A 288358-nucleotide genomic window follows, 5' to 3' on the forward strand; every position below is an offset into this window, starting at 1 on the left:
CTGTGCTCCATCTGAGCAGGCTTGGGTTAAAGGCATGAAGCCAGAAGCTTAGAGAATATCCAGAGATTTTGGGAACAACTGTGGGTTTGAGTAGGACTTCTATAGAGGAAAGCAGTCTTCCTGTCTCTGCCCCAAACCTGGCACTGTGCTTGCTAGTACCCAGGGGCATCCAGTATCAGCTCCTCTAGCTCCAGTGATAGGGTTGCTGGATGAAATACAGGATGCAAAGTTACATTTGAATTTCTCATAGAAAAATGAATGATTCTTTTAGTATAAGTATGTCCCAAATACTGCATGGGAAATACCTACTAAAACATTGCATGTGGTTTATCTGAACTTCAAACGAAACTTGGCCTCCTGTATTTTCATGCTCCGCCTGGCCCTGGCTTCCCAGGCAGTGGGCACGAGCGATAGCCTGAGCAGGGCAGGAGGCAACCCAGGGTTACCTAAAGGTATTGGTTCTGTGGACACAGGGAATCAAATCCATCCCAGAAGACTGATGGACTCAGGAGTGTCCGCTCCCCACAGGTCTTCCCTGACTGCCACGTCTAACACGGTGGCCCCCTACCCTCCTCCTAATTTATCTTTTTATAGCCTGGACACTCAAAATGTGGCCCACGGGCCAGCAGCATCAGAATGAGCTGGGAGGAGCAGGGACCACTGCCTGCTGTCTGCCACCACTTCCTGTAGCTCTGCTTGTTGTCAGCTCTCCCTGAGGGCAGGGTCGGTATCCTGTTTATTCTCTGCTAGACCCCAGGGCTGAAAAGGGCCTGAACATATCAGGTGCTCAATAAATACTTGAATGAATGAATGAGTCAGAATGAAAATGTTGGTGTTTTCTCTCCTCAAACTGTCACTCTTTTGTGTTTGTTCACTCACCAATTTGGGGGCAGAGCTTGCATTCACTGACTCCTGATCTGCCTCCTCAAGCTGCCCTGAACAAAGGGATCACAGGAGAGAATGGATATCTGACCCACCCACTTACTTCACGGGCTTTTGTGAGGGTAATTCCCGGTCAAGGAGCTTTTTCACCTGATTTCCCCAAAACACTGTGACATAGGAAGGCAGTTCCGTTTACTCCCATTTTTCAGATGTGCAAACTAAGGCCCAGAGAAGATAAGGTTCTAGCTTGAGCTCATGTAACTTTGGAAGAGGTGGAGCCAAGATTTGAAGTCACACTTCCGGATTCCAAATCAAGGCCTCCTTCCCTAATCCATATTCTTTTGTTCATTCATTCCATAGTCATTGAGTGCCAGCTCTAAGTAGGGAGCTGGGAGGACCTTAATAAAGTTAACTGAGAAGTCCTGGAACCTGGGCCTCCCCATTGGTGCAGCAGTTTGAGCGCAATGCCTGCTAAGCTGTCTGCAGCCTCTGCAGCGCCGGTTCGAGTTCAATTTCCCGCCAGCCAGGGAGAAACCCACATGGCGCGGCAGACCTCTCCTGCCTCGCATGCTGCTCCCCTCAGCAGTGTCTTTGGTCTGTTCTGGTGAATTCTCTCACCCCCCGCGCTTCTGGCCTGTACCCCAGTTCTTGTTTAAATAAATAAATAAATAAATAAATAAATAAATAAAATAGTCCTGGAACCCACAGGGCTCAGCAGACCAGGTGCATACTCAAGAAGAAACGTGACATGACAAGCCCAGTGGTTTTACTGACTCTAAAAGGTGAATCAAATCTTCCTGGAAGACTCTCCAACTTCCCAGTGGTGGTGACAAGGGAAAGGTGCCAGCAAAGAGAGGAAAGAGGAACATTCCAAGTCTGGAGACGAGCGTGTGCGAGACCTGGAAGTGTGAGGTGCCTGAATGGTGAGCCCGTGGGATGTGCGGGCGGGTGAGGGGTGATAACAGACGAGGTTGGAGAGGGAGGCCAAACCTGCGTGCCAAAGGGCTGAAATGGCAAGATACCGGCGGCCTTACCCACACGCCAGCCGTAGTCCCAGGATGACAGGATCGGGTATGGAAACTTCTCCTCTGGCTTCTGCCGATGCCGCTCCCGGAGGTACAAAGCCCGGCCTTCACCATCATGGGAGATGCCTTGGAAGAGCAGCTGCAGGGTGCTAGGGGGAACCTTCCTCATTTCTAAGCCCTCTGGCTTGGTCTGGCCTGCTGGTGTCTGAATTGCCCTTTGAGCCGCCCAGATTCTGTCTCCTTTGCGTGGGGTGCCCTGGACATGTACTTCCTTGGGTGGCTGAGCCCCAAGTCCCTTAGTCTCCGGCCATCCAGCCCATGCCTCCTTCCTACGAGGGTAGCTGGTGGCAGGCACAGACACTCCCAAGTCTGACCTGAGAGGGGCCTGCCAGACCTGCTTCCTGGGCTTGGGCCTCTCCTTAGGATATTTGTGGCCATAGTTGATCTTCCAAGCAACCCGGGCAGCGGCCTCCTTCTGGATGCACTCCTGCCAGTAGGCTTGGTTGTGGGAAGAGAGCAAACCCCTCATGGCAGTGATGGGGAGGCAGGAAACATTCTGCCCACAGCTCAGTAGCCTGTGTTTGAGCTGCAGTTGCCTCGTCTCCAAGGATACATGCAGCCAATGAGAGCTGGTTGCCAAGGCCCTGCTGGAAAGGGGGAGGGGCTGGGCTGCTCAAGGACCTCGAGCCACCCATGGGTAGCAGGCACACCGGCATGCACCCAGAGTGCCCGGCAGGGTGCCCTGCTCTGCCCAGAAGGACTCAGGGCCCAGTGTCTGCCTCTCATACTCACAGTGTCATGGGGTGGCTCAGGGGTTACCACAGCTTTTTTCCACTCAGTGAACCTCAATGTACACATGCTATGGGCCAAATACCCAAAGGGGGTTGAAAGAGAAGCCCAGTATTCATCTCTGACACTCCAGACACTGGGGGGCGGGACAACAGCTCCCCAGATATAGCCCGACAGCCGTGTGGTCTGATCTGTATAACAAAATCATAGCGGGAAATAGCTTTAGGGCTGAGAGTGGCTTTAGGCCAAGTGTACAGGGACCTGGCTCAGGAGCCGTCGCTAAATGTCAGCAGCTCTTAAACGAGCCCTGACAGGCACCAGAGCTTGCTGCATGCTGTGTGCCCCAAACCACCCTCCTCCCCTGCTGGGGCTCTCATAACCTCCTTTTCAGGTGCGGAAATAGACTTAGAAATGAGGTGCCCACTCCAGGGCACACCACTGGTATGCGGCAGTACCTACTCTGTGCCAGGCCCTGGCTATGAGTCAACTGTCAATCCTCATAACATCTTACTATCAGGCTCTCTTTCATCATTTTTCCAGATGAGGAAACTGGGGTTCAGTAATGTTAAATGGTCATACTGGCATTGATTCCAAAACTCATATCCATGTGTTACAGACACAAAACCCACCCCAGAGTGTGAGAAGCATCAAGAGGGCTCTGTAGGCAGGGCGAGGCAGGGAGGACCCAGTAGTGGATTTGGCATCACCATAAAGTCAGCCACCTGGATCCTCGAACCCTCTGCCTCCCTGACCCTCCAGAGGTGAGTAACAACAAGGAGTTTGAACATAATGATCCCAGGACATTTACTTTTCCACTCTCTGCCAAGTTTACTCTTGTTTATTCATTCAACAAACATACATTTGCTCTTGACCTTGTGCAGGCACCAAATCTGACACTAAAGGTAAATGAAGAAGGACAGATCGAGATGCTCCTTGCCCTCAGGGTTTCACAGTCCAGAAGTGAAGACAGATTAATAAGCAGGTGGATAGAGGGGGATCCAGAAGGATGGGGAAGCATGGTTAAAGAAGGTTTCCTGGAGGAGGGGCCTTTTGATTGATTCCTGAACTATGAACATGAGTTACAGAGGCCAAAGAGTACTGCAAACTGAGACCCCGGTTCTGAAAGGCAAGAAAGGGCATGCTGCATAGACTGTCCTCTGTGCTTTGGCCTTCCAAGTTGTAAAATGAGGGCTCTGCCAAATTTGGGAAATTGTGCAAGATTAAGAGCTGGTTAAGCAGTCCCAACTATCAGCTGTTACAACGGGCTGCATGGGACAGCCTGGGCCTGGTCATTCTCCTTTTGAGCACTCACAGTGGTTTTTGATTTATTGTGCAATCACAGCTTTCATTCAGACTCCCTGACCAGGCCTTAAAGCTAATCATTCTTTTGGTACTGAGATCCTTCTATGTGCCTGGAGCTGCAAGTGAACAAAACCCACCAAATGTCCTGCCTTTATAGGAAGTTGGCTCCTGTGCCCTCTTTTGTTCAATGTAGTCCTTATACCTCCAGGACCTCTGGGGGGGGGGGGGGGAAGGGTATTGCCTGGCACACAGTAGGTGCTCAGAAAACCTTCTCAAGAAACAATAAATAGGCGTCCTTTACATTGACTTTGTTGTAGGGAAGTGTATAGGGGAGAATAGAAGGAGGAAAGCCTGGAGCGTCAGGCCAAGGAGTGGCAGGAACTGGGGCTACTTGAGTTCATTGATGATCCCCCAGATCATGTCTGTGTGTGGTGCGGGGGGCGGTGGGGGGGGTGCAGTGGGATGGTTCTTGATCCCAGAACTCCAGAAAGCCTTCGTGACCCAGCCCCACCTTCACACTGGCAAGTCCAGTGCCCCTAGCAAGCACCAGAGGGCAGAGGTGGGTGTCCCCTTCCAGTGCCTTCCAGACCACAGGAATCGCTGTTCGTCCTGCAGTTTGTGCGTTCAAGGCGACCTCTGGTGGTCACCGCAGAGAGGACAGCCTGGAGGCTGTGTTCCCACTCACATGGCAGATTACTAGACCCTGTTAGTGGGTACAGGATGAACAGACTCCCCCAGGAGGTGGGGAAAGTGTGCCCGCCAATGCATACCCAAGGAGAGCTGCCTCAGGTTCGATTCTCCATGGCTGCAGCCACCCAGGGCCAGGCCCCTGCGTGCGGTCCTCTGCTTCGAGGCCCTCTTCCTAAATTCTGGTTTCTCAGGTTTTTACATAGTCTTCACCATTACTGCCTGTTTGACACTGGGCCAATCATTTTACCTCCCTGAGCCCTGGCAAAATCTCCTATAAAAAATGAGCATAATCATAACATTCAGGGCTTAGCTTATCGTAAGTGTTACTTACGATATTTTTCTTCCTGAAGATTTAACTTCATAATTACAAACCCATTCAACAACTCCTGCGAAGGTGTGGGGGGAGCCTTCAGCCCTGTCTCTGGCGGGGGCCTGTGCTAAGGGAAAGGGGCCCCTGAAGTGTAGAAACTGGGAACAGCTGGCCAGGATGTGAACTGGAGCCCTCCCCGGGGCTTCTGATTTATCTAGCTCTCCTCCCACATTTCTGGCCACACCCCCAAGGCCACCAATGTCCCCCTTGTTTAGAATTGTCATTGGCTCGCCCCACCCACACCCACTGATGGTGCTGAACCCCAAACCCCTGCCCCAGGCTGGCTCCATCCGCAAGTGCCTCTCCTAGGACTCGGTACTTGCTTGCAGCCTTAAAGTAGCCCCTCTCTGGTTTAAGGTCTCCATGTAGAAAATCGTCTTGGTTACCTCAGTAATTCTGCAACACTTTACCATGTCCTGGACACTGTGGCATGTCCTTTATGCGCCTTTTGTCAGTTAGTCCTCACAACACTGAGTGGGTAGGTTCTATTACCTCATTTCTGTTTTTTTAATTTTTAAATTTTTTAAAGATTTATTTTTATTTATTTGTGCATATAGGAACTGGGGTTCAGGCCAGAGGTGTGGGGTGGGAGGGTGGCGAGAGGATTCACCAGAGACAGAGTGGGGGACAGAACAGGCAGATCTACTGAAAAACACTGTTGAGGGGAGCAGTGGGCAAGACAGGAGAGGTCTGCTGGGCCATGTGGGTAGCTCCCTGGCCAGGGATTGAACTCAGGCTGCAGTGGCTGGTGATAGATTGATAGCACTGACACTTCAATCCTTGCGCCACCAGGGAGGCACTCCTATTACACCGTTTCATTAGAGAGAAAACAGAGGCACTGTTTTCTGTGAGACAAGCAATCTGCCAGAGGTCACAGCAGGGCCAGGAATCAAACCTGCTGGCCCCTGCTTGTAACCACCCTGCTAACCCACCCTCTAAGCCATCCTCCCTGGAAGTGATGGGGAGCTGAGTCTCCCTAATACTCCAGCAACCCCTCTCCTAGCAGCTCTGGGTGGGGAAGGGTTTGCCCAGGCCACTTGGGGCATGGATGTGTTGGGAGAAACTTTCTAGAGGCTAATCCTAAGATGGAAGTTTCTCATCATCTCCCCATTTTATGGATGAAGACGCTGGGCACAGAGGCTGCCACTGCCTGAGATGTCTGAGCTGGTAAACACAGAGCTGGGGCTGTAATCCAGACCAGACCCCGCAGCATCCGATCAGCTGCTTTTCAAGCATCTTTCACACACCGGGTTATTATGCTGCTACCAGGGCCTGCTGCTTGTAGCTGGGCCTGAAATTGGCCTTTCCCTGGCTTGGCACTTCCGCCAGTGTTGCCTTCTTCTCGAGATCACATTCCCAGGGTTCAGCAGCAGCTTTGCCCTAACAAAGTCCACGTGAACAGGGAGAGGCATCCTGGTGCCGTTGGAGGCAGTGGACACAGCAGGACTCATGTGGGCTATAAAAGGCTCCCAGATGCTTTCATCTTGGAGTTTTGTCCTGGAGAGATAAGCAAGAACAAAATATGAAACACCCTTGGACATGAGCCACTAGTCAGGCTTGTAAATGCCATATCGCCTGCCTGCCTGTTTTTGAGAACGTTTAAGAAAGAGGGGTGTGGGGCGGGCCACCCTAAATTCCTTGTACATGAGCTGGTCCCCTGTGTGCTCCGGGTCCCAGACAAAAGCCTTATCACAAAGCAAAAAGGATCCCTTTGTTTAAGAGATTCCTCCCACCATGTGTTTGGGCAGCATCCTTCAGACAAAGTCAGAGGGAAAAATTGAATCCAGTCATGCCTTGAACCCCGATGTGACATTTTCACTCCCTCTTCGAGTTATGATTTGCTTTTGTGAGGAGAAAAAGAGTTAACTAAACAAGATGCATTTCTGGGAGAGAGTTTTCCTCAGAGAAGTATTCTGATTACAAAGCGCCTTCCCCTCCTAGTTAATGGGGACTTGGACCCATTCCTTGCCTAGACCCTGCTTCCAGAAGGCGGGAGGTAAGGCCAAAGGGCATTTAAATTAACCATCTTGTACTTTTTTTTTTTTTTTTTTTTTTGTGGGACCCTCGCCGGTGGCCAGGGATCGAACTGGCGCTGCAGAGGCTGACGGGCAGCCTCGCAACCCAGCACTCAACCACTGCACCACCAGGGTAGGCCCCATCTTGTACCCTCTTTGAAATACAAACTGGGGGGTCAGGCACCACCGATGTGGAATGAACACTCATTTTGCCACTTATTCTAATTTTTAAGGTCGTGCAAATTTCAAGGAAAATTAAATCCCTCTGTGTCTGGCTCATTTTACACCAAATTCATCAAAATGTGGCTTCCAAGGCTCCTTTGAAGACTGGACATGTGGTCAAGGGCCCATGTGTTTATAAATGCATTGGAAACAAAGAGACAAGTTAATAAAACGTTTCCTTCTTGGGGGCATTGCCATGGGTGCTTCCCAGAGTCACTGAGGGAAATTTGGTGAAGAGGCAGGAATAGGGACCTGGAAAGGGGCAGGGCCTCTCAGGCACTGAGGATCTCTGCAGGAAAGCTGGCAGCTGCCCACTTAACCGCCACTGGTCATGGAAGAGTGATGGCCCAGCCAAGCTCCTGATAGGAAAGGGACAAAGTCAACCAGTGAAAGTTGGAAAGCCCTGGCACCTGGGCCAAGTTTCAAAGTTGTCAAGGTGTTTGCACAAACAATAGCTGGTTCCCATAGCAGCAAGTCCAGGTGCAGATAAGAGTTGCCCTATGGCTCTAGCCATTGACCAGCAGAGGTGCACAGATTCCACCTGAGATGCCTCATTGTAACTGGCAGGGGACTGCCAGTACCGCCCCAGGCACCAGCAGGCAGCCAGGCTTTGTATATGGCATGGTGTTGGTCAGAGATTGCAGTGGCCGAGACTCTTACAACTCCCAATGGGAATTCACCTGAGCTTCACAACCAGCCACCCCCCAAGGGCGTGTGCTGAGAAGCAACCTCCCATGGCCACACAGCCAGTCAATGGCTGAACCAGTGTCAAGCCCTAAGGAATCTGATACCACAGTCCACCTTTAATTAATAAATGCTGCCTCCCCAACAGATACCAGTGAGGCAGCCTTTCTTTTCTCTCTTTTTAAACCACAGCTTCAACCCACATGGGTTTCATGGCAAGTCCCTGAGGTTGCATTGGTGTTAGGACCCATGGGCCTCTTCCTCAGCACCCGTCACACCTATCTGGTCTCCTGCTAAACTCCCACTGAGGTTCTGGGAGAAGCAAGATGCGCCCCTGCAGAGAGGCAAGGCTCGCTGTCAAAGCAAGCTATTCCACAGTGGACTCAGGGCCAGGATTGGGAAAGTTGGTCAGAGTCTCAAATGATTTATTCAGAAATGGCATCACCCAAGGACACCAGGAGCTTTCTGGAGCAAACATTTTATTTAATAAGTTATAAGATACAATTTACAGTCGACATTTGATTCCAGTTTCGTTTCCATGTTCCCGTTTACAAGGCCTGTGGTCCTTTCACATTGGGCTTCGGGCTGCTCCAGTTTCCAACAGGCGAGCTTTTGCCAGCACTTGGCCCCAGCTGGCATACCTGGTGAGAGTCACCTGCCTGCCCCCATCCCCATCCTACCCACAGAGGACCTCAAGATGACAGCAGCTACTTCAGGACAGAGCAGGAGGTCAGCAAGGCCAGGCTGCTCAGAGACAACGCCTCCAGGCCCGAGGTCAGGTGTTGTGAATGCTTTCCCGTTACTCCAAAGCCAGCTCAGATCTGAAGGATGGCACGCAAACTGCCCTGCACTGGCTTTGGGATTTTTGCACCTGCATATTCCAAATAGCCTCCGATGACATGTGCCAAATCCACAAGCACCGTCAGTTACACGGCTATCACTATTTCTGCCATATGGTAAGGAGCTGCTGTCCTTCCTCTCTCCCCAGCCCAATTCCCTGATTTTCAGGCCAAGGGTCAACAGGAATTTTGTTCTTTCTTATCTAAAATTATTTCCCAGAAAAAGTGACCCCCAAGGCTGACCCGGGTGAGTGTGGAGTGTTTTGCTGTGTGACAGGCCCCCGCTGAGCAGTGCCCTCACCGACCCACCTGGACATGCTGCTAAAACTCATCAGACTCACAAGTGGCTGGAGCGTGTGTTAAAAACAAGGTCTGACATTGGCTAAAATGGGGGCTCTTTGGCAAGTGGGGGGCTGCTTGTCACTGCAGAATTTCCTCAGACCCAGCAACTGAAATGAACTTTACCAACAAAAGCAAAAACCTGGCTGCCAAGATGGTCTCTGGTTCTGGCTTTGTAAGGAGATAATCAGCAAAATGGGGGAGGGCCCCCGGGTATACACACGCCCTCTGAGAAGTCAAAATGCCGACAGTGGGGTGAGATGGAGCCATGAGTGGTGCTTAGCGATGTCCACCTTAGTAGCCTTTTCTTACATAACACGGTCACTGGAAGAGATGAAGCTGGTTTCAAGCCATCTTCTTTACTATACAGGTAATACAGTAAACACCAATAACCTAAACTGGTCTCTCTTTTTCTGCCCCTGCCCCCTAGCCTGTTTCATCAACTGGCTAGGCAATTTCATTTTTTAAAGTCAGCTTTGCCAGTGTTCTTGGTCTCTCTGTAAGGGATGAGCCCCCAAGAGGTGGATTTGAACCAGGTGTGTACGGAATCTTCTCAGCCCGTTGAAAGAGTTTGCATTCCTTGAGAGTCCCCAACAAGTCCCAAAGAGTCAAGTCTAGGACTTCTTTCTGAAGGTATCTGAGAACAGCAATGTTTTCGGGACGGGGTTTCAGACCCAACAAACAGACAGGACGACTTTGTATAAAACAAGTTACATAAGCAACAAAAGCAACCACCAGAACGCCTCCCGGGATTGGATGAGAACCATTTTAAGGCACCGTGACGTGGAAGGGGCTGCCGGGGATGTGTTCTTCTCCCCACTTCACAGCCAGAACGTAATCCCCCCTCTCTTTGACAACATACGTAACGTTGTATTGCTGGTTGCCCACATGCTTCATGGAGACCTCTTCACAGGGGGTGGTGGGCCCATGAACCCCTATCAGCAACATGTTGGAACCTGGGAAGCAGAGGAAGGTGATTACTCTCTCAGGATGCATCATAGAAGGCAGAGGAAGAGGCGGGGATACAGAAGCCCAAAGTCAAAGACACCAGTTACTGCCTATTGAGATTCGATAATGGTGGAGGAGAGAAAGGTGGCAATTATAGGGAGTCCTAGAGTCTGATGGTATGGATTCAAATCCCTGCCCCAACACTTCCTTGCTAAGTGATCTTGGACATGGAATTTTACCTCTCCCTGCCTTAGTCTGCCCATCTGGATAGAAGGTGATGACACTAGCCCATAAATCTCAGTGGCTTGTTGGAGACTTAGAGGTGTTATTATATGCAGGGCCATTAGCATACAGTAAGAGCTTTGTAAGTCCTGGCTATTTTGATCTTACTTATTTTTATAATAACCATAAGGAAGGTACTATTATCATTCCTATTACAGAGAATAGCAAGTTGTCTTTTAGAAAGAGGCTTTCTAAAAGGTCATCTGTCTAACAAGCGTAAGGAAAGAAGGGAGGGGAAGGTGGAGCCAGGTTTCCAGTCCAGATGTGCTAGATACCAGCACCCAGGCAACTAAGTTCAAATTGCAATGAGAGCAATAGTGGCAGAGAAGGAGACTGGTTGCTGATTCGGTTTGACTATCTGTAATGGGGATAATGTCACCTTTTCTATAAACTTGGAAGTCACTTGAAGGGATCAAGCGACAAAAGAGAGGAAAGTAATTTCAACCTTATTAAGTGGAGAACAGCATAAGGAACATGGTTACTTGCAAATGGTTGGCTTTCACGGGTGGACAGGATTCAGACTGGAGCAGGAAAACCAAAGTGCAGGGAGGGTGCTCAGTCTACTCCCACCCTCACCGCGGAGCAGGGCCAGGCTGCCTACCAGCTTTGCTGCAATCCACCAGGAAGGAGCTCTTCTGGCCCACAAAGGCCTTTGACAGTCCAGCCCCCTTGGAGGTCACCTTGCTGGCGTCCGAGGATGCCTTGGGGATGGCACTATAGCAGGTCTCTGTAGAGGACCTGGTCACTGATTCCACCAGGATGGATGAGGTCTCATTGGCCAAGCCGGGGCTGACCAGGCGCTGGCCTAAGACAGAAGGGAGGAAGGTGGACATGAACGGCCAGACTGAGAGGGATGTTTCAGTCAAAGGAGGCGAGTATCCCAGCAGGGTGCTCATACCCCAACACCTCGAACCAAATACCACCACTTCCCCATCTGGCACCCATAGTCTCCTGAGCCCCCTGGGGTTCCACCCCACACAACTAGGATCTGTTTTCCGAGCAAATGATTCAAGCTGGGAAACTCTCCCGTATAGCCACATGCCACCCCATGTAATCCACAACCTTCCATTATATAAAATACTCTGTCTAAGCAGTGTGACAGCTTGGGAGGCTATAACAATGCCTCAAACTGATTCTGTGTGCATGTGAGGATGTTTTTCCTATCTGAGTTTTCTCATTTTTCTGCAATGAACCTATACTACTTACTTAACAGTCAACCAAGCAGAAAGAGATGTGGAAAGGAGTCACTATAATATTTACAATAGTTACCTTGGGTGGTAGGCTGAGGTGGTTGTTACTGTTTAGTAAAGGAAGCATGTTTTTTTAAATCTAATAAAACCACTTGGTTATTTTAGACGCGAAGGCTAGAAATGAGGGGATTTTTTTCAAGCCCTGATCTAAACAAATATGTAAGATTTCAAATATGTAAATATTTCTTGTTGTTAAATACAGAAACCACCTCACACCCTTTCCTAACTTTTACATTCTTGCTGTTCTCGTTCTACTGTAAGTCTCAAACATGCGCTCCCCTCTGACATGACCCACCATTTTTCACACTGAAGATTCAAAAGAGTCAAGATCACATCTAAAATCACCCAGCTTCGACTATCAAATAGCTCTGCAGAGGATCTGACATTCCAGCTCCACGTGGGGGAAGAACAACTTCAAAGGTGCCTGGTTGTACCTGTCACTTTGGCCTTGAAGGGACTGCCCACGATGTGGTTGGGTCCACCGTACTTAACACCGATCAGGTAGCTTCCAGGAGCCATGGGGGTGTACATGACTTTGTACCCCTCTGGGGTTTCCTGGCAATCCATTTTAACCTTGGACGGGCCTTCAATGGTGACAGATAATGTTCCTGGCCCTGCTCGGGTGGTGTTGATGAAAAATTCAGACTGGATACCTGGGAGGAAGGAAGAAGGCATGTTGTGGCTGATGGCTTGGAGGGACGAAGGGGTGGGGTTTGGGAAGCTTTCCCTGGGGCACTGAAGTAGCAGTGGGGGGTACACACAGGTTCTTCCACACAGGGGTTACCTTGGTGGTGTGGGAACCTACTGGCACTAGCTCTGAGCTGCTGGCACAGAGAACTTTAGGCCCTGGGGGGTGGTAACTCCCTTTCCAGGGCTGAGGCAGGAGTGTAGCTGACATTTCGCCCACAAGCACCAACTGCCTGGACACCCTGTTCTCTCAGGGCATGAGCTGAGGCTGAGGGCGAGAAGCCTGTGTCATTGTGAGCTCAAAGTGCTGCTTCAGCTGCCAGGATCCAGCTCTGTCTCCAGGGGGGTGGGGAAAGCGTGGGCCCCGGTGACCTTTCCTTTCTCCTCTGGGTGGCCTGGGAGAAGCCAAAGAGGCCCAGAGTCTCCTTGTCTCAGACCCCATGTTGAAGACCTGGGGCAACCTTAGGGTCTGCCAGGCCCTCTCTGCTCCCCTTCACCACGAATACCAGCAACAACAGGACCAAACAACCGCTCCTGCTGACCGAGTACCACCTGCGCCACTAAGGATCCTGCGCTAAGCCTCATTTTACGTGCCCAGTGTGTCCTCTTTAACAAACGACACTGAAAGCCAGGGAGATTGTCAGCACTACAAACTGCAAAGCGATAAAGCTGGATCTGGGCCCAAGTGCATCTCTCACCCACTGGAATGGACAGTGGGCCGCCTTGGCTAATTGCAGCCTGAGTCACCCTACCCCCCGCCTGGCCTAGTAGGCTTCCTGCACAGACACCCTGCCTTGTGCAAAGGGAACGTGGGTGAACCAATGTCTACGGTGGTATTCCTACTCGAGTCCACTGCCCTCAGTCCCCTCTCCGGTCTAGGAGAGGGTGAGGTGGGTGCAGAGACATCAGCTGCAGCCCACTCCGATGCCCTCTCTGGGGCGTCCCCAGCACAGCATCCCCATGCAGGGTTGTGTTCTTTCCAGAGCTCTGGACGCTGCCCCAGCTGGGAACTATTTTGATGTAATTATAGCTCCTAGGCCAGAGAAAGAATTATTGTTCTGGTTATCAATAAAACAAAGGAGCTGCTATCGTGCAACCCCAAACACAATCCAGCTGTTTCTGGAAGCTCCTGGGGCTCCCGTCCCAGGCTCCCCACTATCTCACCCTTGAATCTAAACCATGTAGCCGAGAAGCCCCTCACACTAAAGCTGGGCTGTGGGGGAGGGACGGGTGGTGAGCAACAACTGGACAGCATTTCCAGGAAGTAGCTGCAAAGTGTCGATAAGGAAAGATATTTTTAAAGTGAGGGTGAAAAGGCTTGACTACAGTGGAAAGAAATCTCAACACACTAACAACTTGATTCACAAGAAAAATCAATTTATCCTGACTATAAGGCCAGGGAAGGTAGGGAAGACTAGGTAGGAAAAGGGAAATAAGGAATTCCAGGGCCAGAGCTGGCTGGAACAACCTGCCATTATTATTGCCATTTTACAGAAAAGGAAATGGAGGCCCAATAAAGTCAAAAAACTCGCCCCACATGGCATGGCTGGGGGAAGGGCAGAAATAGGATGTAAATATAAGGCCTGTCCAACTTGGAGTTAAGGCACTTGCCTAAGAGAAGACAGGAGAAAGAAACCCATACACAGGAGTCCCTCTTGCCACAGCTAGAATCAATGACACCCAAGCATCTCTACAGGGCAGCCTCCGCCGCTCCCTGCTGCAGTTACACCTGAGTCCCTGTAAGGTGGATGCACGTCTCACATAGCCCCACTCGACCTGTATGGTGAGTGGGGGTAGATTGAGGGGAGGCTCTTTTGTTACCCCTTGTGCATACTGAGGTTCCTGGGACGTTCTAACAGGGAAACTGCTCTTCCCCAGCCTGGGGAATCTGCAACTCCCTAGTCCAACTCCTGACTTCTCAACCTCCCTGCAGCACAGTCCCACCCCAAATTCTCCACATTCCCCTGCTCCAAACCTGCAGAATGGAGCATTTAAAGCATGAGCCAAGAGATACAGCAAGCTCACCCAAGAAAACACAGGGAAGTTTGCTTTGTTCCAAAGGTCAGGGCGCCAGGCCCTCCAGCAGCTGAGCACAGATACCTTTTCATTGCATGCACACTGCAGCTGTGTAATCTTGGGATGGATATTTGGGAAAAGGCTTTGGAGCAGGAGGGCTAGAAAAACAAGAAGCCTTCCCCTTGACAAGAGCAATATTTACACAGGGTTCGAAACAGGCCTGCTCTGTAGCTCTCCCGCCTGGCTGGGAGTCTCCTAGCAAGACCATGTCCGTCTGTCCACAGCATCCAGGGTTTGCAAAGCAATCTGAAACCCGAGCTCCCAGGAAGCTGTGTGAACAGCAAAGAGGAAGTGGAGAAGGCCTGGCCACAGCAGGTGTGGCCCAGCAGGAGGGTAAGGTGGCTGCTGGCAGCCACAGGAGACCCCAGTGGCTGCTGTGGGACAAAGGCCTGCTGGGTCTGGCAGGACCAGGAGGAGAGTGGGTGGCTGGCTGGCAAGGGGCCAAATGTACTACTGCCTGGTAGCTAGGTAGCTAGAACCAGGTAGCTAGCAGGACCAGGGTCCTGGATTTAGGATGATACAAAATCAAAGTAAGCCAAGGGGGCAGTCACTGACTCTGGGTGAACTAGCTGCTCAGGGATGGCAAGTCGAGGGTTAAGGGCACAGGCTCTGAGATCACTCCTGGGCTGATTCCAGGGGTGTCAGCTTGGGGAGTGACAAACTAAGTGTCTTGCTCTCCTCATCTGTAAAGTGGACATGACTGGAGTGAAATGCTACTGTCCTTTCACATTGCTGGCCCAGAGTTTAGTGTGGGTGGGCCCAGGGAGCACATGCTGGGTGGGCCTGGGGAGCACAGCAGCACTCACACCACCCTGTGGGTGGTTTTTCTCAGGCCACTGCATTGGCCAGAGTCCTGGGACACATGTCAGCCTGTCATCGCTCCTGCACCTGGGCAGGCCCCTCGGCCACTTAGGACACTCACTCCCAAGGGCTGGAAGCCAGTAACCTCAGCCTCTCATCCCCTCAGTTACAGAGAAGTGAACTCCATCCCACTCACCACACTGGGTAGGAATGGGGTGACTAAAAGGGAGAGGCATACACACAAGGGACTCAAGAAAATGGGAACCAACTGTTTTCCTAAGAGAGCCCAAAGTAAAAGCAGACCTCATCCCAGGGAGTTCACGATTGTTACTTCCCTGCAGAGATGTTGAGGTGAACAAGTTCCTGCTTTGGCACTGATACCATCCAGTGTCCATGTCTAGGTTTGTGGTATATTAATGCAGATGAAAAAGGGACAGATTTGTACATTAAGACATAGACAGATCCTTAGGATGTCAAGTAGGAAGGCAAGTTGTACAATAATATGTTCACTAAGATAGATTACTTCTGTAAAATAAAAGCCAAACTGTATGTCTTCTTTTCTAAGGAAACAACCAGTGAAGGAACCAACCACCAAGGATGAAGACAACAGATAGGCGCAGTCCGGAGGTCCTCCCCTGACCTCTTAGCTGTGGTTTTTCCTGGGCCGAGGTGGACAGAGGGAGTAGAAGCAGGGACATGAGCAAGATTCAATTAAAATGCTTTCTGATTGCCTATATTTTTCACAATTCAATGTGTCCCATCCGTGTCAAAGATTAAAAATAAATTATAACAGGCCCCAAAGAGCTTCTGCATTTTTTAAAAGTCTTTTTTCCTCCTCCATTAAGACTGAATAATAAAAGGAAAAGGAGACAGGCCATGACAGGTCTTACTGCCGACTCAACATACTTCAGGGAACACTAAAGCATGGATGGGTAGGAGGCCTCCCAGAAGGCCCATTACATGCATCATGAATTCTGTGCAAAGAAACTCCCGAAACGAATGGTGCTGTGCTGTATTCCCTCACTATTAGTGTTCCGTCCCTGAAGTCTAGGAACTCGGCGAAGACAGCTGAAGCGCAAGGAACAGTAATGAGGTGTGTTAACACAGCCATCAAGCCATCACTCTGGATTTACCAAGGGTCAAGCCACATCTCCCAAAACAATCCTGGACAGTGAAAGCTTGCAAAGTGTGCATTATTCCAGTTTCCCAGGGGACAGTGTAGAGAAGGCATCAAGGAGCTGGAAGATTACCCTCCAACTCTGCCGACTCAGTGAAACACAAGAGGGAGATAGAATGTTACCTGTGGTGCCCCCCTCAAGACCTGAGCCATAGGCAGACACCAGGGCAGGGTTCCCCGCTTGTCCAGGCTCCCCGACGCGCACTTTGAAGGGGCTTCCAACCACATGACTCCCGTTGAACTTGACGTCGATGGTGTGGACACCATTCTCGTGGGGTATGAAGCGAACGGCATACTTATCTAGGAGAGCAAGCAAAGGCACAGGGTAAAACTGGCCAAATGGACACCACCAAGTTAAGGCAGGACAAAGGACAGGAGGCCAACCTGAGATAGCCAATCATTGCTAAATCATTAATGAGAGAACATTCCAGTGGCTCTGAGTAGGTTTGGTTTCAAAACTAGATGGGTCTATTCGTGTGTCTCTAGTCAGCCTTAAGGGAAATGTATCTAAACTCAAATTCTATGTATAATTCTCTGTGGTCCCACTTCAGAAGAGCATTTCCTTTTATGAAAAACTCGCTTCTCATAGTTTCCCTATTTCAGCCACTAGAAAGGGAAAAAATGACTCCAACTGGCATTAATTCCTAAATTACGTTCCAAGCTACCAAGTGCCCCGCAGTGCAACCGGCATGGCTCTCGCCGTGTTTGGGTCACAACATGTGCAAGTTAATCTGTTAACTGCAATGGACACATGGAATCTCTGTCCACTGTATATCACCAGACCATCCCTTTTCTTCTGAAGTGCTTCTATAAGGAAACAGACAGCCTGTTCCCCTACCTCAGCAATTAAGTCTCTCAGTCTCTCCCTGGCTCCTGTACTCTTTCATGTCTTTCAACGCTCCATCCAAATCCTCTTCTCTTTCTCCCTTTGTTCTCTGCAGCGTGAGAGAATACCCCTTATCCTTTAACAGTGAACTTTCCCTTACAGTTTCCAGTTGAGTACCTACCCCTCCTCTTTGAAAGCCGATGTGCTTCATGGGAACCTGACCCCACCCCCACGTTCAGGTAATCATCCTTGATAGGATCAAACTATTCAGGGAAAATCCCTCTGTCTAATTCAATAAATTCATGGCATTCAGCCACAGGAAGTGACTCAGGAACAGGATGTGTGTTCAGTGAGAAAGGTGAGTTAAGTTTGCTAGAGACTTCTGAAAAAGGAGCACCTTACCCTTCTAAGAAGAAATGTTGAGAAGATGTCTCTCCCTTTTTTTTAAGGTTTATTTTTCTTTGTTTATGTATACAAGAACTGGGGTATAGCCCAGAGGTGTGGGGGGTGGTGAGAGGATTCACCAGAGACAGAGTGGAAAGCAGAACAGGGGGATCTACTGAAATCCACTGCTGAGGGGAGCAGCAGGTGAGACAGGAGAGGTCTGCTGCGCCATGTAGGTTAGCTCCCTGGCTGGGGATCGAAGTCATGCCACAGTGGCTGGTGATAGCTTGATAGTGCTGAGACTTTAACCTCTGTGCCACCAGGGAGGCCCAGGATGTCTCTCTTGATTAGTGTTGTGTGACCATGCTAAGTTTGGTGCTGTTGCAGCCACTTTGCCACCATGAGGAAGGCCAGTCTCAAAATTAGGTCCACAAAGAATAAAGAGCAGAGATATTTGGGGCTTTAGAGAAATAGCTGAATTAAGCCATTGCTGAAACCCACCTTAGACCCTGAATTAACAGCCCCTTGTTATGTGTATAATAGACTCCTTTACTGTGTGAGTTGGCTTCAGTTGGATGTTCTGTAATTTGTAACCAACAGCATCCTAACTGACAGGCTGGTGATCTCAGAAACTCTTAGGGTTTCAAATACTGTCTGGAGCTGAGGACACCATACCTCATTCAGTGGCTGAATTGAAATGCCATTGAGATCTATTAAACACCCACATTTGGATATCTTGGCGATACTTCAAGAACCCCAAAATAAAGTATTAAATTTTCTATTAAACTTGACCCTCACTCACCCTCTGCTGGCTCTCCCTAATTTTGCTAGCTATATCATCACTTTTTTATCCAACCAACAAACTACATGTTACTTTCTAAATTCACTTTCTTTTTCACTCCCTATGGTCTACTGGTGGCTAAGTGTTATAGTTCTCTGGCCTCAGGTCCCTCTTTTCCATGTCTCAGGCTATTTCCTAAAATCGACCATTCTGGGAGCATAACCTGCCACTGCCTTTCAGATGTTCCATACATTCTCTATGATAAGGTCAGACTTAAACCAAGATCTGGTCAGGGTACCTGCCCCCCACATTTATTCCTTCCAAGGCTCCATACTACCTTTTCCTTTTCATCCTAGTGGAAGAAAGTCATTTAAATGCTAACCCAGGTTGCCAATGTACAAATAACAGGGCCCACAGCAAATACCCCATCAGGAGAGTGATTACAGGGCTCTTTTATATCTATCAGGGCCCACATTTAATGTCACCTCCTCTGAGAAGCATCCCCTGGCTTCCCAGAGGCAGAAAGAAACTGCTTTCTTCTCGTATTCTGACAATCGACCTGGGGTCCTCACCAGTATACTGCATGCTTTCGGCCAGGTTCTCACTGGACTCAGAGCTCCTCTGTGAGGGCAGGAATCATGTCTTCCTCAATTTTACCTTCCCATCAAGTCTCTGGCAATATTCACTGGCAAAATTACCTCCTTAAAGTTGATTAACATCAGAGAATTCCATATACCAAGGCAGCAGGGCAAGAAAATTTGCTGCTATTAAGCCCTACCAGAGATTAAGATACTTTCATAAATTTACAGATGAACATCAACTGACCTTTCCCTCAGAATAAAGTGAGGTCAAATGTACTTATTCATGTCATAAGGTCAACAATATAAAAAATTACAATTTTTTAAATATGAGAAAATCATAATGAATGGCATGTGAAGGAAATCTCTAAAACAACAGAAAATGAAGCAGTACTGTTAAAAAAGAAAGCGATGCTGTATCCTGAAGTATCTTGATCTCCCTGGCAAATATTTATGCTCTAGTTTATAAGCAACATCTGGCAAAAGAAAAGAGAATGTGAAAGCTGCCCGGCCTCGGCGAAGCTGATTTGTCCTCTGTCGGGTGCTTGTAAGGCTCCTGGGGAGGTGCTGGTGTAGGGACCTGCAAACCTGGCGTCATGCTTACCTGGCTCCAACTCAGACACATGGCATTCCTCCACGGCTCCAGAAGGGCTGTGCACCTTTGCATCAATCTTGCCTTTTGCCCCATTCAACCTTATAGCAAAGGAGGCTGGCTGGTTAACTTTTAATCCCGATTCCTGAGAATTCAATACATTAGACAGGTTACGGTCCTCAGTCTTCCTGGTCAGTGTGGCGCATGCTGCCCCGACCCGTGAATCCAGGGAACAGTTGTCATGCAAATAGGCTCAGAATGTTTTTCCTTATAACATGTGACAACAGAAGAACAGGTAGGTCATTCCATATCTCTAGCATTAAATACAAGAAAGCAGAGACACACATCTGCATGGGCTTGTACCCAAAACCATCTTGTTTCAGGCTGGAGGAGATGGTTCCAGGGTGTGGAGAATCAAGACATCCCAGTCGGAGAACTAGTGCTTCAGCATCCCAACAAGACCTGTACAGGTCAGAAAACTCCCAGGTCAGAAAAATGAGGGGTCCCCTCCCCTTTGAGGAGGAGTTTTAGAAGTTGTCTGTATCCCTAAAGCAGCAAAAGGGAGAAGCATGAGCTTTTGCTCTTCATTGGGTCAGTTTCACTCTCCATGCTTTGTCTTGGAAACTATACCCTCTGCTGGGAGAAGGGGATTAAATTTAGATACCTAAGGTTTTCTGAGATCACCTAAGGATTTGTATAGTCCTGAACAGCAAGATTGTATAAATCAGCAGTTTGGGTGGAAACTTGGTTGGACTGCCTCTCATCAGATGGTAACTCTAAGGCAGCAGGGCTCACGCTTAATGTGCAGTCAGATCATTCGGGGGTCATGTTAAAGCACAATAATTTGGGGTGGGGCCTGGGATTCTATAATTTAAGTTCCCAGGTAATGCTGAGGCTGCTGGTCCAAAGAGCACATCTTAGCAGCAAGGTGCTTAAAGCAGTTCTGCCTAATTTGGTAGTTACCAGCTACATAGGGTGCTAGATATATGTATCTACTTAAATTTAAATCCAGCCCTCAGTCTTTCTGGTCAGTGTAGCACAAGCTGCCCAGACCCAAGAATCCAGGGAACAATTGTTATGCAAATAGGCTCAGAATGTTTTTCCTTATAACATGTGACAACAGAAGAGCAGGTGGGTCATTCTACACCTCTAGCATTAAATACAAAAAAGCAGAGACACACATCTGCATGGGCTTGTACCCAAAACCATCTTGTTTCAGGCTGGATTTCATTTAAGATGAAATAAAATTACAAACTTAGTTCCACTAGCCACATTTCAAGTGCTCCACGGCCTCAGGAAGCTGGCGGCTACCCTACTGCACAGCAGAGACGTGGGCATTTCCATTGCTGTAGAACGTCCTCTCAGACTGCACTGCCCTGCAGGCTCTGGGCCAGGGAGGGAGCGAGGACAGAACAAGAAATTAAGGAGTCTTTGATCACTGGATCACCCTCATCACACTCCTCCCCTCTCCACAAAATGCCAGCCAATTCCAATTTTCTAAAAAGTCTCAGAAGCAAGACAAAACCATGCATGCCTCTCTTTTCTAACCAGCACCAGATGTTGCCCTGCAGGGCTCCCGTAAATCTCTGATAAATAATTTACATATCACTCGGCATCAAGTGAACAGGAGACCAAGCTGACTCACAGGGCCCTCCTGCTGGAGCAGCTGGTTACAAAAGCCTGGATCTGCAGCCCGCTGCATGCTATTTAAATATTTATGAGCAAACCGTGATGAGAGAACACTGTACAAGTTTTCTGGAGAGGATTTCTCCAAACCCGCCCCTTTGGGCAGAACCATTTACATTACCTGAATCCACATGCTGCTAAAACCTCCAGAGGGAGATAAATGCCTCAGAAGATTCGAAAGAAATCTTCGAGATGCACGAAGGCAGCAATCTGCCCTCACAAATGCTGGGTTTATCTCCCTCCATAGGTTTTAGTTAAGTCGACCACAAAGGAAACTTCTGTTAAAGAAGCCTTTAAATGAAACACAAGAAACACATCGATACCACAGCGACCAGTCAGCACCCTTGGGACTGTCCAGGTGAGGCCTCTTCAATCTGTGGAATGTAGTTCTGGTCTAGGCTCTGACTGGGCTCTCTGATGTTTGGGATAAGGAGCAGTACCAACTCCCCTCAGGGTTAGGTTAGAATCTCAAATGTAAATCAAGTATATGGAACCAGATCCAATGATATCACTAATCTGAGATGCAAGATCAGGTTTTAACCAACCCAGCGGTTTCAAGAACTGGGGATAGTGGAAGGCTATTTTGAAACCCTTTTACCAGAAATCATATCTCAGGACTCTGGTGTTATTCCACAACTGAACTGCCACTACTGATTTAGATGCCTAATTGTTTTTCAGTCATGAGCAAAGATCCAAAGGTGCCCCCAGGGGTTGTTACTCTGGCCAGAGGCTCTAATGCAACCTTGTGTTCAGTGACCTATTTAATACAGGGAGAAGCATTGCATTTCCTGGCATCTCAATAGGTTGGACTAGGTAACCACTTGTCACAATGCCAGATGGGATTAAGGAGGCCACAGTAAAGAGCACAGGGCTTAGAGCTACATAGAACTCATTCTGTCTCAGACTAGCTGGCTCCTGGGATCCATAAGCTCTTGGCACCTCAATTTTCCCATCTTTAAAATGGGGTCAAGAAAAATGGCCGTTGCAAGGATCTAATGAGGTAACACTGATACAGTTCTTAACACAGTGTTTGCACACTTGTTATAAATAAGTAACGACCACGAGATTAACCACCATGGACTTTCTTGAGGAAAAGGAAGCCACCAATGGCAGGCCAGATGTCACTAGACTATTAGTTTTGTGTTCGTTTTGTTTTGGAAGCCCTCCTTATCCCTTAACCAATTATTAACAGGCCTCCTTTGTTTCTCTTGAATAAATATTTAAAAAACCAACTTGTCCACAAACACTGAGGTGTTTTGTTGACTGTGGTTGTTTCTGCTTGCTACAACTGTCTCCTCTTCTAAATGTGGGGGGAGCTGACTCTGTCACAGGAAAGCTCCTTTGCAACTGGCAGCGCTTAAGATGTGCCAGGGCCCTTGGCACTGAAGTGGATTGAAGAAGCCTCAGGAGTCCAGGGGCTCACTGGTCGGCCTGTGGCCAAGGAGATGGATGCTTCCTTGCGTCTCACCTGAAGGCTCATAACAGTGAGGCGGCGGGCGTCGTCGGAGGGAGCGATGACTGGCACCAGGTAGGGACTTTCAGGGATGTGCTCATCGTTGAACTTGATAGACACCTCGTAGTTACCTGTGGGGACAGTAAAGTCCCATTGTTTCAGAGACTTTAGTTTCCAGCGTGGCTCTTAATTCTATATGAAGGCTAAAATGCCTTTTGGCCTTCACCCTCCTCCATGATCCCAGCTGATTGGTTCAGGGCAGATTGCCTGGCCCAGGCTGGGCCAATATGACTTTCTCATTTGGACAAAGGCAGGGGTTCTTAACCTGAGTCCACAGGGTCTCCTACCCTTCCCAAGGGCCTCTGTACAGAATTCAGGAGACCCATAAAACCTAAGCGGGGAAAAAAAATTATATTTTTATTTTCACTAGCTTCTAGCTGAAATTTAGCATTTCCTTTCTTTAGAAATATCAACCAAAAAAAAAAAAAAAACCCACAGTATATAAAGTACTTGTGACTTTGTCACCACCAAAAAGCACAGAAACTTTTATATTACTTTACAGTTTTACATATACCTTGACATATCATTTATAGTCATCACTACTTTGAAATTAAGGAAGTTAATTAACTATCACCATATCTTATGATTTAATATATGAATGAAAACATAGATATGTTGCTTTGTTACACATTTATTCCTTTCAGATTTGGATAGCTACATTTTACTATCACTGATTTCCTTTATAATCCAATATATCTTATATGTTTGTTAAAACATCTTCCTGAAAATGATCCCCATAGGCCTCAGCAGATGCCCAAAGGGTCCATGGCAGCTGAAAGGTTAAGAACTTCTGCTCATAGGAGCGCAGATGTCAAGGCCACTAGCCTGGGGAAGCCATACCAGTCACTGGCCAAGGGTGGGCGAGAGGCTGGCCAGGGGAAAAAATGAATATGTTGCACAAAAAAAGCACAAAGCAGAGAGGCTGACAGAGAAGGAAAAGAGACTAGAATGAGAATTCCTGCCCCATTAAGGTCTGGCTGGATTTCCTGCAAATGGCTTTCTAGAGGCATTCCCATGTGCCCAAATTCCTCCTTTATTCCAGCTAGCCTGATGAATTTTTGTTCCTTACAACCTCACTTTCCCCAAACAAGAAAAATGTCCTTAGTCGGCCCTTGAGTACATACCAGGCTCTTGAGCAATATAAGACACACCACACGATCCATTTTTATGGTCATCAAATGTAATCTCGGCCTTACTGGGGCCCTCAACAGCGATGGAGAGGCCCCCGGCACCTGCTTCCCTGGTCCAGATGCTGAACTCGGCTGAGACAAAGAAATACCTGTTCAGTGACTAAGCCTGGTATAGGCCCCATTTCTTATTCAAACCTAAAATGTTGAAATACATTTGCTGGCAGGCCTTCTCTCAATCTCTAACCCAAGTGAGACAACAGCTGAGGTTTTCTGGGCACTGTCCGTGATTACACTGGGTTTGTGGGAAATCAGGTATCTTTAGAATACACCCAAACCAAGCTAGAAAAAGATGAGACTAGCAGCTACCACTGGAAGGGATCTGCACTATGGGTGTTGTAGAATTCTAGTTTGTAGCTGCAAGAAGTTCTAGAAACAGCTTCATTAACTCTGCTCTCCTTAGAGAGCAGGTAATATCGATAACTAATTACAGGCCCTAAGGAGGCTCTTAGAAAGAAACTTGTGTAACTTTGGATAAGCAAGCAATTCCCCAACATATTTAACCACAGGAACCTTGTTTTACATAATGCCTCTAAATGCCACCCATTGGGGCCACACATACAAAGCCTCTCCTTAGGACAGGGCAAGAGCAGGGTGCTCACACTGCCCAGGCTCAACTCTTCTTCTTTTTTGAGTAAAAGCCTGCCTGGGATGCTCACCTGGGACTCCTGCTTCTCCTCTCTCTAGGCCGGGGCCTCCTGCCCGGACCTTGTGGGCACCCCCCTCGCCGAGTGGCCCCACTGTGAACTGGAAGGGGCTGCCGGTTACATGTTGGCCACGGTACTTGACGCTGACCGTGTGAACGCCCATCTCCTGGGGCACAAACCGGACGCAGTGTGAGTTCTTCCCCACAGGCACAATCTCCGCCTCAGTGACATGACCAGAGGGACTGGTGACGTGGGCTGACATATCACTGCTGTCGATCTCTGAAAGGGGGCAGGAGGTTGGGGGAAGAGAGGAGGGTTAGGCAAGGGCATGAGGTGGAGCAGCACGTGAGCACAAGCAGCAGAGGGCGAGGCAGGTGTAGCCAGGGTGTGGGGGGCTGGGGTTTCCACCCATCCAGGTTGGATGCTGCCCGCCTGTCACCTCAAATCCCTCAGGGTTTGAGGGTGAGAGCAGGGCCTTTCACTACCACCAGTGTAGAGAGCATTCTAGCTGCACTGACACTTCTTGCCCCACTAAGTACACTTTTATAGTCTTCCTGGTTGAAGCTGCTGGTTGGATCACAGCCGTTTTCAACCAGAACCCAAAATGAAATGTTATAACAGGTAAACAAAAACTACAGTAACTCAGGTGTTTCTAGGCCAAAGGTGACATGTGATCATCCATCATGTTTTCAGGGGCTATTAGCCATTGGTAGGTAGAAATTGCAAGGGCCATCATCTCTTCATGTCAAGAAGCCCTAGCATTTCTTTTAGGCAACAAGACTAAACGTGTTTAGAGAAAAAAGTGAATGCATATTAGTTCCCAATGGCAACGGGGAAAAAACCATGTGTGAGCAAAGCTTCGAGCAAGCCAGAGGCCAGCTTTCAGAAAGCGATGCCTCAGGTCTGCTCTACCTGAGGTGCTTGTGCCATGCCAATGGCTGATGTGGAAAAGACAGGTGTGCCACAGGTAGGTGACCGAGTAATGCTGTCACCTACAGGCAGCATGAAACTGTACCCCTAGCCCCACAGGATCTGTTCTGAGCAGCTCATGACTGAGCCCTGAGTACACAGAAAGGAAGGGAGGATGAGGAGAGGGTCACCCCTGAGTGACAGCCGGGGTCCTAAGGGCATCTGGAAGCTGTGAGCCACCCTCCCATTCTGATGAGAGATGATCATTTAGGTAAGGGGACAAGTGAGTCTCACCCTGAGTTATCTGAGACCAACTAACTGGAAGCTGAAGAACCTGAAGAGTCTTAAGAGAAAGGATAAGAGTCTACACTATCCTCAGAGACTTACTTGCTCCTCAAGAACAAATAGGCCAGGGGACGAAGAAGGAATTCACAAAATGAGACACGTGAAGCAAATGAAAACATAGTCCACGTCACTAGTATTCAGAGAAACTAAAAACTAGATACTACATTATTCCATCAGATTGGTCAAAGTGACACAAGACAGAGCCTAGTGCTGTTAGGAAATGGAGAAATAGGCACCAGCTCATTTTCTGGAGGGCAGTCAGCTAAGGCACAGCAGCACTTGAGATGGATCAGCCTGGCAACCCCACTCCAGGCGTCCACCCGGCAGAAAGACAGCGAGCACATGCAGCGATGTCACAGAGCACTGGTCACAGGGGTGGACATGAGAGCACGTGAAGGCCACCACCCAACGGAGATGGCGCATCTAGACATGAAATGCATGATATGGGAGTGAGCAGCGCACCAGTGTGATCTGAGGCGGCCCACATGTTCCCAAGACTGGAGGCATCCAGGACCCAACTCTGTGCTCAAATGAGCCACAGTCTCTCTGTGGATTCAACAACAGGGACATGAGGTGACATCTGCACTGTTCTGGAGCACACCAACACTTTATGATCACAATCCATGCAGCTCTTAAGTGACTCTTTCTAGAACCTACAGTAAACAGGTGACCAGTGTGGTACATCCATAGGAGGAGCCCAGCAGAAGGCAGAGTAGAGGGCTATGAGGCCTATTAGGAAAGAAGAACACACCGCACAGGAAGGACGGGCCCGCTGCAGGCCACAACATGCACTTCATTTGAAGACTATTTAGTCTTCCATCTCTGTAGAATCTGGGCAGCTCTGCAGCACAGGCAAGCTTTTCAGCAAAGGAACCTTAAAACCTCAGTCCCACAGTGAGGGCTCCATCGAAAGGACCTGACCTGACATGGCAGAGAGACTGTGGCTGTTTAATGGCTAATTTGACCCCAGGGGGAACAATTCATAGTCACAGGTCTTGATACACCCACTCAGCCAACCCCTCAGTACAGCCCTCATTCAAATTTTAGGAAGGAAACAGAGGAATGGTAATTAAAGGATGCTACCAAGAGGGCAAATTTTAATTATTTCCAGAGATTGGCATCAGCAGGGATCAGATTAACTGTTGACATTCCATTCAACAGACAGCAAATGAAAATCTAAAAGCTTATCTGTCCCCACCACCACCCATCCCCAATCTGGTACAGGACTGATTTTTCATTTGGAAGAAAAAGTAGCAGGTTAACAGATTTCTTTTTTCTCAATGGACTAATCAATCAATTAATCAGACAAAAATAAAATAACCATCTGAACTTGGTTTTGAGTGGTGCCCAGCACCCTGACCCACAGCCCCTTGTGATCACCTGGGATTTTCAGGTTGAGGTCACAGATACTTCCGACAGTAGCCACGGACGGAGCCCGGCTGGTACGGGTGATACTCTCTTTGACTCTTCCCTCCCCGCTGATCTTCACAGTAAACGGGCTTCCTGCAAGAAGAAGAAAGCCTGTAAGAACAGCCCAGAGGCCACAGCACAGCAGTCACAGAAAACTCAAGCTTGAGGCAGGGACGGCAGAGGGGACCGCACATACCAGGCACATGCTCATCAGCGAATTTGGTGGAGACGATGTAAACGCCGGGCACGGTGGGGAAGTAGGAGACCTTGCAGGTGCCGTCTTCCAGATCTTCTGTCTGGATGTCCACCTTGCTGGGGCCTTCCACCGCCAAGGATATGCCGCCATAACCTGCAATGTAATAGTAGGCTGCTGGGACAGCAACTCATCAGGAAGGGGGAGCTGGATGAATGCAAAAACGTCATCCAATCCTGGGAATTCAGACTGCTGTTTCCAGACAGCAGAAAGCAAGTGATGACAGCCCCTGCTGAAGAACCTGGGCAGAGAAGCAGGTTAAAGGCTTGAGAAATCCTGTGGTAAAAGAACCTGAATGTGGCTTTGACCACAGAACGCTTCACTCTGCAATCTCTACTAACATCCCACAGGGGATGTGTCCTGTAGAGCCCACTGGGGAAGACATGATCCACAGGCCTCTAAAAGTTGTAAGCACTGCATTGGAGGTTTATTGCCGGCCACAGGCCTGAGATGTTTTAAACTAGCCTCAGGTGCCTTAGATGTCCGGTCAGGGAGTCACTCAGACAACACAGCTGAAGGTTTAACATCAGGACCAGAAAGTTTCCAGTCTTCTCCCGTGGGAATGTGACTTTGGAAATCACCAGAATGGCCATCACCTAAGGAGGTAGAGGCTGGAGACACTGGGGTGTGGTGTAGCGTGGAGGGGCCCACCCTAGTTTAAACCATCTCAAAGAGGCTACAGAATGAGATTCTTTATTCCCATGGGAACACTGCCCATGTGAACATGATCTTGGCCAGCTTGGGAAGAGTCCAGGAGACTCTGTAGAGCAGTGGTGGGGGTATTGAGAGTGAAGCAGAGGCCTGTGGGTTGCTGTGGCTCTGAATTCAAATGCCAGAAGTAGACAGGATTGTTTACCCTGTGAGTCTCAGTTTTGTCATGTAGAAAACAAATACAAGACAATAACTACTTTAGCAATAGTCATGAGACTTAAATAACAAAGGTAGAAGAAGGCCCTTTGCTTGAAGGACACTCAGAAGGAAAAGGGAGTTGATGAGATGAAAAGACGAAGCAATCTGAGCAAATAGAAGTCAGTTCCCACAAGCTCTGAACCTTTCTCCTGGGACCACCCCCACAGACCTGCATCCCTTGTGTCCACAATGAAGTCGGACATCTCGAAAGTCCGGCCTTCTGACAGGCCACGGCCATAGACTTTGGCTCTGCGAGCATCACCAATCTCGGACTGGACCACCATGATGGACACGGGGCTATTTGCCACGTGGTTGCCATTCTTCTTGATGCTGACCAGGTGTTCACCCACTTCCCGGGGGATGAAGGAGATGCCTGGATTGGAACACAGATTGGGGTTTGTTAGGTGGGGGAAATAGACAAAGGAGAGGAAGCAGGAGGGAAACACACTCAAAAGATGGGAATATGACTTTCTAACTTCCTGTCAATCCACAGTGTCCAGTGGGGTGGTCAGCGTCATGACAGAAACCCATGTAGACTTTAATCATACATGGAATTCAAGAGTTTTACCACATCACACGACAAGGTGCTACCAATTTCCTAGGAAAAGTACCAAAGGAATCTCCAGCTCCCACCCAAGATGTCCCAGCTTCCTCCAGGAAGGCAGCCTGGCTCACCGATGTGATTGTTGGGCAGCCTCTTCAGGAGACAAGGCTCATCGCGGCCAGATGGGGCCTTGATGGTGGCTGTCAGGGTGCTGAGGTCAGTCTCGCTGATATCAAGCAGGAAGTCAGCGGCAGATCCCAACTTCACCTGAGAGCACCGCCTGCTGTCGTCTGGGAAACACACACACACACAGGTCCTGTTACATATGGTCCCCGGCTCTCCAGGGCCCTCATTCCACATGCTGTTACAGGTGAACAGGTGAGAATTAACTACCTCAAGTTAAGTGAAAGAAAAACATGCCTCAGACTGTGAGTCGGCCCAACCAAGAAAGAATGACGGTCAGGTATGCCTAGTTGAGGGGAGACTGGGAGCTGGCAGGATAGAGAGACTTGAGTCCTCCGGAACATTTAAAAGCAGTCCACTGGTAGAAAGCACATGCCACCTGCCTGCCACCTTTGTGGGCATTGCTCAGATAAGTATTCATGTTCCACACGGACTGTTGGCTGCTTCACAGAGAGGTCTAAACTCCTCAGGGGAAAAAGAGTCTGGTTTTACAAGTCGTCTTTTGTAACCCACTGTGAGCACGATGTGAATGCAGCAAGCACAACAGAAGTTAGGAGCATGGGCTTTGAATTGGATAACCTTGGTCTGAACCCCAAAATATCTACATGTGAATGTGGAAACAAGCCTCAGTTTCCCAGGTGAAAAGGGAGAGAAAACCGATCCAGTAGTGAAGCTGAAAGGCATCTCGGAGCTCATTTATTCATGTAATAAATATTATTTGATTGTCTCCATTGTAGGATCTGCTATTTGCTTGCTGGAGTCAAACCAGTACAAAATAAGTGCTCTCATGGTATGCTTAGTATCCCCTGGATTACCAGCTAAGGAAGGAACTAAGCTTGCCCAAAGCTTGCCTGTGTCCCTAGTTCCTCCCCTAGGAGTCCCTACAAAACGTAAAACTCAAAGTGATGCCTAGAGCCAGCTGCCCTGGGTCTGAAAGGGAGAAAGGCTGCTGGGGGTAGTCATACTCCCACTCGGAAACCCTGGGCAGGCCAGGCAACCCTACCTGTGATCTTGGCTGTGAAGGGGCTGCCAGGGATGTGCTTGTCATTGTATTTGACCAGGATGCTGTAATCGCCTGGCAGGGTGGGCAGATAGGTCACTGTGCAGGTTCCATCTTTGTTGTCAATGCAGCTGATCTCGGCCTTGGAGGGCCCTTCAATGGCCAAGTCCAGGCCACCTGTGAATGGGAGCAGGGAGGATCATTAGGGAGACTGCTTCCTTGTTTCAACAATAGGGATAACAACTCATCCAGGGTAGACTGATGCTGAGGTCATCAGGTTGACACATGTCATGTGAGCCTTGGACAAGGGATGTGTCACAGCAAAGCAATTCAATTGGTAAAAATGCCCACTGTAAAGACACTTGTGCTCTGAATTCTTTACTACAAGTAACCCTGAAGTTATCTCTACAATTCCAGATTCATGAGACAAGGAATGGATGGAACCTGCATGCCAACCACACAAAGTGGGGAGAATCTCCCTCACGTACAGTCACTGCTGACTGGGTGCTGTCATGAAATCCCATTAGAATCACACATTTAGAAATTTCTGTGAAGAGAGAAGACAGAGGAGATTTCCATTTCCATGAAGACAACAGGCACAGAGCGTTATCTAGAATGGGCCACTAAATAACTCACATAGCACTGTGTGTGCATGTGCATGCATGCACGTATGCCAGCATAAAGAGTACAGAAACAAAAATGTCATCAGTCATATACACGTAAACATCAGGTAAGCCACATAAAACGTTTCATAGCATGAATGTGATTGCCATTGGAATACAAAAGACTTTAACAATAAATTTTGGACAGAAGTCAGAGCAACTCCATATAAGAAAATGATATGAGAAAAAGATAAGACAAATACTATCATTCATTAATTTTCAAAAGCTGTTCTAGAATCATGTCCACTGAGCTCCCCAATAGAGGGTCAGACACACATAGTCACATAAACCACGCAGTACCTTCTCCTGCGTCCTCGGTGACGATGGTAAAGGTGGCAGTTTTGTTGGCTACTCCATACACCAGGCCTGGACCATATGCAGAAACGCTTCCACTGTTGGGGTAGTTCACGTAGAACTGGAGTGGACTCTCTGGGTTGGCAAAGAATACAAACAAAATTGAAGTTCGCCGAGAAGGCATAGGGAATGCATACCTCAGACAACCAGAGTCTTAACAGTCACTGAATAGCAGGTAGTTATGGTGCGGTCTGTCTCCTATTCAGAAGCAGAAGGCAAAAGGAGAATGGCAGGGCTCACCATCCCAGGCACCCAAAGGGGTTTACTTATTATTGTTCTTTCAATTATTGTACGAGAAAAGCAGTCCTGAGCCTGTCCACACTAGAGGGGCTAACACGAGGAGGATTTAGCTTAATCCGAAAGATAAGGAGGAAACTGCTATACTGTGTGGAGAAAAGTCCCACTTCAAGGCACTGTAAGCTCACTTCTAGAAATCTCTCCCACAGTGGTTCTCCCCACCCATCCCACTCCCACGCTTATGCATGTATTTCTACTTCCACAGAGGTCAGGTGCAAATTAGGAAAAGACCCTGGTGTCCAGTAATGGGGGTTGGTTAAATGAAAGGTCTACTTGTGGGTCAATAAAAAGAATGAAGGAGAGCTGTGTGTTCTAACTTACGAGATTATTCCTAATGTGTTGCATTAAAAAAAGGCAAGTTGCTAATAATATTGAAGCCATTACCCCACTCCTTTAAAAATGGAGCAGAATTGTGTGCATATTTACAGGTATAGTGAGAGAGATGACTGAAAAGGCATAAACATTAACAGTGGAAGTAGAGAATTGGAGAAAGACATTTTTCACTTTCTCAACATCTGCACCTTTGGTATATTTAAATAGCAGATATTATTTTCCTTTGAACAGCCATTATGCACACATATACACATAACTAAAGCAAACATCAAACGGGGAGAAATATTTGCAACTCCTATCGCAAAGGGCTCCAATATTTAAATTGCTCTCTGAAACTGATATAACAAAGGCCAATAACCAAACAGAAAAATGACACAAGGGATACAGACATTCAGTTCACAGAAAAAGTAGTACAAATAGTACTTGAACATATAGAAAACTGCTCAGTCTCATTCAAAAGAGAAGCATAAATAAAGCAACACCAAGATGCTGTTTTTTCAGTATCAGTTTTGGCAAAGATCCAAACATTTGACAGCATAGTCCACACACTGGCAAACTTGTGGAAAAGCAGGTGCTCTCCAAACTGCTGGTGGGTGTGTGAAGTGGACAAGCTCTGATGAAGGGTGATTTCTGATGAAGGGCGATGCGACAAGATCTGTCAAAATGACAGCCGGCCTGTATGTGCGTCCGGCAATTCCTCCCTTGGGAACTAAATCCCACAGACTCACCTGCACAGGTGTGAGAGGATGGAGCTACAAGGCCAGTCACTGCAACATGACCAGTGACAGAAAAGGCAGAAAAGGGGAACAACCTTGGTCTCCCCCAGAAGGGGAAATTGTTCATCCAAATGCCATGAAGATGCTCTGTCGTTTGGACACACAAAATTCCCCTGAATATTCTTAGATGGAAAGGGCAAGGTCAGAATAATGAGTAGAGATGCTACTATTTATGTAAAAAAATGGGGAAGAGAGACTAAAAATCTCTATTCTCTATTCTCACTTGCTTGTAAAATCTTAAAAATATTCTGAAATCCAACACACAAAAAATGAACAGTTATGTCCAAGGAGGGGGTAGATGGAGGACATGGGTGAGAAGGAAACCATTCTCCGCATCATTTTTAAACTTTGAAGATCTGTTGCCAACTCAAAATATCGAATTAAAAAAAAAAAAGAATGATTTGACCAATTTAAAAATAAAAGAGCAAGAATAACTGTGCTGGCTGGTAGACGTGAAACTTAAGCTGACTTTCCTTGTCAAGGGCAGTGTGACAATAAGGCAGCTTGTCCTCCTCTGGAAACTTCTCAGTCCAAAAGCCCATACATATAGGGCTCTGCAGGCCAGCTGGAAACCCCCTTGGTGAGCCTCACATTTTTCTCCCAGCTCACCCTCTGACCACACCGAGCAGAGTGACAAAGACAAACAATCATGAACTCAAGGGCCTGCACTGTGACCCAGGCAGCTGAGCTGCATTGTCCCTTCTGGAAGTTGGCTGGATCCGCTGGGGTCACAGGCTGTTTGGTTTTACAAGGGCAGCCAACACGGCATTCCCAAACCTGCCACGGGGAGCTGCTTCTGCACAACAGCTGGGTGAACACCCGCAAATCTTCCAGACATTTGGGTCCATGAATCACGGAGTCCTGTGGGACGTGCGGGCGAGGCACCGAGCACGACTCACCAGGGATGTGGCTGCCCATGTACTTGATGTGCATCTCATGGAGCCCGACCTCAGTGGGGGCATATCTGACAGTGACCGTGCCATCCTTGTTGTCCACAATCTCGGGAGTGGCTGTCTTCCCGGAAGGCATGTGCACCTCTCCTGTTGAATCACAGGGAGACAGGGCAATGAGCCCACCAGAGACCTTTTCCAGAAGATGAGAGCAAAGTACAAAAAGCCTTCAAAGAAAGATTTTCAGCTCCAAGAACACTCGCTGCTGCCTAAAACATCCACGTCCCACATCAGGAAAACAGAAACCTATTTGCTTTTATTTTGTCCCATTTTGCTTCTACAAAATGCAGCAGGCAACTCATAAGCATTTGCTACAACCGACAATAGAAGCTCAAACTGGACTTGAGAAGACCACGAGACCAGCAGGATTAGTACAGCATCAAGTCAAAGAGAAGCAGGTGCTCAAAGGAGGCTACGAGAAGGTAATTCTGAGACAAAAGTCCCCAGTCTCACCGTCCTATCTGGAAAAGTGGGGGATACGAGAAAACAGCGAAAAGAGGGAACAGGAAGATAACAGTCAAGAGGGGTCTAAACACAGCAGTTTTTAATTTGAAGAGAACTCCAGGCCCATTCCAGGATATAACCGAGTTATAAGTGAAGCACCGCAGGACATTCTGCATTCTCAGGAGTTCATGGAGCAAGAAGTGGGGACGTCGGGTTTAGGACCCAAGGTTCTGGGGAATCTGCTCTGAGAGCTAATACGAAGAGGAAAGAACAGGACAGCTTTCACAACAGTACTTACCAGTAATCTCTCCTTTCCTGACTGCAAATGGAATGACCAAGTCGAAAGGCTTAAACCCCAGGCCGTTCATGTCACTCACGGGGACATAGGCCTCCTCGGTTACCTAAAAACAGGAAGCAGTGGTCACTGGATAAGGTGAACAATAGTGTGGACTAGTGAAGCTACAGGGGCAAAGCAACTGGGAATTCTGCAAGCCAGTGCAGCCTGGATTGGAGATATGGCTGCCGATACAATATGGGCTTTGTCTAGGCCGGGGGCCCAGAGCAGAACCAGAGGTATTGACAAAGTCAAGCTGACCAATTGCTAGAAGTTACTGGGCAGTTTGCTTGTAAAATTCCCAGCAGTGCCCACAGGAAAGTGGAAAGTGAGAGACAGCAATGTCTATGAGTCCCAAAAGGCTCCACCTGGAAAGGTTTAGTTGCTAGTGGCCTGGAAAAGAAGGTGCATTTTAAGTGGCAGAAAGTAGCAGCGGGTGACTTTCCCCCTGAATAGAAACTGAATGTGCAAGTGTCGGCTTTGCAGGTCAGCAGGAGGGCTGAAGACAGCTGTCCATCTTTCCCTTTAAGTGCGGAGACAAACTGCGCCCAGCGTGATCACAGACATGACGGCTGGAGATTCGTGGAGCGCGTACGATGACATGGGTGGAACTTACAACAGAGAAAGCAGGGATGATCGTGATGGACTGATCAGTGGGAGACAAACCAAGGACCAGGACACCCAGAGGCCTTAAGCAAACCCCAGAAGCAGGCTGCAGCTTTTCTGAAATGAAGGCTGAGTAAACACAGAAACGCAAAAGGGAAAAAAACAAAAGTGTACCCAGGGTCTGAGTCCAGGGGGACATGCATTTACCAGAGTCTCCTCCACGGCCGTGACTTCCCCATCCGTGGCCTGGTCAGTGGCAAATGGAGATTAGTTGGGAATTACACTGGAGGGAACTGCTCCTCAGTAGATTCTACCACCCAAGGGCTACCTCCTCCTCATCTGCTCCATCTCGTACAGCAGGGAGCGCTCGCTCTAAAGGAGCCTACGTTCTTATGGCCCTGTAGACAGCAGGTCGCCTGCCTCTCTTTGAACGTCAAATTCACATGCCCTTTGAATGCATGCTCCCAGGAAGCGGGTCTATGGAAACACTAGCAGTCGGCAGGTAAGTGATATGTGCAAGGACCTTACAGGAGCAGTTTGTGATTGTGAAAGCCTCCTACATATCTCTCTAGAAGCACATGGGGTTAAATACACTGTTAGTGTATACACTGTGTAGCCACTCAGAAGCAGTGGTCACATCTGATGATTATGGCAGGGTCTCCATGGCATACTGAAGGAGGGAAGCAAGTTGCAAAGCAATGTGGATGATGTCATCTCATGCACAAAATGGATGTGTCTGTTGTACAGGTGAGAAAAATTAACCCTAGTTTATTTGCAGCATGAAATTGTACAGGGTTTCTCTTTTTACTTGATATGTCTATAGTAGTTAATACATTTAAAATATTTATAAATTCATTTATAAAAAATCATGGGTTCCATCTTCCTGATCCAATCAACTTGATGAGGAAGGGGTTGCGCTCAGTACCCTCTCTGGCCATAGGAAACAATAAGAACTGAAAGGCTCCCCTATGGAAGGACCACATACCCATATTTATTCTTTTTTTGGTGTATTTTATCATCTGCACAAAGGGGTCTTCACTTACAAAGGTAACTTCGGGAGTTTCAACATGCTAAATAGCCCTGCCCTCCCTCCCCACTCTCACTTCTAAGGTCCTCAAGGGTTATACAGGCCACATCAGCTGGGAGGCTACACTGTGGTCTTTGATGCAGGATTTTTCAAAAGTGACAGATGAGCTGCTAGAAGCATGTCTTCCAGTGCAAGTCTGTGTTAAGTATTTAATTGAACAGCCCATGGGTCTCCTTGAGAAGGAGAACTTGGTGTCCATGTCCTTTTAGCCCTAAGCCTGGTGAGGTTTCCACCCACAAGAAGCCAATGAACAGAAAGCCCATCCATATAGGTAAGAGTAGAGAAAGCCTGGAACAAAACCAAGTTGTGTGGGTGATCATCCCTTTCTGCCTTCAGCAGTGGTTAGCGATGGGTGTCTACACAAAGTATCCTTGCTTGCGTGTGTTCAGAGGCCATAGCTACCTAATGAGTTTGGTGGCTCCCATTTAGGTCTCTGGCAATCTGCTAAAATGGTTCTTGATATCATCACACTGATTTTCTCACTCAGCTTCTTCTACTGGGGTGTCTTATCCCCAGCTCATGGCACTGACAGGGCTGTGACCTCTGTCCAGGGGCTGCTGGTCCATCCTGTCCAATTCTAACCAACCAGCTAAAACTCACTATAGACTAAAAACAGATTCTTAAAACTATGACTGGGCCCTTTCTCTGTAAATGTGGAGGACATAAACTTGCTAGTTGCATTTCTTTTTCCCCCAAAGGAGAAAAACACTCCCAAATGGACAATATCAAAAGTTGGCAAGTGTTTACATCCTTGAGTCATAAAAGAGACTCTAGACATCTGGCACAATGTTTATAGATAAACAAACATGTATGGAAAGGAAAAAAAGCAACGACAAATTATAGACTGTTGGGGCACAGACTTGGGCTTCTGTTTGGAATGGAGTCTGCATCCTTTTCTGTGGCTGCATAAAGAGAAATCATTACAGGGGCACTGGAGGCTGTGCATGGGGCCAGGTCACTCACTGCGTTCTATGAACCTGTGGTCAAGTGTGGCTGCTGCCCATGGCAGTGAAGGATAGTATCTGGTGACTGTCCAGGGCAGGCACTGTGGGCTCAGCAGACTTGAGTCTGATTGGTCCCTGCTCCTACATTTCATCTATAAAAAGGCCAAATGGTGGGGCCTCCCCAGTGGCACAGCGGTTGAGTGCTGGGCTGCGAAGCTGCCCGCAGCCTCTGCAGCACCAGTTCGATCCCTGGCCACCGGGTGAGGGCCCCACATGGCGCGCAGACCTCTCCTGCCACCAGCTGCTCCCCTCAGCAGTGTTCTTTGGTCCTTCTGCCTGTTCTGCTCCCCGCTCTGGCTCTGGTGAATTCTCTCACCCTCCCGCGCTTCTGACTATACCCAGTGCTTCGGTAAATAAATAAATCTTAAAAAAAAAAAAAAAAGGCCAAATAAAAAAAAAGGCTAAATGGTGCATGATTTTGAGGGTGAAATGAGGGAATGCTCCAAGGTTTCTAACATCTTTCCTGATTGAGGAACTTTAATAAAAAGCATTTAGATTTGAAAAGTAAAGAGCCTAGTCATTCTTTGGCCCAGAGGTTTGCATAATGGCTTCCTTGTATTCCAGATGTTTCTAGCTTCCCACGACAAGCTATTTCCCTTTCATATGCAAAGTCTGAATCTTTCCAAAACACACCTCTGAACACTGGACTATCAGAGTCCCAACAAAAGAGCAATCAATAACTTTTGTCCCCAGGCACAGAGAATGACCATGGAGATTTGGGAGGAGCAAGAAGGAAGATCTAGCAGAATAAAATTTGCAATATTTTACTTATAAATATTTTTTGTCACAGTGTATCTTTCTGAACTGGACTTAGGCCAGGACATTGCCTAAGGCCCTTGGCATGGTGGACACTTTAGTGACTACGATTCCCTTAAAACATTTAGAGATAAAGGTTCTCTGGGTTTCTAGTGATTACTCTAGGACTCTTTAAGGTCATGAGTGCTTAAGAAAAATTCTTTAAATAAAAAATGGAAGGGGATGTCCAGCCAGGGTTTAACAAATGGCAGCTGTTACTGTTTTTGCTGATAACAGCATGCTGTAGAGAAGGAATTTTCCTTACCATGACAGTGAAGGGGCTGTTGGGAATGTCGACGCCACCAAAACGCACGTAGATGACATAGGTGCCTGGCTTGGCAGCTGTGTAGAAAATGTCATAGGTGCCATCCTCATTCTCGATGACATCTGCTTCAGTCTCAGTGCCGTCTGGGGTCAGAACTGTGCAGGTCACTTTCCCCTTCCCAGCAGTCTTGGCATCAACCACAAAGCCTACTTCCTCGCCAGTTTTTACAGTAGAGGCGATTCCAGGACCTGGAGAGAAGTTCAGAAGAAAATGGGAGCTCTAGCCACAGAAGTGGCCCTGGAGGGCTAAGAACAAATCACACTTATTTGTTCTGTATCTGTAAATGCCAGCCCGTCCAGTGTCACCACATAGAGGGGTGTCCCAGAGATCCCCTGGGGAAGATGCTGCCCAACAAGTTACTAAAAAGGAGTCTCTGCAGGCTACTGCAAGTCAACCAACATTCGACCTAGTTTGCCAATATTCAGGGGCATGGGAATAAAGTTTAGCTTTCATCAACGGACATCTATTAGACATTTTCTCAAGTGTTAAGTAGATAGAAAAGTGAGCAAAACACATGGGCCTCCCTGGTGGCACTGGCAGTTGAGCACAGTACTGTGAAGCTGTCCACAGCCTTTGTAGTGCGGGTTCGATTCCCAGCTGGCCAGGGAGCAAACCCACGGCAAGGCAGACCTCTCCTGTCTTTTCCCTGCTCTCCTCAGCAGTGTATTTCACTCTGCTTGTTCTGCTCCCCACTCTGTCTCTGGTGAATTCTCAACTCCCCCCTGCATCCCTCACATCTGGCCTGTACTCTGGTTTAAAAAAAAAAAAAAGTGAGCAAAATACAGTCCTTGCTCTCAAGATGCTTATAATCTAACAGGGCAGATGGATATAGGCCAGGCCCTGAGAAAGCCAGTTCAACCTGCTGTGATATCAACTGTTCTTTAGAGAGGCATCTTATAAGACATCTTCATAAAAGTTCTAAGTTTTATCTCAGGGCTGCCACATTGACAGAGGGCTTCCTGAGAAAAGGGGAAAAGACTGAATTCAGAAGGATGGGTCTTGGTTAGGGGAGACTTACAATCTCTGTGCCCAAACAATAAGCTGTGTCTCTCTCTCTCTGATGTGTGGCATCTCTTTACAAAGGACCCACATATCAGGTGCTGCAGAAAAGATGAACTACAACCACACTGGCAAAAAAAGTACCCAAGTATGTAGAAGCAACAGGGAGTGCTCAGAACATGTTGATCAGTGTAGAAGGGAACCAGTCTGTGGAAGTTCTTGAATGACAGACCAGAGGTGTGGCCAACAGGGTGCCCCTTTCCCTGCCCCCACATGAACTCCAGGAAGGAATAGGACCCAGAAAACAAGGAGGAAGTTCCACCCAAAATGAACATGTCCTCATGTTAGCAAAGACAATACAGTTGTCCCTGACTCAGCACAGAGCCAGGAAGTGGCAGATTAACCAGCAGTTCAATTTTTGTGGTGGGTCAGCCAAAAGGGGCCACGGTGTATAATTTAAAATCTTGTCCTACAAGCCAGAAGATTTTGTCCATTCAGAAAAAGTCAAGGTATGAGAGCAACAGAACTCATTCAGGCTGGGCCTTTGTTTAGTTTTATTAAAAGAGAAGCAAATCTGTTTAATTTCAGAGATGGGGATTCATGTTTTGAAATCTGATTCAATGACACCAGAGTTGTAAGAACCATTCTTAGAAACTGAAGGATTTGTGACAATGAAATAGTCCATCTTAGAAAATGACAGATATGTGATTGCTCAAATATTCTTGGGGAATTCTTTAGTGACCAAAACGTAAGTCTTGGTCAACACTCAACACTCAAGTCCTGAGTGTTAAGGAAAAACCTGTATCTTTTAATGTGTTTCTCAATGCTGACCTGAAATGCTCTTGAATAAATCTTGAATAACTAAGCCATCTACTCATGGAAGGATAAATTTGCTGCTTTTCATGGGAGCCACCATCACAGCTAAGATCTCAACAAATGTACCCACTTCAAAAATAACATAATAGCTTCCATGTGCCTGGCACCCTGCTAAGCATTTTTGGTATTTGCCCTCATCTAATTTTGGCAATAACCCTGTGAAACAGTCTCGGATCCTTAGAAGAACTTCCTGAATTTAAGTGGCCTAAGAAAAGATCTTCAATGTAACTCTGAGAGTGGTTGACCATTTTCTCTTGATCACAAATAGCTATTAACATGGTAGAGACAGACTAGGCCCTCGCTTTTGTCCTTCAAAGACCCTGACCTCTACTTACCTGTGGCCAGGCACTTGCTGGCATCGCCTGTCTGTGTGGCCCGGATTCGGTAGGGAGAAAGTGGGATGTTGTCACCCCCATAGGTGACCCCAATCATATAGCGTCCAGTCTTGTCAGGGATGTAGGTGACAGCATACGTGCCATCTTTATTGTCATGGACAACGGCTCTTTTTGGTTTTCCCTCTTGATCCTGTGGATCACAGAGATAGGCTATTTAGGACACTATCATCAAGATGTAGAAACCATTCACTGAAAATCTCGACACAATTTTGCTCATTAATTAGTGCCTCTAGTGGGAGGAGACAGAATTACTAACGTAACACAATCAGTTTTTCTTGGCAGGCAGAGGTGAGGCTCATAGATCCTTTTAACAATGTGACAGACACCGTAGATTTTTAGTAATTTTTCTGTTGCATGAACAAATAGTATTTTAGCTCTGAATCCATGAAAATGTAGGGAGGCAAGAGATCTGAGGCTCCTGCTCATACACCACCTCGTGCACTCTCCTTTTCTCTTTAGCAATAGGACTTAATTCTTAGCTTAGGTGCACTGCTCCCAGAATCCAAGATTCCACTTCCCAGCATCCTTTGCTACGAGGTATGGCCACATGGCTTGTACTAGACTTATAAGCAAATGAGGAGGTAATGGAAGTCGTCTGAGGCATGCCCTAAGTTCTACATAAGAGAGGACTAAGTGGAAGCATGCCCCATTTTCCTTCTGCCTTTCTTCCCCTTTCTGGCCTGTCATGAGGATCAGATGGCTAGAGCAACTATAGCCTTGTGGTCCATGAGGAGACCTTAAGGACAGAAATTACACATTGGTTAAGAGCAGAGATATGGAGTCTCTTCCTTGACAAGCTACTGAGTACCAGGCCCCTCGTCCCCAGGCTTCTTTAATAAGAGAGAATAATCCCAAACGTGAAACCATTTTTATTTGAGGTTTACTATGAGATATGGCAGAATTTAATCTTAAGTGACCCAACGAATAATTTAAAATATTTAAAACTAAAGATGTAGGAATAATAGAGAACAAAATATATGAAATTCATTCACTAAAATGTGTATTTGGAGGTATATCCTCAGATCTCTTGGCAAGCATGTTTATTCTGCACAATTACTGACTCACTGGTGGGAAAATCTGACAAACATTTGTATCAGATCAGAAACTGCTTGTTCTTATACCTGGCCAGGAAATTAGGTCTTATTAATGAAATTTGACTCCAGAAAATAATTCATCTACCGTTATCTGAACAGCAAGCAGGCCTTCCCCAGCATCTCTGGCATCAATCGCAAACTCCACAGGCAGACTGGCAGGCACACCATAGGAACTGAGGCCAGGGCCGCTGGCAGTCACTTTGCTGGCATCATATGTGGGAAGGACCTTGACCTTAAAGGGGCTTGAAAGATACACACACATCCCTGTCAGTATGGATACCTGTCAACTCAGGTACATCTGACCTCTCCTAGACAGAGACTAGGGTTGAAAAGGGGATATCCATGAGGTAGTAACCACCTACAACAGACCAGTTTTTCCTGCGTATTCTATGGGATATAAACTAACTCCCAAACTAACTTTGGAATGTATGGGGTTACACACCTCTAATCCACTTTCATGGATAAAGTAATCAAAAATGGAAAGAAAATTTTTCATTATCTTAAATTTTTTATATTTAGCATGCTTTAGATAGTACAGCACCTGTCAGTAAAGTAATACATGAATGCAATTTATAAATATATAAATTTTATATAGCTAGAGCTATATGTGTATCTTTATGTAAATTATGTGTATTAGAGGTATGGGTAGAACTTTTTCATTTTAAGTATGATTGGAAAAAAAAACCTTTGGGGTCTCTTTCTCTTCTGAGAGTTGAGGAGCTTATACAACATTTTTAATATTAGTATGAATGAGGAATAAGGTTTCTATCCAGCACCTTCTAGGAGTGCTATTGTCAACCAATTCTTCAAGTAAAGAAGTAAAAATCTTTGGCCTAATCAGGAAACTACTTCCAGGGTCACTGGAAAGACTCTGATAAACTAATATGTTTCTTGTTCCCTCCAAACATTTCTGACTCCTTAATTTCAACTCCACTTTCAATTTGGCTGAAAGGAATAAAGGGTGTGGGATGCCAAAAGAGAAGGTGCCGCAAACATCAAAGCTAGTGTATTTTACAACTGTGAAGGGCACACAGGTTCTCAACAACACTTGTTGATTAAATAGATGGGCTGGTGGACAACAATGGATGGATGGGCAGATGGGTGAATGGATGGAAGGTGGGTGGGTGGGTGGATGGATGGACGAATGGAGGGGTGGGCCACCAAGTGGTGCCGGCCAATCCTCAGTGGGGTAGGCTTGAGGCTGGTTTGGACCCCTTCCCTGTAAGTCAGAAACTTACCTACGAGGTATCTCTTCATCTGCATACTTGACGGAGACCATGTAAGGCCCCTCCTGGGATGGCGTGTAGGTCACTGTGTGTGTGCCATCCCCATTGTCCATTACATTCACTGGTTCCACTAGTCCTGAAGATAGAGACGAGAGATCTGAGGAACTGCCTGGCTTCCCCTTCACTCCACCCTGGGTTGAATTTGAAACAGGATCACTTTCATCCCTGAGAGCTATTGGATTCCACTGATGAATAACATAAAGGCAAGCAGGTCATAATCAGAGACCTAAGAAATTGCAGGAGACGGGATCCTCAATTCATGGTTGCAGAAATGACCCCAAGAGACACCTTTAGCTTTTTTGTTGGATAAGGTACACTCAGTCAGCCCTAGAGTATAATTAAGGAGACTGCCTGCACTTGTTGCTAGAGGGTGTATGGCAAAGATGCATGTTGCAGTCATGCAATATCCTTTTCAAGCTGGTTAGGCATGCTTAAGATGTGGCAATTTTATTTCACATCTGAGAAAGGGCCAAAGAGTCCAGAACTCTGAACAGAGAAAATTAACCAATGGACTGGCCAGTCAAGACTTGTGGCCACCTTTGAGCAAAGACCACTACAGCGCCAGCAGGCTGGATATAGGTGCGGGCCAGGTAAGGGTGCTGATTTCACAGGGTGATAAGGCTCTCAATGTGATGCCTGCAAGGGAGGGTTAGATTATGTTAAGGTATAATCAAGGCATGCATTGGGTTGGTAAATTCGAGACCCCAGTTCTGAACATGAGCACCAAGGATGGGTCAGCAGCAGGGTATGTTAATCAAAGCAAGGCATACTCATTAAGCAAAGCAGATGAGGTAGGTATAAGGCAATTTTAGAAGTGGGGCCAGCAACAGGCATTCAGGTTACATAAATTAGAGCAGCAGCCAATAGGAAAATGCAAACCTGTCTCCATAAAGTCACCCTTCGGGTCACCTTTAAAGAACTCTGAATTGGTGTTCAAGGGGCTGCGCCATGACTGGGAATCCGTCTCATCAGCTAAAATTAAAAAGCTGTTACTTCAGAATCCTCAACAATAGAGGTAGATAACTAGGTAAAGACTCTCTCTCTCTCTCTCTCTCTCTCACACACACACACACACACACACACACAGGGTGAAGCTTTATAGAATCAGATTCCAACCCCATGACCTCATTTTCCCCAAACCACTTCTGACTTCAAAGGGCATAACCTCTTGCTGAACCCCATTTAAGGAGAAAGCTCCTCTTCAAAGAAGGAAGCCCCCATTTGCCATTTCTGTGAAGCCAGGAATATATACCACTGGGGAAAATCCAGATAATTTATGACTTTACACAGAATGGCAGATTTTAAAATGCTAGAAGAGGACATGCTAGTGACCTAACTAAAATTTCAATGTACTTCAGGGATTGGTCCAAAAATGGCCTGCTGGTCTTACCAAACCCCAGTCTGAGAACAGGCAGGTCACATTGCCAACAAAGCTCATTCCCTGAAAGGCTCTTTCTCTAGAGAGTTGGACAATGACAAAACCATGGCCCATGTATCTGTGATTTCCAGAAATTCTGGGTATGTTCCACATGAGCACCAAAGTACCTTAAGGAGACTTATGGCCTCACTCGAATCCAGACCTACCCAATTAACCTGACAAATGCCAAAACAGGTAATGAAGCAGTTGCAACAAAATATGTCAGAGCCCAAATACTACTTGCTTTAGCTACTAAAAAAGAAAGAAAGAAAGAAAGAAATTTGAAAAAGACATTTAGGACCATCTTATTAAATGGGGAAAAGATAGGCCACTAGAGGAATAATAGTTGCCTGCTTTTTAAGCAGGTACTTCTGTTTAGTCAGAAATTAGAGCAATAAAGCCACTTAAGAAATTTAATTTGAAGTACATGACCAAACTCAAAAGCAAAGGTCCTGCTCTGGGTCCTGGCTGCCTCAGCCTGGGCAGAAGAATGCTGGCAGGAGGGTACAATGTACACTTACCTCGTGGACCCAGGACCCTTACTTCCAGCGGAGCCAGGCCAGCCTTGCTGCTGTCCACTGTGAAGGACTGCACGACATGGGCTCTGACACCCGAGCCCAGCCCGGGGCCGGTGATTTTGACCTTGCTGGGGTCTACAACATCCTTCACAGGAACTCTGAAGGGACTGCCTGAAAAAGAGGTCATGGGATTCTAAGCATAACCCTGAGCAACTGGAGACCTGCCTTGTGTGTACCCCTGAATTACACCATTGTTCCACCCAGGCCCTCAATTTACAGGCCTTAGTCAGCAAATTCTGCCTCACTGTACGTGCACCTACATGTACCTACTGCAGACATCACAGCAGCTGCTGGGCCCACGTGGCTAATGGCCTTCCAAGAGCCCACAATGTAGGAGAAGGATGAGGCAAGGAAGTCACTGCAATATTGTATGTAACATACAGGTGGGAGGTGGGGGTTGTATAAGGCGCTGGTGGACCATTTAAAAAGCAATGAATCTTGGCTTCAGGAGACCAGAGAAAGCTTTTCAGTCACATCTATGCTGAGAAATAAAGGTGAGCAGATATCACCCAAGGGAAAGAGATGAAGAGGGTCTCAAGAAGAGGGATAAGCATGTGTAAAGGTCTGGAGGTGAGGGTGTTGAAGGAGGAGGCTGAATGTGAACGGGAGGAGTAGGGAGGACTGAAGAGGGATGGACAGGTCTTGCAGTCCATTTCCAACAACCTCTCATACACAAACAGCTCCTGAGAGCCCACGGGAATCCTCTCTCTGCAACAAAGCTGGCATCCTCTGACCATAGAGTCTTCTTGATTCCTAACCACGGCTAAAGCCTTGTGCTCTTCCTGTGTGACAGTTGTGGTCCCCCTGATGGCTGACTCCATGGGTGACACTGGGGGCCTCTGATTCTTTGAGGGTCTCAATTTTAAGGACCAATGAGACCATCAAAATGTATGCACACTGGGATTTAAGAGATGCACTGAACAGAGAAGTAAGTATGAGGGATGCTCATGGGATTCCCCCAACAGGGAGGACCAAATAAGACCTCCCCAAAGGTGAGCCAGAAAATGGAACCCATTGAGTGCAGCACCATGTCCCAGGCTGACAAATCTATCATGGGGACAACATGTACCTCCTCCCATAGCTAGAGATCCTTAAAGGGTGGCAAGTCAAGGTCGACTAACTGCCTTGGGAGCCCAGGCCCCTCAGCTCTGCATCCTAGAAAGTTTACACTTTGTAGAATCAGTGGTGGTAAGTAACAAAAGACCACATATAGAACAAAGGCCCTAGCTTTTTAACAATAGTTGGGTTTCAATGAGCTCTTGTTTTTTTCAGCTAAATGAAATAAATGGCTGATCCTGGCAAAGACAAGGACCACCCTCCAGGCTGGGGTTTCCTGAAACAAAAGGGAGTTCTATTTTAGAGACATTGGAGGATTTTAGTATCAACAGGTGATGGCATTAGAATGCCTTTGCGGCCAATCACCAAGTCAGAACTTCCACTGGACGTTGTCTGAATTTAGCATGGAAGCAGTCAAGAGCCAACACGATATTCTTTGGTGCAACATGGCAGATATGAAACATTCTCTGCCACTCCTCGGTCTGGTGACCAGGCAAACATCCATCTCTCATGGCAGCCCACTTTCTGATGCACTCATCCCAGTCAATCAGTGGTCGAAGCAGCCACCATCAGCAGACCACAGCTGGCCCAGCAGAGAAAACCAACATGCCATTATGGTAAGACAGGACACCTCATGAAAAATAACCTCATAGTGGGGTTGTACGAGGTCAGGGAAACTGGGCTAATATTTAAGCAGCCAGACTTCCCATAAAACAAATTAGAAGTTAGCAGGCTAGGAGTGTTTCTCAGCAGCACCTCAGCAGTTATCTAAGCTATCAAATCTGACACTGAAACAACCAACACTTTACTAAAGGACTGCCTGGGAAAGTTCTGGGGTTTGGGAAAAGTTGGCACTTAGCTCTGGGAGGTAACAGGGTCTGAAACATAAGAGACACCATATACTTGATGGCAAAACCCCAAATGCATCTCTCTCTGTTGTTATATTGAAGTCCATTTGGTTCAGGCTCAGGGCAGCCACAAGCTGTCACCCCCTCTGATGGCAGCCTCAAGACTTTCTCACTAAAGTTACAAGAGTTTTGTTGCCTTCACAACCAAGAGAGGATCATCTCCACAGCCACCTCCTGGACTCATCTCTCCTGGGGACAAGTCCCCCAACCCATAAGCCCAAAGGAATTATGGCTCTGCATTCTGTGACCAATCCCTGCTCCTTCCTTGTGGCAGTCATCCTGTGTCTTAGTCACATAGATGCTAAAAAGTAAGCTCCCAGAGGGGGGGAGCTTTGACTTATCTTGTCTATGACTGAATTACTCCTTGACCAGTGATTATATAAGTTTAAAAATCTGCATCAAATGAGTTACAAGGAGAGATTTGTTGCTTTACATTAATCAAAGCTTAAATGAACTTCTATGTAGAATCAGAGTTGAATGGCATTGCTTTGCAGTCAATATGAGTGAAAGAATAGTGAGTGTGACTATGTGTGCACATGTGCCCATTAGAGGGAAACCTGTTGTTATAGTTAGTGTATAGACTCCATCATTAAATAGAAAATAAATTAATAAATAGGAATTTGAATTTTCATGTCTTCATTAGCTACCAGGAATGTCAATGGAAAACAGTAAATAAGACATGAATATAAAAACCAACCACAAAATATAGTGATTTTCAACTTTGTAAAGAATCAGCTTTCCCTTAAATTAAGAACTAAGTCCTCAACATGTGAACAACCATTACCCATCAAAACTCCAAACTACCATTTTCTGCCATGTTACTGGTCTTACAGGGAGCTGGAATATTCTTGCAGATGTAGTCCTAAGAAAAATTCTCTCTTTGCAGTTACTGAAATATCAGACAGTCTCCCTAAACAGAAAAATCAGTAAAACAAGACTTGCTTTCAGGCATAGTTAATTATCCTTTGTGCTCCTTTCTGGGTCAGGGCTTACCAGGGATGTGCGCGCCTCCATAGGTGATATTAACGTCATAGTCCCCTGGAGCGAAGGGGATGTACTCGGCACTGCAACTGCCATCTTTGTTGTCTCTGCAGTTTATTTTTGATTCTGAGGGTCCCTCGACAGTTATGCCAAGCCCACCAATTCCTGCCCCTCTGGAGAGTGTGTAAAAGAAAGAGAAGTGATATTAGTGGTTCATGTTAGTCTGCTTCTTGCCCAAATTCATTTAAAACCTCTCTATAAATTACTCCATTGGCCAACCGAATTCAACTCTGGTGCCACCTCTCAGAGTTTCTTAACTGTGCAATATTAGTAAACACAGCTTTGACCCCTCCTTTCCAACTCTTACCCTTCTGTTTGTTTCTTTTATCTGATTGCGTTAGCTAGAGCTGCAAGTACAATTCAGGTATGCATGTGGCTTCTGACCAGTTAACAGGATTGCTTCCAATATTTCAGCTAAATGAGACTGACTGTGTAGTCCTGCATTATCAAGCCATGGAGGGGCTTCCGTCTAGTCCTGATTTGCTCAGTAGTTCTATGACTTCTACCAAGTGCTTTCTGGTACTTTTTAAGGTATACTTGACTTTTCTCTGTAACATAACTCTCTACAGAAGAAAATATAACATAAAGAGAAAACTGCCTCTCGAAAGGTAAGAGACCAGACACAGATGTAGGAAACACTTGTAACATTTCTTCAAAGCAGTTAAACTACCTAGGGCTGCTCTTTTTAGAGTCATGCACAGATGCCAGGGCCTGCTTACCTGGTGACCACGGTGAAGACATTGGGTTTGTTGGTAAAGGCTTCTTTCAAACCAGGTCCTTGGGCCTGAACCCGAGATGGCTGGCAGCCTTCGGTCACCGCCACTTTGAAGGGACTGTTTGGGATGGGCACGTCATCGTATGTCACCTCCACCACATGGAGGCCTGTTCAAAACAACAAACAGAAACACATTTGCATACTTGTGGGAAATGATACCCTACTCCCGGGTTTTATCTAGTATTCATGTCTACATGCTATATACTGTGTATTTAAAAAGCAGGTTAAAAAGAGAGGAGTGTCATTATGATTTGATTTTTGTTAAATATCAACTATTTATGTTTTCTGTTCACTTGACAGTTACATACCACTACCCCGCCACCCAAACCAATATCACCAAGTCCATATTCAAGTCAGTCATCTTAAGCATAATAAATATCCTTTACTTAAGAAAAACTCCATTTAGCCATTAACTGAAAGACCAGATGAAGTTTTCCCAAAGGAAACCCACAAAATAGTTAGACATGTATCTACAAAAAGAAATTGAAAATTATCTATACCACAACACATATTTAGGTAATGAGGGTAGATGGTGCTTTCATTTCCTTTAATGCTTTTACGATTTATCAAAAATGCATGTAATTCCTATATTCAGAAATCAGTATTTTTTAAAAATTGTACCAATGAGCAATATACCATGGCATCACCTCACAAACCCAATTAGCATACAGAAGAGGCTGAAGTAAACTCTGATCCAACTGTCACAAAATCAGGCCAGCCAGTCAGAAAATGAAGGGACAGGAGGGTCCATTGGGAAGGGAGTTTTCATGTCCCTGTCACTTTTCATGTGCACTGCTGAGTCAGATCAAGCACAGGGCAGGAGTGGGCACCAGGCACTGGTAGAAAATGCCACAGCTCTGAATGAGGGTCATGTCCAAGAAGCCAACTCACCTTTCTCAAAGGGCGTGTACTCCACCTGGTAGGTGCCATCGGCATTGTCCGTGACAAAGCACTCGGTAGAGGCTCCTGAGGGATTGGCAATGTGGGCCTTGATGTGGTCGCCCCCCACATTTGTCAGGGGCCGTGAGTCAACTGTGAAGTCAGTGGTGGCTTCACGGAACACATCTGCAGGCCAATCACACAGATAAGAACACCATTAATACCTTGAACCCAGGAGCAAACCCGAGAATCACGGTTCTCAGCACTTTACAATGCATCAAATCTAATTTCAGTGGCAGCTGACAACTGGTTTCTTTGACTTTCAAAACCAAGAATATTAATGCAACTCCCTTCTCCTCCCCCAAAGTGGCTTCAGCCAAGTGGCAGCACAACCACATGTGTGCTTTTGTCCAGAAAAGTCACCCCCCACAGGGTGAAGACAGATCTGTTCTGCAGCAAATGTGGTACTAGCCAGCAACACACTTTAAACATATTAAAATTAATTTCCAAAAATGAACTATGTCAAGTTTCCACATAAAAACCAAGATTTCTGGCTTTGTCAGAAAAAATGGGAAAGCCTGTTGACAGTGTAGGCCCCATTCCCCACAGAGAAACAGAAAAAGGAATGGAGGTGGAGCCACAGAAGAGCCACATGCTGGCCCCTCTGCTCTGGGGAGTATTTTTGCATATTTTTCCTGAGGCATCTGAGTTTGCAGCCCCCACTCTGGCAGTTTCCAGTGACCCCCTAAGTCCATGTTACATTGCAGCCTCCCTCATTTTTTATGAAACCCACCTTTTCCTTCTATTCCTGGTCCAAAGACTTTGACCCTGCTGGTGTCCACGGCAGGATCCACCTTGACCCGGGCAGGGAAGTGCGGCACGAGCTCCCCACCGTACTTCATGGTCAGTGTGTACATGCCGGCTGTCAGGGGCACGTAGGTCACTGCATAGGTGCCATCTTTGTTGTTCTCAATACAGACTTCAGCTTTAGCTCCTGAGTCCGAGATGGCTTCCAGGCCAAGGGCCCCGGGCCCCGCTTCTGAACAGTCTACACTAAGCAGTCCCGCTTCTCCCACTTTCCCATGCTCCAGACCTGGTCCCGATGCCACGACTTTAGAGGGGTCGAAAGGCATTTCAATGTCAGCTTTAAAGGGAGACCCAGGTATGTGGACTTCCTCGAAGAGAATGTTAACGAAGTATTCTCCAGGTTTTGTGGGAAGGTAAGAGACGGAGCAGGTCCCGTCGCCATTATCAGAGCATTCAATTTTGGCCTCACATGGACCTTCTACGGTTAAACCCAAACCTCCAGTACCCGCTCCTTTGGTATCGATGGTGAACTCGGCAGGCTTGCCCACAAGACCACCTTGCAGGCCAGGACCGTGGGCCTTCACCTGTTGAAGAAAGAATGAAAGTCAAATCTGCCTGGCACTGGGATGGCTGCTTAGCCAGCACTTCTTCTGACACCTGCAAGCGTGCAGCCAACCCTGAGTTGCATCTCAATGAAGTGGCCCTTCTCCCTGGGGCCTGACTTGTGTCACTCCACCACTGATAGTGCAAATGGGTGAAAAAAGGAAACATGGCTATGCACTCACTCCACATGGAAAGGCACAGCAGAGGTATGGCTTTTGAAGCACAGAGGTCTTTCCTCTCTCCTGCCGGCCCTGGCTCTTCCGAACCAGGGCGAGAGCAGGAGATCTAGCACCCAGTCCAACAAACATGGGTTGTCTGGGTTGAGTGCTTGTAGAACAGCTTTCAGGGACCTCACTGTTGCTTTGCTTACCACGCCTCCCTCAAGTTCTGCCCAACCAAAAATCGAACTATAATGTGCGATCATGTCACTATACATTTCCAAACTCATTGAATGCACAACACCAAGGGTGAACCCTAATGTACACTATGGACTTATAACGGGTTATAACTGTGGGGGGCAGGGGATATATGAGAAATTGTTGTATCTTCCTGTCAATCTTGCTATAAAAACTGCTCAAAAAATGAAGCCTGGTAAAAATTTGTATGTGACCAAAAAACCCACTAAATTTAAAAGAGTGACAGGATGAGGCTTTCATTTTTGATTTAACAAATAAGACAGTATTATAAATTCATATCATTTGGACCACTGGAATACTCCAAAATCGTTGAGTCTGGGCTACCAGAAAGAAATGATCGTGAGAATATTATATTTGTTTTTTTTTTTTTAAGTTTTTTTTTTTTTAATTACAAGAGCTGGGGTACGGGCCAGAGGTGCGGGAGGGTGAGAGGATTCACCAGAGAGACAGAGCAGGGAACAGAACAGGCAGACAACTGAAATACACTGCTGAGGGGAGCAGAGTGCACGATAGGAGAGGTCTGCCACACCATATGGGGATCTCCCTAGCTGGCCGGGTATCGAACCCGCACTGCAGAGCTTCACAGTGCTGGGCTCAACATGCTGTGCCACCGGGGAGGCCCAAGAGAATATTATATTCAGCGAGAGAGGAAGAGCAGCACATTGAATTCTAGAAGAGAGGTCTATTGTCTGCCTTGAGAATTGACTTCCATCACAAAAAACAATTTTCTAAAGGTCTTTGCCAGGCAGGGCCAGAAAGAAAAAACAGTGTTATATTTGACAATAGGAGACAAGTTTTGGAACAAAAACAAAAGCTGACCTTGGTTGGATCTGGCGGCAGCAAGGCCTCTACCACGTAAGGGCTCCCGGGCACAGGGTGTCCATCATAGGTCACATCTACAGCATAGACGCCCTCCTCACGAGGGATGAACTTGGCTGTGCTGCTCTCCCGGCCTGCCATGGGTGACACCAGACATGGCACCACCTTCTTTAAGGGGTTCAGGATTGTCACATCCAGCTTCCCCTGGCCTCCTGCTCCCTTGGTGTCGATGGCAAACTCCTGATCCTTCCCAACTTCAACTCCTGGAAGAGGGAAATCAGTCAAAGTGATGAGTTGATCCTTTTCAGGAGAGAAACGGAGGTTCCTTGGACATGGGGGCTACCTCAGTCTCTACAACAAGCAACAACTGATGTCGAGGACAAGAAGATGATAATAACCAGCAATATGAACAAAGAGTACAAGAAAAATAATTAATGATTATAAAAAAATTAAGGCAACTATCACTCACTGAATGCATTTTACATGCCAAGCACAAGTATGGCACAGCATCTCCTTTCATTTTCCACATCACCCTATGCGGTATTTATTAGTAATCAATGGCTTTAACACATGGGGAACTGAGACTCAGAGAGGTTAACAATCTTTCCCAGGGATATCCAGCAAACCATAGGGAAGAACTCAAACCTAAGTTTATATACTTTACCCCACAATTTGCTTGGCTAATCAGTAAATTATAATATGATTGTTCTCTCTGCTTTACTTACTTTTGCTCTTGATCTTTTATTAAAACACCCCCATAAACCCATGTTTCATTTACAAATTCTTGGCAGCAAATTCTATACTATAGTATCTCCCCCCGTCCTGTCCTGCCCCCTCCCAAAGCAAACATCATAGAACCTGGCAAACACAGGGGCACTGAAGCAAGTCCTGAGAGCTGACTCTGTCTCCTGCCAATTTTTGAAGGTCTTTGCACAGCAGGGCTGCAGAAAACTGTGTGTTATATTTGACAAAAACAGGGAACAGACTTTGAACCAAAACAAAAGCTCTGGGAGCACAGAGCCCCGACCACAACCCAGGGAAATCCTGACTTAGGCAAGACAGGGCCTGCCAAAAGGAACACTGCTGAACCACAAGCAAGATTACGGAGCACCACATCCCAAAGGCTTTTTCCTGGCTTGGAGTGGAAACCCTTGAGTGACGAGGGGACAAGTGACAGCACTGGACAGTGACCATTCATATGCTCAGAGCTGACTGCCCCTCAGCGACAAAAGCTGGCATTGAGTTCTTGCATCAGCACCCTGAGTCCTGGCAGCCAGCCTCGTTCATTTGGGTTTCAGGTCAACAGAGATGCTCACCAGTGGTCCCACGGAAGACCTGGAGAAACCTTTACAGGTGGAAAAAGAAGCCTGGGGATATGCACTGAACCCTGTGTGATCCTGAAACCAGCTGAATGTAAGCCACTGAGGTACAGCCAGGCTTGGTCACTCAGCAGTTAACTCCAACCAGAAGAAGTAAGTGTGAAAGTTCTCCAAGAGCACTGCTGACATAAGGTGGGCTGAAGAAAACATCACAGGATAACTCTCATGAAAGGTAGCATTGCTAAATGTTTTCTGTTGGCACATATTTATGCATAAATGCAGAGAAAAGGTCTGGAACAATAAAAACTGAATTGACAACTTTGCTTAATCCTATGTGAGGCAGAGGTAATGGTTAAAGTGGAAATCACTCTCAACGGTGGTTTTTTTAGATAACAATTAATTTTTAAATAATTTATATATATGTCATTGTTCATTTGTGTATATATATTATTCATTTATGTATATATATTTCATTTGTGTATATATATATATACAAATATATATATACACATACACAAATGAACAATGACATAGATATATATATATATATATATATATATATATCTATGTCATTGTTCATTTTTTTTTTTACAATGTTTGCTTTTTTTCATCAGGTGTAGTCCCCAGAGAATTTCCACCACCAATTCACCTGTGGTGGTGTGGTGCACCATCACCATAGTCCCTTGTGCTCTTCCTGCCCTTGTTTTGACCCCTTCCCCTCCCCTGCAGAATGCCTGATTTATAGTCATCTGTTTATTTTTATTTTGTTGTGTTTTTTATTAGATGACAATTAATTAAAATATCTAAAAAAAATTATGATCTCGTGTTGAACTTCTGAAGTTGAATGATAAGTATATCAATGCTCATATTATACAATTCTTTCTATTTGTATATATTTAAAATTTTCCCTAACAAAAAATGGAGAAATTGAAAATAAATGAAATGAGATTGTAATAATAAGACAACTGACAAGTTAGCTAAAGAAACATTGGGATGAGGGTGGGGGTTGACTGTAGTTGTGGTTTCTGACTGGCAGGGAGTTGGTTTTTATGCTTGACTGCTGACCCCATTGTGGATTCAGTGGCCCCAGTAGTTGGCACAGAGGTGAAACCTATCAGAGAATGGCATGCTCCAAATTCTCTCTGTAATGAAAACATCCCACTGCAATGCCAGCAGTTACTGAGGGCTAAGTGCCAGTCCTGAATTATTAGCTCTTTTAATTTTCACAGTATTCTCACATATGTAAGTGCTCTTGGCCACCCCACCCCCAGAGTACAAGTGAGAAAAGTGAGGGTAGGTGAGGTGAAGTGGCAGGTAGGGTCACAGAGCTACCCCAGAGCATGTCCTATTCAAACCCAAGTCTGTCTGAACTGTAAAACTTCCACAGGCAGAAAGTGCTTCTTTGCAAACTATCTTTTAAAGAGATTCTGACTGGCAGACCCAGTTGGTGGTCTTAATGACTCAACTCCCCTCCATTCACACACTTACTGTTTTCCAGCCCATTGATTTTTATCTTGCTCAGATCCAGGGGCGCAGCTACAGCCACAGTGAAAGGACTTTTAGGGACTGGATCGCCACCGTAAGTCACCAGAACCTGCATGCTGCCCTGGAATGAGAAAACCAATTACACCTTCTGACATTGACATACTAACGAGGTGTGTTTAACCCATCATCTGACTTTTTTCTCTTTTAAAAGCCTCAGGACAGTTAGTAGATTTAGAAGACACCTCAGATTTCTCTAGGATTCCAGCCTCATGGTAGGAATAACAGAAATCAGGTAAAATAAGAGCAGCTAATAACAATAGGAACAGTTTAGTGAACATATTATATTCTGTGTTTTTAAGTATTTCCTTGGGGGGAGAAAAAGTCCTAAGGGGGAGCTCCTACTGTAGTCCCCATTCTTCCAGGAAGGGAAAGTATGGCCCAGAGAGGCAAAGTCACTTGTCCCAAATCACACGCCTGGTCTCACACCCATGACACCCACGCCTGAGTCCGAGCTCCTCTGCAAACTGCCTCCCCAGCCAGCACACACCCAACTCCGGCCATAGCTAAAATCCCAGGGAGCTGTCAATGAACAAAACCATTTTTTTTTTTTTTTATGTCCTGGGAATCAATTTTAGGTAGCCAGGCTGCAAATGGGATTTGCAATTCACCTGGAGCCGTCCCTAAGACCACCACACAGTATCTAAACTCCTACATCCATGTCAACAAAAGAAAGACTGCAAAGAGCACAGGCCACTGTGCCTGTGGGCCTGGCAGTCTCCTCACTAGCAACCCTGGTGGCCAGGAGGTGTGGCAAGGCCATGTGTGCCACAACTGCTCTCCTCCGGCCAGTCCCAGCCCACACATGCGGGCTTCCTCCCTCCATGGCTGGCTGAGTACCCTCCCTCCAAATCAAGTCTCCATGAAACCCCCCAGCTGTCTCAGTAGATGAAGAGTGCCCTCACCCCAAACATCCACAGAATATAAGAGGTGGGAGGAAATGAAGCAAGGGGAGGGGAAGAAGAACCCCCTCGAGAATCTGGCGGGCTCTCTGGAATTCAGACCCTGTGGAAAGCTGTTGCTGATCATGAGTAAAAAGGGTGTAGCTTTTGGCCTATGTATATTTTCTCACATTCCTTTAGTAATAAAGAAGGGGGGGGAAGGCCAAGAAACAAATTGGTTGCATCAATGAAGGAGGGAGGACTGATTTTCCAGGATTTATTAGCACTGTACACAAAACCAACTGGCCCCTTTGCCTCCAGGGTATAAAATTTCATAGTAAAATGTGTTCAGGTCAGATTCAACAGAGCTGAGAGCTGGGACAGCAAAGGTCTCCTCCTTGTAATGTTTAAGGCAAGGACTGATTTGTTGCTTCAGACTCTGCAGTGTTTGCTATACGTTGACTTTTCCTGAACTTCAATTTGCCCCCATATTCTAGCTCCTTGAGATCTAGGCCTCAGGGTGAAGCAGGGGGTCAAGAAAACCCTCTTCACCACCCCTATATGTTTCTGACTTTCTCTGGTACGCCAAAGGGAAGAAGGAACAGTCCTCTTTGTGCTAAGCCCACCCATCCTATAAAAGAAAGTATGTTCTCATTACCAGTCATAAAAAACAAAACAAAAACTCAGACAGAAAATTAACTCTGCCTAAAATAACCAACAAGAGGAGGAAGAAATCTTAGAGATTTACACCAGGACTGGCCTACAGCATTTTGTTTCCTCTGAGGCCCCAGCCAAGGAATGGACTGTACTTGACCCCAGGGGACTGTGGAGTGAGGGATGTCCAAGCAGTGACCACTGGCACATTTCAGAAGTACTTCACCGACTGGGGGACAGTTTTATTCTCTCCCCTTGTACTCCTGAGACCTTAATCTTATTCTAAAAAACACACGACATAATACCCTGACCTGAAAGTTTGGGTGAGGCCAGGACAGAGAGCCACCCACACTCCCTGCCTTCTAGATACTCTGTGACAGCACTGCCACCAGCAGCAGTAACATTTCAAGAGCAAGACTGCTATCCTCTGAGGCTCAGTGAGTGCATGGGGGTTCTGAAAGGCAACACAGTAGCATGTGGAGTGTCTCATTCCTCTGTGACTCTTGCTTAGCCTGTCTTGGAGTTGCTGCCATCAGACTCCAAACTGCTCTTTTTGGGGGGAAGCTTGAGTAAAAAAATTGAAGTCACTTGAGGCGATAGACAACCAAAAGTGCAGATGGCAAAATCCTTGGGGTGAAAATGGCATTGCATAATTTCCTACTACAAAATCAAACATTGGTCTGACCAGCCCAGTAAGTCCATACTTCTGTCACAAAGAGCTTTGACCTCCATCTTCTGACAAGAACTAAGAGGTCAACCAGCAACACCTGCCACTGGCCCACCACAGGCAGGCGAGCCTCTGAAGTTGATGCCCAGCAACCTACAGGTGTTGGGGAGCAAAGAGCTCTAAGGTGGGCTGGAGCTCACACTGCAGGCTGCATTCTGAGAAGGAAGCACTCACTCTGAGTTGGGACCCACCCTGTCTCTCCACACACACCAAACAGCTGCATTTCTGGAAAGTTCCAGTGTGTTATTTCCTAAAACCACCACGAGGTGTGCCTGTGGGCGTCAGTCCTCAAAGTCTTCTCCCTGCCTGAGTCGGCGCACAGCTTTCTGGGCTGACCCAGACCTTGTAACCACATCCAAGAGCACAGCTCAAAAGACATATTTATTTAACCCAATCTTGAGCTGCTAGCTACTCTTCAGAAAAGAGTTCAAAGGAAAATGAGGCTGGGTCGGCCCCACTGTTCTACTAGATTACAATGTTCTGATGTTGTCTCTGCTTGTGATTGAGGTTCCACTTCATTTATTTACTCATTCAGTCACAAATCCATACAAAGTACATATGCTTAGGGCTAGGAATGGAAAGCTATAGACAACAGATCCTCAAAGAAGGTCATTTTGTTCACTGTCATTTTCTTATAATGTGGATAAGGGAAAAGAATGGTTCCTGGCCAGGGTTACTCTGAAGGTGACATGAAGGTCACATGAAGAGTCTGCATGTTCTCCCCAGGTCTGTGAGGGTTTTCTCTGGGTACAACAGTTACCTCCCACACCCCACAGGTGTGCATGTGAGGTTCACTGGTGCAGATAAAATTGCTCCAACCTGAGTGAGTGTGGGGGTATGAGCGTGTTGGAAGGGTGTCCTGCCAGGATTGGTTCCCACCTTGTGCCCTGAGCTGCTGAGTTAGTTTCCAGCAACCACCTAGGTTCCCTGAACTGGAATCTGTGGGTTGGAAAACAAATGACTACAAATGACTATTGAATATTAGAAGTGGCTTGGATCTTTATTAAAGTTTGGTGATGTTTTTGTGACTAGAAATATTGCCTTAGGAACATACAACTTGTTTAAATCAATTAGCCTATGGTAAAATTGATTTTGTGTACTTTCTTTTGCTTAAAGTCACAGTTTCTAAGAACCTATGGATGACATTAAGTGGGCAATGACTACACTAGTATGATTTATATAGAACGTAACAGTCTCTCCTTGGGGAACTCACAATCCAAGATTAAGAGATTTAATGTTTTCTTTGCCATAAAGAAACATGCATAATTGCAAGTTGCCCAAATAATAAAGTAGAAAACCTTACTCTAAACAAAAAATAAAAAGGACAGAAGAGGTATGATGGGGGTCATTCACACTCGAGGCAGTGGCTGACACCAAGATTCTGCCAGGCTCCTTAGACGTATGAAGAGTAGCACGTGGCCAACAGCCCTAAGTGTCTACTGAGTTTGCAGACAGCCCTCAGACCTGCCCACAGAGAATCGTATGAACAGACCTAAGGGTGACTCTGATATAAGGGTGACTCACTCCACACTAGCTTCCTTTCAAGACAGGACCTGGGCTCCCGACCTCCACTGGCAACTAAGGGATTCAGGGAAAAGTGTTCTGAACTCTTTTCTGGGGGCGCCTGTATGAAACCTGAACCTCTCCTGATGTTTCCAACTTTTTAGCTGCTCAGCCAAAATGCAACAAGGACTATAGATAGAGGAAAAGGTTCTCAAATTGTTTTTACAAGAGTCTATGACTTTGGACCTCCCTGGTGGCACAGGGGTTAAAGATACAGCACTATCAAGCTATTGTCAGCCTCTGCAGCATGAGTGCAATTCCCAGCCTGCCAGGGAGCTAATCCACATGGTGCAGCAGACCTCTCCTGTCTTGTCCGCTGCTCCCCTCAGCAGTATATTTCAGTTGATCTGCCTGTTCTGCCCCCCACTCTCTCTGGTGAGTCCTTTCACTCCCCGCACCTCTGGTCTACACCCCAGTTCTTGTATGAATAAATAAATAAATCTTAAAAAACAAAAAAAGAGTCTATGACCTTGGATCTTGACCAGTGAGCGTGACCATGCTTTCTGGCACCGTTTTGGAAAGAAAGAAGAGACTGGCAACAAAGATGACGTCAAGCCAATGTTCTCGGTGTTAAGGCCCCTCCCCCATCCCTCCGCAGATTCAACAGGAAAATAATTACCAACTTACCACTAAGTGTTCTGATGAGAACAGGGTATTGTATCTACAGAAGTAGTTTTACTATTACTAATAATGAGCCCCTCATTAGGGTTAAAAAGCAAAACACAGGAAGCAGCACACCTGGAGATTAAGAGGTCACATTTATAATGTGGCGTACAAGAGCCTGCCCCAGAGGAACTGGCTTTCAGAGTAAAGGTTCCTTCTTCTTCAAGGATGTAAGGGGGACACAGCACACTCCCTCATCCTCACTGTGCCCCTGTCCTTCCACCTCACACTCGCCAGCCCTCCCTAACCAGATGCAGCAGGAATGACACTTCTAGAGCAGTGTTTCTGTGGTAAGCATGGCCTTCTTCTCCTACCAAGGCATTTCTCATACAGGGGAACTCTTTTCCTCAAGAAAGAAGGAATCTCAGAGGCTTGGCACCATTATTTAGAACACCATTTAAGTAGTAAAATCCAGGCTTTTCTGCCAGGGTATTAGCTTCCAGACCCCAGAGGTGTGGACAGGAAGCAAAACAAAATTTTGAACAAATAAACACGAACTCATACAGAGAGGTCATTTTGTTGGGCACACATTGCCTAAAATAATCAGAGCAAAGCAGCCCAGGTGGCAAGATCTGGTCTGTCTTCATGTATTTTGTAAAAAGGGACAATTTCTGTCCTAAACGGGAGGGTCTAAAGGCTTCTTTGAGAAAAGACTCTGGGAGAGACTTCACAAATCCACGGAAAAAGAAAGCAAAAGGGCCAGCAAGGAAATACAGAATGTAGCAGCTCCTTATGAGTAACTAATCAAAGATTAAAAGGAAGCTGGCAAGGCGGGGAGAGCGTGTGTGTGGGAGAGAGACAGGTAGACATTAGGACCTGAATTTCAAGAGCTCGACATTTCTCTGCTAAAATCCCCAAGTGCGATTCAACAGAGCACAGACTATACCCTTGGTGTCCAAAGTGGGAAGGTGACTGGACGGGGGCAGCAGACCAGAGGACAAGAGGACCCTACCTGCTGGGTGGGTGTATATTTAACAGTGTGGGAGTAGTCATAGTTATCGATGATATCCAAATCCTTCACCATGTCACCAGGAAGGGGACCGCTGAACTGCACATTGAGTGGAGCCTTTCCAGCCCCTTTGGTGTAGACAGTGAAGTGGGTTGGTTTCCCGTTTTCCACACCTGGAAGGGCAGACAGTGAAATGAGGAGGCGGGTCTGGCTGGAGTGGTTTCATTTTTACAACCAGTCTGACAGGTTAAACAGCACCAGCTCTACCAAGGCAGTCAGTGACAGGGGCTGGCTCCCAGCCATGGCCAGCAGCTCAGACAGGAGCACTGTCCCACTGAAATGGAGTCCTGATAGAACACCGGCCTCTGGTGTTCATATCCCTCAGGAGTCTGCCCCAAACATGCCATTGCCACTGGCCTGCAGATGGCTCCAGGATGACCTTGTACACATGCCGTCTTACCTGCTTTGCTGAGTCCGGGGCCTTCTGCCTTCACTTTGCTGGCATCATGGGAAGGGTCGACTTTGACTCTGAAAGGACTGGCGGGGATTTCCTGTAGCAGAGACACTGTCTCATTAGGAAAGCCCCTGAAATGCTGCCAGAATTTAGGCTTCTGCCCAACGCAAGGGGGGAAAAGCTCAGCACAATTTTGATTTTATCAAGTGGTGAGCAAACCTGTTATCTCAGCTCAAGACCTCACAGTCAAAAGTTAGACAAGAGCCATAACAGGTCACCTATTAAGGCCCAAACCCCGAAATCACAGGCTTGGATCAGAAACTCTGAGTTTTCAACATCTAATGTTGAATATTTAGGATATAAAACAAACAAACAAATGAATGGAGCATTAAACCAAGAATTAAATAATATATGGGAGGAGGGAACTGTCCTCTAGGGAGAGTGGCGAGCGAAGGTTTGGGGACTGCACGGAACTGATCAGAAACAGTTCCAACTCTTCAGAAAGCATGTTGCAGATTGTTAGCATAAAAGCAGAAGAGATTAACTCGATGAAGTCAAATCAAGGACAACACCTTCAGCACAGAACCTTCTCCTGAGGTTTCTATTTTTAAGAAAGTTAATTTGGATCATTGGGATTATAGCATCCCTGTCTTCACTAGCACAAGTATAAATATCAGAAACTTCAAAACTACCCTCCCTATAAGTTTAAGGGCTAAAGCCAAAGTCATTGCTCCAAAGACCAAAGTAGAACACATCTAAAGTTAACTGTTTAAATCAAAAATGATGAAATTGGATAGCCAACCAGTCTCTTTCCAGAGCCCTGTCCTTTAATCACTGAATAGACTACACTTCATTTTTAAAGTGGTTAAAATTTAGTTGTGCGTGTTTCTCCCTGCCTCCCCACTCCACTTTTAGGTTTTAAGAAAACAGAGAACAAAACCGAGGAGCAGAATCCTCTATAGTGGACCTTTTTAGTGACCTTCCTGTAGCTAAAAAATAAAAAGGAAGTAAGTGCACAGGCAGCAGGAAAGATCCGAGACCCAAACACACACCTGAGATGCAAACAGAACTTTGATGGTGTATCGCCCAGAGGCAGGAGGCACATATTTGACTGTAAATGTGTCGTTGGCATTGTGAATAATGTCAAAATCCACATCTTCCTCATCCTCACTTAGCACCCGGGCATCACATTTAATGCCAACGCTGACATCACCTGCAACAAACCACCTTATTAGCACCAGTTTACAAGAAACAGCATGTCTCAAGCAATCACTTCCAGCTCAGGAGAACACCCCAAAAAAGCAACTGGGAAGCTTCCAGTGAGAGGCCTGACAAAGGGATGGTGAATAGAGGATTAGCAGAGGGGATAGAAGATTAGCAAAGGTATCACCAGAGAACTGACACAGAGGCTCATTAGTTGAATAATTACCTATTCAGGTGAGCCATTTCCTGGTTCAAAATTCACTGCCCTTGAAAGAAGAAGCACTTTCTTCCTGAAAGAGCAACAACTACTGTGATGGGTTAAGACCCTGCTCACCTTCCCCAGCCTCTGTACAGTCCACGGTGAAGTGAGTAGGCTCATTTGCCTTCAGTCCACTTCTCTCCACACCTGGCCCAAACACTTTGACCTTCTGGGGATGGCTGCCCTGCCCGATGTTGACCTAGAGAGGACAGAGAGAAAGTTGTCATCAAGTTCTCCTCTGCTTGCACCCAGTAACGTATTAGTAGTTAGCATTGCTACGAACAGACCACTGGGGCAGTGAAGACCACTCTCTCATCAGACCACTCCGCCTTTCAAGGTCCACCAAGGATGAGTTCTTTCTCACAACTTACTGCCGTGGCCATCAGTTATGTGGGCCAGAGCTGCCGCAGGACAGGGCTTTGTCATGTGATGGTCAGGATTCCACCTACAACCTACCCTGTAAGGGCTGTGTGGGATGTTTACACCTCCCCAGACCACAGCAATGGTGTGCTTGATGGCTTTAAGTGGGGTGTATGAGCAGGCATAAGTGCCATCCATCCGGCTCTTCATCTGGATGTCAATGGGCTGGCCTTCTCCATCCTGTAAAAGAGCAGGAGTTAAGAACAGAGTTGACCCTCACACCGTCTCCATTAAATAGGGCCACCACAGCCTCCCGAGACAACCACATCACTACTCACTCAACTTCATGGAGCAAATATGATGTCATTTTCTCAGAATCCAATAATCACAGGTGATGAGATTCTACATGCACATCTTTATTTTTAATTAGTAAGAGCAAATGAACCAAACTGACAGCTATGGCCACTCAATGCTTCTGAATTTCAATCCTAGCATTTAAATCCTTTGGCCAAATTCAATTCAATTTAATAAACATATTTAATGTTTACAAACTCTTGTCATGGTCTACATAGCTTCAGCCTTACTAAAGAACGTTTACAAGGAAATCTGAAATAATCAAGCTTTATTTGCACAGAATACAAATCATAAAGATGAGGATCACATCCTGCTTTCCAGGTTAGAATCTCATTAAACTTCACATAACCCCAGGAGATAAATAATATTATTTCCCACATGTGAGTAAAGAAACTGAGGATCAGATGGGCTGAGCAACTTACCATCACATGGATGGATCTTGTCACCTGACAATAATCTGCACAGGTAGTCCCTGGAAACTTACCTGGGCATATATTTTCAAGGGAGCCTTTCCAGCATCCTTAGGATCAACAGTGAACTCAGCCAGGTTGTTGACAATGCAACCAGATTTCTCCAAACCCGGTCCGTATGCTTGGACCTGGGGTAAAGGGTCAATTATGAGTTTCTTTCTATGTAGTGTCCCAACTGAACCCCTATATAAAGACTGGTGACCAGGAAATGGAGAATGAAGAAAACAACTCATGCTTGGACTTATAGGATAGTTATGGGAAAGAAAATGCTATAGTAGGCAGCAGTTTAAAAATAAAAATCAGTATCATTAACCTATCACAAGGGAGAAAGAAAACTCTTCAAAACCAGGACTCAAACTGGACTGGGTTGCCTTACTCTGAGCTGATACAGAGATCTAGTAACTGGAGTAGGGATCTCTAGCTACGCCCAAATTCAATGTTCCCCCTTTGAGGGGGTGTCACAACCTTGACCACAAACACTCCAAAAGTTTGCAGCCCCAGAGAGCAAAGGACCAGCAGTTGCCTATAGAGGGGTAGCCACCAGCTCAGACTGACAGACTAATGACAGTAGCACACACTGGGGGTTGGCGAAGGGGTCCTCCTGGTGACCAGCCTCACTCAGACTTGATACTTATCAGCTGCTAAGGGTTTGAAGGAAGCTCTTGGAAACACTTCCAACTTAAGAGAAGGGAAACTAGGTAGGAAAAAAACACAACCTTTTATCTATAGAGCACCTTGAAATTATAACTACAGAAAGTGGCAAGACTGAAATATGATGCTCTGGATTACAAAAATAGCAGCTTATGGAGCCTCCTATGTGGGCCAGGCTCTGTGCTAGGCTGTCTTTATGCATGTTACTTCCCTGAATCATTCCAGAAATTCTATAAAGCTGATGCTACGATCATTCCCACTTTATAGAGGAAGTTATTATGAGTCAGAGAAGCAAGTCACTTGCCCAACACTGGAAAAGGGCTAAATACCAGGATCCCAACTCAGGCCCATTTCTCTAAACTCTAAATGGCTCTTTTCTCCATCTCCCAAAATGCTGCTTAAGGTTACTCTCCTGGCACCAGGGAGAGTATTAGGAGCCAGGGAGGAAAGGACAGAAACATGGCAAGTTGATTTACCAGGTCTGGGTTGCAGTCTCCAGAGGCCGGGTGGATGAAGGCCATGTAAGGACTGTCCTTGATGTCTTCATCGTCACACATGATGTGCACAGCATACTCGCCTGGCTCCTTGGGCCAGTACTTGACATCACATGATCCATCATTCTGGTCATCATACTCAATCTTCGCCTGGGAGGGGCCTTCAATGGCAAACCCTGGGGATGGGGTGAGAAGGCCTCTCTGGTTACATGGTGAAAAGGATTATTCTATGTTACTATCAACTTGTGCCCTCTGTCTTCCTAAAAGTCAAGTATTGGTGAGAGATTGAACTTTATTTATGTCCCCTTCCCCACAAAATCCAGTCTACTGAATCAACTTGATACTTTTTTTTTTTTTAAACACCATTTAACAAGGAAGGCTCAATCAGCAATCCTTTCTGTTGGCAGTATAGCAACAGGGACCAAAAGTGTTAAACCAATGCCTACTCTTTGCCCCAGCAAATCTACTTTGGATTCCACTTTTATCTGAAGGAAATAACCAAGAACATGTGTAAACAGTTAGATAAAAGGATATGTGTTCAGCATTGTTTTTAGGGAAAAACCCTGGAAATAACTGGAGAGCCTAACATTGCATAGTAGATAGTCATGCAATGGAATTCCACGGAAGCCAAGGAAAATCAAGACATATCTGATATATTATTTGGGGTAGAAAGATATAAAAGCTTCCTCCAGATAGTTTTTGTGGCAGATCAATGTGTATATATAGAATAAAGTATGGGAGGATATAAGCAAAGTTTTAATGTGATCTGTAATCCATAAAAATATATTTTATAAAATATAATTCATATACATAATATTTGTGTGTGTGTGTGTATATATATATATATATATATATATATATAATGTTTACTATACTCTCTAAAAGGAAAAATTTAAAATGACTTCATTTTTATTTTTATTACCTAACATAGAGGTCATCCAACTGTGGTGGGTCAAATTTGACCACTGCCTGTTTTTATAAATAAGGTTTTACTGGAAAAACAGCTACACTATTGCCCTACATATTGTCCATGGCTGCTTTCAAGCTACAACAGCAGATTCCAGAGGTTGTCACAGAGAGAATGACCCACAATACTAAAATATTTGCTCTCTAGTCCTTTATAGAGAGACCACTCCTGACCACTGATCGAAAATTATCATATATACATCTAATGCATATTTAAAATATACTCAGTTGTGCCCCAAATAATATTCATGTTCCAAATTTCTAAGTTCAGAAAAATTCATCCAAACTAAGGGTCAACAATATTTGCTAAATGCCTACTATGTTCCAAGCATGGGTTTAGGCATAGAAGGCCTCTGCCTTCAAGGTCCAGTGGGTGAATGAATGAAATCTGGTATTAGAGGGAGGGCCACTTGAAGGGCAGGAGGCAAACGGGAACTGCAATAACAGTGGTACCGAGGCAGACTTGGGTGGTCAAGAGGCCAGGAGGATAAGGGTAGTGATACTTGGAGGAAACCCCAATATACAGCCTGACTCCTGGCACAGGAACCCTGTAATCTTGGCCCTTTTAGAAGTTCTGGGTAACTGCTTAAACTTACCCAGAGACCCCACTTCAGAGCCAATGGATTCCACCACGAAGTCTGCCGACCGCCCAACAATCCCACCATGAAGGCCAGGGCCCCATGCACGGACTTTCTGCATGCCTGCTTCTGGGCCAACTTGAACTTCAAAGGGGCTAGAAGGAACACAAGTAGCATTTAAGAAAAAGCAAACAGGGGCTAAATCCACCATGAATTGTTAACACATATTCTTTCCATTTACCTTGAACCTTTAACCTGGAGCCCCAATCTCTAGCCAAACCCTTCCTCCATTCAGGTCCCCCCACAGCCATTGTTATGTCAACAATATAGTGTAATGTGGCTATCTCAGAGCACTCAAGTGGCCACTGGGTTGCCACTTAAGCCACCACCTCATGCTTACCTTTTGGGCATCTACCTTTTGTGTACAGGGCTCACTGGACTGTAAGCCCTGGAAGTTAAGAAAGTGCAACATTTTCTTTGTTTATGCTAGAACAAGGAAATGAGGTAAGCAGGTTTTATCTCACACATGAACGAATGGGCTTTAAAATTCTCAGAATTCTGTAATGTCCAGATACTTCTCAAAGTAATCTGAATTTGAGTTTAAAGTTGTCTCCAGGAAAGCTGGAAAACACATGATGTAGGGAGGACAATTGCAACGCCTACAAGGCAGAGCTGTGGACTATGTCCCTCAGTTTCTGACCGCAGCCACGTAGAGGATTTTAATGTAAACCATAGCAGATTTTAACCACCCCACCTCGCACCCCATGGCATTCCTAAACAGAGGTACACATTGAAAGAGGTTTATATAAGGATGTACAGACATCCAGCCCATTTGCTCTCTATTACTGTTCCTTCTGGTTTCCCTGCCTCCCACCAGCTCTAAAACCACCAGCATTTGATTTAAAGCAAGGCAGCCGAAACCACAGTGACTTTCTGCTGCTTTTGAGAGTAGGCCAAATGTCTGTGTGCTGCTCTTAAAAAAAAAGTTTTCAACAAAGCAGATCTCTTTCCTGCAGCCTGAGAAGCAACTGCCCTGGGCCAAGCACGCCTCCAGAGAAGATACAACTCCAGTCAGAGACTCACCTCTTTGGAATGTGGTGTCCCCCCCATGTGATGGCAATGCTATATTTCCCTGGGGTGCTGGGGTAATACTCAAATGCATAGACTCCATCCAGAAAGCCTTTTTGCTTCACCAGTTCTTCCAGACCCTCTGTGGGAAGGAAGCACACCATCTTTGCAATGCAATTCTAGGTTCAGAATGAGAATCAAAAAGACCAGAAAGAGAGCAAGAGCCACAAATCATAAGCCTTATAGGAAAATTAAGTGGGGCTGCCTCAGAGTAATGGGACTCACAAAATTTGGGAGACTTAACTCCAAAGCTGAAAATAGACCTGTATCTATTTCAAAGAGTGGGGAAATGGGAAACTTTGCAGAAAAGTGGCTTTAAGAAACCTCTATTGGTTATGAGGCTCTGAACTTCCTGGGTTTGTACAAAGAGGAATACAGTCAATCTCAATATTTCCCAATGGCCAGAGCCAATTTCTTAAAAAACTGGGGAAGGAAAGTACCCTGTGAGTATTTGGTGTGAGTTTCAGGTTAGGGTTCTGACATATATTTTTCAGCTAAAGCTGGACAATGAAAGTAAGAAAGTCTTATACACTGTCTACAAGTCTTAGATGCTACACCACAAACTCCAGACAGAGCCATCAGGCAGGAACTTGTTTTATGTTGAGCCCTGAGGTTTGGCCTAGAAAGCCACTTAGTCAAGCAAGAATCCAAGGTCAGGGAAAAAAAAAAAAAAAACACCTCCTTGGCTCCTGTAGCAACAAGTTAGGAGGGAGGGCAGCCCCAGAGCAGCTTGGTTCCAGGTCTGGGCAATCTAGAACCTTGGCTGCCCTTGGGGCATAGCCTGCCCCAAAGTTCAGTGCTCTGAGATCAAATATTAACTTTCTTGGAGCTCAAAATACTCCTGTCCCAGTCTGCTGGGAAAACACAGAGTAAGAGCAATCCTGGTGCAGGAAGCTCAAGATTCCAAAAGGTATAGTAGTGAAGGCACCAAGAGTTGCCACACTTGCAACTAGAAATGCCAAGTTGCTTATCTGCTCCAGCAGAAAACTGGAGAGAGAACAGGACAGTCTTTCCCCAAGTCTGCCATTCCCTTTTCCAAAAAAGGGAGAAAGAATAAGGTGCTAGGCATAACCTACCTCTTCATGAATGGCATTTATCTACAAAGAAAACTTAATCTTAGGGTATTTTATTCTCCTTCTATAAGCAATGATCATAGTAATTAGGTACTTGACATAATTTCATAGTCCATAAAATATAACCTGTAGGGGAAAAATCACTAGCTTGAGAGGTTGTGCTTGAATTCTAGCTCAGATGCTTACATGTGAGTCTGAATAAGACCCTTCCTCTCTGAGTCTAGGTTTCCTCAGATTAAAAAGTGGGTCACTTTAGGTTGTTATCCCAAAGATAGAGTTTCCTCAATTCCATTACATCACAGCTTCTTCTACCCCCAGAAGCTTTAATATAATGTGAGGCTATCAAGCCAAGCCACCACTGTTCTTGCCTACATCCAGGGCAGACATTACTAATCAATCACTATTCCCTTCCCCCTGCAGCCCAGAAAACCTCAAATCTCAAATCTCTGCAATAAATGAAACTGGCCATGGGGTGAAATCCATATGCCATGGCTACACAATTAGCAGAAATCACACTTGACATGGGGGAACAAAGGAACACTTACTAGGACCCTTCACTGTTACACTGAGCTCCCCGCTTCCAGCAGCTTTGGTGTCAACTTTGAAGTCAGCAGTCTCCCGGATGCGAATGCCTTTGGGCTGCAGGCCTCGGCCACTGGCCCGGCAGGCATTTGGACTGCAGGCTGCAAACACAGTTTCAACATCAATTCAACATTTTATTCTGAGTCAGAGTTGAGCAAGCCAAGGTAACTTAAGAGCCACCCGCCAAGAAAATGTTTGCTTTGCACAAAGAGTATGCAACAGTTGCCTGGGACCAGGGGTCTCCTTTAGGGAGCACAACAAGCTAGCAAATAAGGATACAACATAACTTTATCCCCACACACACCACAGGGCTGGGGGAAAGTTACTTGGCAAAAAAAGCAGGAGAGTGCAGGGTTTGTTTGCTGTGCTCCTGGTACAGGCTGAATCCTGGGGTTTATCCTCTCAGGGATGAAGGAGTAAAGATCTAGTGCTGGACATGGTTCAAACCTCATGCCACACTCAAGGGCCCAGTAATTGGGAAGCCTGGACTTTTTCATGTCTACTTGAAAAAATGCCTGACTGGGTTCCAAACTTTGGGTCAACTATTTCTAAAAGTTCAATCTTTGTCTTCTGCATGAAGAACCAGAGGATAGATAGCCCATAAGGAGACTGGCTCAACCCTACATTGGCCAAGGCAGACAAACATTTTAGAGCTGTTACAAGGTCCTTGGAATGTGGGCATATAAGTACAGCTATTAGCAATTAACACCACTCTCAAATTGACTTCTGGATCTACTTTTAAAAACTAAAGTTGTAAGTCTAGAAATTAAGGACAAAGGCACCTTTCAATATTCCTCAGAAAAGAGTTTCACAAAACCACTATTCTAGGGCCTCCCTGGTGGCGCAAGGGGTTAAGACGCAGCACTATGAAGCTATCCTCAGCCACCACGGCATGAGTTCGATCCCCAGCCAGGTAGCTGACCCACTTGGCGCAGCAGATCTCTCCTGTATTGCCCGCTGCTCCCCTCAGCAGTGTATTTCAGTACATCTGCCTGTTCTGCTCCCCACTCTGCCTCTGGTGAATCCTTTCACCCTCCGCATCTCTGGCCTGCACCCCAGCACTTATATGCATAAATAAATAAATCTTTAAAATAAGAACAAAACACTGCCTTAAGGGATCTGATAACAGGTTGATAAAAGATATCCTTGTACCTTAGGAATTCTTTGCCAGCATGGGAATCCTCATAAGTCAGAGAAATATGAGATTAATGGGTAAAATATCATGCTGTTTATTAAATGGTTTTTCTTTTCCAAGTCTGACATTATATTATTTGACAGGTCCCTATACATTAAGGGGTGGAGGCAGCTCATCCTCTAGAGAAATAAAAAAAGATATTCTTTGCTCCAAAGAAGGAAAGTAATTCCTCCTTTGACTCCTCCTCCCTGCAATGTACTCAGCTGGCTGAGAAACAACTACCTCCAAAAGAGACATACACACACCCTTGGAGTTAAGAGACCACTTTATGTGGTTCATGGTGGCACTTTTAAGGCAAAAGACATTGGTTTTCCATTGTGAACATGATATAAAGTTTCTCTTTTGTATAAATCATTTTAGTTGAGGGAGGGTTAGTAGATAATAAGAAAACAGTACAACAGTACAACTGATGGATATGCCAGAAATGAAAAATGTAGACCGTGAATGAAAGGAAGTCAGAATAAGTAAAACTGTTCAAAATGCTTTCTTCTGTCAAAAAGAGTTTATCAATATGCGGGTTTTATTTTTTTTTTCCTGGTCAAGAGAAGAAAACTTGGTCATACCAGAAATAAGTCACAACAGGATGGCAGGACTTCCCGTGCAGAGTTTAAATATGTTTTTTAAAAAACAAACAAACAAATACCTAAGGAGAGTCTGAACAGGAATAATAGTCTTGGCATGAAAAAGAGTAACTAGTCAGTTCATATAAACACTGCATGGAGGTTAATAATTTGGGAGATCCCACTAGATTCTCCACTGTGCTGAGAAATCTTAGAGCTGCTTAAATGCAAAGTGAGAGTGGGTCTGGGGCCTCACTGCACTAGTTGTAACACCTGCACTGCAATTTCCTGAGTTCACAAACAGCACAGACTCTGCTGACCTTTGCAGGCAGCTAGAACTGGCAAAGAAGCCCCACCCTTCCAGCCCTTACCAAGCGAGAGGCCTCTGGCCCAGTGTTTTCAACTAGGAAGCCAACAGCTTTGTGGTCCAGGCTGGCCCAGAGGCAGGATTCAGGAGAAGAAGCCAGGTCTGCAGACGCAGATGCAGAGGACAGAACAGGGAAAGGCAAGCATTGGTTAGAAAAGGCGGTAGAGTTGGAGGGGGAAAAAAAGAGCAACAAAGTCAGAAGGAAAAAGAATAACACATGCTTCTGGCTGCAGAGGGAGTGTAGAGCATGGTCATAGGGTCAACAGAGATCTGGGTCCACTCCTACTGAGGCCTAGCCTTACTGATACCATACATTACCTAAGTCTCAGTATCTCCATCTGCAACCTAGGTATAATAATCACAGGCTGGTGTGATAGTAGATGCAGTCTGGCTAAGAAAAGACTGAGCAGTGATGCTGCAGGGTGCCAGCAACGCAACTGCTGCTAACCTCAACCATAGACGCTGGCCTCTCAGTGAGGATCGTGATGCTTCTGAATGAGAGTTTGGGAAGGATTAAATAAGTTCATTAAGAAAAGCACTTAGGTCACTGCACTGCTCACAGGAAGGGATCAGTATTGATGTCTTGAGAGTAAGATAAGCCACTGCCCACAGAAGGAACCCTGGTAGAAAGGAGACAAGAGTGAGGTCAGTGTTGAATCCTGACTACTCTGGTCTCAGAATTCAGCTGTGCACAGTCAGTCCCAATGCTGGAAGCAGATCTAGTCAGACAATCAGCACTCACCTTCCCCAACCTGTACAAGGAAGGGACTCTTAGGAATGGTGTCCCCAGCAAAAGAGACCTTGACCACATGGGGGCCAGGTTGCACTGGTTTGTATACACATCGATACATCTGGTTTCCTTTGTCTTCCACAAGCAATTCCAAGGTGTTCTTCCCCTGGGGATCTTCCACCTCAACAATAATATCACCCACACCAGCGCCTATGAGAAAACAAACATCTCAGGAGCCCAAGTTACCTTCTCAGAAAGCTCACAGTTGGTGAGTACAAAAGCAGATACAAAGCTCACACTGCAGGTGACAGGGAGGCACATGGAGGGGGAGGGGAATTAGGAATTATGGTTGAACTCTCCTATTCCCCGCAATTCTAAATTTTCTACATTGCAAAGCTGATTAATTCAAGAATAGTGTCTTTTTTTGGTCCTTTTATTCTCTCCTATAGGATCTAGACAGACTTCTGTCTAGTAGATGATTCTTTTTATTAAAAAATTTTATTACAGTAACATTGGTTTATAACATTATATAGGTTTCAGGTGTATAGCAATATATTCAAACATCTGTACATATTATGTTATAATCACCACTAAAAGTCTAGTTTCCAAGTAGATGGCTCTTAAAACTTAATTTCTTTGGAACATTTTAAATTGTCAGAAATGAACACAGAAATTGACTGATTATTAATAATTAAAGCCAAGCCTGAATTAAAGATTTTAAAGAAGAAAAGCTAGTTTTTAAAAATCTAAAAATAGAATCAACACATATGAAAAGGCTCTTTTTGTTTCTGGTTGTTTGATTTAAAAAACACAAGCTCAAGCCTCCCTGGTGGAGCAAGGGGTTAGGCACCACACTATGAAGCAATCCGCAGCTGCTGCAGCACATGTTTGATCCCCGGGTGGCCAGGGGGCAACCCACATGGCGAGGCAGACCTCTCCTGTCTCCCCGCTGCTCCCCTCAGCAGTGTATTTCAGTCAATCTGCCTGTTCTGTTCCCCACTCTCTCTAGTGAATCCTCTCACCCCCTGCATCTCTGGCCTGTACCCTCCAGCTCTTGTATGCATAAATAAATAAATCTTTAAAAACAAACAAACAAACAAACAAAAAAACACAAGCTCAGGCATCCCAAGCTTTTGGGGTCCTAAGGATTATCTCAAGCTTTGGAAGAAGGCCTGACCCATGGAGGAGAGGCACCGCACCTGCTGTGTAGATGTCAAAGTAGGTAGGCTTATTGGCAATGTTCCCTGCAGCTTCCAAGCCTGGGCCCTTCGCAGTGACTTTACTGGCATCACCTTGGGCCTTGTCAACATTCACTTCAAATGGGCTCTTGGAGATGTGCTGTCCCGCAAAGAGGACTGTGACCTGCAAATGACAAACATGTGAGAGGTAATCATCTCTTGCCCAGCAAGACTACCATGTCAAACAACATACATTGGTAAGCTTTTCCATCTTTTCGATTATCAACACAAGTGTGTCTGGAAGCCCCTGGTTGAATGGCCTGAATGGGACTCCCACCTTGCTCCATCAGTCATTCTACTGGGTCTGGAATATCCTGAAAGTCAGGTGTATTTAACCTCTTAGCAAAACAGGAACAAATACTATACTTGAATCTCTAGACATTGGACCCTTTCAGGGAGCTGTAGAAGGGGAGCCACTGTTCTCCAGAATATAATGCACAGTTTCAGGATCGCAAATCCAGGGTTAAAGCATTTTCAAGGAACCAAGATCAATCTCAGCTACATGGATTTGAGACACTGCACAGATTTCTACCTACAACTTGAGTAGAGTTCTTTCAAATTTTAAGGCATATTAGACTGGATTTCACATGAACGGAATAAATTAATTACATCATGAATGCTCTCCTCAAGAATTATTTCCCCTCAAATTCATGATGTTCTAATGGGTATAAGAGAAACTAAGGCTATGCCAGATGAATGCACTAAAGCCCAAGATGGTGAGAATATTCTTATCTTAAAATCTTGACATGGTACAGGGATTGGCCCGTATGTGCTATTAAAGGCTTTTTTTTTCCCCTATGAAGGGGACATTTCTGGAACCCACCACTCTCCCGCAAGACTCCCTTACCCATGGACCTCCAGGTCACTAGATGGCAACTCAAAGAGAATGTAAATACCACTAATAGGAGGGACTCCAGGCTGGAGCCTACGTATTTCTCCATGTTCATGAGTGGGCCACTGGCCTCCACTATGTTAACTAGCCTCATACTCGGGCTTCAATGCTGACAGACCCTCCAGAGCACCTCAACAGTGAAGACTTAGGAGAAGAATTAAAGACAAAGAGTGCATTGTTTAGCATCTATATTATAAGCATGTAGTTACAACCATTCGTTACCTCAGTGGAGCTAGAAAAATTTATGATATTGCAAAGAACTTAATTTAACCAATTGACTAGAATTCAATCAATCTGGCTATATTAGCTAGTATATCAAGTCTGATTTGCAGTAAACCCCACATTTTCTTTGATAAGCATGAATTCTTTTCATAATCAGAAAGGAAAATGAAACGTTAACTTAAGAAAATCACTCTTGGGCCTCCCCGGTGGCGCAGCGGTTGAGCGCTGGCTTGCGAAGCTGCCCGCGGCCTCTGCGGCGCTGGTTCGATCCCCAGCTGCTCCCCGGCCACCAAAGGAGGGTCCCACATGGTGCGCAGACCTCTCCTGCCGCCCGCTGCTCCCCTCAGCAGTGTACTTCGGTCCATCTACCTGCTCTGCTCCCCGCTCTGGCTCTGGTGAATTCTCTCACCCTCCCGCGCTTCTGACTGTATCCAGTACTTGTATAAATAAATAAATAAATAAATAAATATTAAAAAAAAAAAAAAAAAAGAAAAGAAAATCACTCTTTTTCCTAAGATATCCTTTTTCCACATAAGTCCAGAAAAGCAATCCGAACAACGGCCAGGAAGCCTCATCTTACTTTGTGCAGCCCAGTGACCTTGGGCTGATATTCCACAGAGTACGTCTTGTTCTTATCACTGTCAGGGGTCACACGTGCCTAGGACAAAAGATGAGCAACAGTTATAAAAGGTGCTGGGCATGGGCCTCCCCAGTGGAGCAGCGGTTGAGCGCTGGGTTGCGAAGCTGCCCGCAGCCTCTGCAGTGCCGGTTCGATCCCCGGCTGCTCCACGTCCACCAGGGGAGGGTCCCACATGGCACACAGACCTCTCCTGCCGCCCGCTGCTCCCCTCAGCAGTGCACTTCGGTCCTTCTGCCTGCTCTGCTCCCTGCTCTGGCTCTGGTGAATTCTCTCACCCTCCTGTGATTCTGACTGTACCCAGTGTTTGTATAAATAAAATAAATAAATAAATAAATAAATAAACAAATAAATAAATAAATAAATAAATAAATAAAGATCTTAAAAAAAAAATAAACTAAAAAGTGCTGGGCATAAGTAAAGACCACACTATGTCAACCAAGGTTCCGCAGCAAGCAGCCAGGTGGGTCAGGAACCCTGAAGGTGCTGGCTATTTCCTGCCCCATACTCCTCCCAGGAGAGAAGCAACCTCAAGTCACAGACATAAAATCACCTAACACAAAGGTATAACCAGGTCTCCACTGTCTCAGGTCTAGAACTCTGTAGACAAGAGAGAATATGAGGCAATTTAAACCTTTATTGGCTTAAGTAGTTTCTGAAAGTTTAAGAAATGCCAGGTCCAGCGGCATGTACCAAAAATAAAACAAGAAGCAAACCAAGTACAATCCCTGCCCCCCAGGGGAAATGAAAAATATGCCAGCAAACTTAAGAGTTCAGATGGTGATAAGCACTAGGAATAAAATATAAGTGAACAGCAAGAACAACATGTGCAAAAGCACTGAGAGACATACTGAAAAATGGCTAGAGTGGGAAAAGAATAGGGCAAGAATCACTTATTCTTCTGGCAAAAACTTCAACTCACAGGACTTTGCTAAATTCAAACTATACTTTCTTTTATCAAACATCATGGCCTTGGGTATCAATTTTATTATTTTTCAAAGCACAGTCCTTGGGCACTCACTTTAACTACTGTAATCCTCAGCATTCTTTTGTTTAAAAAAGTTTTGGTGTGAGTGTTAATGAGGAAAATGGAGCCACAGTCTCTGGTTTTGTTACGAGCCCCCAAAACTCCATGTGATGCTGGCAGGGGTGGCAGCTCTCTCCAACATACCTCCTCTTTGTTGCCTTCAGGGTCTTCCACAAATACCATCACATCTCCTTGCCCAGCACTGATGGTGTCCACGGTGAACTTGGCTGGCTGCTTCACCATGTTTCCAGTGGGCTCGATTCCTGTCACGGATTCACACAAGCATTACAAGCTGGACCAGATCCCTGGATAGGCCGCTGCCCACCATGTTGTCTCTTTTGAGGAACTTAGAAATGGGACACAGCTCTGCGGCCACCATGTGGGACACAGGCACAGACTGCCATGACAAGGCTGATCCAACAGGTGGGATTTTGTCTTTGTTATTTAAGCAACACACAATTATGGTATATTCAGAGAAATTCAGTCAGAGGTCCATACAATTGTAAAGGACTATGGGGACTCTAGCAGTGGGGCTTGCCTTAGGGGAGGTGACATGGAGGGAGAGGATTGAGGTGCAGGAGATGGCTTGTTTTTCATTAAAGGACATTTGGTATTATTTAAGATGTCTACCAAATTTATTCAGTTTTTTTTGGTTAAACTTTTTATTTATTCTGAGATCATTGAGCACATTTCAGAGCTAGATTTATAGACGTGTAATAATAACTTTTTATCCAGTTCCCCACATAGTTACAGCATGTAAAACTTGAGTACAATGACAGGATACAGAACATTTCCATCCCCACGAGGATACCTCAGAGTGTCCCTCTGTAGCCATCCTTATTTCCCTCCAATTCCACTTCTCTTTACCCCTGATAACTAATAATCTCTTCATCTCTATAATTTTATCATCTGCAGAATGTTAGATAAATAGAATCACTCATTATATAACCTTTTGGGCTTGGTTTTTTCCAATAAATATAATTCTTTTTAGATCCATGCAGGTTGTTGTCTATATCAATAGTTCTTTTTGTTACTGAGTAATATTTCATGATATGAATGTACTAGTTTGTTTAACCATTCACCCATGGAAGGACATCTGGGTTGCCTCCAGTTGTGTATTACAGAGAAAGCCGCTATAAACATTCATGCACAGGTTTGGGTAGGATAAACGCCCAGGTGCAATTGCCAGGTACCATGGTTGGATTCTATTTAAGAAACTGCCAAACTGGGCCTCCCTGGTGGCACAAGGGGTTAAGCACAGCACTATGAAGCTATCTGCAGCCACTGCAACATGAGTTCCATCCCCTGGCCGGCCAGGGAGCTACCCACATGGCACAGCAGCCCTCTCCTGACTCGCCCACTGCTCCCCTCAGCAGTTTATTTCAGTCAGTCTGCCCGTTCTGTTCCCCACTCTGTCTCTGGTGAATCCTCTCACCCTCCCGCACCTCTGGCCTGTATTGCAGTTCTTGTATGCACAAATAAATAAATCTTAAAAAAAAAAAAAGAAAAAGAAACTGCCAAACTGTTTTCTGGAGTGACTCTGTCCACTAGCAATGTATGAGTGATTCAGACCCAGTTTCTCTGCATCCTTGCCAGCAGTTGGTGTTACCATCACTTTTAATTTTAGCCATTCTCAAATATGTGTAGTGTTTTTTTCAATTTGCATTTCTCTAACAGTCAATGACATGGAATTTTTTTTTCATGTGTTTCTTTGCCATTTGTATATCTTCTTCATGTCTTCTGCCCATTTTCTAAATGGACTGTTTGGGTTTTGCTTGCTTTTTCAACTATTGAATTTGGAGAGTTCTTTATATATTCTAGGTAATAGAGCTTTGCTGGATATGTGGTGTCCAGATATTTTCTCCCAGTCTCCAGCTTGACTTTTCATCCTATTAAGTGAAAGTTTTTTTTTTTTTTTTTTTTAAAGTAAAATCTCGTCCCCAAACCCTTCCACTACCCAGAAATATTTTGAGTTCTGATTGAGATGGTATCCGGGTGGCCAGTCGGGTAGAAGGCCAAGGGACCCTGTGTTGCAGGAGAGCTGGGTGATCTAAAAGTGCAATCTGCACTGAGAGAAAGTCCTCAACAGCCCACACAGGCCAGTCCTTGTATACCTTGTATACCACGCCAAGGTACAGATCATAGTTTTTAGCTTTAACAAAATCAGCTTCTCATCCTTTCCTTTTATGGATCATGCTTTTGGTGTCAATTTGAAGAACTCCTTTGCCTAGTACTAGATCCCAAAGATTCTTCTCTATGTTTCCAATCTGAAAATTTTATAGTTAGATGTTATACATTTAAGCCTGTGAACAATTTTTATCTAATTTTTACATAAAGAGAGAGAGTTCTGGGGCCTCCCTGGTGGTGCAAGGGGTTAAGCCACAGCACCGAAGCAATCCACAGCTACTGCAACACGAGTTCGATCCCCAGCGAGGGAGGTGACCCACATGGCACGGCAGACCTCTCCTGACTCACCCGCTGCTCCCCTCAGCAGTGTATTTCAGTCAATCTACCTGTTCCGTCTGTCTCTGGTGAAACCTTTCACCACCCCCACCTCTGGCCTTTACCCCAGTTCTTGTATGCATAAATAAGTAACTCTTTAAAAAAAATAATAAAGAGAGAGAGTTTTTTTTTTCCTTTTTCTTTTTTTGGCCTATGTGTTGAACAGGCTCTCTTTCTTCCATTGAATGGCTTCTGCACTTTTGTCAAGGCTCACTTGTGCCTATTTGTGTAATTTTCTTTCTACATCATGGTGGTGGCAGAGGCTTCTTATCTGTTGTGAAAGTTTAGATTCCCCATTTGGTCTTTAATGGTATACCTGGGGGGTGAGGGTCACAGTTTTTTTCAGTGGCATTTGGCTGGAGTAGAGAAGTTATTGTCTTAAAGTGTTCTGCCTTGCTAGGCTGCCCTTTCCTGGTCTTTTTGGTCAGGGAGCAGGCTCTGATTGGGACTTTGTGTCGGTGTATCCACTGGCATTTCCAGGTTGTCACTTTCTTCAGCTCCACGTCTGGGATACATGAAGCAAAAATCAACCCAACAACTCTCTACTGTCTCAGTCCTTGGGTCCTGAGGCCCTTGGCTACTATGCCTTATTTTTCAGTGACCCTATGTTTGTCCTCTATAAGATATCCAGGGATTTCAGCTGTACTCAGCAGGAAGAATTAGGCGAAGTGTTTTGACTTTAAGTTCCCAGAAGCAGAAGTTTAAGTACAGACAGTCCACTACTTAAAATGGCTTGGTTGACAGATTTTTGACTTTATGATGAAACAAAAGTGTTTTGCATTCAGTAGGAATTGCATTTTGAATTTGAAGTCAAGGCATTCTGTTTTCTCACTCTTAGTATAGTTTTCAATATATTACATGAGATATTCAACTTTATAAAATGATCTTTGTATAAGATTTTGCCAACTGAGCAAGTTTAAGTAGGGTTACACTAAGTTAGGTAAGTTAAATATGTTAAATGCATTTTCAAATTAACGATATTTTCAACTTATAATGAGTTTATCAGGACACATCCGCATTATAAGTTGGCGAAGAATGCTATTTCTTTTTCTTTTTCTTTTTTTTGAAGATTTATTTATTTATGCATACAAGAGCCAGGGTACAGGCCAGAGTTGCGGGGGGGTGAAAGGATTCATCAGAGACAGAGTAGAGAACAGAATAGGCAGACTGACTGAAATACACTGCTGAGGGAAGCAGCAGGCAACTCAGGAAAGGTCTGCTGTGCCATGTGGGTAGCTCTGTGGCAGGGGATCGAACTCATGCTTCAGAGGCTGAGGATTGCTTCATAGTGCGGTGCTTAACCCCTTGCGCCACCAGGGAGGCCCTGCTATTGCTTTTTCTTAAAAATATTTTATCATGGAGAATTCCAGACCCACACAGACATCTACCTATCACCTTGCTTTAACAACTATCACCTCAAGGCCTGTCCTGTTTCACACCTTTACTCCCACCTCTTCTCCAGTTTTATTTTGATACAAATCAATTTCTCATATTTTTCATTCATAAATATTCACTATGTATCTTCAAAAGACTTTTCAGAACATACACATCAAAAAATTAACAATTCTGTAAATGCCATGGAATAGTCAGTCAGTATTTAAATTTCAAATTATTAGTGCCTTTATTTATATCAGTTTAAATAGGAACCAAATTAGGTTTACATAACAAGTAAAGTTACAACTGGTTGCTAAGTCTGTGTCAGGTGGCTTCAACCACATGTCAAAAACAAAGAAACAAAGAATCAGACAAAACCAAACCCTAGAAATCTGAACATAGAATTGAGGTTGCCAGAGAGGTGGGGTGAGGGTGGAGAGCAAAAAAGACCCAGTGACTCTGGTGGAGGACTATGAGTACCTGGGTAGTGGGTGTGGTGACATACATCTGAAGAGGTGTGATCCTAAAGCTCTGAATCATATAGTGTTGTAAACAAGATTACTGCAATTAAAAAAAAAAAGTCTGTGAATCTCATTTAATCTCTAGGTTTCTCTCTCCATCTCTTCTTTGCTTTGTCATTTGTTGGGTCACTTGCTGCTATATTCTGCATTTGTATTAGTTTTTCAATAGATAATTCAGTTTAAGAAAAACAGGTAATAGATTGCTATATAACACAATAATGTTCACACGGTTGGATAAGAAATGCAAATTAATAAAAATACCTAGTTTCTTTCAGCATGAAAAAAAGGCTGGAAAGAAAATCCCCAGGCGCTAAAGGAAGGAATGGGGATTGGCAGTTGAAAAGTGAGACTTTCTGTTTTTATTTTCTACATGTTCCATTTGCTTAAAACTTACATAACGATCAAGCCAATTAACAAACATAATTGCCTACTCATAAATGCCTACTCTACCTGGCTCCAAGAGCCTGAGAAACAACTTAATTTGTAGCTTACCCAAGCCCCAGGCTAGATCTCATCTACCTGGCTAAGTATGTATGGCTGGTTAGGAGGCCGAATCGCATTCCATACTCTGTAAACTCCCCTGGATCTATGCTTTTGCAGAGACAACTGATCCCTGACATTACTCTGAAGGAAGGAGGCATCAGGCTTGCTATGCAGTACAGGACACACACCTTGGGAAAGGTTTCTGTTCAGCTCATGGATGAATGTGTTCGACATACCTAACCCTGCAAGCGAGCCCACCACAAAGACCTGCTCATGGCTTTAGATCTGTTTCCCTCACCCCTGCCCTCTCTCCTTTCAACCCACTGGACTAAGCAAGACAGGGCTTCAGGAATGACTCTGCAAGTACCTACTAGCTAGTAATTACAATCTAGTTCACACTGAAAAATAAAGTGTTCAACCCTTTTACAAACTAATGTTCTCTCTTCCTCTATTCAGTTGACAGAAATGAAGCAATGTGGCCACACAGAACAGAAAGAACATGTCCCTGTTGTTGTCTCATCACAGAACAAGGATAATATCTTAAAGCATGTCCCTGTGGCCTCACGAGTGATCTTGTTGCCTAAAAATGACTATTATACCTTCCTATTTAAGAAAGAAAAAAAGATTAAACATAGAATTATCATAGGATCCAGCAATTCCACTTGCAGGTACTTGTATACTCTTGTTCATAGCAGCGTTATTCACAACAGCTAAAAGGTAGAAGCAACCCAAATGTCCATTGACAGAAGAATGAATAAACAAAATTTGTTTATTTTAAACAAAAATAAACAAAATATATATATATATATATATATACATACATACACAATGCAATATTGTTCAGTTCTTAAAAAGGAATGAAATTTTAATGCATAGAACAATCCAATGAACTTTGAAGATATTATGCTAAATGATGTAAGTAGACACAAAAGAACAAATATTGTATGATTTCATCTATATAAGGTGCCTAGAATAGGCAAAGTCATAGAAAGTGGAATGGTGGCCGCCAGGGCCTGGGGGCATGGGACAAATGGAGATTTATTGTTCAGTGGACACAGTTTCAATTTGGGAAGATGAAAAAAGTTCTTGAGATGGATAACAGTGAGGGTCACACAACATGGTGAAGTACTTAATGTCGACAAATGGCACCATTAAGTGGTTAAAATTGTGACTTTTGTATTATGCATATTTTACCACAACAAAAAATGCAAATGCAAATATACATAATTATGCATACTTGCATACACATACTTGTGTACATACATATAAGGAAAAAAAAAAAGGTGTGTGCCCCAAATGGCACAATCTTATAAAAAAGGCAGATGAAGGAAATGACAATGACTAGGCCACATTCCTGAACTGTAGCAAGTGGTCATTTTTTAGAAAAAACACCATGAAAGGAAACCATGTCACACTAACAATGGGGAACTGGACAGTCAGTGATAAGATTACTGCAAACAAACATCTTATGTCTTGATTATATTTAATCCATTTCACCGATTTTGTTAACGAGAGATTTCTTTGGCTCTTTGAAGCTTTTTTTGCCACTAAGGAAGTATAACTTTTAGAGATTCCTTATTCCATCCACCACCTCTGGCATGGCTTAGAGAAAGCAAGCATAGACAGGCCAACCTTTAAGTGACAGCAAATGAGTCCCCAGTCCCTACGTAACACAAATAATTGCACAGACCACACCTCATTGCCAAGGAAACCTCAAATGGCAAGTGGGTTTGTTCCAGAACTGTCAAGTTCTCTCTATTGGTCTAAGTCACGCTAAAAGGACAGAGGACCTGGTCACCAAGATTGAGAATGGCACATGATCAGCACCACTGTCCTGGTCTGCATTACTTAAGACGACACCACATAAAGCAATGCTGTCTTCAAAGGCAATGAGTGTACAGAGCATTCTATAAGGCTGAGAGCTCTGGACTCCACAAAAAGTCAATTTCATTTTAAAAAACTGGGGAATTATTCAAGATTAAAAAAATCTAAAGAGAAACAACAAATATATGTGATAAGTGAATCTTAATCAAATCTTGATTTGTGAAACAACAAAAACTATAAAAGACAATTTTAGGACAATAGGGAAAACTAAATATGAACTGGTTATTAGCTGATAAAAATTATTGTCTTATGTGGGCTAATGAGTACTGTACTAAATGCTCCCATTCTTAGGAGGAACTTGTTGATATATTAAGGAATGAACTGTCACCATACCTGCAGCTAATTTTCAAATAATTTAATAATCCTCTCTCTCTCTCCCTCTCTCTCTCTCACACACACACACACCATACACACAAACACACACATACACACAACAGTGCAAGAAAAAAACTCTTAAAACAGTAGAACTGCTGATTCTCAGAGAGGATCTGCAAAATGTTTTGTGTGTCTAAATATTATCCTAATTGTAATTATGAAAATTAAGAAATAAAATGTACTCTCTCCCCTCCACATAGGGTATGAGTTATATCTCATGCTAATCTTTACCAGAAGCCACACTAAGCTGAAATGTAACAATTCTCCTTATAAACCTAGTGTGCTAGAAATCAGGTACCATCCAGAACACCAAATGCTTCAAAATGCCCTCCACCTAGCATATAGTTCTGAGCAGAACAGTGTCTCTCAGCTGCCTTGGAGATCATAAACAGGATGTCTTAGCAAGGAAGTGTGTGCCAGGGGTTAACAATAGTTCCCACCCCATCTGGAAAAGTGAGGCAGCTGTGCATAACCAAAGGAAAATGAATCAGCAGCCAGATGACCCAGGCTCCTGCCCCACTCCCACTGCTGACTGTGGGGATCTAGGCTGAGACCCTGTGTAAAACGGGCTTCTGGTTCTCATCTGAAAAATGGGAACAGTAGCCTTTTCATCATTCCAAGATTACTCAACTAAAATCTCATCATTGGCCATAACATTAAAAGTAGCAAACTCATCATTGGCCATAACATTAAAACAGCAGTATTCCTTAAAGTCTTAGATATCTAAGGCAGGATAAGATGGTCATAAATGTTTTATACAAACATTTTAGGTAAAATACATATGACTAAGGAGGCCGGGGTGTCTCTAAGGATTAAATTTACACATTCTCGAGTCTAAGAACCTTTCTCCTGAAGTCATATAATAATCTGCAGGACAAGAGGGCAAGCCTCAAATCCAACATGTCTAGCACTTACCTCTGCCATAGGCCCTGGCTTTCTTCGGGTTGAGCTTGGGTTTAAGAGGAGCCCCTGGCTTGAGCTTGGCTTTGGGGAACTGGGACAGGTAAGTCATCACCGAGTGTTCATCCACATCTGGGTGAATAATTTCTTCAGGAGTGATGACCTAGAATAACAACAAGGTACATGAACACCAGAACATATCACTTTGCAACTAGTCAAGTTTTTGTAAAATGTTTCTTAAGCCAGATAATACAAATATTAAATAACTGAGTCAGCTTCTCAATTAAGTGAAGTTACATTAAATTGGCACACTAAGATCTGTGTCTTTAACTTTTAGAGGTATCACCATTGCCTTTAGAAGCAGAGGACTGTCTTCAGGCAATTCTGTATGTAAATTCTAGAAGGTCCCAGGATAAAAGTTATATCAAGCAAAGAGGAAGAAACAAGTAGACATGGGATTCTAGCATAATACAAGAAGGAACATAGATAAACCAGCCTTTTTCTTTACTCATCTATCCAATGTCGATATTTGTCAACTCACCTACTAATAAAAACAGACAGACAATGTGGTAACATATTAGGTATGTGGTCTTGTTGCACACCAAATAGTTGTGTCCTCCCCAAATCCATACATTGAAGCCCTAATCCCAGTATTAGGAGGTGTGGCCTTTGGGAGGTAAGTTTAAATGCAGTCACAATGGGATTAGCCCTGTAAAAAGTCGATGATCAGAGCTGTGAGGACAGAGAGAGAAGGTGGACAGCCTTCTCCTGTTTCTGTCTACAAGTCAGAAGAAGGCCCTCACCAGCATCCAGTTCTACCTGCCACTGGACCTTGGACTTCTCAGGCTCAAGTACTAAGAAATCAGTGTCTCTTGTTTGAGTCAACCCATCTATGGTATTTTGGTAAGGCAGTTTGAGCTAAGGTAGGTTTCAATACATTAGAAGCCATTTCTTAAACTGGGGAGGGCATGAATTTCTCCTGACATTCAGCTAAAAAGCAGGAATATTCGTCCAGTTACGTATAATCCATGCTGGACAGATGACCTCCCTGAAGGTATCATAGCCTCCCTCCTATTACCTGACCCTAAAAAAAAAACACCACAGAAAAAACCCTCCTGCTCCTCATCCCTCCAACAAAGAAGCCAAGACTCCAAGTCACACCTCAGACACACAGAAAGCTCTGTCTCATGAACAAGGTTAACCAAATGTAGATGAACAACAGATGTACCCAGCTTTCCTCACCCTGTGGTAAAAAGCACCAGAAAACACTTGCATGATTAGCCTGCAGCAACAAAATAGCTGCTGGGTTTCAACGGTGGCCTTTAATGTGTTCCATAAAATGTAGGATATACGTTGATTTGGTCTTTCTTCCAGGCAGCTCCTTCAACAACTTTATAGTGCCAACATTACATGAACGTCAAAAGGAGATGGTTTTAGGTTCAAGAGAAGATGAAAAACATACCACACCACTTCCTGAGGATGGAAGACTCAAGAAACGGGCCATGAAGCAGAGACATGATGCCAAAACCAAACCAAAAAAACATAGACAAGGCCCTTTAAAACAAAAAAACAGAAAGAAAGAAAACCTCTCCAGGGATTCTTTTACAAAATACCCTGAACTCAGCTCTGAATACCAACCCTTACTGGAGTGTGCAGTAAGGACACCCATTCCATGGCCTTGGTTACCCACAACTCTCTTGACCAGGGCTTTGAACAAGGAAGACAGGGGAAGTTTTTTTAGACAATTTGGAAGGGCTTAGAAGACTGGACCTCAACTAAACAATGTGGCTACTGCAGATGATATCCAAGACTTACTCAATTTCCAAGTCCTCTTGTTAGATTCCTGCAGTAGGATTATGGGCAATACAAATTCTTCTACAATTTCCATTAATGGTAGGTTATCCTGTTTTCAATTTTCTTTTTTTTAGTTCTAAGTCCAGTGACTTTCCTTAAGACATTGGATTTTTTTCAACATTTAAATAGGTTAAAAAGTCGTCAAATAATGGCAATTTCTTATAGTTCCACCTAGTCACTAAGGTTCTCATTAACACGCCCTAATCTTAGAGATCTTTGGTACAAAAATATCAGAAAGTTCCCCAGATGTGATAAAGAATAAAGATTTTGGGCTGATTTACCAGTACCTAAGTCAATGAGAACCTATTATTATAGGTAAACTGAGGGAGAAGAGAGAGAGTGCCACAGGCAGTGCTCTCAGGAAGCTGGCGCCAAGGAGGTCAGACAGCCTGGCAGACTCAAAGAGGCACCCAAAGAGTGGAAAGAGCCTTGGCAAGGACAAGCTGGAGCGTGGAAAGAGCCTTGGCATGACATGGCAAGCTTATGCATATACCTGGGGGACACCCAGCCAGTCGTCGGCCTGCTGCATGGCTTCTCGTGCATTATCCACAGGCTTTCGTGGATCCCAAGATTCCCAGTCTGGGCACAAACCTGTTAACATAAGACATAACACAAGATGCTCTTAGCAGGAGCTGACAGAAGAAATTAAAGGAAGTCTTGTGCCTAAACTAAACCCACTTGGTCTCTTAATTCAGAGAACAATTTCTTCCAAAAATCTTAGTGAATTATATACTTTACAGTCAAAAAGTACCATGGATATGAGTATGCCAAGGTGGCAACTATTCTGAGACATCTCCTTCAGGTTGTTTATCTTCTTGCATCAAGGAATTATCCACTCCTTAAAGATAGGGTATCAGTATATAAGCAAAGCTTATAAAATTGTCCGGGCCTGGTACCATTTTATAGGAGAGATTTTTTTTTTACTTATCACACTCATACTTCTGTACTCTAGTCACCAAATACATAGTGTTGAGAACAGCTGGGTGTCATATAATTTAACTCAGTTCTGACACTTTCTTCCTGGACTAACAAAGATGGCAGGTTAAGGATTCAGTCCCATAAGGCCCTATTTCATAGATCAGTCATGAGTCCAGGTTGTCACCTGTGCTACTGATCTACTGGTTATAGATTGAAGATTCCCACACACACCCCCCCTCCAACTCAGGTTGGATCACTTGTTATAGTGGGTCACAGAACTCAGGAAAATACTTTACTTACTGGATTATTAGCTTATTGCAAAAAGATACAATGAGAACAGAAATACACAAGGAAAGGTATAGAAGAAGGGACAAGCCCTCTCCAGACACATCACCCCACCAGGACGTCCACATGTCAACCAATCTGGAAACTCCTAGAATCACTGAGGGATTTTTATGGAGGCTCCATTATATGTGCATGGTTGATTGAATCATTGGTTGCTGATGATTAGCTCAACCTCCAGTCCCTTTCCCCTCCTTGAGGTCAGAAGATGGGGCTGAAAGTTCCAAGAGCCTCTAATCATGTAGTTAGCTCCCCTAGGGAACAGTCCCCATCCTGAGGGGCTTCCCAAAAGTCACTTCATTAACACAACCTCAGGTGTGGATGAAAGAGGTCAGCTGTGAATACCAAAAGCACCTCTACCATTGCTTCTACCACTTAGGGATTTCCAAGCATTTTAGGAGCTCTGTGCCAGGAAAGCCTAAATATATGTAATACATACACACATACATATTATAAGTCACAGTGTGACAACCCTTTCCCTGAATATATCTAAAAAGGCTGGCCGAGCAACTGTATAACTAAAAAAAATTCACTTATTCAAATGTCAAAACCTACAATTAACTTTAAAAACTTTCTAAGCACAAGAAATACAAGACTAGAGTAAAAATCTCCAGGTTTAAACTAGAAATAGGTAAACTAAAATGTGTCTGTGGATGGAAGCAAGGAAGTGGGCACTGAGAAATGAACTCTTGCTGCTGAGCTGTGGGTTATTTCTGCATGACGCCAGCTTCTAGGTTCTCAAGGAAGAATGGAGACCCAGTCAGCCCTCTTCCCAAGCCAACCGACACTGGCTAGTTCTGCTTTGAGCATGTTGAGAACCACTAGCTTACTGAATACAAATGTACCCAGCACACACAGATCACGCAGTAAATGGAGAATATGACCATTAGAGCTTACTTTTTATTAAAAACAATTTTTGGGTGCATATAAACACAGGCTTGGGTTTTTCTACTGAGCATATACCAGCAAACTACCCATCAATCTAAACGTTCAGGAAGGATAATTACTACCTTGGTATACACTCAACTACACGTAGAGGAGCCCATGAGGGTAGAAGACTCCAACTGGATACTGATCAAGTACTATTTCACAGCAATGCGGAAAGAAAGGGGAAGAAAGCCATATATAGTCAACCCAGTGGTCAATAAAAATGGGTACTTTCCACTTAATGGAAGTTTTCAGACTTTCATGCCAAGCCATCTAAGAGGGCTACATATTTCTGCCTAAGACAAAAGGCAACTAGACCCCAGCTGTGGGAAGAAGTGGGGTGTTGGAGTCTGGAAGTTAAACCCAAGGCCTTGGGTTTAACTGCTCCAAGCATTAAGGCCTTCATTGTAAGTGTGGATAAATATCTGAATTTGAGGCTTCAACAAGTCTATGGAAACACCTATAAAACATAGCAATAGAAAGAAAAACTGGGCCACCCCTCGTGGCACAGGTGGTTGAGCACTGCACGATGAAGCTGTCCGCAGCCTCTGCAGTGCCTGTTCCATCCCGGCCGACCGGCGAGGGTCCCACATGGTGCGGCAGACCTCTCCTGTCTCACCTGCTGCTCCCCTCAGCAGTGTATTTCGTCAGTCTGCCTATTCTGTTCCCCGCTCTGTCTCTGGTGAATCCTCTCACCCTCCTGCGCATCTGACCTGTACCCCAGTTCTTGTATAAATAAATAAATCTTAAGAAAGAAAGAAAGAAGGAAGGAAGGAAGGAAGGAAGGAAGGAAGGAAGGAAGGAAGGAAGGAAGGAAGGAAGGAAGGAAGGAAGGAAGGAAGGAAGGAAGGAAGAAAGGAAGGAAGGAAGGGAGGAAAGAAAGAAAGGTATTTTTAGTTCCTTTCACTGTCTAGAATGCTCATACAATGAGTGTATGAGAAATACACCAACCACGGCAAAACTGGTTTTCCTGTTGACAACTGAGAGGTTTCAGGTCCACACATCCCCATTAGGAAGAAAATGGCGTATTAGGCAGCCATGGTCACTTACCTGGAGCACAGCTGTCCACAAGGGCTCCCAGGGCTTTGCCGTCTTGCCAGTTCTGGTTAAAGTTGGTGATAGGCAAGTAGGGGATCTTGTTCTGAATCCATCCCAGCAACCTCTGTTTTGGCGTCTGCTTCTTGGCATCATCATCCCCTTCATCCTCCCACACGGGCATGGAGATGGAGTAGTGGAGGATCAGGGTCCATACCAGACCCAAGATGAGCTTCAGGTTCCCGTCTACAATGGCTTTGCTATCTGGGGAGAGAGGCACAGGCTTGTCATTCTTCTGGGTTGCACAAGTGTGAATCACACTCTACGAAAAAGACAATGAAGTCCTCATCTGTTAGAGAACCACACTAAGCTACCTGAGAGGAAAGGACACCATGCTGAGTTGGCTTCAAGATACATGCAGATGAGATTAGATGAAATAAGATTCCAAAATGTTAACTTGTGTCATCGGATGATGGGAATGCACTTATATTATCATCTGTTACTTTTGTGTGTATGTGTGAAGTATTCTATAATAAAAAGAGCTTTTAAAATGTAAAGAAATCACTTCAGAAATATAGATAATAAAAAGTGGTGGTTGCATTCCAGAAATAACCACCTGTTAACTTGGTAGTATATGGGCTGCCTGATTATATGTATATATACATGTAAGTATATGTGTTTGCTGCCTGAATTTATATTACCTTATACAATCAGTCTTTTCTTTTAACTCATCATTATGTCCTAGATATGCTTTCCCTATAAAATGATGTGTCTGTTTATACTCCCATATGTTGGTTTAAGAGGCCAGTTTCTGCTCAAATCTCACGAACATTGGGTATTACCAATCATTTCCACCTCTGCTGCTCTGTCAATCACCCATAAGAGAAAGTCCTTAATAGTCAAGCTAATCCAATTGGGCAAAGTCTCTGTTGCCAGGCTGGTAAGAGACTAGCCAGTCATGATCTTGTTCTTGTCTCCTCCCAGTTTAATAGAACATGCCACACCCTTGAGCAGGCCCATTCTGGGACTCTCACTGCCTCTGGTTTCTACTTCCCACTCCCCTTGGCTTCTTTGTGGCTCTCTGCTCTCTTTCCAACTATCATCTAAGCCCATTAAAATTCAAACAATATCTTCAAGATATTTTTCTTTCTCACTCTTGATTTCCTATACCCTTTTCCCACCAAAATCCTCTGTAGCAACCCCCCATTCTACCAGAACCTCAACCTGAAAATGTCAGAATCATCTTGGACTCCTCCTTCAAACCCTGGAGTCGTTTCCATGATGTGTCCCTTCTCTCCCTACCTAAATCTCCTGGGCAAGTCCTTTTCTTCATATTCTCAATAAATGTGTGGCCCTTGTTGCCCTCTCTCAGAGTTCTTGACAGTCATGAAGTTGAATCACTGTTCACAAAACCCCAGAACCATCTTCCTAGTGAGAGACCTCTGTGTTCCCCAATTTACCAGTTGTGTCCTGCTCACAGTCAGATACCAGCATCTTTGGAACCCTACACAACCTCCATCCAACCTTCTTTTTCACCCCGTCACACACACCCACCATACTTGACACTCAAGTCTCAATGACTCTTCATTCCTGGACCACCTCTTGCTTTGTATCCCCTGGTCCTCTCCACATGCTCTGTCTTCCTTTCAGAGGAGGAGTCTTCAACTCATCATCCTGTAGGACGAACCCTGGCTCATCATTTAAGGATCAGGTCCAGAGGCTAGTGGTACTTCACTCCCACCAGTATATGTGTGACCATGCTAGATTCCTCTCCTCTGACAAAGACCCATTCACTCCTGGGTGCCCCTTGGCTCAGAACAGTGAGCACCTACTGGGGATCAAGGGCCTTCTTCATCTTGGAGGTCCCCTCACCCTGACTCACCCACCCACCACAAGTCACCTTAATATTGTTTAAACACACACACCAAACTGCACTTAATGAGATACAACTATAAGCACATGAAAAATACGCTCACTGCTGATAAGGAGGAAATGGTGCTCCATTCAAAACTGAGAGGGTAGGACACTTCCTTTATGTTATGTTCCCTTGTAAGAAAAGATCCTTTTAAAACTTTAGATCCATACCCACAGAAGTCAAAGGTAATTTTATGATTGCAAATAAAACTTGGTCATCTAAAATTGGGCAGAGTAAAGATAGTCATAAACTGGCTGGTAAGATAATTTATATTTGAGCACTCTTTATGTAACGTTAAGGTACTCGGGTTTTTGTGTGTATGTTCAATGAATTGTATAAATTATAATTTTTAAGTATAACTCATGGGACTCAGCAACAAAAAAATGCAGGACTCCTTAATGCTTATTAAGAATTTTAAGACAACACATTCTTCAAAGAAATAGAACAATTATTGATGAAATTCATATGGAACCACAAAAACCCCCGAATAATCAAAGCTCTCCTGAAAAAAAAAGAAGGGAATGGAGGCATCACACGCCCAGACTTCAAACTATACTACAAAGCCATAATCATCAAACCTGCATGGTATTGGAACAAGAACAGACACACAGACCAATGGAATCGAATAGAAAATCCAGATTTATGGTCAACTAATCTTTGACAAAGGAGCAAAGACTATGCATTGGAGCAAAGAAAGTTTGTTCAATAAATGGTGCTGGGAAAACTGGGTCGCTACATGCAAAAGAATGAAGCTTGACCACTACCTCACACCATACACAAAATCAACTCAAAATGGATTAAAGAACTAGACATAAGACCTGAAACCATAAAATACATAGAAGGAAATATAGGCGAAACACTACGTGATTTGCACATCAAAGACATCTTTACAGACACATCACCCAAAGCGGTGATAGTGAAGGCAAAGATAAATAGCTGGGACTACATCAAATTAAAGAGCTTCCGCACAGCAAAAGAGACAATAACAAAAACAAAGAGAAACCCCACCGACTGGGAGAACATTTTTGCACACAACACTAATGATAAAGGACTGATCACAAAAATCTGCAAAGAGCTGATGAGACTCAACAACAACAAAGAAAATAATCCTGTCAAAAAATGGGCAGAAGAGCTAAAAAGAAACTTCTCTGAAGAGGAAATGCAAATGGCAAACAGGCATATGAAAAAATGTTCAACATCACTTGTAATCAGGGAAATGCAAATCAAAACTACCATGAGATACCATCTTACACCAGTGAGAATGGCACATATTTAAAAAACTAGCAACAACAAATGTTGGCGGGGATGTGGAGAAAAAGGAACTCTCCTGCACTGTTGGTGGGAGTGCAAACTGGTCCAACCACTATGGAGAGCTGTGTGGAGACTTCTGGACCTATTAAACATAGAGTTTCCATATGATCCAGCAATTTCACTCCTAGGTATTTACCCAAAGGACACAGAAACATCAATTCCAAAGAGCACCTGCACCCCTATGTTCATAGCAGCTCTATTTACAATAGCTAAGCTTTGGAAACAGCCCAAATGCCCAAAAATAGATGACTGGATCAAGAAGGTGTGGTACATATACACCATGGAATATTACTCAGCATTCAAAAAAGATAAACACATGCAATTTGCAGCAACATGGATGGCGCTGGAAGGGATCATGCTCAGCGAAATAAGCCAGAAAGAAAAAGAAAAATACCGGATGGTCTCACTCATAGCAGGAATTTAGAAAACTTAAATAAGGGACCAGGAAAATGAATAACTATAAGAAAGTGAAAATCAAAATCAACAAAAAACTATGAACCAGAGACACTCTATGGGGGGTGGGAGGTGGGGAGGGGAGGGGTTGGGGTCAAAATAAGGGGGTTGCAATTGTATGGGGAATATAAAAATTTATTTAAAAAAAAGAAAAACAAATGTTTTAAAATATGCAAATCTAAGTCAATATTCATCACCATGTTGAAATACTTCAGTAATAAAAATGTAGAACGCTACATGAAAAAAAAAAAAAGAATTTTAAGACAACAACAGCAGAGCATTATACCAAGCACAGGGGTTTTCTTAGTAAGGGGTCCGGCACAGATACAGAGGCAGGGGCCCTATGAAGCCAGCTGTGATTCTGAGGCCCTCTGATCAATAAAGCAGGAACAATCTGCATGAAACAATGGAGCCCTCACAGAACTCAGATATCCAAGGAATTCATCCCAGGGGATTGCATTTCTCCTGCCAGTAGTCCTTGATAGTAACTGGATTTTTGGATGTCTTGTCAGGAAGTTATCTTTCCAGTGCTATTGACTACTGAGGTACTACCTATCAATTGTAAGAAATACCAAGTCAAACAATTTTTATGCCAGTTTTCTTTACTCAAGCTAAAGGAAGAGAACAGTCTTCAACAGGCTTATCACTAGTCAAGGTATGGAACTGGCCTAGCACATGCCAGGCTTGATCTCCTGCTCAAACCTTCCTCAGTTATGTTTTAACGGCAAACGTGCAGATTTAGTTCATAAGTCAAAACATGAAACCAGTTTACTCTATTTTTCCCAGCTTATACATGTTGGTCTAAAGGAATGAGTCCTTTTCAAAAAGATTTTGGGGGAAAACATGGCCCAGTTAAAGTCTGAGCCAAATTTATGAAAAATACAAAACCCAGAACTTCTGTTTCCAATGAATTCAAGGTGGGTGTCCAAAAGGAAAAGCTCCCATTAAGGTGTCACTGGGATAAATGATACCTTTGCTGTGCTATGGAAAGAAACTGGAGGGAGAGCAGTCCTCATTCCAAAAGTGATTTTGACAGGTGAAGGTTCAAACGCTTCACAGACCCTTGGAACAATAAAAAGAGGGAGACTTGCCCAAAGGCCTCCCGATTCCCATGCACATGCAAAAGGAAATACTGTATAGCATCACGGTGTCAATGTCTGGCCATCACAGAAGACAACAGACTTCTAAGACCTGAATGTGCTCCGTGATGTGTAAATATGGAGCAGAAATGCAAGAGAAGAAAAGGCCAGACAGCTGGAAGCCTCTGCAGCAGGATTCCACCTTGTTGTTCTGAGAGTCTCTCTTTCAGAAGTGAAATAAGCCAATGCCAGCCATGCCTGTCCGACCTCCTAGAATCTGCAGTGGGTTGGAATCTGGCCACAGTCTCTCCTCCCCAAATTCAACCAATCACAATTCCCATGTAACTGGTCCTGGCTCTAGACAACACTGACCCTCACTCAAACCACACACACCTTCTGGAACTACTTAAAATTATTCAGTATTGCTAACTAAGAACAGTAGCTCCCCCCCCCACCCCAATAGCTAGAAAGCAAATTTGAGCTACTGCAAATTCCAGGATGGAATGTTTTCACGTCATTTGAGTACATCGGTTCTCCAGTCCTCCTTTAGGGGTGGAAACCAACTATTTTTAGGCAATCTTCAGACACATCTTGGAAATGTCTCCTTTGTGGTCCAGTTCCCTGGAGGTCACCTCTCTCTAGTCCTATCAGAAGGGATCCACATATCATCTGCAAGCTGTGATGCTGACTGTGCCGACCTTCTTTCCTGTGATTATCGATGAACTGGGGTGGCCAATGTGGGACCCCAGGAGGAGAGGCCTGGGCGACACCATTCCATATTATTAGCCCCAGTGCAGCTGGCTGCTGGGTCAGAAACAGCCAAAAAGTGACCGCAGGAATCAAGGAGTGGTAAGAATTCCAGAAAATGTCTTCCTAGTGTGCTGAGAACAAGTCACTGAGGCCTTGCCCTGCACCACAACTTGGCCATGTGGGGAACAGGCTGCCACATGCTCTGCCCTGTGCCCCATTATTCTCTTGGCCTCTGAGAGGCAGTATGGAGAGTGATTGCAAGTACAGGCTCTGGAACCAGCAGTTCAACTAAGTATGTCACTTTGAACAGTCCTCCCTGGTGGCCCCCTGGCTAGGACTAGGTGATTCCACTATGAACAATCCACCCTCTCTGAGCCTCATTTTTCCTCATCTACCAAATGGGAATGATCATAATCAACACCTGGAGTTAGAGAATGCCAAGAGTTGAACACAATGCCTGGTACACAGTAGGCACTTAAGATCACATCCTTCCCTCTCCTGCTCATTTGCCTAATATCTGATTACCTGCTGTGTGCCAAACACTTTCCCCTAGAACCAGAAGCCCAAAAGTTATAATCCCAGAAAAAACAAAAGGAAAGAAAGTACCTTGTGACTTAATAGGAGGATAAAATGTTCAATATGTCATTTCTCTGAGCCAAAAAGTCATTAGCAGGGCCATAAGCCTCTGGTCTCTGCTCCCCTGTTCCAAGAGGAGGCTGAGGCACTGCAGCAAATTCAGGACATGCAAGGTTCGCCCAAAGAGGCACTTTTGAACTTGGCAATTTAGGAGACCAACATGGCCTGGGACACCAGGGCAACACTAAAAACTTCTGATAACTTTTAATTAGATCTTCCTGGAAGAGAGTATGATACAAAGAGCAGTCCACATGATCTGGTCCCTGCTTGACTCCTAGGTTCACATTGCCCCAGGCTCACCCTCAGTCCTGGGCTCATGGGCCTGATCTGGAGCTCTCTCCCAGTCCCCGCCGCTTGGCCTGGCTGGTACCTCTTCTACATTCAACTCTGCAAAACTAGAACAGTCCCTGCTAGGCACCCCCTTGATGCCATGTGTCCTCTTCCTTCAGTGCCTCCACCCCGTGCTTAAGTGATCCGCAAGTCATGTTTGCTCCTCCGCTCTGTCAGCTCCACAAAGGCAGAAACCAGTCATTTTACTCCCCAACCATCCCACAGCCTGGACACTTGGCTGTTTGGAGGTCAGGCTGCCACATGCACAGCTCCCTACCTCGCATGTCCAATAATCTATGACAGACAGTGCTGCCTGTGTGGCCACAAAAAGTACACACATGAAGCCTTTTCAGTCTGTTCCAGACTGGCCATCTCTGCAGCCCCAGTGGGCAAAAAAAAGCATGTGGCATAGAAGACTGGTAGAGTGCAGGCCAGGGCCTCCCTGGTGGTGCAGTGGTAAAGTCTCAGCATTATCAAGCTATGGCCAGTCACTGTAACCTGAGTTTGATCCTTGGACAGGGAGCTGAGCCACATGGCGCAGCAGACCTCTCCTGTTGTGTCCGCTGCTCCCTTCAGCAGTGTATTTCAGTAGATCCGCCTGTTCTGCTCCCCACTCTGTCCCTGGTGAATCCTCTCACCACCCCCCCGCATCTTTGACCTACACCCCAGTTCTTGTATGTATAAATAAGTAAAATAAATCTTTAGAAAAAAAAGTGCAGGCCAGCACCACCACACAAGCTGTAGGACCATTGGCAAGCCATCCAATGCCTGTGTGCCTCAGTCTTTTACCTGTAAATCGAGGATAATACAGGAACACCAACACAGGGCTGCTAGAAAGACTATATGTGACAACTCATTCCAGCACTCAGACCCCCACAAAGTCAGCTTTTATTAAATGTTAGTATCATTATTACTGTCATTCTTACTACCACTGACTTCAACATGCTTTTATCACCCTTGAGACTAGAAGGACAAATGTAGAAGGAAAAAGTGAAAGTATGACAATTAAAGGAGCCACCTACAAGTGAATACTGGGCTTTCCTGTTAGTCTTGATTGCCTGGGATAGCTGACAGCAGCACCCTGTGAAAAGGTGCTGCAGAGTAACGTTGCACTGCAGAGCTCCAATCACCCAGGCCCAGAACCCAGGTGTTCATTGACATCCCAGGTCAGCTTTGACTTTCTCTCCATCTTGTCCTCTTTCCCTGCCTGAACAGACCATGACTGAACTATAGGTTTCAGCAGTCCAAGCAAGAGGGTGCTCTAAACTAAAGGGAGATGGTTTGCTGCCTTGCTCAGTTTCACAAAGCCTAGGCCAGACGCCACTTGTTCCCAAGGTGATCTTGAGGAGGAACACAGCAGTCATCTGCTCAGAACAGGGTCACATTTCTGGGGATCCAACAGTCCTTCCAGACATGCACTAGATGAGGACTGTGCATTTTGGTCAAGTGCTACAGAGGCCCCTGTGCAGGATGAGGGGACTGAACTGGCTTCTCTTTCCATTTAGAGCGCTTCTCTCCTGGGCCTAGGACCCACAAAGGGCCCGAGGACAAGATCAAGACTGATAGGTAATTCATGCCTGTGATGTCAAGGGTATCTGTGGCTAAGGCCACTCAAAGCCTTCCTGGGCGTCCTCGGTGGCGCAGCGGCTGAGCACTGGGTTGCGAGGCTGCCCGCAGCCTCTGCAGCACCGGTTCGATCCCCGGCCACTGGGGGGAAGGTCCCACATGGCGCACAGACCTCTCCTGTTGCCCACTGCTCCCCTCAGCAGTGTATTTTGTCAGTCTGCCTGTTCTGCTCCCCGCTCTGGCTCTGGTGAATTCTCTCATCCTCCCACGCTTCTGACTGTACCCAGTGCTTGTATGAATGAATGAATGAATGAATGAATGAATGAATGAATGAACAAATCTTTTAAAAAGAAGAAGAAGAAGAAGAAGCCTTCCTCCCTTCTCCAAGGCACAGGCTTTCCTGCTAGATGGTTCTTCCCAAGCTCCCTTGAAGTTCCCCAGTACTGTTCACCCATGCACAGTGAGCCAGAGGGAAGCAAGTCTTCACTGCCAAGGCCTTGGGCAGGGTGTGCCTCCTCTAAGCACGCCCCCTACTACCGGCCAGAGATTCTAATACCACAGTCATTTAGCTTTGACCTGCCCTCAGAAAGGCCAGGCAAGGTGAGTGGAGGTAACTGGGTTCCAGAAAAAGGTGCTGAATGAAGAATGAAAAAGGAAAAAGCCACCATTATAGGCTTTCTTCAAATCTCTTTGTTACCACAGTCTAACTGCAACAGGAGGATGTTCTAGGCTTGAAGGCCTGAAATCACAAGGATCTATTTTTCTATCAATAAGATAAAATATAGACTACAATAAAATAAGGTGGACCAGGACACCAGGGTCAGCTGGACTTCCAATTCTTTTTCCTACTCACGAACTATACAAATTACACAGGAGCAATTTGAGTTAATAATGTTTACATATCATCATGCCAGAATTCAGATAATAAAGTGTCCACTTGGAAGGACTCTTTGTGTCAGTAATTTTTCAAAAAATGATGCAAAAGATTAGTGTTGGCCAAAGGTATTGACAGATGAGGTGAAAACTCTTTCACTGAATTTGAGGATTTTAGACCCTATCTGGAATCAGCAAGAAAGACTGCTAAAATGGATTACCAATGTTTACACCAAGAACAAAGTATGGGGAATGAGATTCAGCAAGCAAGATTACTGTGCAGATTAGGAATTACCTGCCCTGCACCTGGCAAGGGGAGTCGGGCTAGGATTTCTTGGCAACAGAATTGAGGAAATATTCCCAAATCCCGGATTTGAGATTTCCACTATAGGCCTTTAACACATTTCTTATGTGTAGCCTCAGACTTCAAATTCCCTACTTCGACAACTGTGCTTCTGTTTTCTCTCACTTGCTGGACAATTCTTACCTGGAATAATTGGAGCAAGTTATTGCATAAATTATTCCATAAATACACATAAAGAGTATTTAGTGGAACTTCAGGTACCAGCTATTATGGTGGCCTACTGCCTCATAATTAATCCCAAACACCCTACTTCTGGTTAAGAGGTATCCTTTATTGAAAAGTTGCATTAGCATCATCCAGTCGGCTTTCTTCTCAGTATTACTTTTGAAAAGTATTTATCACTTTGAGAATTACTTTATACCTAGCAACAAAGTCACATCAACTAAATGAAAGGTCCATTAAGGGGCCTAAAAGATTGTCTCTTCCCACTCAGTATTATTGGGAAAGTCTTGAAAAGTTTGAACAAGGATTTTAACCTTGTTAGAAAGTTTAAAGAATGAAAGAAAAATGTTCCAAAATGGTTAGAGCCACATATTCCATATAGTTCCCCAGGGTGACTGGCAGGACAAGAATCCTGGGGATGCCAGAGGCCGAGCAGTGACAGAGGTCCCCAGAGTACTGACGTGGAGAGGCCCGGGAAACCCCAGCCTGCGCTCTCACTGTCTAGCCCGGTCGTGTCTGTCCCTGGTTATAGCTTCCAGACACAACTGTGCTGAGAACACGTCCAGCTGAAATAATAAAAGCTGGCTATGAAGAGAAGTCCTCGTGACTTCATGACTCCAGCTCAGGCAAGGCCACCTCACCTGAAACCCAGCTCACAGTCCACCCTGTGCGTGAGTGTGCAGTCCACAGGGAAGCCCCGGAGGAAAGGAGTGCCGCCTCCCTTCCATCAATAGCAACCGAAATATAACAACCCTCTCTGTTCCAGACCTCTGCTGGGCCTGGCCCTGAGCCACGTGCATCACCTCACCTAACCCTTAAGCAACCCTATGAGGTTGGCCTTTACAGTCATTTCATATCTCATTTTACAGATGAGAAAACAGAGGCCCACAGAGGCCCACAGAGGCAAAGGCGGTGGCCAAATGTGACATAGAAGGAGAGTCTAGATTTAAAGCCACATCTCTCTGCTGCCTGAGCTCAAACTCTTACCCACCCGACTTCTCTAAATACACATCTGTCATGACAGCCCCATGAAGTGAGTGCAGTTACAAATGAGGATCCATCACAGGCCCCACACAGCCAATAAATAACTGTGCTTGAGAGGTGAACCTAGGCAGGGCCTTTGAACTTCTAACTAACCCAATCGTTCCCACGATCTCTATACTGCCAAAGTTCTGGGAGAAAAATGTGGGGACAGACAGTTCGGAAAATAATAGCACAGGCCTGGCTCAACCATGACCTGAAGTAGGGGTTCTAGTGCTCATGGCCCTGTCCCTCCTTCCGGGAGGTCTGCCGTGCATGTTCCACTGCTTGGCACGGGGTATCGGGAAAGATGGGAGAAGACACAGCTCTGCCCTCATTTTCCCAAACCCAGTAACCTGTGTTTTTCCTGGAAAAGAAAAATTAGGACCACTCCTCTACTAGAAAGCTCAATTTGTTTCAATCATCTGCTCTCTCATCTAATAAATTCTTTCTAACTGCATATTGAGTGTCAGAACATGTGCTAGATACAAATTATTTATTTAAGCAAAATTAAGTAAAAAAAAAGTAAAATGGCTTTAAAACGCTCCACAAAGAGATGACAACATGATTATAATGAAAACCGGTGTACCCCAAGGCAAAGACACTAAAGATCTTTTAAAGGAAAAAACAACTTTTTGCATTCTCACTCTCATGCCAGGCTATATTTCCTAAGGCCCCTCCCCTTTATAATTAAGAGTAAAAGCAAAAATATAATGATGATGATGAATAGGATAGGTATTCGTCCTTCCACTGCAAACTTGTAAAAGCTGAGCCTTGTTACAAAATCAGATCAAGGTGGCTTCCTCAGTTTGAAAGTGGAGAAATCAGTTTGCGTTTGTCCCCCAGAGTTCACCTCCTGTTACAACTCATATAAGCCTGTTACAGAAATGGCAGCCTGCCCAAAGAGTGTGAAGTCATAAAAGGAACAAAACTCTCAATTTAAAGTCTTGAATAAGAACCAAGCTGAGGGAAATTCCAAATAGTTTATAACTGCTGGCTCTCACTCTTACCAGAAAGAGGATGAAGTTGGAGAAAAAGAAACTCTATGATACAGTGGCACAGCTTTACCTGTACTGGCACTTTGGGGACAGAGCCTTCCTGTACTGGGTCTTCAGCTCAGTTGGAGGCTTGAATTTGCACCCCCAAATTTGAACCTTCTCCCCCACATTTATAAAAGGAGGCCTCCAGACACACTTGCCACCCACTCAACAAGAGAGCCTTCTCAGCACGGGGCTTGTCCTTGAGGGTGGAATTCCACATCAGCTGCATCCATGTGCTAAAAGATCATGAGTATAGGGGCAGGACTGAACCCACTTACACAACGGGACCTCACCTGCTAAATTAGTTGGCAGTCAAATAACCCAGGGGCCAGCAACACTAATTCGTCAGTGATAAGACAGAGTTCAGAGGCTCTGCTTGGAGCACAGAGAAGGTCAGTCCTCTTCTTCTACTCCCCCCCCCCACCCCCAAGTACAGCATCTTATGTCCCCCACTGCCCATGGGATTGGGGCGGGTCACTCCCTGTTGTCTGTCTCCTTCTCTGTGAGATGAGAGCAGTACTGGATTCACTTTTTCAAGCTGTTGTGAGATAATGTAGTAATGGAGGTAGCAAGAGGAGGAGCCCCTCATATCAGCAGGACTACTACAACTACTATTATTATTATAATAGCGTAAACACACATAAGTTCAGGGACTAACAGCGCCCTGTTAGCAGTGAGAAACTTTCAGTGCCATTCAATTCTGGTTCAAGACTGCTCAGAGCCAAATACCCCAGAACTCAGCCTTCCAGCATGAGCATTCCATTTGCTAATGACCACAAGAACCAGCCCATCAGGGACCCAGGATTAAGGCTGATAGAATCAAGATGTTCTTTGCTCAGCAAGCTGCTGAATGAACTGGCAGTTTGCTAAAATCTGCAGGCCACCCCGACTCCTCCGGCAGATTCCTGAGCAGTCTGCAGGGGCCAGGCTGGGCCACTGCTGACAGAAAATTAAAGGAAGGTCAATAAATTCAATTTGAAGCACAAAGTATTCAAGAAAGTTCCCTAACATGATTTCTTTGTCTAAAGGGGGAAGGGAAGGATACTAAAGTGATCTTTAACCATTAAAGCAGTTCATTGATGTAATATAATGGTAGGGGGGAAAAACCGGAAAACAACTTAAATGCCTTCCCATGAATAACTGGTTAAATAAACTCCACAGAGCACTCACTCAAGAGAGTAACAGTCTGCTGTAAAAAGAAAGATTTGTTTGTTGCATCAAGGTCCAGCCTTCATGATATATTAACGGAACAAGACAATCTGTAAAAAGCATTGATCAAACAACCCCGTTTTTTAAGGGCATGACTACATCTGAACAGAAAGATCTGGACGCAGGCACACCACACTGCTCAGTGGCTGGCTTTCTCTAAGACTCTGGAGGTGATGGCAAACGACAGGCCTTCTTTTTTGTTGTTCTATACGCCTGTATTGTTTGAACTTATAAAATTTAAACTGGACAGTTGACCCTCCAATCAATCAGGGATTAGAAGCACTGACCTGCTCAGAGTCAAAACTTCAAGTATAATTTTTTTACTCTGCCAAAACTTAACCACTGTATAAATTACGTTGATAATACATGTTCATACACATACACAGAGAGAAAGAAACTTGGTGTGGTATATGTTAATATATTTTTTAAAGATTTATTTATTTATACAAGAACTGGGGTACGGGCCAGATGTGAGGGAGGGTGAGAGGATTCACCAGAGATAGAGTAGGGAACAGAACATGCAGATGGACCAAAGATACTGCTGAGGGTAGCAGCGGGCGAGGCAGGAGAGGTCTGCCATGCCCATGTTGCATAGGTTAAGGAACTTTTCAGTTGAACAAAATTGGTTGTCGGCATGTATAGGCACTGATGGGACGAGACCGGCAGATTTTATCAAACGATGAAAGCAATGCCTATGGTAGGAGGCTGGGGGAATTATGAAATTGGGTTCATGATCCCATAGAAGATTTCTCCAAAGGACAAGAAACTATTCACCAACAGTGCAGTTGCTTCTAGGCAAACGAGCAGGGCATGGGGATGGGGAGGAGCAGAAGGGGCTGCTCTCTTGTCTTTTTTTATTGCATTATGATTTTTACCACATGGACGTTACCTCTCAATAAATAAATACATGGAAGCCTTGCAGATTTGCCTGGTGCATTCTGGTGATCTCTGTTCAGCTTCCAGACAGTAGCCATCCACATGCCTCCCTATTCCTCAGCCAGCTACACCCATCCTGGACATAGTTTCAATGCCTCGGGAGATGGCCTTTGCCATTTCCAAATAGCTTGCCGGAGGAGTGAGAGATATTGAAGATTACATTGCAAGAAGATGGAGTCATCTGGTTGCCTTTAGACATGTTTTTCAAGCCAACTGCAACTAAAAAAAAAAAAAATCAACCACCCACCTGCCTGACCCTTTTGTACCCCCTTCTCTGGCACCTGAAAGTACTCTCCCCAGTATCAGTGATACACAAAGACTGAGACCTGGCCAGTGCAGGGCAGCTCCAATGCATTCTCACAGCTGTCTTATAAGGGGCGACTGTCAGCCCCATTTTCCAGATTTAAAAAAACCTGATAAGCAGAGAAGCTAAGCTCAAAGTCACATAGCTCATAAGTGGTAGCACTGGGATTTAAATCCAGACCATTCAAATCGAGAATCTTCTGCTGACCATTCTGCCTGGAGACCAGGCTGGGGGTGCAAAGGAGAGGCCCAGGCTCAGACATGATAGAATGACAAAGGCTTTCAAAACTAGCAAAAGTCAAGGAGGAAATAAATGCTGAGGGTTACATCATCCTCCTAAAAGATTTATCACTGTGCCCCTGAACTCTGTCCCATGATAAAGGGCCTCAGCACTAAGATAAACAGCCCAAGCACATAGCAGGTCAGTTTTGCTGCTAAAAAGGGAACACATTCTCACATTCCTGAGGCACACAATCCAAGCACAGGAAAAGCAGCCACACACGCTGACATCCAAGGCATCACCCCAAGCACAGCTGCCGCTGTGCTGAAGACACAAGGCACAGTCACATGCCTTTACACCAATTCTTCATCTGAAGAGTTTCACGCTTGAATCAGAAGCTGCTCCTGGCTCAGCAAGAAACTAGCTCTGTGTAAACTTGGCTCAAAGAAGCATTTGTCACTCAGGTCAAACTCACAAACCTGGCCCTATTCTCTACCCCTTGGGTCACCTACAGGATGAGGGTGAGGGGCTTCCCTTAAATCAAGTCACCTTTTTTCCCCTTAGCCTAATTTTTAGATAGATTGATAAATGGACTCACTGCTTTTCTTCTTTTGTATGTGGAAATACATACCTATTAATTTTTAAACGTAGACCCATTAATGCTTAATATCACCTTGAAAACAACATTCTAGAAAAGACTGCACTGGATGTTAGCTGGTTTTCTAAGACAAAAGGGTATCTGTGGTAAGATAAGTGAGGAACATGTGGAATAGAACAATTTTAACTGCCACAAGACTTCTTAGAGCCTTAAATCCACAAACGTACATTGACAATCTCCAAAAGAGCTTTAAGGTGCCACGCAGCATTTCTCCACTTTATTGTACGAGGAAACTTTTAAAATACTATCTCAAAAGACACTAATATCCTCAGAAATACTGTGGGAAATTCTACAGATCCTCTATAACATCTCTTAAACATTTTTCTAGGCTAGGAGATTACATTTTCTAAAACTGGTAAGTGTGGGGGTGAGGGAAACAGACCAGAGACACAAGAAAAGAACAGGAAATAAATTGCAGAGGCTTTCTCTAATCTACAACTGCTTTGGTGGCAGTGATTAAGAAACTAGAACCTTGCTTCTTTGCAGATAAGGGCTGATAAAGTGGACTCTCAAAATAATGCTTCTAATTAAGAGAGCTAAAGGGAAGCACACCCCTAACAACAGTGTCTATGAAATTCTGTTGAAAACCAACTCACTTCACAAACCACACTAAGAAACATCTTTTTGTTCAAGTGCAAAATGTAATTCTTAAACTTGGGCAATGATTTAAGGAATCCAGGTTAAAACCAGCCTCCTCCTTCCTGGGTTTGCTTCAAAAATCTTCATTCCTCAGACAACCTTTTGCCAAGTAGGGAGAGTCAGAGATAAAGCAAGATAATTTGGACCCTTGTTTAAGTCCATAGAAAGAGGGGGTATTGTCCTGAGGTGGACAATTGGAAAATCAAATTATGTAAAGAGGAGAAACCTTCAGATCCTTCACCCAGTTGCCACTAGGTCTAAACTTCTCATGCACGGGGAAGGGAAAAACTTAGTAAAGGTTCGTAAAAAAATATTTCTATAAAAACCAAAGCACCTCCGAGTAGCATTCTTATTGCTTGTTAAGGAAAAAAATACACAAACACACACAAGCATTAACAACAGCCACGGAGGGGCAGCTTGAGTGCTGATTAAATCCAGTCTCTAAACTGTGGAATCCCAGGATCCAAATCTGAGATTTAATTAACTGTAATATAAGGGTCCTACGGGCAGGACCCACACTCTCTCCTTCTATTACTCTGATCCTAGTCACTAGTATGATGGCTGACACATAGCAGAAAGAAGAAAAAGAAAAGGGGAAGGAAAGAAATCACTGCCTTCTACCACCAAACCAACAACCACCCACCCATCAATAAACCCATCAGTCAACAATAAACCAGCCAGCCTAACCAGACAACGACTAATCAACAAACCCATGGAACAACCACCCAACATAGTCAACCGACTACCAAACCCAACTGGACTCATCCTTAACTCTTCTCTCCTACCACATCCTCTCTCGACCCGTCTTGCCACCACATATATCCCAAGAATTCCCAAGTGTGCATAATGATTGTGGAGAAATCAGTCAATTATAAAATAAAGGAGTTAATCATGGTGAAATAGTAAAACATAAATATAAAAGCAAAACATTTTTTAACTTTCCAAATTATTTTACAGCAAGACATACACACAGTCTCTTTTCTTAAATGTGAGAGGAAGGCATGTTTTATTATATTTGATATACTAGGTTCAGGCCCTAAGGTCTTAAAACATCCCAAGTATCTGGACAAAGTCTAAATTCCTTAGTAGGGTTACAAGGTCCCTCCTGGCTGGTCTGCTAGTCTACACGGCCGGGCCTCAACCTGCAACCTTCACAAGTCCCTCTCCTATGTTCTGGCTGCTGTTGGACACCACATGTCCCTCCAGGACTTTGCAGAGTTGCTTCCTCTACCGGAAAATCACCCCCACCCCCCATCTTTTTCTCTGGCTCTTAGCCATCCTTCAAGAGTCAAGTCTCCTCTGACACATTCTCTTTCTCTTGGCATTATGTTTTATGGTATCTGTGAAGAATATCTCACAAAGTAAACAGAAGTAGAAGTTCCCACAAGATCACTGTGAAGCTAAATAAATGCCCAAGACAAGCACCATCCTCAACTGACCAACTTGTTCTGACTAGTGGTCTAAGTCAGGGCTTTTACAGGGAAGGTGAGCAGAGAGAGAGTTAGGCAACAAACCAAATAAATCTTTGTTTTCAGGGCCTCCCCTGGTGGTGCAGCAGTTGAGAGCTGGGCTGTGAGGCTGCCCACAGCCTCTGCAGCACCAGTTCGTTCCCTGGCCACCGGTGAGGGTCCCACAAAAAAAAAAAAAAAAAAAAAATCTTTGTTTTCACTTACTTTTAACTAAAATGCAGGTTATCTTTTCATTTTGAATATAGAGCATTAAAAAAACAGATGTATTAGTAGCACCAATGAAATGAGATTACATTTGTGATGGCGGTATCAGAAATATCCTGTGTGCTTATCACTGAATCAAAACTATGTTAGTTATTAGCTTGTGGCTAGATCTTGTCATTCATTATAACTGGTTTCCTTTGTAGCTCCATGTGTATTACTCTATTCATAAAAAGAGTGGTCTTCAGACAACCACAGGGGTCCAATTCACTGAGTTGAAAGCCCTATTTCCAATTAAGAGCCCTAGTTCCAATTAATAACTTCTAGAACACAGAAGTGAAAGGACTTCAGGGATGGACATTTTGTTAAATGGACCACAAAAGAGTGGCACTGTCGCTGCTGGGGCAAGGTTAGTAATGGGGATCCTTGCAGCTCACTGCAAATGGGTCTCCCCCCACCAATCTAGCCCACCCATCACCACCCACTATATCTTCTTTGGCCATAAAAATGATCTTTTATGTTACTCCTAACTCACAGCTTCTATTGTTCCTATTCTATAGCAGGGATCAGCAAACTTTCTGTAAGGGCCAGATAGTAAATATTTCAGGTTCCGCATGCCACAGTCCCTGTTGCAACTATTCAAACCTATCACTGTAGTGAGAATGTAACCATAGATAATTAAGCAAAAGAATGTGTGGCTTGTGTTTCAATAAAATTTTATTTACAAAAACAGAGTGCCAGATTTGACCCAGGTCACTGCTTGGATTATAACACCACTAATAGCACCACCATTCAATAGAACTTTCTGTGTTAATGGAAATATTTTATAGGTATGCTGTCCACTATGGTAGCCACAAGTCACATGTGGCTGTTGAGACCTTGAACGATGGTTACTGTGAAAAAAGTGCTAAATTTTAATTTATCTAATTTTAATATCACTAGCCATATGTGGCTGGTGGATAGTACATTTCTACAGTCAAATCCAAGTCCTTTTCCATCCTTCTTAAAGTTTCTTCACAACTCAGCCAGCATCACAACCGATGGTCCTAGCCTCAGCAATTACTAAGCACCACAGTTAGTCAGTGGGCGATTTCAGCCAGGCTCATGTTCCTGCACTTCCCTCTCCTGAGCCCAGCCCTCACCCCAGCAGTTCTGCAGCCCATGACTTTCTGTCGCCTGTCCATCCCTTTAATCCCCACAGTTCATCAACCCCACCTTCGCTATGGGCCTTCTCTGCACCCCAGATTAAATCTGTGGTTCTTCAAGCCTCACTAGGAGCCACTGTAGGGAGCTTTGTCCTATAAAAACTACAATAGCAAGTTGTATATATATATTCTCTGCCTTTTATCCTTCAATCTTGATATCTGAAGATAAGGTCCTGTGCACAAGACCTTTAAAATTAATACAAATGCACTAAGTTTTTGAAATGAACACACCTATCAATCTTAAAGGGGGAAAAAAACCGTGTTTTTAAAATGTGTTTATCACATTTTTTAAGGAGTCTAGACTAAGGGAGAACATCTCAAGCCTGAACGGACTTCGGATCTACAGCACAAAAAGAATATAGCCCCTCAGGTTAACATTCCATTCCCCCATCATAAGATCTTACCTTCCCCCAAATCCCAGCCTTCCCCATCTGTAAAATGGGTCAACAGTGTTTAAACCTGGCAGGAATGAAGAGCACTGAGCACAGTTCCAAGAAACATACTTGGCAGCTGCCAGGTAGATGCAAGTCCCAGGAACATATAGGGAGTGGACAAGGCACACAAGCTTGACTTAGCAGGGCCAGAGGTGCAGAAAAACCAGGCAGACCGCAGGATTCCCACACCAGCCTTTTGATCTATCACAGGTCAGCCATTACTTTACACAACAGCTGTGCTTCCTAACATCCTCTGAGCACAGCGATCTCGCCAGCACTGAAGTCATTTAGGTGGGTAGAGCAAGCCTCTGGCACCCGCCAGCCCCAGAGTGATAAAGCTATGAGCTGCTACTCTGACTATACAATGACAGCCTGCCATCCCATCACTGTCATGGCTACTGCACAAAACTGTGTGGAGGCTGCAGTATTTGCAGCTCCTAGGGCTTCTCTGAACAGATAAGAAAATCTGGTCATTTGTTATTCTGGTTTTTCTGACCCAAGGCCCCGTTTTTCCCTCTTACTCAGCTGTCTTACTCACCAGGCAGGGTGCCAAATTACTGGGCCATTGTTAACAATGAAGTCCACCCTCAGAGAGAGGGAGAGAAATGAGGCACCTCCCACCTCCGAGGGAATTCTAAAGAGTGGGCTGGGGCTGATTTAAACCTAGTTGACACAGAATGGCCTTGGACTCTGGCAGCCCTGCTGGAGGTTCTAAATTTGAAGGAATCCCAGCCACTTCCTATGTTGGTATGATACATAGAAACTTTTTTCCTGGTCAGCATTAAGTTTTCCTAGTTATCAAATAAGACTTATAATTAATTCAAATTATATTTAAAGCATGAGTGAAGTAAAGTGACTCTGCCGTGACCCCACCCATCCAGGTCAGCCCTCCAAAAGATCAGGGTTTGCACTGCTGCTAATGCTGACATGTGACCTTGGAACCAACTCAGGCTCGACTTGTCCAACTTTCTTCTTAAGCCTCAATACTCTGCTGCTCACAGAAATCGCTGGAGTCTCAGCCCTGGCTGAACATGGAATGACGTGAAGAAATTAAAAAAAAAATTTTTTTTAAGCATATCCTTCCCCAAAAGAAAACAAAATGAACATTTCTTGGGGGCAGGGACTGCATATCAGTAATTTTAAAAACTTTCCAGTTGGCTCTAAGGTACAGTCAGGATTTAGAACCACTGCTGGCAACTCTATCCCACAAGAATCCAATCACACCAAAACCCTCATCCAAGAGGCCAACCCTTCCTGTGTGCATGGGCCTGAGGCAGACCTCAAGAGAGGCAAACAAGGAAGGAGCAAGGAGAGCCAGCGTGCTGGGGAATTTATCACAGCTCAGGCACAGGGCAAGCCTCCTTTCTCAAAGACTTGATGGGTCACTTTTGTCAAAGCAATAAAATCAATAACAAAGGGAGAGATGAGTCTGCCAGTCCTGTGGAATAAGTGTGCTGCCAGGATAAACAGAAGGGTCTGCTTGAGAACGGCACTTCTATTTTAAGGGTTTTTTTTTTTTTAAGATTTATTTATGCATACAAGAACTGGGGTACAGGCCAGAGGTGTAGTGGGTGAGAGGACCCACCAGAGACAAAATGGGGAACAAAACAGATGGATTGACTGAAATACGCTGCTAAGGGGCGCAGCAGGTGAGTCAGGAGAGGTCTGCTGTGCCATGTGGGTAGCTTTCTGGCCGGGGATTGAATTCATGCTGCAGTGGCTGCGGATAGCTTCATAGGTTGCGTCTTAACCCCTTGTGCCACCAGGGAGGCCCTCTATTTTCCATTTTTAAAGAATACCCATTAATAATGAAATCTTCCACAGAGGAGCAGAAGGGCATTACAGAGAGAGGGGCAAGTCATCATTCACTGGAGAGACCTTGCTCTTGGGTCCTGGGGCTACTCCATGGTACCCCCATTTATAGAGGGCTCAGAGACAGAGAGGTTCCCAGGTGATGAGAGGTCATGCTGGGGTAAAGCATATGCAAAAACTAAAGTTGCCACTCAAAGGAGACTTCCCCCACAATGCTATTTACTTCAGTGACATCAGCTATCCACAGGTCAACAGCCCACGTACCCGAGCAACTTGCTTGCAGGACTCGCACACAAGGGGCTCATGTAGACCCCATTTCACAGATGCCAATACACAGGCATTGAGAGGCTATGTTACTTGCCTAGGGCCACTCAACCAATGGTGGCGGGGGGGGGGGGGGGGGGAGGGGGGAGGAGCCTTCAGGGGGAGGATGTGCAAATAAGGGGGATCAGGAGGATGTCTCAGCCTCCCCATAATGTGAACCAGCCTAGACGCTCAGGGTCAATGCTTCCAAATTCCAATTTGACAAGAAAGAGACAGAGTCCCTGCTTTCAGAAGCCAAGTTTGGAGAATCCCATCTGCTGGCAGGGGAGTCTTCACACCTGGTCAAGTATACTGGCCATGAATACTTCAGCAGCAGAACTGCCTTGAATAATCACTTAAGTGGAACCTCCAACAGGTCAGAGAAACCTGAACTGCAAAACCCATGAAAAGTCCATGATCAGAACCTCCACCTTCAAAATTCAACCTTTTCCAGAATGTTTTATGGGAGATTACAAATAAAATTAAATGGCTCCAGTTACTACTCAGCATGTCATTTAAATCAGGTCTCCTTTCCAGTCTGAAGCTTACTCACACACAACAAATTACCCTTTCCAAATAAAAAATTTAAAAGCTTGTTTTATATTTCTCAACTCATGAGGTAAAAGAGGGTTTTGTGTGTCTAAATCCAGAGGACTCACACTCCCTTTGTGCACGAGCAGGTCCTCCCACAGTAGAGGGAGAGATGAGAGGTGGTGGGGGCCCAAATAACACCAAGTAAGCATTTTCTAGAACTATTTTGAACAACCTAATGAACAATTTCCACATCAGCCTCCCTTCCTTCCCAATTTAAGGGCCCCACTCAGAGCTACAAAACAGTCCTGACACCCCCTTTGCAACTCCTGGAGTGTTCACCGAGAGCCAGCCAATTTTTCCATGGCATGGAGCCAGCAGTTTAATCGCATGCCACATTAGAAGCTTCTGGTTGTTCATCAGAACTCAGAAAGCTGGCTGGGGGTTGTACACTGGGGGGAGGCTCCATCAGGCTTCCTGATGTAATAAATTCCTCCACACCCCACCTGTGAAACTCCATTTCCATTTATTACCAAAACTGGAGCCCTGGCTTTCTAGCTTTTTCCTGAGGCCTGGAAACTGGCTTTTCCAGCTGATGACATCACTGACAAGCTCCTGACAATGGCTCCCAGGAGCCTGAACCTCTCACTAATACCTACCATGAGCACATTCCTTGTGGGTGAGGTCATACTTAGCTAATTACTAATCTGGCCCCCACCCCAGGGCTCAAAGCCACAGCATAGTGAGACACCACTGTAGTTCTGTCCTGGGACACTTCGAAGCTGTGTACACCACCCCGCAGCAAACATGAAAACCCTAAGCATCTGAGCAGCCAATGGGAACCTAGGGTTGCGAGATTTTGCAAATAAAATACAGAACATGCAGTTAAATATGAATTTAGAGAAAGAATAAATAACTGTTTAGTGTATGGCCCACAAAATGACTTACAATGTAAGAAAACTGCCTGCCATATTTGCAACATATTTACACTAAAAAGTTATTGTTTATCAGAAATTCAAATGTAATCATTTGCTCTGATAAACTTAAGAACAGAGGTAACTCTTTATACCATCATTTGGCTTACATGATTTCCTAAACTGTCAGTTAAACACTACAGCAAATGTATAAGAAGCTCTACCCTAAAAAGACATAAATTATAAATAGTATGGGAAAAAACACAAATCAAATTGCTTTTAGGAAAAAAACTGGGGTCAGAGGAGACTGCCGAATTATGTGTAGGTAAATCACTATAAGAAATGGAGTTGGGGGCCTCCCCCAGGGTGCAGTGGTTGATCGCTGGGTTGTGAAGCTGCCCGCAGCCTCTGCAGCACAGGTTCGATCCCCGGCCACCGGGTGAGAGTCCCAAATGGCGCGCAGACCTCTCCTGCCGCCCGCTGCTCCCCTCAGCAGTATACTTCGTCAGTCTGCCTGCTCGGCTCTCCGCTCTGACTCTGGTGAATTCTCTCACCCTCCCGCGCTTCTGACTGGACCAGTGCTTGTATAAATAAATAAAAAAAATCTTAAAAAAAAAATGAGAAAAAAAAAAAAGAAATGGAGTTGGCAGGAGGGAACAGAAATCCAAAATGATTCTTTACTCACACGACTTCACAAGCATCCTTACTCCACCTTGAAGATGCTGAAATCAGAAATCAGATGATATACCCAAATGCAGATTATGCAAGTAAAATCCACCAGCCTCCTGTGGGTGCACTGACAGAGAAAGCACTGGCCCTGCCTCCTAAGACAGGTGCCAAATACCAGACACAGGGCAGTGCCTGGACAGAGTAGATGGTCAGGTGATATTTCTGGAATGAATCCCCCTGGTGAGGACTTTATTTCCAGAGTAACAATGATGCCAAAAGTGGCCTGTGGTAATCACTTACTCCTGAAGTTTAGGTACACCAGGCATAAGACAGCATGAATATATTTAACTTGGAGATGTCATTTCTTCAATTAGCTCAGTAAACCAGAACTTTATACACAGATTCACTGATAATTTGGGCTAGTGTTCAATAGCTGACTAAATAGTGATAAGTAAAAACAAGAACATTCATGCTTGAAAATAACTGGTACGTGAATGTAGGTATTTGACTTTGCATTAAAACAGTTAACCCTTTTAAAGACTAGAAATTCATTAAACATGTACTGTGAATTTACTGGATGCCAGGCCATGTGCTAAGCATTTCACACCATCCCATTAGTCTCCTCTTATCCTTCCAACAACCCTCAGAGGCCAAAACCCATTATTATCCCCATTTCACAGACAAGGAAACTGGGACTCAGAAACATGCCCAAGTCCACACTGCAAGTGAAAGGCAGGGCTATGATTTGAACCAGGTCATTCTGTCTGCTGGCTTGAACTCTCTCCTATACTTAACTTTCTAGCCCCACAAGAGCACAAGAAAGACTCAAGGTCTGGACCAATTTACAAGACTGTTAAGCATCCCCATCCTTACAGATGAAGAGCCCTCACTTAGAAAGCTTTCCTTTGCAGCATCTAAGGGGTTGGAAGCTTGGGGAAGAGGGATCACATCCTTAGGTACCAATCTACTTCAGGCACTATCGCCAGCAGTTCATACTTGAATACTCCATCTTGGCCATCCAACTCTTTGTTTCAATCAAAAAGAATAACTTTTAACATGTGAGAATTGCTTGATTAGTTTGGAATAGTGATTTTCTGAAGTGATTTTCTTAAGTCTGTGGGATATTGAAAAGTCCTAATTATGGTCACAGCAAGCAATCCCAGGAGGGGTTCAAAAATCTTTAACTGATTTTTCAATTATGTCATAATACCCCTGGTTGTGGGATGTAACCACTTCTCAGGGGAATCATATGAAATAGGATAATAAGGCTTCCAAATTTGAGAAACCGTAAAAGCCAGTGTTTATAATACAAAAGGGACTTAATCAGTCACTAGCTACATTTTAAAAATAAAAATTATTCATACACACACAAAATTGCTGATTATGTAAGAGACATGTGTTTGCCAGTAGATGATCAGAACTTAAGATGCTAACCCCCCAATTGATTAATGGGTGAAAATTCCTGGAGACCAGAATTGTCACACAGTCTTAAAATTAGTTATTAATTAAAACTATGAATGGTTAATTATAATAAAAGAAAGTGACCATAGCAATGAGACTTGTCAAGCAACATAAGAACCAAGAAATGGCACTTTTCATCACTAATAACAGGACAAATTGACTTGATGTGCCTCCCACTGTCGGCAACTGAAAGTACCCAGCACAGCCTTTTGAAGTGCACATACCTAAAATGTTTAACCTTGAATTTAATCATGAGGAGACAGACAAATCTAGATTATGGAACATTCTACAGTCTCCTACTCCAAGGGTGGCCTGCAGACAGGCAGTGAGGCACTGCCTGGAAGTTTGCTGGAAATGCACTCTCTCAGGTTCCACAGTGTCTTCAAGAAATAGACTGCATTTGCCCAAGAAACCACCCCCATCCCAATCCTCAGTGATTCTACTCACATAGCATTTAAGGAACACCAGTTCTATCAAACAATTGACCTGGTTTCTTTAACGATGTTAGTGTCATAAAAGACAAAAAAATGTTAAAGGTAAGGGGACAGTTCTAGATTAAAGGAAAGGCTACAGAGCCTCCCTGGTGGCGCAAGGGGTTAAGCACCGCACTATGAAGCAATCCGCAGCCTAGAGTTCCATCCCTGGCCAGCCAGGGAGAAACTCACATGGCGCAGCAGACCTCTCCTGCCTTGCCCGCTGCTCCCCTCAGCAGTGTATTTCAGTCAATTTGCCTGTTCTGTTTCCCACTCTGTCTCTGGTGAATCCTCTCACCCCCCCACATCTCTGGCCTGTGCCCCAGCTCTTGTATGCATAAATAAATAAATCTTAAAAAAAAAAATAAAGGAAAGGCTACAGTAACTTTAAAACCAAATTCAATTGAGTCATTTTTAATTGGTTCCTGGATCAAAAAAAAAAAAAAAAAAAAGGCCATAAGGACACTAGGAGCATTTGGGGAAATTTTAGGCAATGTTATTATTACATCAGTGCTAACTTCTTGGGTCAACAGTGACACTGTGGTCACTTTTCTTAGAAGAAAAAGCCTGTGGAAGCACATGAACTAAAGGGTCATGTGTGCTAGGTGCTTTCAAATGGCTTAGTGAAATACAAGTGGATGTGTAACTTCAGAGAGTGATAAAATAAGCAAAAGTGATGAAATGTTAAGTGAGAGACTCCAGGGGAAGGTTACAAGAGGTCTGCTACACACTGCTCTTTTATATTGTCTGTTAGGATTGAAAGTTTCCAATGAATTTCAGAAGGGGAATAAAAGTGCATTATTGCTAAAATTAAAAATGTTTTAATAAATCAAGCATTTGAAAAAGTATATAAGGAAAAAGTACATTACAACTCTGGCTCTTGAGCATCTGTGTTAATTAACATTATTAATTTTCTTGGCAATTCAAAAAAGAACACACTTTCTTCCAGAAACAAACTTTTCTCCCAGGTGTCAAAACATTTAAGAAAAGGAGCAACTGCTTAGTTACAGGGAGACTGAGAAAATCTCCCATTTTGTCTCCAAATGTAGAGACTGGCTTTCCAGGAAAAAGCTTAACAAGCAAAGGAAAAATAAAACTGAAAATTTTCCAGCTTCATTTTCAAATTTAAGTCCTATAAGTTCCATCATTTGGCCTTAAAAAAAAAGAATGAACTATGACTACAACATGGATGAACCTTGGAGACATTCTGCTAACTGAAAAAAGTCAGTCACAGAAATCTCAGGTTGTGTGATTTCACTGTATGAAGTGTCTAGAATCAGCATAGTTGTAGAGACAGAAGTAAATTCACGGTTGCCAGGGCCTGGGAGGAGACCATGGGGAGTGACTGCTAATGGACACAGGGTTTCCTTGGGGTAGGAGGATAAAAATATTCTAAAATTACATTGTGGTAAAGATTATACTACTCTGTGAATATATTAAAAATTGCACCCATCTCAGTAAAGCTATTTTTATATTTTAATCTTATGCAATTCCTCCAAGCTGCAAGTTTTAGCTTATTCTTCCCAGCAGAAGACAGTTACAGACAGGACCAAGACAAGTCAAATCTCTGTGACCAGGGACACCAGGGGCCTGGTTCTAGTCCCATCACCACAACTCTCTGTGTGTCATTGAGTGTATCCTGTCCCTTTCTGAGCTTTTATCTTCCATGCTGTAAACTCAGGGCCAGACCTGAAAACATCTCAAGGTTCTCTAAGTCAGTCTAAGAGAACCAACTCTAAGTCTTTTACCACTATTTTAAACAACACACTTATTGAACTTCTGTGAACTTGAGAACAATAAAACTTCAGTTCATCAAAGATCAACTTTCAGGTTCATTGAATTGTAATTTCCTTTAGATGATCTTGAGGTTGCATAACATGGTATCTTTGACTCAATTTTAGAATTTTGAGTCAATTTAAAAGACACATAAGATGGGGGAGAAGAGCCATTTTTCAACACTGAGGGAGGATTTCTATAGAAATTTTCCCCATATTTTCAAGATTTCATTTAAGCAAGCAACATTATGATATCCCAATTTTACCTCCAAGTGTTAATGCCGAGAGGAAAGGCCAGCCAGTGACGATGAATTTGGTACTCAGTGTTTTTCACACCTAGTAAAAGGTCAGGATGGTCATGGGACACAACCCTTCACCCACCTCATTCCTACAAACTCATTTCTCCTTTTCTGGGCAGCAGAAGCCTGACGCTGCAGCCACAATGGACAAAACTCTCTGCAGAGCCAAAGGCAACACACTGGAAGTAATCAGTGCTGATTAGTGTTTGGGGAAATCCTTGGCCTAAGAACACTTTGATTCAGTTTTTCCAGTCAAAGCCATCCCGAGACATGCTGACTTGGGCCTGGAAGGAGGAAATTCCCATTCATGGCTCTCAGACAGTGCCGTCTCCTCTGCAGGAAGGAAGAGCTCATGTTGGCGCAGAGAGGAGAGTTCAGAGAGGTCCCAAGGTGCTGATTCCGGGCATCACTTCCAGGCAGGAAGCAGGCATCCAGGCAAACGTGCTAGAACTTCATCCAACATTTTCCTAGCTTGGAGACAGGTCCTTGATACAATTTATCGTCAACAGTTTAGACTTGGAAAATGCTTCTAAACCAGATAAGGAGAAGCACCTATCTCTGTCCCTTCTTCACCATCAGCCTACTTCACACCTTTTCCAAAAACAGGTTCCACCCCTCAGATTTGTCCTAAAGGGCCAGCCTCGGTCTACAGTAGATGGGCGGGGTAGGACCTCTAACTTGAGCTGAATCACATTCTCCCCTTGAAGTCTCTGCACATGGCTGAACTGAGTGAAATGCAAATAGCTAGAAGCTTAGGGCAGCCCATCTACAAAGACAGGGGAATAAAACATATACCTGAGAAAGAGAAAGCAGAGGGAATTGCCACGGCTTTCTAATTCCTGGTTCCAAGTCTTCCTAAGGCTTGTGGAACTGTGAACCCAAAGTTCTTCAAAGGACCATTTGGTTGTTTCTGATGTCCAGTATGGGAGCTGGACACGTGCATGTGACAGGACCCACCCCCCCAAGCACAAGCAACTAGTTCAGGCGACCTAATTATTCAAGGGACCTAATCAAGTGAATCCCAGGCCTGTCTGGGCACTATTAGAAAGAGTAGTACCTGCCACTATCACTTTCTTTTCTGGCTGGACTTAGACCTGGAAGGCTAACGGTCCAGAGCCCAAGCTGACACGGTAGAGATGAGGAGAAAGATCAAGTCTGATGTCCATTTGAGCCTTGGAACCCAGCCACAATTGAGGGAAGTTCTACTACAGGACTTCTCAAGGGACAAGGTGGTTCCTTTTTTTTTGTCTTTAAGCAATTTCAGTGGGTTTTTACCACTGATCACTTAAAAAAAAATGTGATAAAACTCTAATATGAAACAACATTTTCACTTCAGTTAGCTCAAATGAGTTTCTCTCACACTTAAAAGAATGGTGTCAAATAAATTACCAAAATGTAATATATACTGTTCTACATAACTAGAGTTTAAGATATTATTTCTCAAAATTACCCATCAATCCAGAGAAAAGTCTATGAAACTTTCCAATACCAACCCAGTCAGGTAAGAAGAACTGAAGAGAAGTTTTATGACTTAGGTCAATAGTACAGCACAGTCTAATCCTGTGCTTAATTCTTCCCAGCACTATGCTAACTATCATAGACATGCCCACATAAAATCACTGGTTAGAGTAAGAAGGAGAACTGCTTCCTGGTGTGAGATCAACCCACAGACACTGAAGCTCCTTTAAACAACAAAAACTAATCAAATAGAATTTGTTCAGATCTGAGGTTCACCCAGAGTGAATGAGGTCAATCTTGAAACCAGGCAGGTATGAATCAGGAATTGTTCAGGTGCCTTGAAGATCTGTTCAACTGAGACTGCAAAAAACCCACACAAACCAAACACAGTGCTGCTGAGAATGCAAAACTGGCATGATGGACCTAAACAGTCTCTTGAAGGGCAAGGGAAGAACAGGGTCAGTTGGCACGTTGGCAAATTGAAGAAGTGAAATGGTTTACCAAACTGACCACAAAAGGAATCTCAAGAATGCTAAAATCTCTAACCTCTCTAATAAGTCTCAGAACTCTCTCAAAGGAAAGCAACAAAGGCACTCCCTGCAACACAACTGGAAGGGGTTGCTTGATAGTTGAGTTGTGTGGCTGCGACCACCCAGCCAGCCCCAATCAAGACAGGCTGGAAGACCTCCTAAGGGAAGTCCACAAAGACAAGACAAGCAAGGATTTGTGAGCTGGGTTTGAAAAGCCCAGCCCACAAAACTCTGCATAATCACACTGCTGCTTGAGGCTCAGCTGGCTAAAACAGGGTCTGCTGACCCTATGGCTCCAGTCAGGCTGTTTGGTGCACAGGCACAGATTCAGGCAAGAATGTTTGTTTTCCTTTGATGACTGCCTAAGGTGCGAAAGCAATGTGGCTGGATAAGTTATCCATTATTTGGAAACTAAGTTAGGACTAGAAAGGCTGGCTTAGAGTTCATGGGTTTGATAGTGAGGGTTGGGAGGGAGAGAGTTGTTTAGGAAAAGCCAGGAGCCCTCGAGGCCCAGCCACAACCCCACAGAGGTCTGCCAGCACCCTAGCCTGATGAGTAGCCTGCAGCTCAGCAACTCACCTTGCACACAAGGGGTACTCAGTGCCTGAGAAGGATGCTCACACCTGACCATTCATCTTTGGAGAGCCCCAACTGCCCACGTCTTCTTGTTTTGCACATGAAAATAAAAGTATATGTTTTCTACTAAAAATAAATAACAAATGCTCACTGTAATGTAAGTAAAATGATATGGATCAAGTTAAATCCTTCTGTTCAGAAAGACAGACCTCTGGTGTCCAGCATCCTCTAGTACTTAACGTTAGTCTACTTGCTTACCAGCAGGTGACCTTAAATGGAGCATCAGTTTCCTCATCTGTCAAATAAGGGTTAACACCACTGCTAGGTCCTTGCAAGATAAGGCATAAAAAGTCATCTAGACACAGTAGACACCTGATCACTATGGCTAGCATTTAAATAATATTTGAATTAAGTTTCTCTAATGATCAAACTCATGATCAATGCTGTGATCAAAAAATAACTATTAGAAAGAGATCCTGAGAAAAGCAAATCAGACACACTTAACTCCCATGAATGAATGGAATGGAGGAACAGTATGTTTTAAAGAAACCGTGTCCTCAAATCAAGTGCCTTTCCCCTCAGGTCTTGCAGGCATAGCCAAGAGGCTGCCCACCCACCTTAATGAGAAGGTCAAAGGCTCCACAAAACTAACATATAAATGCCATCAGGTTTGCTGGCCTGAGACCAGCTCCATGGGGGTAGAATGTCACTGTTTACTCACACTCCCCTGCAGTTCAGTGGCTGCCCTGTTTACTTTTGCTCCTTGGGTCAGGGTGTACTATTTATTATTCAACAACCACTGCAGGAGAGCAGAGGAAGTCAGACACTTCAGTGCAGCACTGGGGGATGTGCTGTCACAGCACCCCAAGGACCCCACTTACTTCTGCACATCTCTTTGTAATGAACATACACCTCCCTGCTGGGAGCATGTATTGGTATTGAACAACTGAGGCCAAATCCTGAAACTCTCCACCAACCAATAAAACACGGTACCATTCTGGTAAAAAAGAATAGGCAACAAAGTGGCCTCCTTCCAAGAGCAAATCAGAGCACTTCTGAATCCTCTGCGGGGGAAAAGAACCCCCAAGAAATTTCCATTCCCAGAGTCCAAAAAGGTTAGTTCTGTTCAGACTAGTCACTGTGGTTGTTATTCGTCATGCAGGAACTTGAATTACAATAGAGCAAAAAGTCTGGTAGGAAACGCAATAAGTGGGAAAAGGGAAAACAAGGCCTGGGGTGGTAACCTAGTCTCACCCTGTCAGAGGAGTTCCAAGTCAATTGTTAACCTCTGGGCATCAGTTTTCCCATCAATGAAATGGGATGCCTACTTCATGGGGACTTCTGTAGATGCAAGCTACAATGAACTATAGTTTTCTTTTGAAATCGAGAAATGTAAAAATGAGTAGATATAAAGAAAAAAATATTCAGAAACTACTACTAGTACCTTGAGTAGAAAGAAACCTTGATATTGATTTAAGAAGCCAAAAGGCTTAGAGGCTGATGTGGGGAAGGGTCATGATCTCAGATAACATCACAGTCACTTTATAAGGATTCTAATTTGTGTATACAATGCTATGGGAACATAGAGAAGAAATGACTAATTCTGCAAGGGAGTTGAAGAGGGCTTCATAAGGGAAACAGCATCTGACTTGGTTCCTCTAAAGGGAAGGGCATTAGATCCTGAACTTGAAGGTGTTAAGAAAAAATGAGTTGTCAGGGGCCTCCCTGGTGGCGCAAGGGGTTAAGCACTGCACTATAAAGCAATCCGCAGCCTCTGCAGCACGAGTTCAATCCCCAGCCAGCCAGGGAGCAACCCACATGGCGCAGCAGACCTCTCCTGTCTCTCCTGCTGCTCCCCTCAGCAGTGTACTTCAGTCAGTCTGCCTGTTCTGTTCCGCACTCTCTCTGGTGAATCCTCTCACCCCCCACATCTCTGGCCTGAATCCCAGCTCTTGTATGCATAAATAAATAAATCTTTAAAAAAAAAAATGAGTTGTCAAAGCAGAGGGAAGAGCAGGGCCCAAGGAGTGGGTGTAAAGGAGAGCACCACATTAACAGCAAGGAGTTCAGTGCTGTTAGTATGAAAACTGAAGCCAACACCAGCAGCCCACTGGGCACAATGTGCTCCTCAGGCTCTTTATGAGGCAAAATCCAAAGCACACAAATAAGGGGGAGTTCAAGTTCATGGAGGTTCATAGAGACAATAAATGGCTTTCATCTCAAGGACTGAATGACTCTGGGGAACACTGTACTGAAATGAACAGCAATCAAGTCAGGATTCAGTGGGAAAGACCCTCATGACTGTCTAGCGATATCCACCTGCAGAGAGAGAAGTGCGGTGTGGCTGCCAGCTATATGCTGACCCTGATTCTGGGTCAGTGCTCCATGCTTACAGATGAGGAAACTGAGGCCCAAAGTCAGAGTGGATGAAAAGCTCAGTCAGAATAAGAACCTGGTATGCTGAGCCTGTGTTTTCATTCCTTGCTGCAGGATCCCCTTTCATCTGAGTCAGAAACATCTGAGGTCAAGTGTTCATTATAAAGAAAAGCAAATTTGCTCTAAGTTAAGTTGAATCAATTAATTAAGAAGCTTACATTTATGGTTCCAAAACAATTAAGCTTTGTGAAATAAGGGCCCTGTGAGATCACCAGGGAAAAGAGGATGGTCTCATTTGAAAGTGCATCACTGCAGAAAGTTAATCCCAATAAAAATCTTTCCCATGTTGCCGCCCCAGGGCACAGTATTGGTGTGCTGGGCCAGACTTCACACATGGCCAGCTGATCTGTCCAGTGAATGAGGTGGTCTCCTCTAGCTGGGGCTGTGAGGAGGAGCCATTCCGATGCTCCAAGGAGGAATTCTCAAAGCTTCCACTTTCCTCCTAACAGAATCTTCCAGTCTGGAATAACACTGAAAATGACTGAGGCTGCTGGTTTGTCAGAAGTCCAAGCCCTATAACCACGGTCTTTTTTTAGTTTTTAATTGGGAAGCGTCACTGTGGCTGAGCTACATTTTCCTCTCCTTCAACGCAGACCCTGGAAGGCAATCAAATCCTCTATTCCTCACACATTCATTCTTTCTTTCAACTCTTCCTTCTTGAAAGGAGGGGTGGGGTGCCTGTTACTTTCACTAAGCTGCCATTTTGCACCCTCTTTACTTAGGAATCCAACAAGTGTGCAAGACTGAGGTTCACAAATGAAGTTAACTAGTATTTTTAAAGGCGTGGAAATTATGCCACTTAAACTTGAAGTCAGGTTATATTTCATATCCAAGTCTAACTAACACCTTTTAATTATACAGGTAGCTTAAAAGAAACCTCAAATACTCTACAATTTACACGTTGTTGTTGTTGTTTTTTTTCCTGTTTGATCTGCCTGTGAGGTGAACAGGTAATCTTGCTTCAAGGTGGGGACAGAGGTGGTTACCCTAAGTCACAGACCATATAACACCACAGTCCATGATAGCAGCATTTCATAAAATAAAGGAGTTTTCTAAATGACAAATAGTGACCTACTGTAGCAGTAACCCAGTGTGAGAATTCTCTCTGAGGTCCATTTTCCCATCCTTTTCAATGTCCCAGATTTTGGGGTGCAGATGAGGATATGTGATCTAGGTTAAGTCAGCCCCAGCACTCCCTGTCCAATGATCGGCTGACAGGGCAGGTGACTCAGGCTGTCCCAATCACAGTGAGACTCAGTCCTTTGCTGAGACTGCTGGGGCCAGGGTCTGCCTTCTCCTGGGGGTGGTGGGTATGGCTCCGGGTGCCAGAACTGTCTCTGAGCAGAGACAACAGAAAACAGAATCTGAGAGAAACAGAGTTAGGACTCTGACAACCGTACCTGCAGTCTGTCCTACCCCTGGAGTTTTCAGCTGCAGGAAATCAAAGAGCTTCCTCTTTGGAAAAGTCAAGATTGACTGGGTTTCTTAAGACTTGCAACCCTACACATCTTAAGTGACACATTTACACTGAAAATCTGTCTCTTCTGCTTCCTGGCTGTGCAGTAATTTACTAAACCTCTCAATGTCTCAGCTTTCCCATCTGTAAAGTGGCGATAACAATTAACAGTTTCAGTGGGCTGCTAGAACGAAGTGAGCAATCCTGAAAGACGACTGAAAAATTTCTTTTTGTTTTCAAGAAGCACCTGCAATTTATGAGCCATCCATGATGTCAGGACTGCAGGAACTTTTTCCTGTGAGTTACAGGATCCGTTGACAGTGAGAATGAAAACCTTTGTGGTAGAGGACAGAGAAATCAAATGTGACTTAAACCACAGCTGCTTTCATCAACTAGCTTAAAAGACTGCCCATTCCAGAAGCAACAATGTTGGAGAGAATTTGGAGAAAAAGGAAGCTTTTTTTTTGTGGAGAAAAAGGAAGCTCTGTTGGTAGGAACATAGACTGCCATGTCTCCATGGGAAACAGCATGGAGGCTTCCCAAAATATGAAAAATAGACCTATCATATGTCCCAGCAATTCCTCTCCTAGACATCTACCTGAACTACACACAAGCACTACTTTGAAGGGATATATGTACTCCTATCTTCATCACAGCCCTACTTAAAAGGATATGGAAACAGACTAAATACCCAAGGGCAGAGGAGCAGAGCAGAAAAACGTGGTGTCTACACACACACAATGTAATACTAATCAGCTAACAAAAAAGATGAACTCTTGCCTTTTGTGACATGGATGGAACTGGAGAAGATAATGCTCAGATAAGAAAAATAAGACAGAAGGAGAAAGGCAGACACAGGATGGTCTCACTTATATGTAGACTATAGAGGGACAAAACAAAGGGTTAGTTAAAACCAAACTAATAATAAACCTTTGACATCTGACTGCAAAACTGAGGCAACCAGAAGGGGAATGCCTGGAGGAGTATTAGGGCACTGGTGATGAGCATGGTGTGAAAACATACTTTTGTTACAATGATGTAAACAACTACCTCAAAAAAAAAAAAAAACAACTTAATTTTGGGGGGAAAAAAATCCATCTTGGAACTGCAACTATGCCTTGGTTTTGCAGTTGATTAGGAATCAAAACACCACAGAAGTGGATTCAAACCAGCCATTCTTTTTTTTTTTAAATAATAAATTTTATTTTTATATTCCCCCATACAATTGCAAACCCCCCATTCTGACCCCAATCCCTCCCCTCCCAGCCCCCACCCCCCAAAAAGTGTCTCTGGTTCATGGTTTTTTGTTGATTTTGATTTTCACTTTCTTATAGTTATTCATTTTCCTGGTCCCTTATTTAAGTTTTCTAGATTCCTGCTATGAGTGAGAACATCCGGTATTTTTCTTTTTCTTTTTGGCTTATTTCACTGAGCATGATCCCTTCCAGCACCATCCATGTTGCTGCAAATTGCATGTGTTTATCTTTTTTGAATGCTGAGTAATATTCCATGGTATATATGGACCACATCTTCTTGATCCAGTCATCTATTTTTGGGCATTTGGGCTGTTTCCAAAGCTTAGCTATTGTAAATAGTGCTGCTATAAACATAGGGGTGCAGGTGCTCTTTGGAATTGATGTTTCTGTGTCCTTTGGGTAAATACCTAGGAGTGGAATTGCTGGAACATATGGAAGCTCTATGTTTAGTAGGTCCAGAAATCTCCACACAGCTCTCCATAGTGCAAACCAGCCATTCTTCACTAAAGAAAAACCATGTGGTTAATTTCCTTCAGTTTGCTAGAAATCTCATAATTTATTCAGGTTTTTATTTGTTTTCTATATGTTCACCTTTGTTACATGTTCACTATAACACTGACTATTAAATCTCAGGAAAGACAAAAAGAAGGAATAAAATTAGGGCCTCCCTGGTGGCGCAGCGGTTGAGCGCTGGGCTGCGAAGCTGCCTGCAGCCTCTGCAGCACCGGTTCGATCCCCGGACGCCGGCAAGGGTCCCACATGGCTTGCAGACTTCTCCTGCTGCGCCCGCTGCTTCCCCCAGCAGTGTATTTCGCCAGTCTGCCTGTTCTGCTCCCCACTCTGGCTCTGGTGAATTCTCTTACCCTCCGCGCTTCTGACTGTACCCAGTGATTGTATAAATAAATAAATAAATCTTTAGAAAAATTTTTCATTAAAAAAAGTAATAAAATTAAATTAAATTTTCAAAAATAGAATCTCTTAAGAAAAAAAACACACTTCTTGTGTCTAAGATGTGTAAGACTCTCACAAACTGTTGATAGAAATGTAAAATGGTACAACCATTTTGGAAAACAGCTTGGTGGCTTCTTAAAAAGGTAAATACAGACCTACCTATAATCTAGTCACTCACTCAAAAAAATGAAAGGAAATAAGCATCCACACACAGGACTTGTATGAGAATTCTTAACAGCTTTATTTGGAAACAACACAAATGTCATCAATAAAAGAATGTATAAACAAAGAATGATACAACCATCCAGTGCAATACTGCTCAGCAATACAAACTGCTGATTCATGCAAAAGGATGAATCTACTGACATGAAATAATTATGTGAAGTAAAAGGAGACCGACCAAAAAAGGTATCTATTGTGTGATTCCATTTACATAAAATTTCCAAAACTGCGGTGACCTACAAGTGACAAAAACCAGATTGGTGATAGTGTGGAAATGGGAGGAGACAGGGAAGAAAGTGGGGGAGGGGTTACAGAGCAGAGGAAAGCTTTGGGGCTGGATACATATGTCCACTATCTTGCTGGTGGTAATGGTTTCCCAATATTCATATATGTATATGTTTACCTGTATGAGTATGTGAAACCTTAGCAAACTATACACTTTTAAATGTATGGTTGTTGTGTGTCAGTTACACATCCAAAAAGTAGCTTTTAAAAATCAAACAAACACTTTTGAGCTCAGATATTCGGGGCCTCAGACACCAGGCCACAGTCCCAAAGATAGGCGCCACAAAATGGGAGGGATTCATTTCAGTCATAATGCAAAGGGGTTCTTACAATGCAACTGTCTCATAACACTCTTTCCACTAAAACCACCCCTTTCTTCTGGACTTTTGCCCACTTTTATATACTATGCAAATATTTCAGTAGTCCTTTGAAATATTTCCTTGAGAAAATCTCCTTCGCTTGGCAAAAAGCTATTCACTGGAAGCTCCCAGAAGCAAACGTTTGAAGCTTTCTCTCTACCTTTGAGAAGCACAAGCTCGTCATGTTCACAAGCAATAGGAGGGGCCTTACATTCTAAAGCAATTAGCTCAGGAGTTTCAACATACATCTAAGGAGTGAGAGGGAGAAAGACTGCTAAGGGTGAATATCACCTTGACATCTTGAGGATGATCTATTTTATCTATTGTATCTTTCTTACAAGCTGGGTCAGAGCTTGTCTTTAAAAGAAACAAACAATAAAAGTAATTTTTCCCCTTCCCTTGGTCAAGCTCAGTAATGCATTCTGCCAGCATTAAAATATTCTTTTGTAAGGGAAATATTTCCAACACACACACACAAAAGGGTGCAGAAAGAATAATACAATGACCATCTTGCAGTTTATAGGAAAAAAATAAATAGCATCACCAAGAGATGAAAGTCCCTGTACACTCCTTTATGACTCCATATCCCTCACCCCCTACCCCAGGCAACCACTCTCCAAAGTTTGGTGAAGATCATTACGTAACTATATTCTTGTTATATATATAAAATTTTACATAGGGCTTCCCTGGTGGCACAAGGAATTAAGACGCAACACTATGAAGCTACTGCAGCACAAGTTTGATCCCCAGCCAGGGAGCTACCCACATGGTGCAGCAGACCTCTCCTGACTTGCCTGCTGTTCCCCTCAGAAGTGTGTATCAGTAGATCTGCCTGTTCAGCTCCCCACTCTGTCTCTGGTGAATCATCTCATCCCCCTCATCTCTGGACTGCACCCCAGCTCTTGCATGCATAAATATTTTTTTTAAATTAAAAAAAATAACATTTTACAAAAACAGAAGCAGAGCATATGTATCTCTGTGCACTATGCTTTTTCTCCTCAACACTGTAAGACTGATCCAGGTGACACACTTATTGGAGATACCATGGTGTCTGCATCCATTCTCTTGGCCCATATCTGATTTTAGCTGCAACTGCAACTGACAGCTCTGTGCCATCTCAGATCCACCTTACCAGGTCCACCTACAACCCAAATACATGCCTTTTCTTTTCCCTTTTTAAGCCAGCATGGATGAGCTCCAGCCTGGGAGCTAGAAAGAATTAATGTCTCATTACTGGGGGACAGAGCTGGTAGGCCACCAGCTCCTGCCCTTCTCCAGGTGGACAGTACTACAGTCATTCTGTACATCTCAGGAGGTCCTGGCAGCACTTAAACCCTGCTGCCACAGAGGCAACTTTGATAATTCACCCTAATATTGGTTTCTACTCCTTCTGTCTCATTTGCAATGCCTCTTACTTGCTTCCGAGGATCACCTCCCCCCAAAAGCCACCTCTATGTGGGTGCATGTCCTTGAGTCCACTCTCAAGAGAATCCAAATCATGTAGAGTTCTGGTTTGTTCACTTTTATTGCACGATATTCCATTTTTAATGACATAATTCATGTCTAAAGGATATTACCTTTATGATGGAGTGTTGTAAGAAATCAAGTTTTTAAGTGATGTTTAATAACACAGTAATTATCATCAAATGATAGAATATAAAACTATATATAGTTCAACCTGTTTCTAATGTGACAGATACATATATGTAGGGAAAATTGGAAAAGAATGTTGATTCCTTTGTTAGCTCTGGAGAGTGAGATTACAAACAAATTTTCCTCTTTTACTTATTTTTTAATTTTCCCATGGCTTTGCAAAACCACGTTATTCTTAACTAGGAAAAAATAATAAACACTATAAAAATGATGTACAACTGCTACAGTAAAATTTTTACAATAAATCAGCGAGGATGAGGATGTCTTGTGAAGGAGGCAGAGAGATCCTGGGGCAAGTATAGAAAAAAGGGACTGAGGGAGGTGAGGAGATAGATGAAGGAGCCTGTTGAATAAGAGACACCCCTTTCCTTCCCCTGTTCTAGGCCCTCAATTATATCCATCCTTTTCTGATATCACCTTCTAGAACAGGTTCACCCAGCATCAAAAGCCCCTTTCGCCCTTTCTCAAACAATCCTCAGTCCCCTTTGCTCTTCCTCAAAGAATCCTCATAGTGTCTGGTGTCTACCTTTCCCAATAGGTCCCATAGGACCTCCAGGTAAATGACTCTACCCCCAGCTCCTGGAAGGCTAACCCCCATGTCAGGTACTGATTAAAAATTGGCCACATGATCCAATTTGGACCAATGAGGCCTAACGAGTGGTCAGTTGTTAGCGTCTAGGAAAGTTGTTTTTGGTTCATATGACACCCCCAAGAACTGTCTCTGAACTCTTGCAGGAACTCTCTGCTGTGGACAACCACAGAAGAATCAGACTAATGAAATCAGAAGAATCAGACTAATGAAATCAAGAAAGCAGAGACCTACTGTCTTGCTGACATCACTGAGCCACCCAATTCCAGAAACCCATAGTCCACTCTCCTTAGGGTTTACTAACAGAAGCCAATCAATTACCTTCTACGTGAGCCAGTTATTGGTCCTATTCCTTGCAGCAGAAAGGATTCTAACTGCCACCAATGCCCCCTTGAATGCTCTTCTTGATGCCCATTTCATCCTGATACAACCCACACACAATGTCTTAGGAGTGATAACATCATTTGTAACAAATCCCATATCCCTTAGGTATGTCCTGATGTCAACCAGCATGATCTAATCAAACCTCAAATATGACAACCCCCTCCAATCTCACTTACTATCAGCCTCCAGTAGTAAAAACCTGACCCTTTCAATCAGAAAATTGTGTGGGATTACGTGTTAGCACTTACCAAATTTAGCTATTAAATCTTCACACCCACAATTATAGGGAGAAACTATGATTATCCCCAGTTTACAGGTGAGAACACTGAGCACTGCATCTGCAGAGAAATCATGTAACTCAATCTAGGATCAACACAGTAAATCCCAAATTCAGTCCCAGAGCCGCCTGACTTCGGACAGTTCCTCACACTCAATCATAACTTTCCTTCTCCAAACCCAAGGGAAGCAGGTGGTGCACGTGGCTGGCAGATGGACAGAAAATCAACTTAGCCTTACACCCCACTACCTCAAAGAATACCATTCATTCCTGGAGACTAGCCTGAGGCATTTCAGAGATCCAATCCTGCTTTGTAGAATTTATCCGACTTGCTAATCCAAAGGGAAAAAGTTAGTGTTGCAAAGTCTATCCATTCATCTTGTTTTATCTCATTTAAAATAGACATGGCCTCCCAAGAGAGCTCCATTCTGGCTCTAGGAAAATAAAGTTGGTTACCATTTACATAAAATGCTATAATGAATCATTATAATATTATAAACAAATAATAATAACTCAAGGTTAATATTAGAGTTTCTCTAGACTCATCTTGGACTGAAATAGGTTTCATTATTCATTTCACAAAAACCTCAAAATATAAAAATACCATTTTCTAAACAAGTTATTTATAAAAGACCCCCCACACACACATGACAGAATATATTTCTGTGGTTTCCTTAAGGAAACCACTGTGGCCTGCTCCGCTCTTCATTTGCATTCAATCTGTTCCCACAGCTGCCTCTCCATTAGCCCCAGAGCTCCCCCGGGTCAGATATGAGTCCCGGTCCTCTCCACACTCCTGGTGCAGTGCACACAGCTCTTCCGGGGACACTGTAAAGACTTCACAAGTATTAGCTGAACAAAGCTTGCATAAGGATAGGTTACTGCTTGGGGCTATTGGTGACAGTCACTTTGCATCACGGAGAGAATATTATTCTATTTCTAATTCTCCCTCAATCCTTCTGAGTACGTGAGAAAGGCTCGGTAGGGAACTAAGTCACTTTAAATTCTTCTCTATCTCTGGCTAATTTTCTTTTTTAACCAAAAGGGGAGGTTTCTCCATTATTATCTGAGAACAGGCAAGAATGTAAGCTGGAATTTAATAACACTGCTCTGGGTGTATTTATGGTTATCTTCGATTTACCTACTGACACTATTTTTCCATTATGATAGTAATACAAATTCTCTTTTTCAAATACATTTGTTTTCAAAGTGAGTCAAATAGGGGTGGGGTGGGGGTGGGGAGGGTTGGACAGGAATGTTAAGTGAAAATGAAATAGGGACAGCCCTGGGATATGGCAAAATTAATTAAGGTGGTTCCTTTATGAATGGCTGAGATTTGGGGAACACAATCTAACCCAGTTCCCCATTTTATAGATGGGAAAAACAGGGTTAGAGAGAGACAGAGCACCCCCCATCCCCCAAGGCCCAGGAATGGCAGTAGCAGGCCTGGGACTAAGATCTGGGTCCAGCCTGAGGCCTGAGGCCCAAAATCTTACCAAATGCAGTTTACTCTGGGCCTTTCCTGGACCAGAAATGGGTCTCTGGAAGTCAAGTGGATTAACACCTGCTGATCTTATTGATAACAGCCAATTGATGGTCAACTTTTATAGTTGGCAAAACAAAGCTATTGTGCAAGTGTTTAAAATTATGCCATGTCACATAGAAACAGTACCCAGGCTGACTAATTTCTTCCCATCATTAAAATGTAAAGATCTGCATTAGTCACTCACTCAAGTAAAACCACCATAAATCCTGCTCTGGGGGAAAGGTGTCGGGTGCTCCCTAACCACATGAGCAATGATCTAAGCATAACACTCCCCTTTAAGTCTCCAGTATTAGAAATGCAGCCTGACCATGGATATAGCAGGGAGCTTGGGTCCAGCAGAACTGGAGGAAGTAATTTCACAAGACACAGATGATTCATTTAATGTGGTAGAGAAAAGACAGTGTTACCTCTGAAAAGAACTAGGAACAAGGCCCCCCTCAACCTCCCACAGGATCTCCCCTTAGGAATCACAAAGTTTGCCATTGCCAGCATCCTCCAGTCACTGGGACCCAGTAACATTGATGCTGTTTGTTTCCAAGCACTTCTGCAGAAACACTGTCACCAGCTCCATGACATGAGATCGGACAGGACTGGGTTTAAGACCACACCCAGGGCAGCAAAAATCCTGGCCAGTGATAGTAGCCCCATTAGGATCCCATACATCAAAAAGCCAAGACTACAGGAGAGGAAAGGATGTCATCATGTGACAGCCATTAGAATGGATGGGACAATCAGTGTGGGAGAGGAGGCACAGAACCCGAAGATGACACTGGCCTGGAGAAAATGGGACAGTCTCCTACCGCAGGAAGTTCCAAAACCAAGAATTCCAGAGAACCACTCCACACACCTGCCCTACAACAGGTTCTTGAAGTGCTCTGCATGGCTGCCTGCCTCCCAATTGTTCCTGGGGATCTGAGCAGCCTGGTCTGGTGTGGTCCAGGAGCCCAGGCCCTCATCCAGAAAAAAGACAAGGTTTCAGGAAAAACCCTAGGACTGTGGACAGACCATCAATCTATAGCATGCAGTGAGGGAGGAGTTGAAGAGATGGGAGCAGGGGAGGGACACACGGGGGAGCAGGGGCATGGGTGCATTATTGGTGGGAGGGCCACCCCTAACAATAACTATACAAAGATGACCATTGATGTAAGAAAATAAGAAATTTAACTTAAAAAAAGAAAGTGAGGCCAGGACCAAGGCAGGGAAAAACTAGGTTCAAGGCCCAGGGGTAGGGGATAATCAGATGGAATATACCCCTTTGTTTCAGATGGAAAGTATATGAGGCAGTCAGCACAGTCTGACCCCAGCTTGACTGCTCTGCTTCCTCTTCACTCTCTCTGATTAAGCCCTGCAAAGGGCTAGTTAGAGGTGTGGAGCATCATGTAAGAACACTGATGCTAACACAACAGCCAAGCCTGTGGCTTACTGACCACTTTCTAGAACCAGGGGGGTGCTAAGGGTTTTAGAAGCACATTCTTTTTATCGCTTACAACTCAATAAGGCAGAGCATTTGATTGTCACATTTTTGCATGTGTAAGACAGGCTCCTACAGGTGAAAGAGCCCGCTGGGTCAACCCACTCTCTGGAGGCAGAGCCTAACTTGGACCCATGAGCAAGCACATCCCCTGGCTGAGGCTGTAGCCACTTCCATGAGAGCAAAAGTAGGAAAGAAAGAAAAGGGAGCAAAGGGCATTCTGAGACAAAAAGAAAGCTTTATCTAAAGAATGAAAGGAGAGGCAAAGAAGCCAGTTTTTAAAAAACAGATTCGTTAGCCAAAGAGGACAAAGGGAAAGTGGGGGAAGACAGGCAGAACAGTTGGCATCTGTTTTCTATTCTTCAAGGAAGTTTGGCTAGAAGAGCAAGGTTGGCCCATGGTTTCCACCTGACTGGTACTCAAAACTCAGGGCCCTTCTCCTAACAACAGTCCACTAGGTGTGAGGTACCGTAGACAAATTTCTGGGTCTATTTCCACCCACTTCTTCCCTTCCAAGACAACTAGGTGACTCACTTCTCCCTCCAGTCTGAGGGGCCACCACAAGGGTGAGAATTAGGAGGAGAGGGGAGAGAGGGAAGCGGGCAGGAAGAAGGGAGAAGAGGAAGGAAGGCAACAGAGAACATTCGTGGAGCATTTACTGCTGCCAAGGACTGAGCCAAGAGCTTCCTAAGGATTGTATCATTTAATCTTCAACAACACCAAGAGTGAGGCACTACCAGGTTAGAGCCTGGGACACTAACCTCAGAGAGGTCAAGTCACTTGCTCAAGTCCCTCAGCCAGTAAGTAGCAGGGTCTAAACTCATAGGGACACTCAAAAAGTGGTTTGATCTGTGCTTGGAAATAGTTTCCATTCCATATCCTTGGCCTCAAACAAGGCCAAGCAAGAAGATTCTATGGGCCTGGCATTTTGAGGGATGTTGAGAAAATTATGATCCAAAAAAACTAATACCAAGAAGACCCTGAGACTGCACATAATTTTCAAACTTCTAAAAGTTCCAGACAGGCAAGAGTGAATCAAACTGGCCAAATGCATTCTGTTAGGATTGTATCTGAGACATATTTAAACTGCTAATGTTGCTAAGCAACTAAAAGGTAAGTGAGTTTCTATGCTAGGCTAACTATAGAGGAGGTCACAATAGTTACCAAACATAGTAACTCTTAATAAGAAGAGACCCTGGCAATAAAAATTGGTGCTAAAAACTTTTAAGACACTAAAAGTGGCTGAAACACCCCTGTTCTGTAGTTGACCAAAGCATATTTTTAGACCAAGGGAGACTTGCAAACTAAAATGAGCTTCAACTAAGACTTCCAATTCAATGCTAGCACAGGTGAGTAAGAACTCAAAGATGAATTTTGTTACAGCCATCGATGTGACCAACATGATTTCATACATTTCCAATCTCTTTTTTTCTGAGAAAACACACCTTCCTCCTAATCAAAATTCCCTCAGAGAAAAAAATTGTCAAGATTCTTCACAGATGATGTGTTTTCTCTTTGTCCTTTTCTGTAGCCTTGCACTTTCCCCCCCACACACAAAAAAAAAATAAATAAATGCAACTTTTTAATGTCAAAAAAGCATTACAAATAAATTTCAAACACATGCTGAGCTAACTGCTTTCCTTTGGAGTAAGTATTAGAACAAGCAAATTAAAATCTCAGAAGAGGGTTTGAGTTCTAGTCAGAAGAAGGTTTGAGTTCTAGTCTACCACATACTCACTGGTCAATGTGGGTGTGCCTCAGTTTCCTTGTGTCTCTAATGGGGTAACACAATAACTACATCTCAAGACAGAATGAGATTTTATTTAGCTGTAATTGAAAAGCACCTGTCACAATGCCTGATACTGGTAAGTGCTCAATATATAATCACTATTCCTATGATTTTAGTGACTCTGGCTTCCTATTGATGTTCATTTTCTGACCCTCCTATGGCTGCTTGGAACAGGTCTTATTCTCTAATAGGTGTAAAATCAAAGATGTTCAGAGAATGACTCTGAAGTGCTGAGGTCTTTAAGCTCCACATCACTATCTCAAAAACAAGGCGTTCTGCTGGGACCCCGGAAATCAACATACCAAACATACTAGTCAACACATCCATGTTATTTATTAGAGTCCCACTAAGTGCTGAACTCATGGAGGTAGACAGGAGATACAGCACCTGCTGGCGAAGCAGTCATGCTCCAGAGAGAGAGAAAGAGGTAAGTTAGAAGATCAAAACAGCTCAAAATAGACCGGGAGGTACAGAAGGGGCTCTGTGATGCCTAGAGTACTTCGTGCCCTGGACCTCAGGTGTGCTTCTGGTGAATGGCAAACAAGAGTGCCAAAGAAAAAGGGGCAGGCTAAGAGAGGCATACCTGCAGGAAGTGTAATGTGACACCTGGATCATTTCCTGTAAAGGACTGCCCGACAGGAGAGGCATTCCCCTGGTGTCAGCTTGTCTCCAGAGGAGAGAATCAGAATGTAATGAGCCATGCCAAGGCTCCTCCTCTCAGAACACTATCTGGGTTCTGCCCCTGGAAGGTTACAAGCTCCTCTAAGGGGCCCCTATCCCAGCAGCAGCCATCCTTGGTCTTTCATACTCTGACAGAACCCAAACTATTCAGTTAACAGAACTGCCAGTCACAAAGGTCTCTCAAGGTCTCAGGACAAAGGCCTCAACACCTGAGTTACCTCAGAGGTCAGGGGCTAGTCCCTGTCTCTGGCCTGCTTTACCCATCAAGGGAACAATCAGTTTGTTCTTGTGCAAGAGGCACCAGGCCCAGCCAGGGCTCCCCACTGGCTATAGAATGCCAAATCATTCTTGTTTCCCAGGAATCTGATAAAACACTTCAGGGAGGGTCAGGGAATCGGGATAATTCACACAAGCAGTGCAGAACTAGCATGATAAGAACTTGATTATTTTCTTGGGGGGAACAAGGGAGATAAAGGAATCTGATTTTAGACAGGGAGGGAGAATCCTCTCATAGCCCAGCCTCCCTGGGAGGCCTGCTTCAGCCTGGGTCACAAGCAGCATGAGGCCGAAAGTAACACCATTCCTGTTTGTAGAAGGAAAGCTGACTGCTGCTTGCCTTTTTTAATCTTAAAATCTGAATTTATGGGCTGCAGCAAATTTACATAGTCCCTGCCACAAAATCCCCACCCATTTCCCTATAGCTCGAAAGCCAAAATTCCACACTGTGTTCCAAATCATTTCAACTCTTTGGTTGCCTTTATATCTGAACGGAAATTCCAGAAAAGTTGTCTGGCATGGCAAAAGCTGACCAGCCTTATGAAAATACCCAGAAAGGTGACCCATTTAGTCAAAAGAGCTTTCAGATCTCCATGAGAAAAGGAATTCATGCCAGCATAAAGGGCCTTCAGAGAGGGAGAACAGGAGTGTTGTGTTAACGCCCAGACCTTTCAACAAGCCAGCCCTGGGATTTCAGGGAGGCTGTGCACCTAGGCAGCCAGTCAGGCTAGCTTTCTCTGAGGTGGAGCGCTGTAGGAGAAGCCCTCGGGGACACACACAAGTTCAGTTCTGGAGCACACAGCTCAGTGGCAGGCTACACAACAAGAGGCCTGCCCACAAGGCTCCTCACCATGAGCAGAGAGCTGCCGGCTTGCACTTGCACTTGCGCCAGGGCCGCCAGACTGATAAAGGTCGAGCGCCAGCCAAGAAAGAAGTCCCCGTTGCCTGCTCACCAGCAAAAACAACCCATCACACAGGTTAATTTTTAAAGGTGGCAGAAGGAAAGGTTGTGGGGTGAGGTCATTTCTGATGGGGCATAGCTGTGCCAATGGCAACTGTCACCAAGGATCTCCCTGCACAGCTGGATCTCAAAAAAATGTTCCCCTTAACCCCATCCCTGAAGTGGTGTGTGCCTTGGGCCCCAAAGGCCTGCAGCCAGGGGGAATTCCAGGAGCACAGCTTCCTCACCTCTGGCTTCCAGGCCTCACAAAGAAAGCTCTGCCTAACCCGCCAGAGCAGCCTTTAGCTTGGTCCCTACTGTCTAGACCAGCAGTGAAAGTGCTTCCCCTGGGAACCAAAGAAAGGTAGGGGAAGAACTAGATTAATGCCTCCAGAACTAGAGAGAAGGCCCCAATTAAAGCTCTCTTAGCTGGAAAAGGTGAGGCAAGTGGCCCAAAAAAAAGTTGGCTTCATAGAAAGGAAATTTCAATTTCACATTAATCAAGTTGAACTGAGTAAAGTGTCAAGCAAAACAAAACCAACAAAAGTAAAGCAGTAGAAAGTCGCTCACAGTAACATATGTTTACAAGTGTGGATTCCAGCTTTAACATGAAAATACTGTACAGTCTGATGTAGGCAGGTACTGTGGCTGGCATATGAAGTGAGGCAGATTTGTGCCTCAGTTTTCTCATCTATAAAATGGAAAAAAAAGATATAAAAGTCCTCACTTTGCATGGTTCAGAATGAGAATTAGAAATAATAAGGTGCTCGGGGTAATGTTTAGCAGTGAGCAGGCTTGAGGGAAATGCTAGATTGTTAGAGGGCACATGTGTACACCTTGACATTCAACACACAATATCACCAGTGAGCATTCTTGCTACCAGGAAGAGTCAAGCAATAAGCAGAAGGGGACAAGTCTCTTCCTTGCCAAGCTATTTACCAGTGTGCCTGGATTTTGATGGTGGGGGAAGGAAGTCAGACACTCTGTCAAAATAATTCAGTCTTATAGCCAGTCTTGACTAAGTGAAAAATCAAACTGCCTCTTTGCTTATAGTACAAGAAAATCTTGACCAAGGACATTCTACTGCACTCAGACTGGAAAAAAAAGGATCAGGAAAGGCAAATGCTCTTTGGAAAATTTTGTCATCAGACAACTGACAAAAGTAAAATCCCATCAAATTATTTTAGAACTGAATACTTTACAAAAGTTATGACAACCACCTACAACTTAGCAAATGAAACCATTTAAGGTAAGTGCTATAAGGTTTTGTTTTTTTGTTTTGTTTTGTTTTGTTTTAGTCCCTCTGAGAAAAAAAGTCAGCAGACATTACCATTCATCAGCACATGACATGACAAATTTATTGAGGCAAGGAAAAAAAGGACAGAGACGCCTGCATAGACACAGGCGGGTAGCCTCAAAGGACAAGAACTGCTCACTGCTGTAGGCTCTTAGAAGAAAGGCAGAAACATCATATATAATTCAGCACTTTTCTTGCAAAAAAAAAGAAGACTAAGTGGGCATGATTAAGATACCCTTGGCACCATGTCTATTTGGTCTCATCTACTGTTTTATCATTCAAGTCTTAAAGAGAACCATGTGGTTTTCTAATTGCCTTTCCCAAGAAGCTCTCTCCCCAAAACATGGACTCAGTTTCCCAGGAAAAGTGAACTAAGCGCCTTAAAAACACAAGACCATCTCCAAGCCCCAGAAGAAGGTACTGCTGTTTACTGCAATAACCTGAGCTACTTTGAGGATTACTGAGCATGTTTAATGAATAACTAGATTTATAACAGTAATATAAGATAGAGCCTAGTAGCATGACCTGAAAGGCGATTTTAAGAGCAGGAAATAGCATCCATTTAGATTGAAATGGCTCGTTCCATTGGATTTATCCATTTGATTTGACTTACTGTTGGGGGAGGGGTTATAATTATGGATCCAGCTCCTAAATTGAGGATAGTTAAAGATGAAACCTAAATGCAGAATAAAAACAATATGGAAAAGAAGAAAAATGAAATGTAGAAACATAGATACCCAGTGGAATCCAAAAGAGGATATATGCATTCCAAGGGTGAACAAAATAATCCATTACAGCACTGGAAAAACAGATTTTATATTTGAATTTGTCATCTAAAAAGAAACTAAGCTGTATTAATATTTAACATAGACTGGCAGTGGCCTTGTATACACATATACATATATAATATACATATATAAAGAGGGGGTATACCCAAACATTTTTACTTATAAGAATGACTGGGGGCCTCCCTGGTGGCACAAGGGGTTAGGACGCAACCTATGAAGCTATCCATAGCCATTGCAGCACGAGTTCGATCCCCAGCAAGGGAGCAACCCACATGGCTCAGCAGATCTCTCCTGTCTCGCTCACTGCTCCCCTCAGCAGTGTACTTTGGTTGATCTGCCTGTTCTGTTCTCCGCTCTGTCTCTGGCGAATCCTCTCACACACATACCTCACACAACTCTGGCCTGTACCCCAGTTCTTGTATACATAAATAAATAAATCTTTAAAAAAAAATGACTGGAACAATAGTTGAGAGATTTCCAGATTAGAAGGGTCCATTTCATCTGGGTTTACCTGCCCTACCCCAACTGGCTCAAGGAAGATGTTGGCAGCCTTTTTAAATCAGCCCTGGCATCTCTCTCCATGGTCCTTCTGTCCCTTGCACTATAACTTCCACCTGACACTCTTCTACTGTGCTCACCTAACTAATTGTTCACTTGCCAAATTCCAGGCAGACTTTAGGTCTCAGCTTAAAGGCCCTTCCTCCAGGGAGCCCACCAGAACACCCACCCCAGGCTCCTATCTCAGAGGCTTGTCATCTTAAGGTGGTCCTCCCTCCTCAGAGGGCTCATCATCTAGATCATCTAGATCCCATTTGGATCTATATTGTCATAGTTTGGTTGGCAGAAAGCAAGCAGCTGGTTAGAATCACAGAATCTCAGCTTTCACCCAGCCCTACTGAATCAGATCTACATTTTAAACCAAGTCCCCAGGGTGATGTGTACATGCCTAAAGGCTTGAGAAGGATATTCCCTGATTAACTGTATTTCCTCTGCACTTCGCTTAGCCTTGAGGGAAGCCAGGGACATGACTCTCATTATTCCTGTGGCCTTAGCACCCAGTACCAGCTCCAACTGCAAGCTGGTCTTTCATATATTTGTTGAATGAGGAAGGGAAGAAAGCGATACCTTTTATGAGAAGCCCCAAGCTGGGGGGACCAAGTAGCTAACACATCAGTGACAGTGGCATGACTCCAAAAACATCTGGACTGGCCAGAGCACAGATGGAAGATAAGACAAAGTCCTGGGCATAGGTTCAAAAGCACAGTAATATTAATAATGACAATGTGAGCATTATGCTGTAACCTGACCTAAGCAAACATAGTGTTCTCAGCGATTCTAGGATAGGCACCATTATTCTCCTCCACTTTTCACCAAGGTGCAAGGCAGTCATCCTCGACTATTCCAACAGCCCACTCTGACACCTCTCCAACACAGAACTAAGACCGGGGTGGGCGTTAGAGGGGGGTCAATAGAGGGAGGTGAGTAGAGGGAAGGGAAGTTCCAGGGAGACATAATTTCCCTCCAAATCAAAGTCCTCCTTTAGCACAGACTCTCCAAGAACCAAGGCACTGCCTACTGGCACTCTGGCTCCACTGCTGCTGGAGGCACTCCGCAGAGGCCTAACTGCCATCTGGAAATAATTTGGCCCAGAGATGCCTGAACGGGTGGGAGGTTGAAATGACCAGCCGCCCAGAGCTCCTGTCCAGCTTTCGGAAACAAAGCTGGTGTGAATGGGCCCAGAGGCAGCCATAACATAACCAGAGGTCATCCGCTTTCAAGCAGGGGACACCCGTTGGGGAGTCTGTAACCCTATTACAGCCAGCAGAGGCAACATTACCCAACTAAGCTGGTCTATTAAGTGCAGGGCCACTTTTAGCCGTTCTTTCAGAGTCCACACCCTCCAGCGTGACTTCTGAGAAAATTATTGGACAGGCATCTTATTTAACAAACACTCACATAGCACTTACTATATGCTACAAACTGTTATCAGCACTTTAAAAAAATATTAACTTGTTTAATTTTTATAACAGCCTTTTAAGGAGGTGGTTATTATCCCCATTTTACTGATAAGGAAAGTAAGGTACAGACAAGTCTTAACAGCTACTTAGTGGCAAGTGGTATTTGAGTGAAGAATCTTCTTCCTTCATTAAGTCATCACTCAAGTAATGTTACTTTGTTGCAAGTGACCCAGAACTTGTTAATTATAACAAGACACACTACTTAGCTACTTTTGAAGCATTTTCTGGGTCTGAACTACATGATGAAATAGACAAACTGGCATTTGCTGGGTTCTACATTTTCAGCAGAATTTAGGATCATCTGCACATCAAATTGGTGGACAAAAGAAAGAAAAAGGGGCTGCGTGGTTCAGTGACCCCATCATTCTGGAAACTGCCCAGTGACCTGAGCTCTTGGGACCACACACCCCACCTGCTCTAGGGCACTATTCTGGGACAGGAACCTCATATAAATATGGGGTGAGACTGTATCCTCTAAAAAGGACAGAAGTTCTTTTTCTAAAGGATTAAACCCTAACACCAGTATTAAACCCACACTGGCAGGGCCCAGTGTCAGAAGGATTTGAGGGGGGGAAGTAAATAAAACTGCCAACTCCTGGCAGTAAACTAGAAATAAATGTGCAGAGGTCTCACAATGAACTGCAGGATATAGCAAGAAACTTAAGGAAACCTTCAGCTTTTGGAAGGAGCCTAGAATGGGCCCACCTTACAATGAATCACAAATGTGACGCAGAGTTGTCTTTCCCTGAATTCTAGGCAGAAAAGCCACAGTCCTCTGGCTTGGGAGCACGTCTCAGCGTCGGGCACCTGCACACACTAACGATGGCCACGGAGGACATTGTTGGGAGTGCTCCAAAGTACACAAAACTGGGTATTCACAGACAGCTGCCCAGATTATGGAGTAAAAGACGATCCATCGGGTAACAGGAAATTTCCAAAAGAAAAAACACTGTGGACAAGGCGGCCATTCCTTCAATGTGTTCACCTTAACCCAAAATGCAAACTGACTCAGCTGCCTCCTGACACAACTGAACTCAAGGGGCCCTCATCACAGTTCAGAGGATCAATCCTGCCACTCAACCATGACCTTGAGAGCCCATCTTTGTTCCAGACCACAGGCTCAAAGTGTGGGGTGTCCAGCCCCACCCCAACATCCCAGACTTGTAAAATCTAGTGTTACAGAGGCCCTCTGGTGGGGGAAGAGGGGTTGTATTTTACTCATTTCTGGTACTGGAAGGCAGGTCAGTTAAGGCTCAGTTTCAACAACTGGACAGACCTGGGTTCCAGTCACCACTTATTACCTGGCTAACCACTACAAGTTATTTCACTCCAGTTTCCTCATCTTTAAATAAAGATAATAATACTAACACCAAACACAGTAATACCAGCAACCATTTTCTAAGCTCTTAGCCAGGACAGGGAGCGTGCAGAAGCCGTGCAGAAGCAGATCACCATGTCATAAAGGAAACTGAAAGGATTCAGTGTGATGGTCAATGAGGTGAGCAAAAGGACCCACTTATCACCTTGTGTGTGCCCCCCAAGTTGGAGATAGTGCCACTGTCAGCACAATGCACACATCATAAGCAGTGAACACCTGAACTGAAGTCCAAGCTGGATGTGAATCTTTTCTGAAGGGACATTACCCAGAACAGCCCCAGGCAAAGGAAGAGGCCTCAGGCATTACCCCCACAGGAGTCCTGGCACTTGGCAAGTCTCCCTCTGGTCTCCAGAGGCTAGAAAACCTGTTTGCTATGAAATCTTTCTGGAGGACAAGTAGGCAGCCAATGGCAGGAGTCATAAATGTGGTGATACCCTTTGACCCAGGAATGCCACTTTGGGGAATGGGATCCAAGAAAATTATTTAAAAGGAGAAAATAAAACAAAACAATGTAATTTGTGGTGGGAAGAGGTCCACAGCAAGAAACTGCCAACAGCCCAAGGCCCACAGTGGGGGAAGGGGAGGCTAGCCCTGGAATGTTAGGACAATGGAAGACACTACGGCCTTGGTGGGTTGTGGAATGAAAACCAGGAGTGTAGAAAAGTGGAAGAGACCAAAGTCTAGAGTCAGACCCCCTTTCAGGGCACTGATGGGAAGTCAGGCTGGAAGCAGCAGCAACCTCAGCAAACAGTTGGTAAATTAGACACTCCAGGATTTCTGGTGCTGTGACTTGGTTTTTTGTTTCTTTTGTTTTTTAAAGAGATTTTATGTCATGTTTGGGTACTCCCGGTTTACTTTAAGTTTCTTTGTTCAGTTAATTAAATAAATGCACATTTTTAAAACAAAGGACGGATCCAAGTTGGAAATAGTCAGGTCTTGAGATTCCTCAGAAGGGAAACTGGTTTCTGAAAAGAAGTTCAGAATTCTGAGGTTCTCCTTTCCCAGGACAGGAGATGGGACCCCAAAAGATAGCATGCCACACTGCATCCCTCTGCAGAGTCACCCTTGGTGGGGAGGCTGGCTGGGCGGAGGCAGCTACCTAGACCCAGGAAGCCAGAAGCAGTCCTACCAGCTAGGACAGGTGTGGGGGAAGGTGAGGGCGAGGCCAGAGGAGGCTCAGCCTAGAGGGAACCCCTTTTATGCTAGAGAAAGTCCCAGCAGCCACACCCATAGCCCTTTCTTCCTATCACAGGGGTCACTAGGCAGCCTAGTTTTCTCAGTCAAAGACTTTAGACCCAGGCCTGGGCAAACTGGCAGAGAACACACACACACAGAGTAGGTGCACCCATATTTTTTGCACACCTACGCTGTGTACACACACTCTTTGCACACACACTTGCTCTATACTCACATGGTCCGTGTGAACACACACTGCACACATATAAGCACGCACACACACTTCACGCACACACCATGTACCTCCTTATCCCCACCATCCCAGCTCACATTCTCAGCCGCCTTCCGACCCTTGTGGAAACCCTCAACCAGACCAAGTCATAACCCGGACCTCCTCCTCACTCCACCTCCACAGCCTGGGGAAGTGGGGAGGAGCCCAACACCAACTCCCTCCCTCCAATCAGGAAAACCCTGGCGTGGGGAGAGTGCCAGAGGAAGGCAAAGTCTCCTTTAATTGTCACCCACTTCCTTCCATTTTCAACCGAACCCTGACTACTTTCGAGACTTTGCACAAGTCAATTAGCCCTCGGGAACCCACTAATGTGAAAAATGGGCCTAAGAATATCCCAGCTCACAAAATGTGTAAGGACTGAGATAACTTGGACGGCAGCTGACAGTCTGAGCTTCCTACAAGGCGGTGGTTACTATTACCACCTCCATCTCTAATAACTTCAGCAGCTAGCGCGGGCTCACCCCGAGGCGCCTTGCAGCAGCTGGGCTGGGAGTAGAGGGAACTAGGACACACCTCCGTGGCTCCGCTTCCTACCTCGCGGCCCACACCCATTCCGGAGACGGCGGGGGAGGGTACCCAGCCCTGGACTCCACCTGGGCGGAGAGGCAGCCAGCGCAGCGAACCGTCCCTCCCCAGGTCTCCCCGCCTAGCGGCCCGGCCTGCGAGCCAACGCCCCTTTGGCGGCCGCCGAGCGCACCAGCCCGGGCGCAGCCGGACTAGCACTCAGGGGCGCTTCGAGGGCCCCGCCCCCGGGGATCTTGGACCCCAGGTTTCCAAATCCCCAGCTCCTGAAGGGAACCCCAGGTGCGGAGAAACGCCACATCCCCACTACTCCCCCTGCGGCCCCTGCCCCAGCCTTCAACCCGCAGCCCCCGCCCCCAAGACGCACAGCAGCCGGGGCGCTCGACCCGGAGATCTCACGAGGTCCCATTCCAAGGGATGGCCCCGGGAAGGGGGCCCGAGGCTCCCACCCCTCGAGACGACCCCTCCCCCAGCTCCAGCCTCGGAGCTCGCACTCGGCCCGCGGCGGCTGAGTGTGATGGGGCGCACAGCTGGGAGCCCCAGAATTCCGCAGGGGCTCTCGCGCTTGGCCGGGAAGGTACCCCCGTCCGCGCCCGGCTCAGCCAGGGCACTCACCGATGGACACGAGCTTGATGCTCTCACGGTCCAGGAACTCGAGCGCCACGGACACGTTCTCAAGCTGCATCTGGCGGAAGGTGGGCCGCTGGTGGTACTTGCGGTACATGCGCTTCTGGCTGAGCACCTCCAGCAGCGCAATAAGCCGCAGCCCGTCGCTCAGGTCGGTCTGCAGGTTCCCTATGCGTTTGTTCACGCACTTGAGGTGCTCGTTGCACCAGCGCGTGAACGTGTTCTGCTGAATCTTCTTCCACGGGGCGTCCTCCGCCAGGTCCTTCTCGGTTACCGGCATCCTGGCGGTGGAGAGGGCGCAGTGCTCAGCGAGCTGCCGGGGACTAGCGTCGGAAGGCCCAAGGGCCGGGAGAGCAAGAACTAAAGCGGTGCGCGGGACTGGGGCTCGAACTCGCTGCTACCGGACCTGTGGCCGGGGCTGCTCTGTGGCCGCCTGTCCCTCGCCGCGCGAGGCATCTGGCTCCGCGCCTGCGCACTGAGGCGACCCGCCCCTGAAGCCCCGCCCAGTTCCCCAAGCCTCCTGTGGGCTATCCCGGACCGCACTCGCCCCCTGCCGCCCGAAGTGGGTACTGCGTCCTCTGGCATCCAAGGTGTACTGGCTGCAGGAGCTTTGGACTCACCTTTGCAGAGTGGAATCGGGAGGAAAATGTCTAAGCTATTTAAGGTCACCTAGTCCCCCGGGTAAGAGGATGTGCAGAGGGAGGGCGCTGGGAAGAGCGGGCAGGAACCATGGAGTGGGTCATGGAGAAGGGACCGTAGGGGAGAGCGTATTCATACACCTGTACGTTCAATAAGGTTCAAGTGGGTTTTCACTGAGCTCTTTCTATGTGCGGGGCACTGTAGGCACTGGAGGACACTGTGAAAAAAACGCACACTTTACTATTCCTATTAATTAAACTCATATGGGAGCCTCCCTGGTGGCACAAGGGGTTAAGCACCGCACTATGAAGCAATCCGCAGCCCCTGCCGGCCACAGGGTGCAGCAGACCTCTCCTGCCTCGACCGCTGCTCCCCTCAGCAGTGTTTTTCCCCTTGTTCTGCCTGTTCTGTTTCCCACTCTGTCTCTGGTGGATCCTCTCACCCCCCCACCCCGCTTGTCTGGCCTGTACCCCAGCTCTTGTATGCATAAATGAATAAATCTTTAAAAAAATTAAACTCAGGTGAACTATAATCATTTCAATGGCTAACATTTATAGAGAGCCCACTCTGTGCTGGGCCCTCTTAGTGCCTGTGAAGCGATGATAAACAAGACAAACTTACTCTATAACCTCGAGGCATTCATAAACTAGCAGGAGAGAACAGTACCTATCAACAAGAGGAAGCAGCTGAGTAGTAGTGTAACAAAAATGACACTAATGCTTGCCTGTGTATGGTATTTTCCTAGTGCTACGGTAACAAAACTCTACCTTTTAAAAAAAGCCACAAATTTATTGTCTTGCATTTCTATAATTAGATATCACTAAACTAAAACTAAGGTATTGGCAGGATGCTTCCATTCTGGAGGCTCTGGAATAGTCGTTGCCTTGCCTTTTCCAACTTCTAGAAGCTTGTCTGACTTCTCAGCCATCTTTAAAGCCAGCAATGTCAGGCTGAGTCTTTCTCAGACTATCATCTCTCCAGTTCTCCATAATCACATCTTCCTCTAACTCCTGTTACTGCGCTGGGCCCAGTTGGTTAATCCAGGATATCTTCAAAATCAACTAAATGCTTTTGAGCTTTTATATGAAAATCAGCTTATTAGCAACCTTAATCCTACCACTTAAATCCCCCTCTGCTATGTTAGGTGATATTCACAGGTTTGGGGAAGTAAAATGGGGACATGGGGCCAGTGGTGGTTGTTCTGCCTAACAACACCTAGTACCCAGCACCTGCTCTGTACTCATCCAGGTGTTCTGTGCTAGGTGCTGGGACAGACTGTACACCCAGGCCAGATCTCTGGCATCAATAACCTGAATAATTATGAGCAGCATCTGGCATTGACTGAGTGTCTGTTCTGCCCCTATGCCAAGATCTGGGCTAAGCAATTTCCTTACTGTAGGTCCAATTTAGTAAGATTTAACGGAGGGGTTAAATGACTTTCCCAGGTCACACAGCCCAGTAAGGAATGGAAATCACTTCTGTAAGAGAATCATGGGATGCCCTGGGCCCAAAAAGCACCTGACCTAGGCTTGGGGGAGGGAACACAAGGCAGGTAGGATTCCTGGGGAAGGAGAGGTTGGGCAGGATGGAGGCCAAGGACTTCTAGTCCACGGTTACTCAGTAGATGCCAGTGGATTTGTAGCATAATGCTGTGTAGCAGGTCATATGTGTACAACATTAAGGTGATTTATTAAGACAGACTGCATTTGCACAATCTGAGGAAGAGAATGTATTATCTGACCTGGCTCTGGCCCACAGTAGGAACACAGTAACTATTTGGAGACTCATTCCCTTATTAGTGATTAATTCCAAAGTCTATACTATTGATAAGGGCCCCCATGCTATTTTCAGCATAGGCTTTGCCTTTGACTACACTAGCTGAGCAGTGTTGGTTCCCTTTTTCTGCCCTAGGCCCAGGGCTCCTGGTTCTTCACCCAAATGTATCCATCAAAGCTTATCACCCAGAGTCTATCTTCTAGCAAGAGCCTCACCTCCTCCTGCTAGGTGAGACCGGAGCCAGTGTGCTCAGCTCAGCTCAATCAGCGACGGCAAATGTGCTAAGGTTCCTTTTTCTTATATTTCTGTTTTCAGTAGGTCTTACACAAATAACTAAGTTATATGTGTAAATATCCAGTCACTTCGCTCTGAACTGAGACATCCCTATCCCAGGATGAGTCTGGTTGTGTTTTCCATCCAATCAGAAGAATCTAGGGTGCAGACAAGGTCTACAAGTGTCTCTTTATCAATGTTTCATTACAGATGAGGGCCCAACAACTCAAGGCTGGCATTTCTGCCAAGAACCCTTTAGTTAATGTATTTCAGTTTTGCCAGACATGGCCTTCACTTAACAAATAGCCAGTCTCTGTTTTCTAAATTTCATCTAGACTTACCTGATCTCTTAGTAGAACTCATCCAGGAAGGATGAGTGAAGAAAAGGGGAAAGCATCAGCTTTGGGTATGAATTCTTTGCAACCTTGAAGAAATAACCTCTGCAAGCCTTTGCTTTCTCATCTAAATCATGGAGATGACACATCTTCTTGTGCTATTAGATAATGCAAGCAAAACTCCTAGCATAGTGCCTGGAACACTATAATCAATCAATAAATGTAACTGGAAACCAGGCAAAATGGACAGCCTTCACTGAAAAATCTGAAATTAACTGCATTTCCCCAGATTCCAGTCTGTCTCTGTAAGAAGTCATGGCTTTCCTCTACGTCTGTGACCCACAGATATCAAAACCAATCTGTCACAGCTCTGAAAGATCCTGGTCAGAATAAACTGATCCAGTAACCCCTGCTTGTCAGCAAGGGCCCCACAGGACAGCAGCAGATGTGCAGACATCCGCAAGGAAGAGGCTGACTGAACTTGAAGAGAAACATTTGTGGAAGGTCGAAGCACTGAGAGGCAACGTCTCAAAGTTGTGCCAGCTGCAATAAGCCCCGCTAAGTAGGACTAGAGGGAAGGTTCCTCCATCCAACCAGGGTTTCCCCTGGTTTGACCTGCACACCTTTGCTCAGGTGCCTTCCTCTGTCCAGGAACGCTCTCCTCTCTCCCTTCCTACTTGGAAAACTTGTGCCCATGCCTCAGTCCCCTCACACACTTGCGTGGTCACACAGCTTGCTTTCTGCTAAGGTTTACTTGCTATTTTCTGTGGCCAGTTGCTGAAGGAGGCCATTGTCACCTCTGTCCCCTTGAAAGGTATAATCTGGGGTTTCAGACCTCATGGAGCTTTCTCTGACCAATATCAACATCTTGAAAGCCACATTGTAATTTCACACTTTGTGTCTCAGAAAGTTAAAAGAAACAGGTAAAGTTCATTATAACAGTATATTTTAACCAATATCAGGGTGGCCAACTGTTCCTGATTTCCCAGAAATAGAGAGTTTCCTGAGCTACAGGGCTTTCATTTTAGAAAAGTCTCTGGCAAACCAGAACAAAAATGGTTAGCCTACTCAATATATCCCAAAGTCATTCTGTCAAGTATATATGTGGTACTGTCTTCGAAATTGGATGTGTAGTTTATACTGACAGCATATGTCATTTCAGATGCGATGAATGGCCAGTGCTCAGTAGCTGCCTTTGCCTACTGGTGGCTGTCTGTCATATTGGATAATGCAGGGTAGAGATAAGCTTGATACTGATAAGTCGGAGACCCAAGAATCCTGAATTTCAGATCCTACCTTATATATGTATGAAACTACCTCCTACAGGAATCCCGGCTCTGTGAGCAGAATCTTGATGAACCTGCATTCTGAGTTCTCAGCACCCTGGGGACCACTGCTGTAATAGCATGTCAGGATAGTCAGAACTGTAAAAATAGTAGAAATAATAGTAATAAATAAAGAAATAATTAATAATAATAATATAAATAATAAAGAAATTCCATTTCTTTGGTATTATCTCACTTAATCATCACAACACCCCCAGGAGATGTTATCCTAATTTATTTTATTTTATTTTTTAAAGATTTATTTATTTATGCATATAAGAACTGAGGTGTAGGCCAGAGGTGCAGGGGTGAGATGATTCACCAGAGAGAGTGGGGAGCAAAGCAGGCAGACTGACTGAAATACACTGCTGAGGGGAGCAGCAGACAAGACAGGAGAGGTCTGCTGTGCCATGTGGGGTGCTCCCTGGCCGGCAGAAGATGGAATTCATGTTGCAGTGGCTAGTGATAGCTTGATAGCGTTGTGTCTTTAACCCCTATGCCACCAGGGACCTGTTATCCTCATATTACAGGTAAGAGAACTGAAACTGACACGTGCTGCAGTGGCTGCAGATAGCTTCATAGGTTGCATCACAACCCCTTGCGCCACCAGGGAGGCCCGGCCAGGGAGCTACCCACATGGTGCAGCAGACCTCTCCAGACTTGCCCACGCTCCCCTCAGCAGTGTATCTCAGTCAATCTGCCTGTTCTTTTTCCCACTCTATCTCTGGTGAATCCTCTCACCCCCATACCTCTGGCCTATACCCAGTTCTTATAAGCATAAAAATATGAGTACTGAGAGTACTCATATCCCTAAAGTAAGAGAGTGACAGACTGCTAAGGGATTTGGGATTACCTCTGACTTTGTTTCCTTACAGCAACCTACATTAACACTTACCTCCTAGGAGTTTCTGATAAATGAGAAGCTACGTGGGTAGCACTTAGTATGTATCTGCTGACAGAGCTGACACTGCTATAATTATCATGATTATGATAATGATTATAATAAGATTACATCACGATAACATCGTGATTATAATATGAGTGGATGGACATCAAAGAGCGAAGAGAGAGTTCCCAATTTAGAAGCCTGCTTTCCAAAAGGAATAGAGACGGAGATCCAGGACTTACAAAAATGAATTTATATCCTCCGCAGTTGCAAATTTCCCCTAGGGAGGGGCCTTCTCTCTTGTAATTTTACACCAGTGTCCACACCCTGCCAGAAAGAGAAGCAAAATATAAAGGAGTTGCTTTACTCTGCTTCCACCCACTAGAGGAAGAGGAGCTGGCTCTCTCAGCAGCTCCCTGGAGAGGTAGAAAGGCTCACCCTCCACCCCAGCCCCTGCCGCAAAGGCCCGGGGCCTGTGTGGGCTTGGCTGGGAGAAAGCCCATCCCCAGCTGGAAGTGCTGGGAAAGCAGACCTTCCTGGAAAGGCCCAGGGCAAAATGCAATCGCATTTTGAAGGTCCATTTTGAAGGTCCAGGGACCCCAGCAGCCAGTCCTACCCTAGTAGAAGGTGGGAGCTGCTGGTAGGCAGACTTGAATAAGGAAAATGTACAACTCAGGGAAAAAATAGGGAAATAAAGTCTTTAATGTGTCCTACCCAATCCTACGACCTGGAAACCCAGTCACTCTCAGAGCTGGCCTGACGCTGCGAGCTGGCAGAGAGCCCAAAATGGGGGATCCCCAAACCCCACGTGTCTGCCTTTTGTATCCACCTGGCTGCTTAACCCCACCCTCAGGTCCCAGCCACCTTCCCTTTGGTGATGATGGGATTTGGAGTTCCCAGTGTCTTTGACTTTGACCTAGGGTGGGGGTGGAGTCCACAAAGCCTATATGGAATTAGCTTTGGGACATCCTTTTTCCCCTAACAATCCCACCCAGCCACCAGCTGAGGTGGTGTTCAGATGGGCAGAACAAAGTCCGTGAAAGCCATCTTTACTGGAGTCATAGGTATTCTCTCCTTTGATACTACAACTTCAGTAAATAGCCACTTCCTAGCACCAGATACTGAGCTAAGCATCTTAACAAGGGTTATCTTTTTTAATCTTCTCAAGAACCTTGTGAGCTTAGTATTATCATCCCTTTGTTAGAAGTAAGGAAACTGAGGTTGCAAATACATATATATCAAGTCATTGCTTTGTGTCCTTTCATTGTTAGGTATCAGAATCTGCATCCAAACCCTAGTCTACCCAACTCAAGGCCAGTTCTAAGCCTCTAAGTTCTTCAGTCCCTCAGAGCTCACAGTGCTCACTGCCGGGAACATGATTTGCCTGGCCATGGTGAAGGAATGAAGGCAGTGTCCACCATTCACTCACATCTAAGTGTTGTTCATTCACCAGGGCGGGGAGATAGGCCCTTCCAAGAGGGCCTGGATTCTTCTCTCTGGGCCTTTCCAGCCCAAAATGGACCTCAGGGCCAGAGCATGCTCCTCCCCCAGCCCCAGTCTTGCTGGAATCACACACACATGCAAATGACTGGGACATTTTCCCCCACCCAATCTGGCTTTGGTTTCTTTGGAAGATTTATGTGTGGGTCTGGTTTGGTTTTTGTTTTTGTTTTTTTTTTTTTAAAGTGCAGACAAATGCCACAGAGTAGTTTTCTGCTAAAGAAAACACTGTCTTGCCACTGCTCACCTGGCAAACCCAGTCTGCCTTCCAACTGGAACAGAACTGCTCCTTTGTGAGGCCTATACAGCTGACAGAGCCCTTTTCCATTCTTATCTCATCCACTGCCCCCTTCCCAGTGCTCTGCAAGCCAGGATTAGTAGTATTATTCTCACAGTGCTCAAGGACAGGGCCTATTTATCTCTATCCCTAGGGTTTAAAAGAATGGCATGTTTGTGACCACTCACTGAATTGCTGGGAGGAGGCAAAGGTTAAGTGACTGGCTTGGAGTCACTCAGTTAATGTCGGGGTCAGAGTTCAATGTTATAGATGAGCTGACTCTAAAACCTGTTCTCTGCTGCCCCTTTTGGATTTTCAAGGATGTTCATTTGTTGCAACACTTTATAGCAGCCCCTCACTACTGGGTCCCTCACATGCTCCTCAAAGTGTGGGGCAGCCCCGGCAACACCTGGGGACATGCAGAAGCCCATGCACCACTGAGTCAGCAGCTGCAGTTTCACAGGTTCCCCAAGGTGACTCATGTGCTCACTTCCATTGGAAAGTGAGGCATTATAGCACACCAACCAGGTGGACTCCCCCATCACTTAATTTTTCTTTAATAGCTCTTTTTTTTAAAGATTTATTTTATTTATACAAGAGCCGGGGTACAGGCCAGATGCGCGGGAGTGTGAGAGGATTCACCAGAGACAGAGCGGGGAACAGAACAGGCAGACTGAGTGAAATATACTGCTGAGGGGAGCAGTGGGAGGTCTGCTTTCCATGTGGGTTGCTTCGAGGCCAGCGGGGATCGAACCGGCACTGCAGAGGCTGTGGGCAGCTTCACAGCACTGTGCTCAACCACCTGTGCCACCAGAGAGGCCCCCTTGTCACTTTTTTTAATGCATACAAGAGGTCTAGGCCAGAGGTGGGGGTTGTGGGGGTGGCAGGAGGATTCACCAGAGACAGAGTGGGGAGCAGAACAGGCAGATCTCCTGAAATACACTGCTGAGGGGAGCAGCGGGCAAGACACGAGAGGTCTGCTGCGCCGTGTGGGTTAGCTCCCTGGCCGGGGATCGAACTCGGGGCCCAGTGGCTGTGGATAGCTTGATAGTGCTGAGACTTAACCCCTTGTGCCACCAGGGAGGTCCTCCCTGGTACTTTTAAAGAAGAGCGTGATGCATTTTCCTATGCTGATGTGAGAGGATCCCAGAATTTATTGTTTGGTGGGAGAAAATGAAAGCAAGTTATAGACCAACATGAATTTGTGTGATCCAAAATGGGGCACTTTTTTTAGATAAAAATAACACTAATGTATGTTAAAATGTGCATAGAACTGATGAGCTACATAATCTACCAGGGTGCCAGTCTAGAAAGGGTCCCAAACAGCAATAGATTAGATCCAAACTGGATGCCCATTAACTCAGGTTTCCACAGGTTTCTGTAATAACCAGTGGTGGGGGAGGAGCTTCCTGTAGGAGAGAATGGAACATTCTCTTCCCCCTCACAAGTGGCAGTTCTTGTCTGTGCTACCAAGCCAGAGTCCAGCTAATTGATGACCCTGTCATGTCTGTGGCCATGTCAGCTCAGTCCTTATTTATATCCATGTGCTGCCCCAAGATCTACCGAGGTGGCAGCTCACCTGAATAGTGTGCTTTTAGTATAGCTCCAGAAAGCCGACTCTAGGACAGTGTCCACTCTAAAACAATTCCCAATAAGTGAAAAGGTCAGGTTTTAGTCTATGCATGTAATAAATCCTTAATTTTGAAAAGAATGAAGAACAATGTATTTATTAATAGAAAATCAATTTCTCCATCTCCTGTGTAAATAAATGTTGAACAACTATTTTAAAAATATCAAGTTGGGGGGGGGGGCGGGTGTCAGATTGTTAGCCTGCCCCGGACACCTCTATGTCTCAGTCTCATTCCTCATGTGGCTAAGAAAACAAAGAAATCCTTCCAAGGATTTATAGGAACAGTTAACCAGGATAATCACTAAGAGGTAGAAGTATAAGAACTTTTACTTTCTATCTTAAATGTTTCTCACATATTTTCAACGTACACTGTTGCTGGGAATGTAAAGTGGCACACCCACTTAGGAAAGCAGTTGCTTGCAAAAAGCTAAACATGACTAGCATATGACCCAGCCATTCCACTCCCAGGAAATTACCCAAGGGAAATAAAACCATGCATCTATGAAAAGACACTTGGATGTTTATATCAGCTTTATTTTCAGCTGTGCCAAACTGGAAACAGCCAGAGGTCCATTAACAGGTGACCCCATGAATAAACTGTGGGCATCCATGCAATGACTAATTAGTACTCAGAGATAAGGCTCTACTGCTGCACCCAACAACATAGCTGAATTTCAGAATGATCATGCTAGGTGAAAGGAGTTAGAAAAAAAATAGTGTGCGATTCCATTTTCCAGAAAATATAAGCTAATATTAGTGATTGAAAGCAGATCAGTGCATGTCTGGGGATGGAGGGATTGTCAGAGAGGGAGAGATTGCAATAGAGTTAAAAAAAAACTTTTTGGTGTGATGGATATGTTTACCATTTGATTATAGTAATGATTTCATGAAAGTGTGTATGTGGGGGGGTGTGGGTGTGGGTATGTGTTTAAAAAGTTATCTAATTATGTATTTTAAATATGTGCAGTTTACCGTGAGTCAGTCACACCAAAATTTGAAAAGGGAACAAAGAAAGCCAGTTTTACTTTTATGGGCAGGAAAGAAAAATCAGGATAGATTCAAAGGTACACCCACATAAAAACGTGTGCTCTTCCACTATATAACATGTTTGTGTTTTGAATCTCCTAGTCTTCCCTATCCGTCATTGCAGAGAGTGACTATACCAAATGTGATTTTTTTTTCTTCAGCTTTTAAGACAATCCTTTTCTTCCTCTCCCTCATGGCCCCCGTCAAGGGCAGACTAAGTGGGATCCTGCTGAAATGAAGTCAGATAAGGTTTCCTCACCACCCTTGTTCTGCCATGGCCCCAGTTTCTCCCTAAGGAGGTTACAGGCTGCAAGGAATGTGATGACATGTTTACTTTGGAGCAGATTCTGGCCAGTAAATATACTCTCAGCTCAGACCAGAACCAGCCCCTGATAGAAGATAGGCCATTCCAAACTAGCTGGAGCTCAGAGCTCCCTCCATATGTAGATCTTTAATAGTGGAGGGCGGGGGTTAGAGCCGACAGAGAGTTTTTCCTCAGTATCCCTGGAGCCTAAACACGGAAAGCTGTTTAGTACAAAAAGCTCATTGAGAATCAGCAAGAGAACAATTGGAACGTGGTTGGCCAAGTTTAACAAGGTCTCAGAGGGTCCCCTGTTCTCCATGTGTGAGAGGTTTGATTTTTTTTTTTTTTTTTTTTTTTTTGCTCTGCACCTCCGTCAGTCTAGACAGTTCACCAGACACATGATTCCAAGTTGGTTAGGACTGAGGCAGTTTCCAGGAACAGATGGCTTTCCAGAATGCAAAACTTCTCTAGTAATAATAATAGTAATTATAGCAACTGAGTACCCCACCTACTGTCTTACATCTGTTGCCATATTTAATCCTCACATAACTCCATGTGCTAAGAACTGGGGTCCAGAGAGTTTAAGCTAGCAGCCCAAAGGCTTCCATTAATAGGTCTGGATTCTGAATCCAAGCTGGCTTTCAGGAAACCATAAGCAATCCAGACCTGACACCTATGATTCTGGACTCAGATCCAGGTTCAAATCCTGGTTCTGCCATTGATGAGTTTTGTGGGAATAATGGTACTGTAACAGGGTGGTCCCCAGGAAAGGGAGAGATTCCAGGTTTCCTGCCCAACCCAAGGGAGGGTAGAGCTGAGCAGGGAGAGAAGAAGCTTCAGAGGAGACTGAGGAAGGAAAAAAAGCAAGATGGAGATCCAGAAGGAGACCTGGAGGAAGCACATGAAGCCAAGAGACTCGTGAAGAAACTGCGCTTGCCTTTTGGTCGTGGATTGGTTGAAACAGATGTGGGTGAGACCCATGGGGAGGTGACTATGGCAGTTTTTGTCTTGAGTTTGATTTTGCTCTTTTCCTTCCAGACTTCTCTGATAACTTTTCAGTGGGTCCCCACTGGAAGACGCTTTAGATTTGTGGCAGGCTTTGGGGCCTTGCTCTGGGCCAATCCTGCTTGGGTGGACTCTTACTCACGAGGGGATGGGTAACTTTGGGTGCTTGATTTACAAATTAGATTCTTTGCCTTTTCTGTATTGTTTCCTAATTGTATTAAAGTTCCTTCCCATTAAAGTCTCATATGTTTTGTGTTGATGTGGCGGATGGCAGAACCTATTTAGGGCAGACAGGTTTGCAGGGTCTGGGATGCCCCTCTCCCTGCCCTGTAACAGTACCAGCTTATACAGCTGTTCTGAGGCACTTCTGAAATAATGTAGGTAATGTGGGCTGAGCACACAGCAGGCGACCAAGAAGTCATCATCATTGTTGTCAGTCCAGAGAGATCTCCACACAAACTAACTTCTAATTTGATATTACTGGACCATGGTTACAGATGTTTACATGCTTCACTCCATCACTTCCTCAAATCAATCATTAAAAGTCCCATTCTCTGGGAAGCCTATGCTGAACACCCCACATAGGTTGAAACCCCCAAACTCTTCCCTTGGCAACTCCCTAGCTTCCTTTTCTTCTTGGCATGTATCGTCTTTCAGTGCATAGTATATTACCTAGATTCACTATTTAACATTCATTTTATTTGTGTTGTCACCCCAAATAATTCCAGAAGATACCACTGCCTCACACATGTCTGGTATACAGCAACTGCTCAGTAAATATATGATGTTGAATGAATGAAGGAACACTTGCTTGGGGTTTTAGATTGGACTTCAAATTCAACTTCTCTTTGTTCTCATAATATGAATCAAATTATTCAACTTTCAGGAGCCTCATTTTCCTCAGAGGTTGAAAAAGAGCAATAACATTCATTCTTCTTGTGGCACTGGCAGAGTCTAAGGGAGGGCAAGCCCACGCATGGAAAAGAATCACCTCCAAATGCTCCAGAAACAGTTACTGAATACCTGCTTTATGCCAGGTAGAATGCCAGGCCCCACTCAATGCAGACACCCATCAGAAAGCCCCTGTCCTCCAGAACCTGTGACTCAACTAGGCAGAAAGGCATGTCAACAAATGCTTGTAATCTAATTATTTAACAACTTTGATCTATAGCAATCATTTATCAAACTAAGCATGTTGCCTTAATTGTCTCATGAAATGCTATAAACTAGGTACCACTATTTTATAGCCAAGGAAACTACAGAAGAGATGAAGAAACAAGGACTTATTCAACACCTAAGTATACACCCAAAGGAAATGAAAACATATATGTACAAGGACAACCGTACATGAATGCTCATAGAAACATTATTCATACTAGCCAAAAGGGAGAAACAGCTCAAATCAATAGGTGAATTGATAAACCAAAATGTGGTGGAACCATGTGGTGGAATATTACTCAGCTACAAAAAGGAATGAAACACTACCCATGCTCCAACTTGGATGAACCTCAAAAACATTTTGTAAATGAATGAAAAGTTACATATGGTATGATTTATTCTATGTGATATGCCATAATAAGCAAATCCAAAGATGGAAAGCTGATTAGAGGTTATTAAGGAATTGCAAGGGAGGAAGGAGAGGGTCTACTAAATGGATTTGGGGTGTTTTGTGATGTGATGAAAATTTTTGTAACTAGAGAGTTGTATTTTTCAGTGTTGTGAATATACTAAATAGGACTGAATTGTGCACTTACGAATGGTTAATTATTTGTTGTGTGAATTTCACCCCATCAAGAAGAGAAAGGACTGACATTGTAAATAGTAAAGGCAGGGGCAAGGACCTAAACTTGGGTGGTGTGGCTGAGAGACCGGTCTTGATAATTGCAAATCTTCGTTTCAGTATTTTATTTTTTTGTTTCTGGAACTTTCATTTCATTCTTGTTTATAGTTTCCACTTTTCTGCCGAAATTCTTGTTATCTAATATCCTAAATGTACTAATCATAGTTATTACTTAAACCTGGGGATTTTTATCAGCTACCACCATGGCGGGTCCCCTGTTCCAATTTTTGTTTCCCTGGACCTTGAGACACCAAAGCTCTGCCAGCTTCTCAGCTTCCCAGCTGCCATAGTCAACTCACAATTTCAGGAAAAAGCAACTCCCAATTTCAGGAGGTATTTCTGGGTCATTTCTCGGTGTTCTGTGTGGAGGAGTTGATCTGCTACTTTTTCTTTGCCAAAGTGGAAAGCAGAAAGCATCACACCCTCCCAACCACTGGTTCCCTATTACCCACACGCGCCTCCTGCTGCTGCCCTCTGCCAACAGGGATAAAGACTTAAAAATTAAAAAGCAAAAAAATGAAAAGTCAGCCTGGTAAAATGGCAATTTTTCAAAAAGTTATTCACTTACCTTTTTGAGGGACATTTCTCTCTATTTCATTTCAGTAAGTACTACACAGTGTGAGTTCTAAAGGAAATTAATGATAAGAGCTGCCATTTACTGAATAAATCAAAAGTGCTTACTGTTTTGAATGTTTGGCATGTATTAACTCGTAAAAAGCCTGAGAGTAGGCTTGGCCATCTTATTTGCCATGATTGAGGGATCCAAGGCTCAGAGAAGTAAAGACCTCGGCCCAAGAATGTATAACTTATGTGGCATGGAACAACAGCCCCAGATCTGGCCAGACATTCTCTTTATGACTAAAAGCAAGGAGTAAATAATTATTATTTTTTGAAAGATTTATTTTTATTTATTTATACTTATAAGAACTGAGGTATAGGCTGGAGGTGTGGGGGTTGAAAGGACTCACCAGAGACAGAGTGGGAGCAGAACAAGTAGAGCCACTGAAATACACTGCTGAGGGGAGCAGCGGGCAAGACAGAAGAGGTTTGCTGCACCATGTGGGTCAGCTCCCTGGCCGGCCGGGAATCAAACTCATGCCACAGTGGCTGTCAATAGCTTGACAGTGCTGAGACTTGAACCCCTGCACCATCAGGGAGGCCCAAGAAGTAAGTAATTATAAGGAAGCAGAGAATTCAGATTTGAGAGGACAAGAAAGTCAGAAAGAATGTGTGCACACCAAATGGAAAATGGCTAGGGAGAAAGAAGTAGTGTTTGGGGACAAGAATTGAGTTCTGCCTTCTATTTGGTAGGCCCCAGCTTTGGGACAGGTAACTTAGCCTCTTTGGCCTCAGAGTCTTTTGTAAAATGGGACTGGAAAAGGCACTTAGTCCTGGGCTGTACCCAATACTGTCACTCAACCCCTTTTCCCATCTCCCCTGTCTGAGTGGAACCTAATTTCTTCCCCATTGGGAGAGGTTTGAGTCCAGGAAGGGAAAACAGGCTGTCGCCTTGAGCCTTCTTCTTCTTCTTCTTTTTCTTCTTCTTCTTCTTTTTAAGATTTATTTATTTATTCATACAAGAACTGGGGTACAGGCCAGAGGTGTGGGGGTGAGAGGATTCACCAGAGACAGAGTGAAGAGAAGAACAGGCAGACTGACTGAAATACACTGCTGAGGGGAGCAGCAGGCGAGACTGGAGAGGTCTACTGCACCATGTGGGTCGCTTCCTGGCTGGCTGGGGATTGAACTCGTACTGCAGAGGCTGCGGATTGCTTCACAGTGAGGTGCTTAACCCCTTGCACCACCAGGGAGGCCCGATATTTGTTCTTCTTTATGGGGAACCTAGATGTGGGTGCCAGGCCTTGAGGGGGAGAAGGTGCTTTCCCACGCCAAATGGAGAATCTCTGCAAGTCTCTAGAGTACCACAGTGGAAGAGGCACCCTTACCACATAATCACCCCTAAACTTTAAGGCTCAGTGGGGTGCCAGAGCCCTCCCTGTTCACTGAGTCCACCTCTAGCCAGCTGGACTCTCTTGGCTGCCAGTGACAGAAACTGAATGAAAACCCCTTAAGTGAAAAGGCGAATTGATTTGTCCCTGTAACTGGATCCCTTAAAGGGTTTGATTCTGGCATATCTGGACCCAGCGACCTAGGTGACCCCAGCAAGATCTGCCTCATTCCATCCAGGGCTCTGCCTCCCTCTCTTGGCTTCCTTCTCAGGCAGTCCTTTTGCTTATGGTGGTAAAGACCCCACCAGCCTCTCCATGCTGACCGGCCACCCCTACAGGGAGAGGATATTTTCCAGAACCTCCAGCCAAAGCCCAGGCTGATCCTCTTTGTCTCTGGTTTCCCCCTGGCCCAGTCACACAGCCCGAGGGAGGCGGGCCTTGCATCGGCCACCACTGGACATCATGCATGCTCACCCTGTCTGAGGGTGACAGCTGCTCGCTGAGCTATTGACATGGGAGGAAAAGGGGCAGATTTATTGAGCCCTAACTCTGTGTCTGACATTATAGATGTATTTAAACCTCACAGAAACTCGTGAGGGAAATGCTCTGTGTTATCCCCATTAAGCAAGTAAGGAAACGGGCCACGAGAGGTCAGATTTCTTGCCTCCAATCACAGAGCTGAAGATCGCAGGGCTGGGTCTCACACCCAAGCACTCACAGGACCTGCCCTCCTAACCATTGCACCATAAGGCTCCTATCACATGCCCCTCAAGCCCTGTCTGCTGACCAGACGGAATCACTTCAGTTCCTCCACTGACTGAGCTTTCTCTCACCTGTACTCACTGTTCCCTTGTTCAGCGCCCATTCCTTTTCCCCAACCCTGCTCACCCTCCTAGTCTCAGGGGAAGCAGCTCTTGCCCAGGAAGTCTCCCACGGCCCCTCAGACTGAGTGGGTGCTTCTCTGTGCCCCCAGCCCCAGGTGTGCCCTGTGATGAGCTGCGGTAGTCCACAAGCCAGCCCCATGAGTGTAGGTCCATCCTTGCCACCGTGGGAATAGTCTGTAGTCCAGCAGGCCATCAAGGGTGGCTGGGGATGGGCTGGCTTTGGGCAGCAGTAGCTTGTAATCACTGCCGACAAACCTCCACAAATGCAGCAACTTGAAACAACACAAGTGCATTCTCCTTCGTTCTGGAGGTCAGAAGTTGGGAACTAGTGTCACTGGGCTACCACCAAGGTATTGGCAGAGCTGGTGCCATCCGAGGCGCTGGGGGAGAGCCTGTTTCTTTGCCTTTTCCAGCTTCCAGAGGCCATGTGCATCTCCTGGCTGTGACTCTTCCGCCTTCAAAGCTGGCAGTATAGCATCTTCAAATCTCTTAACTCTGTCCCTCTGCTTGATCATCACATCTTCTGTCTGAGACAGCCAAGATGAGGACACCCTCTTATTAGACAGTTGTGATTGCATCAGGCCCATTTGGCTGATGCAGGATAATCTTCCATCTCAAGATCCTTAACTTAACCACATCTGCAAAGTCTCTTTTGCCATAGAAGGTGACCGTCACAGGTTTAGGATGACATCTTATGGGGCCACTGTTCAACTGCAGGGCTGAAGTGTGAAGGCCCTGACCTGGAGGCCTGTTCTTGAACTCAGGGGGTTCAACCTCTGATTCGCTGGTTGAGCCAGTGATTTAACCTCCTTGCACTTCACTCAGAAGGCAGAGGTCAGGAGCTGAGCAAGCATGCCAGTTTGAGGAACTAAAAGCATTCAGGCTGGCTACGGGGTCATGGGTGGAGGCATTTGGCTTCCAGCCCCAGCTCTGAGTCAGTTTCCTCATCTGTAAAGTGAAGATAACGGTCCCTACTTCATAGCACCAGGTGTCACAGGACTAAATGAGTCAGGACAAGTGAAGTGCCGAGCAAGGTTCTTGACAAAGAGAAAGTGCTTGATCAGTGCAGGCAATTAGGTATTGTATCTAGTTTGGGTTTCCTTGCAAGCTAGTCCCAAGTTCACTGTTCAAATGCAAGAAATGCATTTGGAAAGTGATTCCAGGAGGCACTGGCAGGGGAGGTGGGAGGTGAGAGAAGTGAGCACAGGCAAGGGAGGAAGTCCATAACAGGGGCATTATTGAGGAGGCTGCCCCTCATTAATGGGCACTGAAGGGAGAGGAGCTGGGGGCTTACTCTCAGTCCTTGGTTGAGGAACACTGGTAGAGGAGGCGGCAGCCAAGTTCCCTCTGGCCTGTCGCAGTGCAGATAGCATAGAATTGCAATGACTAAACAGGTTAGGTCATGAATAGCTCTCCTCCAGCCACCAGGTGACCAGAAAGTCATTGGACAAAAGAACTCAGCTGCTGGCAGCTGGAAATAAATGGCACAGGCTGAGGGTTTTGGGTGGCTCTGGGTGTGTGCCATAGATATCACATAATGCCATCGCTGCCCAGCAGCCTTCATCCTTGGGGTTCAGGACTTGGGGACTCCACACAAAGTGGCACCCCCCAAAAGTGTGTGGATCCTTCTGCTTGGAAATGGGCAGGGCCAGGATGGAGGCCGGAGCCTCCTGGATCCCTCGGAGCAGTTAGGAAAGCACTTGCCCAATACTATTTACTTTCTCCAAAATGTAGGTGTTGTTCTGGACAAGCTGAAGCGGCCATATTCATGGATCCCTAGAGGTCCTTGTGAGGACCTGACTGCAGGTGGCTAAAAGGCCATCTTGGCAGCCCAGAACCAAGGAGGCTTCTGGGAAGATGGTGGTGGAGGGCAAATTCCTGGTAAGGACCTGAGCTGCTGCACCACTAGTCACAGCCTGCTTTATCCAGGGAAGCAGAGCATCATGTGTGAAGGGCCCCTGGGAATCAAACAGAGAGGGAGGAAGATGACCTTTTGAAAAAACACAAGCTATGAGGTTGTGTAGCGTTGGGTGGAGGGTAAGGCTGTTGCAATTTTCTGAGATATTTCAGGCATGAATAATGCTCAGATTGTGGGAGTGGACACAGAAAGGAAAGCGAAGACAAATCCTGAGAGACGGGAAAGGCCAGCTCTTCTGCAGTAGCTGCAACTTTAAGCCTGGAACGCATAGCCCCCAGCCATGAGGACAAAAGTTGTCTCCCATTTCAGGAAACTAGCAGATTCCTCATGGTAGGATCTAAAGCCCACGGCCATGGGTTTGGACATCAGGCCAGAGCTCAAGGACACTGCACCTCCACCTTCCCAGTCCTCTCTGCTCTGAATCCTACAGCAGCTCAGCTGACACAATGTGGCCGGCAGATCAGAGCCCAGGATATGGACAGAACTTGGCCTCGTTTAATGTTCCAAAAGAGGCCTTTTTTTGCGGTGCTATTCCAACCTTGGGAACCACTTCCACCCTCATGATCTGATATAACTTCCTCGGTCCTCTGAGAAACAATAGAGGAGGGTTCAGAATTCAATGTTTCCTGTTAGTCTCCCTGATTCAGGAGAGCCTGCAATCAAGTGTCAGGCAGCCTAGGTCCCATTCCAGCTCCGCCCTTCGCCAGTGGTGGGATCTTAGGGCAAGTTTCTTAACTTCTCTGATCCTTCAATACCTTCCTTTTAGAAAATAGGTTGATCATAATAGTACCAAGCTAATAGAATTGTGATAACTGAGCATGTGCGTTCTTGTGAAATACTCAGCACAGTTCCTGGCACACAGGAAACCATCCATTTCTCTGGCTCACTAGTTCTAATAACAACCCAAGCCATGTTTGCCAGTACCCTTTACATCCTTACTATGGTAGATTATAACTTTCTGCTAACTTTTCAGTCCTTTCCCTAGAAGTTCCCTGAGCCAGGAACTCTGCCTTTTTCAGTTTTCTTCCAGCATAGCACAGTGCTCTAAAAATGTTGATTTAGAAAGCATTCCTATTTTACACACCAGGAAGCTGTGAGTGGAAGATTTCAAAATGGAACATATTAAAGGTTCCCCAGTAACAGGCATCCAACATGCCAGCCCATACCATTCTGTTCCTTCTGCAATTCTTGAGCACCTTCTGAATATCAGTCCTTGGGCTAGGCACCAGGAAACACAGCAAAGCAATGATAAACTCAGATCTGTTCTCCCAGAGCTTACTGTCCACAGGAAGGATAAATCCATTAATGTTTGTAGTACATAGGACATTACATAGGACATAGGACCTCAGACCTCACCTCCTTGCTTCTGCTTGTGTCCCTAAATCCTGACTCATGTTGCACAGAAATTATTTATTGAATCAATGGATAAAATAAGACCAAAAGGAAATGATTGTAACTGAGAATAAAATAAATGTGACACATGTTGAGGTATGACCCCATGTAGGTCCCATGGCAAACCCCCATAACATCACTGGAACCTCATGACACCCTGGTAGGTAGGTGCTGCCACCAGGCCCCTTTCAAGAAAAGTGAAAGAAAAATGAGGCTTGGGGAGGCAAGAGGACTTTCCAAGCCATCAGCTGGAGAGACACAGGCTGGGACTGGGCTTCAAATCTGCATTTGAAATTGGCCTGAAATAAGGGTTAGACATTTTCAAATGAAGGAGAGTTGGGTGTGAACATTCCAGGCATTGGGAACAACATGTACAAAGGTGTGGAGGAAATAAAGAGTGGCCAGGAATTTGCTTTTGAGAGTAATGAATGAGGCAATAATCTGAGGCTGAGGAAAACAACTTCAAATGTCAGGCAGAATACCAGGGAGGTTATAATCAGGCTCTCAAGTCAGACACTGCAGATACAAGTGCTATCTGACGAGATCGGGCGCATTCAGGGTGGTATGGCCGTAGACTACAAGTGCTATCTGAAACAGGTTTTGCTGTCTTTACAGCCATAGTGGAAGGACGCAAGGCTGCGGGAGGTGAAGATATTGGCCTTGGGCCATGCAAAAATTAAGATCATACAGATGGTGAAAGGGTACATGAAAAATGCTCCAACATCACTAATCAACAGGAATATTCAAATCAAACCCACAATGAGATATCAGCTCACACCTGAGAAAAGGCTATCATCAAAAACACAAGACATAGCAAGTGTGGGCCAGGATATGGAGAAAGGGGAACCCTTATGCCCTGCTGGTGGGAATGTAAATTGGTGTAGCCACTATGGAAAAAGTAGGGAGGTTCTTCAAATAATTAAAAATGGAACTGCCAGGGCCTCCCTGGTGGCGCAAGGGGTTAAGCACTGCACTATGAAGCAATCCGATCCCTGACCAGGGAACAACCCAAATGGCGCAGCAGACCTCTTCTGACTCAGCTGCTGCTCCCCTCAGCAGTGTATTTAAGTCAGTCTGCCTGTTCTGTTCCCCACTCTGTCTCTGGAGAGTCCTCTCAGCCCCCTGCATCTCTGGCCTATGCCCCAGCTCTTGTATGCATAAATGGATAAACCTTTTAAAAAAATGGAATTGCCATTAGCAGTCCACTTCCAAGTGTGTGTGTGTGTGTGTGTGTGTGTGTGTGTGTGTGTGTGTGTATAATCTCCAAATGAAAGGATATCAGTATTTTGAAAAGATATCTGTACCTCCATGTTCACGGAAGCATTATTGACAAGTAGCAAAGATACAGAAACAAACTAAGTGACAATGATGAATGAATGGATAAAGAAGATATGATATATATGTATATCTGTATACTCAGTGGAATACTATTCAGCCATAAAAAGGGAAATCATGCCTTTTGTGGTACAGATGGACATTGAGGTATTATGCTAAGTGAAATAACTCAGACAAAGACAAATAATGTATGTTCTCACTTATATGTGGAATCTAAAACAGTCAAACCCATAAACAGAGAAAGCAGACTGGTGGTTGCTGGGGGCTGGGGAGGAGGGGAAATGTGGTCATGTTTGCTAAAGGATACAAACTTCCAGGTATACGATGGATAAGTTCTGGGATTCTAACGTATGGCATGGTAACTATAGCTAACAGCACTGTATTATGTATGTGAAAGATCATAAATGTTCTCACCACAAAAAAGGGGGGGAACGGGCTCCCTAACTCCCAGTGAGCTTGACTGTCACCTCCTCCACGAGTCAGCCCTGCACCCCAGGCTGGCTTCATTCTTTATTACGTGGTCTTGAAATGCCGCACATTGGGCTTGTTCTGTACCAAGATGTACCCTCCATGAGTAGGGGCCTCAGCCAGAGCTGTATTCCTGTACCTGGCATGGGGTTGCCCACACAATAAATGCTGAGTTAATAAAGGAAATAAATGGATGGATGGGTGGCTGCATGGATGATGAATAGATGGGTGGGGGGATACATGGACAGATGGCTAAACAGAGGGATGGATAAGTGGATGAACGGTGCAAGCCTGAAGGACAATGCTTCATCCTGCGGGCCTTGGACAGCTATAGGGCGTGGGACATCTGCAAGTGTGTGGCCTCAAGCCTGACAGTTCAGGCCTGAAGAATCTGCATCCTGTCCCTGCCCTAGGCAGGGTGTTTGCTCTATCCTTATTTGCACAATGCAATTAGTTGCAAAACCCTGGGAGAGATTCTAGAAAGTCAACCCTTTCTTTCCTGACCAGGACAAGAGTGGCAGTGCCTTGCCATTCACCCATGGCTGACTTCGGGATCCTCAAGATTTCATTCCCCCCAAAACTCACGGCCCCATCTTTTTGTTTTCCTTGTAGCAAAGCATTACACTCACAAATCTTTAATTTTTGTCTTAGGATTTATGAGTGCCTAAACCTCTTCTGGACTTTATCCTCCTACACCTGATAGAAATCATGTGCACTCTGTACTAGATTTTATTTCCATTTAACATTTTACTTTTCATGATACCAGATACTATTGTGTAACTTGTGGCAGTGGCCAGGCCCTTGCTGTACAATAATGTAACTTACTTATCCATCCCTCAGGGTCACACAACCAGGTGGTTTCTAGGATCTCACTAATCTAAGCGATCCTATAGGTGGGTACAGGATAGTGTGGCCCTTGGACTACCTTTGTGTAAAAAAGGGTGGAGCAAGTAGGTATATTTACCTGTCAGAGTATAAAATACCTGTGGAATGATTCACAAGAAAGTGGTATTGTTGCTTTTGGAGACAGAGATGGTGAGAAACTTCTCATCAAATATCCTTTGGTAATCTTTCCCGTCGTAAACCACAGACAAGGTTTTTGTTTTGCAAAGAGTATTTTTAAAATAATTTTTTATTAAGGTAGCATCAGTTTACAAGTGCATGATTTAGTTTTAACAGAAAATTAAATTAACATTTTGAAAATCAAATTTCCTCCTGGAGGCGGAACCCTGATCCTCCCTCTCCCACTTGAGGGTGACTTAGATTTACTGACTCACTTCAGAAGAGATTTTGGAAGGCAAAAAATAATTTCCCAGTGGAGAAGCCTGACAGACTCCACCTCATCAATAGGTTCAAGGGAGACTTCCCTGATGGTGTTGTGTGGGTGTCACGGACCCCTGATAGGATGTGATGAGAAACACACTTCATCTCTGTGGTATTCTCTCTAAAATCCTGTGACTCTGATTTATTTAGAAGAAACCACCAGATTGAGACAGCCCACAGGATACCCGCCAGTCACCCTTTTCAGGTCATGAAAAACAAAGAGAAACTGTCACAGAGTAAAGGGAAGTCATGGCAATTAAATCCATGGGTTTCCCAGGATTGAGTCTTGGAATAGAGAGGGCACTAGTGGAAAGAGGTGAAATCCCACTCACATCTGGAGATCAGTATTAGTTTCTTGGTTTTGACTATGGTAATATAAGATGTTAATAGAGGGGAAGGGAGATAAATAGGTGCAGGAACTCCCTATATTACCTTTTCAATTTTTCTATAAATCTATAATGATTCAAAAAAAAAAAAAACCTCACTTACAAAAATAAAGGTTTCCCAAGTTTTAATGAGAAAACAAAGCAAATACTCCTATTATAAAGCTTTTAGAATGAAAGTTTTGGTCCCCCAAATGGACATGATGAATCTGGGGGAACATTTCCTGCATTTTGTCAGCTTTTAAGCCACTGGAGGTCTGATTGGGTCTGGGGTTTGTCTGGGGTTGGGTGAGGTATTTTCTTTTTTTTTTAATAGAGGCATGTTTTATTTATTTATTTATTTGTTTGTTTGTTTTTTTGTTTATACATGCACTGGGCACAGTCAGAAGCGCGGGAGGTGAGAGAATTCACCAGAGCCAGAGCGGGGAGCAGAGCAGGCAGAGGGACCGAAGTACACTGCTGAGGGGAGCAGCGGGTGGCAGGAGAGGTCTGCGCGCCATGTGGGACCCTCCTCGGGTGGCCGGGGAGCAGCCGGGGATCGAACCGGCGCTGCAGAGGCTGCAGGCAGCTTCGCAACCCAGCGCTCAACCGCTGCGCCACCGGGGAGGCCCGGGTGAGGTATTTTCAACATGAGAAATGGCTGCTATCATATAAATAAAAGAAATTCCCTCAGCATTGAGGTCTGGATCATCTGAGTTCACCTCAGATGGTGTCTGGGTTCCTTCTTTGGTGGAAAATGGCTCCAGGCCAAGGGAGTGGAGGACGGGTTTGGTACCACATACCTAACAGCTGCAGGGCATCAGCTCTGGGCAGGGGGATGGGGGACATTGAGGGTAGGGAGGGAGGGAGTAGGGGGCATTTCTGAATCTGTTTGCCTAACTGTCAAACAGGATGATAACTTGTCTTGATAAAGAATATGTGAAGGCATTTCACAAAGTGTATGATCAGATCAAATATGAGAACTTTAACTTGTCTGTCTTGGACCTAAGGACAGCATGGAGAGTGAGGGATTGAGGGTAGGGAGCAGGTAGAGCTCAGAGAAGCTATCCTCAATGTAGAATTTTGGGGAGGGGATAAGAGATCTCAGATTTACACTTTAATGAAAACTTGATGCTCTCATCTGGGTAGGGCATACATTAAGAGCCAGGGACAGCTTAGGGCCTGCAACTCTGCAATTGACAGGGTTCTGTGGATACAAGGGCCCAGTGCTTGATTTATTTATTTATTTAAGATTTTTATTTATTTATTCAAGAACCAGGGTACAGGCCAGATGTGCAGGAGGGTGAGAGGATTCACCAGAGACAGAGTGTGGAACAGAATAGGCAGACTGACCGAAACATACTGCTAAGGGAAGCAGCGGGTGAGACAGGAGAGGTCTGCTGCATCATGTGGGTATCTTGGCAACCTGTTTTGTATCGGGGCTGCCCTATAACACTGGGGCCGAACTTGTGCTACAGAGGCTGCGAACAGCTTCACAATACTGCGCTCAACTGCTTGTGCCACCAGGGAGGCCCCCAGCTCTTGATTTAACGTAATGATGTCGCCTTGTTTAAAAGTTGTCATAATTTCTGAACCAGGGGCCCAACATTCGCATTTTACATCAGGCCCTGCAATTATGTTGCCAGTCCTGTAAATGGCTCACAGGCTTGGACTTTGAGCAGCAAGGAGGGCTGAAGGGGTGGGAGGGCCAAAGAGGAGGTTGTGAGCTGGAGAGGAAGCATGAAGCTGTAGCCTCAGGGGGAAAAAATTCCTGGGGCACAAACTGACAAGGGAGGTAGGATTTCCAGGAAGTTTTGCTGTGCTATGAAGCTTTCTTTTTATTTTATTTTTTCCATCAAAATTTTATTGATTTGCCATTTGTTTACAAAAGTGGGAGTACAATTCACGCCTCAACATGCTCCATGTGCCCAGCCCCAAAGTTCCAGACCATACACCCCAAAGCCCCCATGCCCTTCCCCATCCCTCTCTCCATAGTTTCCACAAAACATTAGAGCTATTTTTGTTGTGTTTTACCGGTTTGTTTTCTTTTGTAATGTATACGCCACAAATGAAACAAACCATCTAATAACCTTCTGACATTTCACTTAGCTTACGTACTTCAAGATCCATCCATATTTTCTAAAAAGGCACTTTTTCCATCTTTTTAAATAGCTGAGTAGAATTTCATACCACAACTTCTTTGTCCAGCTGTGTGTTGACAAATCAATAGCATTTGAGTTGATTCCACGTCTCGTCTATTTTGAACAATGCCTTTATGAACTCAGAGGACCATAAACTTCTCTGTATTTGAAACTTGCCTTTAAAATTCCTAGGGGGCCTCCCCTGGTGGCGCAGCGGTGGAGCGCTGGGCTGCAAAGCTGCCCACAGCCTCTGCAGCACCAGTTCGATCCCCGGCTACCGGGAGGGTCCCACATGGCAAGCAGACCTCTCCTGCCGCGCCCGCTTCTCCCCTCAGCAGTGTACTTTGTCCGTCTGCCTGTTCTGTTCCCCACTCTGGCTCTGGTGGATTCTTTCACCCTCCCGCACTTGTGTCTGTACCCAGTGCTTGTATAAACAAATAAATCCTTTTTAAAAAAATAAAATAAATTTCCTAGGAATGCTCCTTGCTGATAATGAATTGCATTTGTTTTTGGCATGTGGCCAGGACTGGGTTCCTCAACACATCCTACAGGGAAGAGAGGATGGAGCAGGTTCTGGGTGTGAGCTGGATGCCAGCTGCTGTGTTGAGTGTGCTCACTGTGACAGGACAAACCAATAAAGTTGTGCTAAAGGGACCACGCCCACTCTCACTTATCTACTCTCACTTCTTCTGGGCTGAGTCCAAGTAGGGGGATCTGTTATTTCTTTGGGTCTTCTAATTCTGGGAGTTTGAGGCGCAGGGACAATAGTCTCTGGTGGAGAGTTCAAGTCCTGTGGGCCCCTGAGGAAGAGAGATCTGTCTAACAGGAAAAGGACGCAGCTCAGAGCCTGGCTCGGCCTCAGCCTTCGTGCCTGAATTCCACTTGGAAGCTGGCCACCCCTCATACCTACCCCAGACTTTATCTCTGACAACCTCTAGCTAAAGCCCCACCGGGGCCTTGCCCAACCCCACCTCTACACCTTTGCCCGCACCTAAATCCACACCCCTCTCGCTGCACCAGTCCAAATACTATCTGGTCCTCAGGGTCAAGGTTGCACCTCCTCCTCTGGAAGTCCTTTCCAGCTTCTCAGGCTCCTTCCGCACACTCACAGTGTAGCGCGTGATGATACTGTCAGAGTGTGCCTGGCCACTCTCTAAGGTCTCATTGTTTTTATAAGGTTTATGTATTAAATATCCACTTCCGATTTTCCCCCACCCCCAATCCTCATAAAAGTTTGGTAATGTCCCTTAAGTGCAATATAGTAAATGGCTCAGAGTATGGGCTCTGGAGTCAGAGAGCTATGAGTTCAGATCCTGGCTCTACCAGTGTCATCTTGGGCACTTTACTCACAATTCTAGAAGCTTTCCACCTGTAAGGAGAGGGTGATATCATGGGTTTGTAAAGAAAATGTAGACATGAAGGGACAATAATCTGGCGGGTATTATTATGACTGGTGGTAGGTGAGGAGGACTCTCAATGGGCCCAATAATTCAGACAACAGACTCATATCTGAGCAGTGTTCTGAGTGCCTTGTTTAATCCTTATCACAACCTTGTGAGGCTGATATTATCTGCCCCATTACACAGCAGGGGGAAACTGAGAACCATAGAAAGTTATTTAGTGATTTGCCCAACATCACAGCTAACAGGGGGAGCAGGGATTTGGATCCTTGCTGTACCCTCAGCCACTGGTTATGCTAGCCCTCAGCCCCAATCTCATTGTTCCCTCCTCAAGAGCCTGGCTGGGCCACTACCAGCTTCTGACCTGGAGGTAGTTTCCACCACTCCCTAAGGAAAAGCCCTTTGTTTTACATACTTTCCAGGTATCTAATATTTACTGCCCCAGAACTATGCAAAAGATTAAAGTATCTCATTTAATCCTCAAAGTTAGGATTTTAATCCTCAGAGTTAGGGCCATTGTAACCTCATTTCACAGATGGGAACTGAGCTCACACAGCTTGCCCCGGTCACACTATAGGACCTGGCAGAGCAGGGGACTCAAACCCAGGTTTGCACTGCCCACCTTCCCAAAAGGAAGCCGACAGACAGGTAGGAAACTACGGTGGGTTCTTGGCGACCCCAGGGCTCTACTTCAGTCTGGAAGCCAGTTCATATTTCACAGGAGTGGCCCACCCCACCCCTCCTGGGCTCCAAGAATGTGATGAGGTCAGGGTGAGCAGCCCCCCTTTGGCTCCTCCTACCAATACCCAATCCCACCCCACCCCCACCGTATGGCTAGAAGAAGAAAGATCTAGTCCCTGGGTTTTCCGGAAGCCTGGTTTTTCCAGGAAGACAGGATGATAGGGAAGTAACTTAACTTTCCAGCCAATAGCTGAGGGTGAGTCAGCCTCCAGAGGGTGGGTGTCCTCCCGCCTGGAGTCAGAGGGCTGGATAGATGACTTGATGAGAGCCGCCCCTCCAGGTCACCTTAAAGGCCTAACACCCAACAGAGACTCAGGGTGGCCTTAGCCATAATGCTGGGGGTAGTCCATTAATGTTTGGGTTCCAATTCCTACTCAATTTGGGGAGTTTTGTAGATTTTGTGTAGTTATTCAATTCATTCCTCTCCCTGAGCCAAATCACCCCAGTTGGATACCATGTTCTATAAACAACTTTGATTGGGTATTTGATTTTAAAAGGCAAAGTTCTGAAGATGGTTGATGGTCATGCTTAGAAAACAATGTGAATGTACTAAATAGCACTGAAATGCGCTCAAAAAGGGTTGACTTGATACATTTTAAGTTACATATCTCTGCTACAATTAAAAAGGACAAAAAAGAAAATAAATTGTGAGAAATTTCAAATATACACATTAATAAAAAAAAAGTTTCAATTCACTTCCATTTACCCATCACCCAGTTTCAAATATCTAGATTTTTGCCATACTTGTTTCATCTACCCTGGTTTTCTCACTTTCCTTTCTTTTGCTAGGTATTTTAAAGCAAATTCCAGACATTAAATTGTTTCACCCCTACCTCAGTATCTATCTTTTAAGAAAATGTAAACATCTTCATATGTAGTCTTACCACACCTAGTACAATAAGCTGATTCAAATAATGCTCTCTTGGGCCTCCCTGGTGGCGTGGGCGGTTGAGAGCCGCACTGTGAAGCTGTCCGCAGCCTCAGCAGCGCGGGTTCGATCCCTGCCAGCCTGTGAGAATCCCACATGGCGAAGCAGTTTCTCCTGTCTCGCCCGCTGCTCCCCTCAGCAATGTATTTCATCAGTCTGCCCATTCTGTTCCCCGCTCTGTCTCTGGTGAATCCTCTCACCTTCCCGCACCTCTGGCCTGTACCCTAGTTCTTGTATAAATAAATAAAAATAAATCTTAAAAAAAACAAATAATGCTCTCTTTTCCTTAGAGGATTTAAAAGTTACAATTCTATCCCCTTGCAATCAAATTCATACCTTGCTCTATTTTCCACTTTCCACTATGCTATGTAACTTACCTTCTGTCTGTCTGTAAGGGCAGGACAGGACACAGGGCAGGTTTTCTGATCCCATGCAGACCGGGTAAAGGAGGAGTCAGAGTCCTCAGTAGTTTTGCAGGTTTTTTATTGGGGTTCACCAGGCATACGGCAGGCAGGGGTGCTGGCTGGGGGCTGGGAGGCTGGGAGGCTGGCAGGCCCCCAGCAAGTCTTCACTCTATCTGGGCTCTCTAGCGTTCGTTCTGCTGCTTCTCGGCTTCTCTTTCGGCTTCTGCTTCGGCTTCTACTGCTGCTGCTGGCGTCCCCGTGACGCCGCCCTTAAAAAGCAGTCTTAGCCCAGGTGAATCCCATCTGCCTATGCCCACACCCTAGTCCAGGTGCCCGCCATCAGGCATGCATTCAGGACAAGGATCCATCATCTATCCTGATGGCGGAAGGGCAGAAAAGCCTGACATTTTCTTTACCCTACACTGTCCTCATTAGACTATACACTCTATAAAGGCAGGAACCACTGCTTTGCTGCTTGATTTCTCCCCAGGTCGGGAGCACTTCCTGGCATGCACTAGATGGCTCAATAAATCTTTGTCAAATAAATGAGTTTATGAATAACTTAGCACAATCTGAAAGGATATCTGAATGCAACATAAGGAGATAAATTAAAAATAAATAGCAAAAAGGAGATGAAATGAAAATAAGAGTAAGAGGAGCCCAGGTGTGATGCTGAAAGTTACTTGTTAGAGACCAGTCACCAGTTTAGCTCTAAGCTTCCTAGCAAGCAAGGCAAAGAAGGAAACTTTGTTTAGTCATTCAACACATATTTATTAAGTGTTCATTATGTACATTTTTATTCAACTATATTTTCTTTTTATGTACACATAGATGGCATGTTATATGATAAACTTTTCCAATGATAAAAAAGTAAATATTTAAGTAATGATAGTTTTCTGTTGGATTCATTGGCTGAGTTTTTTTCTTTCTTAGTGATTCATAAAATAATAGTGTGTTCTTTAATCAAAAACATCTTAGAGTCAATGAAACAGCATGTTGTGAGCAACAAGAATGAAAACAGTTAACAAGTTCTGAGCTCCTTCCAGGATTTACATCATCCAGGTATATGATTACTAAGTGTCTTCTTCTTACTTTACCAATAGGGAAACTGAGGCACAGGCAAGACTAGTAATTTCATCAAGGACATCTAGCCAGCAAGAAGTAGAGGAACCAACATTTGATCAGCAACAATTACACCAAGCTGGGTTGCTAACCATTGACCCACCCTGTATCCCACTCAGCGATCAAAGAGAAATATAGGGTTACTTCCATGTGTAACACTTGGTGGGTTTGTGCGTCAGTCTGCCAGTGTTTGTTGAGTACCCACTGTGTGCTGAGTGAGTCCTTGTGCCCAGGACTATGGGGAATCCCAGTGAAAAGACCACAGGCATCCCTGATTATTCTCGGAATATATATGCAGAAGCTTTACCCAGCACACTAACTTTACAATCCAAGTAATGGTCACAGACAACTTCAGTGCAAGCTGAGTACTGTTAGTGCTCATAGGAGTGGGTGAGAGAGCTGGGGAACAAGCTTCCATGCTGTGAGGACACTCAAGCAGCCCTCCCAGCCTAGAAAGGAGAGGCTATGCCAACAGCCACCTGCAGGCACCCTCTTGGAAGTGGCCCCTCCAGCCCCAGTCAAGGGCAAGTGTCTACACCATAGCCTCAGAAGATTCCAGGGCAGAACCACCAGTACAACTGGATTCCTAACCCACAGACACAGCTTTAATCCACTAGGTTTATTTGTTTTGCAAATATGAAATTTTAGGCTATTTTTTTTTTAAGATTTATTTATTTATTTCTACAAGCACTGGGTACAGTCAGAGGTGCGGAGGGTGAGAGAATTCACCAGAGCCAGAGCAGGGAGCAGAACAGGCAGAAGGACCGAAGTACACTGCTGAGGGGAGCAGTGGGCAGCAGGAGAGGTCTGCGAGCCATGTGGGCCCAGCGCTCAACCGCTGTGCCACCAGGGGAGGCCCTTTAGGCTAATTTGTTTTGCAGATACTTAATCTTTGATTCCTTTGTAAATATTTGCTGGTTTGAAGATGTTTTTAGTTGCCCTCATCTTGATAGTTCTCTATATTATCTCAGCATCAAAGGCATTATTTCACTATCTTTTGCCTCTGATCTTTTTTTTTTAAAGATTTATTTATTTATGCATACAAGAGCTGGGTGCAGGCCAGAGGTGCGGAGAGTGAGTGGATTCATCAGAGACAGAATGGGGGATAGAACAGGCAGGTGTACTGAAATCCACTGCTGAGGGGAGCAGCGGGCGAGACAGGAGAGGTCTGCTGTGCCATGTGGGTCACCTCCCTGGCCAGAGATTGAACTTGTGTTGCAGTGGCTGCTGAGAGCTTCGTAGTGCTGAGGCTTAACCCCCTGAGCCACCAGGGAGGCCCTAGCCTCTGATCTTATGGGAAAAAAAAATGTATCGTTTTTAAATTCATTCTGACTGGAATTTATTGGGATTCCTGGACCTGAGAACTGATGTTTTCAGAGAAATTTTGGAAAAATTTAAGCCAACTGACCTTCATGTTTGCCCTGTATATACCTTTGCTATGTTCTTTCAGTCAGCCCAAAGAGAAGATGTACAGCCCTCTCTCTCCTTCAAGGCTTTTCATCTCTCTTTCCTATTTCTCAACTCTCTTTCTCTGTGTTCTGGATAATTTCCTAAACTCTGTTTCAATTCATCACTTTTCAGCTGTGCTGAAAATTTCATGAAATTTAGTTCATTTGAGTTTTTAATTTCAATGATATTTGTGTATAGACGTTTTATTTTTTCCAACTTGATTATATAGAATAAAATATTAATAGAATAACAAACTATAAAGATTGTTCCTTTAAAAAAAAAAAAGTGTGGGGCCTCCCTGGTGGTGCAAGGAGTTAAGACACAACCTATGAAGCTGTCCGCAGTCTCTGCAGCACAGGTTCGATCCCTGGCTGGCCAGGGAGCAACCCACATGGCACAGTAGATCTCTCCTGACTTGCCCGCTGCTCCCCTCAGCAGTGTATTTCAGTCAGTCTGCCTGGTCTGTTCCCCACTCTGTCTCTGGTGAATCCTCTTACCCCCCACACCTCTGACCTATACCCCAGCTCTTGTATGCATTAATAAATAAATCTTTAAAAATAAATAAATAAATAATTTTTTTTTTTTTAAAAAAAAGCATGGTTGTAGGAACAGAATGAAGGGTGGGGCAATCCAGTAGGGCTTCAAGGAGGTGGTAACTTATAGCCATAGACCTCCTCCAAGGCTTCAACCAGGATTTGCCCATTGCAGCCACCTTCCTGAGAGAGCAGGAAACAGACTTTGCAGGGAGGTGGTGCCGTTGCCCACCATCTGCTTGACTTCTTCCTGGCTGAGCCGTTGGCACTTGAGCCCAGTGCTGGCCCAGGCCCCTCTCCTCATCCTAGCAGACTGTGAGTCAGGGGAACACAATATCTGGTGCTTCCCAAGGACAGCCTGGCTGCTGAATACTCTCTGGGCAGGGATGGCCACCAAGTGTCAGACCCTGACAGGGAGAGCGTGGCTCCACACAGAGGCTCCTCCTGGCCTAGTCTGGATCTGTGGCTTGTCAGTTCTTGCTGCCTTAATACTCCTGTAGCTTTGGGTTCAAGTCCTGGATCCATCACTTACTAACATGTGACATTGGTCTCTTCTTCTCTAGAATGGGGATATTAATAGTGCTCACTTTGAAGTGTTTTTGGGGAAGAAGAATCACCAGGTATGAGGATGGTGCTCAGACTGGGACAATCGCCTCGCGTGTTGCCCTCAGCCCACAGCAGCACCAGGGCTCCCAACTCCCTGTCTAGCATGGACACGACCCAGTCGGCCTCTGGATGGCCACACCTGCCCTGTGCTTTCCCGCTCTGGAGCAAGCACTTAGGGGGAAGGTTTGCCCCACATCCCCACAGTCACCAATGGGAAGAGGAACAGCACATTATTTCTTTGAAGCCTCATAACTACTTCAAGTAAGGGTAGGTTGTCACTAGCCCCATTTTGTGCAGAAGACATCCACACCCAGAGAGGTTAAGAAATTTGCCTGAAGAGACGTAATTCCAACTCCCAACACCTACTTTCTCTGAGCTGCCAAGGTCTTTTCCATCTCCTCTCTCAGCCCGGAGAAGGTCTGGCAAGCTCCAGGATGAACAATCCCTCCATCCCAGCACCCTCCAGGGACTGAAGGAGTTGGAGTGCTCATACTTCAGCTCCGTAGTTCCTCAGTCATCCTGTGCCTGGAGGGGCCAGGCCCAGTCTCCCGCAGTGATAACCCACCAACACCTGCCATCCTCTGCCTTCTCCTCGGGGGTCACCTCACCCCTACCCTTACTTATGCTTCCTGAAATCCTCACTTCAAGATTTGCTTCTGAAATCATTTAAGCCTGTAGTACTCAACCAGGGGGAGTTTTGCCCCCAGGGACATCCGGCACTGTCTGCAGTGGGGAGAGGCCACTGACTTTTAGTGTGCAGATGTCAGAGAAGACACTGAACATCCTCCCAGGCACAGAACAGTCCAGCAACAAATTATCTGACCTCAAATGTCAAAGACACTGAGGTTGAAAATCCCTAACTAAACTAAAGCACTGAGTGGCCCCTTCTGGGGCCAGATAGCCATCTAACATGCATGGCTTCACAGGAATGGCCTAGCAGAGCCTATCTCTGGCAAGTCTGGCTGAGCAGGGAGTTTATCCTTGTTTTTTGCCTCCTTTCTCCATTTCCCATTCTACCTCCCACCAATTCCATGCTGTTCGTTCAGCTGCTGCCCCAGTCCCACCAGAGGACCAGGCGCAAGGAAGGGTGTGCAAGGCACGAACCCCCCGCCCCAGCTCATGGTTATTGGTTCAGGACCACAAGTGACTCAAGACAAGCCAATCAGAATTTTCTCTGGGGATTTTCTGCCAGATTCTTTCCACCAGGGCCAGGGAGCTGCCCAGACATGGGCCTGGGGCAACCAGCGGGCATATGGAGAACAACATCAGACCTGACTGACAAATGCTGAGGAGGCAGAGTTCTGACAAATAGATGGCTCAGTGACATGAGTCAGAACGTTCCCTTTTTCAGAATTGCTTTTCTGTCTCTCCCACTGAGCTGGGAATTTCCTGTTCTTTTATCTCATCTCCAAGCACCACGCCTTCCAGTTCCAAGGCCTGGAAGAGGGGCCTGCCCAGCACAGGGTCACCCAAAACTGCTCCTTGACAGGTCAGGTTACTACCTACTGTCTGGCCTATGGAGAACACCTCATGCAGTCTCTCATCACTGGTGAGAGAACTGTGACTGGGGAAGAACCATGTCCATCTTGATGGGATCCCCTGGGGTGTTTGTCTGCTGGGGCTTCTTTGAAGGCTTGACATGTACTCTGGACAGCTTCCAGGGGATTCACAAAACCCCTGCTGCCCATCCCCTGCCCTGCCCTAGAATCTCTCTATTTTGATTTTTCAAGGGAGTTGTCTATGAATTTTGGACTACACTTGAATCCCGAATCCGCTGCTTCCTGACTGAGTAGATTGCAACAATTTCCTTCCTCTCTGTGAGCCTCAGTTTCCCCATGTGCAATATGTGAATAGTGCTAACACAAACCCCTAGCATTGCTAGCGGGTGATGATTAAAGGAGATGCTTTATAGGTAAAACCTTTAGCCTGGTGCCTGGCCCTTAGCACTCAACACATTTGGAGGATAATAATACTACGGAAATATTTTCTGTTTGAAAAATAAAAAGACTGCCTTGGGCCGCTCCTCTAATCTAAGCTGGCAAGGAAAGGAATCCTCTCCATGGCTGGCTGTCAAAGGTGGGCGTGGAGGTCCAACACACTCCCGGTGGGGACCTCCCTCACACTGGCCAGTTGGTGCTTGGCAATACAGGGTCTGGCGTTAGCGGCCTTCCTCTCACACACCCCCCCCCCACACCCCGGCACACCCAGCCCCCCACCCCTGTGAGTCAGCCCCACTCCTTAAGCCACCGCAAAACCCAGAGTCACTTCCTGGCGGGACCCAAACAAAGGCCTAGAACTACGATCCAGGAACTGACCCCTTATCACTCCTTAAGCCTGATAAGAAGGGCAGGAGGGTGAGTCAGCCAGGGGTAGCTGTCTCATGAATGACTCTCCCCTAGCCTCTGGCCTGTTCTCAGCCCAACCTGGGGGCTCATGGTCACTCTGCACCCCCCACCCCAGCAGTCATGCTGCCCAGCAGGTCCACCCTTCAGCCCTTTAGCATCATCTCCAGAAGAAACCAGCTGAAATCTCTCTCTGGGAGGAGCAACAGGCAGGCAAGGGAGTACTCTCTGGAGTTTGTCAGATAGGCAGTCTCCTCTGGGCCCCGGGGTATGGGGGCAGGGGCAGTGCAAGGAAGGGAAAGGTGAAGGAAGGACAGTCCTGGCCATCCCACTAGAGCACCCCATGGGGGTTGGGGAGGAACACAGGTTGCAGCCTCCCACTCAGTCCCACTCTGGTCCAACCATCCTCCACTAAGAAGCTAGAGCCACCCTCTTTTAACACACTTGTGCTTGTCCCATGCCTGCTCAGAGCCCTAATGTAGCTCCCTACTGTCTTGGGGGAGAGGCTTCTGGCTCCCAAGGCCACATTCCTGTCATGCTCCTGAGGAAGGCACTCATACTTCCTGGAAAGGAACATCTCACACTTCTGGGTCTCTGCCGTCAGACCTAGAGGAGGTGGGTGTCAGAACTTGCTGGGTCAGTGAGTAGAGTTTGAAGGGAAGGCTTCCTGGAGGGAATGGCATTTAAGTTGCCCTGGTGTTCTTTTTTTTTTTTAATTTATGCATACAAGAACTGGGGTATAGGGCAGAGGTGTGTGTAGGTGTGAGAGGCTTCACCAGTGAGAGTGGGGAACAGAACAGGCAGACTGACTGAAATAAACTGCTGAGGGGAGCAGTGGGCGAAACAGGAGAGGTCTGCCGCGCCATGTGGGTTTCTCCCTGGCTGGGGATCGAACTCATGCTGCAGTGGCTGCAGGATAACTTCATAGGTTGCATCTTAATCCCTTGTGCCACCAGGGAGGGCTGTCCTGGTATTCTTACAAGAATAAGAGAGGCAGATGGAAAAGAAAACAGTGATTCCCTAATAAACCAACAATTCCAATTGACCTGGCTTCCACCTGAGCAAGGAGCCTAGTCTCTTCTCAGCCGGTGGCTTCTAGTAGAAAGACTGGGAAACTCAGCACTCACCAGTAGTGTGACCCTAGACAAATGCCCCTTATCTCTCATCCTCTCTGTAAAATGGGCTGAGTCCATGTGTCAGGGCTACCAGGGAAGAGGAAAGTGTGCACAGTACATAAGGCCCACTAGGTGAGTAAGTCATTTGTTGTGAGGGATTTTCTCTGGGGCAGTCTCTCCTTGCTTCTATGGTCCTGGTCAGAGGAAAGGGCCAGGGTTGGGGGGAAATGAGGCCAGGCCAACCTGGAATTTCCAATTGTTCCTGGCCTCCAGTTTGCTTCTTGGAGCTGGTGGGAGGAAATTCTCTGCACAAAGACAGGAAGGCAGAGGTGCTCTGTGGCTAAAGCAAAGCTCACAGTGGCGCCTGGTACAATCTGAGGGTCTGAAGCATCTAGAGAGCAGGGTGGGAATCACGGCAGAGGCTCTCGCACCGGGCACCTCTGCCCCCACAAAGGCATTAACTCAGGATGTCAAAGAGGGGGAAACTGAGGCCTGGACAGGGTGTGGACCCACCTTCGGTTACATAAAAGCCATGGTTTCCAATTCATCTGCCCTTCACATTTTGTCAAGTTCACAAATATTGATGGAGGAGATTCTATAAAGTAGAAGATAGTAATTCTTCACCAGCTGTGACTCTGAGAGAATTCATTTTATATATTTACACATTTTAATGTACATCTTATAATTGTCACCCACAATAAATACATTCATTGTTTGTTGAATGAAATCCCACAACACTTCAACCACCAACACAAATCATTTCCAAATACTTCTATCCTTCCTTTGCCCAGCTGAAATCAATTCCACCCCAGCACCAGACAACTACTGGTTGGCTTTATGTCCCTATAATTTTGCCTTTTCTAGACATATCCATCCGTCCTCTAAAAAAAAAAAAAAAAAGGTCTAAAAAACCCAGGAAGAACCCTGTTTTCTCCCAGGCCTGAAAAGGGGAAGACTTTAAAGGCAGGAAGGGTGTGTCTGGGAAGGGGCCTGGCGAGGGGCCTGACCCCTCTTGGTTCAACTCTGGGAACTCCCAGAAGAACCCTGGGTCAGAGAGACCTGCATAGGGAGGGACCCTGCCAGCTCATTCCTCTGACAATGATCAAACCGGCAACAGCAATGGTTACTATGCAGGACCTGCCTGGCCTGTGTTATTTGCCCCCAGTGACCCCCTGAGAAAGGAGGATAGATTTGGATGCAGACGGCAGGAGACCCTCAGTGTATGAGGTGCTCACTAAGTACAGGCAGGTCTTGCCCCATCTAGGTTACCTGGGGAAGCCTGGGCCTGGCATCAGCTTGGGCCTCTAGCCCACCTTGCTTGGCCCAGGGAGGCCTGATCTCTGGCTGGCCAATTCTAGTTCTTATTCTGAACTTCTGTTTTTAGGCTCCTAGGAGTCCTGCCCAGCTCACAATGGGTTGTAGGTATTCAAAAGAGGAAATCACCAGCTGCTTCGTCTTATAAGTGACTGGGGAAATCACCATTGAAACTAGACCCAGAGGGAGCAGCCACAGAGGAGCTCATTCACAGGAGCAGAGCAAGTTTGGCAACAGGTCCGGGGCTGAGCTGACCTTTGCCTACAAATCACCTGGGCAGTGAAAATCTGAGAGGAGGCTTCCTTTGTCCTCGTCAGGAACTTGCCTTGCTTTCTGGAGACCAAAGGTAGACTTTACATTTCTTTTTATGCAATGAATTCGGCCACGAGGGCAGGGGGACTTTCCAGGGTGTCCAGTAGGATAGCCTTCTCACCCCAAACGGAGCACAGCTATCAGTTGGAGTGGGAATGACTGGGTTAATAATGATAACAGGGCCTCCCTAGTGGTGCAAGGGGTTAAGTCTCAGCACAAGTTTGATCCCCAGCCAGGGGCTAACCCACATGGCACAGCAGACCTTTCCTGTCTCACCTGCTGCTCCCCTCAGCAGTGTATTTGTAAGGGCCGGACTGGCCACAGTGCAGGTTCTCCAATCCTATGCAGACCGGGTAAAGGAGGAGTCAAAGTCCTCAGTGGTTTTGCAGGTTTTTTATTTGGGGTTCACCAGGCATATGGCAGGCAGGGGTGCTGGCTGGGGGGCTGGGAGGCTGGCAGGCCTCCCAGCCCCCAGCAAGTCTTCACTCTATCTGGGCTCTCTGGCGTTCGTTCTGCTGCTTCTCGGCTTCTCTTTCGGCTTCTGCTTCAGCTTCTACTGCTGCTACTGGTGCTGCTGGTGTCCCCCCGTGACGCGCCCTTAAAAAGCAGTCTTAGCCCAGGTGAATCCCATCTACCTATGCCCACACCCTAGTCCAGGTGCCCGCCATCAGGCATGCATTCAGGACAAGGATCCATCATCTATCCTGATGGCGGAAGGGCAGAAAAGCCTGACATTTTCTTTACCCTACAGTATTTCAGTAGAGTTGCCTGTCCTGCACCCCACTCTGTCTCTGGTGAATCCTCCCCGCTCCCCCCACCCCCTCTTACCTCTGGCCTATAGCCATCTCTTGTATGCATAAATACATTTTAAAAAATGATAATAGTGAACATTTTATGTTGGCTCTCTTTTTGCCCCTTGTAGTACTGACTTCTGCCTTGGAGGGGCCTTATCTCTCCCTGGACCTTACTGATAGACTGATGCCCAACCCCAGCATGCCAGAGGCCAATCAGAGCAGAACCCAAAGTTGCCTGTGCCTTGGCTCTTCCTAGCACACCAAGATGCCCTGTAAAGGTCAGGAAGACACAGTGCAGGTTTTCTAGGATCCAGCAGACTGGGTAAAGGAGGAGTCAGAATCCTTAGTGGTTTTTTGCAGGTCTATTATTGGGATTACCAGGTGCATGGCAGGCAGGGGTGTTGGGGGGCCGGGAGGCTGGTAGGCCTCCCAGCCCCCAGCAAGTCTTCACTTTATCTGGGTTCTCCAGCATTCTCTGCTCTCTCCTTCTTTTGGCTTCCGTTTGTTCTTGGCTTCTTGGCTTCTGCTGGCGTTCCCGTGACACCGACCTTAAAAGCCCAGTCTTAGCCCAGGTGAATCCCATCTACCCCTGCCCACACCGTAGTCCAGGTTCCCGCCATCAGGCATGCATTCAGGACCGCAAGGATCCATCATCTGTCCTGATGGAGGGAGGGCAGTAAAGCCTGACATTTTTCCTTACCCTACATGCCCCTACAAAGCCATGCTCTGTGATGAGAAATGTAATGAGAAATGAGTCTGGTAAGGTAGTTGTTATTAGTTGAATTGTGTCTCCCAAAAGGAAGTGTTCACATCCTCACCCCCAATACCTGTGAATGTGACCTTATTTGGAAAGACGTTCTTTACAGTTGTAATCAAGTTAAGATGAGATCATACTAGATTATGATGACTTTAAATCCCATGCCCTTATAAGGAGAGGGGATTTGGAAACCACAGATAATACGTACAAGGCCGAAGCCTATACAACGAGACAGAGACTGGAGTGACGTGTCTACAAGGCAAGGAAGACCGAGGATGGCCAGCTACTGTTTGAAGGTAGGAGACTGGCGTGGCACAGATTCTCCCTTGGAGCCTCTGGAAGGAACCAACACCTTGATTTCAGACTCTTGGTCTCATGAGCTGTGAGGGAACCAATTTCTGCTGTTTTAAGCCACCTAGTTTGTTACAGCAGCACTAGTAGTAATACAGTCACTTTTCCCCTCATTAATGAGTTAAACATTTTTTGGCATGTGGTCACTATATCCTTATATGAAAACGAACACTATTCTTTGCCTGGGATGTTACTCCAGTTCACTCTAAGCAATGTCTCCCACTTCCCGGCCCTCTGTCCCAAGCATTGGGAAATCCAGACCTGGCCCTTAGCTCCCAGTGGATGGCAGGAAGAGCCAGTCTAGCAACAAAAAGGCCAGAGTTGGAGAAGGAGATAAGGAGAAGATTGACCTTTCCAAACCTAGCCACACCTGAGGAGTAGAGCTGAGAAAATACTCATAAACCCAAGCCAGAGGGGCCAGGGCTAGCGCTCAGTGATACAAAGCAGATGGCCAAACAGCCTGCTGTGACTTCTCTCTTTCTAACACACCAAAATGCCTCTACAAAGCCATGGGTCTGTGATGAGAAATGTAGTGAATAATGAGTTTCCTAGGGTAGTTTTCATGAGTTGAATTGCGTCCCCCAAAAAGAAGTGTTCACATCCTAACCCCCTGACCCCTGTGAATGTGACCTTATGTGGGGTCATTTTGAGGTGTCTCATTCAGAATGGCAGAGAAGGATGTGCAAGGAGGAAATGTACAAGTGGGGTTACAGGGGAGGCCTGGAGCGGGACACCTCAGCCTTCATGCAGAACTTACCAAAGCTTCTGGTAGGAGGCCCAGGTTCCAACCATCCCCTTTCTCAGGACACCCTAGAAGCTAGGGTGGTGAGGCAGAAGTTGGGGTTTGAATCTCATCTCCCTCTTTTACTTGCTGTGTGACAGGACCAGAAATATGACCATCAGATCCCTTATTTGGAAAATTATCAACAACCCCACTAGTTCCCATCAGGCCTCAATGAACTCAGGGACGAGAAAGCACCAAACACAGAATCTGGCATGAAATTGAAAAAAATTGAGTCATCCGCAAATTGTAGCTCCCTTTTTTTGAGGAAATAACTGAGCAAGAGGTTGGGAGGTGAAAGCAACTTAAGTAATTTTGTTCTCCAAAAATGGAAAGTATCTTAGTTTGAAAAAAATTACTGCATTCCACTAATTCTAAGATGCACTTCCCCTGGCCCTCATGTTTTAACACCTTAGAAACCCAGATGAGTCTTACTTACTGGCAACATGTTTAAATGGTAGCAATTTTCCTCATGGTAATATATTAAATGACACGGTGGCTCTCAATCAATGGCATCTTAGGTTTATGAGTGGTGGTCTAAAATTCAGACATGCTCATTGTATAAAGTTTAGACACACAGAAGTAAATATAATAAAGGATCTCTTGAATTCCAGTCTCCAGAGAATACCACCACCCTACAGACAGCCCACTTTGTGTGAAAGTGCTTGTTTCTGTTTTCATTCTCCTTAATTGCCCAGAAAATCTCCTCAGATAAGTCACCCATACCCCTTCCAGTTCACCAGAGGCAAATTAATGCTCAGCTAAAGACTTCAATACATGAGAAATTTTAATTTCATGATGGGACACCTTCCCCACCCCACCCCATGTGGCAGGCACCTCCCCTGCTGCCCAGCCCCATCTGGGGTGCAAGGCCCTGTGTCCACCAGAAGGTGTTGGGCAGAGGGAGTGGATGACTTAAGGCTTTTTAAAAATGTCTGTGCAACGCAATTTTCCATTTTACTACTTGCAAGTGACAAAAGTCAGGATGGTGTGGGGCCTACAGAGGGGAAGCAGTGGGAAATCAGAAACGTGTGTCTTACACAAGGACAGACTTTTTTAGTCACAACATGATTTACCAAAACCACCAGCAGCCCTCACGCTCAGCTCTATGCCAACCTAACCACACAGGAAGGAGGAGGCAAAGCTTCCTAACAAGTATATCTGCTGAGCAGGTGGTGGCTGTCAGGATCAATGGGCTATAAAAGAGTATAAGAACCACATTTTTCAAAGGAGATGGGCTGAGGACTTGTCCAAGGTCATTTGACTAGCGATCAGTGGAATCTGCCTAGAATCCACTGTAGTCTAAGGCAAACAATCCAGGGCTCTTTCCTCCAGGCCACAGTGCTCCCGAGGGGATGCCCTCCCACCCCCATCAACTATGAACAAAATCTGCCCTGCCCTAAGTCTGCTTTCACGGCTGTCTGTGGATCACAACTACAAATGAAGACTGAAACGACAGGCAAGGGGAAGGAGGCGGGAAACACACCAGCCTGGGGGCCCGCTGGCTATGAATGAGACTTCTGTTTGCCTGCCCTGTGCGTCTGGAATTTTGTATGAAAACAATGAACTGGAAGAAGGTGAAAGCATGATCCCAAAAGCAAGGCCACCCTACACACAGCCCCCCCTCATTTTATGAAAGGCTAGCTTTGTTTCGAGCAAGGCAAAAGAAACGCTGGGGGATGCTAAGGTTTGGGGCAGTTCAGGTGTTTGGGGTTAAAATGCCAAAGGCCTGGCAGGAGGCAGGCGTCAGAAAAAATCAGGGGCTCACCAGAACCTGGGGTTCCAGGCTCTAATCATCTTTAGAACTGCCGTCATATTGGTTTAATTTTCTATAGTTTGCAAAATGCTTTCTTAGACATTTTCTCAACAAATCAGTAGAGAGCTTGGGGAGGGACAGAGAACATCAATTCCTCAGCCTTCTTACTTGCTCACTGGGGGCCGTGTGTACCAGGCATTGTTGGGGAGACAGTGCTTTATCCATCACTGTCCCCATCCTCGGGAGTCTGACAGACTGGACTGAGCGCCTGGCTAGCTTCAGGACCCTTCTGTGAATCAGTCAATTATTGCACCAGCTGCAAAAAGAATGACAGTGACTGCCTGGCAGGAAGGCTATGAGAACTAAACAGCTCTTGCTTCAGTCGATGGTAGCCAATAGCTGCTAGAGCTGGTGAGAGGTTCACAGTGGGGTGGGGGCCAGGGGGAGGGGAGGCATATGGTTTGGTCTGCATATCTCACCTAGGTATAAGTTCCTTCTAGAAAAACAGGATGTGGAGGCTGGAAGGGGGCAGCATCACATCAGGCAGGCATTGAGAGATGCTCTGGTGAAGGGGGACCGAGGCTTGGGGGTTGCTGATGGACAATTCAAGGTTGTGTGCAATTTTTCATTTTATCTATGATACACAAGTCCTGAGACCTAATGAGGGATGAACTATATCACTCCTCTCCCTTAGCTGGTTCTGAGACATAAGTGGGGCTCTCTGCCCTCTGCCACTCCCACTGTCTTCCTGACTCTGCCCCAGGCCCACTGGCTGCCTCACTGGCCCTCAAACATGACAAGCATGTTCCTGCCTCAGGGCACGGACACATGCTGTGTCAGATACGTTCTTCCCGTAGACAGCCACACAGTCCACTGCCTTTGGTCCAATGCCACCTTTTCAAAGAGGTCACCTTTGACCACCTTATATAAAATAGCAACCTACTGATGGTGTCCATTTGGCTACATCACGTTGAATTTTCCTCCAGATCATTCATCAGATCAGAATATACTTTATAACACATACTAGTTTGTTATCTGTCTCTCGCTCCACTAGAACATAAGTTCCATGAGGGTGAAGTTAACTTACTAGGTGATAGCACTAGGACTTGCCTGGCATGCAAAATGTACTCAAACAATATTTGAACCTCTGGTAAGTGAAATAGCAGGCTGCCTCACAAAAGCATGGCACAAAGCCTTTTTTTATTATCTAGAGCTGGCATTTTTTGGCAAGTGCTTCATATAGGACACTGGACTAAGCCCTTGACATGCATTAAATTAGCTAATTTAACCAAGTGCACAGATGAGGACAGTGGATCTCAAAATTTAGTCCCTTGACTCAGGTAGTATGGCAGAGCCAGACCTACACCTAGTCCTGATGACCTGAGAGTATGGATCCCAGCTACGTAGAATGCTCACTCCCAATGCATCTGAAGTCTGAAAGGATGGACTTCAGAACTGTAGGCTTACAGGGGATCTATACTCCATCTTCATATTTTCCTAAATATTTTAATTTCTTCTCTGATATTCATTTTATTATTAGGACCAGCAAAAGTTTGATCTGCCTATATGGTCTACATACCAGGCATTGTCATAAAACTGGGAACCCGCAAGAAGGAGGTGGGTCACGACTCTTCCAGGAGCCTCTGAATCCCAGAATCTCTGGTAAGAGCAGGAGGGATCTGGGGACCCCTGCTACAGATGTTGATGGCAGGAAGACAACATTCATATCAGCTGTCTGGGCTGCAATTGTAAGAGGCAGCAAGGCCTAAGATGGGAGGGAAACCTTACTCCACAAGCACAACCATGTGACTTTCTTCTGGATTCTGGCACTTCATGGACAATAAAAACGCTTCAAGTTCTGAGACTGACTTGCTTAACTGATGCCACCGTCCCAAAATGGTTCTTTTTTTTTTTTTTTCATAATTGAAGTATTTTATTTTATAAAAGAGCTAGTTTCTGCTTTACGGTAGATTTCTCCACAGCCAATTCAAGGAAGATCATTTAGTCCAACTTAATGAAGCCTATGTCCTTGGCATACTGACAGAAACACTGGCGGCACATGCTGAGTCCATATTTCTGGATCAGGCCGGGTCGGTTTGAGCAGACCTGGCAAGAGCGAGAACACTGGCCGAATTTTCTCGGGTGACTCCAGTAGAGCTGCTGGTGACCCATCTTGCTTTCTTAGAGGCAATGAGGCAAAAAGGCCAAAATGGTTCTTAGCTTTGGAGTTGTAACAAGGCTCCAACTTTCACCCAGAAATAACCAGCAGAGTTTTCCGGTAAGGTAACTCCATCCCACACCTGGTGTGTGTTTCTGTCCTTATAGGGCCTAGTCAGATGGAAAGGAATGCTGTGACAACCATGTGACCACAACCCTCACATCCATGACCCTCCCAGTTGTCAGTTATCACTATGTCAGGGCCAAGTCAGAAGAAAAAACCCAAGAGAATGTCCTTGTCCTTAGGAGAGTTGACTCTTGAACAACACAGGGATTGAGGATGCCAACCTAACACTCATGTGGTCAAAAATCTGAGTATAACTTTTGAGTCCCCAAAAACTTAATAGCATGTTGTTAGTTGACAGAAGGCCTATATAGTCAATTAACACATATTGGATGTCTTATGTGTTACATACTACAGCAAAGTAAGCTAAATAAAAGAAAATGTTAAGAAAACCATGAGAAAATATATTTAGAGCACTGTACAGCATTTATCAATACTGTACTATTACTGAAAAAAAATCTGCATACAAGTGGATCTGTGAAGTTCAAACCCATGTTCAAGGGTCAACGTACACACTAAAACCTATAGGGGCAAAGAAATGCTATGGAAGAATTGACATTCTCAAACAGTTGAGGAAAAAAGTGTGTGTGAATAAATATAGAGAAAGTGATAAAGCGAATGGAGCAAAATGTAAACAACCAGCAAATTGGTAAATGTGAGTTCCTTGTGTTGTTTTTGCAAATTTCTGTAAATTTCATACTTGTTTATTAATTTGTTTTTAAAGATTTATTTATGCAAGCAAGAACTGGGGTGTAGGCCAGAGGTGAGAGGATTCATGAGACAGAGAGTAGGGAGCAGAACAGGCAGACTGACTGAAATACTCTACTGAGGGGAGCAGTGGGTAAGGCAGGAGAGGTGTGCTGTGCCATGTGGGTTAACTCCCTGGCCAGGGAGCAAACTCGTGCCACAGTGGCTGGCAATAGCTTCATAGCACTGTGTCTTTAACCCCTCCTGCCAGGGAGGCCCTTGTTTATTAATTTTTAATTGAGGTAGCATTGGTTTACAACACTGAATGTGTTTCAGAGGCACCGGCTCACACCTCCCCAGAGGCCTGGCACCACACCACACCCACCACCAAGGCAACCACTGTCCTCCCCCATAGTGCATTGTGCCCCTCCCCTCATTTCCGCCCACCCCCTAGCATGTAGCCTCAATTCCTCAGTCAGATTTCTAGGATTAATATTTCTATAAATTTTAAGTCATATCAAAAGTAACAAAGAAAACGCACATGTGTGCTGAACTGACTAAGGACTCAGCCTGGGGTTCAGAGGATCTATGCGATTCCTTTTCTTATACTAAACCCCCCCAGGAACCGAAGAAAATTTTGATCTCACCTCCTTCCTCTTGCCATGGGTCACTCTGGATTCTCTTGTTTTCTGGTATGGAAAACATCCTGCTTGAACAAGAGCTTTGATGATAAAAAAGGCAATAAATGCCCCGGGCCCGAGATGGAAATCTTTGCAAGGGACTGTAAGAGATAACATGGAAGGGGAAACTTGGGTAACTCCCCACGCAGAGGCCAAGGCAGGATCAACAAGGAGAAAATCTGAGAACTCACAGATATACCTCCCAGGGTTGGAGGGCAAGTGAGGCAGACTCGGCCGTTCAGGAACTCATGTTTAATAGGGAAAAAAAGCTACGCAGAGGCAACCCCTGGAATGGAAAGTCACAGAAAAAGTCCTCCAGGGGTCTGAGAGCAGGGAGGCTGCTTGGGGGATCCTTGGGGATATTGTGAGGGACACAGGAAGGCAGAAATGCCTGCAGTGAGGTCTCCTGATAAAAATCCCTTTCTGCTTGAGTCAGCCTGCTGGCTCATCAAAACCCAAAGCATGACTCGTCCCCTGCAGTGAGCAGCCTTTGCGCCATCCCAGTTCTGATGCACACCCAGTCCTCTCTGCTTCAGCTGTTTCTCCCACCTGAATTCCCCTCTCCCAGGCATCCTCCCAAATCCTGCTCTTCCTCCCACCTGACACTTTCCTCCCTTCCCCTTGTGATGCCTTCCTTCCTGTTACACCCCCCAAAATCCCCAGTCTTTGCTTTCCTTCAAGGCCAGTCTGCAGTTTTCCAGACTTCAAGCTGCTCCCCGGAGTAGTCATTTGATTTTGAAACAATGCGAAACATCAGTATGACCTGGTCATTTAGACATTCAATGCTTCCTCAGCATGCATGGGCAGGAAGTTATTTTGAACTGACCAGTCCCACCATGCTCTGCAGTTTAGATACTTCCAGGAGGAATTCTTGAAAGTCCTGACAAACTATCACTACTCCAGCAGGCACTCAAATGGAGGGCAAACTTGCCACATGACAAGGATCTGGTGGCTGAGGAAGCCAAGCTGGCCGGAGTGGATGGCAGCTGGAGGTGCATTCCAGGAACTGAAACTGTCATGAATTGTGGTAGCACAGCTACAAAAACTAGGACTAATGTAGTTAGGGATACAAGGAATACTTTATATTGTAAAATGCTGCCACAGGCGGCAGGAGTCAGATGAAGGTAGAGCAGCGTATAAAGATTTGTATCAGAAGTTGTGAATGTTGTACCATTAGAGCAATCTCTAGATGTCTAGGGTGACCCAAGAAAAGAAAAGCAACATGCAGAGGTCTTCATAAAGCTAGTCTCTTTCTTTTTTTAAAAAGATTTATTTATTTATGCATGTAAGAACTGGGGTACAGGCCAGAGGTGTGTGGGAGAGGGTGAGAGGATTCACCAGAGACAGAGCGGGGAACAGAACAGCCAGACTGACGAAATACACTGCTGAGGGGAGCAGCGGGCGAGGCAGGAAAGGTCTGCTGTGCCATGAGGATTAGCTCCCAGGTCTGCCGGGGATCGAACTCCTGCTGCAGAGGTTGCGGATTGCTTCACAGTGCTGTGCTTAAGTCCTTGCACCGTCAGGGAGGCCCAAAGCTAGTCTATTTAAAGGACTTTTTTTTTTTTTAATACAGCTCTATGATCCAGAAAGCTCTCTTTTTGGTTTGATACCCATACTCATTTGGCAAAAATCCTATCCTGAACCAATATAGTTACTGATAGTCTGTCCTTATTCCACTTAGTTGAATATTCTTTTGATTTACTGTGGAAATTTTACATTTTATAATGAGTGTCGATATGAGCCCTATTACCTGTTCAAAAATGTAAAAACTTTCAATTCCAAAACAATTCTGGCTTCTGGGGTTTCAAAAGGAATTGTGGACCATTATCAGGTGCACCATAATTTTTAGGTTATTATGGTCTTTCTTTAATGAAATTGTGAAAAAGTAAATGTAACCACACTTTTTTTTAAAATAAAAATAAAAAATGGTATTGCTTAGTAAAATTAAAAGTTGGCAATCCTATGCCTAGTTCCATAATTTCTGGACCATTATTCTGTGAAGCCCAACTCTGGTATAAGGCACTTGTGGGACTTTCCAAACCTAGGCTTTATGAGTACAGAGGTTGCCAGCTGGTAGGCCCACCGACCAAACTGAGTCTGCAAGCATGTTTTCTTTGCCTCGCACTGTGCATTCTCCCCTCCCCATCAATCTGGGAGATGAACATAAAAGTCCAGTTTCCAGTTTCTCTTGAAAATTCAGGGCCTCCCTGATGGCACAGAGGTTGAAGACAGCACAATGAAGCTATTGTCAGCTACTGCAGCATGAGTTCGATCCATGGCCAGCCAGGGAGCAACCCACATGGCACAGCAAACCTCTCCTGCCTCACAGGCTGCTCCCCTCAGCAGTGTATTTCAGTAGATCTGCCTGTTCCGCTCCCCACTCTCTCTGGTGAATCCTCTCACCCCCCACACCTCTGGCCTACACCCCAGTTCTTGTATGCATAAATAAGTAAATCTTTAAAAAAAATTCAGATGATGTTGACACTACTCCCATGTGGCATACCACCAACTGGAATCAGGAGGCAGGTGGCTCCCTCTGCCTTCCAGCTGACCCCTCTCAAGAGATGGATTTTCCCAGTAGGACTGCTGATCCCCAGCTCCACATGGAAGTGCTGCTCTAGCCAATATCTCCACACAAAAGTAGGAGGCTGCTCTTCAGGGAAGGCCTGGAGCAGAGGGTTCTGGAAAGCTGGCAGGCCAAGAGCAACTTGCTCAACTCAGTGAGCATCTTAGTTGAGGTAATGAAAGCACTTGCTTGATTAGGAATTCCTTCCAGCTTTCACAGCAACTCCTGCCAAAGCTGCAATTATCAGGACCTTTGTCACAGCCTGCATGAAGCCTAGCTGCTGAAAGCCTGCATGTAATATGGTCCTTTGTCCACAAGTATGGTTGCATTCTGAGGAAAAGTAGTTTCAAAGATGGTATCACTACACTTAAAATATCTTTTATTTAAAAAACACAACACAACATAAAGACAGTGAATTTGGTTTTCTAGATTCGTGCTATGAAACTGAAACAGATTTTGAGGACCTGTAAGACCAGAAAAATAATTTTTTTCCTCAGATGACATGATCAGGTAGAGGATTCTATTTCTAAAATACTCTAGGTGTTATCACAGTATATGAACCCATCTTCACTGATAAAAAGGATTTTGCATGACATGGATGGAGCTGGAAGGGATCATGCTCAGTGAAATAAGCCAGAAAGAAAAAGAAAAAATACCGGATGGTCTAACTCATAGCAGGAATCTAGAAAACCTAAATAGAAACCACCTATTTTCTGTCCAGAGTTAATATTTTGGTCACAGAACTAAACATTTGCTAGGTACTGTACTAGGCTGTAGAAACACCAAAGTGACTAAAGCTCCTCCAGTACTAGCTACCAGGGAGCTTACACTCTAGTGGAAAAGTCAGAGAAAGCAGCAGCAGTTACAGCCCCGGGAAGGAGAAATAACTGAGCCTCGATGACCTAACTCAGAGTGTCTGGTAAAAATGGTCCCCTATGGCTTTTCATATAATGATTGAGAATAAAGGACATAGTTTTGTTGTTTTTTTTTTTTTTAAAGATCTATCTACTTTGAGAAATCTTGATGTAACTTTCTAAATTTAAATTGTAGGTATGATAGATATCTTGCAGAAGCACAAGTTTGATAATTTGTCACCTGAAGAAATGCATTTCCTAATTGCCCTCTTGTTTTGGACTTTCTACAACTTATTTGGAACCAATAGTATCAATGATACAAGGGAGGGTTGTAAATTATTACAGAACCCTCTTTAGTTTTTCTGCTTTGGTACATTTTATAAAATCAAGTCTGCCAACATTTCAGAAGTTTCCTAATGGGATTTAGGTGAGGAATCAGTTTTCAAAATGCCCCCCCGTCATCCTGCTGCCTCTAGGTAGCTATGCTATTAGTTAACCCCTCAAATTTTACCAGTTCCTCTGCAGGACCGATAAGTAGAATATGGCAGGGTGATGGTATGTAACTACAGAGATTCAGGACTTCCATCCTCTGTGCACTTCTCTCTCCTGAATCACCTGCTTTGGAGTAAATGGCTGCTGTGTCTGACCAGCCCAAAGGAGAGGCCCATGTGGGGAGGAACTTCATGAGTGACCCCAGAAACTATGATATAATAAATGCTGATATTTTCAGTTGATTACTTTTGGAGTAATTTGTTACACAACAATGGACAACTGAAACAGATTTTGAGGACCTGTAAGACCAGAAAAATAATTTTTTTTCCTCAGATGACATGATCAGGTAGAGAATTCTATTTCTAAAATACTCTAGGTGTTATCACAGTATATGAACCCATCTTCACTGATAAAAAGGATTTTGCATGACATGGATGGAGCTGGAAGGGATCATGCTCAGTGAAATAAGCCAGAAAGAAAAAGAAAAATACCGGATGGTCTCACTCATAGCAGGAATCTAGAAAACTAAATAAGGGACCAGGAAAAAGAATAACTATAAGAAAGAAAAAATCAAAATCAACAAACTACTATAAACCAGAGACACACTATGGGGAGGGCAGGGAAAGGAGGGTTTGGGGTCAAAATAAGGGGGGTGCAATTGTATGGGAATATAAAAATAAAAAAAAATTTTTAAAAATTAAAAATTTAAAAAGGATTTTGCATGGACGCAGTAAATATAAAATTCATTAATTTTGGGCTAAAGTATTTAAAACACAAAGTTTCCCCTTTTTTGGCAGTTACATTACTGTATAAATTTTTAAGGATTTTTAAATGCTACTTTATTAGCTATGTGAAGTGCTAAATTAGAATGCCAACTTAAAACTATATCAAATTTAGTTAGTAGAATCAAATGGGATCCACTCTTTCTATAACTTTAAAGGAAAATAATAGTTGGTTAAAAATAGCCAAAACATGAAGGGGAAGATTCTATACTTCCAAAACATTAACAACGATGTAGAGCGATGGTACTTCAATTTAAAAAAAAAAATCCAAAACACATTCCTCTTTCAAAGCTAGTTATAGAGCACATGGGGGTGGGAGAGGAATGATTGGGGTGGGAGGAAGGTAAATAAACACAGCTAATTATCTCAGAGCAAGTTTTCAACCCAAGCCAGAATGATAGAACTACACAAAGATTTTATGAACAGTGAAGTAATTTATAGCAGAAGCCTGGAATTCAAAAAGGGAAATAGTTGTTTTCAGGGATTTTGGAGTGCCTTCCTTGTCTGCTTGAAAAGCCCACCACAAGGACGCGTCCGTCCTCAGCCTCGAAGGAAAAGGATCCGTGTCCCCTGGAAAGCTATCCAAGCGGGCATAGCTGCTTCAAGTTCTATGTGGAACAAGATAATGGGCCTGATAAATACATAAAAGTTTAGGTAATAAACAACTCCATGATAAAAGCTAAATGAAGTCTGTCTATCCAGATGTACTTTAACCAATTCAAGGGTCAAGATGTAAAGATGAAATAAACAGCAGCTGTAGACAGTGAGAACATAAGCAGCTAAAGTTTCTTGGTACTTCCCCACTTATCCCAGGTCCCTTTTGTTTTTATTTATTCTCGATATTCTTGCCTTTTTCAAAGGCTTTTACTCAATGTCCTTGACAGGGTAAAAAGAAATCATGTGTTGTAAGATCTGTGCTGAAACATGCTTATTTTTTTCCCAAAGATTTATTTATTTATGCAAACAAACACTAGGATGTAAGCCAGAGGTGCAGGGGGTGGGGGTGAGAGGATTCACCAGAGAGAGTGGGGAGCAGAATAGGCAGATCCACTCAAATACACTGCTGAGGGGAGCAACAGGAGAGATAGGCGAGGTCTGCTGCACCCTGTGGGTCAGCTCCCTGGCCGGCCTGGGATTGAACTCGTGCTGTAGTGGCTGGCGATAGCTTGATAGCGCTGTGTCTTTAACCCCCACACCACCAGAGGCCCTGAAACATGCTTATTTAGGAAAACATATACAGCTGCTTACTGTACTAAATGAGCAGCACTATAAGCATATGTAATAAGAGATGGTGAACATAGGCCTCCATGTGCAAGTAGTAGCTCCATCCAACGGGAGACTCCTTTCAAAGAGTCAGTCTGGTGAAGACACTTCTTCCTGTCTTAAAAAAATCCTCTACTAGTTACCTGTTACTTGCTAGCAACAGTTCAAATGATTACCCAGAGCAAGAATCTGGGACAACACACGAAACCCTAAAAATGCTTTCCAATCACAATGCCTTTTCTAGGAAAAGCAATCCCAGATCTGCCCCTACCAGCACCCCTTATGTCCCTTGTTCCTCTCTCCCCTCCCTCTTAACATCAGTCCTCAAGATGTTTGTTGATGTCCAGTAGTTTTTGAAAATGTTTTGTTGTCAAATTGTCCATTTTATGAAAGTCCAGTATTTGTTTTGTTTTTTTTTTAATTTATTTATACAAGCACTAGGTACAGTCAGAAGCGCGGGAGGGTGAGAGAACTCACCAGAGCCAGAGGGGAGAGCAGAGCAGGCAGACTGACAAAGCATACACTGCTGAGGGGAGCAGCGGGCGGCAGGAGAGGTCTGCGCGCCATGTGGGACCCTCCTCCAGTGGCCGGGGAGCAGCCGGGGATCGAACCGGCGCCGCAGAGGCCGTGGGCAGCCTCTCAACCCAGCGCTCAAGCGCTGCGCCACCGGGAAGGCCCCAGTATTTGTTTTTTGTTTTGACTTCCTTTGCTGCACGGTTCTTTCAAATTCCCTCCATTTTGGTAAAAATGGCTGCATTTCAGCCTTTTTTGTGGCTATCTACTATTCCATGATGTGGATATATCTCATCTTTTGATCTATTTGTCTATTGAAGGAGATTTAGTTTGCTTTCATGTCCTAGCTATTGTAAATAATGCTGCTATTATAATATTCTCAAACATGTATGGTTTTTTGTTTTGGTTTTAATATTTATTTATTTAAACAAGCACTGGGTACAGTCAGAAGCGCGGGAGGGTGACAGAATTCACCAGAGCCAGAGCGGGGAGCAGAGCAGGCAGAAGGACCGAAGTACACTGCTGAGGGGAGCAGCGGGCGGCAGGAGAGGTCTGCGCGCCATGTGGGACCCTCCTCCAGTGGCCGGGGAGTGGCCGGGGATCGAACCGGCGCCACAGAGGCCGCTGGCAGCTTCACAACCCAGCGCTCAACCGCTGCGCCACCGGGGAGGCCCCACATGTAGGGTTTTTTTGTAGGTAGTTTCACAGTCTGTGGACATATGCTCAAGAGTGGGATTGCTGGATCATACGGTGTTCCTATCTTTAATTTTTTAAGGTAAATCCAGATGGCGTTCCATAACCTTTGCATCAGTTCACATTCCCACCAACAGTGTAGCATTTTTCCTTTTTCTCCTCATCCTCTCCAACACATGTTGTGTTTTCTGATATGTTCTATTTTCACAGGTGTGAGGTTGTAGTTGTAATCTGCATCTCTTGTTAGGTGTGATGAGGAACATTTTTTCATTTCTTTTGACCATCTGCATCCTTTTTAGTGATGTATTTGTTCATACCTGCTGCCCATTTGTTAACTGGATTATTTATTTTTTTTAAAGAACTCTTTTTATTTATTTATTTATTTATTTATTTATACAAGCACTGGGTACAGTCAGAAGCGTGGGAGGGTGAGAGAATTCACCAGAGCCAGAGCGGGGAGCAGAGCAGGCAGAAGGACCGAAGTACACTGCTGAGGGGAGCAGCGGGCAGCAGAGGTCTGCATGCCATGTGGGACCCTCCTCCGGTGGCTGGGGAGCAGCCGGGGATCGAACCGGCGCCGCAGAGGTCGCCGGCAGCCTTGCAACCCAGCGCTCAACCGCTGCGCCACCAGGGAGGCCCAACTGGATTATTTTTTGTTGATGCGTATGAGGTTTTTTTTTTTTTTTTTTTAAAGATCTATTTTCTTTTATGCATACAAGAGCTGGGGCACAAGCCAGAGATGCAGGTGTGAGAGGACCCACCAGAGACAGAGTAGGGAACAGAATAGGCAGACCGACCGAAGTACACTGCTGAGAGGAGCAACGGACGAGCCAGGAGAGGTCTGCTGCACCATGTGGGTTGCTCCCTGGCTGGCCGGGGATCGAACTCGTGCTGCAGAGGCTGCAGACAGCCTCATAGGCTGCGTCTCAACCCCTTGCGCCACCAGGGAGGTCCCATGTATGAGTTTTTAATATATTTGCATATTAATCACTTACCTTTTATAAACTATGTAGTACTTTTTCCCATTAAGCAGGGTGTCTATTTAATCATCTTGTATTTTCTTTTGCTGTGTAGAGGCTTTTTAACTTCGTTATTCCCAATTGTTTATTTTTGTTTTTAATTCCCTTGCCATAGGGGTTGAGTCACCAAAAAATATCCTTATTGTTATGGTGGAATGTATCACCAGTGTACTCTTCTATGTATTTCATTGCTGCAGGTCTTATACCTAAATATTTAACCCATTTGGAATTCATTTTTGTGTATGATATTAAAGAGCAATCCAACTAAGCACATTATTTCCAAAGACACAACTATGAAGGGGACAAATAGAGCTAGGTGATGAAGCTTTCCTAGGATTCATCACATTGCAGTGATAGCTCAACCACAGAGTCTCAACAGTTGAGTCAATCAATTCATTTTACATAGCTGTACTGGTTCACCTAAAAATTTTGATATTTGCAGTATTTTTTCCAATATGACATTTTCATAAACACCATTTACCACTCAAATCACAATTCACACACATCATCTTTTTAATTTCTTTCTATAACTAAAAATACAGATATTATTTTCTCCATTGATAGGTGAGGAAATGGAGTCTCAGAAAAGATAAATGATTTGCCCAAGGTAACATAGCTAATAAAAGGCAGAGTCAGGATGTCAAAACGGATCTGTTTAGCTTCAAAAACCACATTCTTTTCAGTTTCAGTTATGTAGCACCTCTGAGTAATTCTTAAATGTATCATTATAGGGTTGTTCAATTCTTAACTGTTGTAGTTAAAATTTTTAATGACTCAATTACTACCAGTGAATAATCCTACTCTTTATTCAACCTGGAAGTGAACAAAACTGAACAAAACTGGAGGTATTGCTCATGAATAGGCTCATTTATATTCTTGAAAAAAAGTGGCAGTAACTATAAAAACTCATTTATTCAATTTGAATAAAGTAAATATTGATACTAGACTTTACATTTAAAGAGACTTGTCTAGCAAGTGAGTCACGCTTTAACAATAACCATAGTAAAAGGGTAAAATTTAGAGCAGTAAGTTAAATAAAAGGCTAATAAAACTTTGAGGAAACAGCTCAGTGTTTTCTTTTAAACCCTAAGAACACCAAACATATATTATGTTGCATAAAGAGTCATTTCAAGAAAAGACTATTAACAATGCAATAGTAAAATCAGTACTGAGAATTTCAATGATATCCAACTCAAAAATGCATAGGGAGAGTAAAATTATTTTATTAAATCATGCACATCACGTGTGTTAGTGCAAATAGTTTAATCTGTACTCCAGAAATTCTATTGTACTTTATATCTTTACAAAATAGATTTAAAACAATTATTTACTTTAAAAAATGTAATTCTGAAGTTAAGCATTTCAGAACAATATTTGCAATAACCTATATACAAGAGGTACTGGGTACCACTGGCATATTAGCATTCTGTGGTGGAGTGGCTTCCTGCAACAGAAAATGATGAAATGAACTATATATGACAGTATTTTCTACAAGTCATTTGTGACTAATTCCTCCATAAATCTAGTGATCCTCCCAATAACAAATCCCAAATAGCTTAAAACATAACCTTTAAAGTAGAAACAATGACTGGCAAACATCACAAGGCAAATTATATCCTAAGCTTCTATTTCAATATTTGGCTAGGCCTGTGAATTGCCACAGAACATTAAAGCCAATTCATTGACATTCCCTCCTAGTCTCCATTGACTGAAAAATTTTAACTATATGATACTTTAGGATATTCTATGACCTAAATAAACTTTATTGACATAACCGTGGTGCTGCACAAACCCATAGCTAAACTTTCACTTCTGTGTTGTAAATTTATAACATCAAGCAGTGTTTAGGTGCTTCATTGTGCATGGAACACTATTTATCTTGGGAATAGTGCTTCTCATTAACAGAATGTCCCAATTAACAACAATAAAAATAAAATAACCATTTGCATACCAAACCAAGAAATCTGTTGGTAGGTAACAACAGCTCGTCTCAAACATGAATTAGCTTTGAAATATCATAACCAAATTAAGTCAGTAAAAGCTTATCTAAAGAGATATTAATTCTTTCTTCAATTAAACATGCTTGGAGGAAGAGATGATAGAAAAAAAATCATGCTTTCTAAAATGCTGTATATGAGAAAGTAACTTGGCTTTTAAAGAAAATATCTCTTTAAATACATGAGGTTTAATAAATTACATTCCAATTGACTCAACAGTTTGGTTTACTGTACTGAAACTGTATAATTACTATGTTTTTGCTCCCAGAAATACTTCAGTTTGCTTGAGAAAAGACACACTCTCATGGAAAGTTTCAAAGTTGGTGTCCTCCATATTGTCAAGTCACATTAAGGCTGAACAAGCGTGCACATATTCCCCAAATTATCACTAGAACAGAATATTTTTCAAGCGTATTTCTTCTTTAAAAAAAAAAAAAAATCCACACAAATAGTTGTCTCTAAGTCTTGTTCCCAATAGCTCAGTGGTTTTATAACAAGTAAAAATGGCGTAAATATGTAAAAAAAATATATATATGTGTATATATTTCAAACTGATAGGCACTGAGCACACAGGGCCTCTCTTCCCGGGTATCGGTTGTTTGGTTTGGGCAGTTATCGAATCAGAAAAATGAATTATCTGGCCATTAGAATTCAGAGTAAAATACCCACAAATTTAATGTTATAAATAATTTGGTGTACCAAGAAGCCTACTTTAGGCCACCATAATGTTCAGATTCTCAACATACTAATTTAAAAATTACATGAAAAATTGCAAGCAAATTATTGCTTACAGTTGAATAAAGTCACAATTTTATATCTTCTTTATAGACAGATACATTTTATATAATTTAAAGCAATGACCCTATAGCTGTATTCTTGCACTTCTGCTGTTTTAAGAGGTAAAAAGGAAGAAAATGGTTGTTTGTCCCCAGCATGAGTGTGATGCCAGCTTCTAGAGGGAGGACGGTGTACGGACTCAAGAAACGCTCTCATGGAGAAGCTCTGGCCAGACCTGGCACATACAGCACGATGGCTGTCACTGCAACCAGGGCAGCCAACATGGGCATCCAGGGCCAGGGTTTCTGTGTGGAAAGAAACCAAGAGTCAATATCACATTCTCCCTTCTCTTTTCATACCTATTAACCCCTTGGTTCCAGAGAGTCCTGAATACTTAACAGAATATTCGAAAATTCTTATCCTTGCATAAAAATATAATTTAAAAAGAAAAGAAAAGAAGGTGAGGGAGTGCAGGTGGGAGGAGAGCCATAAGAGCAGGAATTCTTTTAGCAGACCATTGTGTTGGAGCCTAATACAGCTTAGGAGAGTCTTGGGCAGTTTTTGGTTTTGTTACAGTTGAAACCGAGTAGTGACTTCGAAGAAACCCTCTGGGCTTAGCCTGCCTTATTTGCTCTGGTATCATATATTATAACTGACTGATGTATATAGATGTCTGGAGTATGTTTCTGCCTAAAATGTTTATTTCTTGATGAAAAACAGATTCACATGTTGGCGTAGTTTTATACAAGGGGCTGGTAGGTAAGGTGATAGAAAATGGTCAAAGCTTTGATCCCCTATTTTCAAACCACAGAAGACAGATGGGAATCAAGATAGGAAAGTGTTACTACAAGAATCCTGGCTGTCTGATATTTTTGCTAATGACCATGTCCCGTGTAATTACACCATGTGATCATCTCATATGCTCTACTGACATGCATGCCTGTTGGAAGCATGCATGGATGGGCTGTTTCCAGTTCACTTTCCGAGGGTTTTATAATATCAGCTTGCTATGGGTGATAGCTTCATTTTCACTGATGTTCTGAGAGTCTTACTGAGAAAGTTGACTTTTAAAGAAATATTCTGATGTTGCAGGTGAGAGTTCAGAAAGATGTGGTATACGTTTATACTCTTGTAACTGAGTACCTCATTGGGGTTAAGATTGTGAGTCAATGGTCCATTATGATAATCTCATCCTTTTTCCTTTTTATAGCCATAGTGTAAACAGGCAAAAGTTGAAACAAAGAAATTCTAAGCTATGGAAAAGAAGAGGGAAGGGAGGAGGAGGAAGAAAGCTGGCTGAAAACTTCAGAGGCAAACTCTTCATTTCTCATTCAAATCTAATTAAACATATAATTGGAAAGGGGGTACTAATATTGCGGCAATTCAGAGTTTACTCCAGTTTGCTAGAGACAAAAACTCAGTTAAGGTAGTAAATTAACAAGAAGTTAGGTTGGAATTAATTCATGGTTAGCATTTCTACAAAGGAAACAAGACAAAATGTTACGTGATTAGTTGACTGTTCAGTTCATTCATATGACACACATGGCATACTAAATGAAGGGTTTGCTTCAGGTAACACAATACCTGTGTGGTTTTGCCATGCACTATATTACAAATGTGGCACAAACAGGTGACGGGGACAAACAGACAACGACTCAACAGTAGTGCTTGTACCTTTCTCTACCACAATGGACCGAAACACCAAAACAGGAAAGCCAGGAATAGGCCGATGAATACGGCTGGGACGGGTTGTAATATGGAAGGCTAAAGAAGGGAAGGGATATTAAAATCATTTTAAGCTATAAAAAAATCAAATAAGATGATTTAGACCCCAGGAAGCTAGGAGGGAGGAGGAGAAGACTGAGGTAATAGAAGTAATAGCACTCAGGTTTTACACTGATTTAAACATTTTAAAGACATCTAACACAATCCTGAATGATGGACTGTGGTGTGTAAATTGGCAAGCTACCAGTTTAACAGGACCAACTAGAGCGAATGGGAATGTGGGTGTCCCTGACACACGAATGAAATGTAGCAGAGCAATGGCAGCACCTCACCAACTGATACTCTGCTTGACAGTACATTTTTTTTTCCATATTTGGAATCCATTATTTAATGAATAATGTTTAGAAATGACTAAAGTTTATTTTATCCCTCCATCAAAACTTTTTTTTCAATGAGAACTCTTGCCTGAGATGGTACTGTTTTCAAGTTCAAAAAAATAAATGCTCTGTGATATGTGCTGCCTAAACCAGGCAAGAGATCTGACACCATATATGATAAACATTTGTTATATAGAGACAGGGAAATCTCAGGGATTTCAGTTAAGTTACCGGAATGTAATTAATTTTTAAAAATTGGAAGGAAATTACTAAATGAGAGTTAATACAAAGTAATATTTTGGTACCATAAGTTCAATATCATAAAAAAGGAAATTCACCCTTATGATAAGTGATTTGAACAACTACAAGTAATAATAGCAAGGTTACTTTTGAAATGATTTTGAGTAGTATAGAAGGATCCATTCTGATTATGCTAGATGTCTTCACAGATTAATTTAGTAGCAAGTAGGCTGAAATTCCATAATCAGAGGGATACAGATTAACACAAAAAAGAGAAGTAACCAAACCATTATGATCTGATTTCAGAAGAGTTCCATAATGTATACTTTCAAAATAAATGCAATCCATTTTTTGTTTAGCATAAAGCCTCTGCATCCAATTCACCAACTTTGAAAAGGGTTTCGACCCAAGTAACACGTCTTTATCTTATAAAAACTAAGATTTTTCTTTAGCAATGGACAGTTGGACACAATTCATGAGCATTCAGTATGCAACTGTGTAGTTGGATGGCCATGCAACATTACTCCTTTGTAGTTGTGATTGCAAGTGAAGCAGAGTGCCTTCCCCCATAGAAGTGTGTGGTTCATGCCCACTGCAGTATCCAAGCCATGACAGGGGTTTGAAATAAGTCAGAGCACAACCAACCACACTGAACATCCATCAGTTAGGGCCCACAAAGGCAATGATCACCAAAACATACAACACAACATTTATTTAGTACATCTTTAAAAAGACCATCTGCCTTTCTAGCAAATGAAAAACAAATATTATTAAAGTCAATATATACCAAAATGTTCCAGTTTCCCCTTCTCGTTCTCGTACACACACACACTCACACATACACACCCCTCTATAGTAACTCACCAAATACTTCCCAATAGTTACAGGATCCAAAAAAAAAAAAAAAACAAAAACAAAAACAAAAACAAAAACCCACTATGGTTTTAAGGAATGTGCCTTAGTGAGATGAAAACATTATTACTATATAACTATAAAGCAAAACTCATAATTAAGTCTCCCATTTTTTGATACAACCAAAGTCTGAGGAGTCAACAGGTACTATACTCTTTCTTAGACATGTCCCTAGTGGTATAGTGCTAGGGAAAAACAAAAGCCAGATGATACCCTAGCTCTCCTAGGGTACAGGTTAAAGGGGCACAATGATTCCATTGGGAATATCATAAGTGTAGTTCATATGTGCTATGGGCCTTACTTTCTTATATCAGTAATAAAGTCCTCTGAATTTCAAGGTTTTCACCTGCCTCTCAATCAAAGCTAAGCCAAGTTTGCAAAGACTTACATTATTTCCTTTCTCTCGGAGCAGCTTCAGGTTGTCTTTACATTGTTTGAGCTCATCTGTGATTGATTGTTTTTCCTGCTCAGTCATTTCAAACTTCAACTTCAGCTCTGAGAGTACAGTCTGTGTCTTTTCATACTAAAGGCAAAGAAAAAAGAGTGTGCAGACTCAACTTAAAATGGGTATGAGGTTATGGTTCTAGTCAGGCTTAGTCACCTGTAATAGCAAAGTCAAGTCTTTTTGTTCTAAGGAGGATAAGAATTATTTGCACTAATAGTAAGTCTTTAATGTTAACTTGATTCTATGTGGGAAGTTTTTGGCTCTGGATTGTAAAGGTAAAGTCACCTTTTGTCATAGTTTTCTAATATAAAGGGTCACTTGTTCCACTGAGTTAGGGGAGGAAAGTAAAATTTCAGGGTGAGCAAAAGAAAAACAAGTAAGAAAAACCCCATAGCCTAATTAAACAGCAAGGTTAGGATGTCAGTTTACAAAGTCACACAGTGAGCAAAGTCATACAGGTCATTTTTTAGACTTGAAGTAAAAAATACCTACTCCCAGTTGGCCTTCCTTCACCCTGCATCACTGTGTCCAGAACATTACCGTGTTCAGGATAAGTAAATTTTCCAGGCAATGAAGCAAATAAATGTATTTAAGGCACCAAACACTATGACTGGGACATTTCCACGTCTCCAATTATAACCTACAAGCATCAATTAAAAGTAACTTTTAAAAATAACTTTTTAAAATTTGTTTCTGATAATTTTCCATAGTAACGTACCACTTCCTGCTCTGGAAAATAGTCAGAAAACAGTTCTGATGGACCAGCTATTACCAGCACAGGTGAGGCTAATGCAAAACATTGTGTGGTTTGCTCCTACTGAAGTGCCCTGGAAAGTGGGATTATAGACTGGTTACACTTCTAACTGTTGCAGCTTACATGCAAGCTGGGCACCCACTCAAAGAGCAGAGACTGTTTTGCTTCTGGCTGTGGCTTCCGCTGCCCCTTTCTGCCATCTCTGAATGCTTTAGGAGGTAAGAAAGACAAAGACTGAGTGTAAAATAAATAAACAATAGATCTGGCATGCCAGAAAAGTTCCATCTCTTCCATAAATAAAGCCCATGAGGGTGGAAGCCTTCAGTTCCTTTCTGTCTACAGTCAAGAAATTCCTCAATAAAGCATACCTTTATAACACACCTTCAGTGCTTCTGAATAATATAAATACCTTGGAGTGATTTATTAGGACTTTGTTTATTTACTCCAAAAGATAGATAGATATTAAGATGAATGCAAATGTATAAAAACATTAGACAGAAGAGGTGAAGGTGGAGTATCAGGGTCAGTAAGGAGGTCAGAAGCTAGGAAAAATGATGTGGGTACACAGAGGGAGGGAAAATGAAAGGAATTCCCTGTTACCTAACAGTGTTCCCAGAATAAATCTGGTTAGTTTCCAGAGAAGGAACTAAAGAGTAAGATTCATGACCTTTATGACAGTCTGTGGACTTTCTTCCAGAAGGCAGAAGGTTACCACCAGGCTACGAAGGCAAATTCAATGACTTAGATTGTTCTCTGCACCTTAGGACATAATCAATTCTCAATGATTTGATTCCTAAAGAATAACTGGAATGTGCTTTGCTGACCAAAATTCTCTTACTTTCCACCATTCTTACAACTGCCCTGCTCTATATACCAAAACACTTGATCATTTCTCCATTCCAACAGTTGTGAAGCAGAATGACAGGAAGGCAGCTCAGTTGGAAAGATCCTGCTGTTTACATTTTGTATGTGAGTGGGGAGGGAAGAACTCTGGCTCCAGGGCCAGCTGGAAAAAAAAAAGCTTTAAACAGCTTTCCTGAGTCAGTCTTTGCAGAATGTATTTGTGTGCTCAATGTCTCATGAATTCTTAAATGGCAGGTATTTCTATTAAATTAAAATACATAGATACTTTGTAAAGTCAGATATAAAGATGATATATACCATTGTTTTTTCCTTAATACTGAGGGTTATAATTTACTTTTCTCATGAACTTTTTCACACCTTGCTTGGATATTGTTTTTACTCCATTTTACATTCTAACTTGGAGGTAAGAAATGAGCTCAGTTCATATTACCAAAACCTCTGGTCCTTCATAAAAATATGGGTTTGCTTAGTTTCTAATATTTCAGCCTGTTACAGAGCTGAAGATACACCATCACGATACTGTGCACATTAAGCATGATTCTATGAGAGAAAGGAGAACAAAGGAGCAATGTTGAAAGGGAAGTGCATTAATAAAAAGTTATAATTAATTTTCAGTGGATCACACAGATATAAGAACCTCCTTAAAGAATATTTTAGTTATAGAATAATATAGTCTCTAAAGTATATATATAGTATAGACTCGACATCAGGACAAACGGAAAGAGAAGTTTACATTACAAAGGAGTGTGATGATTACACATCATTTCACATGAAAAACACTGAACAAGAAAATAGAAAAGAAACATACTGACAAGATCAGACATATTTTTAAATGTGCTGCATTTAATGCAATCCAAAAGCTATGAACAGTTTAGATGCTGTGACAACATGCCACTGCCATTTGTGGAAACAGTTAAAGCATTTCGCACTGATTTCTCAGTGACCAAAAACAGACAAATAAGTAACGCAACAAAACTGCTAATGCATTCATAGTAACATACAACAGAATCATCTCCCAACCACAGCATTCTTCCCAGATTTTGAAAGAATTACGGCATATGGACTGGAAGGACACAAAGTGCTTACAGTATTAAGTACTAGGATATTTACTTTGGCACAAAATTTGTGTTCCAACTAAATAAAATTAGATTTCTTTCAAAACACACATCCTTAGCAAGAAGGTAAAAACGAACATATTACAAAAGCAGTATGCCCACACATAAATAAATAATATTACAGTTTTTTTTTCCTTTAGAAACAAACATGAAGATAGAAGAACAACAATCATTTCTAAGTTCAGGATACTACAAGGAAAGAAAAGTGCAAAGAAAAACTGTATTGATTAAACAGATCTTTTGAAAACAATTTTGGGAAAATTCATTATTAAAGACAGAGTTGTCTTCAACGTCCTCCCATTTTAAAATGAATCTTTCATTTAAAAGAATCTACAACTGCGGTGGTCCTTGACCGGTAAATCAATCAGCATCAGCCTTCTTTTTCCCCTAGTTTTCTAGGAGTCAATGTAGGGAGCAGCAAAAGGACAGTAAAACTGATCAGAAGTCTTACTGCCCTCTAGTTAATGTCAAAGGTTTGTGCAGGAAAAGGCTGGTGGGGTTCCCACTCTAAAGTCAACCCTCACCATTTTTAATATCACATCCAATGACACTTTTTTAAAAAGACACCCATGCCATTTTAAGCAAAATGACATGAAAGGTGAGCATGCACATTTGCGAAGGGAGAAGGAAGAAAGTAAAAGGCCACAGAATATATGTTTGACTAGCTGGCTAAGAGGTAAATTATAAGTTAACTGTTTCAGGCCAGTTTCACCTGAGGGGTTTAAATAGCATTGTAGTGTGACCCCAGTTTGCTTTCCAAAAGTATTCTAAGTTAAATATGTTACTGTCTTTGAAAGATAAACAATAAATTACACGATCTGGTACAAAGGGCTTCTTAACTAACTGGTAGAAAGGAAATTTTAATGTAATTTTGTATGTTCATATCTTTGAAATTAAACCCTACTGATGAATTCTCTCTGCATGGATATTGATGCACAGCTAGAAATCACCAGAGATGCTCCAATATCAACTCTGTGACAGGTAGTGTGACTTCTACTTCCCTTTACTTCTAACTAGCATGAATATCTGATTTGCTTTTGGCTTTAAGCCCAAGCATAATTGGGCTCATAATGTCTTTTCGCTTTACCTCTTTCTGTACATCCTTTGCTTGGTTTTCAGCCTTACTGAGAAGAGTTTTTAAGTCTGCTGAATCCCGAAGATGCTGTTCTTTCAAGGATCCCACTTGACTCTCAAGTTCTTTCCTGGTTATCTGAAGGATGCTGAGATCACTGGTAAGCTCTAAACTCTGCTTCTGAGAACTGCAACATAAATTTTGACAGGTAGTTATTCATGTAGAAGCTAAACATAGCAGAAAGTCCAATTTCTTATACTTCATTAGGAGGGATGAGGTGGGTTTCAGAGGAAGAAAGGAAATTATAGAAAAAGAGTGTAAGATATTTTCAATAAGTAAAAAACATTAAAATGTCAAAAAATGTGAGTTTAAAATTGAGGCCATTTTCAGGTAATCAGCTGTTACATACTAAGGTTAAAATTTTAAAATCTGAAGTAGATGGTGACTATCTTTATATTTTATCACATATTAGTTATATAATAAAATGATTCAATGTTCGTCTCCTACAAGAAAAAGTGCATGTTTCAATTATTTTTTTTTATAAGAACGTAATAGGATGGGAGAAATCAAAAGTCATTGTTAAATAAAGACAAATCAAATCAAGTTAGAAGATATGCCAAATTGGGGGGAGAGCATGGGACAAAGAAACAGGAGACCGTGTTCAGGATTACAGTTCTGCCAATATTTAGTGTGGAATGTTAACAAATCACTTAACTGGTGCAATTTCATTCCCTGCATAAGAATTTCCTTGTCAGTTTTAAGATCTTTGTCAGGCACCATGTTCGACCAACATAAAATAATACAAGGAGAGTCTCAGTGCCCTCCACTGTCAAACAAAAGGGATGAACTATTAGTCAGGCCAATATACCTAGGAACTAAATGGCATATAAGACCCTGCGAAGGAATACTTGCTTTTAAATACTTACTACTTAAATGATGGGGAGGCTTACCAAATAAATTTACAAAAATACAGAACAAGAAAATTTTAGGAAACAGATGTAATTTGTCTTCAATAGGTTATATGTCTTTAGGCATAGAACCTGACCAATGATTTAATATATTTCACCCTTCTGGAGAACATACTTCTAACTCATTAAGAGTTTGTAGGCTTGCTTTTCAACACTTAAAATTTGAAGCAATTAAAAAATAGCAATTAACAATCTTGACAGATTCTAGTTAATCACACCTCAAATATGAGGAATGAAGTCTGAATCTTTAAAATATCAGTAATTCCAAAATAATAATAATTTTAAAATAATCCTGGCAATCAAACAGTATTTCTCATTGATAGAATACTAAACTAAATGGATTCACTAAAATCCAAGACTTGAGTGTCTACATCATTACTCTTTCTATAATCCTGTTTGAAATTTGTAATTTGAATTTATACCTTTCAGTAGTATAAATCCTTCATTATAGTCATCTCCTGATCACCCTTATTAATGGAAGGGATCACTGGTATGAAAGAAAAACACACTTGTATTTGAAATTTGATTATCATTCAGTTTATAGGGCAACTTCAACCATTAATTGTAGATCGTGGTTGTTTGCTCAGGGTTTTTTTTTTTTTTTTTTTCGGTGGGGAAACAGGATTCAATGAGTGTGCATGCCATAAGGAAACCAAAAAGAAAGGCCATGCAGGATGATGGCAGTGTCAGAAATAAAATGTTGAAATATTCACTTAGTGTGGCTAACCAGCCAAATAGCTAAACAGAATCTGGATGAACATTTTCCTCCAGAAAGATATTCAAATATCAAATTCAATTTGATTTAGATGAAAATTTAAGATAAATATTTTGAAGCTAAAAGAGTTCTTGCATACTTGTGCAATTCTTTTTCTTGACGCTGCAGTTCTGATGATAGCAAAACATTTTCCTTTTTAAGAGCACGGCATTCAGTTTCCAATACATTCCATTCCTTTCTCAACTTCTCCAGTTCACCTAAGATAGTCCCAAAACACACTCATTAATACAGAAACATAATTCCCACAGTCAATCAGAGGAAAAAGGAAAATATTTCAGAGAACAGCATATTTTACCCCCCTTAAACACATGTAGAGTTTACATGGCCATTCTATGATTCCTCTTTCTTTGCATCTGTATCTCAGGGAAGTCTCATTTCCTTGAAGTTGAGTAGTACTTTTGCCCATTCATTTTCATAAGACAAATAATTTTTAAGTGTTTATATAAAAGAAAAAAATAGTAAAAACATTTTAATTTTTTGTAGAACTTACAGGGTTGAAGAATGTTTATAACCTCCAATATAAAAACAGTATTTTACATAACCAATCGCTATCACACAGAGAGAAATAGCCTGAATTTGTGCAAATTACAAAATTATCATTGTCAAGAGTTAAATGCTTTATGTAAAATACATTTACTCACTTTGTAGCCTTGTTGCTTCTTCTCTCTGCTGGTCCTCACATTGTTGACACCGAAGCTGAAAACTGTTTTGCAGACTTGTGATTTCTTTCTCATATTCTGAGGCTGCTTTCCGCCACCGCTCAAGCTCTGCTCGCACCTTCTTAAGCTCTTCTTGTAAAGAAGTAATGTCAATATCCCTCTCAGAGGCAGCCTTTTCTGCTGCTTGATGAAGGAGCAAAATTTCATCTCGGGCACTAAGCAATTCATTTCGAGTGCTTGTGATTTCACTGTCCTTCTCCTCCCGGAGATTCTCCATATCGACGTGTAATCTCTGCAGTTGGGCTAATAAAAGCATATTTATCCATCATTGTCTTAGTCCGTAGCAATTAGGAATAAAAGAATAACTCATATGGGATTATAGTTCTGGCACTGCCCAGGTTATCAGAGCATTTGTTGCTTTTGATTAAATTGTACAAACAATCCATGTTTAATGCAGAGAATGCCAAACTACATACAAAGAAGAAAACCAAAGTGATCTGTATTTCCCCCACACAGAGAAAACTGTTCCTAACATTTGGTACTTAATTCATCTAGATTTTTTTCTATGCATTTATATACATATAAAAAATACAGAGGGATTATAATATATATATATGTATATATAGTGCTCTCTATTCTGCTGCTGCTGCTGAACATCTTTAAATAATAAAAATAGTCACATTATAACTACTTTGGAGTAAGCCTTTATTTTAGACATTTTAGGTTGCTCAGTTTTTAATTACTAGAAACAATACTGCTATAATGCAATCCTGATTTTTTTCTCAGGGTAATTCCAAGACATAGAAGTGCTTGGTCAAATGGCAAGTGCTAGAAAAACCTCTGGTTTTGATGCAAATTGCTGTTCAAATGTCAATTCCTTAAAGGTGACTTCTCTGATGACTTATTTAAAAACATCCCTCAGGGGCCTCCCTGGTGGCACAGGGGTTAAAGTCTCAAGGCTATCAAGCTATCGCCAGCTACTGCAGCATGAGTTTAATCCCTGGCCAGGCATCTGACCCTCATGGCTCAGCAGACCTCTCCAGTCTTGCCCACTGCTCCCCTCAGCAGTATATTTCAGTATATCTGCCTGTTCTGTTCCCCACTCTGTCTCTGGTGAATCCTCTCACCATCGCCCTCCCACCTCCCACACATTTGGCCTACATTTCAGTTCTTGTATGCATAAATAAATAAAAATAAATCTCTAAAAAAAAATCCCTCTATCATTTTCTAGCACTTTACTCTGCCTTATTGGACATAGCATTATACATTTACTTTTCCACTAGACTCCATATCTCACTCCTGTGGGCTCTATCCTCAATACTAGCAAAACAAACAATCAATTAATGGCTGAATTAATGAATGAGTTAATGAATTGATAAAATTAATGAAAATTGCTTAATCAAAGAGGTTTGTTTTAAAGATTTGGTTTTGGAGACTCATGAATCAAACTAAAAACAATTCATACAGAACCATACTTGGTTCAGAGCTAGAAAACTAGTCTAGTTACTATAATACAAGAAAATTATAAGTAGAAAACATTCCATATATAGAAAAGAAAAATAGTTTAAAAGATTTAGGTCTGAGAGAGGGGGCAGTTGCCCCATATATTAAAGAAATTATTAGGTCTTTTAAATTTGCAGGCAGCACTGAGAGGTAACATCTTCAAAATTTGAAAAGATACAATGGACAGAGATAAGATGACCATGAACTTGTGGATAAAGTCCTACAATGCAAATGCTGGCACTAGGGGGCACTCAGTGATGCTTAGGTAAGCACAATTTAAGACAAAAGGCAGCACTATGTCACAAAACCTTTAGAGAAAATTACCTATACACAGTACAAGATGGAAATATACATTCAAATCAGATTTATATAAACCAATGGATAATGACATTAAACTCAAGTAAGAATTTAAAGAGTTTTCAATTTAAAATACACATACAACTTACCCCAGAAATTTTAATTTGACCATAGTAAAATTAACTTTTTAAATAACTCAAGTGTTCCATACCAAAATAGAGAACACCCCAAAGGTTTTTTTTTCTCTCTCTAGAATATTTTAAAGCAAGTATCATAGGTCTGGTGCAATAATACCCCATTTCTTCTAAACTGTGATTGTCTTTTAACTTTTCTCTCTATCTCTCAAAGTAAAATTTTAAAATAACATTGGTTCCTTCTTGACAAGAAAGGCAAGTTAATTCTGCTTTAGGAATTTTACAGTGGCATGGGAAATAAAGATCTCTTTGAGGGTATCTCACAATCATAGTCTCATATTACCAGGAGCTCTGGTTCAAAGAAAACCCTTGATCTTTCAGGTCATTACAGTAGTGACCCTTTGATAGTCCACACAAAGAAATAGCAAAATGGTGGGTATGAAGAGCAGCCTTTACCAATGAAGGCAATGAAGAGACTATTACTCTATTCCATGTGGTACATAATTTCTATTGGCAATGCAAGTGTGTGATGATCATTAGAAACAATGCCACCACAGAATACAACAAAAATAACTCTTTAGACTGATAAATACAGTGGTTAACAGAGGAGAAGGGGAAAAAGAGTCAGAGCAAAGGGTAGAGCAAAGGTCAACGTGAAAGTATAATGGCACTAGAACTTCTGTGGTGGGTGAGTTAAACAAAAATACATAACAAGGTGTGAAATTATACTCCTGAAATATATACCAAACAAATGGTAAATCAATACAAACTGACTAAAAGAAAATAAATATGCCACCAAACAAGCTCTGATACACAGAAGAACTTAAATTGATTTCCTATATGAAGAATAGCGGTAGTAATTCACTATATAACCCAGAAAGTGGCACAAAATTCCTACCTTCACCCCTGCTCTTCCCATTCCAAGGGTCCACTGGGTAATTGTGACTTGTATGTTAAAAGCTCATCAAGAGACCAATTATAGCCCGAGATACCATAAAACATGGGAACTATCTGCACTCCCACTTTTCATTCCGTTTAGATATCTAAAAACCAACAATAATGGGGGTCTCCCTAGTGGTGCAAAGGGTTAAGTTGCAGCACTATGAAGCTATTGGCAGCCACTGCAGCATAAGTTGGATCCCTGGCTAGGGAGGTGGCGCCTGGCAAACCTCTCTTGTCTCGCCCATTGCTCCCCTCAGCAGTATATTTCAGTCAGTCTGCCTGTTCTGTTTCCTACTGTCTCTGGTGAATCCTCTCAACACTCCCATCCCCGAACCTGTGGCCTGTACCCTAGTTCTTGTATGCATAAATAAATAAATCTTAAAAAAAATAAAAACAAACAATAACAGTGTTCATACCTTGAAGAACCTGTATTTGTTTAGTGGATTCCTCAACTTGATTTCGATAGGCTTTTCTTTCTTCTTCCAAAAGAGCTGAAAGTAAAATAGGGTATATCTAATTTTGTGAGTTAATGAAAGTATTAAAAATTGATTAGCTGGAAATTTCTAAGAAATTCTCTCTTAAACTAATTGAAGGAAACAAAAATTAGTCAGTATTATCAGTATTAGGAGTTAAAGATTTTAGGAGCAAAAAACAGTAGTATGTAATAAATCTATTTAATTTAGTAGTGGAGTTTTCTAGAACTTGTAACAAGATAATGTGCTAGTCTTCAAGTGAGAAGCATTCTAGGTAGTTGTTAATCAGCATTTTGAGCTTAAATATTTAAAAAACAGGCTTTAATATGCTCATGTTTTACTACCAAGCACATAGCAAATACTGAATAAGTAACTGTTATTTGCTAAATTTTAAAATCATAATTAAATACATTAACCTGGGTGCTCTAAAAGGTTCAAGCTAAGTGAATACCAATTCTAATTTCTTCAAGAAAAGAAAAGTAAGAAAGTACAGGAAGTTCTAGTCTGTCTGTCTCCCCTGCAAAATGAATCTTCCTCTTGGTCAACAAGAGGAAGATTTTAAAGAAATCTATTTTAAAGAACATTAGGTCCACAGGCAATTTACTTTCTCTTAATTCTAAAACTTTCTAAGGTGTTAACTGACTATAACCAGGTAGTTACTGTGACTGATATGGAAATGTAAGATCTAGGAATAGCACAGATTCCACTAGCCTATATAACACTACAGATAAGTGAGCAACTTGAAAATAAAGTGGCTGAGATGTTAGAAGGTTCTATACCTTAAACTTGTCTGATTTTTATATTTACTGGTGAACACACAATAAAACATGGGACATAAAAATTTCCCTTATCTTACACTGAGTAGCTATTTTTAATATGTTTTTTTTTCCTTCTATTGTACTTACAATGTAATTATTAAGATCTTTCATTGGTACAAGTCTTTCTTGATCTTCACATCAACAATGTGAAGTAGAGCAAATTTCCCCATTTTATTAATTTGAAATATAAATTCAGAGAGGTTAAGTGAATGTCCCAATCTCACATATCAAATAAAGTTGTGGATCTGAATCAGATATCATGCCTTTGAACTCCACATTTAGGGCCATCAGTTATATCATGTGTTCATGTTGCATCCCCTAAAGAATCACATAATCTTGATCTCACCTTGAAGTTCAAAGCATTTTTGTTTACTTGCTCTAGCTAGCTCCTGGGCTTCAATCAATTCCTTGCGAAGATGTTGAATTTCTTGTTTTGCCTCAACTTCTGACTGTGCACCCTGCAAGTCATCTGACAAAAATGTTTATTTTAAAAGCAAGAGTTAGTATGACAAATTTATCTCTACAACCAAAGATTAGTAATCTCTTTCATGTTTAGACATACATAATTAAACAACATAGCACACATGAGTTAAATACATTTTAGAAGCAAACTATATTAAGCGTTTTAGTCATTTCACCCTGGGGAAAGTGTATAAGTACTGTTAAATATATAATAACACTTCATGCCAATGGCATTATAAGATAAATATATTAACTTATACTAAATTATATGTTTCACTCTGCAAAGTTTATGTAACATTTGAAATTCAGTGATGATGCTATTCAGGCATATGCTATTTTTTATCAATTGTAAAATTTCTTGGTAACAAGTCAGGAAATTTTCACTTGGAACTTGAACTGGAAATGGAAAAACAGAAACAAACTTTTCCTCAAGAAAAGACTATTATAGCATGATTTCCCTAGTTGTGGAATACCAAATTAAAACTAGGTTGAAAGCCCTTCTATACTCACTTTCTTATCACTGTATGCTTAACACCATACACATAACAAATAAATATTTGCCGAATTATTCAATGATGTAACCTAAAGGGTTTATCAAAATAAATTACATCCAGCATGGATGAAATCTTTTGCTCCTGAACACTGCTTGAAATAAATATATTATCAGGTATACCATACTCTTCTAGTGCATTCTGTTTGACCACTACTTTGGTTTACAAGTGCTTCAGGCAGGACAACTTTAATCCATTAAAAAATAGCTAAAAAAAAAAGACCTGCTGAGTCTCTCGGCAGAAGATACTAGCACCTCAAAAAAAAAAAAAAATAGCTAAGAATAAAATTTCACAGCAAGTATTAGATGTCACAAAGACTTATTTTCATACTCATATATTATATCTTATTTTTCTCTGTCAACAATTTTGGCTATGGTTCATTTATACCAGTTAACTACCAATTCTTCCTCAGTCTCTTGCTGGAAGACACTTGATGGGGCAGGTAGAGAGAGAATTTCCAGTGGCAGAAAGAAGTACTATCTTAGCAACTATAAAACTTCTCTTTCAACACCACATGCTGGAGTCTGCAAGAGTCCTAGCTGCCTATGTCTAGAGTGGTCCTTATGTAGGGTATGACCTTATTTTTAGGAATATTTAGGAGGGAAGTTAATGCTTCTTATTTTCAGGTGGTTTAGTAAAAAAATAGCTAGATAAAATCGTTGGCTAGATTATTTTCCTAGTTGTGTGTGAGCAGTTTTTTCACCTCAATTCTTTCAACCTTTTGAGCTGAATAAATCTTCACTCTAGGGACCACCTTGTATTTAGTAGCTTTCTAGTCTATATCCACTAGAGGCCAGTAGTGCTCCCTCTGAATTTTAACAACCAAAATTATTTCCATATATTGTTAAATGTCATGTGGGGGATAAAACTGCCTCATGTTGAGAACTACTGCTCCATGTTAATAATTCGATAATCAGGGATGGGGGTGGGGAGGAATCTACACATATACTCCTTTTCCACAGAAGCATTGGTAGGTAATTCTGAAATTACTTTCTGTGTGTTTTAAAAATGATCAGATGAATTAAATATATTGTGGATAAAGGGAACCAGGTTTCTCCCTGTTAAAAAAAGAGAATTATAGCTATGGAAACAGGGAAAATGAATAAATCCTATAGCGTAGGGTATGAATTAAGAGTATGAACTCTGATTTGAATATATAGAAAAATATAAATATAGATATGAGATTATATACAAACACATATACACATATGTATATTTATATAGATACATCTATATCTTAACTCCGTCCACTGAGTGGGCCAAGCATAAATGAAAATACCAAATACTGAGATCTTTGTTTCTAAAGGCCATTCTCTACTAAAAGGACCTAAAACTTTTGAGAAATGGCTAACTTTAGGACTAAAGCAAGGAAAATACAAGATGAGCACAGAACATCTTCTGTGTCAGAAAGTAAGAAAGGTTTCAAAGACTGATTGGGTCATGTCAAAAAGACACAGGGGTTCCCATTGGTCAAACGTTGTACTAACTGAGTATCAAAATAAATAATGACAGTGGTACATTATAATCCATTAAATAGAATAATGAAGTCACAGTGATACAGAAAGAGGAAGCAGGGGAGAGGGATCGAAGGAAAAAAAAAATCTTTATAGTAGAAAGCCAGCTAGTAAGTACAGAAGAAATGAATAACTGTTTCAGGCAAGAATCATCCGTAGATGCTAAAACTGAGTAGATGAAAGTTTTTTTTTTAAGATTTATTTATTTATACAAGAACCAGGGTACAGGCCAGATGTGTGAGAGGGTGAGAGGATTCACCAGAGACGGAGTGGAGAACAGAACAGGCAGACTGATGAAATACACTGCTGAGGGGAGCAGCGGGTGAGACAGGAGAGGTCTACCTCGCCATGTGGGCATCTCCGCTGCCAGGGGGGATTGAACCCATGCTACAGAGGCTGCGGACAGCTTCACAGTGCTGTGCTCAACTGCCTGAGCCATCAGGGAGGCCCTGAGTAGATAATAGTTTGAGGAGTAATAGGATATATACATAAATATCATAGAGCAATTCAATATCAGGTTCTTTCTGATATGATACCCAATATTATTTATGATTTAGTACTGATAAAATTGCATAGCTTGAATCAAATCAAAGAACATAAAATATATCCAAGACTGAGAGAGACATTTCACAAAATAACAGTGATCCTCAAAAATGTCAATGTTGGGCCTCCCTGGTGGCACAAGGTGTTAAGCACCGCACTATGACGCAATTCGCAGCCTCTGCAGCACAAATTCAATCCCTGGCTGCCAGGGAGTAACCCATATGACGTAGCAGACCTCTCCTGTCTTGCCCACTGCTCCCTTCAGCAGTGTATTTCTGTCAGTCTGCCTGTTCTCTTCACTCTGTCTCTGGTGAATCCTCTCACCCCCAACATCTCTAGCCTGTACCCCAGCTCTTGCATGCAAAAAAAAAATTTTTTTAAAAAGTCAATGTCAAAATATACAAAGTTAAAAGAGACTAGATATGACAACTACAACACATGACTCAGGACTTTGTTTTGTCATAAGGAACATTGTCTCAACAATGAACAAAATGTGAATAAGATTTATGAATTTGATAATAGTGATGTCATCAATGTAAATTTCCTAGTTTTGAGAACTGTACAGTGATTATGTAATAAAATACACAATAAAGTATTTAGGAGTAAATGACAGAAAAACAAAATCTAAAACAGGCAGATATAATATCACAAAAGTGCTGATGAAAGTTAAAATATAATTAATACAATCATAAAAGGCTATCGTGCTTGCAATTTAAAGCTATCATGCTTGCAATTTACTTTCAATGATTAGGGGAGAGAGGAAGGAGGAAGAGGGAAATGGAGAAGAATAAATTCAGTAAAATGTTAACCCCAAAATGGGGTAAAATAATAATATCTAAAGAATTAGCATAAAGAGTTTATGGGATTCTCTTTTCTATTCTTGCAGCTTTTCTATAAGCCTAAAATAAAAAGTTAAAAAAATTATATGTATATACAAATAAATAAATATGGCAAAATATTAACAACTGCTGAATCTAGGTGGTGGGCATGTATGGGTGCATTTGGTATTCTTCAACTTTCTCTGTGTTTGAAATTTTCCTAATTAACAAAGATTTCTTGAAATTACTAATCCTCAATCCACAATCTAAGAACAAGATACAAACATTTATATCTTGGGCCTCCCTGGTGGCACAAGGGGTTAAGACGCAACCTATGAAACTATCCGTAGCTTCTGCAGCACGAGTTCGATCCCCGGCCAGGGAGCTACCCATATGGGGCAGCAGACCGCTCCTGACTCACCCGCTGCTCTCTTCAGCAGTGTATTTCACTCAGTCTGCCTGTTCTGCTCCCCACTCTGTCTCTGGTGAATCCTCTCACTCCACCCCCTGCACCTCTGGCCTGTACCTCCGTTCTTGTGTGCATAAATAAATAAATCTTTAAAAAAAAACACAACATTTATATCTAAATTCCTATCAGTAACCTATCTTGCCCTTTGGCATTCTATAATGCATGTGAACTAGAGCAATTTTCTTACTTAAATCAAGAATCTACAACGACTCCCCATTGTATCAAATCCAGGCATCTTTATCTGATTTTTAAAGTTCTTCACATTCCAATTATTTTCCATTACTGACTAATATATTCAATTCCTACTAGTGTCCTTAGGAGTTCCAGCTCATCACTACTTTCCTCACTTATCTTTGCTCATACCACACTCCTTTACACACCCAAACCTGCAAATTCTTTAAAATCCAGGCTCAAAGTTCTTCATCTAACCTCCTACTGCATCTACCCAAACAGCAGTCTCTTTTGTCTGATTTCTGGAACTTGATAGTAAAACCCAAGCAAACCAGGATGCTCTTTCCAGTTTCTTAATTGTGAAAAAGCATTTACTTTTGGTTTTAACAGCACATGAACCCATATAATTTACAGGATTTGGGGAGAGACATTTAAGATCAAGTAATCTATTCTACTGATTTGACGAATGAGGAAATAAAAATCCAGAGATCTCAAATGACTTATACATCTGGGAAGTGGTGGAAAGAGCACTAGAATTCACAGCTCAACTGCCTTTCCCATAAACCAAGGTATAATTTTAGTTATAGTAACAAGCATTAAAGGCACATGTTTCACACTTCTGTTCCACACTACATGGAACATACTCTATAGTATATTCATTCCATCTAATAGAATGTTAGACATATAGGAGGCACATAACTATCTGACTAATATACAAGGTAACCAATGATTTTCATAAAATGTATAGATTTTTAAAATAAACATAATAAACATAAATGAAGAATGCAGTAATTAAAGGGCTGTTTTATTTTGAGGAAGTGGATCCTTTTATAAATGAAGAATCACATGTAACCCATCTTGAAAATTTATTAAAGCAGAGAATTTTTGCCTGCAGCATGATAATTCCCTTGATTGGTGATGCTAAAAAACAAATCTAATTCTTGCTTTTTAAAGCAAAAATAATAAACAGATTTTATGTTAAGTAATTTATAAGACAGAATATAATTTAGGTAATAATAATAAACTGTGCTAGCATAAGGATCTACTATTTGCAAATTAGTTCTTTGTACCACAAAATGAAAAGAATCTTAATTAATTAGAGCAAATAAGATGCATGTATCAAATAATGTATAGCTACAAACTCCACACAATATTTGGTCATAGAGGATACTGAATAAAAATCTACATATTAAGTTTAATAAAATAAACACAAATGGCTATATTCAAACTAATCAAGTAGTGTACACATCCTCTTTTCAGAAAACTAAGTGTTTATTTTTTACCAAAGACGAATGATTAAATCTTTTGTACTAAGGGTGAACAAAGGGTTCATTATATTTCATTTAGTTGCATGGGAAAAATATATTATTAGTTTATTATGACTTATAATAATATATTATTAGTATTAATAATAATACATTATTAGTTTATTCCACTTTCACGGTGCTTCATTTTTGGCATGGTAAGGGACTTTTTATGTCAATCTACTTCACAATCTTGGGGAAAGTCTTGTGATGAGTGTTGGTGGCAATTGTTTAGATGAAGATAATGAAAGCCTTACAGAGTCAAATCCATTTTATTTAGATTGCAAGTCAAATGGAAATAAATATTTTTTAAGTAACTATGATGAGGCGGAAAGATTAACAGAATCTTTTTTCCCCTTTGACATAAATGGTATATATTTAAAATTGCTTGGTGTATCAGCAGACCAGGGGTCAGTTTTTCAGAGACTAAGGTTAAATCCTGCAAAAAGACCCACACCACACAAGAACCCACTAAATGAGCCAGTTCTGGCACACAGAACACCTAAATGAATATCCTAAATTAAATTTGGCATCACTATGTCTTCAGAAGAGTGACTGAAGATTTAATTTCAACTCTGACCTTTGCTCTAACATGACTGAATATACTCTGAACCACTTGGTAAAGAGCCAAGTCAGAGCCCCTTTCTTCCCAAATTTTTTTTGTGCATGCATGTTTATTTACATTTGATTTAGTCACAATATGTTACCTCATTCACTGGCTGAGGCACCTGGCCAGATAGGTTTATTGGCCTGGTATTTTCAAGTTTGATTGATAAGAACAACTTTCACAATAAATAAAGTCCATTCTTCCATCATGGGTATGTGTAACCTTGTGACACAGTCTTACGTGGCAACCTAACTGTGGTTTTTACTTTGGCAGCAGCCTCTCTCTGTGGATCCCCATCCCTTTGCCATTCCTTCTGACAAGCTGGGTTCCTCCTTGACAACTGAATCTCCTGTTGGCTCCTTTGCCTTCCCCATTGTTCCTGTCTTTTTCTATAAACACCCCCTGCTACCACAGTCCACCCCTATTTGCAGAGAATTCCCACATCTGGCTATTGCCTTCTATCTGTCCAAGTCTCATCTTTCACCCCTTTTGACCCTCAAAGACTGTGTTATGTACACTTTCTTCCTAATAGATGTTATTTGTGTATACTTCCTTCCTAATAGATGCTATTTCTTCTTTAAACATTATTCATATTGGTAAGTATTAGTTCTATATTAAAAATATGCATATCTCCTTTTCCTTTCTTGACATATTTTCACTTATCTTGCTTTTCCTCCCCAACGTCCAAAATAAATAAAAAGAAACATAAAAAATGTGAACATTCTTCCTCCTTTATTTGATTCCCATTGGCAACAAACACCAAGAGGCAGCTTATCATCTGCACCTCTACTATCACCAAGTGATTAAAAACTCGTCAACCCCCAAGGACAGTCTTATCAGACTTTGAAGCCAGCTATTATTATAGTTCCTTAAGCAAAACGAACATGTATTAGATACTACATGGACTGAATTCACTTTTTTTGTCCATTTGGGGGGAAATGATTTCAAGCATATAGAAATCACTGGTTTGTACCTCATCTTTACTTCTCTTTCAGAGGCAGATGAATTTTGTTTAAGATGAATAATATTTTAGGGAAAAGATAGTATTACTATCATTTTACTTACATCTCAAGTGTATGTTTAAAGTACTTTAGGTTATTTTCCTAATGCTAGATAACTAACACAAAGGACAGCAGACTATAATTTTAAATAAAAATTGGCTGTTTTTTTTTTTAAGGGAGAGGATAAAATTTGAAAATAATGGTTCAAGAAGCCACGAATAAGTTTCAATGAGGAAGAAGGGAGAAGAGGCCACTTAAATGTAGTTCCCTTTTGCAGCACTAAGCATTAACAAGGTGGTCTATAATTTTTACTTAAAAAAAAAAAAGAACGATTCTGTCAGTCTACTGAATGAACTATACAGATTACAAAGTATAACCGCACATAATCAAGAATAAGCCAAATGTTTCTAGTAAGGCCAATGAATACATTAATTTTAAAGAATTTTTACAACTCTAATAAAAGAAAAATAAAGGGTTATAAAACCACTTACAGTTATGGTTACTGTTTCTTGGAGACCTCTAAACTGTTTCTGCTTCTAACTGGGTGACTTTTCTTTATGTATACTCATTTACCAACTTAAAGTCTGTTCTTAAAATCAAGGTGCAAAATCTTTCAATAGGTTCTGTTGGTAAAGATATTAAGAGGCCTCCCTGGTGGCCTAGGGGTTAAGTCTCAGCACTATCAATGCTACGGACTGAGTTTGATCCCCGGCCAGGGAGCCAAGCCACATGGTGCAGCAGACCTCTCCTGTCTCACCCACTGCTCCCCTTAGCAGTGTTTTTCAGTAAGTCAGCCTATTCTGCTCCTCACTCTGTGGTGAATCCTCTCATCCCCTGCACCTCTGGCCTACACACACACACACACACACACACACACACACACACACACACACACACACACACACGGGATATAATTAACATAAGTTGGTAATCATACAGAAGTGTAAGGAAAATTTGGGGTTCTGTTTTAACTTAATTTAGGTTCAGGAAACTCTAACCCATCTTCAACAATGACACTTGAAGCAATTACTAGCAGCATCTGTACATACACCACATTCCACAAGCACTCTGTATTTCCAGTCTCTATCTCTCCCCACAATTTCCCATCCTCTTGATTCTGATTCCCCAATCTATATTATGGGCACTTTTGCAGATACTATTTAGCCTTCCCAAGATACTCTAGGATTAAAAATACTTTTCCCTGACATCTGGCAAAGTAACAAACAACCAAATTTACATTATTCATTGTAAAAGATCTATCACCAATGGCTTTTCCCTAAAAGATAATGTCGGAAATAGTTTTGACCCCACAATTGTATTCAATTAATAAAAAGTTAATCTTCAACATACAGGTCTGCTTTTCTCAATCGCCATCATCATCATTGTTATTATTATCAGCATCTTCATGAAGAGGTTTATTAACACAACAGGTAAGTGACCTATATGTCTAATTTCACTCAATTCTCACAATAATCCCATGAAGTCAGTTTTCCCATTCTGACAAGTAAAAAAAGCTGAAGTACAGAAAAGTTAAACAATTTGCCCAAAGGTATATTACAAATAAATGGCAGAGCTGGGATTGAACTCAGAGATTTTTGCCTCTTTGCTTCTTGGCTAGAGTGTATTACTTTCCAAATGTTCCTGTGGCTTTATAACTTTGATGTAAGAGGTCTGTTATTAATTAATTCAACAAATATCTCAGTTTTACTGAACATGAGGCACTGTGGTAGACAATGAGATCAAAATAAAATATAAAACTACATAAACCACAAAAATACTAATAACAATATATAATTAACACAATCATAAACGCTACTTATAAATCATCTGAACTTGGCTGCTGAGAAGGTTTCTAGGAATTTCTATAGTAAAAAGGAAAAGATCACTAAAAAGCTACTTTTGTATGAAGGGTGTTCATTCACTCATTCACCCCTCCTCTTATTTCTCTCCCCACAAAGGACCAGGGGTTCTGACATTTTCTTAGGTATAGGTTAACAATATTTTATACTATAATAGTACTGCGTATCTGAGAGACTTAAGAAATGCTCCAAGATGAGATTTCTGGACTGTATAAACATTAACTCAGATTTATTATAACAACAGCATGCTTCATCAACACCAAAGATTACCTGAGAACAATACAGATCAGTAAGAGTGCTGGAAATTATGATCATACTTAAGGACAGGTTGGCAATTGGTAACCATTAATCCTTAAGGCCTCCCTTAAGGCAGTGGAATTTAATCAAGGGTGGCTCCAAGAGCCATGTGAGCTTCAGTATCCATAGGTAAAGAAAGAGAAAGCCAGAATGTTCAGATTAAAGAACTCAGGTCTGGGTAGATAATTTCTATTTTAACCACCCCTAAACTCCATCACTGTACAACTAGGCCAGCAGCAGGGTCATGCAGGGTGAAATGAAGGCTTCCTTACATAATATCAAAGCTCAGGATCTCGACTAGGAGATCCCTTCGTGTCCTAGCCAGAAGCACTAGCATTTCTGCACAGACAAATTTCCACAGGGTGCTTCTGCTGCTGTAATTCCAGAAAGCTGCCCAGTGTTAGTCCACTGCTATCAACATGTTTCATCCAGAGGGCGGAACTTAAATGTCAATTTTTTTGGTGTACACTAAGGCAATATAAAAGAGACTAAATACTAACAATCACAGATTTATCGATAAGTCATCCAAGGCACTTTATTTAGAAAACAATTTTATAAATTCAGATTTATTTCCTATCACTTCATTCTAAACAAGTAAAAACTAAAAAAAAAATATATATATATATATACTTATTTAAAAGTGAGACAAGGGTCAGGGAAAAAAGGAGAAAAACAAATAAACAAAAGCGAGACAAGTGAGAAAGTTCATTACTTACACACTTATCTCAAGTCTACCTAAAATTCCTTAGCTCAAAATTTCTAGAAGAGTGTCCGAAGAACCTGAGGGTATTTATTGGAGGAGGAGAACCAAAAAATGAGGAAATTTATAACTCTCACCATATGATAAAAGAGCAAACAGGAGGTTCCTTCAAGAAAGTTCATATTTTCACTTTTTTCTAATTTTGTTAAAAGTGGTAATAAGTTTCTGAGATATCAGGATAAACACAAAATAACCCATAGCTATGTTTCATCTTCTACCACTTAACTGCTTTGCCCTTCATGGCCTTTATTAATCCAAATTATTTTACATTTTAAATATTTTGACTGAAGCATTGGTATCAGCACCAACATTATAAATTTTAGTTCATACTACCTTATAAAACCTGTCTTAAATCTTTTAACTAAAACTTAAGTCTTCATATAACACATGGAACTGATTTTGTTGCTAAGGGTGAATCTGACACTCTCCTTTAAAATGTTTCATAAAACATGTTAAAGTACCTTTTAATAGGGACACTTTAGCAAGGGGTTCATTTAGGTCTTGCTCATCCATTTGGGCGTCTACAGTGGGGGGAAAAAAGATGATTACAGACAGTACTCAGACCTACCAACAAGCTATCATTATCAAAATAAATTAAAATTTTACAGCTATTATATTTAAGAAGTTGAAAACAGTTTTAACAATGTAGCCAAGATTTAAGGGAGAGACTTGGTAAACAGAAGCATTTCTTTTGTCCCAAGCACAAAATAAAATCTCCACCCACTTTAACCTATAACCACATTAACATCTGCAGATTTGTAAATATTAGGTTAAAACTTACCTGTAGTGTCGTCACTACTTTTTTCTTTGCTTGGACTCAGAGTATCTGATAAATCAGATTCCTTTGCTCTTGCCTGATTTTCTATCAAGAAAAAGAAATAGAATCTCATTACAATTTAATAGCATATATTTAAGCAAAAAAAAAAAAAAACTGCTTCAGGCTATGAGTGTTCTAAATCTACTGGTATGCAAAATATTTTTAAAATTAACTGAGGTCACTGAATCTCTTACTTCTTCACCACTCTAGTCCAAAATGGAATGCTGGTTATTACACGTAGCTCATATTAAATTATAATGTGGATCATATCTGCTGTGCAGAGGGCTGGGGCTTTTCAAGGCTGTCCACTTGCCAACTGGAAACAAAAATGAAGCAAGCTTTGCTAAAATATTCAGAGAACTGGAACAAATATAGCAAAATTCCCAGGACAATGTGGACATTGTATGAAGATGATGAAAGGAAATGGTTTTATTGTATAAAAACACTAGTTAGGTTGCTTTAGTAATATTTATAGTCAAAATAAAACAAAAAAAATCACATTTGTTACAAAACATTTAAAACAAAAAAAATCACATTTGTTACAAAACATTTAAAACAAGAAAATATAACTGTACTTGAACCACACTGAGAAAAGGCTTAAAATAAAAATGTTTTGAAATTATTTGCAAGTGATATGCTGCCTAATCCAATGAAGTCATCCTAGACCTAGTTTTCAATGAATTGTTCTGAAAAATCCTAACTTTGAGCTCAATAATTTATTAAAAATTATTAACAATTAATTAGGATCTAGAGCCTCACATGTAATGGTAGATGTGGATATATTAGCGTATAGTAGGATAGCATTTATAGAAACAGTCATTTCTTTGACCAAAGTCCTATAGAATCTCCCTATCTGCCAAGCTTTATATCCCAGCATTTAGCCATAATCTGATCACTGCATTCATTAGTTCTCAAATGAGTTCTGTTTCAATCAGGTTAGTCTCTTTAGAGGGTTGAGGTGTTCAAGCTCAAGTTAATATTTCTCTAACCTCAATGATCATTCTCTCTAACTGGTTTATTCATCATTTAAGATATAACTTACTTCCCATCCCCTATCACTTCTAAGGAAGTTTTGGTCTCTTCGGCATGTTCTTCCTTTTTATTGCATATTCTCTTTATTATATGTTTTTGCAATTAATCATGTTTTTTATTTATCTATCTATCTATCTATCTATCTATCTATCTATCTATCTATCTATCTATCTATCTATTTAGTGGGACCCTCGCCGGCAGCTGGGGAAAGAACCGGCGCTGCAGAGGCTGTGGGCAGCCTCTCAGCCCAGCGCTCAATTGCTGCGCCACCAAGGAAGGCCCTAATCATGTTTTATTTTATATCATCCTGTGTGTGTGTGTGTGTGTGTATCTTATTTCCTTAATGAGAATATAAATTCATTAAGCATGTTTATTTTTGGTAAAGTTATACATTTGATTGCACTGTTTGTGGTAATATCAAAATTTTAAATGTCCACAGTACATTTCTTAAGGAAATAAAAGACTACATATGGTATATAAGAATGTTCACTACAGTATTTTTCAAATGAAATGGAAAAATATTCAAGATACATGTACTACCATTAAGTAAAAATAACATCTGTTAAGGGAATAGTATGTATAACAAGACCTATTTAGATTGAAAATAGATATACATTTAACTATGAATTCATAGCTGTATACATTATTCAAGTACAGAAAGACACTAGTAGTTATTGCTGGAGGTAGGGACATGGTAGATATTTATTTTCTAACTTCACATAGTCACATACTGTTTAAAAAAGTATAGTGAATATACAGTTTGTCAATATCATCAAGAGATATTTCCATTCTGGAAGTAATGAAAAACATATTTAAAACCATTACTGTCAAAATATTTAGTAAAAATGTAAGTTGTTATAGCTATTCCATATAAGAAAACCCTAGAATTTGTGGTTTAACTTGTGAAATGGATGCTGAATTATAAGAGTACTTTGCTTTTTTTCCTCACTGCCATTTCTAGTCAAGGGTCAGATGCTGAGAGACAGAGAACTTAGATTAAAAGTGAAGTCACTGACCACGAAGGCCCTTGGGAACCCAATCTGTGACTTCTGGTGCATTCATTTCTGAATGTTCTAGTTTTGATCACAAAGTTATAGTCTCAAGGGAAGCTAATACATTTAACCTATACAGAGGCAGTAAAAGAACCACTCTGGGGAAACTAAAAGGAAAACAGACTAACAATTCTCCTTTGATTTTAATATTCCTAAAAATTTTATCATGAAGATAATGAAGTAAAATGAGTGAAATATATTTTCAAAAGTATTCTCCTGGTTTAGAAGGAACTTTTATTTTATAGAGTATAAGGCAGGGAGGTAAAATTATCTAAAAGTGAGACCAAATCTTCCATTAAGATCTTACTAGAATGCAAGCTCCATGGGGGCATGGATTTTTGTCTGTTTTGTAAACTGCCATTCCCAACTGCATAGAACAGTGCACAGACCACATAACAGGTGCTCCCAAAAGAGGATGATTTAAGGCACAAATCTATTTTGAGTAAGAAGGAAAGTTTTTAGCAAGTCAAGTCATGGTCTATTAAGAAGTTATTACTGCTTGATTTTCTCTGCAGCATTTAATCATTAAAACATGCCTCTATTAAGATACACACCAATAGTATAGAGAAGGAAATGGAAGAACAGCTATCAATATCAAAACTGTTCCCATACTGCAAAGTCTACAATACAATAACTATTTTCACTATGTTTTTAAGTATCAGTCCTAGCAATGGATGGGCAAAACAAACATACGGGCTATAGACCACATCCTATACCACTGGAACTATTACTTGGAAAGAAAGCAAGAATCAAGAAGGAGCAAGATAAGGTGTATTTGTCAGATATAAGAACAGTACGTCCTGCTCTATAAGCAGTATTTCATTAAATTCTCACAAAACTCTACAGGTTAAATATTGTCAATTCCATTTTATAAATAAGGAAACTGAAGTTTAAAGAGCTGAAGTAAATTGCCTGGCAGCATACAGTTAGTTAATAGATTCAACATGGAGCTGAATCCAGTGGTCTTACCTACTCAAATTCCTTCTGCCTCCACCCCTAAAGCTATTGTAAGATGAGAGTTAGTGCTTAAACAGAAAGCATATGCAAACTTGATTACATTCTGCATTAGGTGAAATATCTGGAGGAATACTAAAACCTGTAGCTGCTAATTGACCATTTCTAGCAATTGCTATTTATTAATGCAGACAGAAAGATTTCTCCAAAAACACTATCAATGAAGGCATTTTAAAAACAAGACAATCCAGCCAATCCAAAATACTTTATAGCTATTTTAAATCATTTAAAAATGTAACTTATTTCAGCAATCCAGTTTGATATGAGGGTTAGTGTACCTCTGCATGTTTATTGTGAGTACTAATAAAATGTTGACTGCTGGTAGAAAAATCTCTGGGTATATAAGACTTGCACATACATAAAGGATGTTTTCTATTCACTTGCATGGGCTTACTGGCTATAATTTATTTAATAGTGCCCTTATTACTGGACACTTAGGTTGTCCTCTTTTTGCATTTATAAAAACACTGAAACAGGGCCTCCCTGGTGGCACAGGGGTTAAAAACAGCACTATCAAGCTATCACCAGTCACTGCAGCATGAGTTAATCTCAGGCCGACCAGGGAGCAACCCACATGGCACAGCAGACCTCTCCTGCCTCGCCCGCTGCTCCCCTCAGCAGTGTATTTCAGTAGATTAGCCTTTTCTGCTCTCCTCTCTTTCCAGTGAATCCTCTCACCACCTCTGGCTTACACCCCAGTTCTTGTGTGCATAAATGAATAAATCTTTAAAAAACAAAAAAACACTGAAACAAATACCCTTGCTGATTTGTCTAATTTGTTTCTTAAGATAAAAACCCAGAAGTGGCATTATTGGATTAAAAAGCATGCTCTTTTAAATTACATAGATTATACATTTATAATTAACACATAGATTATACAAGGTTTGAAGTAAACTTGCACAAATCTGTTTCAGTAATGACATCACATGATTTCAAGTAAATATATTCTAATACAGAATGCATTAAATAGAAACACTAAGGTAGCAAAATGCTTTAATTAAGGAAGCACTGATTTTTTTCCCTAATTATTAAACCAACTAATACAAACAGGTATTTAGGTGGTGAAGTGAAAGCTATTTTAAAGTCTGTTCTCATCTCCCTTTAAATGAGGAGAAATAAATTGCCATACGTACTAAAAATAGTTCACCATTCTGAAACTCAATGCCTGTTTGCCAGAATAATATTCAGTGATTCATATTCTATGCATTCTTTCTCCAAATATGGCATCTGCTATGCACAAAATTGAGAAAGGGAGTTACCAGGTATTTGAAATAACGCACTATCCTTTTAATACTTTTACAAGCTCAATGGAATCGGTTGCTTTCATTTTGTTTCGTTACATTTTATGAAAGTAAAATAGAATTTACAGAAATTGAGTATTCTAAACTGTTACCATTCATTGTTTTAATTGACCAAAATGATGTATTTCTAAATTTTATACTGGTATGTTCTGATGAACATCCTAGAGTGATTGTGAGTATATCCCACCAAATTAATTTGCCCAATTTCCCTATAAATAAGTGACTTGACAATATGCTTTAAAATTCACTTTTCTAACAAAAAAATTAACAGAATAAACTACTATAGGCAATTATAGACTATTCATACAAACCTAACAATATTCTATATACATACTTCTATTTGAATTAAATTGAGATGCCAAAAATTAGGAAAATGTTAAATATAAAATGGTAAAGGTATAATAACCCCAAAATTGAAATCATAAACATTTTTTACCTATTGTTTCAAAAAAGATATACATTTTGTTTGTTAAATTTTGAGGTCAAAGTCAAAAATAATGCTGGAAGTGAGACAGAGAGATCACAGCAAATCTTTCACACCTAAAGAAAACTATTGCAAGCATTAACTTTCAAAAAAAGTACATACACAGCTATTTAAAAAGTTTCTTTACAGTTAAGATATCCTCCTTAAAACAGAACTCCCAACTATTTTATATTATCTGGTACTGTTATTAGATGCCATTTTGTGGGCTATAAGAACTACAAAGTGATGATTAAAATACTATAACCTTGAAAATGTACACTGACCTTCTTTATCCAAAAGAGTTGTCAAAACCCACAGAAAACCCAGAGAAAACGAACCTTTTGAAAGCTTTGTTTCTTCTACCACTTTGGTTAGATGCCCCTCGACAATCAGCTTCTCTGTCAAAGAAAATAAACGTTACTATCCAAGTCCAAACCGAGCAGCATTTCCCTGAGCCAGGCAGTGTAACACATTCCATGACCAAATTTAAAGATGATAAAATTACTCCCATGACTAGGCTTGAAAAAACTTTGAATCTGGAAGGAGAACTAAGAGAATTTGAACAATAATAGAGCAATCAGGTTAATAAAAATAACCTGGGGCTAGGGGTTCCCTTTGCTTTTATTCTCATTAATTCTTACCTTATTTTAAAAGTCTAAGCTTTTTTAAAGGGACTCAGAACAAAGCAACCCTCTTTAAATCAAGGATATTAAGTTGAAATAAAGGAATTCTAAGAAGGTATTTTATTTAAATACAGAAGATTTACAAATTATGTTATACAAATAGCTTACTTTACCCTATTCATGTAATTCAGTAGAAATGCCTATATGTTTCAGTAAAATTAATCATTTTATAAGAGTGAAATTTTGTTTATTTAAAGAAGTGAAATTTTGTTTTGCTTTGTTTTAGTTGGGGGAATTCTCTGTAAATGTATAATGCAGTGTCTTTATAATTTATTTAAAGTCAGATTTTCATATTCTCTAGTTCACTGAAAAATATCCATTCTGTATGCCCCCTTTATTTAATCCTGTATGTCAGTTAGTCTCCTTCAATTTATACTTTTGCAGCATGTGAAATATTTTCTCTAGTCTTTCACTCTTGAACCCCCTGAACTTGGTTTATAGTCATCACTTAACCACTGAAAATGCTCTGAGACAACCATAACCTCCTATCTGCCAAAGTCCATGGCTCCTTTTCATAATTTTCATTTCATATAGGCTCTTTGCAATATGTGGCACTGATTCTACTTTGGACATTATTTATTGATAATTTCCTTTTTTAAAAGATGTATTTTTATTTATTTATACATAAAAGAACTGGGCTATAGGCCAGAGGCACAGGAGGTGAGAGGATTCACCAGAAACAGTGGGGAGCAGAACAGGCAGATCCACTGAAATACACTGCCGAGGGGAGCAGCGGGCGTGGCAGGAGAGGTCTTAGCTTCCTGGCTGGGGCTCGAACTCATGCCCCAGTAACTGGCAATAGCTTGATAGCGCTGAGACTTTAACTCCTGGGCCACCAGAGAGGCCCTATTGATAGTTTCTTATAGATGATTAAGCTCTCATATCCTACCATCATTCTTATAAGGGTTGCATTTTATTCACCTATAGTAAGTATTTATATTATGACTACATATCTGAGTCATAAAATATGCTATGATATTTCCCTTCTTATACAACCTTTAGCTTTTTTGGAGCTTATAAAGTCTTGTTTTGTTTTGCTAATTTTTAATACATCTACCTCAAACATAGGTCAACTTCTTACAAAACATAAAATTCTCAGTATTGTCAAACATCAGGTCAGCTATCCCAGTATATATTCCTGTCTCTCCCTTCCACAGGCCCTGAATCTGTAGTAGCCTGGGCTTTATCCTGTGCAAAATCATCTGCCCCAGATTCTAGATCTTCCTCTGCCTGCTTTATTCTCCTTGTTTTAGTGTAATGTACCCTCTGATAATTTCCCAGAAAGGGCTAAAGAAAAGATAAATAAATGACATACAAGTTATCCTGAAAAGTAGCATATTACCCACACATTTGGTTGATGGCTTCATTAGATACACAATTAATTCTGTAGGAAGTAAATTTTCCTTCAGAATTTTGAAAGCATTGTTCCAAAGTCTTCTAGCTCCAAACTAGAAAGTGTATTTAATGCCAGTCTCACTCCTATTCTTTAGCATGCATAGTAGAGAATTCTTGTGCTCAGCAATGCCTGGTTTGCCAGTCCCTTTTGGGGTACCAGTGAGAAAAGCTCAGGCCAAATCCCTAGTACTGAGAAAGGTTCACATAACTGGTTCTAGGTTGGGCCAAAGCATTTAAGAGAGTAGAATTTTCTACACTTCTCTATTACCCTGCCGTAGGAAGCATGTGTTGAGATGGCAATGTCAAAAGATGCTAAAGTTGCCATTAGCTTAGATCCCTGGGTAACAATGTCCCCACTCACCATGGACATGTAACATGAGTTAAAAATAAATGCTGAATTGTCATTAAGATTTCAGGATTTATTTATTGCTGAATTATAATTTAGGTTAATATTACTAATATGAGATCCATTGTTCCTCTCAGGTAGTTTTTAGAACCTTCTCTTTATCCCAGTTATTCTTTTTTTTTTTTAAGATTTATTTATTTATGCATAAAGAACTGGGGTACAGGCCAGAGGTACGGGGGTGTGAGAGATTCACCAGAGATAGAGTGGGGAACAGAACAGGCAGACTGACTGAAATATACTGCTGAGGGGAGCAGCAGATGAGTCAGAAGAGGTCTGCTGAGCCATGTGGGTAGCTCCCTGGCCAGGGATTGAATCCATGCCACAGTGGCTATGGACAGTTTCATAGGTTGTGTCTTAACCCCTCTCGTTTATTAATTCTGGTGAAATTCATATAACATAAAATAATTATTTTAAGGTGAAAAATTCAGTGCCATTCAGTATAGTCATAATGTATGCAACCACCATCTCTATCTAGTTCCAAAACATTTTTATCACTCCTAAAAGGAAACCTCATGCTTACTAAGAATTTACTTTCAAGTCTCACCATCACCACCTCTGGTCATCACTCATCTGCTTTCTGTTTCTAAGAATTCCTACTCTTGATATTCATGTAAAAAGAATGACACAATATGTGACTTTTTATATCCAGGTTAGTGTGTTTTTAAAAATATATTGTGTTGAACAATGAAATCATTCTTTCAATGTTTTAGAAGCTCACCTCTTCAATTCTGGGGAATTACATTCTATTTCACTGATAAATTCTCTTTTCTCATCTCTTCCCAGACTCCCCTTTTCTCACTATGGAAATCTTATTATTTAGATGTTAGATCAAGACCCAAATTTTCTTAAATTTTACTTCTTTTATTTCTTTAAAAAATAACTCATCTTAGACTCAACAAAAACAAAGAAAATAATCCAGTCAAAAAATGGGCAGAAGAACTAAAAAGAAACTTCTCTTAAGAGAAAATGCGAATGGCCAACAGGCATATGAAAAAATGTTCAACATCACTTGTAATCAGGGAAATACAAATCAAAACTACAATGAGATACCATCTCACACCAGTGAGAATGACACATATTAAAAAAACTAGCAACAACAAATGTTGGCGAGGGTGTGGAGAAAAAGAAACTCTCCTGCACTGTTGGTGGGAGTGCAAACTGGCCCAACCACTACGGAGAGCTGTGTGGAGATTTCTGGACCTACTAAACGCAGAGCTTCCATAGGATCCAGCAATTCCACTCCTAGGTATTTACCCAAAGGACACAGAAACATCAATTCCAAAGAGCACCTGCACCCCTATGTTTATAGCAGCACTATTTACAATAGCTAAGCTTTGGAAACAACCCAAATGCCCAAAAATAGATGACTGGAGCAAGAAGATGTGGTACATATACACCATGGAATATTACTCAGCATTCAAAAAAGATAAACACATGCAATTTGCAGCAACATGGATGGCGCTGGAAGGGATCATGCTCAGTGAAATAAGCCAGAAAGAAAAAGAAAAATACCGGATGGTCTCACTCATAGCAGGAATCTAGAAAACTTAAATAAGGGACCAGGAAAAAGAATAACTATAAGAAAGAAAATATCAAAATCAACAAACAACTATGAACCAGAAACACTCTAAAGGGGGAGGCGGGCAGGGAAAGGAGGGGTTGGGGTCAAAATAAGGGGGTTGTAATTGTATGGGGAATGTAAAAATAAAATTAAAAAAAATTAAAAAAAAAAGAAATGAGCTGGAAAAAAAATAACTCATCTTTTTGTTATATTTTCTGAATTTTCCTCTGCTTTTTCTTCTATTCCTTTTTCTGATTAAATTTTAAAAATCTGGAATCATATTTTTAGTTTTCAAGAATTCTATATGTATTCTGCTTCTCAAAATAGCATTTATCTTGTTTCATCCACAAAACATCTTATCTCTGAAGGAATTAATTATGTCTTTTAAAAATGTTTTCTTCTGCTTCTTTCATTTTTCCTATTTAACATTTTGTTTGTTTTTTAATTAATTTGCTCTCTCCTTTCTCAACAATTTCCCAAAAAGTCTGGCGATCTTGACTGTCTCTTCACATTTAAGATGAGATAATAAAAAACTGACAAGGTTCTGTGCATGAATGGGACTTGCCACCTACTTGCCATCACACAGTGGCGGTTTGTTGGGAGACATTCAAATGTCAGTATCAGTGTTTTTCTTCTGGTCCAGCTTACTTGCAGTAAAATCCTCTAACTTTTCTAAGGAATGTAAACCTGGTGAACAGCATTCTAATTCAAATGCAGACTTCACTGAATCCTCCTTCTTTTTTTCCCCCAAAAGATGTTCATACCCTAATCTCAAAACATTCCTGAAGTACCCCATCTATTGACTCTCCATTTCAACCTCAGAGAGCAAACCTCGTGTGTGTGTGTGTGTGTGTGTGTGTGTGTGTGTGTGTGTAAAGAAACATTCGTCTGTCTGGAAGGGATGGGGGGAGAAAAAAGAGGATTGGATTATTATATAAAGGGGTGATACTATACCACACTGTTTGGTGCCCTGATTGAGAGGTACTAAGTGCCTCTAATACCTGAGCCACAGTTTTAAGCCTACTTTTTTGAGGTTTCCTTCACACACACACACACACACAGCCACAGATCCTTACACAAGAGAGAATGGAAACTCAAATATTTTACCACTCAACTATTTACACCTTCCAACATTTGTGGACATCTATTATCTGCTGTAGTTTTCACTTCCAGAAGAGCAAAACAGGGGCTTCTACAAAGAAGACATACAGATGGCCAACAGCTGTGTGAAGAAATGCTCATCATCACTTATGTAAAGATATGCAAATCAAAACCACAATGAAATACCATCTTCCACCTGTGAGAATGGCCCAATCAAAAAGATCAGAACAAGTGTTGATAAGAATGTGGAGAAAGGGCCCCCGCAGTGGCGCAGCAGTTTAGTGCTGGGTTGTAAAGCTGCCATATGGCACGCAGACCTCTCCTGCCGCCCGCTGCTCCCCTCAGCAGTGTATTTCGTCGGTCTGCCTGTTCTGTTCCCAGCTCTGGCTCTGGTGAATTCTCTCGCCCTCCCGCGCTTCTGACAGTACCCAGTGCTTGTATAAATAAATAAATAAATCTTAAAAAAAAAAAAAAAAAGAATGTGGAGAAAAAGGAACCCTTGAATACTGTTGATGGGAATGTAGACTGGTTCAGTACTTATGAAAAATAGTATGACTGTTTCTCAAAATATTAAAAATGGATGTACCACAAGATCTAGCAATTCCACTCCTAGGTATCTACCCAAAGAGTGCAAAAACATTAATTTGGAGGATATGTAGTCCTATGTTCATTGCAACAATATTTCCAATAGCTAAGCTATGGAAACAATGTAAGTGTCCAAAAACAGATGAGTAGACAAGGAAGACGTGGTATAGACCTAAATGGAATACTCCTCAGCTGTTAAAAAAAAAGGATAAACACTTGCTCTTTGCAACAACATGGATAGAACTGGAGATGATGACAGTAAGTGAAATAAGTCAGAAGGAGAAAGAGAAATATCAGATGGTGTCACTCATATGTGAAATACAGAGAAACAAAAGAAAGGGTCAGTGTAAAGGCAGGACTGGACACAGTGTAAGTTTTCTAATATCCAGCAGACTGGGTAAAGGAGGAGTCAGAGTCCTCAGTGGCTTCTGCAGGTCTTTTATTGGGATTTACCCGGTACCCAGCAGGCAGGGGTGCTGGGGGGCCGGGAGGCTGGCAGTCCTCCCAGCCCCCAGCAAATCCTCACTCTATCTGGGCTCTCTGGTGATCTCTGCTTCTGCTTCTTTGCTTCTGTCTCGGCTTCTCTTTCGGCTTCTGCTGGCGTCCCCGTGATGCCGCCCTTAAAAGCCCAGTCTCAGCCCAGGTGAATCCCATCTACCTCTGCCCACACCCTACTCCAGGTGCCCGCCATCAGGCATGCATTCAGGACCGCAAGGATCCATCATCTATCCTGATGGCGGGAGGGCAGAAAAGCCTGACATTTTTCCTTACCCTACAGTCAGGTAAAGCCAAACCAATTACAAACCCTAGAAATCTGACTGTAGAACTGAAGATATCAGTGGGGAGGAGGAGGGAAGCAATGTGGGGCGATAGCACAATGGACTATGCTGGAGAACTATAGATGTTTTGGTGGTGAGTGTGGTGTGGTAACAACACCTGAAGGGGGTGATACTATACCTCTAAATTATATACAGTGTTGTAAACCAATGTTACCTCAATATAAAAAAATGAAATAAATATAATTTTAAAATGATAATAACCACTGGTTCTCACACTTGGGGTGGAGACCTCAATCTTTAGAGCTCTAGACGTCAGATACCCCTCAGAGACTCAAAACAGAACTTCCATGTAACGATAATTGCAGCTCTTTAAAAAGCTACTTGCCTTGGCACAAATGAAAGATAAAATACAGGGTTTTCTTTCTTTTTTAAAACTTTCTCCTTTTGAGAAATATTCTAGAGAAAATAATTGCTCATTTTCACCTAATTTTAGAACCAGTTTATTTGCTGTGAAAAATAACACATAAAAAAGGGGGCATAAAACACAAAAGGTTTTAAATAAGGTTAATAAAAAATTTTAAGGCAAATGTCTGTATGATTTCAGTCGAGATTCAAGACTGAGAACCTAACCACCAACACCTGAAGCCTTTTACTTTTTGCCAATCAAAACCTCGCCCATAAAGGTAACTATTAACCTGGCTTTTATGGTATTTGGCTTCTTGCATTTCTTTATAATCATTCTATCCAATATACAGGACTAAATAAGTTTAGTGGCTTTGAAATTTGCACCAATGGAATACTATAGCATATATTCATTTGTGTCAGGCTTCTTTCAACCAATAAACTGCAGTGTATTTAACCATTGAGGGTCTTTTGGGTTGTCTATGGTTTTGAACTACCATGAATAAGGCAGCTGCCAACAGTCTTGACTCTGTGCCTGATATATATGCATAGACATTCCTAGAGGGAACTTAGCAAGGAGTAGAACTGATGGGTATAATAAATTTGAGAACCATCATCTAAGTATTTTGTTGAGTCAGAAAACATGATGGAACTGTAAAAAATGTAAAATTTTGTCAAAGACTTAACAGAAAAGAACCAAATTTATTTCTTGGTTGATACAAATATGTACTAAATATATAGGCACACCCACCCACCTACACACACACACACAGAGAAACAATGCATTTAAGAGAAGCTCAAAGAGAGGACAGGTGTCCCTAGACTAGAACAAAATTTTAAAGCTAAAGGATCACTTTCTCACGTGACAGCTACAACTAATTGAAAGCAAAAAATAAACTCAAACTGCACTATCAGGTACAGATGTCAGCTACCTAAGGGACCTTAAACTGACAGAAGAGTGGATGAATGTAAAAGAACTATAAAATCTGCTGCTATAACTACAACCTGGAAATTATTCCTAATTCTCTAAGTTAGGTTTCATTAAAAAAAAAATGAGTTCAGCATTAAAATAATATGCTTGAGACCCAATTTTTTAAAATGACATGCCTTCTTGGATAATTAAAAAGTTAAACAATCTCTATATTGTCAAAAATATTACTTTAACAGGAATAGTAAAGCTGAATCAATCAGCTTTCATTGTCTTGTGACTGGGAATAAAAAGGGGGGAAAATAAGTTATTTCAATAAGAAAGCTCCCACAAATACTCTCTCCCGCTACTCCTCTCCCCTACTCTCTCTTCCACTGCCCCAGCAGCTTCTATCCATTGGTTAACATGTATTCTTTGTGGACAGTATTACTTGTAATGTTTAGTAAATATGACTTGTCATAACAATCTTCTTAAGTAGGTACTATCATCCCATTTTACAAGTGAGGAAATTGAGGTTTAACAAGGTTATATTGCCCAGAGTCAAACTGTCAGTGAGGGATTGAGTCAGATTTTGTATCAAGTTTCTTCCAATCCAATTCTAAACATTACAAATAAAAATGAGCTAAAAGTCACCCAGAAGGTCATTAAAGAGAAATACATCAAAGAAACCAAGACTAGAATTAATGTCTAAATACAAAGTAAAAATTAACAAACAGCATTCAACATATTGCCCATAATTTATTTCCCTTTAGAAAGCAGACATTCACAAAGTAAAAACAGAGCTTTAGAATCTCACATGGGAGATGTGAGGCAGACACCCTCTGAGGTTGCTTATTTTAATAAAAACTTTCACAAGACTATTCATTTCTGAAGGAAAAAAAATTAAAGCAATTCTTGCTATGAAGCTAGTTTTTCTTTCCATAGAACAGTTCCAGAGCTATTTGTCCTAAAACCTAAAAATAAAGAAGACTAAAACTGGAAAAATTTGTTCCAGAATAGATTGCAAACTAAGTGAAATGGGCTAATTTCAAGTATACAGTGATATATATCTTTTAAGAAAAGGAAGTCTACAGACCAAAATACTATTTGTATGAATTTAAGACTAACTCCTTTGCAGTTATACTGAGAAAAATATCTGGTAGAAATGTCAGAAAGCTAGCTGACTGGGGAAGTGTGTCCTACAAGAAAACAAACAAAAGCATGCCAATATATCCTACTCTGGACAACTACTTTAAGAACAAAGAAATAAAATATTAGCAACATTTAGATTAAACTCAAGAGTTGTCCTATCCTGAGGATATAAACTATTAGGATCAGGGAACCTCACCAAGTATTTCGATTCTTTGTCATTAAAAAATAACTTTGGCTTAGAGAAACTAAAGTTTTAAAAAATGAAATTTAAAAAATCTGTTTCATACAGAAATGTAACTAAAGCAATCTTGAGATTGTTCAGGGGGTGGATCTCATTGAATGATGAAAAATAAACAGTTACAGGAGCAACACACTGATTCAAAGCATTACTCCAAATAAGGTAATTATGTGAGAGCAAAGCCCTAAGAGAAAGGAGGAGGGCATGAGAAGCATACACAGATAGTGACTGTGATTGCAAAAAGGGGGTGAGGGGCAGGGAGGGATTTTTTTTTTAAGGGCAGGAAAAAACAGTATAAAATATTAAGATAATTCACTGCCTAAAGATAATAAAAACTATTTAGTTTCACATGGATGAAATATACAAAGACTTGAGGTTTACGTCAGAGCACTTATTATCATCAAAAGGCAGATGTCCTTGAGGGAGGGCGGCATTTTGTCTGGACAAAGCAGACCTTAGAGGAAAGTTTCTCTGCACCAGAGATGTCTTTGTCCTCACCCAGACAAGAGAATGATATCAAAACAAGCAGAGAGTGGTCCAGAAAAGGCTGTGTCTCACTCTATGCCCACAACATGATGGCAGGACTCCATGTCCTTATAATCTATATCTTTTACCCTTTATCTTTTCACTCAGATAGTGAAGAATTAAAGAAGAGTTAACAAATTAAAAGGGTTTACCGACTAGGTATGAAACAGATACAGAGATTCACGATTTGTTAACAGAGAAAGCATCTTTATCACAACACAAAAGCCTCAATGTATTCATTAAGTTACATGGTAAACCTTGAGTAACTATAACATTCAGGGCAAGGAATGTGTCTTAAACCAAACTTCATGCTCAAATCCTGAAGAGGAAAATACTGCTTGAGATTTTAGCAAGTATTGTTAATTCTAGATTTTACACGATATATTTTTATACAGGAATTTTACTTCACATTTCTGGAGTTATATAAAAGGTTAAAATGAAATCTGTTCAAAATCCAATCTCTTTGTTTGGTATTAAAAGCTTTCTCCTTAAAGAGAATTAAAAGCAACATTACTGGCTTTACCATAAAAGGAAAACAAATTGCAAAGTGCTCCAACTCATTTAACTTCCTCAAAATCACCTTATAAGTGTAGAGAACCAAAAATCAAATTGTTCTCTCATAATTTATAAACAAACTGAAAAGAATCTGTCGATGTATTAAAAATGGACATGAAGAATCCTATGGACATGAGCTATCTCCTTTATAATTTTAATATGATTTATATTATATAAAGAAAGAAAGAAAGCTTGGTACTTAACATTTGCTTTTTAGAAGACCACACTGAAACAAGAATCTGAAGTATCACTGCTTACAGAATAGTCCCTCCATATTCAAGATTACAAATCAGTTCAAGATGTCTATCAATGAAGACACTGGCAAAACTTTGTGCACTTGTTAGAAAAAAAAAATCCAAAATTGTTTCAAAAGTTCACCTGAGTAAGATTTTTGCTCTATTTGCTTTGCTTGCCACATTACTTATTAAACAACAACTCCTATAATTGCCACTTATCATAAAATAATGAAATGTCATTTCTGACAACAAACATAACTAGAAAAATCCTTATTATGCCAACTCTGGCTATCCAAATTTAAGGAGTCAAACAGCTTGGGAAAATTTTGAGGTACATCTGGTATCTTCATGAATCAAACTTGCTAATTGCAACCAAAATTCAGGAACCAAATAGATTCAGAAAATGGTTTATGTCCATAGCTACCTGATTGACAACCCAAACTTACTATTTGCACTTAGGGACTCAATGGATGCGGATGTCAAGGAATAACTGTAATTGTATTGTTTCTTTTCTTTGTAACAGGACTTTATATTCTCTTTTTCCTTCTATGTGTCACATTAGCATTTTCCCATGCATTGCACAGTCCTTGTAAACATCATTTTATTGATTAATAGCCCTTTGAGAGGTCTTACTCTAATTTATATAACTTCTGCTCTATTTCTGAATATTCATTTGGTCCATCTCCCCTCCAAACTATGACACAATAAATATCCTCAAACATCTTTTTCTATATTTAAAACAAACATTGCTTTAGGTTAAAACTACAACTAATATTTTATACATTTTTAAATAATATTTTAAATAACTTTGCGAATTGTAAGTAATTTGGTGAAACATTCTTCTAATAGTTTTGTCCTTACTTCTTTGGGCTCAAAATATAAATGACAAAATTCAAAATAAAAATAACATTAAAAAATATGATCATTTTAGTAAAACTATAAACTCCTCCTAGAGATTTGTATTTAGATTATATATAATATTTTTAGTTGGTTTCAGTTGGTATCAACTATTTTGCCCTAAGTCCCTGTATCAATTTCCTGTAAAAGCGAGATTTAGTAATTTAATACAAGATAACAAAAAGATGACTAATCTTTGCTTTCTGGAAACTTTTCTTTAAAGTTTCATTTTTATTTTTATTTATTTTTATGCATTGAACGGAGGTGTAAGTCAGAGGTGCGGAGTGGGGGTGGTGAGAGGATTCACCAGAGACAGAGCGGGGAACAGAACAGACAGATCTACTGAAATACACTGCTGAGGGGAGCAACGGGCAAGAGATGAGAGTTCTGCTGCGCCATGTGGCCAGGGATTGAACTCATGTTGCAGTGCTGGCTACAGCTTGATAGCTGAAACTTTAACCCCTGTACCACCAGGGGGGCCCGCTTTTTGGAAACTTTTTAAAAGACAAAGAAATAAGTCATGTTTTTAAAATAATTTGCTTCAAAATAACATTCAGTTTATATTGACCATTATAGTCTCTAAAATAGAAACAGAAAGAAGTTCTTCTAGAACTACTAAATGAAATTCTAGGTTTCCTTAAAGTAACTCTAAAGAATACATTTGATCTGTTGAGTTTGTCTCTGCTATAACAACCGAGGGTGACCCTTATAAACCCAAGTGCTCCTGTCACTGTGGAGGGCTTGGGGTTGAGAAGCCACATATATGTGCACACCCACAAAATAAATATATGAACGAAAATTTGGAAAACCACTCATTTCAAAATGAGAGTGCACAGGCAGGAAAAAAATGCTGGACAAAGTGTGTGTCTGATAGGAAAAAGTACACATATCACCAAAAAACTTAACACAGTGACCATTTATTGTCACTAACAAGACCAAGAGAATGTCACAATCTCAATTGTTAAGACTTAAGTAGTCACTTGATTTTCAAGTAAGAGAGAATTCACAATACCTTTGTTCAGAATTCAGCAGAGATATAATCACCTCAAAAGCCAACCTATCTGTCTAGCTTAAAAATATTATTAAAGACAGCCTTGTACAACTTCCCAAGAGTAAGGTGACATCAGACTGGAGGCTAATCTATTACTACTCTTTCCTTAGAAAGCTCTTGCTATCCAAGGGCCATCTTCATATCTGAGTGCCCAAACTAAAAAATTGTTTTTGTGGCTTCATTTAAACTTTTAAGAAACATATGAAGGAACCATAAATCCAAATCTGTGATAGAACTAAGCTTAAGTAAAACTGTAATTACTATCTTTTAAGTATCGACAAGGGAGTTTTAAATGCTTTACATGTTATTTTGTTTTCTTCTCAATAATAATTTTTAATTAACAAGGCTGAAACTTCCTCTTTTTTGTAGGCAATATTAAATGTTCACTTTCATCTATGAAGCCAAATGCAACAGTAATACCATTTTTCTCAAAAGAGAGAAACAGAAACAACATGAAATGGATCATTGATGTCTTAAGATGGCCCTTTTATGCTTCTTTGCCATAACAAATACATTGAGACCTTCATTTTTCCTGTAATTTTTCAATTTTAATTTCTGACTGCATTAAAATCAATGTGAAAAATACTCTGTACTCACTCTGGCATTCTATGAATTGATGAATAAAAGTGCAGTCCCCGCCACTCTTTGAAAGCAAGTGCTCTAATAAAGAAAGAAACACCTTTAAGGATATAGTTTATTGCTGTTTTGAAAAACCAACAGCAAAGGTAGGAAAACTGAACTATATTAACATGGATAATGCTAAATAAGATTAATAAAAATTTGATATATTTTAATACTACGAGATATATTTTGGAGTTAATATTAAAAGACTGAAAATTATAATTACATAATTATTAATTTGCACCCTAAATGGTTAGTTTTTAAAAGGTGCCATTTCTACACAAAGAACTCAAGAAAACCATAGAAATATATTACTTCTCCCACTTTTAAAATACTTTCTCCACTAGCACTTAATAAATACCCTTAAGTAATTTTATTTTTTTGTTCCTACTGAATTAATTTTCAAGTGACTGTTCTCTACCACACCCTCTTCAAAGCTATTCCCTTAAGAGGCAAAAGATAAATGCTTTAATACTATTACAATTCTTTAAACTCTCAAAGAAACTAGATACAGTATTTTAATTTTTACTTTCATTTCACATATAGTCTTCTCTTTTGAGTTACTTAATCTGTACTTCACATACAATAAAAACATGACATTGTTTATCTTAACTCAAATGATTTTTTTTTAAAGCAAAAACTCTACATTTTAAAATAAGAGATTGGTAAATGGATTTGCTCAGGTGAAGTAGAAATTGTTTTCATTTTTCTTTTAGATGGGTGCAGAGAATCAAATATAACACAGTAGTTTCAAGTTTCAACCCTTTCAATAATCTTTATTCACTTTGACTCAAAGAGTTAAATTTTGAATCTGAATAACATCTTTCAATTAATATATATCTTTTCAAACCACCAACCGACTGGAAGTTCAAGTGTTAAAAATATACTCCAACATCATGACAAATCTAGAAGGTGTGAAAGCACTACAGTCTATCAAGCAGGACAGGAGTTAGTAACATTCTGACCTTAAAGGTCTCTTTCCTTTTCTCCATTTCAATCTATCTCACCCCTAATCATTTCAACTTTGCTTGCTTGGGAGAAAGTCACCCCCTACTCTGGTTGCTAATCAACCTCTCTTGACATCCTTACTAATAGTCTTCTTCTTTACCTTTATACCCAAATCTATCATTATCCTTTAACAATAAGGGCTTTGCACAAGGGGTGCAGAGTTTCAGTTTAAGTTACCGTGAATATAAAACAAAAACATACAGGAAAAAGGCTGATAAAACTCATGTTTTGGAGAAACCAATGCATTACATACTTAGAATATTATATACAGAGATACAATGTAACCTCCCCATTCCCAAGAAAAAAAGGCCAACTGCAACAGAAATTTGAAACAAAAATCATAGATATAAGAAATAAAGTTTACCAACTGGAGTCAAGAAATCCAAAACAAGAGCTCTTAGTTGAATTGTAATTACCAAGATAAAGTTCTTTTCCATAATCCTATCCAAGCTATTGATAATATTTTCAAAACTCAGACTAAACAATGTCACTGTTAAATATGAAAACTCATTTGAAATCAAATTTTAACCTAACTAAAGACTTTATAAACTTATTTGAAAGCAAGTTTCAGACAAACATCGCAGGGCTTCACATGAAATTAATGCAAGATATCCCACCATCACTCACCAAGCCAAAAATCACTCACTTATCTGCTCTGTTTTAAATATCTGAACTCTACATTAAAATATTTACTATATTAGTTCAGATAAAATGGTAGTTAATATAAAAAGACATATATATACACATGACTTCCACAAAGGCATTCCTAAACATACAATGACTCAGTATAAATACAGGATAGGGATCATAATACTTTTATACTCCAGTACCTGAATTTAGGCCCTAGGGAATTCATTTTGTTAAAACTATAAAAGATATTACTGATAATTCAAAAGAAATTAGATACTTATTGCATGGGGGTCTAATAGGGCTATAGATATTTTATTAAAAAAATAAAAAAGGATAGGTACAGAAACATAACAGAGAACCATGGTATATAAAATGTTTATATATGTGTGTGTGTGTATATATATAGATATTTGTAGATATGACTTTTCTACCAATTTTTATTTTCTTTATCTGTACTGTTCAGTGCAGCAGCTATTATCCACATGTGGCTACTGACTCCTTAAAAAGTGGTTAGTTCAAACTGAGATGTGCTGTAAGTGTAAAATAAATATATAATAATTTAAAAGAATTGGTAAGGAAAAAATAATGTGAAATACTTCATTTATAATCTTTTAATGTTAATTATATATTGAAACATTTTGGATATAATAGTTTAAATAAAACATATTATTAACATTTTTACCTGTTTCTATCTATAATGTTAACGTTATACCAGAACGTGGCTACCAGAATTATAAAAATTCGATACATGGTTCTCATTATTTCTAGTAAGAGAGTGCTTTTTTATATTCTCTAAGATATACTCAAATTATACTTACAGATAAGATACAGAAAATTTACAGGGAAAAACCTGTGCTTATAGCAATTATTACAGATTTAAGAAATACTGAAAATGGAATTTACTGGAGAATTATTAAACTTAATACCTAAACATTTTTGAAATACTCTCTTACAACAATACTTGGTTCTCTATTTAAAACACAATTTTAGTTAAAATCAATCTGATAATACATCATAGCTATGGACTTCAGTAATACTGTACTCCATGAAAACTGGTTTGTGATTATACCACAAATGATTCAGAATAGACCCATCTTATTCCAAAATCTACTCTGAGGCCAAATTTGATGTAATGAAACTTTTGTGTATATACAGATTGTTAGTACCCAGTTACTTTGAGGATATTATATTATTGTTCTCATGCTACTCAATTCATAGTCACCAAAAAAAAACGTATTAGCAAGAAAAAAATAATTATAGTAAGGATTACCTTAAAGTATCCAAAACACCTCATTTAATCTTAACTCTAGGAATTATTTACAATAATTCTCATCCAAATCAATGGGAATTGGTAAAGAATGTAAGTAGAAATTTGACAACTCTAGTATAAAGATAGTTCAGTGTAGCTAACTGATTCGGTGTTTACAATAGTTCACTTTTAACTGAAAAAAAAAAAAATGGTACCAGCTTAAGTTAACACTAACATTAATAAATACATGCTCAAATCAAAGGGTGATAGATCTGAATAAAAAATGGTATACATGCCAGAAAGAAAAAAGCCAAAATAACGACAACAGAAAATATAAATTAGGTCATTACATCATTTTAAATGTTTGCTAAATATACTTAATAAACAGAAATTAGTAATTTTGTTGCAATGACTACACCTTTAAAAATTCTCAAACTGAAACTCAACCAAGCTAGAGTTCAAACACAGAACAAAGAACAATAACTAATTTTTTTTTAAATTTAAAGTTTCAAACTTCACTATATGTGCAATCTTAGGTCTTGACCTTGTAGCTCACAAATACATGATTATTTGAGCTTATTTTGCCAGTTCTTAATTAAAAATAAACCAAATAACATAAAAGCAATTCCTAACTTTGTATCAGAGTTTGGTTACTATCCAAGTTTGCTCTGCTATCTAAGAAGTATAAAGATATCCCCTGATACATGGAAAAAAAATTTAATAAGGAGTTCTGAGAAATGTTCTTAGTATCTCCCACTAACTTCTACAAAAAAAACTGAAATGAGAGGCACACAGATTGTTAAAGACAGAAAACAGTTCTAATCGTTCTGTATTCTGATCATCTAAATGCAAATTCTGGCACGTAGTTGGTGCTCAATTAATGTTGACTGGATAGGAAAGGGAGAGAGGTGAGTAAGGATCTTCATTTCATGACTGAAAGTATATAGAAGTCATTGGATAAGAAGTATCACAGACAGCAGTAAAAAAAACCAATAGTGGATATACATTTTTAGCTAGAGATAACCTATCCAGAAAGAAGGGTCATAGTACCACAAACTAATAAATGTTATTTTAGATAACAGAAACGACCCTTTTTTTCTGATTGATGAAAGATGGATAAAGATAGCAGTTTCTATAACAAATCCAAAGACTAACGAGATATTACATAAACTCTTGACAAGGGAGGTATTAGGGCATAATATTAAAAATGGGGGCCAATTTTCTCCAGAAAGTAGTACTTGAGGGAAGAAAATGGCAGCATCATTTTTTTTTTTTTAAATATAGTGAGGGGACAATAAAGCTATATTGTTATATATCAATGCTAAAGTTGAACTTCAGCATTTTCTCATTATTGAGTAATTGAAACTTCCATATAACAAGGGATATCTAACTATAGATAATGCATATGAATCACAAAATAAAGGGAAGACTGACTTTAAAAGAGGATTCAATGATCTATGAACAGCATGCTTTTCATTCCAAACACTTAAAACCCTAACCTCTCTATCCTGCTTAAATAGTAAAAGGATGCCATGAAAGAAAAATAAATTTAAGTTTTTTACACTACCTTTTTCTGTGCTCCCATTTATTTTAGGTAAGAAGTCATCAACTTGTATCCCTAGGATTAAGACAGTGTATCATTGCCTGATCAAAGAAAGTATCACTTTAAAACCGGTCTCAAGTGTAACCATGGTATTTTGTATTCCTATGTACATTAAGATTGAATAGAACGCTTTAAATTTATTTTTACAAGATGGGTTTAACTGGTTTTCATAGAAAATAGTATTTTCTATCAACACAAAGAAAAAGCCATAACTATACAGTAGCCTTCCAATGATCCTCCAAAGAAAAAGGATACCACTGTTTATCTTTTTCTTATTTAAATATGCCTAAGTAGAACTTCTCAGATGCAGAAATTTCATTCATTTCAAGGATTAAACAATGGTGCCCACTGGTGGCAATCAGCATACACTTAAGAAATTTCTCAAGAGTGTATATAGATACTTTACATCTAATAACATGTAAAAACATCCCTCTTCAAGAAAATAAGTACCCAATGTGACATAGTAAATGTCAAAAATTTAATGATAAAATTCAGCTTTAAGTAAAAAATTTGATAACACCTACCTAAGCTGCTGCATTCTTTAAGAGTTTTCTCCTGAAGATGTTCTAACCGTACTGTAAATAAAAGTCCAAGAAAAAGATATTTCACAGATAAAAAGAAAAAAATCAAATCAAATCATTTCTGGATTAGTGAACTTACCTTGTAAAGCTGTTAGTCTTTCATTGGTGAAGTCATTATCAGCTTGCAAAGCTTCTATTTTTGCCTGGAGCTCCTGTTCTTTTTCTTCCATTTCATCAATTTTATGTTGCAATTCTTTTTTCTCAGCTTGTCCCTTCTGTTGGATTTCCTCTTGTTTTCCTTCCGCTACCTGTTTGGAAAGAAAAAAAGTTCAGTTAATTAATAAAACTTGGTTGTATTAGAGGTCTTACACCAGTACTGCTTTTATTCACGTAAAGCTCCAAGGAGAATATTCACTATTATGTAACATATTTGTGAATGTGAAATGATGTAAAAGTGATTTGCATTAGGATCATGCTTCCATATCACCTAGGAGGAAAAACTTGGAGCAAGAACCAGGTTTTGTGTACACAGAGCTAAAAGAGTGAAAATTTAAATCTCTACATTTTATTTTATTTTATTTATTTATTTATACAAGAACCAGGGTACAGGCCAGATGTACAGGAGGGTGAGAGGATTCACCAGAGACAGAGAGGGGAACAGAACAGGCAGACTGACAAAATACACTGCTGAAGGGAGCAGCAGTCGAGACAGGAGAGGTCTGCTTCACCATGTGGGATTCTCGCCGGCCGGCCATGATTGAACCTGCGCTGCAGAGGCTGTGGACAGCTTCACAGTGCGTGCTCAACCGCCTGAGCCACCAGGGAGGCCCAATCTCTACATTTTTAAAGAGGGACAGTTTTCCTCTAAAATTACTATTATGTCAGTTAGTTTATGGATTCTAAAATTTAACTTATTCTGAAATTATAAACAAAATTACACTTAGCTAAAGGAATAACGGCTACAAGCACTTTTCAAAACAACCTTCTTTTAATAAAGTTAATCTTTAAAACTATTATAGCTTAACCAATCACACAGAGGGAAGGTATACTCTGTTATTCTCCATCAAATGCATGTGTCTTCTAGTCACTTAATTCATGATTTGAATAATATAAAAAAGTGAGTCTTCACAAACTCAGTTATAAAATTTTAAAGGACCAATTTGACATTGCCCTATGATTTGCTCTGTCCTCATCCTAAGTATCCCATAGCTACAGGGAGCTGCAACTGAAGCGGAGTCATTAGTATTACTAGAAGCCATAAGCATTCTGTATCTCTCCAAGGGGGCTCCCTCTAGGCTTGTTCCAGCACAAAAATGGTGGATCCTTGTTTTTAAAAGTGTCCAATGCTAAAAAGATTCAATTTTCTAAAAAATGTCTGAATATCTTGGGTTTTGCTGCTTCGTCTGCAGCTTTGTGTTATATATTAAAAGATGCCTATTGTGAAATACTGCCATTTTATTTCCATCCAGAGGAAAGAGGTCAGGTTTTCCAGACTTTCAATTATCTGTGGTAATAAGGTTTGGGCTAAATAGAATACCTGTTTCTTAACCCCTCCACACTTTTCAATCATTACCAAATTTTACATCAACAGCTATTCAACAATACCTAAAATCTTAAGCTATCCAGTTTGCTAGGGACAATTAACAATCTCTCAAGGTGGGTAAATACATACCTTTAATTTATCCGATAAATCTTTAATCTCATTAACAGCTCCATTATATTTATTGGCTAGTTCTCTTAATTCTTCCTGAGTCCGTTCATTCATTTCTTTCAGGTGGGTACATTCATCTTCTGTATTACTCAGACTTCGCTGCAATTCAAATTTATAGGCGATGGATTTAGAATAAAGGCACAGTCTGAAAAGTGTAATTATGGGCTGTTCTAAATCAACATCTGCCCTTAACTTTATATAAGGCTGGGTTAAATAACATAAGGATTTCAATTTCCCTCAGGTATATGCACACACAGAAAATACAACTAAGGATTTGAAACAAAGAAAAGGGGGAGTGAGGAAGAAGTTACCTTTATATAATTATACTTTTTAAAGCAAATGAACATGACTTTTGGCCTTGAAAATGTAGTTTAAGTCTATCAATTTTTTAAAACAAGTTTAATAATATACAGCAATTAATTTAATAAAAAGGACAGCTAGACTTTATTTCCTTATGTCAACTTAATGGCAATAAATCATTCATTATATGATGGAGCTATTATAAAAACTATCTCTTTACCTAGATGTGTTTACTATATAAGTTATAATGAGCATTTAATGAAACCCAGTAACAGATATCTTCTGTGGTAGTTTTGCAATGGTTCAAAGGAATGAATGATTACTTTGATTAGGCTGTTTTTTTTTTTTTAAAGATTTATATTTTTTATATATTTATTTATTTATTTATACAAGCACTGGGTACAGTCAGAAGCGCGGGAGGGTGAGAGAATTCACCAGAGCCAGAGCGGGGAGCAGAGCAGGACCGAAGTACACTGCTGAGGGGAGCAGCGGGCGGCAGGAGAGGTCTGCGCGCCATGTGGGACCCTCCTCTGGTGGCCAGGGAGCAGCCGGGGATCAAACCGGCGCTGCAGAGGCTGCAGGCAGCTTCGCAACCCAGCGCTCAACCGCTGCGCCACTGGGGAGGCCCATAGGTTGTTTTTTTTAAATAATGAGAATCACATTTTGATTATTTCTAAGAGACCTAGAAAGAACCTTACAGATATTGTCATCTTTAAACCTCCAAAGTTAAGACATAGTTTTTCCCTCTCTGGAGGGTGGGTAAAGTGAGAACATGTAGTGTAGGTTCTCTATTTTATAATGACTATTCTCAATTACTAGAAAAGCAAATCCCTGGCTCATATCATGCTCCATTGTATGGTGGCTGACTCCTAAGCAGACTGCAAACAGTAAGATTCCCTGGTTAGGCTTTTATTCTTCAATTATTGACTAGGGATCATAAGCATCAAAACTCATATGGTTATGTTGAGAATTCCTGACAATGAAGGCATAATGCATCTTTTCATTGGATAGATGGAAATACTTCCTGGCTATATAATAATATCTAAGTTTAAAATGTCCTAGAATCTACGAATGTTCGGCCAAAATTTGAAAAACATATTTCCATTTAGAATTTGTTAAATTGAAATACCTCAACTTCTGAAAGTTTTCTAACCACTTCAATTTTCTCCTGAAGAACCCGCCTCAGGGACTCTTTGGCTGTCGTCTCATAGTTGTGTTTATCTTCCTGTAATGCTATTAATTCCTTCCGTAAACTATCTTCTGTTTGATTCTAGGATTAAAAGATATTTATAATTATAGCCATGTTATTTTTTTAAGTATTTACCATTTGAAATAATAATGCATTACAATACTCTTTGAATTCCATATAAGGTACCTTCAAGTAATGCTGGCCCTGTAAAAATTGAAGCTGTATTTAAAAGTTAGTAAGTTATGCCTTCACAAATATGTTTCACACTCCCAACAGAAAAAAAATGTCAGAAGAAATCAAGAATATCTTTCAAATACACAAAACAAATTACTTCCCTATTAGTCTTATTCTCCATAAGCCACAGTATTTCCATTTTGGGGGGAAAGTAATCTATTACCTTCAAGGGAGTCAAGAATTTTAAAACAATGGGTAAACCAAGAATTAAAAGCCAGTTCTGAGACAAGAAATGTACAAGATAAGTCTGGAACAATTTGTGTGACATGACAATGTGAAGTTACTGAAGTCAGCTAGGGTTCTATCAAAAAGATATGGGCTTCAACTGAAGTTCTTATTGTCCAAACATGGGATAATTTGAGGATCAATGAGAAAAAAATTGGAACATGTCAAAACACATGAAATATATTTATACTGAAGTTAGAGAATAAACACTTCATGATCATTCTTTAGTGGATGAGAAGGAACCAATTCTTTTTTTTTTTTAAAGATTTATTTATTTCTTTCTTTATTTATGCAAGCACTGGGTACAGTCAGAAGCGCGGGAGGGTGAGAGAATTCACCAGAGCCAGAACAGGGAGCAGAGCAGGCAGAAAGACCGAAGTACACTGCTGAGGGGAGCAGCGGGCGGCAGGAGAGGTCTGTGCGCCATGTGGGACCCTCCTCCAGTGGCCGGGGAGCAGCCAGGGATCGAACCGGCGCTGCAGAGGCTGCGGGTAGCTTCGCAACCCAGTGCTTAACCGCTGCGCCACTGGGGAGGCCCCAATTAATTATTTTTAAAGCCAGTAAATAAAGAAAGAAATTCAGTAAATAAAGGAAATGTACCTCAGGATAACTAAATGATTTATGAGAGGGAAGATTCTCTTTATAGAAGTAATTCAGCTAGTAAATAATGGAATGATGGAATTACAGCATCACCATTTTTGTAAACCTTAATAAAATAGTGGACCTGGGCGAGGATCATCATAATTGTTAGTATTTCAAAAAGAAAGGTAAGTATACATTGTGGTGCCTTTTAACGAAAGTACATAATACCATCCATGACTTAAGTGTTCCTGGCCAAAAAAAAAAATGGCTGAACCCAAATCAAATCAAATCTCTATATCAAACTACCAATGTATGGTATGGAAGGAGCAGTTAGAGAATGTTTAAATAGCAATTGAGGTTGAGGGAAATTATAAAGGACAAATGACTCAGTTTACACAACAAATGTTGACTGATGAAAAAGAGAAAGAGTGTGGTACACAGGTTTTCACTATACAATTTCTTTCTACTTACATGTTTGAAATTTTCCATAATTACAAAAGACTTGAAAGAATGGTAAAATGTTTTATCATATTCTCAAAATGACAAAGTAAAGCTATATATACATAAAGCAGTTTTCTTTATGTACTTGAAATTAATACTTACTTTGGAGCATGCCTGTAATTGATTTCCCATAACTTCTAACCGAGATAAGAGTCTATCTTCATCTATTAAAGCCTATTGGAGAAAAATTAAATATAAATAAAATCCAGAGTAACAAAAATAACATATATCCAAAAACTTTGCTACTGCCAAAAAAAGAAAGAAAATCATAAAACTGAACATCCACTGTAAAATGCTAAATTTTCAATATTTCTTCCATAAGAAATAAAGAACAAAATTTTAGTTTATTTAATATCTAAGTGATATTAAACTATTCTTAAATATTTCTTGAGTATAAAGGCATCTGGAATACCTGCCAACTGGTATCTGAAGCCTCTTGGGTAATGGCTAGTAGCCGTTGAAGCGTGGCTAACTTCTGTTCCAACATCTGTTCCCGGTGTAAGGCCTCCTAAGATTATAAGTCAGAAAAGATTATTAAAAACACTCATCATGATTCCTTTGAAGAGTAAGCAATTTTAGCACATTCTGAAAATATTCTCATATCTCACTTTGTATCTTGTTGTCAAACTTGATAAATCTACTTTGTAAAATATATATAGTCTACATCATTTTAGCCCCATTTGCTGGGCTGTAAGTACTGCTGTTAGGGGTGCTCTAGATGCAATTTCCCCTAAAGCAGAAAAAGAATCATTTTTTTTTTTTGCTCATAATTCACAAGAATTAATTTTTCCTTTTGAAAATGTTTAAAGAGAGACTGCTTCACTGGCATAGCCTATTGCATTTTTATGTGTTCTGGTTCTCTTTGGGATTATATACCACTTAGCAGCAATGCCAAAAGTAAGTTAAGTCCACCAAATGCTGGTTTAATGCAATAAAGTAGTCAAGGAGTCACATAACTATCTGGTAGCCCCAAAGGAATATTTTTATAGAACGAGACATTGGTGAGCAAAGCCTTATCTCTAGGTCACTTGTTAACATTTGATAGCTGTTAAGAGGGTCTCCTTCACTGAAAGTCAAGGTGAAAATGCTCACCCAGCATTCATTTGTGGTTTTGGCGCATCATTACTATTTCCTTTCTTCTATTTCTGTCATTATCCAAAGAAGGGCACTTACCTAATACTTAATACCTCTGAGCCACCTCAACAGAGAAGTGTATATTTCAAATAGTACTTAAGGTTTAAAGCATGCATTTATTGCTCTCCACATCCTTAATAAATAATGATTAGGGAAAATCAGGTCTAATCAGAGTTAGAAGTACCGTTTTTGAATACAGCCTAAAATATAGATTAAGGAATCTAATGAAAGCCATACCTCCTCAGAAGTCAAATTAAAACCCATCTTACATTTAAAAAATACTTACCAAGTTTATTTCAAGCTTCTAAAATATTTCTAATATCCAGGAAATTACACTAATGCTGCAAAAGTTTTACTTAAAAACAAAACCACCAAACAACCACTACTTCCACTAGATGGTACCATTTCACCTTTTCTACTCAATTCCATTTAGTTTTATAACTCCATGAACCACATCCCAAAAGAAATCTAACACCTCCAGGAACAATGTTTTAGTTCTGAGGCAAGCAATTTTTTTCAAAGAATTTGAAAAGAGAATGGTGACAGATTATAACTGCTATGAATCTTCAAAGAACTGACAAGAAAGTGGAAAGAGTACAGGAATGAGTTAGAATTTTACATGCATAGTCCATGATGACTTATAACAATAGCATATATATATAGCCTTGGGAAATCTTTTACCTATATGAATCCCATATTTCTCATATGGAAAATTAAGGTTTAGATCAGATTAAATTCAGTTTTTTCCACCTCTAAAAATAAGATATCTAGGTCAATTAATGTGTCTTCCTATTGAAATAGTTAGCTAACTACTAATAATTATGGCATACATTCCATGTGCCACGCATTCCAAATACATTAATTTATTCTTCATAATTCTGTGTGTGTCTAGTGCTATTGTTTTATATATATATCATACACGAGGAAAATGAGGCAAAAAGGGTTAGACAAATTTTCTAACAGATCAGAACTTAAAACCACAGGTCCACTAGGCTAGAGTCTAAGCTTTTTAATACTCTACTTAATTGCAAGTGTGTAAATCTGCTTTACTATGCCCAGTGAAAGATAAGAACTAACTAATAATGATAATTTCCTGTTTATCTGAAGAGGTGAGGTTCTAAAATGAGGTAAAACAGCTCTTAGTGACTGATTTTAATAAAAGAATGGAAGGAGGCAGGATCACTGATCTGAGCTGATCATTTTAAATAAAAGGCAAACAAAGACCTACACATGTAAAATGACTCAGCAAAGGTCACAGAACTAATTAAGTAGCAGAGCCAAGACAAAAAAAAAAAAAAAGCCAAGACCAAAACCTCAGTCTCTATTAGGGTGTCCCTTAATATTCTCCTTCACCAGAATAATAAGCTCAAATCTATCACAATTCAGCTCCACTTTTTTTTAAAGAAAGTTGTATAAATATTTAAAGACATTTCTTTAAATATGTCTTTCATTAACTTATTCAGAAGGCCATTCAATTATTTGCCCGATCAAGAAATATTTTTATATAGATTGAGTAGCCCAGCATAACAGTTAAAAGAGCAGAGACTCTGAGGTCTGACTGTCTGGGTTCACATCCCGATTCTACCACATATTTTGTATGCAATACTACATAAATTACTTAACTTTCCTTCCTCTCAGTTACTTTATCTGTAAAAATTGGAATAAAACATGTACCTTAGAGGACTGTTATGAGGATGAAATAAATTAATATAAAGTATTAAATTAGAATCTGACATATAATAATTCCATGTAATTATTTGCTATTAATATATTTAACAACAAAAATCTCTGTAGGTTTAATTTTCTTTGAAAGTCATGTATGGCTAAAGAACGATATTAGAACTTCTTCATATTTGAAGCAAAAAAAACTTCTTGTACAGAATTGTATCTTCTCTATCTTAACAACTCAATTCTGCTTGTTTCTACCCTTTCTTCATAAAGGCCTATTTTTGGTCTTCTTTGATTTTGAAATATATTATCTTTTGCAGTTGTGTTCAGACAGTATGTCTTTGGACTATATTTATAAACGAACAAAAAAATCAAACCCAAGTTGTTTAATTCTGCTTTTAAAGATTAAGAATTCTCAAGATTTTCTTTTACCTGTAGATACTGAGAAAGCTGGAATAATTCCTGAGAGTACATACTTGGAGTGTTAGCAGCAACCTAGAAATAAAATGACACAGTCTCAATAGTGAAGTAAAATATTCATTACAGAAATTACAGACAAGTCAAGTACATGAAATGCCTATTTGCTTAAATATACAAAGTAAAAATTAATTTTCAAATTACTCAGTTCCTCTAGGTTTTTAAATATTTCTGTCTAGAATTTGCAAAAGGCATTACTATACTGACTTAAAGATTTAAAAGCAGGGTGATGGAACAAGTGCTACTCATAAAAATATTCCTTGATAAACCAAATCACAAATTTATAGCACAAAGGCAATATAGCTTTTCTTAATCCAGAAATAATAACTTTCAAATCAATATATCTACATTTTTCTCCTTTAAAATTCATTGTTAAATAGTTCTTCAATATGTTAAAAAAAATCACAATTCATTTAAAAGTAGCCATCTTCTGGTTCTCTGTTCTATGACCAGAGGCAATGAAAAGAGTTTGTCAATTTTTTCTTTAAACTATTAGTATGCTTTAAGAAGAAAAAGGTGTAGAATAATGGTGTTTACATATTACAAATCACAGGCAAAATGCTTAGAACTCAACAACTATGGCATTATTCAAAAATGGGGGTGGGAGGAGCACTGTCAAGTAGCCTTAACATTTATGCACATTTTCAACACTATCAAGGACATAAATTATTAATGATGTTAACAGTATCATTCTTTTTTAAGCTCAGAAAGTATATTTTTTATTAATCTGCTAACTGAAAGAGAGGTGGCATTATTTTTCAAAATTAGGTGGCATTATATTTGAAAATTAGTCCTAAATTGGCAAGGCTATTATTTACTTCTGAAATAGTTCTTAGTATTGCTGAACTCAATGATTAACCCTTTTAACCTCTAAAAAAGGAATCTAACACAGAATTTGTATTTTAAGCAGGCTCTCATTCTTTATCCAAACGTAGGTGAAAAAAGGTAAGATAATTTGCCTAGTAGTTTAGTCACTGTACCAAAAAAAAAATACATGTTAGTGTCAACGATGTATTTTTTGCTATGTAGCAGACATCTGTGGTTTACTACACCATTACTTCTGAACAAAAGGAAAAATATTTTCAAAGTCTCTTCATTACCAATTCAAGCTAAAACTGATCTTCAAGGTATAAAGACAGCAATTTCAATAAATCATACATGTATGTTATTGCCATGTGTAGGTATTACACTGACTGAACTATCTGAGAAGCAAGCTTTAATAAATATTTTTATATAGAATTGTATTACAAAATAAAAATGTAGTAACTAACACTGGTTAGACAAAAACCAAGTACTCCATAATCATTCATTTACTTGAGATAACAAAAGGTTTTTTTCCTAAGAAAAATCCATCTTAATTTTCTCCATATATTGAAGAATAGAAGACTAGAACAATTATATCACTCTCTATGCACTGTATATATTTTGTTACAAAAGAGAGATAAGTTTCTAGGTAAAGGACATTAAAAACAAACATTTTTTAAAGCAATAACTGAGTGCATTTGGAAAAAATAATCATTAGCAACTTACTTTGTCAACAGGACTTGGTAATGGAGCATGGATGACACTGAAAAGTAAAATTTAGAACTTTTATCTAATTTCCTGCCAACAGAGGAAATAGAATATGACTACTAGAATCTCTTAAGCCCTAAAGTTGACATACTTGCCTTTGTATTATTAAAAAACTGTGAAGCAATTTTCAATCTTTCAAGATGTAGTACAGAATAGAAAACAAGTTAATAAATATACAAACCTACCTAAATGCTAATTGAAAACTCAAAATGCAGTGAATGTCTGTTGAGACATAATTAACTATTTAATGTATAAAATAAGTTCTTTCGGGGTGTCCCTGGTGGTGCAAGGGGTTGAGGTGCAACCTATGAAGCTATCCACAGCCCCTGCAGCACGAGTTTGATCCCCGGCCTCCCAGGGAGCAACCCACATGGTGCAGCAGACCTCTCCTGTCTCGCCGGCTGCTCCCCTCAGCAGTGTACTTCGGTCATTCTGCCTGTTCTGTTCTCTGCTCTGTCTCTGGTGAATCCTCTCACCCCCCCACACCTCTGACCTGTACTCCAGCTCTTGTATGCATAAATAAATCTTTAAAAAAATATATAAGTTCTTTCAAAATTAAATATTTCCATATAGAAAATCTTAAAAAAGCAAAGTTCTACTGGAAAGAATACTATAATTTGGAAAATTGTTCTGAGTCAACAACTTAAGCTAATTAAAACAGTTGATTTCTCTGCCCAGTCACCTCACACACTAACAACTGAGAGCTTAGATGTAGGCATGAAACTAAATTCAGCATATCACTTCAAACACTAAAGAGTTAATTGGTACTAATTACCTTCTCAGCCTTATAATACACCATTTACAGAGGCAGTGTAGTGTACCAGTGCATTCAAGTTATACTGACTGGGCCCAAAGTTCAGTTCTACTTTCCAACTGTGTAATCTTTGGCACATTATCTAATTACTGTCTCAGTTTTCTCATCCATAAAATGGGAATAACCATAAAATCAATCCCACAGGGTTATTTTGAGCATAAGGACACAGTAGAACATAGTAGGACTTAACTTGATCACTACCACCACTACCAAGAGGCAATGAAGGAAGCCAGACCTGGGTGGAAGTGAGTAGCAGGAGCAGAGAACATGAAAACTTAGTTCACAAACAAAAGGCTAAATATCCAGCAAAACATTCCACACGTGATATTTATATTTTACAAAAAGTATCTGAAGACTTCCACTGAAACAACCATTATATAGTGGCAGCCATGGCTCTGCACTGGCCACAGTTATAGGCCTCAACAAGGGCCACATGGTGACCAAGAATGTGAGCAAGATGTGTCATGGTCACCACCACACACCAAGCACACCACGTTAGTGTTGGACGTGATCCAGAAGGTGTGAGGCTTTGCCCCCTATGAGTGGCACACTACGGAGTTGCTCAAAATCTCCAAGGACAAGTGGGTCCTCAAGTTCTATCAAGAAAAGATGGGGATACATACCAGTACCAAGAGAAAGAGAGAGGAGGTGAGCAATGTCTTGGCTGCCCTGAGGAAGGTGGCTGCCAAGAAAGTCTGACCCCCTCCTATGCATAAATAAAATCTTTTCAGAAAAAAACAAAAACAAAAAACTATCTTGGATATAGGTGTATTTTGTTTGAACTATGGAAAAACTTCACAAGCAACAAGGGAATGTGGAAAACTATTACTTAGTATTAACATGTGCAATTATAGGTAATTTTTGTTTCTTAACATGAGAAAATTATTTATGCAATAAAAATCAAGGAAGAAAAAGAATCAGCTCTTGAAACTATCTGCTAAAGACCTTAAAAACATTAGAGAATATATATACAATATAACTGAAATTCTAAGCATTCTGGCACACTCAAAAGCATCTTGATTCCTAAAAAATATTATTTACAATAATAGAAACAGCTAATATTTGTCATGTGCTTATTACACATGTTAGCTATTACATTAAATTCTTTAAGTATCTAATCTGGTTTAATCCTTCTAATAAAATTCCTATTTAGTATGCATGATTATTAACTTCAATTTTCAAATAACAACATGTGGAGCTGGGATCTGAACCAGACTATGAGCCTCTAAGGACCATTTTGATCTTCCTCCAGCTCTAGAGAATTACCTTTTCAAACTTCATCTTCTCCAGAGAGTCAGCCAAATTATGTACAATGAAACTGGCAGCAACAATTTTAAATGATGCTAATATTTAACCACATAAGAAAAACCAAACAATGCAAAAGAAAAAAGGGTAAAGTTGGCGAAACAAGAGAGAAAGGGACGTAATTCACTGAAATATTTTGAAAAAACTCAGATGCCTTACTATACATAACCTGGGAATACAGACGACCCTTTATGTATGTAACTGTTAAAAGATTCTGATTCAATGAAAGAAAAATCTCTATCAAATACAAACATCAATGTCTTTTAGAAGTCATATGTCATTAGTTGATTACGTTACTCTTGTTTTTAAAATCTGAACTCTACTCAAAAAAGCTAAGTCACACTAAAGTTCCCAAACTTTACTGTATTTTTAATAATCAAACTATAATTTAGGCTAGGAAACAAATTGGAAAGGCCCCCTTTTGCTCACTTTTTTTCTCTCTTTCCTACTCACTATTCTACTTTGCCTTCAACCTATTTCTTCTCTGAACCTCCCACCCTTAGATCTTTGGTCTCTGACTTTGAAAAATAGAGCATTTTAGTATGCTGGCTACTGAAAAAAGCTAGCATAGTCAAGGTTTCCCCTCAAAATAAAAATGCTTAAGTTTAAAGACTATTTATCTCCTCTCAATACTTTATAATGAGAACCTATGAAAAGTACAGGATCAAAATGTACTCTTTTATATTTTAACATTTACATTTTGAGTGATTTTTCCCTTTCAAGGTTATCCTTATATAAGTGATCTTTCTATCGCTAAAAAAAATTACAATATTGGTAAATTCCTCCAACTCCCACCAAAACAGGCTACTAACCATATCAACATTCTCAAGGTCCTATAAGATTGTGAAACTAGCATTAATTTCAGAGACAATCATAGTCATTAGTAAGGCCTATATTAAATAAAGGTCAAAATGAATACAGATATTAATCACCATTACATACCCCAAATATTTTGAAAAAACAACAATTATATTTCAAAATATAAATTATAATTTTAACTTTAACTTTGGAAACAAAATAACCTATACCTTTTATTCATTTTTATTCATCAGAATTATAACAGTGAAAAGCAATTAAACTGAAGTATATTAATATTCCAAAAGTATTACATCAGTTTTGTAACATTATTAGAATAATCCAAAAGTAATAACTGTATACTACCATGTAGGATATTCTTAACTGATATAATTCATACAAAAACTTCAAAGCACTAAATTATACTCACTCTGAGCGGAGCCGGGCTTCCATACCATCTGGTAGAAAAAGCTTTATTGTGGAAACAATACACCCATGGGTAACTGGTTAAAACAAACAAATAAGGTAAATAAAATAATTGTTTAAAAATATAAACCTTTGCACCTCTCATATCCAAACATACAGTTTATTCTGAAATGTAATAATTTCTGGTGATTTAACAATAATATTCATTCCATTGGAAAAACTCATTCCTATTCAAAGGAATCACAATAAAATGTAGAATTAGAATTGTTTCAAAAAGTGTCTCAACTGCCAAAGCTATATATAAAAAGTCAACTGAATATATGGAAAGACAACTGAAGGAAGAAAAGGCACTTTCTCCTCTACCTTGTAGCATCAAACTAGTTCCCAGTTAAAAACATTAACCCTTTTTTTGATTGCTGAGTAATATATGCAGTTTGCAGCAACATGGATGGAGCTAGAAGGGATCATGCTCAGCGAAATAAGTCAGAAAGAAAAAGAAAAATACTGGATGGTCTCACTCATAGCAGGAATTTAGAAAACTTAAATAAGAGACCAGGAAAAAGACTAATCAATGTAAAGTAAAAATCAAAATCAACAAGCAACTATAAACCAGAGACACACTGGGGGGGGAGGGGAGGAAGGGACGGGGAGAGAAAGGACTAGAGTCAAAATAAGGGGGGGTGTGTAATTGTATGGGGAATAATGAAAATACATATGTTATGCAAAGATGAAAAATGATGTAAGAATTATATAAAATAAAATATTTAAAAAAAAAAAACATTAACCCTTTTTGAGGGCCTCCCCTAGTGGCGCAGCAGTTGAGCCCTGGGCTGTGAAGCTGCCCACAGATCCCCGGCCATAGGCTAGGGTCCCACATGGCGCGACAGACTGCTTCCCTCAGCAGTGTATTTCTTAGTCAGTCTGCCTGTTCTGTTCCCGGCTCTGGCTCTGGTGAATTCTCTCACCCTCCCGCGCTTCTGACTGTACCCAGTGGTTGTATAAATGTATAAATAAATCTTAAAAAGTAAAAAAATAAAAAAACAAACATTAACCTTTTTTCCACTTCTCCTGTCCCCAACCTCTAGCTCCTGTCCACATTTCACAAAACTCTACTGTCCTGCATAATACAACTTGGAATATAAATATACCACTCAATTTCCCATTTTATGAATGAGTAAAGCAAGACATCAGACAAGTAAAACTACTTTTATAACTCTCTGCCTTTAAGCATCAGAGTTGTTTGGTAGAACTTAAATCTGAGGTTTTCAGTTTATATTTAAAATTTTGGTTTTGGGGTCTCCCTAGTGGTGCAGGAGTTAAAGTCTCAGCACTATCAAGCTATCTACAGCCACTGCAACATGAGTTCAATCCCCAGTCAGGGAGCTAACCCCGTGGAACTCATGGTGCAGCAGACCTCTCCTGTCTTGCCCACTGCTTCCCTCAGACACCTCTGGCCTACACCTCAGTTCTTGTATGCATAGATAAAATAAATCTTTAAAATAAGTAAATTAATTAAAAATTTGGTTTTGTTTTTGGTATTTGTTTCTTTTTCCATCCCCATCTTTATGTAACATTACAACAATCACTTTGTAAACAAATTCCAACAGCTCTTATTTCCTCCTTTATCTTCTGACATCCTCCACTCACCCATTTAAAGATAATATATTTTTTTATTTCTCTCTTTTTCAGATAGCATGTCTTCCACTGGTTGAAAGAGGTAATTTAGTTTGCCAAATAAACTAAAAGCAGGTGATCAAAATATACCATACCATTATTAAATGGTTGTGTGATGGATATGTGATTGTATACATTTGACAAACTCATTTATTTGTGTAAAATATTCGTGTAAATTGGTGTTTTAAGTAAATTATATCTCAATAAAACTGATTATTAAGAACAGAGCAGAAACATTTATATGAAAGTAACTTATTAAGTGATCAAGTTCTAAAAGAACCTCAGCAGTCTTAGCTTCATTGCTCTGTGATATGACGAAATCTTCTAGGTTCTATTTGTACATTTCCTATTTTAGACTCAGAGTTACCTATTTCTCACAGGAATCCTGTTTATTTGGTGAGGAAATTCTTTCTCTAGGCAAGTGCACTGAACTACTACTTTATTTCTGTAGCATACCATTCACTGATATTGCACATTGGCTTATTTTTTCACTTCTTCACAAGGAGGCGTGATCCTTAGTCTTAATCTGCTTGTTCAAATTCACTGAGAACCTGCTGGTTACAAAGTAGTTTGCTGGAGGGCCTCCCCTGGTGGCGCAAGGCGGTTGAGCGCAGTGCTGTGAAGCTGTCCGCAGCCTCTGCAGCGCCGGTTCGATCCCGGCCAGCCAGCGAGGGTCCCACATGGCACAACAGACCTCTCCTGTAGCGCCCGCTGCTCCCCTCAGCAGTGTATTTCATCAGTCTGCCTGTTCTGTTCCCCGTTCTGTCTCTGGTGAATCTGGCCTGTGCATCTGGCCTGTACCCCGGTTCTTGTATAAATAAATAAATAAATTCTTTAAAAACAACAACAACAACAAAGTAGCTTGCTGGGAATGATGGAAAAAACAAGATAATTATAATTATATCCTATAGAAGATTTCAATTTATGTTGTAGAAAGAACAAACTTGAACTAGTTAATGTAACACAAAGGACAGTGAGGGACTCACAAATGCTAAAGGAGGTACAAAACACTGTGGAAAATTGGAATGGACATGGGGTAGAAGAAGTCTTTATGAAAAGGGTTAAAAAAGATTTCAAAAGCAGGAAATGAGAGGAGGAAAGGCAGAAAGAATGGCACGAGCAAAGAAACAGAAAAAGGAAGGATGTGCGAGAGTGTACATCTAAGCAGGGCAGTTGGAGGAGACTGGAGAAGTTAAGGAATTTTCAAGGCCATCTATATAACAGGCCTCATGCTAAGCAAACTATGCATTTTAAATACTTCTGACCAAAAAATATAAAAAGTTACTTTTATGTTCCATTTTAAAGATGAGACAACTAAGGTCAAAGATGTTTTGTAACTTGCTTAGCATCACACCTATGACAGCACTAGAATTCAAAAGAATCTTTTCCTTACACATCTTACTTCTAAAATAGTTTAATATATATTAAGGGAAGTGATAGGAAATAAATTCAATGAGTAGAACTGAGTCCACACTTTTAAGGGTATCGAATGTATAAGCATTGAAGACTATTTTGCAGTATGGCACAGTCACTTGGGGCTTCTAGAAGCAGGAGAATGACATAAAGCTGTAACAGAAGAATATTCTGCAGGCAGTGAGTTGGCAGATATGGTGGGCAGAAGTGGAGAGCTAATCTAAAACTCTAGGGTTGGAAACCAGAAAAACAAGTAGTGGCAGAAAAAGGAGGCAAGTGATGGATGATATAACTGCCAGTGGTAAGGATGAGACAGGATTCAGAAAAGAGACCAAGATCCTAAATTTGAATATTTGGGAGGGGCCTCCCTGGTGGCACAAGGAGTTAAGATGCAACCTATGAAGCTGTCTGCAATCTATGAAGCTATCCGCAGCCACTGAACACAAGTTTGATCCCCGGCCTGCCAGGGAACAATCCACATGGCGCAAGAGACCTCTCCTGACTTACCCACTGCTCCCCTCAGCAGTGTATTTCAGTCAATCTGCCTGTTCTGCTCCCCATTCTGTCTCTGGTGAATCCTCTCACCCCCCGCATCTCTGACCTGTATCCCAGTTCTTGGATGCATAAATAAATCTTTAAAAAAAAAAAAACATTGGGCCTCCCCTGGTGGCGCAGGTGGTTGAGCCCAGCGCTGTGAAGCTGTCCACAGCCTCTGCAACGTAGGTTCGATCCTGGCTGGACAGTGAGAATCCCACATGGCACAGCAGACCTCTCCAGTGTTGCCCGTTGCTCCCCTCAGCAATGTATTTCAGTCAATCTGTCTGTTCTGTTCCCCACTCTGTCTCTGGTGAATCCTCTCACCCTCCTGCGCACCTGACCTGTACTCCGGTTCTTGTATGCATGAATAAGTAAATCTTTTTTAAAAAAAGAATATTTGGAAGAATGATGGACCAATAAAAGAAATTTGGAAGTGAACAGACAACTCTAGTTTGAAAAGTAAGCTTTGCAGGGAACAGTAGGACATTCAAGTAGAGCAGCTGGAACTACAGGTATAAACCTAGCAAGAAAGACTCATAGCAGATAGACAAGAAAGGAAACCTGGCACCTGAGGATAAAAGGAAGCATATTAAAAAGCTGCTGCCAGAAACTTGATTGAGAAGGGTTCTTAAATCCTAGTTATACAAAAGAACTTCAGGTTTTTAATTGAGCTATTCTTTTTAGGACTGAACGATGAGATCTAGGCAACCGTAGTTTTACAAAGCTCTGCAGGTAGCTCTGGTACACATATTAGCTGAGAATCCTTTTTTTTTTTTTTAATGAACAAAAGAAACTGTCCTAACATCAGAATGATTCATTTTCAGTCAACCCCCAAACTGGCAAATCTGTGCTGAACTAGCTTTGTGATTTCCCCACTAGCTAGAAAATGGAAGTACATAAAGCTCATGGTGAAAGTTACCAAGAGCTACAAATAAGCAAGGATAGTGTAACTAAAAGTGAAAGAGTAATCTAGGAGTTGGGATGGGTACCTTTGAAATGGCCAATGATGGATTCCAAAGGATAGACAGGTAAAGGGGTCAGAGTTAATGAGAAAGAAAATAACTTAGTGCTAAAATAAAGATGTACAATTGACTGACAAGGGTGGTTTTTTTAAAGATTTATTTTTATTTATTTATGCATACAAGAATTGGGGTACAGGCCAGAGGTGCGGGAGGTTAGAGGATTCACTAGAGACAGAGTGGGGAGCACAACATACATTGAGATACATTCCTACTGAGATACATTGCTGAGGGAGCAGCTGATAGAATAAGTCCTATATTGCTGTTTATTCTAATTCCTTTTCTACAAATTTAATTTACTAATATTTTATTTTATTTTTTTTTAAAGATTTATTTTTTTTTATTTATTTATTTATACAAGCACTGGGTACAGTCAGAAGCGCGGGAGGGTGAGAGAATTCACCAGAGCCAGAGCGGGGAGCAGAGCAGGCAGAAGGACTGAAGTACACTGCTGAGGGGAGCAGCGGGCGGCAGGAGAGGTCTGCGCGCCATGCAGGACCCTCCTCCGGTGGCCGGGGGGCAGCCGGGGATCAAACCGGCGCTGCAGAGGCTGCGGGCAGATTCGCAACCCAGCGCTCAACCGCTGCGCCACGGGGGAGGCCCAATTTACTAATATTTTAATTCAATTTTTTCATCTATTGTCACAAGTCAAATTATTTATAGTTTTCCTTTTTTGTACTATATCTCTATCAGAACTTCGCATTAATGATATGGTACTGGCTTCCTTAAAGAATCTTGAGAAAATATTAAAAATAGATCTACCAGCAATTCTACTCCTAAGTATCTACCAGAGGAACACAAAAACATTAATTTGGAGGTACATATGTACTCCTATGTCCATTGTAGCCCTATTTACAATAGCCACCTTATGAAAACCTAAATGCCCAAGGACAGACAAATGGATAAAGATGTAGTATATATATACACAATGGAATACTACACAACTATCAAAAAAGATGAACTCTTGCCCTTGGTGACAACATGGATGGAACTGCAGAGAATAAAGCTAAATAAAATAAGTCAGAAGGAGAAAGACAAATGCCTGATGGATTCATTGATAGGTGGAATATTGAGAAATAAAATAAAGGGTCAGATAAAACCAAGCGAATAACAAAACCCTAATACCTGACTGCAAAACTGAGGCAACCAGGCAGGGAAGGTGAGAGGGTAAGAGAGTGTCAAATGGAACATGGTGAAGGATTACTGGGGCTTTGGTGATAGGCATGTTGCAAAAAAAAAAAAAAAAAAAAAAATTTGTAGAAGTCTATAACTCCTAAAAAATACAGTGATGTAAACTGACTTTACTTCATTAAATGTTATTGGAAGGGAAAAAAAGAAAGCAAGCAATTTAAGAAGTGTGAGAACTTTCCACCTTTATACTTGGATTATTTAAATAACATTGAATGTATCTGTTTTTTAAAAAATAGGATAGGGCTTCCCCTGGTGGCGCAGCAGTTGAGCGCTAGGCTGCGAAGCTGCCGGCAGCCTTTGCAGCGCTGGCTCAATCCCCGTAGGCGACGGTCCCACAGGGCGCGCAGACCTCTCCTGCTGCTCCCCTCAGCAGTGTATTTCATCAGTCTGCCAGTTGTGTTCCCCGCTCTGGCTCTAGTGAATTCTCTCACCTTCCTGAGCTTCTGACTGTATCCAGTGCTTGTATAAATCAATCAATCAATCAATCAATCAATCTTTAAAAAAATAAAAATAAAAAATAGGATAAAATTCAGCTGTGAATACCACTGAGTCTCTTTTAAAGAATCAGTTTATTACAGCTTTCCATAACCAGGGGTGATTTTGCTAGGAAACATTAATTTACTTTTTTTTCTTTGCCATATATGCTGAAATGCAATAGTCTCTTAGAATTCTTTCAGTATACTCTGCATCTTGTGTTTGCGTCCCCTTTCTCATTCCCTACCTTGCATATTTTTGCTAGCATTTTTTTAACTTAATAAAAGAATCAAGGCTTATGAATCATATTTTATTTATTTATTTATTTTTAAAGATTTATTTTATGTACACAAGAGCTGGGGTACAGGTCAGATGCGTGGGAGGGTGAAAGGATTCGCCAGAGCCAGAGCGGGGAACAGAACAGGCAGACTGAGGAAATACACTGCTGAGGGGAGCAGTGAGTGAGACAGGAGAGGTCTGCTCGCCATGTGGGTTGCTCCGAGGCCAGCGGGGATCGAACCAGCACTGCAGAGGCTGTGGACAGCTTCACAGTGCTGCACTCAACCGCCTGCACCACCAGGGAGGCCCCCAAATTATATTATTTTTAAAAGAACAAGCACTTGGATTTGTCCCTTTTAAAATATTTATTTTATTAATTTCTGCTTTTTTATTTTTTTCCCAGCTCCCTTCTTATTGTTCATTTCCTAATTCTTCTAAGTGCCAAGTTCCTTCATAGTTTGTTTTTCTTCTTTAATACTGAAGGAATTCAAGATTATAATTTTTTATTTGAATAATGAATTTACTATGTTGTTATAAATGTATCCTCTCCTTTTTACATAGTTTAAATTCCCCCTTTTCATTTCTTCTTTGATTCAGGGATTATCCAGTAATGTATAATTTCAGTAGGATTTTCCACGTGATATAAACAGACCATCAGACTGTTCAGCATATTACAAAGTTTCAACATTTTCTCACGACATACACTTAAACAAGGTAGTACTCAACTTGTGACATGGCTGGATCCCAAGAGTCCACATACAAATCAACTTTTTAAGCCAGTAAATACCAAAAGAAATATTTTATTTTTTTTTCAAAAGAAATATTTTAAATGACGAAACTAATTTTCTCTACTTAATCTTCTTGAAGTTGGAATAAAAGATAATTAAATTCTCAGGATTGTCCTCCTAACTTTCTAATGTGTTTTCTAAAGAATGTCTCTCACAGTTATATGAGGAGTGGGAAGGTGGTTAAAAAGAAAACTATTTTTTAACAGTCACCTCGCTAACCTCTGATTAATCATTTCCCAAATGTATTTGATTACCTCATTCTTTTATCAATTATTGCCTATTAATTCTCTTTGGGAAATACAAGTTAAGAAAATATATATTCCTTGGAGAGAGAGTATAATCAAATTCTCTACCTTCTCTGTGGGTTACTCACAACTGGGGCTTAGTAAATGTTTGCTGAATAACATGGTATCAGAGGAGATGTGGCAACAGTACATGTTGTATCCACTGCAACTGTTCTCAGTAAGGTCACACATCAATTGAGTTCTCTTACTAAGAAGTACTCAATGTTTTGCATCAATATATAAACTTTCTTCTTCTATTTTACAATTGTAAATGGAAATTCCTAGTGCTCTAGCCCTACCCAAATTCAAATATCAAAGCCTAACTCCCGAAAGAGGCCAACAAAATTCAGTAAAAATAATACTGCAGTTATGACACTTGCAAAAGTATACAGAGGTATATGTACATGTACAAACACACAAACCAGCATCACCGTCATCACCCCTCATCCCCAAGTTTGCAGAATAGCAGACTGATGATTTAAGGTTATTACCAAATCAAAGCATGTTCAGAAAAATAAAAGGAGACACTTGTTAACTGATCCATTGTCCATATTAAATTAAACCAGTATTAAGAACTGCATACTTTTGCTGCCTATTCATCTTATGATTCAGTCATATAATTTCACAGTCATAAAATAGATCATGAACTAGGTAGAGCCAGAAAGCTTCTAAATTGTAAAAACAAAGACAATCTACATTTATTGAGTTAGAAAAACAAGACACATGAAATTTTATATTGTGATAGGTACCATTATCTGTCTAAACGAACTTTGATTTTACTTGGGACACAACCAGAAGGGATAAATCATAAGTGATCTATGCTAGTCATGAATTTCCTGTTCACCTTTGCCACGTAAATAACTTCACAGGTTCCTTTGTAGCTACAAGTTGCTATGTTTATGACCTAACCATGGGGCCAATGAGACAAAGAAAAATCTGCTGGAAGGATTCTATGAAAGACTGCTATTTCAACATAAAAGAGTCATACACAAAGACACTTTGTCCCCACCTCATTGCTTTTCCCCTAGAGCATTGGTGTGAGAAAAATAATGCCTGGGATTGCAGCCATCACCCTTTGACCATGAGATAAGCAAAAACACAAGACAACAACATATCAAGAATAGTGGAATGTGAGGACAGTAAGATCTTGGATTCTAAATAACATTATTTAATCAAGTGAATAAAATCTGAAGCTACAGCCTATAGACTTCTTATTGACAATAAATATCCTTATGGGTACGCTGTGGTTGTTGCCAATTGTTTCCTAACTGACACATTAGTACCCTATGTTTTCATATTGTTATGAAGAATAAATTACTTAGCAATATTTCAGAATATAAAATTTTAGAAAAATAGAAGTTAGAGTTTCTACTTTTCATGGCACACAGTACTGTATTTAAATTGCTTCTGCAAGCATGAGATGTTTTGTTCTATTAAATAGCAGAATAAAAATAAACTTAAAAGGACAAATAATAGGAAAAATCGATCCATACCCGTACCTTTCCGTGTGTTCTCCGTCACATCTACCCCAAACTGGATAATGTCACCGGAAAGAATTTCACATGGTGGACTTTCTTCAGAGCCTCGACTCAATCTCTGGCTATTTATAAAGGTACCATTACTACTTTTAGTGTCTTGGAGATAAAACTGCAAAAATAAAATTAAAAAAAAAAAGAGGCAAAATTAATGTAATTACAAACTTACTTTTAAAAATGTACTTCCAACTTTTCCAACTATTGCAGGTAGATATTTCCCCCGAGCAATTAGTTCAACCAGCAAAGGTCCTCCTTCAATATACATGAAATTAGAACCCTAAAATTGGGTGATTTAAAATCTAGCTAGACAAAATATTGCAATAACGTTGGAGAACAGTTTATAAGGTCTTCAAAATGGAAAACATAAAGTTAGCATATGACCAAGCAAGTCTACTCTGAACTACATAATCAAGGAAACTGAAAACATATGTCCTCATATATGGTTTTTTTTTTTGTTTGTTTTGTTTTGTTTTTTTATCCTCATATATGTTTAATGGAAGCAACTGAAATATTCCCTGAAATGAACAGGTAAAACAAAACGTAGCATGTACATACAATGTTGTATTATTTGGCAATAAAAAGAAATGAAATACTGATTCAAGCTACAACATGTATGAACCTTTAAAAACATTACACTGAGTAAAAGTCAGTCACAAAAGATAACATATTACATAATTCTATTTATATGAAATAATCAGAATAAGCAAATCCATAGCGACAAAAAGCACATTAGTGGCTGCAAGGGGCTGAGATGCCAGGGGAAGTTGGGGTGGAGGGGTGGGGTAGGCTGGGTGGGGGTGGATAATGACTACTAATGGGTACAAGGTCTCCTTTTGGGGTGCTGAAAATATTCTGAAATTAGATAGTGGTGATGGTTGCATAATTGTGAATATACTAAAAATCACTGAACTGTATACATTGAAAGCATGAGTATTACGGTAACATTAATTATATCTCAATAAAGTTGTTTTAAGTCAGCAAAATTCTAGTTCTATCTTTCCATCTCACTCCAACTTTGTAACTTCATTCCTAGGATATCTGGGTTAGCTAAAATACTTGGTGTCAAAACCCAGCACTCACAGCTCCTTCAGAAAAGTCTGTGATAAAGCAGACTGAAGACACTAGAAACTATTAATAAAATACTAGAATCAAGTATGAATATACCACTTCCTGGCCTTCCTAATGTACCTTTCATCACTTGGGTAACTAGCTCTCTTAAAAAAAAAGAAGAACAGCAGGAGACACAGGAAGTCTACCTACTTATCACCTATCTATCCTAAAAGAAACTAGGAAAACTGGGATGACACACTATAGACTTACTAAGAATAGAACAACCAATAAAAAAGATGTACCTTCCTTTTTGCATTTTTCTACACTCTCCAACCCTGGTTATTCTAACATTATTTTCACCGAATTTCTTTCTGAAGAAGAAAGGATAGGAAAAAACTAGTATTTATTAAAATACATGTTACACCCATTAGACTCTCACTTAACCTTAAATTTTAAGTTATGATATAGCTATTATTTCAAATTCTAAGTGAGAAAAGTGAGGCAGAGGCAAGTATCTTTCCAAAGGTCATTGAGCTAGGGAATGCATCAGCAAGGAGTCAAATAATAGAATTAGAGGGCCATTTTCCCCATTACTTCACACTGACCTTTATGTTTCATTTATCCTTCACTCCTCCCACAAGCTCTCTTCCAAAATGAAACACAATAAAATAATAAGCAATTTGCAGAAAATATGAAAATGGCATTTCTTTTCATTAATTCTTCAGTGACAATTTAAAGACCACCAAGCTGTCTATAAATAACTTATTCTTTGTTTATAATTTAAAAAGAGACCAACGGTTATTTTGGCTAGCAGTTTGGATATTTAATTACAGACCATTAAAGAAAAAGATTATGTTGACATTTTATAAGTCCATTTGAAATGTACAGACCCTAGCATTTCACACCAGGGAGACAACCAAGGGCAATATCAAATAGGAAAATTTATCATCAGACTTTTCTCTACATTAGAACCTACTGTTATACTATATAAGGGTGTTTGGGTTTTTAAATAAATACATTATTATGTATTTATGTATTCTTATGTATTATTATAAAGTCTTTTTTAATAAATATTATAGGAAATAGAGTAGCATCTAGATAAATAATTTGACTATTTTCAATAAAATGTGTGTTGGTAAGTCAAATAAAACATTTATATTACTTATACAGTGGTTATCAAACTTCAACTTTTGGTCCACTAGTGTGTTACTCAGTCAATTTAGTGGGTTGCAACTGTTTGTTTGGGGGGCTGTTTTAAACATTAAAGAAGACAGGGCCTCCTGGTGGCATAGAGGTTAAAGTCTCAGTGCTATCAAGCTATCATGAGTTTAATCCCCAGCCAGGGAGCTAACCCATGTATGGTGCAGCAGGCCTCTCCTGTCTCACCTGCTGCTCCCCTCAGCAGTATATTTCTTTTTTTTTTTTTTTTTTGAGACATGTTTTTTATTTATTTATTTGTTTGTTTGTTTTTGTTTATACATGCACTGGGTACAGTCAGAAGCACGGGAGGGTGAGAGAATTCACCAGAGCCAGAGCAGGGAGCAGAGCAGGCAGAAGGACTGAAGTACACTGCTGAGGGGAGCAGCGGGCGGCAGGAGAGGTCTGCGCGCCATGTGGGACCCTCCTCAGGTGGCCGGGGAGCAGCCGGGGATCGAACCAGCGCCGCAGAGGCCGCCGGCAGCTTCGCAACCCAGCGCTCAACCGCTGTGCCACCGGGGAGGCCCGTCAGCAGTATATTTCAATAGAACAACCTGTTCTCCCCACTCTGTCTCTGGTGAGTCCTCTCACCAACACCCCCGCAACTCTGGCCTACATCCCAGTTCTTGTATGCATAAATAACTAAATCTTTAAAAAAATTAAGGAAAACAACAAATAAGAAAATACAAAATAAGGTTCAGTACTGTTTAGCAAACTTTGTTTTTTAAAAGTATGCATTTATATTTCTATATATCTCAATAACTCATCTGTAGTATTATATAATTTAAAAAATTTAAGTTTTCTAATAAAAAATTTTCAATCAGTACTAATATTGGTTCTCTTCATTCTGACAATAAAATAAAATTAGAATTAAAAATTATTGGCATTACAGTCTATAAAACTCTACATGATCTGGCTCCTAGTTCCCTCTCCAAATTCATTCACTTCCACATCCTTTTTAGTCACATTAGTTTTACCAGTGCGCCTAAGCCTCGGCACTTGTGTATAGATAAACCACATTAGTTTACTTCTCTGCATAAATATTTTCATTGATACAATTTAACCGTCTGTCCTTGGCTGTTTTAAAAGGTTGAAATTAAAAATAAAGTTTCTGTACCTCCTATGAAACAATCTACAGACTTGCCAGTCTACAGTGTACAGAAGTTTTTCTACTTACTACCAGGCTTGGTTCCTGAGGAGTATAATGAAGTCGACTTGTTTGCAAGGGCCTGGCAAGGGACTATGCTTACAGTCCCTAGATGCATTTCCTATAAGTAATATGTTAGTTAGGCCTTTGTCACTTTCAAACCAGAAATATCTTTCTCTCTATGCTGATAATATTCTATCACACTTTCTTTAAATTCTCTTAGATCAATTTTGATTAATCTTAAAAAAAAAAAACAAACCTTGTCACAGCTTTTAGATTCCTTATTTCCTAGTAGCCTCAGAAATACCCATGTATCTCTAGTGTTTGCAGTAACCATCAGGCATTCACTTTGATGCTCAGCAGGGAATAAGTAGTCCTGAATTCATAAAACCTTCTGTGGCTTATGACCAGAGTTCAACTTTCATTGTTTTCAGGTTTCATTTTTATTTAAATCCTCACCGCCTCTGAATGCTACGCTCCCAGAAATCAGATAGTGATGGTGACTCTTCAGAACTGGAAAGGTTGTCCCTGTTCACAGGTCATTTTTCTTTGTCTCTTGCTGATTATTACAACTACCTTCAATGACACAGACATAGCATAATTTGCTCTTTGGCCTTCAGAATTTTCCTATTGTTCATTCCACAGACAAATACATTTTGCATTACTTTCACCTTTGCTATATCAATAAATACTTTCATTTCCACTATAATGAAAATCAGATTCTTTTTAGTCCTTTCTACATAGATAGGTTTTGCTATATCTATTTTTTAATTTAAATTTTATTTTTATATTCCCCATACAATTACAACCCCCTTATTTTGACCCCAATCCCTCCTTTCCCCGCCCCCCACCCCCCATAGAGTGTCTCTGGTTCATATTTGTTTGTTGATTTTGATATTTTCTTTCTTATAGTTATTCTTTTTCCTGGTCCCTTATTTAAGTTTTCTAGATTCCTGCTGTGAGTGAGACCATGGGTTTTGCTATGTCTAAACACAGATAGATTAAGAACATTTAAACTACAACTTCAGAATAAAGCACAAAGATAGTACACATGCCATAAGCAGAGGCCTGAAATGCTAAGTCTATCCAGGGGAGTTTTTAGAATGTGAGTGCAAAATGGATTTTGGATTCTAGATGGCAAAATCACATATATTCAATCTGCCTGAGTGACTAAGATAGCAAATAGAATGACTAAGATAGCAAAGCCAAAATACCAAGGACAAAATTTACAGCAAAAGTAGGTGACAAGTTATCCATGTAAGCTCGAAATACGTGTGTGGGGAAAACCATCAATGGCCATAAGATCTGCATGAAACCAGGATCCAAGCAGGAAGATACATAGGGAAGCAAGGTGCATTTGAGGGACTTTTGGAGAACATCAAAAAAGTCACTGAACATTTAATTTGAGAAGTGAAGTTGAAAATGAGAAATATTTAGCCCAATTCAGTAACAAGTGAGTGTGAGGTAAATTCTGAAAATGTTGGGAACATCCTGAGTCATAGGAATTCTTAAAATAACCTACCAACCAAAATTGATTTCCAGGACAGGGATCTACAGCAAGGAAAAGCTGCTGGGTGTGAAATCAAAAAGAGCAGGACATGGACAGAAGAAACAAGGAAAGAAAAAGTCTAAATAAAAGTGGGATGGGGGACTTCCCTGGTGGCGCAAGGGGTTAAGCACAGCACTATGAAGCAATCCGCAGCCTCTGCAGCATGAGTTCGATCCCCGGCTGGCCAGGGAGCAACCCACATGGAGCAGCAGACCTCTCCTGTCTCGCCCGCTGCTCCCCTCAGCAATGTACTTCGGTCAATCTGCCTGTTCTGTTCCCCACTCTGTCTATGGTGAATCCTATCACTCCCCCCACCCCCGCACCACTGGCCTGTACCCCAGCTCTTGTATGCATAAATAAATATATCTTTAAAAAAAAAAAAAGTGGGAAATGGGAAAGGAAGCCACAGATTTTTTGAACATTTTACAAAAGAACAGAAGAGGGAGCTGTGACATTAGTAAAGTTATCCTGAACCATGCCCCCATCTGAAAGTCCAAAAAAAACAAATTTCACACAAAAACAAGCAGCAGAAAACATCAATGTCACATTCCATAGTTTTGTTTTGTAAAGAGAATTTAAAAATACAATAAGATCCTTACAGTATTGAAAGACAAACCTTAGGAGCAGATCAAAATAATTATCACTTACTCCAAAACAAGCTAAAAAGACATTAAGAAAATAATTCAAGATGCAAAAAAAAGATGCAAATGACAATTACAAAATTCTAGAAAAACTGAGCAAACTCAAAAGAGATAAGTAGAAAAGAAAAAATCATTTCCTTTTGATTAAATGAATATAACATTAGGACATGAGTGACTATAACAAATAACGCATTGAGAGACATAGAAAATAATAAGGGAGTTTTTTTTTTTAATTCAACAAGAAATATGTGACATCCATAAAATGGCAGAGTAGGCAGCTCCAAGCTGTAGTACCCTATGGAAAAAAGTCAAAACCAGCAGAATCTCTAAAACAAGCAGAACTCTAGAAAACAGTTTTACAGCAATTTGTGAACACTGAATCAAGATACAGGCAAGCACAAAATTGTGAGAAATCTCTGTGGCATTACTTACCCTTATACTTGTCTGTCCTCATGCCCAGTACAAGAAGTCTTAAAGATATTAGTCTACATTCCCAGTACTGGGATCCTATTATTTGGTTCCAGAGAAAGCAGTAAAGACCTAAGTTGCAAATGATTGTGTCTGTTGTAACCTGTCTGGGGGTGACCTGAAGGAAGGCTCTCAACTCTGTTAAACGTAAGTTAGAACTCACTCAATCTGGAAAAATAGTGGTTGGTTGAAAAAGTAGGATTTATCCTAGGGTTCAACACAAAAAAGTAAATCAATGTAATATACCACATTAACAGCAAAACGTGGTGGGGGGATGGGGAGGTGACACACTATCATCTCAACTGATAAAGAAAAGCCATCTGACAAAATCCAACAAACACCCTTTCATGATAAAACCACTCAGAAAAGTAGGGTTAAAAGGGAACATCCTCAACATGATAAAGGACTTTTATGAAAAATCCACAGCTAACGTAATACTCAATGAAGAAAGACTGCAAGTTTTCTTCCTTACATCAGGAACATGTCAAGAAAGCCTGCTTTCACCAATGATATGCAACACTTTAGTGAAAGCTGTACCTAGACACAAGAAAAATAAAAGGCATCCAAATTAGAAAAGAAGAAATGGGCCTCCCTAGTGGCGCAGCGGTTGAGCGCTGGGTTGCAAAGCTGCCCGCAGCCTCTGCAGCACCAGTTCCATCCCTGGCCACTGGGTGAGGGTCCCACATGGCGCGCAGACCTCCCCTGCCGCCCGCTGCTCCCCTCAGCAGCGTATTTCGTCAGTCTGTTCTGCTCCCTGCTCTGCCTCTGGTGAATTCTCTCACCCTCCCTCGCTTCTGAATGTACCCAGTGCTTGTATAAATAAATAAATCTTAAAAAAAAAATTAAATTAGAAAAGAAGAAATAATCTGTGTCTATTCACAGATGATATAGTTCTCCATATGTAAAACTCCATAGAATCCATAAGAATGCTATTAGAGCTAATAAAATAAACACATAAAAGCCAGTTAATAGTAATGAACAATCCCAAAAGGAAATTACTAAAGAAATTCCATCTATAATAGCATCTTAATAAAATACCTAGGAATAAATCTAGTAAGAGGTAAAAGATTTGTTTGCGGAAAACTAAAAATATTACCAAAAGAAGTTAAAGAAGAATGGGCCTCCCTGGTGGTGCAAGGGGTTAAGCATAGCACTATGAAGTAATCTGCAGCTTCTTCAGCGTGAGTTCGATCCCCGGCCAAGGAGTTACCCACGTGGCACAGCAGACCTCTCCTGTCTCGCCCGCTGCTCCCCTCAGCAGTGTATTTCAGTCAGTCTGTCTGTCCTGCTCCCCACTCTGTCTCTGGTGAATCCTCTCACCCCCCATACCTCTGGCTTGTACCCCAGCTCTAGTTTGCATAAACAAATCTTTTTTTTAAAAAAAAAGTTAAAGAAGACCGGAATAGAGAGTATCTTATGTTCATATTGCTAAGGTGTCAATATTAACCAAAAATTATCTACAAATTCAATGCAATCCCTACTAAAATTCCTACAGTTTTTTGCAAATATGGAAAACTTATTCCCTAAATTCATATGAAATTGCAAAGGAACCCAAATAAGCAAAAAATCTTTAAAAATAACTAAGTTGAAGGATATATACTTCCTGAATTCAAAACTTATATAAAACCATAGTAATACAAATAGCACGGTATTGGCATAAGAATAGAATTAAGAGTCTAGAAATAATACTATATCTTTACTGTCAACTAAATTTCAACAAAGGTGTAAAGTTCACTCAAACCAGAAAAAAAATTGTCTTTTCAACTAATGGTGCTAGGAAGTAAAATACTAAAGTTGAACCCTTACCTCACTCCATATATAAAAAGTCATTCAAAATGAATCAAAGACCTAAATGTAAGTGGTAAACCACAAAATTCTTTTCAGACACTATTTCTTCAAGGTTATTTTTGTTTGTTAATATTTGGTTTTACCCCTTACTCTGTACTCCTTCTAGATTCCCATAATGCACTGGTACACTTAATAGAGTCACAGGTCTCTATGAGCTCACTTTTCTACATCTTTTTTTATTTCTGGTCCTCAGACAAGGTAATTTCAATTACCCTATCTTCAACTGTTTTAATTCCTTCTTCTGCCTGCTCAAATCTACCACTACACCTTCTTCCTTTTATTTTTCAGCAATTGTGCCTTTTACAATTTCTATCATTCCATTGATATCCCCCACTTATTCACACATTATTCTCCTAATCTCCTATAGTCCTTTGTCCCTGGTTTCCTTAAGCATTTTATCTAATATAATTAAAGTTTGCTAAATGGTCATAACTTCCTATTTGTCTGCATGCCATGAAATTTTTTTGTTGAGAACTGGACATTGTTAATACTGTTCTGTGGTAGCTCTAGAAATCAGGTTCTCTCTTCTCTGTAGGGATTGCTGTTGATACTTGATGAATGCGATAGTAGCCTGTTTAGGGACTTTTCCAATTTTTTTTTTGTAATGACTATATTCCTTGCTGTGTATTGTGATTAAAGTCTCCATTCTGTTATGTCCATGGTCAACCAGTGACCTGACAGGTATTTCCTTACATGCCAGAATCCAATAACAACAAAGGGGTAGGTAGTGGTCTCTTTAAATCCCCTTGCAGGTTGCAAGAAAAGCCACGTTAGCCTTGGTGTTTGAAACAATGGTCAGTCTCTGTGTTGGTCCATCAGCAATCAAAGCACACAACCACAATTTCTGAAGGACAAGCAAGTCACAACAAGAACCATGGGCCATCATATATAGTAGCTGCTTGTAGGACTGGAGGATGGAAGATGGTAGCCACAATGCAAAACACAAATTTTCAGAAACTTACCAGTCTCTTTAAGCATTAATCACTCTCCTAGATGCTGTATGTGTTTGGCTAGACCCCCTAGTTCCAAAATAATTGCTTCAGGTAGTTCACTAATAGCTATCTTGGTGAAAGAAACAATTTTGGATCTTCCTTCTCTACTATTTTCCGTGATGTCACACCCATTAGTTGTATTTCAACCTACAGATCTTTTCTTGGGGAAAAGTAAACAAATCCCTAATCTATAATAATAATTACCATTTACTGACTGCCTACTATGTGCAGGAATTTCTGATGTTCACAATCCTACCAAGTTAGCTGTACCACCTCCATTTTATAGGTTAAAAAACTGAGGCTCAGAGGCCTCCCTGGTGGCGCAAGGGGTTAAGCACTGTACTATGAAGCAGTCCGTAGCCTCTGCAGTACGAGTGTAATCCTTGGTCGGCCAGGGAGCAACCCACATGGCGCAGCAGACCTCTCCTGTCTCACCCGCTGCTCCCCTCAGCAGTGTATTTCAGTCAGTCTGCCTGTTCTGTTTCCCACTCTGTCTCTGGTGAATCCTCTCAACCCCTGCATCTCTGGCCTGAACCCCAGCTCTTGTATGCATAAATAAATAAATCTTAAAAAAAAAAACAACCCTGATGCTCAGGTATATTAAGTAGATTGCCATGTTCTCACAGATTCTGCAGATCTAACAGTTATTCCTTCAAAACCTCCACATGACCTTCTTCTCCTACTTAGACCAAACAAACACTCTCTGATCTTTGAATCCAAACTTATGAAATCCCATTTTATTTTTTTTTAAAAGATTTACTTATTTATTTATACAAGCACTGGGTACAGTCAGAAGCGCAGGAGGGTGAGAGAATTCACCAGAGCCAGAGCAGGGAGCAGGGCAGGCAGAAGGACCGAAGTACACTGCTGAGGGGAGCAGCGGGCGGCAGGAGAGGTCTGCGCGCCATGTGGGACCCTCCTCCGGTGGCCGGGGAGCAGCCGGGGATCGAACTGGAGCTGCAGAGGCCGTGGGCAGCTTCGCAACCCAGCGCTCAACCTCTGTACCACCGGGGAGACCAAAATCCCATTTTATTCATGAAGTATTCCTGAAGCAGCTAGAGTAGAAAGAGCTAACTTAAACTCAATCATCAAGGTAAATCACTTATTTATAACATTTATTTGGCACCTATCTTGGAAAGACTGCATATTCACAATGGTAAATACAGGCAGATCTACACTGGGATTAAAAGAGTATGAATTAAGTACCAAAATCCTGAAAGAATGGTGAGAAATGTAGCTAGAAATATAGTTGCTAAGGAAGCACTTACAAGTGAGGGTGGTGAACTGAATGAAAGACAGGGAGGAGGAAAAAGTATTACAGTACATTTACATATAGTTAACACCCAGCCCCAGAAAGTAACAAAAAACCAAGAAAGAAAGAAGTGGGGAAATAGAATATAGAATGAAAACTGTAAAGACAGGGCCTTACACATTGGACTAAATAGTTGAGATTTCTTAGGATAGAAGCTACCACTGAAACAGTTAATGAGAATATCGTTTTAGGGAGATTATTCTAACAGTGCTGAGAATCTAGCAGCTTTATGTAGGATGAACTGTAGTGGGAGTCACTAGAATTAAGGAGATCCAAGACTTGTACATTTTTGCCACCAATGATTCAGTTATTTCTTAGACTACATAGAAAGCTCTTTATAAGCATGTTCAATATGAATATATTTGTTTATACAACCTTCCTGGTTTTCTGACTAACCACATGTTTCAGAGATTGGAATTTTTTTTTTTAAAGATTTTTTTATTTATTTATACAAGCACTGGGTACAGTCAGAAGCGCGGGAAGGTGAGAGGATTCACCAGAGCCAGAGCGGGGAGCAGAGCAGGCAGAAGGACGAAGGACACTGCTGAGGGGAGCAGCGGGCGGCAGGAGAGGTCTGCGCGCCATGCGGGACCCTCCTCCGGTGGCCAGGGAGTAGCCAGGAATCGAACCGGTGCTGCAGAGGCTGCGGGCAGCTTCGCAACCCAGCGCTCAACCGCTGAGCCACCGGGGAGGCCCAGAGATTGGAATTTTTAACTTAAGCCACTAAAGGAGGAAATGCAAAGTTTTACTCACATGCTATCAGGAAACACACATGAAAGTGGTAAAATGCTCTCACCAAAATGAAAAATCACATGTAAACTAAAATGAACTTGTCAACATACCACTCAAAGGACTTGGAAATATTATGAATTTGCCAGGATTTTCTTCCATCTCTAAGTGACATTCCAGAAATGTTCATTGCATAGTGTTTTTTTTTTTTTAATGGAGCCAGTTCACAAGAGAGAAAAGAGAATGAAAAAGTATTTTTGTCTCTATACACAGGAACAGAGATAAGATTATGAAGAACAAAAGTAGAAAAGAAGGAGAATTTTTTTTAATTTAATGAAAACATACATAACACAGCTAGCATGATTACGTCCTTCTTAAAGATGCAACCAAATTGTGACAATCCTTCACTGAGGATTCAAGGCAAAGTAAATTAGATTTAGGAATCTCAGCAAGACACAAAATAAACTTATCAGAACATTATAGTTCTGAAGGGAAGCTATTATTGAAAGCCTACACCAAATTCTAACTTGGAGAAGATTAATCTGTTTCCCATATCCCAAAACCGATGGATGAACAAGCAGATCCTGGTTATTTTCTCCTCTCATAGCGTGTTAGTCACAGCAAGATGCATTCAACTTTGTCTTTGAGGCTCTTATTTAAGTAACTGGTATTGCAGAACAGATACTGATTCCAAACTCAATCTTTTAGGCCCCAAAAGTTCTGATCACCTTAGAGGATGTCAAAAACTTAAAACCAAAATTTAAAATAACAATGTATTAATAAAAATGCAATGTAATTTAGTATATTAAGGCTAGTGCACAGATTTCATGGCATTTTAAACACACAATACTCTGACTATACTTACAAAATGTTAGCCATGTTAAACCATTCAGAGATCAGCTTGAAACAACCAAATACTAGAATCCCTACTCTATCTCTGATAGTCAAAACCTCATCCACAGAATAATAGCCACAGAATAATAGCCTTGTCACAAATGGAAATCATTATGATCACCTTTGTGGGAAATAGAGAAGGTCACAATGTTTAAAGGATGTAGCCTTACCTACTGTTTAATAACACGCACAATCCACTCAATCTAAGGACAGTTGATATTGATTTATACAGTTACTATGTGATAGGAGAAAGAAGAAGAAACTAAAATAAAATTTTTCCACTAAAGACTGGCAAAATTGGCAAAACATAGGAATCTAAATTTTAATTACAAAAAAACCCCACAAAACTGCCCACACATAAAACAATCTATTTGGCAAACAAATTCAATGGAAATGCTCAAAGATGCAAATAGTACATCTGCCACCAAAAAGAACATTTGTAGATTTTTTTAAGATGCTTTAAAAGGTAATGAAAATAATCATGATGGCCTTTTCCATTCTTCAGACACAACCACTCAGATTGGCTTATAATTTTAATATTTAAAACACCCTGATCTTTACTCCTGTCTCTTCATTTTAAGTGATAGTTAATTCTTCAAGAGACTTATTGTAAAGCTCTTAAAGTTCACACATCCAGGGATGAGGTGGGGAACTCATCTCTGGAATACTACTAAAATTAGAATACTACTAACATGAAAGAGAGAAGAAAACAAAGTCACTGAAGACTATAAGTAAAATAAATAGAAATAATAACAATGCAATTTATGAAACAATCATTTAACTCAGAAGGGAAATGACTATTGCAACCCCCCCCCCCAAAAAAAGAAAAACCCTTAAAAGGTTGAATACAGCACAGAGGCTCCCATCATTTTTGCTGCTATATGATTTAGAGCTTCCAACACAGTCCACTACTTTCAATATACCTCATCATATCTACTGCTTCTCTGGACAGGTAAAGATAAAGTTTCCCTAGGAAACTATAAACTTTTTAAAGTTTCCTATGGAAACTTTAAGGGTTAATGCTGAAGATATCATGAAGCAGTAATAACAAAGACTATCAATAATAATCTCTAATATTAGGCTGATAATCTGACAGGGCACCAAATATATCACCAATTCCTAGAAAATCTGATTCACAATAATCTCAATTCCACTTTGTTTCCTTTCCATCATTGTTTCTATAACCCAGGACCAAATATTGCCATGTTGATGGCTATAATTCCACTCTCTCAACCCACCACAGCAATATTAGAGTTGTATTGAAAATACAAACTGGGCCTCCCCTGGTGGCACAGCGGTTGAGCACTGGGCTGCGAAGCTGCCCACAGCCTCTGCAGCGCCAATTCGATCCCTGGCCGCCGGAAGAGGGTCCCACATGGCATGCAGACCTCTCCTGCCACCTGCTGCTCCCCTCAGCAGTGTATTTCATCAGTCTGCCTGTTCTGTTCCCCGCTCTGGCTCTGGTGAATTCTCTCACCCTCCCGTGCTTCTGACTGTACCCAGTGCTTGTATAAATAAATAAATAAATGCATAAATAAATAAATCTTTTTTTAAAAAAGGATTAAATTAAGAAGGATTACAGGATATGCTACTTCATACTGTTCCACACTGATTTCTTTCAAAATAAAAACTATTACTTTAAAAAAAGAAAATACAAACTGGATCACTTTGCTTGCCTTTATATAAAAAGCTCTTATAAAAGAGCTGTTGGCCAGCTGCTGCCTTCAAAATCATATCTCAGAGTTGTGATAACTTTCAGATTTTCTCAAAATGACCCCAACCACCCTATTTAATCTGATCTTCCACTCTTTTTAAGAGTACCATCAATGCTACTCTTACCTAAATACTAACAAATCCTATACAAACCAAAGGCCTCTCTGTGTGTGTTTGCTTATACTAGTCTAGATCTGAAAAGCCCTTGTTTCCACCCACCTCCACTCTTGTTAAAAACCTCTTCTTTCTGAAGCCCAGTTTAAATATCTTAACAAATAAGATTTCTCCCTCACTATATAAACACCTAAATCAGAGTCAAGGCTTTATTCTAAGTTAAGCAGCTAACTCCCAATCCTCTATTTCCAAATCACACTTTGAACAGCACTACAATCCCATCTTTTCTAATCTATAATATTTATTGCCTATCAGTAGGCAGTCACAAATTACTTTTATATATATATATTTTTTTTTTTTTTACATCATTGTTCATTTTTGTAACATGTTTGCTTTCTCCTCTCAGGTGTAGTCCCCATAAAATTCCCACCACCAATTCACCCATGAACCATCACCATAGTCCCTTGTGTTCTTCCCTCCCCTGTTTTGATCCCTCTTCCTCCTCCTCTCCTGCAGAATGTCTCTGATTTATAGTTGCCTGCTAATTTTGTGGGTTTTTTAATTAATTTATTTTTTCCCCTGATCCCTTATTTGGTTCTCCTATATTCCTCCTGTTAGTGAAACCATCCCATAATTTTCTTTTTCCTTCTGGTTTATTTCACTGAGCATAATCCCTTCCCACTCCATTCATGTTGCTCCATTCGAGTTTATCCTTTTTGATCGCTTAATAGTATTCCTTTGTTTTTAAACACAGAATGAATAAACAAAATAATTCATACTCTAGAATGGAAGTCAAAGCTTTGATTCAACATAGGATAGGCCAAACTGTATCATACCTAAATAACAATATGCTCTATGGAATATAGCACACATTCACATTAAAAGCTTGAACTCCAGCTCCATCACCTTCTAACCTACTGTGTGGCCTTAAACATGTTACTAAATCTCTCTGAGCATCCCTTTTGTTATAAAGGAAAATTTATAAACCCTTACTTATAAATTGAAGATAGTAACTCAGATGTTTGTCAAAGATTAAGCGATGTTAAAGCATTTTGTAAAGCATTTAGCAAAGCATTTGTACATTATAACCACTAAAGTAATGGCAGCTATTACTAATTTACAGTATATACATTATTATGTCATTGCCATGACTTTCTTCAGTTAAGGAACTGATACAAAGACTTACCTTTATAGGTCAAACTTTTAAAAATAAACTTCTTTGGTAATTAATTAAATAGTAAACAGCTGGTAGAGATATAAATGGATTAGTTAACAGCTGAACTAACATACAAGTGTTAAAAATAGTATACCATGGCCCCCACTAGACATAAATATTACCATAAATATCACAACCTGTGCACAGAAGGAAAGCAGTTAAGTCTTTGATTCACAGCATAGACTGAAAACCAATTATGAAAAATATGAAACATAAATCACAACATGCGTCAGGGAATTCCCTAATTGGTTATATCAAAAGGAAATTACTACTCTTGTATATATGTAAAAAACATCTGGAACATATAACAGATTAGCAAACTACAGCTCAATTAACAGCATGAGCCACTTATAAATAAATTAAAATAAAAGATATTTAGCAGATGTTATAAATCCATTTCCAAACCAGAGCCCTACTGTATTGCTAGCTCCGAGTGATAGGGCAGGAAACCCAGTCAAGTCATGGATAATGCTCACAGAAGACCATATAACTCACACAGTTCAAAACTCAAACTGCTACTTCAGCCACCCTCGGGTCAGGGGGTAGAGGGGTAGAGGTTTTCCCATTACAAGCACCTATGTTATTTGAATTTTCTTTTGAGAGAAAGAGAAAGCAAGAGTGAGAACAAGCCAGTAAGAGAGAAATATGCAAAGGGGCAAATAATTCTAAAACTCTAAAAAGACCTAAAAGTTCAGAAAGATGAGCAAGTAACAAAGTAAATATTAGTTTGGCAAAGATTAAAACTAATGAAACTTGGCACTGGTAAGAATGTGGAGAAACAGCACTCTCTCATACCGGGCATGAGAGTGTAAAGTCACGTAACCTTTCTGGAAAATGATTCAGCAATCCCTATTAAAATTTTAAATGCTATACCCTTTGACTCAGTAACTCCACACCCAGGAATCTAACTTATAGAAATAATGAAACACACACATGTACAATAGTAAATGCATAAACATGTCCACTGAAACAAGGCTAATAGAAGTTAAAAACTGGAAAAACTAAAATGCATTCTTTTTATAAAAAGAATGATATACGCAAATACAACATTAGGGAAAAATATGGATGTATATAAACTGTTCACAGTGCTTATCTCCAAAAAGAAAAAAAAAAATGTTTAAAGAGTTAAACTTTAAAATTAAAAAAAAAAAAGACAAAACTTTATGCAGTAAGGCTAAAACATCTTTAATTCCATATTATGGTCATTTATTGGATGAGTAGATGAAAGATGAAAAGAAGAAAAAAAACTAGAATATATTAAAATATATATACACACACGTGTGTGTGTTTAAAAACACCAGAAGAGGGCCTCCCGGTGGCGCAGCTGTTGAGCGCTGGGTTGCAAAGCTGCCCGCGGCCTCTGAGGCGCTGGTTCGATCCCCGGCTGCTCCCCGGCCACTGGAGGAGGGTCCCACATGGCGCGCAGACCTTTCCTGCCGCCCGCTGCTCCCCTCAGTAGTGTACTTCGGTCCTTCTGCCTGTCTGCTCCCCGCTCTGGCTCTGGTGAATTCTCTCACCCTCCCGCGCTTCTGACTGTACCCAGTGCATGTATAAACAAACAAACAAATAAATAAATAAATAAAACATGCCTCTATAAAAAAATACATAAATCATAAAAACACCAGAAGAAGACAAATATATTCAGTGAGGAAAAAACAACAACAGAAATTGACAGAAAAAAGAGGAAATCATCAAGCATCAAGAACAAAAAGGGGGCCTCCCTGGTGGTGCACGGGGTTAAGCACTGCACTATGAAGCAATCCACAGCCTCTGCAGCACGAGTTCGATCCCCAGCCGGCCAGGGAGCAATCCACATGGCACAGCAGACCTCTCCTGTCTCACCAGCTGCTCCCCTCAGCAGTGTATTTCAGTCAGTCTGCCTGTTCTGTTCCCCACTCTGTCTCTGGTGAATCTTCTCACCTCCCAGACCTCTGGCCTGTACCCCAGTTTTGTATACATAAATAAATAAATATTTTTTTTAAAAAAAGAACAAAAAGGAAAGAAGTTCAATAAATTCAAGAGTTAGTAAACCAGTCACATCTCACACATTGAAGGACAAACTTCAGAGGTAAAATTATTTACTTCTGAAATTAAATTAAGGCCAATAAATACATGGGAAAATGTTCATCATCACTTCAAGTAAGAGAGATGCAGGTTAAAACCACAATAAGATATGACCTTACACCTATGAGAATGGTACATGAGAATAAGATCCACAAGTGCTGAAGAGGACGTGGAGAAAGAGGAACCCTGTTGTACTTTTGGTGGGAATGTAAACTGGTACAGCCATTATGGAAAGCGACCTGGACTCAACTTTAAAAACTAAAACTAGAAATACCATATGACCCAGCAATCCTTCTCTAGGACATCTATCCAAAGAACATAAAACCATTGACTAGTAAAACCATATGCTCTAGAGTATTTATTGCAGCATTGTTTACAATGGCTAGGGCATGAAAACAATGTAAGTGCCCACTAATAAATGGTCTAAGAAGATGTGGTATATCCACACAATGAAATATTATTCAACCATAAAGATAGGCAAATTTTGCCATTTTCAACAAAATGAAAGAAGTTTGAGAGAATTATGTGTAGTAAAGTAAGTCAGAATGACAAAGAAAAATGCTGAACATTTAAAAGACAGTTGAATATATACATAGAGTTCAGAGCAGTCTGGTTTGAGCTAAATATTTGTCATTAGTATATACAAAGAATTCAAGGTCATGTAATGTGATGAAATCACCAAAGGAGTAAATACAGATAGAAAAGAAAAGGAAAGATAGAGATTTGGAGCAGTCTAAAGTTTACAGATCAGAGATGAAGACCAAGCAAAAGATATTTAAAAGACAGCCAGTGAAGTGTAAGTTGAAACAAAAGAAAACAGTGTGCCCTGGAAGCTATGTGAATGATGCTTTCTAAAACTTGGGGGGAGATCAACTGTGTCTATGGTGTGGAAAGATCAAGTAAGACAAGGAACAAGAACTGAGCAAGAACTGGATATAACAACCTGAAAGCCACTGATGACCTTGACAAAAACTGTGTGAATACAGGGGTAATGAAAGCCTGATGGGAATAATTCAAGAAAAAAGTTATAGAGGAATGAGAAACCATGTTAGCTGAATCTTTTAAGGAGTTTTGTTCTACAGGAATGGAAAGAAATGAGCAGTAGAGCAAAGAGAAAGTGGTATGAAGAGATTTTTTTTTAAATAAGAGAAAAAGTACACTGTTTCATATACTAATAAGAATGACCCAGTACAGAGGAGAGGCACTTGACCCAACCCTGAGGATTCAGAAAAGGTTTCCTGAAGAAGTTGCCCTGTGCTGAGTCATGAAGGCTGAGTAAGAGTGAATCAGGATGAGTGCGGAGGGGACTGAAACAGCATGAGCAAACAGATGTAAGAAACAACATAAAGTGTGGGACTGGGGACGGAGGTGGCATGTGAAGAACAAGAGTGAGAATGACAGGAGGTGAAGCTAGAGAGGTAAGCAGTTGCCAACTGTATCAAGCAGTACAACCTGCATCAGATAGATGCTACTGGAATTTGCCACTACAGGGTTTAGGCAGGGAAGTACTGAGATCAAACCAACATTTCAATGAGGGAGGGAATGACTTGAGGGGTAGTAGACTAAAAGCAAGGAGACCAGTTAAGAGGCTGTGTTTTGGTGTATTAGACCAATTTCCAATGGGGGTATGAGTAGACCTTCCCACACCAACCACCAATTCTCAGACACTGGTAGGGTGTTTTAGAATTCAACTAAGTCTGACACTATCTGACTGGAGATAGCATGAGGTTCCCAGGTTAAGGGTTCAGTCTCTCAAGAGCACCCTCCACTTCAGACAAAGGCTGCAAGCCTAGGCTACCGCTTGGGCTTCAGTCCAATCCACTAGAAACAGGAGATTCCACAAGCTCCCTCCTCAGACTTCAGGTACTTAAAAAAAAGCCGAGATTATCTGTGCTTCTGACTGGCTGCCTATAAATCAATGGTTCCCAGGGCACCCTCCTCAGGTTTGATTAATTTGCTAGAAGGGGTACAAAGAACTCAGGAACAGCAAATGGAAGAAATACAGAGGGCAAGATATGGAAAAAGGCAGAGATTCCATGTCCTCTCCAGG

General features: G+C 42.1%; 3 protein-coding genes and 1 pseudogene across 31 annotated transcripts in view; 1 reads left to right on the forward strand and 3 right to left on the reverse strand.

Annotated features, from left to right (window-relative positions):
• Positions 1 to 9887: 9887 nt before the first annotated feature.
• FLNB (filamin B) lies at positions 9888 to 143417 on the reverse strand (the record flags this gene model as incomplete). Of its 4 annotated transcripts, XM_084246725.1 has the most annotated exons (47): positions 9888 to 10113; positions 10989 to 11192; positions 12072 to 12290; positions 16502 to 16678; positions 19552 to 19684; positions 22694 to 22809; positions 23863 to 24000; positions 24585 to 24851; positions 27207 to 27329; positions 27433 to 27585; positions 28568 to 28771; positions 29074 to 29232; positions 30129 to 30302; positions 31088 to 31216; positions 33447 to 33587; positions 34240 to 34342; positions 35056 to 35127; positions 38033 to 38280; positions 40303 to 40492; positions 41542 to 41698; positions 42695 to 42818; positions 43622 to 43714; positions 44681 to 44848; positions 47695 to 47855; positions 48462 to 48624; positions 49409 to 49582; positions 50190 to 50787; positions 52042 to 52304; positions 54849 to 54966; positions 60343 to 60512; positions 60800 to 60890; positions 61846 to 62006; positions 62331 to 62454; positions 62712 to 62855; positions 63454 to 63567; positions 64567 to 64760; positions 66147 to 66283; positions 67212 to 67338; positions 68875 to 69012; positions 71776 to 71973; positions 72963 to 73125; positions 74696 to 74773; positions 75924 to 76042; positions 83834 to 83981; positions 86166 to 86263; positions 88910 to 89158; positions 143126 to 143417. In XM_084246725.1, the coding sequence occupies 47 exons, from the start codon at positions 143415 to 143417 to the stop codon at positions 9926 to 9928; spliced, it is 7902 nt and encodes a 2633-aa protein (XP_084102851.1). In that variant the 3' UTR covers positions 9888 to 9925. The 4 variants fall into 4 exon arrangements, with proteins under 4 accessions (XP_084102851.1, XP_084102853.1, XP_084102852.1 ...); XM_084246727.1 differs by lacking the exon at positions 43622 to 43714 and having other exon boundaries at positions 35089 to 35127; XM_084246726.1 differs by lacking the exon at positions 43622 to 43714.
• A 42802-nt stretch (positions 143418 to 186219) lies between these two features.
• On the reverse strand, positions 186220 to 186852 carry LOC311179828 (small ribosomal subunit protein uS14-like). Its single transcript, XM_084247349.1, has one exon. It carries the CDS (start codon positions 186600 to 186602, stop codon positions 186432 to 186434), a length of 171 nt encoding a protein of 56 aa, XP_084103475.1. The 5' UTR covers positions 186603 to 186852; the 3' UTR covers positions 186220 to 186431.
• Positions 186853 to 199246: 12394 nt separating this feature from the next.
• The window catches only part of SLMAP (sarcolemma associated protein), a gene marked incomplete at both ends in the record, with an annotated part of 125697 nt that continues 36585 nt past the window's right edge, over positions 199247 to 288358 (reverse strand). Inside the window, 22 exons of one of the 25 annotated variants that reach the window (XM_084247368.1) lie at positions 199247 to 199339; positions 202677 to 202811; positions 206554 to 206725; positions 208361 to 208478; positions 208923 to 209243; positions 212233 to 212307; positions 213454 to 213576; positions 223925 to 223984; positions 224245 to 224325; positions 229481 to 229540; positions 242213 to 242275; positions 246691 to 246741; positions 247251 to 247301; positions 247387 to 247555; positions 248920 to 249057; positions 250388 to 250528; positions 252092 to 252163; positions 252402 to 252497; positions 255224 to 255286; positions 256799 to 256835; positions 260185 to 260257; positions 269339 to 269486. In XM_084247368.1, coding sequence (XP_084103494.1) covers positions 199247 to 199339; positions 202677 to 202811; positions 206554 to 206725; positions 208361 to 208478; positions 208923 to 209243; positions 212233 to 212307; positions 213454 to 213576; positions 223925 to 223984; positions 224245 to 224325; positions 229481 to 229540; positions 242213 to 242275; positions 246691 to 246741; positions 247251 to 247301; positions 247387 to 247555; positions 248920 to 249057; positions 250388 to 250528; positions 252092 to 252163; positions 252402 to 252497; positions 255224 to 255286; positions 256799 to 256835; positions 260185 to 260257; positions 269339 to 269486 — 2340 coding nt within the window. Of the gene's footprint in view, positions 199340 to 200714; positions 200799 to 202676; positions 202812 to 206553; positions 206726 to 208360; positions 208479 to 208922; positions 209244 to 212232; positions 212308 to 213453; positions 213577 to 223924; positions 223985 to 224244; positions 224326 to 229426; positions 229541 to 242212; positions 242276 to 246690; positions 246742 to 247250; positions 247302 to 247386; positions 247556 to 248919; positions 249058 to 250387; positions 250529 to 252091; positions 252164 to 252401; positions 252498 to 255223; positions 255287 to 256798; positions 256836 to 260184; positions 260258 to 269332; positions 269487 to 288358 lie in introns of those variants that run through there. The other 24 variants (XM_084247361.1, XM_084247350.1, XM_084247369.1 and 21 more) reach the window with 24 other exon arrangements.
• LOC311179360 (large ribosomal subunit protein eL36-like) lies at positions 258044 to 258353 on the forward strand (annotated as a pseudogene). The gene has a single exon. The product of its transcript is annotated as a large ribosomal subunit protein eL36-like (transcript).

Source organism: Talpa europaea, assembly GCF_964194135.1.
Source record: "Talpa europaea genome assembly, chromosome: 11".
Classification (NCBI taxonomy): Eukaryota; Metazoa; Chordata; class Mammalia; order Eulipotyphla; family Talpidae; genus Talpa; species Talpa europaea.

What these genes read in the sequence shown, in the direction of transcription:
- LOC311179828 (XM_084247349.1), bottom strand. Translation starts at nt 186,602, where the DNA reads ATGGGTCACCAGCAGCTCTACTGGAGTCACCCGAGAAAATTCGGCCAG.